Source organism: Lipophrys pholis (genome assembly GCF_963383615.2).
Source record: "Lipophrys pholis genome assembly, chromosome: 8".
NCBI lineage: Eukaryota > Metazoa > Chordata > Actinopteri > Blenniiformes > Blenniidae > Lipophrys > Lipophrys pholis.
The window spans coordinates 13,991,854-14,280,211 of NC_137630.1; the positions used below are offsets into that span (position 1 = coordinate 13,991,854).

Below are 288,358 nucleotides of genomic sequence, written 5' to 3' on the forward strand. Positions count from 1 at the left end.
GAGTACCCAGAGAATACCCAGAATAATCAAGCCCAGGCTTGAATTTGGGATATTCACACTGTGAGACAAATGTTGGGATGCTAAAATGAAGATATTGTATTTAAAGAATTGGATATGTTGCTTTAAAAACGTTACTAGTGGATTTCATTTGAGTAGGCTAGTTCTTTAAAGCCTTTGACACAGAATCTGTTTCCAACTTGGTGTTGTCTGAACGTAAGGGTGCCCTGCTGGTTCCAATCCCATCGATACAACAAAACAGTTCATCACTATCAAAGGCTCCAACACCTCCCAGGTCCCAGTAAACCAAGGTGCACTACAAGGATCCACATCTGGTTCCCTCCTCCTGAACATTGCCACATGTTCCTCGTCAGTCAGTTTCCACCCCTACCCCTTAATCACACACAGTTTTATCCTAGCACACGAACATCTGCCAAGCTTCTCCCCAAGACCCTACTCAACTGCCCGCGGGCCATGAGAACCTTGAAGATATTCAACTTCTTTAATGAAAAGCAATATTACATCGCCTATGGACGTGGCCTCCAAGGTGCTGTTTCTTTAGGTTAGACATCACTGCATAATCATGGACCCCACCCTCTCCTTCCTGGCTTGATTTGACTCCATTACTAAATCCAGCCACACCTTCATCATCTCACGTCTGAATTACTGTAATAAAGTCCTGTCGAGGCGACCCAGCAAAGCCCTGGACAAACAGCAGTGATTAAGATCTGAGCTGTCACAATACTTACCCACATCAAGACCTGGCTGCACATCACCCTTCATCCAACCTCCGTGGCTCACGAGCAACAGTTTCTTCCTCCTACTCACAGGCACATAGCTGGCATCCATTACTTTCATTCCCTGCCTCAGAAGATAGTTTTCAAGCACCAGCCTGCTCTCTATCGCCCACGCATTACTGTGGAAGCTGGAAAAGATGAAGCTCTCGGGAGTCCCAGCTCCACCCTGAGGAGCTCCCTTTCCTCGTACTGTACAGACATGAAGCTGTCCTTCTGGTCATTTTCAGAAAACTGTTCATCAAAGACCATTCAGCAAACTTTTAACTTGCAATCCCCTTGGAAACTAGTTCTCCTACTTCTTCGTTATTCTTCTTTTCTTCCTTTTGTGAAAAGCCGCCTGATACAGCTGAGTCTGTGGTGACCAGTGCTGCGTGTTTTCTGTAGCAGAAGACTGAGAGGTCCAGATATCAACAGACTTTGCAAACTGATCGGGATTTCCAGTCATATTGTTGCGTTGGAGTTGAAGTCTCCTGCAGCAGTTTCAGACAGAACCGTCTTCGTTCACTTCAGAACTTAATTACATCATCTGGGCCTTGCAGCAAACTTCAACTTATGAAATCAAATGAGTAGTTTTCATTAAATATTGCGAATAAACAAACATTCCAACAAGCATTCTAGTAAAATTATCAGAGGCATCTGCCGAGTCGGCATAAAATGTGTGAAATCAGCATGTGTTACCGCCACATAAGAGCGAGCTGGACTTAAACACAGTACTCTGGTCGGGATATTAGTGGGACTGTGTGTGTGCGCGTCTCATCCCATTCCTTCCTCACCAAAGTGGCAGAGTTTGAGCCGTGATCTGGCTCCGAGGAGATGTGAAGCTGATTTGTGGCTTTTTCGCTTTTCAGGGAAAATAAAAGACATACTTGTGTGCTGTTGGCTTTTTTCTCTCCCTCCATTTAACCACTCTCCGCCTCCGGAGAGCAATCTGTCAGGCAGCATGAATAAGTGTGAGAGACTCGAGATCGTACTCTGGTTGCTTGGTGGCAAGAAGCTGGACTTACGGGTCACCAGAGGTGGGTGTATGTTTGAAAACTGTGTGCGTGTGTCTGACTCATACTGAAAATGGCTTTCCAGTGGCGGGGTGGAGAAGCACAAAGAGCTATTCTTCCAGTCAGGATGTGTTGATTGTTTGCCTGCTTAGTGCACTCGCAGAGAAAATGATGGGGTTGGAAGGCTGGATTACACAAAAGGGTAATCAAGGAAGAGATAAAGCACAAAGGAAGACATTGAAGGATTCCTCTGCAGCGTTTTCTTTCCCATTGTGCATCTATTTTTTGTTAGTCGGAAAGCTAATTGTCCTCTCCTTGCATAGTGGGTTTGTGAATCTCCTCGACTGAGCATCCATGGCATTAACAAGCAATAAGAATATCCCTGCTGCCCACAAACCTCAGCCATGCTATGATTTATGGAAAGCTGTGGTCTCACCAGAGATTTAGGCAAATACCAAAGTCTAGTTTCACATAGATTTATGCCCTGATGGGAAACTCTGGAGCCTCTTTAGTTGTCTAAACTGAAGCATTGACAGTAGCAGTATTCGAGTACCTTTCATCATTCAGTGCAACTCGTCGAAATGTGTAGATTTTCACGTTTTATTTTTTGTTTTACGTTTTTCATTTCATAATTTATCAGCCAAGTTTTTGCTAAACAGGTACCGTACTGTCATAAAGTCCACACCAGAAGGTTTGAAAAGTTTGAATGTCAACACATGGAAATCATGTAAAGGTGACGTCAGTAAAATTGAACAAAGAGCACACTTAAATTTTTACAACCCAGCCACTCTCTAATGTGCCACACCAAAGAAACCAAAGGGCACGAAAGGTTAAAGATCTTATTTCTAAATATGTGCATATGACTCTGTCTGGACAGAGGTGCACTGATCCTACTTGACATCCAGATTACATGTCGGCCAATCAGGAAGCCGCCCCCACCCGGTCAGAAGCCTGCAGTCAATGTAGAGACGCCTGAAGGTGCTGTTCACCTCTAATGGTTCACAGATGCTGACTCGTGAAGTTATCCCTTCACTGAAACGTGCACTGTAAAAAGAACAAAAGAGAAAGAAAAGCTGACCGCAAATTTATGGTAATTAAACTATTTTACAGTTTGTCAATAGCTGCTGTAACTCACTGTGAAGTATTTTCACAGTCACTCACTAATCCTGGTCTTTTAACCTTTCCTATATGTTAGAAGAATCAGTTAAACTGCACTTAGCTTGAAGTTTATATTTTGTGTTGGGTTTTTTTTGTCAGTTTTCTTCACTAACATTTACCACGAGAATTGTTTTACTGTAACAAAGTGATTTACTAAGATGTTTTGAATTAGTGTAGCCATCCCTGTAAAATTTCCATTGAACTTTTGGAAACCAGTTTAGACCAAATCACAGACCAAACAAACCAGTAATTATCTGCGCAGGAACCCAGTAAATTACCTTACATTTTGCAGGAATGTTGCCCTGTACACATCCTTAATTGTACTTATTTTCTTCTGAGGGAATAATGGAAGTAAACTTTTTCCTCTTCGAGTGGTCTCAAATAAAGCAAAAGCTTCGTACAAAACAAAAACTATAACATCACAAGTAGTTTGTCGGAGATTGTCTCGATAACCGAGTTTCGACAAAGATATCATCTGTCATTCTTTATTGCTGCAGTCACTGTCGGTGGATGACTATCCAAAAGCAGTGTTCTACAGCGACAGCAAATATCTCAAAGATATCCCAAAAATTCAGCAGATAAAAACCAAAGTCGTCTCCATGGTTACCATCTATGATGGCATGGGGTGTTATGGCTCAGCGCGGACACAATGGCCCAAAAAAATAAATCTACTGAACAAAAACCATTTTAAAAAAGAAAACAGCCCAGATGGAACAGCTTTCAGGAAACTCGAAAAAAGAGAGCAGCTGTCTCCGGTTCCTTGATGGCCTCCTCCTCCTCCTCCTCCTCCTCCTCATCCCATCAACCAGGAACCAGGAACCAGGAAGACAATACAACGATGAAAGCAATAACACAACACAGCATAAAAACAACATATAAAAAAAACTGGTTTTGAACACTTACGATTTTCTGGGAAAAAGACCTGCTGACTTAAAAAAGTATATTCTGCATGAGGGAAGCATTCATGTTTTCTGCCTCAGTGGATCATTTTTCAGCAAACATAAAAAAGGGTTCATCAACACTTTAAAGCAAATACAACCAATCCCCAACAGATTATTGACTCAAAATGATTTGACCTGAAACAAATGATGCTTGAAAAACAAAGTTAAAATAAAGTGTAAAAGTCTAAATTAAAGTATGCGACAGTTAAGCATAAAAAGACAATTAACAGAAACTTTTTTTTCTTACTTTTTGAGATAAAATCTATTTGTAAATACGCCAGTCATGACTTTTGGAAGCTTCTCTTCAGAAATGTGGTTGCTATCAAGTGGATATCTGTGATCTATGATCAGAGTGTGACGTTGAGTATATTGTCTGGTCACATGAGGTGTGGTTCGTCTTTTACAGCTTGATTGTGTTTGAGTTTCTTACTCACACTTTTATAGATTCATTGGGTCTACTGATATTGAGGTCGGAGTGAGAGGAATATCTTTAGCTGGATAACCTGGTACTAAAGCCTAGTACCTGCAATGTAGTTCATTGGTTAGTTGGAAATTAGTTCTTCCACTTTAAGTGATTGTATTTTGCGTTCGGACTCTTTAAAATAGTGTTCAATCCATCATGAGAAACTTCAACATTTCTTCCTTAAACTAAAACAAATGATCAATGTCAGTAAAAGAATATATCATTTAACTTTTGTGCTATGAAATGGGAGAGGTGTTGATTTTGTATTATGTTTGGAATTTGTAAAATTGCTGTTATTTTCATAATAACATATAGTTCATAATTATGCCTCCAAGTTAGTGCTCCACTGCACCTGGAGAAAAAAAAAAGAAATAAGACAGAAATGAAAGACACAAACACAAACACAGTACACAGTACACATTAAAAATAATGCAATTCCCTTTTGGAAAAAAACTAAGAAATTGCTGAATGGATCTATTCTGTCATATTTGAGGTAAATTACTTGTATTCCTGTCATGTTTTGCAACCATGAACAGAAATATAGAGAAAGATCTGTAAAATAGTGAAATATGGGATTTTGATCAATTTGATTAAATAGGTATTTAAGTGTCAAAGAAACATGCTTAAACCATAATTTCATTAAGCGCCCGATCTAGGGTTAAATGTGTACATTTGTTGAAAAAGTCCTTTATTTACATTTCCTACAGTTTTTAGTTTCTTCTGGCCTTTCTGGCCTTTGTTGTTAGCTGTTGGAGAGGTGGTAGAACTCTTCTGAACATGTTTGAAGTGGAAGATTTTTAAGAGCTCCCAGGGCAAGGTCTGATGTTTAAGAAGTGGACTCGCTCTGCACACAAATAGGCTCATTTATCCGGGTATTCAGAGGTATGAATTTAAACAAGGTCAGAAATGTTTCCAGGAGAAAACAAAGGGCCTGCTGTAGAGCCATGGGCTTAAATGCAATGTAAACTCATAAACACATAAACAAATAAACTCTACTGGAGGGTCATGCCATTACTCTCTTGGTTGATGTCTGTGATGACGAGCTTGTTTGTCTCTTTTCTGAACTGTGACTGCAGCTGGAATGTGGCACTACATGGGGCGGCCATTTTATCTGTTTGTTTCTGTCACATGAACACTGTAACCTGGGAAGTTGGACCTTTTCTGTTCCTGGCTGCATGAATGCAAAATAGGTTGACATTTTCCGGGTAAATGATGCTTCATTATAAATCTAATGTATGTTGTATTTCTTGCTTATTTTAGCACGCTACCAGGCTATATGCTGTATCTGCCCCCACAGAGCTGCTGACATGGTTGTGCAATCTATTTCTATTTACAGACCAAATATGGAGTCTCTTCAATCAGGTACGGTGGATGCCCTCAAATCAGGTTATTCAAGTGAGCGGAAATGTCTCTCCCACTTGGTGAGTTGGGGCTAATGTTAAAGCGTTTTGTAATACCGAGCAGGTCCTCTGAAGAACATGTGTGGGCCTGTGTTACAGAGAACAAGAACGCTCACCTCAAAAAAATCCACCGTCATTATAAAGCTCATTTTCTCTTTTATTTCTGTCTCACACCCACGTGCTGGCTGCAAAACCTACGCGGTTTCACAGGTGCGGAGAAAAACTTGCTCTGGTATTTGTGTTTCAAAGAGATCAACAAGCGGGAACAGGCTCTCCACGAAGCCGTCCTGACAGACATGCATTGAAATGGGCCGTCATTCCACAAACAGCTGTCATTCCCATCGCCCCGCTGAATCACCTTCACCACAATCGCCAGCTCCCTGGGCACTTATGCCCGCCAACTCCTTAAAATGGCTAAAAAGGCAAGATGGTACACGAACGCGCCCGTCTGTATTATGGGTGCTTGCACAATCATGGACACATCCGAGTGCACTGCGCTGTACCTTCACACATGTGGCAGCTGCAGGCAGGCTGTCTAAACACTGTAATGCAACAGCCACTTCTGACAGCAGGGCAAGTGAAAGTGAGCATGTGTGTTGTTCGTAGTAATTTGCCATCTGGAGGGTCATTTCAGTTCTGATTATGACGGCAAAAGGTTAAAACACTGGATGTTTCATACTTTCCTGACAAAGACAGCAGTTGCATGGCACCACCACAGTTTCACTGAGGAACCACGCTGATACCATCGTGGAGATCGGCATTTTAGATCTGCCCACACACACGCATGCCGAAGCAATAATTTTGTTTGGACAATTTTATCATTATTGCTGACACTCCTCATTGCAGCAGGCACTTATGGTAATTTCTTATAGTTTTCATAATATAACTTTACACAATCACCCGGCTTTATCGTTTACCACAGGAATGCGCAAAGTAGAACCTGAAACAGTGCATATACTCTCTCTCAAACAAAAAATACTCTTGCAGTCACTACAAACTTCTATTACTAATGCGTCAGTCTTAAATAATTCCATATCTTTACGTGGGGCACGCTCCAGCCCCCAAAGACTCTTGGACTAAGAATGTATATAGAAAATGGTTAGTTGGATGGATGGATGGATGGATGGATGGATAGTTTGACCTTTAACACACCCTTCGCCAGTATGTGACAATATATATGGTAGCCAGTTAAAATGTGAGTTTCACCTGAACGGGTAATGTAACAAGCACCATCACTGTGTTGGCAGTTACACTGAATAACATGTTTCCTTCACCACTGTCACCGTTCCAATAGCTTGTTGTCACATTGTATTGACAGCCGCTATTTACATTGTTACAAGCTGTTCTGAAGCAGAGATGCAACAAATCATTGACAAAACCATGCAAAACTGCATTTATGAATCTACATTTTCCATTTAAAAAAAAGTACTTTTCCTTTTGTTCTGGACTAGTGATGGATGTGTTGCAGCTTGTCTCCATGAACTTGATAAGAGGCCTTTCTGTAACAAGTTTTCATGTTCTCTTTGAGTTGGGTCGTTCTCTTCATATTCAAGATTGCACTTTGCTTAATGTTTCACCGTAACCTTACGTTGGATGAAGGGCTATAGGAGATGGAAGAATGAATGAATGTTTTATGTTAGAAAATAAATGCAGATAGATATAATAAATGACTGGATTTGCAGTGAGTTTGAACAATTACGTAAAAGACTACAGTACAGTGTGAAACACGGGAATGGAACTGTGCAAACTTGTTTTATAGTGTCACTATGAGTCACTCTTTTCTTGAACTAAATTTGTAACATGCATTCTTAAAAACCATCAAGTGTCAGCATGTGTCAGTGTGCCGGCCCAGAGAAAGTGCACCAGCTGCAGTACATAACTACTAATCTCATAAACTGTCCTATACATCTTTTTTCTATTTGCAGCTTAATATTTCACTGCAGTGCAGTAACTTTAACTTCAGTTTCAACACATATGTGTCACCGGCTTCAGTTTCATTACAAACTCTTTTGGTAAAGTTGAAGACATGAGGAGATTAGGCCACTTAAATTTACATCTAGTCCACTTTGAGATCTGGGTGTGTGAAAGAAACACACACACACACACACATACACACACACACACACACACACACACACACACACACACACACACACACACACACACACACACACACACACACACACACACACACACACACACACACACACACACACACACACACACACAGCTGTCCCAACACTTTCCTTGGCATAACAGCCATTCATTACTTGGAGTCAGAGTTAGACATGCCTGACATGCCTACCTCAGCAAACCACTACGGGCTGGTGGGCTCTGACCACCAGGACAGGTGTTGCTGCACTGACATCACCGCCTATTGTGGGAGGACCGAGCTGTGGCGACAGGGACCACTGTGAGATAATGAAGAAAGAACTATTAGCGGTATGCGTTCCGGTACTGCTGTTGTCTCTTTGTTTTTGAAATCAGACTCGGCGCTCGTAGCACAGACAGGCGTGAACAGAGATTCATGAGATAAAAGAAATGGAAACTAAGATGCACTGAAGCCTTCATGGGTTTTGCTTTCGATATTATCCATCAACAACCAATGTTTAGATTACCAGAAAGCAAACTGAGGCTTTGAGCTGAAGGATTAATATCCACTTGGGTTAAGTTTCAATCGTTGATATTTTATACGAGCTCAGCAAAGGTAATTGCCATGTTGTGTGAACGTAAATAAATCATTTAATGTCTCAGAATCTTGGCAGGGTCACAAGTCCTCTGTTTGCTAACAGAGTAAGCTGTATAGCTTGGGCATATGACCAACTGGGAACGACAGTGAAGCGTGAAAGCTGTTCTCTGTGTTGTCAATCACCTGTTGCTAATTATTACTGGCAGGGCGGGTGGAGGGAGGAGGGGAACGGAAACTACAAGCGTTTATCTTACGGTTGATCTTTAAACTTACCTACCACAGCTTCAACGTCTGAAGAGCCTGTTTAGGAAAGCCTCTCAAGACCACTGCAGTCTACACTTAGAAAGCAATTTTAGCTTTAGAGAGATCCAGCTGAGAGTGTTCTTGAACAAACTGTCAACACAGAGATGCTTGCTGGGCTTGCATCGGAAATCTATGTAAGATGATTTGCTTCCAAGCCATTGAATTATGTTATTTTGTCAACAAAGGGTTGGAGGTTGCAAAAGAAAACAATGTACCAGTTAGTTAACTGAAAGTCGGAGATTACAAATGAATTTTCTTCGCAGGGAGTGTGGATGACAGAAGATCTGAGAATCAGGGAGTTTGGAGCTGCGCTGAGAGGAAACCAGACCCGATGAAACCCGATCCGAAATCATGCTGAGATCTTTCAGGAAGAGCAAAGACATGGCTCGGGAGGAAGATGCATGACCTGGAAAGGGGGAAATTGAAGAGGATGGATGTGTGACCAAGTCGCAACATGTTGGACGGACATTAAAAGGGGCCTAAAATAGAGCCATGTGGAGTACCTTATGGGTAGCCCCCAACCTTTTCCTTTAGAGTCATCCAGATTGCTTCTTAAAAATGGCTGTGAACCCGCCTACAATCTTAAATTTGCCATATTATTACAACGAAGCCTGAATACACTGACTCTCACCAACATATAAAAGCATTTATCTTCAGCATAAAAGTAATGGACAGTTTCCTCAGGTCTGCTGGACTATTGAAATGGCCTTATTATGGTTTCCTCTGACATCTGCAAATCTAGTTTTGAGTTTTTACAATCTCAGAGCAGGCAACGTTTTAGCCCCGCCCCAATCTTCATGTATTGTGTCAAGCCACAGTTACCAAACCAAAGCACATGCAATGAAATTGAATTAAGTCACTGTTGTGCATTTAGTGAATGTTTTGGGTAAACTAGGCTATTTCTCTACTCGTGCTAGTTTATACAAGAGATAGAGAGTCACAATACCCTCCAATTTGTTCCTTTGTTTTATTTAATCAAAAAAAACCTTCAAGAAAGAACTCAAACATCCAAACATACAAGAACAAACCCTTGCAGATAAAGGCTCATTCTTTCATAGTTCTCGTCTAAACCTTCCTCTCCATTTCCTCCTTCTGTCCATCCTCTTGAATATCATTGAGCTAAGTAGGGTCATCTGGAACCAAATCAACAGGTGGCTTTCAATGGAGGCTCTCAGCAGCCCAGGGGCCCTTGTTAGAGCCCAGAGGACGTCCCCTCCTCCTTAGGCCCGTTCAGGAATCTGTCTTGACTTTATTCTAAGCGCTGCCTTCTCCTGCTCTTCCCTCTGCGCTCCCTTAAACGTCCACAATGGCCACTGTCACTTGATATGGAAGGAGGAGAGGAAAGAGGCGTCTTGAGGAGCAGGTCATTCTACTCGGGTGAGCAAATGGTCACATCTGCCACTGCAGTCTGACCCATGTCTCCAATATAAAACACTGAGGAGGCGTCGTCTGAGAATATGAGCACGTTCCAGCTCAGGGCATCGGAATGCTGAGATAATGTTGTGATAAGAAGCTGAATGAATGGTGCAGTGTAACGATTCAGCCTTTTCCTCCCCGCGGGCTAGATCAGTACTTTCCAAGGACAGCTACTTCCAATGGACAGAAGAGGAGGAAGGGGAGGTTGTGGAGATTGGGTCATAGTTTAATTCAACGATTAGGTCAGCTTCTAAACCAAGGAGATGGAACTGTAATTAAGGTTTTATTCAAACCAAAATGCTCATAAGGCAGGCTCATGTGGCTCATACTCTGATAAAACCATTAAACTCAATGGCACAGTTTCCTTCAGCGATAATGGCAAGCGGAAACATCTGTGGGCACCGACATCGAGAGTGGTAAAGCAATTCAGGATCAAGTTTTACTTACTTTCTGATCTCTGCTGTTGGATCAGTCATTAACTTTATTATTTTATAGGCAATTATCTCTCTGAATAGAGCTCAATCTCCTGGATCCATGACACAAACACAGCTGGTGACTTGAGACCTTTGGATCCTTGACATTTAAGGCTTTATGCCGGACGTGCATCATGTGGTTGTAAAGGTGAAGCTGTTCCTGGAAGATCAAGGTGAGCTTTTTCATCCCTAATGAGAGAAGGATCTCTTGGTTTGACACGTGGTGTTGCTGTTGATACCTGCGGACGGTCTTGGGGGGAAGTGGCTCCATAGGTTGATCCATGCCATTGACTGATGTCATTATTTTACAGGAAGGAATGCGGGACCGATACTATTAACTTTATTCTTCAGCTTAAAGATGCAAGTCCTGCACCGACCTGATGGATCACTTAATCTCTCTGCAAGCCAAGTCAAGTTTATGATGGCCCACAATGATGCACCAGGTAGAGCAGTGAAAATACACTATGAAGAAATACACTAGACATGTACCTGGTGAAATGATCTAGAATTGATTTCCAATGATAGCATTAGAAATGTCTAAACTACTTCAGTGTGACTATTAAATGTCAATCTCCCATAAGACTCAACCAAACATGCAACTGGATACAAACTGTTTTGGATCTTGAAGACCATGGCTGTTTATTTGAAGCGTCTAGCATGTTTACCACAAAAGCAACAAAAAAAAAGGGCCATGGAGTGGATCAGGTGTTGGAGCAGGCAGGGCTTCAGTTCTGATCCTTGGCTCCACCTGTGGATGTATTGAAGGCGCAAGACACTGAACCCTAACTCACCCCCAATGGTCTGCATGAACTCTATATGGCAGCTGTCACCATTGGTGTGTTATGAGGTTTGGCCATGTGAATGGGTGAAAACGATCAGCAGTTTAAAGTGCTTTAGGAGTGTTGAAAGTAGTGAACACATGGGAAATATGCGTAGTCCATGTACAGTTTTTGCATTTGGCTCTGAAAGCCTCCATAAAAAAGCTAATTTGTTCGATATTTTAAATTAATTTCCTTAAAATTTAAAGCAGGATGGTGGGTTTGGAGGCCTTTGCAGAATCTACAATGAACTATCCTTCCTTTAACCTGAGTTTGGAAAACTTGGTCATTTAGTGAAATGCGACTGCTAATAAACTAACTGTTGAACAAATCACTTACAGAATTACACAGCAATAACATTAAATATGTCCAAAGGGGTTAAATATATATAAACTACTCTAAAAAGAAAAGCAGAAATGTGATGGATTAACCGCTAAGTAAGTCAGAGGCCAAACTTTGAGAGAACGGGACATTATTCTCAACATCAGCTGTCTCTGAGTGTTTCCATTTAGCGACGGCCTCATTGGCCGTGTGAAATACAAATGACCACACTGAAGACAGTCACACATGGTTGGTTTACATTACAACTCAACACGTAGGTCACACATGCCTCCAAGCTCCCCAGCCTTTCGCCTCAATGCAGACACACATACACACACCGGGGCTAGATTACTGCTAACATTTGCTCATTACCACATACACACTTTTGTAACCTATACAAGTTACAGATGTCTTTCTTGAAAGTTGATTGGTGAGAGTCTGTCTGCTGTGTGCTTGGCGTGAACAGTGACTTGAAGTATTGGCGTATTTGTGGGGTTTCAGGCTGTTGATGATTATGGCTGTTCAATGTTGCATTAAATGATAATTCATACCGCTTCTTATCTTCAATAAACTGTGAAATGTCCTAGTTTAATGTGGTTTGTAAGTAATTTGCAAAGTGTGTGCACAAACCTCCCCAGTGTACCCTTGAACCTGCTTCTGAATTCCAGCCCCGATCACCATCTCCCTTATCAGGTCGCAGTAAATCTGACGAAGCGCATTCAGCTACTTTTCTTGTGGCAGATCTTGAAAATAGTGAGATCAAACAGATCCGGTGGTTAAGGTGGGGGTTGTTCATTGGAGATGGAAGCGCAGAGGCCTCATAGCTGATCAGCCTAACAGATGAGCTAGTGTCCTGTTCTCGCACATGCTGGCCGGGGCCACACTTGTTGCCTTCTGTTTGTGTGACTGAAAACAATGGCCCTGCTGTTTGCCTATTCGTCAATACTGAGTTGCTTTACACCTGTGCTTGGCACCCTTCACGCTCCACCTACCCCCTCAAAGACACACATTACCTCAGCTAACCGCCCCCTCTGGTTTTCACCAACACACCCTCTTCCACTTCAGTTCTCAGTTTACATCCTGCACTAGCTTTCAGAGCAGCACAACAAAGACCATTGCATATTCAACAGCCGTAGCAGGTCAGATAGTGTGCGTGAGGCCCTTCAAGCTCAACTTTTCATACCAATGTGGAAGGGAGACCATGTTCAAGGTTTCTTCTTTCCTCTGCTTTATCACCACATCCCACTGCTATCACAAACCTGAACACATGGCTGAGCAGACCACCCCTCAGCCGCTTGCCTACGACTTAAGGGCGACGTATGAGAACCGAGAGGTGGCGTGACCGCAGCTGTGGAGGAAAGAGCGGGCGGGTGAGCGGTTGGATTTTAGGGGTTCAAAAGCTTCCAGAGGGCCACAGCGTTCTTCTGTGGTTTGAGGAGGGGCCTTTGTGAAACTGGAGCCCCTGGAGGACATGGCTGAGGAGAGGGGAGGGGTGGTTGTTGGATGAGAGCAGGGTACAAGGGTTCTGGGACACAACCCTTAGGAAAAGACCCCCCCCTCCATTTTTTTTCTCGCACTGTCAGCCTCACAGGTGTGTGAGCAACAGTATGTGAGTGTCGAGAGAAAAAAAAAAAAAAACCATGTCCAATCAATGACACACTGTATTGTAATCATCTATTGTGGTGACACGGCCTGCGCTCAAAGGTAAACACAATTGGGAGTAAAGCACCAGAGGCAGGCCTCTGGCCAAACTGTTGCATTCACTGATGTACAGGATGTATCAGGGGAAAAGGATTGAGGAGCAAGATGTTAAGCATGGTACCGTCTTATCGTTTCTATAGCCATTGCTCAACAGTTTACCATAGTAACACAGGGCAACAAACAATGAAGGCAACTCAGATACAGCTTGACAGTGAATTCCACTCCACAGCAGTTGCTAGGTAAAGGACTTTTCTTAATTCCCCATATTCATACTGGACTCCCTCACTCCCACTCCCACACACCCTCCTGGGAGGGAAAAAGACGGTTTATATCTTTTTTGTTCATAACTTGACCACCGTCTATCTGTGGGGTTGGCAGGGTGCTACATTTTTGGGATATTTCCCCATAAATTATGACGGGCTATCAGTAGGCCAGCTGTACTCTTGAATTCTGGTATTCAGAGTTGCTATTATGTTTATATGAATACGTCTCCCCGCTTGTCACAACGATTCCACCTCTGTATGCAGGGATGCTCAGAACAAAGGGGCGTCAAGTAAAGCGGCTCCCGCTCTTTTTGCCACCTCGAGGTCCATTCAGTGCTGCAAATAATTCAAAACCGATGTTTATATGCAAATGATTCTGGTGCCCTGCAGGCAGCTTGATACTCAGGTAGGCAAAAAAAAATGTAGGCAGCCTTTCGTTGCCTTCAAATGCTGTAATGATAGATTTGTTGTACATTAGCTGGTTGGCTCTCAAATCGATGGTTGAAATTAAGAGTAAAAACCAGATCAGGACTCTAATCATTGCCACTGTTGGTTGATCTGTTGGTGTTTTATAATTAAAGAATCAGAATGAGTTATTTACAATTTTTACAAATTTGAAAATGTTTTTTATTGAGGGCAAACATTGTTTATTAAAAAGGCATCTTTTTACACTACAAGAAGATTTTTAAACTTCTAGTTGCTCCAGTTAGTATACTTTAAAAAAAAAATTGCAACTAACCATAATATTTCCAGATTCACATTTGAGTTTTTCTAATTCATTTGGAGTATTTCATCAGACACCCCCACACTCGGGAGAATTTACACCAAAGGCAGCAAACTTTTTCTTTTCTTTTTTCTTTTTAGTTTGAATGCTATGTTCAAAGTAATATTAAAATATTGAAAAGAAAATTGATATTTAAAAATAATCATTACATTTTTGTATTCTCCATGCACAAATAAAAGACGCGCACAAACAGCATTACAAAAAGCAATGAAAAAATTGTATTTCCCCACAACTGGCAGTTCCTCCACCACCATAGTGTAAACAAATATTTAAAAACTACTGCATTACTGTGTTCATATATCATATATGTGTAGTTGAGAGGTGGAGATTCTGAGAAGGCCACAGTCCGAAGTGTTTTGGAGAAGAAGCTGCAACAGAGTAAACCATGCAGCCACAGGCATATCAGACATTTCATTACTCTAAATAATCCGCTGTCTTTCACATAAAATGTACATCAGTCCAGCTTTCAGCTCATGTTCCTCATGAACACGTTTCTCATGTTAATGATAGGATCTCCAAATACTGCAGTTTATATAGAAGTACCACCAATATATTTTTTTTGTTCTTGTCGTATTATACATATTAGAACCATGCACTCCCAAATATTCCTGGTTTCATTCTGGGGTTTATGACCTTTCTGTGTGTGAGTTTGCATGTTCCCTATGTGCAAGTTAGTTTTTTTCTCCAGTACTCATTTGAGGTTTATTAGAGACTCAAAACAACCCACTGGTATGAATTTCTCTCTGTGTTTGTCCTGCCATGAACTGGGCTCAAGGCCACAAGTTCCCTACCAAAGAAGATGCGCGCGTGCTTAAACTACATCTTTGAAAGTTCCTCATTGATGTTTTGGACAGTTTGTATGATTGTGCCATTATGACAGTTTTAAGAGAGTCTTTCATACATTTTGTGGACTAATGCTGGTTAATAGTATGTGCATTGTTTGCGGGCACTCGTCCATCCTGCGTTTTTAAAGTTTATTGAGTTTATACGCAGAGTTGTACCTGTCATGTGACGCTTGTAAATGTAACTTTTCTTTGTGAGTAAAAAGGGAAAAAGTGCGCGCGCGCACACGCACGCACGCGCGCACGCACACACACACACGCACACACACACACACACACACACACACACACACACACACACACACACACACACACACACACACACACACACACACACACACACACATTCCAGCGGGCGGAGCCGTGACGCGCTGGGCCGTTTGTGAATGAGCTGCTGGAGCTGCGCTCTCACCTCAGAGTCCCGGACGAGCCCAGGAGCAGGACGCACAGGCACGAAAAGTTTCCCAAATGGAGTTCTTTGGTGGAATCAGACCTTTATTGTTTTCCTACGTACTGATCAACGGCATATTTATCACTCTGCAAACCAAAGAAGGTGAGTTTGAAGGCGGTTTCCTCCACGAGCTGCTCACTTGAACAACTTTGTGAATCTCCTTGAGAGGAAGCACGCGTGCCATGCGGGGAATCTTCTTGAAGGAACTTTTAAAACCAGGAAACCTTTTTTCCTCCCGCATGTGACAGCGGCTAAAAACTCCAACTGTAACTGAAACACTGACAATGTAACTTTCCCTTTCTGTTAGTTATTTCTTTTAATATTTAAAGTGACCATTGAAGTTGAATATTTGTCTATTCTTCTCAACTTTGAACAACAGCAGGTGAATTCTGCTGGGAGTGAATTTTGTTCATCAAACTTTATTTATTTTATTTTATTTTTTTAATTACTTATTGAAGTTTTTTCCTCTTTGAATGTGTCCAAAAACATATAGGGAGTTTCCTTTATACCCACTGTTTAACATTCCTGCAAGTCAAGAGTATTGCAGCTTGCTGACCTGTGACAAATGAATAACCCATGAGTCTGCTCTAACACAAATGTTGAACTTTTGCCTAACAGATATGTGTTTTTCTTGTTAAGTTGAATTAAGAACACTGAAATTATTTTATTTTTTTTAATTGCTGACAAACAGAAGTCACGTTATTTCTTCAATTTCCATGTTAAAATAAATATTTCCATTTGAGTTTAAGGTCTATTCCATCCTTGTTTACTAATTTTCTTCTTGTGTCTCTACAGAGGTGCTTTTGGACATGAGGGCAACAGGAGGTGAACTGGGCTGGTTGACATTGCCTTTAGACCAGGGAGACAAGCCCGGGGTGAGTATCCCTCTGGCTTCTTTTCCAGCTCCCACGTTTCCGATCGGAATTTGCCTTTAGGATAAATCAGCAGAGAGAAATAGTGCAGGAAGGGCCCTCCTGAGCCAGGAGCCTCCGGTGCAAAAATATTTGACCATTTGACTTGTGTGGTTGGATGATGTGTGAGTGTGTCTGTGTGTACTTGTCGGGTTTCTATCAAATCTGGCACTTGGATATGAGAGGCAGTCGTGGGATTCTATCGGGAGTTGCTTCCAGAGCATGTCTGGGCTTCACCAAAGCTCCTGCAGACAGAATAGCTGCGAGCTCTGAACTGGGAATACTTGTGGCTTTTTGTGGTTTCAGGGCTTCAACTCCAGAATTGTATGTTGGAGAGCAATTAACTTTTAAAGTTTGCAGCTAGTGGTATGGCTTTTTTTTTTTTTTTCACAGAGAGAAGGGGTTTCAGGATGCAAACGTTCAGTCAGAGCTACCTTCGGGGGGGGGGGGGGGGGGGGGGGAATGTTGACATTTAGCAATGGGCTTAGAATGCAGTATTGCAGCCAAATGTTGTGGTTATCTCTTTGCCAGTATGCTGGAGACATGTGTGCCCCCCTCCCAAATGTGGTTTTAAAGTAATTGACCGGTCAGGCTCATGCAGATGCACTGTAAATGGCCTCATTTCATGTGCTGATGACTCAAAGGCATGTGCAGGCGTGCTGTTAAAGGTGGCTCACCCTGCTATCTCAAAGAGATTTCACTGCTTTAAACTATCCAGCTGACACTTTGGTTTCACTTTTTTCCAGTAATAGGTCTCAGGTGTTGCTCTTTTTCAAAGTTTGTTGGAAACATTGTAAATTGCACATTTTCTCATGTAACTACCCCTTTTTATGATGATTAATATTTTAACTTTTAAATACTCCATTATTAAAGGGAAAAAAAAAAGAAGCTCACCAGCTGTTTAATGGGAGTGTTGGTTCTGGTGTTGCATATCACGTTTAGCCATACACTAAGCCAACAAAGCACATTCCTTTAATTAATAGCATGGCGGCTACATGCAGAGAGCAAACCACAGCCCCTGCCCCCGTGGGGGCCAGTAGTTTCTTGGGAGCCAAGGTTAAGTTAAAACATGCTGTCACTTTCAGACATGTTTGTGGCAGCATTTAGTATGCATGCAGCAACAGCAGTGTTACTCGGAGAGGATGCCAGCGGCAACAACAGGCTTTGAGGGACTGAATTGGAAATAATTTGGTATCTCTGCAATGTCAGAAATGCATTCTTAGGCAAAGATTCTTGTGGTTTGTATTGTTGTGTGGCGAAGTCTCATAAACTGGTGTTCTCCATGTACTAGAAATATGTTATTGCTCTGAAGGGCAGTGAAAATGTTCAACAGGACTAATTAGCAATGTGTTGAGCCATGGGATCCCCTGCCACACACACTCTTTATGTCCGGGTTCTGATCTCAGTGGCCAAGCCTTCATGTGAAGTGCAAGGTGCCGCCTTTTACTGTGCAGTCCTGACGGGCGTTGGGACTCTGTGTGTAAGTGTTTCCATCTCTAAAGTTTTGAATTGTGTGTTTCTGTTCCAGTGGGAGGTTGTACAGAGGACTCTGAACGGCTCCCAGTTCTATGCCTACTCCGTCTGCAACGTTGGGGAACTTGAGCAAGACAACTGGCTCCGCACCACTTTCATCCAGCGGCTTCCGTCAGCGTCGCGGGTTTTTGTGGAGCTCCAGTTTATTGTTCGTGACTGCGACTCATTTGATGGAGCCTCGAGGCCGTGCAAGGAGTCCTTCAACCTTTTCACATCCGAGTCAGACGCAGACGTGGGCACGACCTTCCGCAAGGGCCAGTTCAAGAAAGTAGCCACAATAGCCCCAGATGAGATCACCAACAAAAATGATATGCGCATCAACACCAAGACAAAAGTGGTGGAGAACCTGTCCCGGAAAGGTTTCTACTTGGCCTTTCAAGATATCGGAGCCTGTGTTGCTCTGCTGTCCGTTAGAGTGTACTACAAAACATGCCCAGCCACAGTGAAGAGCCTTGCACTGTTTCCTGAGACCGTGGCTGGAGGTGAGAACCAGGCGCTCCGAGAAGTGAAGGGGGTGTGTGTGGAAAATGCCCTCAGTGAAGAGGTGCCTCGTATCTACTGCACTGTGGATGGAGAGTGGGTGGTACCCGTAGGACAGTGCCAGTGCAAACCCGGCTATGAAGAAGTTGACGACACATGCCAAGGTAAGGCTTATTCCACTGAATGCTGATTGCACTGCTGAGTAGTACTCAAAAGTATTTTTTACCCTTAAGCACACTATCCTGGGATGAAAACTAGAATTCAGTTCCAGTGAGCATGTTGAAGGAAGCATTTAGAATTATGTACAATTTACCTTTTTTTTTTTTTTTTTTAATTGCTGTATGTCGTTAAACAGAACTGTGTGGTAGACTGCATTTATTCATCTGGGGTGTTATTATCATTGTTCAGAAGAATTCTCCCCCTGGCTGACACTGCTCTCCTGCAATGGAAGGAATGCTTAGACCTTTTTGTACATGTCTTGGCATCATCCCAGACCTTGAACCAATACCTACACTAATAGGAAATGTGCTTTCTTGTTTAAGTTATGATTCTAGGATTCCTAGTTCTATCTCTGTCTGCGAAAAAAAAATTGCTCTACGGTTTGTGTAATCAAGTCTGAAAGTTAGACATGGAGAAAAACCTTCAGTTTGAAAGTTATCAGAGCTTTCTGATTGTAGTTGTACCTGCTGGCTTCAAAACCTGAATAATCGTGTTCACTCGTGACATTTGATGTCATTTGCTTTAATGCATACCTTGCTCAAGCACTGCATATTTCACAACGTTACAGTGCGTTGCGTCAGGTGATTTCCTGCTCTTTTATTATAATCTCTTCTCTTATCTTGGTGCCAGTGCGCTATATAGTCTGACCATAACCCTGGCCTTTGACTTTTAAGTTGTGGTGCGTTCGCGTTTCAAGTCCTGCGAACAAGGCCTTTATTGTTGTGAGAAGGCCTGTGAAAGAGACTGAAAGTGATCAAAGAAAGCGAGAGGCTACTGTAATGTGATGGATTAGCATCTTTAAGGCTGATGTGGAGGAAAGGGGAGGAGGCTCGAGGGAGCTCCTGAGCCTCGCTGACTTTGTACATCGCAGGCATCACAGGGACCGGAGGCCCTCCTCCTGGGAACGGGCATGTCGACCGCATGTTCCCTTGTCTCTCCCCGCATCCATATCCTGCTCCTTCCCCTCCTCGGTTTGAACAGATTTCCACCTGAGCCTTGGCTTTGGGTTGTGTGCGAATGCAGCAGCAGTGTGTGTGAACGTGCGTGGGCCTGTCGGGATTTGCTCCATGACAAAACACCTGAAGACGCTCGTCGGCCCCGAGTGCTGTTCCTCATTTATACTCCTTTTTTTGGGGTTTTACCTACAAAACATGTATGTCCTGAAACACAAACGTCTGAATGTGTCCAGTCACTCATGCCTTTGCAGAGGGTTTTAAATACACATGAAGACTGATCACAGTAGATTTGCTTTCCCACTTAGTTTCCGTCCCATTGGCAACACAGCGATAAAAGTGATGAAGTTTTCTGTCAGTATGTCGTTTCTCGCTGCAGGAAAGTGCCAGGTAAGGAGATTAGGGAGGAGGAGAATCAGGAAGGAATGAGAGAAGATTCATAGAGAGGAGAGAGAGAGGTTGTGTTTAGAGGAGGGGTGTGATTTGTAAAACAGAAAGAGGTGAGGAGTGGAATGTAAAGGTAGCAGAACAATGAATCGCTGTGTTTTCACGGCAAGGCCAGTGGAGCCCACCTCCTCCACCTTCCACCTCCTCTCTCCTCTCCCAGTTGGTGCATTCCTGATCAGTTTGCTGAGGAGGAGCCTCCCAACATTACTCCAGACCTGTGGAATTCCCAGGAGGGGAAAAGCACAGCTCCGGGTCGAGCCCTCACATAAAAATGGCTAAACAAAGAACCCCCCCCAAAATACTAAGTCAAATGAGAGGTCTGAGATGAACGAGAGCAGTTTTAGATGAAGGTGGAAATGAATCACAGGGTTGCCGTGTGCGGCCAAGATGAATGGTTCCAACGGATTTAAGCGGAATATAGTACAGACACGCAGTTAATCATTCTCCGTACTTCTTTCCTGCATGGAGTGCTGCTCGAGGAGAAACCACAAAACTTCAATTGTGGTGCTCTGTTTTTTTTTTTGTTTTTTTTTAAACTTAGGTTGAGCGTTTCCAAGTTTTGTGATGTGTTCACTCAGTTTTATGACTCCTCGACCCCACAGGACCTGTTAAAGCAGTAGTATTTGTGACTTCATCTGGGTTTCGTCTCTTGTCTCTTCATCAGCACTCACCGTGGCAGTATTTTCAGCTTAGGGATCACTCGTCTGTCAAACTGTTTCTTCTCCCCCTGTTTCTTCAACCTCTGTTGAGGTTTCTGTATGTGCCGTGCACTTCTCTTCTCCCGGTGGCCGTTGGCGCTGGCGGTGACTCACTGAATTGGTCAAACAAACTCCTAAAAGATAAAACGAAGCCCACCGGGCTGTTTAGAAAAGCAAATGCAAAAGCATTTATGAAGTGGCTGTAAATCATATCAGCCGGCAGTAGCGAGGCCCAAAATGGGCTTTTGTTTTTAGTGAAAGCATTTCAGATTCCTGTGAAGGACAATTATGTTGGCTCTCAAAATATAACATTAATCATATGGTGGATTTAACAGAATAAAAGCTGCTTTCAGGATTTATACACAATCGGTTTCATCAGAAGATTGACGAGGGGCAGTTCTATTTTCCTAATTCCTACATGTTTTATGGACTTTGAATTAAATGCTACTCTGAACCATAAATACTACATAATGGAAGCCTCCTTTGAGTATGTGTTTCTACTTGGCATCCGCTTTATGTCGGGGTGTTACGCAAAATAAAGCCCTATTTAAAATTTTGGCAAAACTATTTTCACAATTAACCAAGTGGCTTTTAACCCCAACAATTTCCATTAGTGACTCATGGCTGCACACTTTTCTTCTGCTGCCGATCACACCTTTTCTTACCCATAATCCTTCCTGGCACAACATACTGGCCTTCCCACACGTCACCCCCTCAAAGGGGCTGCCAACTGTCGCGGGCAGTCGTCGGGTTTGTGCCGAGCCGTCCCCCTTGCACACCTCTTCAGCCTCTCTAAAGCCTCGACAAACAGAGCCTAATCCTGCATCATGATTTGCACAAAGCTCCGAGAGAGGGGGAAAAAAAAAAGGGACGCGTGATGCAGAGCGTTTGGACTGCTGAGGGCAGTTTCTGGTCGCTGTCTTGGAGAAAATGGCGTCTTAACGGAACAACTGTCCACTGTGTTCCAGTAAAGTTATTACGCGTCTCGCCAAAGAGGTTCCAGTAAACTATTTTCACTCTCCCCCTCTTTCCTTCTCTGTCCCCGTCTCCAAACTCATCCTCAGCTGATGCAACAAACAGTTGGTGACTAAGATGTAGTGTGACTGCACACTGTGGTGAGTGATTGGTAAGGGTAGTAATTGACTTGGGTGTGTTTGGTCTTCTTTAAGTGAAGTAACTACTGGTTCTGCTGCCTATTCTGCCTTTGTAAAGTCTTTTTTTTGCCGTCTTCCACCTCTTCTCCCACATCCTCTTGGTCTCTGAGGAGTCTCTATTTTAGCCTCAATTTTCCGCCTCTCATGCAGTATTTATTTGATACTGTCTTATCTGAACACATTGTTCTCATTGTCGTTTTACAGTGCTCCATGCAATTTGCCTCAGAGGCGTATTCTGTCGCACAAAGCTGGCCCAACTATAACAAACACACAGACAAACAAAAAGTTTTCCCTTCGTGTGTCGTGTCCACGTTGTCCATGAAATCAGAGGCCGACTGTTATTATTGGCTTGTGTGCAGGTCATGAATATGACACAGATGGAGTTTAAACATCCCCTTTCACACGGCCCTGATGGGACCATGTAGACTGTGTACAGATCTTGTCTCCTAACTGGTAAATACATTTCTCCACAAGTGACTCGTAAAGATAAATAGAGGTCGAAAATCTGCAATTTGCTGGAGTGGTACACAAAAATCATGGCTTCTTTTCATATGGTGGTGAAAGCATAAACACTTGGTGAACGTCAAATGTAAACATTAAGAATCAGTATTTGTTGTTTTTAAAATTCATTTGTTTATGGGAGGTAGGAATAAACCGTCCGATCAAATAATTAATTGCAAATGAATTGTCTTTTAAATCTGGTTGTAACTGGAGCGTACTGGTTATTTCTTAAACGCTCTATATCTCTTATAAGCAAGGTCTTGTGCAATCTGAGCTTATCTGATTGCAAATGCACAAAGACGTGTACATGGCGCCGCTCTTCCAGATCTGAGGGATTTCTTTTGGTTGAATTTAAGGTGGAACTCACATAATGGAATCATCTCACCCCGTCAGGATAATCCCCACATTGAAATTTTCCGCTCTATCGAATGCTCTTCACTACGGGTCCTTGTAGCTGGGTTGAAAAGAAAACAAAAAGCTGTTGGGTCACAATTTGATTGGACAATGCTGCTCGTTTGGATGCAAAAGCTAGGATGTAAGTTCCTGTTTTTTTGGGGGTTTTTTTCTTTTCTTTCTTGGCTCTTGAAGGCTGCTGTGATTACTTTCAATTTGTGGAGTTGTCTGATCTCGTGCCAAAATAACGTCTGCCTAACGGGCTGAAGATGAGGGAGTTGGTTGGGGAGGATAATGGGTGGTGGTGGTGGGGGGACTCGGGAAGGTGCTTTAAAGTGGCGTTGTGCACCATCTTGTCGGGCAGTATCTGGAGCGAACAGTACGCTGGCAGTGATTGCAAATGAGATGACAGGAAATGTGACAGAGAGGAGATTTGATGGGACTTACGACTTTTCAGTATGCATTGCAGTACAATGTGCTCTCGTGGCTTTTCACGGGTGAGCTGTGTGATGGCTGATAATTGCACTTTGTCAGAATAGAAAAACCCAAAACAAACTGTAATGACTGATGGTGAACCTTTCTGATATTTCTGATCTCTACACAAAGTTGCTGTTGATTTTAGACTCAGCAACTAACCGACATTAATGCTTTTGGATTGTGGGTGAAAATCGAAGGGCCCTGAGAAAATCGCAGAGGTACGGCGAGAACATGTAAACAGAACACTGAGAAGCAATGACATGCAATCAACACAATTTTAATTTTTGTTTCTTCGAAAGCATCAGAAACCTGATCTTGCCAGGTGTTCATGTTTTGGCAGTGATCAGCTTGTGGTGTAATTGAGGGGAAATATTGGCTTGAATATTAAAAAGCAAAAAAAAAAAAATCACTGAAGAAAACATTCTGTAGACTTGAAGTAATGTGTCAGTGTTTGTGTGTTCATCTCTTCAAATGGCACCTTTCTACTATTATTACACAGGCTCGTTTTCAGATCTTTTTTAATTAGTGCGCTGATTGCCTTGTTTATGCTGAATTGAACCAATTCATTGTGGCTGAAGTCCCCTAATTTATTTTTTAATATTTGCATTCGGTTACCTAAAAAAAACCCTGGCCCTCAGCTGTACTTATTCTCTTTGTGTCATGGTGGTATGGAAGCTGGGATAGATTTCCTTTTGGTGACATTCCTGAAGCCTGCAGGCTGTGGGCATGCCTGTGTGTGTGTTGTGGCCGGCAGTGTGAAGCACATTGTATTGTCCTGCTGGTGTGTGAGGTCAGCACTTTCCTCTCTCCCTGTGTCAGTCCAATCCCCACCACCCCACCCCACACTCGCAGCGAAACACAACTTGCTTCCCACCCACCCACCAGCCCGTCGCTGCTAACAGGACGAGCGGAAGCCGGAGGTCACCTAATCCCTCTGTGACTCCCCGTCCCATTGGCTCAGGGCTTTCCATTGTCGTTGAGTACGTAGCGGCCTTGCTCAGCCGCTTTCCATTTTGTTGTCCTGCCTGATAAGTCATTTTATTTATTGGTGCATTTGGTCCCCGTTTAGCCATTTCCTCCGACGAGGAAGCAGACAGCCTGTTGGCTTGGAGTCATGGTGTAAGATGGTGTTGGGTTTGTCACCTGGGTGTCGGGATGTGACGGGGAAACTTCAAAACATGGAACATGTTGCTGAATCCTGCTGAAGCTGCGTCTGATCATGTCAGACAGGAATGGTGTCTTTAAAACTTTTAGAACTGGTCAGACATGTTTTTATACCTCTCTGGCTCCAGTTGTCACTGCCTGTGTTCCTCCCCCTATCAGTGAGTGTGAGCGAGCAGAGGGAGCGAGAGGGGACAGGGGGATCAGGGAATTTATTGTGTTTGTTAACAACCCCAGATGAAAGCCCGAGTGCAATTGTAAAACAGATGTAATACCCTTACAGCTGCTCTATTGGTCAGCTAATCCTTTTGACTAATGCTACCCCACCTCCACTCACATGCACACACTTCCATCAGCTCCTACACCTTTAGTGCCCTCTGCCCTGCCCTCCCCTTCAATACCTCAGTGACCCCTGAGCTCATGTTACCCGCTCACCTCCCCCATCACAGACCCCCATTGTTCCACCACAAGCCAGGTTTCACAAAATGCTAATGACACGTTGTCAGCCTCCATACAAACAAAATGACATGACATATTGCAATTACAGGTCTGACCCACTCTGGCGTGGAGAGAGGGAGGGAAACGGGGCCTGTAATCAATGAGGGTGCAGAAAAAGTAAGGACTCGCTTACCTCCAGATGTATCGGAGGAGCTGTCCTGATAAAGATCTAAGGGTGTATTTATTTCTCCAGTGGATTTCCAACATGTTTTTGTGTGTGCTGCCCATACTTCTGAATTTAACCTTTCTCCCTCTTCCTCCTCCTCATTGCTTGAGCATGTGTTTGTTTTACTTGGCCGCTGACTCCCTGTAAGCCATGCACAGTTTAACTCACAACTGCCCTTAGGCAGACATGACCTTTCTGCCTTTTAAAAGCCCCAGTGCCGGACTCAATTGTGAGGCCCCCTCCCCATTACCCCTCCAGTCTTGTGGGGCAATTTCTGCTGTCAAGCCACCATGTTACCCATTCATCCATCTATCCGACCGTGCATTCATCACTGTCGCCATCTCATCCATCTTAACTTCAGCTGACAAACCATGGGGGCCCCTCGGAGGCTTCCACTCCCGACCCACTCGGGCTCCCAGAATGTAACAGGCCCCCGCACTCGCTCTCAATAAACAAACACAGAGCCACTCAAGGCGCTCGGGGCCTCTCAAATGACAAACAATCCTTTGCTTTGTAGCATGGAGAAGGAGGGAAAATGGCCGGTCTGCGTTTGTCGAATGTTTCAACTCCGAAAAGGCTGAGAGTCATTTGTTTGAGATCATTCATCTCGGGAGCCCCCCCATGGGTAAAGTGCCCCATGTTCATGTTGGGTCAACACATTTTGGCTTCCTATTTGGTTATTATTCTGTCTCAAGACCCCGTTAGCTTCTAACTGGTTCTTCTCTTGGTCACGCTCCTCTGTACTTTCATGCTTTGATTGGCTGCCTTCGGAAGGAAGGCTGCGTCAGCCTCATGCTTCCGGCTTCCTGTTGTGTCCAGAAACAATCCTCAGTCCCCCTGACTCCGACTTCTCCATGGAACCAGGAAGCTTCCTTTTACCGGACCTTTCTCTCATATCGAGGAATCTTCCAGTTGAAGGCTCAGCGGAGAGTCATCTAGTTCCAACCGTCATGAACTGTTTTCATTCCCTGAATTTTGTTCTTACTTAGGAAATGACTTCCGGATACACCAAATCTGCTTTATTGGATGAAGAAAAATCCAAAATTTGAAGGCGCACTGTTTTGAGTGTAATACCCCTCAAACACTTTTTAGAATGAAGAGTTGTGGTGTTGTGTGAAAAAACCTGGGAGATGACACCAGTGAGAATCTGTAAGACCAACACTTTAAATAGTTAGGAAAGAAATACCTTATTTCGTAGTTGGTTTTAGGATTACTGAGAAACCAAAAATCTTTACATTTACAAAACATTAGCGGTGCTATAGATGCCAAGTTAGCAGAAGAGCAATCGGTAACCGTAATGGTAAATTAAACTTGTGTAATCTCAAACAACACACCCTGATGGCTGAACCATCAAAGAACAAGCCGCTGAACTACTTCATCCAAGAGTAGATATAATTTTTAACATGTTCAGTGGACTTAGAAATAAAATTTAAATTAATTTATTTTTATCACATTACCAAAATAATCCTATCATTTTAATCACCAAAAACACAAAAATAACTTTTTATGTTATTTCTTTTAAAGCTCCCAGAACTTGAAATGAATGTTTTCGGTTGTTTCCCATGTAATTTGTTGACTTTTCTGTCTTAGTAGAAGTGGCCAAGAAAAGGGAAAAAAAAAAAATCAGACTTACATAAGAGAAGAAAATGAAAATGAAATTAGAAGAAACATCAATGAAAATTGAAGAAAGAATGTGTTGTTTCCTGCATGAAGCCTATAACATGTGTTAAACATACACAAACTCATACCCTCTCATAAGCGGGGCTCCAACTGGAGCTGCGCTGAAGGCGTTGTGCTTCAGGCCTCCTGTTGGGTGGTGTGCACTGGAATGCATCTTGATTATAGAGGCAACTCGCAGTGTAAGACCATCATCTCCACAAGCCTGACCACGATGCAGTGCAGCCGGCACTGTAGCGCCAAAAAGAGGCTAGTCCGCCTCTATTCAGTTGCCATGTGGCATTTCGGCTATTCCCATCTGCAGTGCCTCTGTGTGTGTGTGTGTGTATGTTTTTTCTTTTAACACTTGAATGGCATGGCATTCTCCTTGCCTGCTGGTCAGTGGTGAATAGCAATGTTAATGGGTTAGCTGGGAGCCTTTTTAGTGACGACTGGGAGGAGAGAAAGAAGGGGAGCAAGGAATTTGGGGATTACGAGGAGGAGAGGTAGGGGTATGAATCAGGGTTTTGGGCAGCAGCTGTTACCCCTTCTCAATGCAAGGGTTTGCCCCCCCCCCCCATCTTCAGTCCTCAGCAGGATACAGTATTCCCCCATTTCTTTCTCAGACCTTCTGTTCTTTTGCCACCTCTCCTCTGCCCTGCCGCTCGCCGCCGCCTCATTTACGTTAATGAGTAGCAGTAGTTAGTGAAACAGCTGGCCAGGACAGAGGAGATGCTCTCCTGAGGGGAGGATTAAGCAACGTGGAAACCTATTGGACATAGTTATGAATTCCTGTCCTGCTGTGTGTTTTTGTTTCCCTCAATGTTGTCCTGCTGCTCAGTTAACACACACCTCATCGCAGCAGCTCAGTGTCCAGACTTGGTCAACCGCATCGGTTGAATAAAGCCAAGCGGAGCTGAAGTGAGACTCGTGGTCAAGCGACTAAATCCCCCTTGATATGACTTAAATGGAGCTGTAGCCGTGAGCTCTCCATCCTGTGTGTGGCCACTTTCATCTTCCAGATGAACTTCACTCATGTTCATTTTGGGGGGGACTTTTCTGAGTTTTCGTGTTATCAATGTGCATTTCTGGGTTTGGGGTTTTTTCCCACAGTCCAAAAACATTCATTTGAGGTTAATTTCCCATAAGTGTGAATCTGTGTTTGTCTCTCTGGCTTGGCGACTTTTCCAGGGTGTAGCCTACTCTTGGATTGCCTTAAACCCTAAAATGGAAAAAGAAAAAAAAAAAAAAAAAAAAAGATGGAGGGATTACTCTTTATCTTCAGTTGTCATTGGGCCTGAATTTTCTCTCTTATTTTAGCTGTCAATGGTTAATGACATCTGTCAGTAGCTATTTAAACACTGTGGGCAAACAACTTGCAGGAAAGGATGTGTGTGTGTGTGTGCGCGTGAATATGTGTGTGCTTGTGTGTCTGAATTGACTCAGCAGAGGGACATGAACAGGTGACAGGCAGTGTACATAATCCCTCCTCTGATGTCAGACTTACCCATGTGTCCACGGGTGTGCTTTGAATACATGTATGTGTGTTTTGTGCATGCACATGGGTGTCGGTGTGTGTGTGTGTGTGTGTGTGTGTGTGTGTGTGTGTGTGTGTGTGTGTGTGTGTGTGTGTGTGTGTGTGTGTGTGTGTGTGTGTGTGTGTGTGTGTGTGTGTGTGTGTGTGTGTGTGTGTGTGTGTGTGTGTGTGTGTGTGTGTGTGTGTGTGTGTGTGTGTGTGTGTGTGTGTGTGTGTGTGTGTGTGTGTGTGTGTGTGTGTGTGTGTGTGAGAACAAACGAGCGTGCGATGGTGTGAGGACATGAGCAGCAGCCGTTGGAATGCTCTTGGAGGGTTGAAGGGGGAGCCGTCTCATTTTCACTCTCCTTTATGGGGCGCCCTCTCCAAAATTTCACACCGTATTAAGTTCGTATTTCACCACCGCTACGCACAGCTGGACTCTCTACCTGCGTTCCTTTATTCTGAGTTGTATGTGTGAAATCAGGCGTCATCTTATCTTGACGATACAGTTTCAAAGGTCTGCATGTAGGTCTCCAAAAGGAAAAATATATTCAACTGTTTGTGCAAAAGGATGCGGGTTTGAGAAGTTTCTTGGCTCTTTGCAGAATTTTATTGTCTTTATTTCTTTCATATCCAAGTGCTGAAAACTGACTTGCCCTAGTGGAATGTGGGATAACTGGTTGTGTTTGTTGAGAGAAAGACGGTAAGAAAGCAGCAGCGGCAGCAGAGGGGGGTTGGTGGTTAAAAAGTAAAGAGCAGGAGTGCCGGCAAGGCAGGGACTCTGCGTTTTTGTAGCAGGGCTGGGTTGGTTCATGTGAGCAGCCTCTTAGTTGGAGCCAGCAGAGTTTTAATGAGCAGAGTCAACACTTTGCAGAGTCTATGCTTTCCCTCTTGTATCTCTATCACTCAACCAAATGTGACCTTTAACCTTAACGCAGTAGCATGTCCACTTAATGCTGCTACGTTTCCAGAAAGGTCGAACGTTCGCAGCCTTGCTGGTTTTTTCAGAGAGGCTTGAATGATCTGGAGAAACTGCCTTTGCTGTGTGTCATTTAGGATGCTGCCTTAGGTTAGACTGCTCATGCAAATATCTTTTTGTGTTTGCAGAATGTCAACCGGGTTTCTTCAAAGCCGCAGCATCTCCTGGCAAGTGTGAGTCGTGTCCCACAAACACCCAGGGCCTGGAAGCTGGGGCTTCGTTCTGTCCCTGCATGGACGGCTTCTACCGGGCCCCAACGGACCCCATGACAGGTCCCTGCTCAGGTGAGATTTGTGCCTTCATAATATTTGACTATGTCAGGTGTGGAATTACTTTCCTAATATTTATTCTGTGAAAGCTGTGAAAGGGAGCTGCAGGATAACCTTCCTCAGTTTGAGCCCGGGGTTCTTGGCAGGTCTGTGTGGAGTTTGCATGAGTTCCTTGCGGGTGCTTGGGTTTTCTCTCACAGTCCAAAAACATGCATTTGAGGTTGATCAGCAACCCTAAATTGCTCATTGATGTTAATGCGAGTGTGATTGGTTGGAGAAAGTGGTGTAAAACATGGTTGGATGGAAGAGACAGATGCGCATGAGTGTTTCCTTGCAGACAACATTATTGCGTGGACTTGTGTGTTTATTTCTCATGCAGGAAATGCTATGAATCTGTTGCAGATTTGGCGACCGACTTCTCTGAGATTTTCTGTCACACCAAAATCAGGCGTCTTGTGATTTTTAATCATTCCCTTTTCAAATCTCACTTCATCAGGCCTCCCCACAGCCCCTCAAGATCTTGCGGCCACCACCACCCAGCTCTCTGCCGGAAAGCTCCTCCTGTCCTGGAGACCGCCGGACGATACCGGGGGTCGAAGTGACATCACCTACAGTGTCAAATGCCACCGGTGCGAGGGCATTGTGTGCCAGACCTGCGGTGAGAAAATCCGCTACGAGCCAGCCAGCATGGGCCTGACTCTTACAAGGGTGATGGTGAGTGAGCTCGACGCTCACCTCAACTACACCTTCGTCGTGGAGGCGCACAGCGGCGTGTCGGAGTTTGCTGTTCAGGCATCGCCACGAGCTCACAAGCCACCATCCACCAGTGCTCTGACTACATCTCTGCACCACACAGGTGAGTGGCGCTGATACGGAGGCGGTGTTATGATAGTATCTGTTCTCTAGTAATGACAGATGTTATCTGTGAGCTAGTGACAGCTCTGCAAGTTGAATCGTGCTGCAGGCGAGAGATGAACTGCGACATTTTTGCCCGAGTGTGGAAACATTTCTCACTTTTTTTTTCTTTTTTCTAATAGCTTGTCGCATCACGGAAATACTGAAGTATTCTCTGCATTGCATCCTCAGATCCCCCCAAAATCACCTCGATGAGACTGGTTGAAAAGAGCCCCACCAGCTTGTCCCTGTCCTGGGACGTATCTCCTCGGCCACGTCTCCAAGCCCGCCCAACCCGCTATGAGCTGACCTACCGGAAGAAGGTGGGTCAATCGTCTTTGTGAAATCAAGAAAATTCTAAGTGAATTTATAATCTTAGATTGACTTTATTTTAACAGCTGCTTGATGAATTATTTACTCATCCATGGGTTTGTTGACATCTTAGCGGTCGCGAAAACTCCCAAAGTTTCCCGACACATTGTGTCACAAGGTCCCGTTTGGACACTCGATCTTGCGAGATCTCACTTCGCACGGGAAAAAAAGTCGACGATCATTTTCACAACATTTAAGACCATTCTCGTGGCTTGAATACTCTTTCTTAGAGAAACTCTGGCTTTTTTTCCGGGCTGAATCGGTCAAATATTGACATATTTGCTTGAGCTGCCGCAATGCCATCCTTGATTTCCCAGAAACCCATGCAGCAGGTTTCCAAAGATGATATCAGTTAGCAAAACACAAACAGTTTGACTGGTAAAACTTCCGTTTTTTTTGTAAATGTATTGACTTTGGTGTGATCGATTTAGGCAACTGCGGGTTGGAAATCGTTGGAAATGAGTGGTAATGGTCTTGTAACTTTAAAGCACATTAGAACCTTGCTTTTGAAATGTGCTATAAGTAAAAGTTCTTCTTATTATTATTATTTGCCAGTATGGAATTTGTTATTATGAAAATTAATTTGCGACACATGCAATTTAAATAAATTGCCCAGATATACTTCACTCAGATCATCATTCCTCATCTTTAAACAGAAACATGAGTCAGGATATTGGGCCTCATGTGTGTTTAACTGGTGTGTTTTACTCGTTTTTCGTGTTTGTTTCCGACTTTCAAGTCGTTATTTATTTTTTCAGTATTTCTCTCAAACTGAGCTGTGCACTGTCGCAGTATGAATGAACACTTTTAGCTGTATTTGACTAATCTTCCTTCTCTGCCCCGTCAGGATGATAACCTGGATGTGACCACCTACACTGTGCTCATACTTGAGAAGAGTTCTGTGCAGATTACTGAACTGGCCCCTGGTACAGCCTATCTGTTCAGGGTGCAGGCCCTCGGCTCTGATGGCGGCCCTGGGGGCTCCAGTATAGAGGAACAGTACGAGACCTTGTCTGAAGGTACGTGAGCTCACTCATTTTTGTGAAAATTTCTCTTTCTTTGTTGGGGGATCTCGATTTCTCTCATGGGTTTGTTTTTCTTCTCCCAGGACACCTTTCTCATAACAACACAGCAGTGATCTTCGGTGCAGCAGTTGGAGGAGCAGTCATGTTGTTTATCGTGGTTGTCGTCCTGTTCCTGCACAGACGGTCAGTAAGCGGCCCTGCTCTGCTGCCCTCCCCGTGTTTCTGTGCTGTTAATCGGTCAGAATACACCCCGCTTCGCTGGCTTCCTCTGTCATTCTTCTGCCTTTCCTTTATGGGGCCTCCAGATGGCCTTTGCATTCACTCTGTCCTCACCTCTCCCTGTCTCTCTTCCTTTCGCCAACTTTCTCTTTATCTGGATCTGTGTCCCAGCACCCACGAGGGAGGAATTTGTGTTGAATGTGCCTTGTCATTGCTCAATGGTTATATTCTAGTGAGTGTTGGGGCCTTTGAAAGAAAATTAGCCCAGAGTGGCACATTGTCGGCGATAAGAGGCGCTTGGTTCTTTCTCTACCAGGCTGCAGGCACTTTGTAAAGATGACCTGTGCCTGTACTGTAGCAGATTGAGCCCCCTCCTTTCCACCGCCCTCCGGCTTGCTTGTCTGTCTTTCAGTCTTTAAATCAGCACTGCAAACACAGTCTATCGTCAGCCTTTATCAAAGCACCGCTTCTTTCTGAATGGACATGTTGCACCAGTGTTGAGATCCTTTGAAAAGCCTGAGAACATCCAGGAAAATGGCTACAACGGTTCCTATGTGCTATTGAGCTTAAAGCAGGCGAATGATATAGCGACACAAGTCCATTCACTCTTTCAAAGTGGGATATTAATTTGCAGTTTCGTGTTGTTATTCAGGAAGAGAAACTCTCACACCAGACAAGGAGCAGAGGACACCTACTTCTCTAGCCCAGGTAGGGAAAAAAAAAAATCACTAATCTGTCTGTCTCGCTTTGTTCGGGGTGTTTTCATCACTTGTTGACACTCGTTTTTTTTCCCTTTGTTGACTCACAGAGCAATTGAAGCCCCTGAAGACATACGTGGACCCACACACGTATGAGGACCCCAACGTAGCCGTCTTGAAGTTTGCCACTGAAATCCAGCCCAGCCACATAACCAAACAAAAAGTCATCGGAGCTGGTGAGTGACGGAACCCGCTGAGACAATCCACTGTGAGGATTAACATCGAGATGTTGAAAGATTTTTCCAATCCTCAAATTTGCTGTTTATACTGTCCTGTTTCCACAGCTTAGCAGGCTGCCTGACAGTGGTTACTTTAGTGAGATTAACATCTATCTGGCTGAGTTCTCACACAACAAGTTGAGACACTTTTTGTTGTGTGGCAACTCTTGGCTGCGGGACCTTTGTGTTTTGGCTCGTGCTGACATGATCTATTACGCAAAGAAAAAGCGTTGCAGTTTATCATAAAAGGTACCTGAACACCTTCCCAGGCACCGTCTCGATTTTTTTCATCGGTGTTACGTTGATTCAAGTGCGATCACCTTTACCCTTTGAACCGAGGGTCTTTATCAACCCCTGAGTTCCCACGACCATGCGTACCCCCCTTATTGCCCCATGTGACAGCTGATTCCCATGCTCCTGCACCACAGGCCATCTCACCAATTACACAACGCAGCTTCTCGCACATCACAGAGCCAGGACACACCTCTATGAGGGCGCCGCAGGCAAAACAGCCGCAGAGACTTCCTTATTATCAGTGTGTTCTTCAGCCAACCCCTGCGGCTACAAACTAAAAACAACTTTATCAAAAGCCTGTTCGTTTGATACGTTTTGCAAACTCAGCCATTTCCGTGATGTTGCTTCCCTGCAGGAGAGTTTGGCGAGGTGTACCGCGGTATTATGAAGGCCCCTGGGAGGAAGGAGGTGGCCGTGGCTATCAAGACGCTGAAGCCCGGCTACTTGGAGAAACAGAGGCAGGACTTTTTGAGCGAGGCCTCCATCATGGGGCAGTTCACCCACCAGAACATCATCCGTCTCGAGGGGGTTGTCACCAAATGTAAGGATTTCTGTGAGTTTGACTCGCCCATTTTAAAGAAATTCTCAGTATCTTTATGTTTCGAGGTCATTTTGGGTGACTAATTTGTTGTTTGTGTTGTTTTCAGTTAAACATCCAATGATCGTAACCGAGTACATGGAAAATGGAGCACTGGATCGATATCTAAAAGTAAGTCAAACTCGGCTCAAGTCTTCTGTTTGCCGACAAACAACAAATCATTTGGAGAAAAGCCTGATACACATTTAATCCCACAAGCAATCTCATGATCTCAGGTTCTGCCCCTGTTAAATATATAATCAAAACTAAATGTGACAGTTTGGTTTTTTTTGTTCTCAAAAACTGTTTTGTTCATTGGCGGGGCATTGATACCACGAGGTGCCACAAAGCGATGATGCTATTGCTCAACTAAAACTAGATTTTAAGTCATCGGCAGTTAACTTGTTAAGGTTGGGCACAGGGAGGTGGCTTACTTTGATTTTGTCAAAACTTTAGGTGAAGCTGAAGTTCTTTGCTGTTTGCAGCTTTCCCAGTCGCTCCTCTGAGTTTAGTAAACACCTGAGGCAAGATTCATGTGACTTTCCAAAGCATGTCAAGACAAATTCATGCACGTGGCAGCAGTCGCTTCGCTTCTTTGGCTTAAGTATGATTCCAACATGTGGACAGAATTAGAAGAGGAGATCATATTGTGTATTTTCTTCACTTCAGACTAAACTTCAACATTGTCACAGTTTTGCTGCAGCCTGTTTTCTCTACAGAAAAGCCTTCATTTTCCTTTTCTACTTGGCAAATCTGCCCTCATATTAGCAATGCCCCAAAGTACAAGTGCTCTAACAGAGAATGCAAGATGGCACTCTGGTTGCTTTTCTCCTATTACACAAATCCCAAAACATGCCTATGATTATGAGATTTAGCGCAACCCCAATGAACCCTGTGCTCTTTCTTGCAGATTATCTACTCTTAAATGCTGAACTTTGGATCCTCCCAAATGCTATTAGTTTTAGATATTTCATCTTTAGGTAGATTAGAACCCTGTTTTGTTTAAATAGTGTATTTTTATACTTGTGTGTGAGTGTGAAGAACAAGCCCTTGATGGCTCTTGATCACAAAACTGGAACATGTCTTTCTCCTTCCAGGACCACGATGGCGAGTTTTCTTCTTTCCAGCTGGTGGGCATGCTGCGTGGCATCGCTGCAGGCATGAAATACCTCTCCGACATGAACTATGTGCACCGCGACCTAGCAGCTCGCAACATCCTGGTCAACAACACCCTGGAGTGTAAAGTGTCCGACTTTGGCCTGTCCCGGGTGCTGGAGGACGATCCTGAGGGGACATACACCACAAGTGTGAGTAGTTCTTTTTTGGTTCCTGAAGGCTTTAAATGGTGAGATTCACCTCTTGAGGAGCAGGAGGGGTTACATATCTGTCTCCGTTGTCACTGAACAGGGAGGTAAGATTCCCATCCGATGGACGGCTCCTGAGGCAATAGCGTACAGAAAATTCACCTCAGCCAGTGATGTGTGGAGTTTTGGCATCGTCATGTGGGAGGTCATGGCTTTTGGTGAAAGACCTTACTGGGACATGAGCAACCATGAGGTAAGACCTTGTTTTTTTTCTTTAGAGGCATTTGAACGTTAACCTAAATCCAGACATCCCCACTAATTTGATGGGAACCATTCAGATTAGTCACTTGATAATCCACTTGCAGGTGATGAAAGCCATCAATGAGGCGTTCAGGCTGCCCGCCCCTATGGACTGTCCTTCAGCAGTCTACCAGCTGATGCTGCAGTGCTGGCTTCAGGACCGCTCCAAAAGGCCGCGATTCGGAGACATCGTCAGCCTGCTGGACAAGCTGCTGCGAAGCCCAGACTCCCTGAAGACCATAGCAGACTTTGACCCACGGTAAGGTTTATTTACATACCACTCGAAGAGCTCATAATGCATGTTTTTCCAGTGCTGACCCTACAGTAGCTGTCACCAGCAGCAGCAGCCATTCCCCGAAACAACCTCATAAACCAGCAAAGTTAATGTACATGCTGTTTTTATTTAGACTGACTGCTGTTCTCTCTGTTCGGGCTCCTTTCCTTTCCTTTCCCTTCTGGTTGATTTTATCTGCTTATGTGGCATAAAACCCAGATAGTAGGCACTCAAAGTCACATGGTCACTTCTCAGAAGGGGAACTTCCAAAAACGACAAAGAGAAACAAGGAGCAGTAATTTTTTAATGGCAAACATATTCTGCCTTGCAATCGGAGAAGTAGACTTCAACCCAAGCAAGGCGCACAAAAGCGAAGGATTGTGGCTTCACCACTTTAATATGCGACTGTAACATGTCTAAAGACTTGTCATGAGAAAACTCCCAAATAAAGAAAGAAAATAGTGCAGTGTTGGCAGTCAAAATAAACTTATTAGACCTCTGGAATGAAAACCTAACCATGTAAAATCAATATTTACGGCCACCATGTAAACAAAAGTAGTTTTCTTCAGGAAATTTGCGACTTGCCCTCAATAAATTCAACTTTTTAAGAATGATTGGTTGTATTTATTTGCTTCTTTGCCTTCCTATGAGAGTTAATAGTTGAGACAGAAAGGACAAACAACGGAAGAACGTCTGTGGTAACTTGGGCTTCTCTCCCTCTACTCAAAAAAGTTGCCTCTAATGTTTTGAGATTTCACTCTGATTCTCATGGTGGACTTGGCTGGCTGACTACAGTTTGGCTTCAAAACAGTTCTGCAATCAGCTTCCCCCTTTAAATCTAATTTATAAAAAATGCACAACGATGAGGGTCAAATGAGAGCAAACATTCAAAGCTTTAGGAAGACCTACAGTGTGAGAACTCAGCCACTAAAGCTCTGTGTATGTGTGTGTGTGATTCCTTGCATGAATGCATAAACTCCCTTTTGTGAGCGAGCATTAAAAGCCGAAAGGACAAAAGGCTGTCTTGCTCGGATCTTAATCGGCTCTCGCCCCGACTCCTCCAACTGGTTTTTATCACCAACTAGTTTCCTGCGCAGTAATTACAGTCCTCGGTCCTCTGCCTTTGTTGTGGGAAAGCCTGCTGATCATTATCACTTGGATCTGCTTTCCTCCGCCAGCGTATCCATCCGCTTGCCCAGCACCAGTGGCTCGGATGGTTCCCCCTTCAGGTCGGTGTCCGAGTGGCTGGAGTCCATCAAGATGAGCCAGTACAGCGAGAACTTCACCTGCGCTGGGATCGTCAGCATGGACCAGGTCCTGCAGATGAAGAACGAGTGAGTGGGGCGTGGCTTCAGCTCAATAAAACATTATTTACTTCATCCGGCTTGATGTTCTTGGCAAAGAATATGCACATTTTGTAGTCAAATTGTACCATAAATTTTACTGCATGAGGATGTTTTCCCTGCCAAAATGTAGCCTGCGATGGTCGTTCCTCTGGTAGTTTATGTATTTGTGTTTCTATAAATGTTACTATTTAACAGCCTTCAGAAGAGTTTGCACACATAATCTCTGACCTCAGGAACAAGTTGAGAAATGTTTGAGACGGAAAATGTAATGGGAGGAAGGGGAGCAGGAGTGGGCTCATTTGTGGCAGGCTGGCGGTGGCTTTTTGGTTGCTGCAGCTCTTATTCTTCTCTGCCGCCTCTTTATTCTTCCTCTCATCCCTCCCTGCACCCACTCACTCGCGCTGCCCCAGGCAGCACTTTGGCCTGCGCCCCGAAAACCACCACTCCTGCCAGTTTGGGGCAAAGGCCCTTTGTGGCTTCTCGTACATTAAAGGAGCGCCGGAGGAGGAGGAGGAGGAGGAGGAGGAGGAGGAGAGAATAGTCTGTGGAGCAGGAGCAACTCGAGGGGATTAAGGAGCTGAAATAGATGGATGCGATTCAAAGCTTTATTTGGATTTCAAGAAAGATTGAAGAGGTGAGGTCAGAATGTACCCCCTGACCTTATCGCGAGGTAGTTTAAAGCTATTAGGTCCTCCCAGATGTGCGTGTGAGCACTAAAGGGACAATTTAATGAAATGAACCTCGGCCTTTTGGGGGGGAAAAGCTTCAGTGAAGCACATAATATATGATTGCTTAGGGGCAATAATGAGGGCCAGAGTACTCTCTAACCACATGACCAGCTAAAGCAGAGCCACGTCTGCCAGGGTACACGTATGTCAGTCAGCGTTCATCTTCAGAAGATGGGCAGACTGAAATGCCTAGACGAGCCCTTTTGAAGTGTTTGTCATCCAGCATGGTGTGATTTCATGGCCCCATGTTTCCATCTCGGGGCATCTGGTAGCACTCTGGGCAAACCAGCAGTTATTTACGACGCAGCTTCTGCTCGCCAGATGAGTGATTCATGGTCAATGGGGAGAATCCTCGTTAAGCAATTAAGGCTGTAATTAAGGCTTTGACGTTGGACTGGTGTGCAGTGGGGCTTTCTGCAGGTTTGCGCCATGTGCTTGTGAGGGAGCGAAGCCCCGCTCTTTTTAAAGTCCCGAGATTAATTGAAACGCTGGCAGATTTCAAGCTTGGAAGGCTCCCCACCTGAACTGCAGCCCGACTGGTTCCAGCCAGAAAGGCTTGGGCTCAAGGCTCCGTCACCCCGGATGAGTCAGAGATTACTGCAAGGAGAGGCAGGAGGGATGTGTGTGAAAAGAGTTGGAATGGGGCCAAAGTGCCGCTCGTCTTTTACACGCCGTCATGTTTCTCGTTCACAGGGACATTAAGAACATCGGGGTGAGGCTGCCCGGCCATTTGAAAAGAATTGCCTACAGCATCTTGGGTTTGAAGGACCAGACCAGCACCCTGAGCGTGTTTGCGGTGTGATCTTCGCAATGAAGAGGAGTGTAACTTGGACACCGAAGCATGCAGCCCTTTTTGGATTTGAAGCTGAGCTGGAGCGATGCCGCAGGGACAGCTCTGGAACAAACGGAACCGAGAGAACTGTGCCAACTCTTCTGTCCGACCGAATCGGACTGCCTCACTGTACATTTTTGATTTCCTCATCTTATCCGCAGGGAATGGAGCAAATACACAACAATAGATGTATCAAGTAGACTCTGTATAGTAAAATATCTGTTTTGTGTTACTCGTGTCATCTGTACGGATACACTTTATTGCTCGTGCATTTAGATTTTTATTTTCCATTCCTATATTTGAAAAAAAAAAAAAAGAAGAAGAAGAAAAAAAACACTTCATTAATCAGTCCAGTGCTGGGAAAAGCTTCAGCTTCACGAAGTTGCACCCTAACAAACAATAGGAAGCACAGTGAGCGGGATAACATGGGAGAAGTGGAATTCAGCTTGTGGTTGCCGCTGATGTCACTGAATCTCTCTCTAATTGGCACTTTGCTCCATTTCCCGGTAGAAATGAGAACGGAGCGCCAAGAGGGCGGCCGGAGTGAGCTTGAGCTGGCCCGAAGGGACGGGTGTCGCTCGGGTGCGTCAACACAGATGGAGCAGGTGTTGTTACGGCCTCCTGCCGGCCCTGTGTAGAAATTAAGCTATAATCCTTCTAAGTGGTGTTCATAATGAAATAGAGAGGACATGTATAAGGTACTCGGCGTGTACAGAGTCACATTTCTTTCCTTGATTGTATTTGGGTGGTTACCAAAAACATTTGGGGATGAGAACTTATGATGTAGCACTTGAATCAAGAATCACATGGTCTTGATTTTCTTTTTCGCGATTGCAAAACAAAAGGGGGCATTTACACTCAAAATCTTGAACTGTTTTTCTCTTTCTAATGACTTTCATTCAGACTGCAATACTTCTGTTTGTAGGGTTCCGGCAATGAAGAGGGAAGTTTAAAAAAACAAAACAAAACAAAAAAAGCTACATCCCAGTGGAGAAGAAAATGAATTTATAAAAAGAATTTATTGATGAGCTGTTGTGATCGAGATGATTTCATGCTAAATAATAATTTGATTAGTGCTTTCAATCAGCTTTGTGAAATCTTTACAAACATCCACTCACAACTGTGCTGGTTTGAGTAACACGTTGACAGGATGAAGCTAAACACTTTGACTCTTTGCAGACGTTTAAATACATTAAAAAAAAGGGCCTCTTTGTGGATTATTAGTGAGAATTCACCTCCGTGTGTGTAGATGAGGCGGCTCTCCTCTGTACTGAGTAGCGTGTAGTGGACAGTCCCCCCCCCCCCGATGCTCTTAATTGATGACTGCAAATCATTGTGTTACTGATGAGTACTTGTGTACACCTTCTTTTACTTGAATTTTTACTGTATTCTCAAATGTGTCTGATTATTTTGTAGCAGATAGATCCATCTTTGGAAAAAGGGATTTTTCTTTCGTTTATTTTTGTTATTACTCTGGTTTATTGGTTAAAGTTAGTTTTTGTACATTTCGTAATTTTTCATCATTATACTATAATGCCAAAACTGTTTATTTTTCTAATTTCTCTCATCACTGTCCAACGCTACGGCTCCTACTTTAGCTCTTTTTAAAAAAACAAAAAAGGAAAAAAAAGATCCTTCATCTGAGAAAACTTCCCTCCTCTGCCAAATCCTTCCTTTTTTTGACTGTTGTTTTATACTGTATTTAATGGTCTATTTATTTTTTAACTTTTATTTATTTATCCTGAAAAACAAAAACAAAACACTGAGCTGGGTTTATAATTGGAGTTTACTCTCTCGTCCTTGTGTCTTTTCTAATGTCCCTCTTTATTCCTGAACTACTCTTATCTGAGATTGCCTTCATTGCATATGTGGAGCAATAAAGTCTTAAAATGAGTTCTGCACAGCTTGTTCTATGACCGACTCTCAACACACCGGAGGAATACCATGAGGTAAAAGTTTCGCTTCTGGCATCTTTCAAATGCAGACTGTCGTGCGATTCAACTTGGATTTACTCTCGCCTGAGAAAACCGATTTCCTGGATGACTCCCTGAAGCTTGCCGTTGTGTTTGAGGTCAAAGAAATCATCACAGCCCTCACACTGGAGTACAAGGACGACGTTTTTTTGAAAAAAGATAATTTTATTTATACTCTGCCATGTCGCATTAATGTTCAATCATGAGTTTCTCCAGAAAGGGGCTTGTACCTTCAGCACAAACAAAAACAACATTTTATTATACAAACATGATTTGAAGTCTAAATAAGTCATTTAATTAGCCTAAACCAACTGAAAGAATCCTTTGAATTCGTCGTGGGTTGGAGTCATGGTTTGGCCTTTCTGCATGGAGTTTGCATGTTCTCCATGTTCAAAAACTTGATGTGAATCAGTTGATTTGTGTTCATTTTGTCATTCTAAATACATATGGTATGGACTCTTTTTTTTTTTTTTTTTTTTTTTTTTTTTTAACAACAGGTAGATTCAGAAAATGTTTTTGTTTTTTTTAACCTTGCTGACACGTTTCGGCTGCGACTGCAGCCTTCCTCAGAGCGTCATCTGACACGTGATGACGTGTCGGTCTTTACCAGGTGACCAGCCTGACAGATCTGTCAGACTCTGTCTGGCCGGCTACGCCTCCCGCCGTCCGGTGGTCTCTGGAGGATGCAGCCGAAACATGTCAGCGAGGTAAAAAAATAACTTTTCCTGCATCTACCTGTTGTTAATAAAAGAGTCGATAACATATGGATGTGAAACAAACTGGAGAAAGTCATATGGATGGTTACGAACCTCAAAACAGTCGTACTAATTATTCTCAGAGTGAGTACATGGTTGCTAAGCGATTAGACCTTTATACACAACAGTTCAACAGCTCAATTGGAAGAATCTGATTGAATCTGAGTCTTTCATGAGGGACATGTTAAATGTATTTCTCCACCTCACTACTGTTGTTAATCTCACTGGTATCAATGACGGCTTCTTCTGACGAACATTAATGACAAACAGTAGTGTAGAAATTGATATGTTGTGGTTTCGTGGTCACGCTGAGGGGAAACAAATTGCACTAAAACAAAAGGTTGCCGTAAAAGTAATATGATTCTTGAGGCCTTGCTGAGTATGAGCACTTTATATTCAGTACATCTCTCCCTCTGCTCAATTATTCAATTATTCAAGGCCCCTCGTGGTTGCATTGTAAACATTTACAAAGCTTACAGCAGTTCAAACTTTACCTGGCCCTCGTTTTTATGAGGGGAAAAAGTTTTTTAACTGAAGAGAAGCAGGTAGAAATCAGACATGGGACGACCTGTATACCACTGAGAACTTTAAGTTTTTCAACACGATAGCCAAGACCTCAGTGTCTGCGGGTAAAGTTTTTGACGTGTGCAAAAGGCCTGTGTGACATTATTGTGTGCTTTAATATAATTTTACAGCTTTCAGACTCTCCATCTGTTTCTTATTACCTGAGTAACTTCTCTTAGGTACTACATTCTTACCACTGTGCTTCGATGGCATTACTTGGGGAAATGAAAACTGATGTAAGAAAAACCTCCAGCCTTCAAGTGGAGTGTGGGTCAGCTTCTATTACAAGAGAGCAGAGGGGAATAAATTACATTACATATTAGATTTTACTCGATACTCTACTATGGATTGGGCTAATAAGAGCCCATAAACTGTGGAAAAAGGTGAAATCATAAAAAAGTATATTTCAGTTGATGGCTTTTGTAATGAGAACTGTAAAGCAGGGGTCTGTACCTTCATAACTAAAAGAGATGTTAGTTCCATTTTCCACCAAATAAAATTCATTTGAACCTGCAGAACATATTCAACCCATAAAGTGAGGGTAACAAAGTTCATGGCTTTTCAGTTTTGGTACACAGGCATACAGTATCTTAGGTTGCATTTAGGATTTATGATGTTTTATCACTATAATTTAGAATGGGAGATATTCTATTCCATTCAGTCATTGTAGGTGGATTCTGCATTTAGCTGCTTTCACTTTTGTTTTTGCCTGAATTTTTGTTTGACTTTTTACCTCTTCGAGTAGTTTCAGCCATCGTTACCTATTTGACCTTTTTAGCCAGGCGATAAGAGTGTTACTGAAAGACAGCCTGAGAAGTTCCGAGGGGTTCAGAGGGCCACATGTGTCTCCAGAGCCGGGGGTTGAAGACCTCCCGCACTAAAATATCCTCGATGAGATGTGAAGGACCCCATATCACCAGCACACAAAACTCCCTGGAGCCACGAGATCCATTATAAAGCGATGTAGATAATGTGGCTCAGATAATAAAACAGTCTTGTTTGCACGACTGTCTCGTCACAATGTGACGTGGGTCCCAGGACTTAGTGGAATACTTATAAAAGCAAACAGAAAAAAAATAAGTCAGTTCAAAACAGTACGTCCTCACAATGTCAGCAAAACATGAACTATGAATCAGTTCTCATGCAAGTTAATTCAAAGGGATTATTTCCTACTTTTGTATCATCACAGTTAAATATGGGATTGAAACTATGGTTAAATGGACAACCTGCAAACAATTACAGGCTTGTCTCACAATTTCTGATCATCAACTCACTACTCCAAGAGGGGATCTTACAAATGAGTGTAAATCAGCTGCGATGATCATTTGAGCTTTCGTTGTAACAGTTACAGAGCAGGCAGCAGAGATCAGGGGCTCATTTTCAAAGTATTTCACCAGTAACGAGTGCATGTGATTGACTGAAGCGCCCGGCAAAGTTAAGCTGACACTCCTTCTGCGCTGCTGGACCGGCCCCATTCAAGCAAATGAGAGGGTTTTGTGCTTTTTCTTTAATACGGGGCCAAAGCCAATCCGAGCTGTGCGCAGTCTGACAGTGAGTGATGATTGCTCAACCGCAGCTGACTGGTAACTCAAAGCAATGCAGTTGCACTTCTCCCTTTACCGACTTTGGCACTTTTTCTCCTGAATCACAGAGAGAGAGCAGAGGTCACTGCAGTTAGGACCGACTAACACAGGGGTGTCAAACATTTGGCCTTCGGGTCAAAAACACGCATGTCAGACGGTTCATTCTGGCCTGTTTGGTAACTTCACAAATAAAATATGCACTTAGATTTTATAGTGAAGTAACTTCTGCTTAAAATGTGTTCTTTGGTAAGCATTAGCACCAGAGTTTATGTCTTTTAAATCAAGGTCTGGCGAGAATGGTACCATTAAAACAAATGATTATAGACAGACACACATTTATATTTATAAACATTTGAGCTTCTTTTTAATTCACACCCCAGACTCTTTCTTGAAAATCTTTTTTTCAAAAAATAGCAAAAATAGCAAAAAAATATGTAAAGGATAAACATCTAAAATTGCTAAAATTGTCTGTAAAGTAAAAGGATTGCTTTAAAAATGAACACTAACATTTTTAAATGGTTAAAAAATAAATAAAAAGGTCAACGAACTAAAATGGGTAAACCAAGGTTTAAATTAAAAAATTTTAACAGCTTAAACCACTAAGAAAAATACTGAAAAAAGCATTCAGAAAAGCAGAATTTTGTTTTAGTTAAAACTACGAGAACCCCTAAAGAAAACAGCTTTTAAAAAGGCTGAATCCACGAAACACATCTACAAAAAAAAAAAAAAAAAAGTACTGAAATGATTTACCTTTCTAAATTGCACGAATGGAACTTAAATAAGACATGGCAGTTATGGCAAAACTTTATAACTTATGTGCTGCGCTAACATAATTCTAAAGGTTGAAAAATATTTTGCGGCTCCAGATGAATTTTATTTGGTGGGAAGTGACATAAACGGCTCTCTTGGGCATAAAGGTTGCAGACCTCTGAATGCCCCCTTGCCAAACTCAATCCATGTTCTGGAGACGGAGGCAGATAGGAAGTCCAAAAGAGCACAAACTGTGTGTGGTTTAAAGTGAGGTATGTGCAGAGGTATGGAGGGAGCCGCGTCAAAGTTACATTATAAATGTACGTTTTTGGAGTGTGGGAGGAAACCCAATCACACAAAAGGGAGAACATGCAGATTCCACTCAGTAATGTCGCTGACAGAGTGCGACCGACCGCACCACCCTCTTTAAATTAAATGCTTGAATGCAGTTTTTTTCCTGGACTTTATACCTTTAAAACAAGGTGAGACATTTGGAGTCATGTCTCTCTCTCTCTCTCTCGCCCCCGCCCTAATGTCTGACCTTCACATGTATGCGGCGTGGCGGCGGGCGGAGGGTCTGAGGTGGGAGTGTGTCAAATGTTGTGTCTGTGGAATGCTGCCTCAGTTTCTTTCCATATTCCAGGACTCACACCTGCCGAGGGGCCGAAACGCCAGTAAAAATGTAACCGAATGAGTCAAAGAATCCGGCAGGTCCAGACCTGCCCGCCGCCCGCCGCTCACCGCACCTTGACTGATACACTTCGCCTTATCTTGCACGCTCTGACCTTGGAGCGACAGGGAAGTCCCCGCCGGCCCGCCTTTTTTTTTCTTCAAAAAACACTATCAGCTCTTGTTGATTGATCACGGTGACCAACCCTTAAATGCACTAAGATAAGAGCAGCGCACCAGAAAGAGGAATGTCAATATTTAGCTTTTGAATTAATCTGTGGCTCAACACAGACGTCGTAAGAAAAAGCCCAACGCAGAGGGAGCATGGGAACTTGGATCCTGCCATTTAGTCCCTCATGAGTCTTTGTCCTTGACTTCCAGCTGGCTGCGTGGTCTTGCCTCTGTTAAACCAATAGGAGGCCTCGAAATAGTCCTGGCTTTATGTGGCGACTGTAAACTGCGAAAGTCTTCCACTATTTTCCGTCTCCATCCACCCGTTCTCTCGGCGTTTCACGGCGCGGTGGCTTGTTTTCTTTCTTCTCTCCCTCCGTCCATGTGTGATGGAAAAAAAAAAGAGGAGCAGAGCCACACCGTTTAACTGCTGATTGTACCGTTTGGATTTATGCAAATCCTCGTCTGAGTGCATCCAAGTTGAGTTTCTTTGGTTTATGTCGCTGTCGTCGCCTGTAATGCGATTATCCCCGCTCGGCGCGGGCGAATGTGTGGAAGTTTGTGTCTTGTCATTAGGACTGTAAATGACAGGGATGCATGGAGGGACGCAGCGAGGGGAGGGGGGGAGGGGGAGGGTGAGAGGGGGGTGAGCTGGAGTTTTGAGCCGCACCAGAGCTTTAACTGCAGGCCACAATAGCATGTGTGGTGATTGTGTTGAAGGCTTGGCGTCCAGGACCTGACCCCCCCCCCCCCCCCCCCCACACACACACACACCACCCCCCCACCTCCACCCCACCCCACCCCCCCCACCTCCACCCCGGCAAACTGTTGTGTGCGGGGACCGCGGCTTTTGCTTTCAGAGCTTTTCCCCTCCTTCTTGTGGCTTGTTAGACGTCTTTGTTCTCGGGGCGAAGGTCAATTTAAAAAGAAATATGGTCGAAGGAAAACATTAGCACGGCACTGTTCATGTGTGACCTCTCCCTACACCACCGCCGTTCCACTTCTCTCTTTTTTTGTGTGTGTTTTGTTCTATGTTCTTCTGGCGACTCTCAGTGTCATGCGCGGATTTGAAAAACCGGCATCGCTCAGGAATTTACATCCTTGCTAATTTTAGCAACGGGTTCCTGACCAGAAAACACATCCTCCAATTTCTGTCTATATTGGTCTTCCTGCGTCTTTCCGTTGTCGTTTCTCTCACCAGCACTCCAAGGCTTTTTCACTTTACACTGAGTCTCCTCCAGGCCCCTCAATTTTCCTATTTTCCTCAAAGATGTGGCATGTCCTGATCCAAGATTACATTTCCCAATGCTGCCGGAGCTCGTCTGCAGGTTTAATCCGTGTAAAAACAAACGAGGCTGCTGGAACTAAGGACTTTAATTAACTTATTATTAGAAAAGCGGGGAGCAAAAAAAAAAAAAAAAAAAAAGTCATTATGGAGCCGTTCTCAGACTGTGCTGCAGAGATCTTTTTGATGTCAGTATAGGAGATGTAAGACAGAAACTCAAGCTGCTGTTAATAAAAGCATCACGTCGCTCTGCAGACTCTCTGTATATTTTGAAATATACAGAGAGTCTAATTCACTCCATATTTTTGTTACTCACACTGCTGATGTCACTCATGTCAAAACAATTCTCACTAATCCATTTTAACAAGAGTACGGAAGAGGAATAGGCCCCAAGAAAAAAACTAAAGACTTTCTGACGTTTTTGACATAATTTTGACATTTAACTGAGCAGCCCACTGAAGTTGGTTCCTTGCAGGTTCCTTCTTCAGAGAAAAAAGTCTGAACTCAATTTTAGTTATATTTTTTCGCAGTGGCCCTAATTCTCTCTCTCGCTCTCTCTCTCTCTCTCTCACTCCTTCTTCTTCTTCTATCTATATATTTATTTTTAAATATATCAGTCTACTAACGTTTTTAAACCACAAGTCCTTTAACTTTAAGTTAACTTTAACAGCCTACCGAAGTACTTCTGAGTTTAAAGTCTTTTATGAAATGTCACAAGGCAGATGTTCCATAATGGAGGTGTGTTTTTGTTGTGTTTAACATGTCTATAATTGAATATCGAATTCTGTGAATTGTCTTTGTTATGTTCTACTCTTCAATTGTTCTTTAATATTAATATATTAATAAAAAAAAACACCAACAACTTCAGAGTTTAAAGTCAGAACTCAGAACAGGTTTTTTTTTCTTTTTCACAATGCCCCAATCCTCTTCCTTACTAGAGCCTGCGCACATCAGCGTGAACAAAATTGCTTTTGTTGCTGCTGCAGAAATTTTCTCCATTAATCTAAAATCTACACATTTGTTGTTTGTTTGCATGAAACTCTCCTGTAAACACTTAGCTGAATTAGTACTTGTATTCTTTGAAGATCAATTTAGCTACAGAGTTTTTGACTGAGTACAAGGTGCAGAATAACTACAGTCCTTCCTAAAGCTGGTGACCTGCACCCAGTAGTGTGTTTAAAACTTATGTAGACACATAAGGTTTCAACTACACGGCCTCATGTAGCCGCTGCTGAATAAACAGTGTTGTGTAATGCCAATACTTGAAAAGTAACTTTCTGCTATTATGAGATTAGTGAGGGAGTTACTGGTACTTAGGTTTCTATTGGCTGGTTACTCATGATTGTTGTGATCCATGAAAACAACTCAGTGCTGTCGGGTTGCCAGGTCTGACACGAAGCCCTCCAAAAGATATCACGTCACCAGATGTCCTGCTTGTCTCTGGGGTTTATAGATGGCGACACGATGCTGGGATGTGGTGGGCGGGTGGGCACTGTGCATTGGCTCACTGTGTGTGATTGTTAATCTGGCCTGTTGTCAGTTTCATAGCATTAGCATTAGCCAAAGTAGAGCAGTTCTCTTTAATCCTGAAGATGTTCAGACATGAGTATCAGCAACATGGGCCTGTATCTGCACATTCACAAAAGAGGTCTACCAGTGGCAGAGGATTCAAAGTTATACTCCAAACTCACTCTCCTGAGTAGATTTTCTTATCATAAAAGTATCTCAATCAGTTATTTAAAGAACCTTGTCATTTTAATTCATTTATCATTTTTCACAACACACTGAGGAAACACCAAATCCCTTCCTTAAAAAGATTTAGAATGCCATTTTCACTCTATTTGCTTACACGTTTTGGGAAAAAATTTATATAATTGCTGAACCCCCCCCCCCCCCCCCTCCCCGCATATTACTGAAAGGTGTCTGAATACAAGTTCAGCCTCACGGTCACTGACGAGAACTACTGGAGTCAAAAAGTTTGGTCAAGGAGAAAGAACTCTGTTCATGAGAGAGAAGGCCGGACCACCTGCCATTATGAATCAAACATGAATGTACATGAGGTATGCAATACTACAGCTTTACTTGTATTTTCAAGGTGGCCGCATTTTTATTTTTTTTTTTTTTAAACGGTGACCATACCTTCCCCTATCTTCCATGTGTTGAACGATTCCAATTTGACCCACCATTATTCAGGCAACACATGCAGCGAAAGACAAGAAGCTTCTGTCTGAGACGTGTGTTTGTCGACACGTCCGAGGAATTTGTCTCAGGTTGCTGGAAGCTTTCAACATCCAGAAGAAGTGAAAACAAATGTACAGGAAGTTCTAAATACGGCGCTGATAACAAAAGGGCAGCGTAAACATGATTCTGTGGAGGAGCAAAGGTATGGAAATAATGCTTTAGAGTAAACTCTGACTTTGTGCAGTTTAAACAGGTCAAGTTGTTGCAGCATGCTATCTAAACAGACTCGTATTGACAAATGGAAGATTGAACCTTAAAATAAGTTTTTAGAGAGCGCTGAGAATGTGTTGTTTTAGGTTTTACTGCACTCATTCTGGTGAAAAACATCCGATACACAAAAATGTCCAGTTTTGAGAAAGACACGACTATATGACAGCCAGTTGTCACATAAAATCACTCACTCATTCAGATAGATGGAAAGATAATTATCAGATTTCAGCCGGAGCCTCATTCTGTATGAATATTTTCTATTTTAGGTTACTCAAGAAAAAGACCTTAAAATAATAATCACATTCAACACTTTTCTGAACATCAAAGTTCAAAATGAGTCAGTGTTGACCAAAAGAGTATTCTCTTGCTAAAAACTACTTTTATAATCACACGATTGTCATTTTGCAGCTGAAATGGCCAAAACATTCCTGATGTCAAACTTCAGCTTTGAATTTTGAACTGATTACTGGCCAAATGTGGAATTATAATCACATTTCTTGTTTAAGTAGAAGGGCAACTGCCAAGTACCAAAACTGTTTTCAAATGTAATTGAGTAAAAAAAGTCAAACGTTTTTATTGTATTGTGTTGGGATGTATTTAACCACCGATGTAACTTGATCATATGTAAATTTGTCTTCTTCTGCAGCTTCACTATCGATAACCGTGACTGAGTGTAAACCGTTACTCAAACTTGTGGGAAAAGCAAATTTCAAGTTACAACTGGAAAAATGTCTGTACCACAACTGTCAAAATCATTTTAGTCCAGAAACCACAGACGGTTCAATTTGATCTGGAGTGGACCGGACCGGTTGTATGATGGCAGATCTCCTCATATTTAACCTGTATTTTAGTGCAAAGAGCAAAATTGTGTTTACATTATTAGGATTTAATTCAAGTATCTTTTTTAATCTGAAAACATTTAAATTAAAAAAGAAAATTCCATTTTCTATTTTCATTCCGTCATTCCATTTACAATGATGTGTCCAGTGCAAATACAGTGAAATATTTAAAGAATCTAAAATGTTTCTGTTTGCGGGCCAGTATTTTCTACCCATAGTTTATTCCTGTTTATATGACAACATTTTCACATGAAAACAGAAAATTTCTGTTTCGTTTTGGGTGTCTGTTTACAAGACAACGGTGCTCTGAGCCACTGAAATATCAAGAAAATTTACTCTGGCAATAATAAAGTAATTCTATTCTATTCTATTCTATTCACAATTTTTGAAAGCACTCCAATCCGTCTCCATGTAAAGAGCGTGAAACACAACTTTTTGGAAAACGCTGCTACTGTGCATGCACACCACGGCCGTAGTGAATAGTTCTTCAGAAAACGCACGAGTAGACGGACAATAACAACAATGTAAGATTCCAGAGTGTCATGACTTCCAGTCAGTCTTCTCCTGTGTGTGTGTAGTTTCACTGCCAAAACAAACAACAGCGTTACTAATGGCCCTGCATCAAAACTACATCGTTCTCCACGTTTCTGCCGTTTCTGCTTAAACAAACATCGTTTTTCGAAACGTTGCCATGTAAATGCAAAACTTTTCAGAAGTAAAAGTGTAAAAACAACACGATTTCACTTCAAACGTGGTCAGGTAAACGGGGTCTTAAAATGAAAAACAATTATTCAGTTAGGTCCTTATTGTTATTAGTTGACACAGACAAAAGTATTTAAATTCTTGAAACTGGATTTTTTGCAGCCTTCAGCATGTCGGCGAATGCTATTTGACAAACAACTGCAAAGCTCGCGTTTATGTCCAGTAATCTTCCTGACAAAGTGCATCTCACTGTGATTAAACTAGAAACAACACTGGCTGGTAGTGAAAAATTTAAGTCGATGTTTTCTTTTCAAAACCCTGTGGTGAGCGGACTTTGGCACACTGTCTGCATGTTTGACACCAATCTGTCAGGGCTAGCACCTACAGGTCACGAGTGGTACTGCGAGTTAAAGCACTTGCATGTTCGGCTCGCAGTCGCTGAGTCGGCAAAACATTTTAACTAGTGGCATTCAAGTTGTGAAGTTCACTTTTACCTTTAAACTGTGTGGGTGGTGGCGGGTCTCATAAGGGTCCATATGGGTCACAGATTAAGTCTCATTAAGGGTTTTTTGTTTTTTTTCTGTGTAAAGACAAAACAACTCCCAGAAGTTGCTGCATTTAAGCCCCCAAATCATCTCATAAAGAAAAAGAAAAAAGCCTTGAAAGAGTTGTGTCATTGTTCCCTTTTTCTTACACAGCAGGATGCGTCTCTCTCTCTCTCTCTCTCTGCAGCTTTATGGCTCTTTCCTTCTGCACAGCTATTCTTTGTCTCACTGCCCCCCTCCCTCTCTTAATTTCCGCCTGTCTGCATATGTTTTGGAGGCCATTAATCGTCCCCCACACAACATGCACCCCAGCAGATAATTACAGTCATTAAACCAATTAGGGCGCACATGCAGGGGAGATTTTAGTCGGGCCCCGAGGCCTCCCACTTCTGTTCTCCACTAGCAGGACAGCCAAGGTGGTCCGCTGAAGCCTTAACTAAAGAAGGGACTGAATTTCTGCAGCCCAGCTCCGGATTAATGCAATTTCCTGTTGGTGTAGCCTTGAGAGACCTCGCCAACTTCGCTGCAGGCCAAGTAGCCAGAGACATTAGCACGGAGGAGGAATTCCCACTTTCACGTCTCTTTGGCTGGGCGTAGCAGGTTTTTTTTTTTTTTTTTACTTTGGTGTCATCAAAATATGTTGTCCTCAAAGCTGGCTATTTTGGTTCTCCTGCGGCAGAACGGAGAGAAAAAGATCAGAAGTGGCAGGAAAGGGAGGGAAGAGTGGCCAACATGCAGACAGTGGTTTTCAACATGCTCAGTCTATCATGTGTTTCGAGAGCTAATATTATGGTTTCATTGTGCCTCACACAGTTGGAGCTCTGGCAGGCCATCACACAAAACAGGCGCAGTCGCAGTTATTGAGACAAATGGAAGTGAGACTTCCAGTCATCATCGACATGTGCACGAAAGCCGCAGAAAGTCCCCCGCGCTTCCTTCGAAAGTCGCGACAAACTGTCCCGTGTTGCCTCGGCGAGGTATTTCCCAGCATTCCTCATGTTGTGTTTGGCATGTGGCTTTTCTATTTTCTTTTCCTCTAAACGCCGCATAAGAAGCAAAAGCGAAAGCCAGCGAGGAACAGGGAGCGCTACACAAGTTATTTCAGGGCAGACTTATGAATGACATGTAGAGGGTGAAATGTAGATCTTGTAACTCCTCCAGAACACACACGGAAAAACATTTCAAATCCTGCAGGTTGAAGATAAGATCCTGACAGGCTCATATGGTTCAAATGAGGCTCAGCCAGAGCTTTTAACCATACGTTAATAGTGGAAGCTTTCATTCAAGGCGCTCCGGTTCCTCGGTAGTTAGGAAATGTGAATCATAGTGAACGAGTTCTGAGGAAAGCAGGACGTGGGAAACCTTCCTGTCTGTCTCATTTGTGGATTCAGGATAGCAGCTCAACTGGAAGCAGGGGGAAACTACTTTATGCACCAAAACCAATCACCAGAAACGCAAAAAAAAGGGGGTTGATTTATGGTTTCATCTTCCATAGCAGGAGACACCGCACAGATAAAGGAGGCCCATTCATGTATTGAAGAGTTTGGATCAGGACATTGTAGGAATAAAGTCTCTCTGGCTTGGTGTTGTTCTCGCTCCTCCCCTGACTCACACCTCGTTCTTTAGGCGTTGCAACAAGGTGACTGGGAGGAAAACGTGTCAGAGGAATTTGGCAGCGACTTCATCGCATGTACCAGCGTTCCCGATAGATAGCTGGCACTGGGAAGTAACTCATACGAATGGAATGTAATTATAGTGAGATTATCAGCACATCTGCTTTTTAAAATAGTTCCTACTCTAGTTTCAATGAAGTTGGGTGATTCTTATTCAGGCGGACTCATCCGCCTTCTCCTACATGTAGCATGATTTTAACACCAAAGTATGGAAATGATCAAATAAAATAAATGCTAAGTCTTTAAAGTTTCTTTAAAGACAATCAGGCCTGATTTTGTAGTCGATGAGACACAGAAACAGTTTAATTCAGTCAAATTATCTTGGGTTTTCATGGAAAACCTTTGAAACCTCTGCTCTCCTTGAGTGGGTGAATATTTTTCTCAGGCGCCGCTGACCAAGCCCGGAGGATTGTACAGAGCAGCTCCAAGTGTGAAATGTGGATCTGAGAAGCTGGGTGGGTCTATGAAAAGCATGGTGGTCTGTCAGCTTGACCTTGTTAAAGACTTAAAATATACCACCATGAAGACTTACTTCACCCATCAACCTTTTTTTTGGGTGGGGGGGGGGGGGGGTTCCCACATTGACACAGACTGAAACAAAGAGAGATTCAGTTTCCCCAGAAGCTGAATTATTACTGGTTTGCAATAAGAGACTGAAAGTAATCACACTCGTATTCCATCACGACTTGACAGCATAAAGTAAAAACGCTGTCATGTATACTGCACAAACGAATGGCAATATTTCACAATCATCCGAAACCGAAAGGCATCCGGCGCTCTATTTGCCTCGAGGGGCTGCAGAAATGACTGTAGCTGTATGTTTGTGGCTTCTCACTGAAGGAGCATCACGCGCACATGTGTGGACATTAAAAACATTCCTCCTGCTGCCTTTGCTTTCCTCAGCTACTGGGCAGAAACACCACTTTCCTCATCTCTTTAAATTGTGTGTGATGGATGATCTAAAATGCCTCAGAGATTGGGTTACAGAGAGAGAGACTGTAACCCCCCCCCCCCTCCCCCACAAAACTTCACAGAAAGGTTAACAGGCCCTACTGAGAAACACTGTCTGTTAAGTCAAGATGTCAATATCTACGGGCAGATGAATCCACTTTTCTGAAACACAGAAGGTGAGAAAAAGGAAGCGGCCCCTCAGGGAGGATTACCAGAGATTTTCTACAGCTGAATTATTGATGCAGCACTTCAAAATGCATTTACCGTTTGATCTCAGTACCACAGACACTTCACCATGCGCCTCTTTCGGTTCAGCTTTACAATAAGAAACTCACATCTGGAGGGTTGAACCATCAGCTCAGTATCAGACACTGTACTTTTACCTTTTTACCACAAGAGGTCAGACTGCTCCTGAGCCTCCCCTCTTCCCTCACATCAAGTGCTTGAAACGTGTGATCAGTGTCCAAAAGGAGGGTTGCAGAGACTATTCCTTCAGGCAACAACAATCTTCCTTCTCAGTTTGGACCCTTGAGATCTGCAGAGAAATTTCAGGGCCCCCGAACTGTTACAAGGATCACTAGGCTGCTTTCAACGGACCTTTAAATTGTTCAAGGGTCACTTGAGGGTTTTCAACAGTTCATATGCGCCCGGGTTCAAATGTGGGTTCTCTCTTTGGTTCCCTTTCAAAGGTTTCTATAGAGAAACTCAATAGATCTCTGAGGGGTCCCTCTATTGGAAGCTGTTTCAGTTTTACTTCAGTGTGTTGGAGGGTCCACAGCCAAAGCCAAGGTTTTGAATTTCTCCAGTGTTTTTCGATTTGGTCCTTGGGGTAATTGCATAATTTCTTGATGAGGTTTTATGGTTGGTGGAGTTTTCCTGGAACACCAAATTCTTTAACATTAGCAGAGTGTGCCAGAAGAGAAAATCTGAAAGCCCCAAGATCCTATGGGACCGCTTAGAAACCCCAAAAATGTTTTTCTGTCGTGGAAACTGCAGTTCCGGGCTAATAAAAATCAACAAAGTCAACAATAATCTCTTTGAGGAGTTTTCTTTTTTTGTTCTAATTCAAAAAAAAATAAAAAATAAGCATACAGAACTCATCAATATCACAAAAGCTGAAAGTCCTCAACCTAATCTGCCATAACGTTCTCATTTTCCCCTCTCTTTCAACTCCCCAGCCTTTTCTTTTGTCAGGAGTTAATATGAAAGTCTTATTCGTCTATTTTTCATATTGTGTCATTCTACTTTTTGAAAAGTGTGCTGCGCCAAATTATCTGTCCCTGGAGCGAAGCCAGACAGAGTAGTGGTATTTGGAAAGATGAAGAATTCAGTCCTCTTGGTCGAGCTGTGAGTTTCTTTGGGTATGAAAGTCAGCATCTGGTGTTTTCCTAACTTTTATCAGCACTATTCTCCCGTGACCATCAACATCAAGTAATGTTTCCGTGCTTGCTCTCTGTGGCCAATTACAGCGTGTTAAAAAAAACAACCAAAGAGTGACATGGTTGCCATGGCAACAGAACCCCCCCCTCCCCATCCGCCACAATGGATGCGAGGTGACTTGTTGTTGCGGATGATGTCAGCAAAGCCCCGCTTACACTCACGGCAGCAGAGAGGAATCTAGCAGGGACGAGAAAAGTTTAGAAAGACGGAGGTCATGTTGAAAATAAAAACAGACGTGAAGATGAAACATGCAAATGACTGGCCTTAAAATACACAAATATATCTGTGTAACTTACTCATGCATGAATAGTTGCTTTTGTATTACAAATTTTTTTTTAAAAATCCATTCTTTCCAATAGTTATTCAAGGCTATAATTGTTACAGTAATAAAAACCACAAACAACCTTGAATCGACAACACGAGATGATAATTTATTTATTGAAAGCACATGTTTTGAAACTACTTTTTCAGTGGTTATCTGGACTGTTAAATCACACGTTTCTTTCATTTCTCGGGAAGAGCATGTGGACACCAAAGAACATTAACCCCCAAAACCTCTTCATTCTCAAGTCTGTTTGTCCAGTGCTGTCTACATTTTTGTTTATGCCTGTAAATATGGGAAAGATTGTAATAAAAACCTACATCATTTCAAACATGAGATGAAACATAAAATGCTTTTGATCGCAGAAATACAAATTGTTGTGTTCAGCATATATTGAAATGTAGAATGTTTCCTGAATGCGAGAGTCTGAACAAGTTTGTTTGATCAGACAGTGATGTTACAGGACTTTTCGTGTTGGTTGACCTGAGGCATTAAAATGTGTCTCCTTTTGGTTTGAGAATCAAACGGACATTGTATATATGCTGACGCACTGGAAATTGTCCCCAAAATAGAAAGCTCTCAGTGTCTCTCATGCGTATTGAATAAGGTGCTGCAAAAGTCCCCAACATCCACAACAATGCTCATTGTAAAAAGCTCAGTTAGAGAGCCACAATTCATACAGTCTCATTTATACAGCAGACGTAAAAGGGTGGGAGGAGAAGAGACGACATGGAGGGGAGGGGATTCAAAATCGTCAGCAAACAGGCATTCATGATTTCTCCCCATTTCTCTCTCTCTCTCTACCTCTCTCTCTCTCTCTCTCTGAGCCCCCCTCCTTCTCACACTTTGTGTCGCTCTCTCACCTCTCCTCTCTTCTACACAGACAAGTCAGCCAGTGCATCAGCCTGCAGCTCATCTGGCATTCGCTCTCACTTCCCCCTATTCTCCCTCAGTTTCTCCCTCCTCTCTCCTCCTCAGCTCACTGATACCTCCGCTACTCCTGCTGCCTCTGTTTTTCTCACCCTCTCATCCTCCTCACCTTCAGTGTCCACCATGGTGAACAGATAACCGCCCGGCCATCCTGATACCATGGGAGCCTGCCTCAGCAAAGGTCACAAAGGTCAGTGCCTGAGTCCACCTGTTCCTCTGCTTGTGTGTGTGTGTGTGTGTGTGTGTGTGTGTGTGTGTGTGTGTGTGTGTGTGTGTGTGTGTGTGTGTGTGTGTGTGTGTGTGTGTGTGTATGTTTTTAATGTGCTGAAGGGGGTCGGCTCAACCTGTACCATGAGGTGACAGCAGCTGACAAGCGTCCAAGGGGCGGAACAGTTTCGAAAAGTTACATCATGCTTTAGAGGGATAGCTCTGTTTGTATGACAACTGAAAATAGCAATAAATGTTCAAAAATTCTAACCGTGTGTGTGTGTGTGCGCGCGCGCGTGCGTGTGTGTGTGTGTGTGTATTGAACAATGCAGTAATTCTTCAAACATGTTGGAAAGTTGATTTAATACCTTGCAGCCCTGCTTGAGTGAATCTCTGACAATTGCATTAGAAACGAGGCTCGATGGAGCTGCAGGTTTATGGTGAGGACTGTGTGGCTCAGGGGAGGACAACAGTGACAACTTCATCTGATGCTCATCTTCAACTTGTCATGACTTGAAAATGTGACTTGGGTTCCAATTTTCTCTTTCATGATTTCGCTCTCTCTCTGTATTTCGAGTCAGTTTCATTTCCACACGAGAATAGAGAGAGCCTCAGCTGTATGCTGGTTCTTTTATTTTTAAAGATACTGTGGAACACGTGAAGCCGTTTCAAGAAAGGAAAAGTGAGATGAAAAGGTCGATTTGAGCTGCGCCTGCTTTCTGCGGTAACCTCAAATGATGAGCAGCTCCTTGTTTTGTCAGTTTGTGGAATTTAACATTGGAGTACAGTTTGGGTGTTTTCAGCTGGTGTGTGTGGTGCAGCCTGAAGATGCTTAGTGAGACAATCGGCTTTTGTTCAGAAATGGGTCCCTTTTAACAAGGTGAAGGTTATTGAGTGCAGTGCTTTCAGGCTGGGAAGAACGAGAGAAGGCAGCTGTGAGGCTCCAGACAAACAGATAGAAGAGAAGCAGGACTGTGTGTGTGTGCGTGTGTGCGTGCACGTGGTTGAGAGTGTGTGAGTCAGGGTGGGATGTAACCCCCACAAGGACACTGGATTGGTTTGGGAGCCATGACTGTGCTTCTTGACCTGCTAATAACACCTGATGAGGCCAGGGATCAAATCCAGTCCCTGTCCAGCCGAGCATTTATCTACTATGGAGGGGTATCGCTCACCTCCTGTTGCTGTGGGGTTACCATAGCGACGGCCAATTGTCTTGACAACACCTCCCTGGGGGAAACCCTGTGTGTGTGTGTTTGCAGAAGTGCGCGTGTGTCTACTGACCTTTTTCTCGTGATGTTAATTCTCCATCAGCACTGACCTGCACTTCATTTCCTCTTGTCATTCATACTCGGCTTATCAGCGTCAATTAAAAAGCCAACAGGCAGCCTGTGGGCAAAGATAAATATGCAGGGAGGCTGTGGTTAAATGGCCTAAAAGGATTCAACGCTCTGTCTCTCATTCCTTATCTTGCCTCGCTTGACCCCTGGTTGTAACAGACAGCTCGCTGGAGAGTCCTGCACACACACACACACACACACACACACACACACACACACACACACACACACACACACACACACACACACACACACACACACACACACACACACACACACACACACACACACACACACACACACACACAAACATATTGACAAGCATAAACAATAAACCTGACACCAGTGTTTGTGTGCGATTCCCCACAGATCTCCACCTTTCTGTACCGGCTCTGCAGCAGACCGAAGAGGGTCAGTCCTCCTCTGTCAAGGTAAGAGCTCACCTGGATCGTTCTGGCTTGATGTCGGCCTTTTTAGAAATGAGCCTCCCTCATCTAGGCTGAGAACAACATCTTTCATCTTTACGGTAGCAGACCCTCCAGGTTTTACTGGAACACAGGCACTTAAAAAAGTCTAATAGAAGCTGGTGTGATTTAGGGAAGTAAAAACCAAAAAACCAATAACCCCACACAATATATTCAATATATTTCTATATATATTACACACTTTACATGGTTACTGCTCTGCTAAAAGGAGGATTTTAAACTGAATATTTAATAGAAGATTTAATAGCTCTCTGTATAATTATCTAAATGCAAAAAACATTGATAACATTATTTTCTATTTCCGTTAATTATCCCATTTGGATGTGTTTATTAACCCTGGGCAGTCTTCTTCTTTTTGTGGTTTATATCCCTTCAGTGCACCAACAAGCTCCTCAATCACTCCCAGTGCCTCTGTCACATGGGTGAGTGAGGTGAGATGTGTTTGAGTGATCTATAAATAAACTGGCAGTATTCTTCTGTTTTAATGAGTTTGGAATATTACAGCTTTGAACAATCACAGATTCCCCCCCCCGAAATACAGTATACACATTTATAGCAAACTCTACTGTCAGTACAGCCCTTGTTTTAACAGTATGTCCCACTTACTACTACTTCCTTGACATGCAAGATAGAGGCAGCTCTTTAACCACACAGCAGCACCAATAACATGTTATCTCAAACTTTGTGCTTGTTTCGTGTGTTACATGAGAGTGCTGCTGTAAAATCATACTAAAATTGATAAGCTCTACAAAGACAGACCGCCACTTACAAAAATAACAATCACAGTTTCTTCTAGAAGAACTGGAACATCACTGAAGAGGTAATCGGGCCTCATTGTGGTGCAGTGGTTAGCACTGGCACCCCGATTTGAGTTTCTCTTTATGTTGGGTGCCTGTCAGCGTGGAGAGCTTATAAACAAGCATTTAAAGCTAGTTGGTTAGTAGATATTTGTGTCTTGGTTGAGCCGCCAAGTGCTGACAGCTTAGCTCATGTATCACAACAACACCACAACTAAATGTGATACGTGCACATTTCCGGCACATTGTGAAAAATAGGGACAATTAAAGTACTGCAGTTACTTTTACAAGTAACTGTTTTAATAATTACAATTTACAATTTTTGCTGATGACACTAATTGATTTTGTTGAGGAGGAGACCTTAAGGAATTGTTGAGAACAATAGAAATAGAATTGAATAAGTTAAATACATGGTTTGCTTTAAATAAGTATTCATTCATCATAAAACAAAATGTATGTTGTTTGGTGGAAAAAGGGCAGATGCTGAAGTAAAATTGTTTACAGTACTTTTTACAGTAAAAGGGTTTATGAAACTTCATTTTTAGGAATAATAATAGTTGACAAACTTTGTTGGAAGTCTCACATAGAACACGTAAAACTAAAGTCTATATCTGTTCTTTACAAAACAAGAGACTTAATGAATAATAAATGTCTGTATTTATTGTACTGTTCACTTGTGCTGCCTTATATGACATATTATGTGGAAATATGGGGGAATTCATATAAAACTAACTTGGATCCAATAATCGAATTGCAGAAAAGAACAATTAGGATCATAAATAGAGCTGGTTACCGGGATTCCAACTATAGAAATTATGTTCCGTGTGATGAATAATAGCATTTCAGATGGTATTCAAAAAATGATCTTTTCAAAGAAAGACAATTTATAAATTAAGTGTTCATGTTTGAAACCTGTAAAGTAAGAAGAAATGTTAAATATAGATGTGTGTCAGTTTTGGGAGCGCGGTTATGAAATGGACTTAATGATGAACTGAAAAGGTATATTTCTCTGTGTATTTTCAAAAAGAGTTTAAGATGTCAAATACTTAAAGGTTATGCTGTGAATTGTTAATTTGATATTTACTTATTTTTCGAAAAGTGATTTCTAACTTAAACTGTCATTTAGTTTTGTATTTCATTATTGATCTTTCTTTGTAATCCTTTGATGGTACAGAATCGGCTAACTAACTAACTAACTAACTAACTAACTAACTAACTAACTAACTAACTAACTAACTAACTAACTAACTAACTAACTAACTAACTAACTAACTAACTAACTAGTAATTTTCAGTCACTACAGTAATTCTACTACTTTTTAAAGAAATAATTAGTGACTGTATTAATTTTCAATAACTTGGACAACACCACTGCTGACACATCTTCACACATTTAAAAAAATATATATATAATTTTGAGACAAAATATTATCCCGTGTTGTAGTGTTCACTGTCTTATCTTTATTTTGTAAAGGCCGTAGCATTCGATAGAATGTGAATCAGAAGAATCTTCAAAATTTCAAAGTCTTACATGTCAGGACACAATAATACATTTTTCTACACGATGACCTTGTCTTTTATTATTGATAATCTCAAGACAAGTAATCTTCATATGAACTTTTGAATGAGTAGAATTTGAACCTTATACCATGAAACATGGAAAGCTTCTGTTATCTCCTGAAGAATACTAAACCCAAAGAAAATCTATACAGAAGTACCTTCCCCTTCCACATTGACTGCAGCTATTTAGGCGTAAAGACCAGACGATCTTAAAATACCTTCTTTTGTCTGCAGCTCCTTCAGCTTGAGTGTGAACTCTGAAAGACGTCTGTGCTGTTATTGTCATTATCAACATTTTCCTTTGAAAGGTGGGAAATGTGGGTGTTGAGTCTTCACGCATAGGAGGAGATTGCCAGAAGATTATCTGTGCGTCTTTGTGTTTTTCGCTACAGCGTGTGAGGTTGTTTTCTCCAGTATCCTTGTGACTCTGGCAATTTAGTTCAGATGAAACCCATTGGATGCCCGAAGGAAACGCCACAAATACATGACGATTAGAGCTAAAAGGCTTCTGTCTACTTAGTCCTGGCTGGAAATGCCACATTTTGTGTGACGTGAGCGATAAGGATCTGTCTCATTGTGCATCATGCTGTGCAGGACGGCCAGAATCCCTCCAATGGCAGCGTGGCAGAAAAATCCAGCCGCTATGACATCGGCGAGCTGGCCACTTCGTCTTTGATCGGTGAGACACACACACATTCACACAGTTCGTGTTGTCCTTAGTTCATGGTGTGTTTCATTATTATTCAGCCATTTGAAAGAGGGGTGGGGTGGGGGGGACAACCTTGGAAATTGTGTTAGTATGGGAGGTTAGTGATGCCTTTTTCCCCTTTCTCTCTCACAAACACACATGTCAACACACACCCAGTAACACTGACACACAGAGGTTCATTCTTTAGTTGGATTTTCTCTTCCACCTTCAAGTCCACCCTCCTCACGCCATCTTATTTCCCCCCAATTCTTTATCTTTCTGCCTCATCTACACCGCTTGCCCCTTCACTGCGTTAGGTTCATTATCTCGCTTAATGTGTTATGCCTTGCTGAACTTTTCCAAGTGAAAGCTCCCCTTATTAATCTGACAGCATAATTATGTCGGCCTTGAAAACTGTCTGGACTCGTTCGATAAAAACAAGTCAGGCAGCGGAGGGCCTGACACCTGCTGAAGTGACACATTCAAACCAATGAAAGAGCCTGTTAACATTCGCTCCGATCTAATCAGACGCCACCTAAGTTAGCGGTCCAACTCCTGTTGACTGGAAGCTGACACCTGAGTGCTTGAACCACACCGTGCGGTGCTAACTCAAATATTATGGAGTGACTATAATCACAGTTAGAACTGTGTCAGAGATCGCTGTCTGAATGACGAGTGATTGATTTGTCAGGTGGAAAGGATTTCACTACTAGTGTATTTAGTTCTATCTCCTAATAACACAAAGCTGTGCACAGACCTTCACCTAATATCAGCTGGACTGGACTCCAGGATGTAACTCCATGATGAAGCAGTAGACACCAGGGATGAACAATCTGTTGTTTTAATTGTCTCAACATGCAGTTTCCTCCGGCGGATTCAGAAGTGAGAGTGGCGCTCATTAAAATCAAATGGGTTTTCTTCAGATTAGAGTAACAGAGTTTGCAAGTTTGGTGGAGAGTCATGTTTATCTTAAATTATCTTCATTAAAACTTTTTATAGTCTCGAGCATTATGGATGAATTTTGTTCTATTTAACCTGCAAACAAACCTGCATTGACTGATTGATGAGGAAGACGACCTCAATTAAAATGACAGACATGCAAAGTTAAAATCTGATTATTATCGGAGTTCTAAAGTTATCAAATTAAACTATTGTAAACAGCAAGAAGCAATATGCTTTAGCAGTTAGCGGCACTTATCTGGTGATGACATAGTGATTAAATACACCTAATTTTATCTCCAGTACTCAGGCGTTATCCTGCATGTAGAAGAGTTAATCTGGTTCATTTTGTCCTTTTACAGCCGCACATCTAATGCGCATGCTCATAAAAAGACAGAAAATAACAAACAAAAAGTGTAAACAAACAGCGTAAAGTCTCTTGAAGGGCCACTTCTGTAGTGAAGTCGAGACAAATCTCATGTTTGTGAAATGAAAATCCTCATTAAAATTGTCGGCATTTTCAAGCTCAAAAAGCAAAACCAGGTAATTGGCATGGAAACATTTCTCCTAGAAATCTTCCTCACGGTCATTTTAAAACGTTTCATGTTTGAGCTCACATCTCAACAGATTCTATAACCATATGAAATTACTATAAGAGAAATTGTAGTTCAATTGAGGTGGTATCGTTTGAAGTTCCTTCCATACTTGATTCATGATACATGTGGTGACTGGAGACAGTCACGGCGGGTTAATTCACAGACACCAATTCATCTAAGACATATGTCTTCAGGCTGTGGGAGGAAACATTACTGTTGAGAAAACCCTGAAATCCACAGGGAGAACGTGCAAACTTCACACAGAAGGGCCTCAACCCTGGAATCGAATCTTATTTAAGCTGACTTGACCAGATTTTTCATTATTTTCAACTTCAGACATCATGGCCTCTGTGTCTTCCAGACTTCTCTTCACTTTATATGGTGATCTTAATAAAGCACCATGTCACTCAGTGAACAAGCAGCTTTCAGTATGTTTATTTTCAGGGTTAAGCTTCTCCACAAACACCTGTGTGTGAAAAAAATGTTTTTATCATCATGTAAATGATGTAAAACACGATTTAACAAAGTCACTTGGAGCAGCTTTGTCTTCTTTATGCAGATTCCAGTGTGAAGTCGCAGCTGCAGCTCTGACTTTCTCATGTCAAATCGGGCAAATGCAAATGAGAATTCCTGCCTGTACACAGCTGGATGTTTGTTTTTTTTGTTTTTTCATTTATTTTCGTAACTTTTCCCAAATGCGAAGAATTAGCTGCTTTAACAAAATGTATGTCTCTTCTTTGGGAATTCAAATTTCCCTCCTCCCCATTAGGCAATGCCGCATCTTTTCCCATCCTCTCTGTCTCATGTATCTTGTTTTCTCACACCAGTCACATACATGTCCTTGCTCACTGACCTTCCTCCTCTCCTCATGAATCCTCAGTATCCCTTCATGAGCTCTGCCACCTCCAGCTCAGCCTCTCTCCCACTGTCTCTAAAACACACAACATAAAAGAAACTGGGTGACTGGGTGTTTAAGGGACCTTGGTCCAACATCCAGCACTAAAATATCTGACTTCACTGCATCAGCATTCATGCTTTAAAGACCCCAAATATCAAGGTTAGATGTATCAAGCCGAACTGACTGCAGAGCTCAGGCTTTGACAGTGTCCCTCGAGTAGTGGTCACAGGAGATTAAAGAACAGCTGATGTGTGTATTGTTGAGAGATTTCTGGTTTGTGATGGGAGAAATACAACCATTGCGTAAGAAATTAGTGCACTGGAGGTTTCTGTAGTATAACATGCCACTAAAAAGAGAGGCGTGTGTGTGTGTGTGTGTGTGTGTGTGTGTGTGTGTGTGTGTGTGTGTGTGTGTGTGTGTGTGTGTGTGTGTGTGTGTGTGTGTGTGTGTGTGTGTGTGTGTGTGTGTGTGTGTAAGAACTACTCACACTCATACTCCTGAGCGCTTGGCCTTCCTAAATGCTTTTATTAAAAATATTGCAACTAAATTAAGTCTAGTTTGACTCCAACAGTCCAGATCGGTCGTTGGACGAGCCAGTTTAGTTGTTGGTTTGTGGATTACTCAGTCTATCGCTGTGCCAGAGGCAGCAGTGTCAGACGACTGGAGGATAGTAGTTAGGACTAGTTGGGCCTCTTCAACAGTTTGACCACTCTCTTTAGTTATCCTGTGGTTTCTACTGTCCAGGCTAAGTGGATTAGACCCTTTTGAATTGAGAGCTGCTCCAGTATTTCCTGGACAGAGGTTACGAGGGATGTTTTCTCTTTTTTCCAATCCACCTCCAGCTTTGTTATGGCGTTGCAGAAAACGCAGTGCAGAGTGAGATGTTGTTTGATGAAGCAGTCATTACAACCTTTTGCATGAGCGGTTCTCAAGACCACTTGAATCCACTTGCTGAAATACTGTTTGGAACCACACAGGTGGAGAATAAATGTCAGGTCTCTCTTCAGATCCTCAGGCAGATAGACGACATTGAAATGCAAAATACAAGACTCAGACATGGCAAAGATTTTCACATTCCAGCATCAGAGATGTACTTGTAAATCAGAGCACTGCTGTGCTGGAGAAGAGACTCGCAGGGCTGCAACAAGGCTTCATTTTAGTGGTTTAATGATGGTTATAAACACTAAAACAAACTCACTGAGCCTTCTGTATTCACCAACCTTTAAAATCCCACACTGCTCCAGTCATCATTTACTCTTTCCACCACAGTCACCACGGAAGCTTTGATTTGCTTTGGCTCTAGTTTTTATTAGTTTGGTCTACCGCTGATTGAAATGAACGCATGAAGGCTGCCAAATGTCAGATTATAGCACTTACCAATTTCACCCCCTCGAGTACGAGTAAATGTTTTACTTTTCCAAAATGACTCCCATGTTGACTGGCGAACAACAAAGCTCCAGGTTTCATAACCTTCCTTCTGTTTGCCGGTGTGTAGAACAACCCCCAACATACAGCAGAGGCTCATGCTTCACATAATGCAATATATGTCTATTTATATAGTGTGAGTTACTCATGACTGACTGTGGCTGCTTTAATGAGCTTGCGAGTCATATTTACCATAGCAACACAATAAACACACCTTTTATATTCAAAAACATGACCAAGAGCTGAAGTTCTTTTTTTACCAAAAACTTTTTCCCTAGGCGCCCGAGGAACAAAAAAAAAAAGGTCCACTGCTTCACACAGTGGAAAACCAGGCAGAAGGTAGTTTAGCTCTGGACATGTCGCAAATTCAATGCACAGACAGACAGACAACCACCCACAGGTGTAACATCACCATAGAGCCAAATGTCCATCTGTCTGGATTGTTGGAGGAATTCAATGGGCCCAAAGATAACTTACGCAGGCTCAGGGACGCTATGTACAACCCACGTGGAAAAGCCCCTTTGGCCAGCAGATGCTGACAGGAACATTGTTGATGTGGGGCAACAGCGCTAACCAATGTAGCACTGTGTCACTCTTGTTCAGTTAGTGATGCTTTTTTTTTTTTTTTAACCATAGAAGTGATCATTATTATTGGCAAAACAAAGCATTTAATACAATTTCTTCTAAGTTTGCAGAGCTCAAAAGAAAAAAATAGCAATAATATGAACATTTATACACAAAAGTATGTCATAATTAGAGTATGCAGGTCTTTGTTTTGGTTTTATGCATGATTATTTTTGAAACGTTATTGTTTTTGGCCCCTAAACACTTTTCAACAAGTTTAAATTGCATCAATCTTCCAAATGCACATTTAAGACAGGGAAAATAAGGTAAGCAAATTAAAGTTTGAATAACATCAGGTATATAAATCTGATCTCAATTCTGTGTTCACTGCTGCCTGCCATGCTCTCTGCACTCAGCGCACAATAATAACTGAAGGTGACTCAGATGTGCATATCAGCATTTTTTTGTCAACTCATCTCTTATCAGCAATATGATGACAGCACAGTACGGGAACAAATGTTGAAAAAGACTCTCCCGAAAAGAAAAATAGTCGGAACAAGAAAAGAGATGGAGAGAGACAAAAATAGAACGGAGACAAAGTGTTTGCAGCTCATTCAGGATTAAGCTTTTTGCTGCTGTTTTAGTGTGCACACGGATTTGTACGTATTAATGAGCGAAATCTTGAATTCAAGGCAATAACAGTGACTATAACAAGAAGTCTGAGTATAAACTCACATTTGGTGCAGTGGCAGTATCGTAAAGCTTCAGTGTGGGATTTTTACATATAAACTGGCTTTATTATGCCACAAAGTCAAACAGTAATGATGAAGCCAATAAGGTAAGCTCCGTATTTCAGAGCCTTCATCTGGTGAGACATATAAGTGAGAGGTCATATTTTCACGGGTTATTTTCGAATCTTCTCAAATACATAAAGGTGTAACAAAGCCAGCATTTAGTTGCCAGTCCACTTCTGATCTCATGTAACATTTCCTGTATGGGATTATCAGAAAGTTCAGATTCTTAACTTGTGAAGTGATTTTTCAATTTCTAGTGTGCATTTTCTTTATGTTGGAGCATACAAACCTAGAAAATACAAGATTATGTCAACAAATATAAAAATTCGACACACTAGAATCACTACTTTCTCCTCTGGAAGAAACTTTTTGTGTTGTTGTCATGGGATTTTAAATATATGAGTTTCTCATGCTGGAATGGCCTGTTAAACCGACCACTGTAGTTCCCTTTTGTGCTGAATGAGACAGAAAATACCCAGCAGGGGGTCGAGACTAATGCAGCATTCCAGTTGCCTCGGGGGTGCTTGAGCTCTCTAACTTAGTATGATGTCACTTCCTGTTAAATAAGCATTCATTAAGTCACAGTATAACAGCATGGATGTTTTCAGTGTAGCTATGCACTGTGTCTATGTGTATGTATATATAGATGTATATATTTATGGTTATTTTAATGCTGATTCACCTCTTCCTGCTGTGCTACTACAACTGTTATGCCGACACATTGCAGAGGCTGGCTTATTGCTGCACTCTGCGTCCTCCAAACTAATTACTATTCTGCATGTAGTCATGTCACCCTTTAGTGATTTCATGATTTTCCCAGTGCAGTGTGGACAATCAGCACATAAAAAACCCCACTTCATGAACAAAAGGGATTTTCCTGCTTTGTGCACACAAGCCAAATGGAAGCACGCATTGCTTCCTCACACAGAGCCTCTTGGCAGAGTCGTCACCGTGCGAACGCAACGTGAGACAATCAGGTATCAACAAAGCACTTTTGTTGCAAAGCTCAAATATAAATGAGATAATCAAGAGGTTTTCTTTGGCTTAATCACACATCCAACACTTTTTGATCTCTTTCAATCAGAATTAATTCATCGCTAGGCTTTTTAAACCCCCCCCCCCGGTGGTCTTGACATTTTCGCACCCCTCTCCATAAATTCTTATGTCAACCTTTTCTCCTCTGTCTTTTGTTTGACCTTTACCTTTTCAGTCTGTCTTTTTTGTCTCCTTACATTCATTTGAGCTTTTCTCTTCTGCACCGCCACCAAGGTTTGCTTTTCATTTCTCCTCCTCAAGACGTATGTAATGACATCAAAATGATGGCCTTTCTGTAGTTTTACCCGGAGATTTGATGTGATGAATAACGCATTGACTCAGAGATAGAGAAGCGCAGCAATTCGTGGACTGACCCTTCCCCTCAGACACAATCAGTGGCATGATAATGTCGTTGTGGTGAAATCGTTTTGAGCTTCTTCCATCACGCCATCTCTCTTGTCACATCTGATCATGAAATCATTGCAACACAGGAATAAATGCCAGATAAAAAAAAACCATTCACTTTTGAAAAGATAGATATAGATTTTTATATTTGGATGTAGATAAGCAAGAGAAATTTGAACAAGTAACCTGCAGTGCAAAGCGGTAAATGTAACTGGTACAACTGTGAGTTATAAATTCAGACTTACAGTAAAGAATCAGTAAGGAATTAGACATTTATTAGGTTTTATTTGAGATATAGTGGCTCGCACCTCAAGGCGAGAACATTGCCTATTCCAGTCTGGTGCTACATGCTTTTTCTACCCATGTATTAATTTTTCTTCTTTCAGGAAATACTTGAGAGGTGTCAAAACCTTTTTCCTATGTGGAGTTTCCAGGATAATATCCAAAGAATAGAAATGACATCAGACTGGACTGGGTTCCAGTGTGGAGTTTGCATGTTCTCCTTGTTGCATGTGCAGCTTTTCTTTTCTTCTGGTATTTTTGTTTCTCTCAGTCTACAAACAGACTTAGCTGGTGAACGTGAAATTGTCTCTGAGGTGTGAGTGTTTCGCTCTATGTTTGTCTTGTGATGGACCTGTGACCTGTCCATTGTGTACCCTGACTCGGCAGGGATTGACTTTAGCATCTCATGACCCGAAGTTAGATAAAGTAACATAATTATTCAGTTAACTTTCAATCATATAATAACATGGATGACATTTAAAAGGCTACGCTCACACTGCAGGTCTTGATGCTCAATTCCGACTTCTTTCTGAGATCCAATTTCTTTGCATGATCGTTCACACTACGTTTTTAATGTGACCTTCATCAGACTGCAGTGTGAACGTTATCCGACCCCAAAGTGACCTGCATGCGGAGAGGAAGTCATGACAAAATTGAGAAAGCTGTTACTCCCACAAAAAATTACAGTCGGTATTTTCTTTGTAATTCTTATCATTCATTTCATTATTATATTATTTATTTATTATTGCCAGAGCCTCAAACGGGCAAAATCAGAGCCTCTGTTGGGCGAGTTTATGCCCACAGGCTGTAGATATTACACCTGTGGTTTAATTCTTACAGTGTTGGGAATGAGTTCTGTAACATTCATTTAATGTAATATAAATTCTTTCCTTTCATCTCCTCAGCAAAAAGTAAAAATGTCTCTTATTATGCTTCGGTTTATTCAAGTTCAGAGGAAAATATTTATCTTCAGGTTTGAATTGTGCACATAAATCTATCTGTTGCAATATTTCATAGTGGTCTCTACCCATCCTTTCCATCCACCCGACTGCTGACAATTCTATTTCTTCACTTTACTTTCTCCTCATATTGTCTCCCTTGTCCCACTGTTACCGGGCTCAGTGGAAATCCTATCCTTTAAGCCCGGACGCTCCTCATCTAATCCACTTTATCAAGATTTATCCCTTCTCCTCCTCTTCCTCCTATTACTTAGGTCTGGTGGCGACGATAAAGGAGCATATCACCAAGCCGACAGCGATGGCCCAAGGGCGAGTTGCTCACCTGATCGAGTGGAAAGGCTGGGGTGGATGCAGTGAGGCCGGAGGAGGTGCAGGCGGTCGGAGCGGAACCTGGGGCAAAGGAGGCAGAGGCTGGGGGGGAATGGGGGCCGAGCTGCAGGAGGATGAACAGTTCTACTCCCAAATGACAGACGAGATCAAGGAAGCTCGCTTCGCTGCAGGTGAGACACACTGATGAGCTTAATTTAAGAAAAACAAGATGAGGTCAGCGGAGATGAAGTGGCAATCTGATCGTCTGACTCTGCTTTTGTTTGATTGGCTGACACAGAGAGAGCTCCCCTGAAAATCAATAAGCCCCCAGGTCATCTTGTGACAGCGACTCAAACGAAGTGCACTTATTCGATTTTCTATTACTTGTATTATGGAAGGACTTGGTGCAAAGCATCAGGGGATCATTTTCGGAGAGAAGCAACATGGCATTTCTTTGTTTGTTTTTTGCTTTTGTTTTTTGTTTTTCTTCAGGTGTTGCAGAGCAGTTCGCTCTTGCAGAGGCCGCCATGAATGTGTGGTCAATGCATGACGCCTATGAGCAGCCATCCACCAGCTTCCAAGGTTCGTCTGTTTCTTTTAATCTGTATTTGTTCCTCATATCTCTTGAAAGAAAAGAAAAAGCGTTTAACACTTTTCTTCAAACTGGGTTCTGTCTGTTAGAATACAAATGAATCTGGAACAATTACAGTGCGTTTCAGATGTAATGGTAGCGCTATTGAGCATGAATTAAAGGTGCTGTTTTGCATTCTGTGTGGACCAAAATGTAAATTTGATACATTAGTTAGTTCGGTTGGCATTGGCGTTGACATTTCCCACCCTGATCCAAATGCTGCAACAACTGGTGGAGCATCGTGTTCCCATGAATAATGAGCATTAATGACATAGGGAGCACCATGTTTACATGCCTACCACTGTTTCCCAAAGTAGTTTTTTCAGTTCACCAAACCAGGGAAAGGTTTTCTTTTCAATTTTATTAAGGTAAAAACGTGCAAATGAACCAATCAATTAATGTGTCCTCTGCTAACTTTATCCTGCACTCTATGGGCATCCATTTTCATATAGAATATGTGCATATGCATACAAACAACTTGCAGACATTTGCAGAAATCAGATAGAGTAGATATTGTACTGCCAAAAATGCAATGAATAAAGATAACCAAAATGGCAGATTGGGTTAATTTGTTAATTATGTGGGAGTACAATATCAATTGTCCACCATGACAGCACACTAATACATCAAATCAATAGCATATCATTCATAAAGAGCTTCAATGGAAAAATGGAACAGTTTGTCTCTTGTGTCAAACTGTATATTTTTACTCTTGTATGTACTCAGTATTTTTCATTTATTTTTTGCAAAGGAAAAGAAATATTCCGGCTATTTCCGGAGAAAAGTAATGGGCCAGTTGGTGGTCTTTTGTCCCATGCTGAGCTCTGCATGCACTTAACCTGCCCCGGATCATTTCCAGACAGTTGTGACCACAGGCAGTGTGCAGCTCAGACTGTTTCTATCACAGTAATCATTTATAATGTAAATATCATTCAAAATAAAAAATAAATTTAAATAACATTTTCTGCAGTTTTGATGTTTTAAACATAGGTTTAATGCTAAAGTGTCCAATAAGGCTAACTAACTAATTATTCATTAAAAACAGGCAATGTAGTCATTTCACTCTTATCTACTACGTGAAACACAAAGCCACAACCATCACAGCTTGTTTACAGTAATGCTATTTTAATTTTCCTTCCATTTGGGTGCTACACCACATGGCGTTGTTAGATTACATTTTGTATCAGCAAAAAATTGTACATGAAATATTCAAAGCGTTAAATATGTCTTGTGCTTTACAGATTGAGGAAAGCTCAGTGTATGGCAAAAACAGCCTCCTGATTGCATGCCCTCATACATTCAGAGGCCGTGTTTAGATTGAAATTGCTTTGACATTGAATATATAGTTGTGTTTTATCCGAGATAACAGATACATGTTGTGCTGCAGCTGGTTTGCAGCTGTGACATGTTTCTTTTTTTTCAATCCAATCCAAGCTCCCTCTGTGCATCATCAGTATTTCTATGATAGCTCGGAGTCCAGACCTTGTAAAAAATCAATCCAATCCAGGCACAACTGCAGCTGTCACTGTTTGTGATTGTGAAGTTCAAATCAATTTTCATTTTTTTAAACCAGCAAACGTTTAGCCTGATGTCGTTTCCACTCCACAGCGCCGCAGACTCACTTCCTGTCCCAGTACCTGATTGATGGCGGAAGTGTGGGCGTCCCCCAGCACCTGTACAGCATCCACGCTCAAGCGTACGGCAACGACGGCAGTGCTGTGAACCTGCTCCCTCCACTTCAGGTCAACGCCATTCCCCAAACATCCACAGCACAGCAGGACAGGGAACACCCCTTTGAGGACAGGAGCACTGTGACTGCAGAGGCCGCCGTCCGGCACGTGGACAGCAGCTCGCTCTCTGAGGATGATGTTTTTTACAACTAGGCCCAGGAGAGGAAAAAAGACCAGCAATCTTGAGGGCAATTTTCTAAAATGAGCCTTAGCGTGAGGACTTGAGTCTCAACCACCAGCAATGAGCGATGGAAAAAGTGAAGGCAGACGTCTGTGCGGTATATCTCAAGAGGCTGTGCCTGAAATCGCTTTTTCTGAAGGGTTTCAAAGCTTTGTATCCGGATACAGAGACGCCAAACAGTATGTTTTTCTCATGGTTGAGACATATATTCTTCTGGATGTACATATAGTTCAGATGTTACATTTTCTTTTTTTTTTTTAAATCGCTGTACATTGAACCCTTTCATATTTATTGTAGAGATGAACTGTGATGGGTCACATTACACCAATGTAAATATCTTGTTATAAAACATCAGTTTCAATGTGCTGTGTAAGGCTGCCTCATCGCGTTTTGGATTTATATTCCCTCACAGTTGACAGATTGAAGAGATGAACTGTAAGAGAACATGGAGTCCAACCTTCAAAAAAATTGAAAACATATTCTAAATCCAGAGGCACGACAAAGAAAGCATACATCCAATTATCCGTCTGCGTCTCAGCTGTGATTAGCTATAATTCACACTCTTCTGTGTGCGAGTCCCAGGTGTAGGGGAATGGTGAGGGGAGAGGCGGGGAGGGGAGAACTGCTTCCAGTCTGTATATATGTTCGTATAACCGTGTGTTTGTGAGTGAAGGTGTTGGTAAAGCCCTTCTATTGCTGCTTATAGTTTTATTTCAGGCTCACACTGGATGGCAGACGAGGGTCACTGGTGGTCCTCAGGCAGCATGAGGCCTCGACTCACAAGTCATTTCCCTAAATGACTGAATTGCTTTACTTTTGGGTTCATTTCAAGGGGACAACATCAAATGTTTTTTTTCAATGTATTGACTTTCAGAAGTTTCATAAAACCGTTTGGCAGATTTGCATGATCACCATTTGGCTCACATATAGTGAAAATCTGGATATATCAGGAAAAAAAAAAGTTTCTTATTGGACAGACCCCATAGTGGTTTTAGGAATTATGACAGGAACGATGGAGGTTGGTTGGGTACAAACAGTCATGAAAGCCAAGTAAGTCTGACTTTAGAACAAACCATGTTCATGTTTTGTTTAGTTTTTTTTACTTTACTTAGAAGAAAGTAGTGCTAGTGTTTGAACCAACCAGATATTTGTGGTATCATAAGATAAATTAAAATTTTAGTTTTTGATCCCCAGAGAAACAAATGTATGTTTTTGAGCGCTTTTTTAATACAATGAGAATGGTTTGTGACATTTTCTGATCATTGTGGTGGTGAAAACTCACCAACCCTTTAAATCATTCAAATGTATAAATCATTCAATACAGGTGGAGGGATTCTTCCATTAAAACATTTTGCTTTTCAGACACGACAGATGTGCTAAATTGGTGTGCACCAGGGTTTGTATGACGGCGTTCGCACGTCCACAAACAGATTAGTGCAGCGAACACAACCTTGTTCATTTTAACTGGACCAAACTTGCCGAGTGTGAAGACACTGTCGGAGAGCTCAACACTAACATAGCAAGGAAAGGAGCGACAGCTGGGTTTCCCAAAACATCAGAGAGGGCTTCCCCCTGCTGAGGCACCAGCAGTTCCTCCAGCTTCTTCATTGCGGTGAGTACAAGTGTTTCAGTTCACAATCATATGAGTTGACAGAAAGACGTCTGACTTGTATTGACATGATGAGCAGAGTCTTTTGCCACGGTGAGTATTATTAATACAAAATAAATTTTTACAATATTTCAAAGAAGGGCTTTTGAGGCTTGTTATTTTCTTGCATAACCATAAGCTACCAAACAGGGGCGCTTGGGCTTAAATACTTACAATGCAACATGTTCTTAATTTTATGTATTTTTTGGGTTCTGTAGGTATGGAAGTGTTTGTTTGAGAAAGTTTTTAACATCATGTACTGATGAAACCACTGATTGCACAAACAGGAAGCGAAAACTATTTGCAGAGAATGTGGTTTCATCAATAATAATAATAATAATAATCATAATAATCATAATCATAATCATAACAGTAATGGAGGGCTGGATCATGGTTAGTGTCTCAGTTTCCTAGATCTTTGTATCTGGAGTTTGCGTTTTCAAAAATGTGGCTTTGAGGTTCATTGCTCACTGTCCTGTGATGGACTGACGATCTTTCCAGGATGCACTCCATACTGAGCTGTTATCAGTTTCAGCTTCCTGCAACTCTAAGTTGGAGAAAGCAGCATTAAAGATGGATGGACGTTGCCACAGATATGTAAATGACTCAATTAAAGCACATTCTGCTTTCAAAACCCCTATAATAGTAAAATGTCTAAGCTGCAACAAATGCTACCACACTGAATATTTCTGAACATTATCTAACAGAAGTTGTTGTCTCACATTTCCTCTGTGTCTTCCTGATTTAGAACAACAGAGATGTTGTGGTTAAGCACCAAACAAACAGACCAGCAGTGACTCACTGTGCCGACTGGAAGCACAAACTGTTTTACAAGCTACTTTATTACGGCTATTCCCAGAAAACACACATATCATTTCACTGTGCTTCCAGCAGAGATCAGGTTTTCAGTAAATACAGTCATTATAATTACATGGAAAAGCAGAATAATAAGCTTTCCATAAATATTTATTATCAGAGCCTACAGTTAATGACAGTTTAGTATTTTGCCAATAAAGCAACGTTAACAGCAATAGAATAGGATAGAACTGTACACACACTATAGCAATACACACTGTTATACAAGCGATTCCACAATTATTCCTCACAAAATAATCACATGTTGTTTTTCTTCATGTTGCTCAGATCTCTCTGGCCAAGTCCTCTAATATCCTTTTCATCTAGAAGAGATAATGGAGGGAGAGAGTGTGGGGAGGGAAGGAGAGAAAGGGACTGCTTTGAATCCGTAAGTAGCCATTTAGCGTCCTGGAGCCTGTATAATTTTAACAAATCCACACTGGAAGGTTTCTTGCTTGCAAAAAAAATCCCAAAAAAAAATAAAGAACTTCAGTTAGGACCAACACCCACAGAGAAATACAATAGCAAAGAAAATCCCAATTAAAATGTTTGCGTGTGTTGCCAATGCATTAATTCAAACATTACCTCTGGCCATGTGATGAGCCCAACCAGCCTTCCTCCGTCGACCACAAACAGCATCTGAGCTTCGGTCAGACTCAGGATAGTGTGGGCCTGGAAAAACACCCAGTGAAAGATATAGAGTCATCAGGAATAAAACACTTGATGAAATGCAAGACATTAATATTTTTGAGAGGATGGTTGCCAATCTAATATCAATAAATCTATTTTCATTACATTTTCCTGTTTTGTGGTCAAAAACAAGCTGTAAACACAGCATGTAATTTTATTCATGCTTATGATATAAAAATGACCAACATCTAATCCATCAATACAGATTTTCAAGTCGTAATGTACAAACCTACTTGTATAATTTGTAAATACCTTATTATTTAAACCACCCATGCCTACAAAGATCTAGCAAGAGACAACAAAATAATTAATTCATGGGTCGGACAGCTAAACAGTCAAACTCAGTATAACGTTTTAAAAAGTTGAGTGGTGCAACAGATGTTGGTAATGATCAGCTGTAACCCAGGAAACAAAATGACCTATAACCTTTCCAACAACAACAAAAACAATGGGTGTTTCTCTGGTTTTGTTGCCCCATTCTACCTTGGACAAAAGCTGCTCTCGAGTTACCCAGACATCTGTGCTGGTTTAGTAGTTGTGGCGCAAAAGTACTGAAAGTGATGCTTCCCTTTAGGTCGATATCCAGAGAAGGAACTGGATTTTGTTTCAGTGTCGCTGTGTGCAGTGGGAAATGTAGGAATAAACATTGTTTTAATGTTGTTTTTACAGTGCAGAGCTTCAACGCGTCAATGACTCTACTGCAGTGTTGCTACACTGTTTGTGTGCGCAGTATAAAATTGCAGTTCTCGTGAATGAAATGCAGCATAACATTAATGTCTTTCCTCAGAAAGAGGAAAGTGGTAATAATAGCTTGTTATCTGACATGCAATGTTGTGATCAATAGAAGGATACAACTAGTTTTTTTTTCTGAGGAGGTGATACTGTTCTGAATTAGGAACCAAATCTTCATAACATTGTTGTTACGAGGTTCAAGCACTGTTGAGGTCGCATGATTTTTGACCCGATCACATTTTTACATTATGTACAGTATATAATGTATGTTAGTGAGATTTATTCTTGTTGTTAGTAACATTTTATGGGAGCAGCCAGTTTAGCTGTACAAATCTTTGTGCCATGTGTCTCGTGTGTGAGGCTGAAAGAGAAAATGAATGCCGGTGTTTACCAGAGATTAACCACTGTCTTTAAGACCCTACCTGCTGAACAGTGTTGTGAGGTGATAAAAGGACAGAGGCCGGATGAATGCAGCAGACTTGGTCCAGATGCTTCTCTTCACTCTGCACAAAACAAGGTTTTTTCATCATTTAATTTCTTCAAGTCTTTTTTGATAAGCACCTTTGTTCCCATCAAGTTTTTCTCTGATTTGATACTTTTTTTTTTTAAGCATGACATAATGCCTTTTGTGTCAGCCAGCAGACTCGTCTGGACATCCTTCTCCTATTTCCTATTTTTCTATTTTCAGCTGTTTTACATTCAGTGAGGGTTGTGGGAAATGCACCCTGCTTTCTCATCTACTGTCGTTTCAGCTCTAAAGGTACCTGTCTCTTTCCCTTCAGCCTGTTACCTCAGCCCTCCAGTGACGCAGGAGCCTCAGCAGGTCTGTCCGCAGAACGAATCCCAGTAAAACCTGTGATTCTTCAACAGGAGAAAAAGAAGAGAAGAAATCGGTCTCATCTTGTGGAGATGGTGCTATAGTTACAAGAGCCTGTGGCTTTCTGATGGCCGCGTCCTCTGCGACAATCAAAACATCTCATCTGTTTCTCACCTGTAGTCAGGTACTTTCACCTCATCGAACTGACACAGACTTTAAGGGTGTTTTTCTTTTCTTTTCTTTTTTTTTTATTATCAGTGTGTGCCTTCATTTTCCCGCAATCTTTTTTTCATGATAAAATATGACCTAATTACTGATGACATCCAGGCAGAAGTTCATGATCGACTTTGCTTGCATACCGTGTGAGTGCACAACAGGGATTTGTATTTCACTGCTGCTGTTGACAGCCTGCTGAACCTCTGCTGGCCCATCTGCTTTCTGAAGCTGCACTGATTTCACTCCCAGAACATGTCCAACTGGTGTGGAGGGCAGCCTGCGAAACAGGGAATTATTGTGTCACATCCACAGACCGTGCTGACATTATAAACTATGAAATGATGTGGTGGCGTGAAGCCAAAGGGGGAATTTCTAATTTCACGACAATTCATCGCTGAAAGGCTGCGTTTAACGGTGATTAATTTACAAACGTGTTCTCAGGTTGAGGCGATTCGCAAAACGACAGGTCTGATTGGATTTGATGGCGCTACCACCTGCTGTGTTTGCCCATTGAGAAACAGAAAACGAACAGTGTAACAGTGCTCGCCTGAGGCTGTGTGAGCTCAGACAGAGGAGTTTAAAAATGAAAACAAATACGTCCTTGTCAAGGTGTCTACACTTATATACTTTAATTTGGAAATTAGATTTCTAACTAAACCTCTCATGAATGTGTAATCTCTCGTCTTTGAAACGTTGAAAAATGTCATTTTTTTGTCACGGTTATGTCCGACTCAATGCAAACGAGGCTTTTAAGAATAACATAGAATGATTAATACCAATTGAATTACACTGTATCTTGTCAACCCTGATTTGATTAAGTCTTTTCAGGTTGAGAAAAAGATTTGAATCAATCTTGTATTCGCAGTCACGCGTTTGCTCACCGAGGACTCGCCTTCCCGAGTGAGGGCAGGTGTGGAAGCCTCTTGCTGATGGAGAGGGCGTCATAGAAAGACGGGCGGTTTCCAGAGCGTGCCAGCGCGTTGGCCAGCAGGGTGGTGATGAGGATAGGCACAGCGTGGGTGAACTGTCCTGTTAGCTCCACAGCCAAGAGAGCCGGCGATAGTGTGTGTGTCACAGCACCTGAGAAGGCTGCAGCACCTACAGAGTGAGATTTCGAGTTACGAGGTGAAGTGGTTTGGCTTTCTTGACTCACAGCAAGAATATATCCGGTCTGAATCTGGCTTGGGGATGTTGTCCCTGTGCATGTGTGGAATTAACCTGTCTTCACCTGGAGTTGGGTAGGATCGACCCCAGCGCCCCTGCAACCCTTAAGTTGATTAAAGCAGTACAGAAGATAAATAGTTGGATTCATGTGATGCGACGTCAGTGCATTTGGTGGTGATAACAGCTCACGGTATCTTCTGGTCTAGCACAAGAGGAGTTTTTCCTTCTGGCATATTTCCTCTTCCATCTGAATATGTAACCGAGTCCACAATGATAATCTATTAGTCCAACTCATTATCACTGTGTCTCTTAAATGGTATAAAAACACTGGTCTTTTAATAGTACTGATTACGTGTTGAATGGTTGAGATTTGCTGTTTTCTATTTCAAGTAAACAGATAAAAGCATCAAGTGAAACAGACTGATTGACAAACCTCGACAATGCAGATGTTCCCTCCTTCAAATGACTAAAGACAAATACAAGAGGATGTTCAGAGGATAAAATATGGACTGATGTAAAATTATTTCTCTAATGATACGTCATGATTGGTAATATTTTCAATTGTTTCAACGATTTTAAGTAATTTTTAAATGTTTTTAGACAAAGAAAACAACAAATTCTTCCTTTAAATTTGTGAAATTGTAATTTACAGTACCACATTTTTAAAGTTTTCTTAAGATATCACTTTGACATAGTGTGGTTTAATCCACCCTGCTCGCTGAATGTTGCATATCAGTAGCACAAAAACAGCAAATTTTTCCCAATTAAGACAATCATCAGCTATTCCACATAGAGCATCCCTCTTGAAGATTGCATGTGAAATCTGGAGTTCTGATCTAATCTAAACCCGAAGCCAAGTTTTTTGTACTTGAGTATAAAAAAAATGCAACACCAATCTGGAAAATACATAAAAGTGAAAAGAATATAGAAGAAATATTTAGCAAAACTGCAACTACGAGTTCAATGCTACGGTTTTTCTACCTGCAAGAGCGTAGCCTCCAGGATTTATAGAAGCCCATTGCTGGCCTGAAGTCCCTCCAGCAAACTTTAACACATAAGCAGCTCCTTCTCCAAGCAATCGGCCCAGCGCTGCGCCTTCAAAATAAAAGCCAAAGCTGCACTAACACAGGCTCAGATTTGAACTTGGGCCATTTTGGTGTCGTGCAGAAGAAGCTTGTTTGAGTCATCTCCCCTCACTCACCCCAGACAAACACTGGCATGAAGTATCCGGCTGGCAGAGGCAGCGTGCAGGCGAGAACCAACATCCACATCTCAGGATCAACAACAGAGACACAGACGGTCAATTCACCACGGCTCTGCTGGCACCTGAAGCTCAGCAGCAGAGTCTGTCAGTCTTAGTGTTTACAGCGCTTCCAATTATGCACAAATAAATATTGAACCATGCCCATTTACATTTTGCATTTACATGCGATAATGACAAACAAGCTCAGCAAAAACCAGATGTCACCCTGCTGAGTGCAGCCTGTGTGGTGTGTGTGTGTGTGTGTGTGTGTGTGTGTGTGTGTGTGTGTGTGTGTGTGTGTGTGTGTGTGTGTGTGTGTGTGTGTGTGTGTGTGTGTGTGTGTGTGTGTGTGTGTGTGTGTGTGTGTGTAAGAAAAACAGCCTCCAGTCACTGCTTGGACTTCAACCAGCTCATGACTGACATCAGAAGACATTTCAGCCTGAAAGGGAGGACTGCCTTTAGTTTGTTTACTCTATTGTTAAAATGTCAATTGCTGTGTGTCAATTATGTGTCGTTGTGACCTGACCCATGAGCCTCCTTGTGATTCTCGTCGCAGGCTGGCAAAAACAAAACATCTGCTGATCGACCTTTCCATTGTTTGTACCTTCATGAGCAGGAAGAAAGCCAGAGAAAGCCAGACAGAAATCCCTGATGGGCGCCACTCTGACAAAGGGTCGATCAGCACAGAGGCATTGTGGGATTGAGTGCACCACAGTCTGCTGTCCAGTAGAGAAGTGAGGAGTTGCTTCATGGTGTACTGAAAATGACATTAAGATTCTCTTACCAAAACAATTAAACACTGAAGCATCGGACGCTAATATGAATATCGCCGAGCCGAGCCGACATTCCACCTGAACATGTCGACAAACAGCCCCAGACGTGAGGCTTTAGGAGGTTTAGTCTACAAACCAGGGAATGATTCAGGATTATGTCTTAAACCTTTGGCTGGCCTGTTCTTTGCAGAAGGGAAATCCCATCTTGTACTGATTTATTTCTGTTCCTGGGGGGGTGGAAAGTTGATATCATCGTCATAGTGATCAAAAGTTACTTCAGAAGGAACAAAACGCATCAAGTATATGTAATTAAAAAGCTGAGGAAAGCTCACGTGAAATTTAATCTCACTCCACACCTTCAGCCTCAAGACAAGTTGTAAATTTTACTTGAATGCTTCACTTCCAGTATTTTGAGAGAAATAGATCTGTAGGCACTGGGTGGTTTTAGCCAGTATCTTGATTTTCATCTTAGTTATCGTTACGATAGTCACTGGAGGTCATGACGGACGATCACGGCAGCTCATATACACAGCGTGTCGCAGTGTTGATCGCATTCTCATGTATTGTATGTTGCTTTAGGCTCCAGTGGTAATCAACTGGGTTTTTTTTCATGTTGGTATTAAAGTGGGTGGAAAAAAAACTATAAATCCCCCAAGAATAAATCAAAAGCTCAGACTTAAAATGTGTTCATTCTCACCCTAGAAGCCATGTATTGACCAGCAGAGGGTGGAAACGTCAGTGATGCCAAGAAGAAGACCACCATTCCTGAGTACAGACCTTTCCTGCGGGGAGGGGGGGGATTCATAAACAGAGATGTTGAGCTTGTCGCAAGTAAAATTTCTTCCTCCTGAAGTTTTTGTCTCAATTTATAAACTATTTTACAGGAATGTGGCTTCCTTAATATACTGTCAGCACATAGAACAAACATTCATGGTTTGATGTGAAACTCAAAAATGTGAATCAAATGCATCAGTCCAGTTTGACTTCGGAAAAGTCATTAGAACCGTAATCCAGAATAATTTGTCAGTTTTTGCAAGAGCCTTAATTCGTTACTTACTCTTTTTTTTTGTTTAAGGTATAATTGGGCTTGTGTCATTGATCAAATTTGAAATATTTCTTTATATGATAAGCCTAGATCAGATCAGTTTTCACCAGCAACATACAAAATTCGCATTGTCCCTATAGAGAACAACCAAATGTTAGATCATTTAAGTAGAAACTGTTTAACTTCTGGATCTGACTGCAGTTTGATGTCAGGGGATTCCAGTGTGCTTCAGCCCTCTATCAGAGAAAACATAGCTGTGAACAGAAGAATAGACATTCCACTATAGAAATATATTCAGAATCATCTTTTTAGATGTCGAATGAAAAAGCCCCTGCCGATGACTCATCCCTGCCTCTCATTGTAGGGCGCTCTCACTGTGTCGTCAGCATTTCGATGAACACCGGCCATGTTCTGGTGAATCTGAGGACCCAGCGGTGACAGAGGAGGTAGCAGCAGCTCGCAGCCCCACACAGCAGCCTGGTTCCAGACAGTGACACAGTCCACAGGAAGAGACAGAAGGCTCATTTGAGTCGAGGCTGCAGCAGACTATCGGAAGTCATTAGACTGGGGGAAGTGATTGGAAGGAGCAAGGAGGAGGCCAGGAAATGATTGGTATGAAAAAAAAAAAACAACCCTCGATGCTAATTAGTTCAGGAGGAAAACACTGCAAGGCTTGCTTTGATAAAGGCCGATGCAAGATAGCAAATGCCAAATGTCATTTATATTTGTAATGCGTAGATAAATAGAGGACTATGCGGATCTTGTAAGTAAACTCACCCCAGGAAAGCAAACAGCAGAATTTCCAGCGGGGAGAAAGGGAGAGCAGCAGGGAAATTAGTTTTGAACAACGCCTGAAGAGTCTCTGTGGATGGAAAACAAATTGCAGTCACTGCTCCGGCTTCTCCCCCAGCCTTTCAAGATTTAATATTCTCATTATTGCATTCAGACATGATTGAAATGTACAGTCTGTCAGCTTAAATGCCTCCAATAATTCTGTCAAACTTGATCTTGGTGCTTTGTGTCGTAGCAGGTAATTAGATTGCTGAGTCAACATGAATAACAAGATAAGTTTTTTGGTGAATTTAAATATTTGCTCCACAATGTGAGAGAACTTTTTCAGATGATCATGACTAATTCTGGAACAAATGAGATTAAACATGATAACCCTTCAACGTGAAAATGAAAATATGATGGATAGTATAATTTACGTTGGTTTTCAAAGTTTGACATTTTAAAAACTTAATTGAATGGATTTGAAGCGTAGTATAACGAAAGCTTTGCTGCAACACCTGCAGACTATATATAAAGGCTTGTCTTTTATTATTTCATATAATTATGACATCGAGTGAAGTTTAAATAAGAAAATTATGATAATTCTAAGAGATATTTATATATTTCAAATAAACGTGTCACTCCTAAAAATATGCGACTTTTAATCTGTTCAACTTGAAACAGATCTGAAGAAACAGTTAAATGAGTATAACAACATTAGAAAGGAGCAGACATATGGAAAATGATATAGCTTTTTATTTTGCTATTTGATTCAATTCTGTTGTGCAAATTTAAAGGTATGTTAAAAGTTATCAATCAAAGTGTAGTGACATGAATGGAACTTGTCCATTCATGTGCTTGGGATCAGTGGCCGCCAGCAGAGGCTGTAAAACCTCTCTGAGATCTTTGATGTGCTAAAAGCATTTGGCAGTTTTCCACTTTCGCTTGAGATTCCAGAAAAAACATCTTATTCTCAAATCCTAAAATTCTTAGGTAGGTCTCCGTTGTTTATCTAAGTGTATTGATGAGCTGCTTTTCTTTGTTGTTTTTTGTTGTTGTTGTTGTTGTTGTCTTTCAGGTTTTTCTTGACCTGAAAAAAAACGTTCTGTGTTATCTGTGAGGAGGCGAGTGCTGAGCTCACCTTCATCTCCACTCCAGGTTGAAAAGAGGCGGAAAGTCACCGCGCCACAGGCCGCCGAGAAGAAACATGGGCAGTAATGCTTCAAGGCGAAGTGAGAACACATGACCTCCACACTGAACAGAACACCTATGAAGGAAGACGGATACATGAATAAGAGGAAGGAAGTTAGAAACTATAGGAAATATTAACACAATTTGAAATATGTATTTTGTGCATATCCCATTTTTCCAACAGCGTTAGCAACAAATGAGTCTGATGTCGGCGGTGCTGAATCCCTCACAAGGATGCAGAGAGGAAGAATTAGCTCAGGTGAGAAAATCCCATTATTAGTTGGCGAGGCCGATCAAAGCAGGAAGGTGTGTGTAAACACGACGACAGATGAAAGGGAAGAGCAACTTAGCTAAGCTTACAAAGAAGGAAATGAAAGATAGGAACCCATTTACTGGTGCACAAAACAAGCTCAGATGCATTAAGATAATCAGCCATGCTGGATGGAGAGCCTCGAGTGGCTCTCTCACCGCTAACAGGGGCTCCGAAGCAGCTGGCGACCCCGACAGCAGCCGCCACAACCAACATCTCTCCAGCTGCTTTATCCTGAAAGGAACATATTCCATTTTCAGACCTGAGATCGCACAAAAGGTAACACTGACTTACATTGCGTTTCTCACTCATTTCATCCTTGAAACCCATTTTGATTTGTTCAGTTCACTTTAAGCAAGGCTTTGAAGCTGGGACTTTGCTTATTCTCAGTGTGCTCGCACGGCTTTTATCCACATTCCTGCCTTTCCTCTAACAATGCAAAAACACATTAAATGATTAACTAAATTGGTGTGAAAGTTGGAGTGTTTGATCGTCTCTGTGTGTTTGCCCCCGTGATGAACAGGTGGCCTCTCTAGGGGTTATCTTACCCATTCAGCCTTGTGCAACGCTACAGTTGGATAAAGCTGTAGGGAAGAGGGATTTGTTTCCAACAAGATAATGCCTATTGCCATTTCCAGGTCTGCATTAGCTAATAATAATAATAATAATAATAATAATAATAATAATAATAATAATAATAATAATTAATAATAATAATAATTCACCATGATATACAGACATCTTTGAACCCAACAGAATGATTATGGATGTTTTGTTTTGTTTTATTTTTATTTCTAAGCCCCACTGATAGAGGGAGGGCAAAAGTGAGAGTACAACCAGGTTGCTTGTCCACAGAGAGACAGCAAATCTCACACACAAACATACACTTGCAGACAGTCGAGTCATTATTTAACCTCACATCCATGTGAGAATCTCTATTAAAATCATGCATATAAAGGAAAAACAGGCCACCTGCATACAGGAACTCTCAATTGAACATAAAACATTTATTGTGGGCGGCAACAGTGCTGACCATGACCCCACCATGCCATAGCTGACCTTTGTCATGATGCCAATAATAACATGTTCATGTGAACAGAGAGGTACCAACACTACATTTGTAATCACTTAACTTTTTTTTTCTTTTAAGTTCACTTTCAGTTCTACATCAGACTCAAACAGAGACCTGCTGAATAGAGGCATCAGTCTACTTCATTCCTCTTTACCTTTTGTCTTCTTCTTCACTTTCATGATAAATATTGCAACCACTGGAAAATATCATATATCCTACTTTCCCTACAGAGTTTGTGCAACGTGACAAAAACTCGCCATCACGCTGCAATTTTGAAAGCTGATGTGTTCACACTCTGTTTAGTGTTTACCAACTCCATCATGATACGGTCTAATATTTTTAAGATTCAAACTGATATATTAATAAGCAATTAAAAAGAATGGCAAAAGTACAAAATAGATATTGCATTGACCCATTACTGCCATCTAATGGACAATAGTGGTACTTTTACATAATAAACATTCCCTCCTTCAGTACTTAACAAAGTTTACCTGCGATGGAAAAATGTGTTTTCCCTGCTCTTTGGTCCTGGAATGGAAACCCCAAACACTGAGCACAAAGAGTATTTTCTTCACATTTGCACAGATTAACTAAACATTTTTAGAGCTGCAACTATGTACATACCTCTTTCGGAGGTTGTATAAGAGTGCAGAGTTGGCTCAGGTAGGCACCCGTCATTGTAGAGAGATGCACAAAGGGACCCTGATTTTAGAGAATACATTTACAAAAACAGAAAACATGCAAACAGTCATGTAAACAAAGTGGATAGCTGCGTATTTTGTATGAGAAATTGGTATGCTGGGTGGTTTCTTACCACTTTGCCTAAGAAAACAGTGCTGCCAGCTGCCAGAGTGCAGATAAGCCCCACAAACTTGGTAAACATATTGGTGAGAGATAAGTAATGAGGCATTTCAATGCCGGCCAGCATGGCTCTCACCTCTGGTATCCCTGAGCCTGGAAGGATATGAAACGACACTGTGAGATTCAGTTGAAAACTCAGGAGTGCCAAAGCAATCGAAACAAGTTTGAAAGCATTTCTAAGTTATTATGGATTGATGACTACAGAATAATGAAGCAGCGCGTGGAGGAAAAAGTCCGAACGTGTGCGGCATTTCAATGACTGTCAGCACAAAATAGACCCGCTGGAGGAGAAGCATGGCTCAGTTTGTGATTTATGACGGCTGTGGCATCGACACTCATCCCTTCTGGCTCGAGGGCGTTTCGCTCGCCAACTTATCCTTCATTTTTGTGCGGACCTGAGAAATTCTTTAGTTGTGAGAGAGCAGTGTCATCACGGGACGAGAAGGCAGTGACGTGCAGAGACAAATGGATGCTGTGAATGTCCTGTGACAGACTTGAAAGTGAAAACAGGAATGTGCTTTTTGGCACATATTACAACATCATCATACATCAACATCTGAGCAGCAGCAGAGATTCCTGCTTAATGGAAATATATTACGCTTTAAAGGATTTATGTGACACACGATAACATCATGGCTGACTTTTTCACCGTGCCCGTCAGCCAGCACCACTCACTGGATTTCACAGATAATATCGCACTTGACTTTTCCTCGCTGCCATATATTTTACATCAGAGGGATAGATTTATTTTTCAAAGAAAGAAAGAAAATATTTGCTGTGTATTACTTCTATCCGAATCGTGGCCTGACAAAGTCATGCCGGACATTCAACCGTCTCATCTGATCTTCTTTGTTCAGGTAGGAGCACACGGCCCTATAACGTCCTTAATAAGAAGTTTCACGGGATTGCATGAATGAGGAAAGCTTATAAATAAAAAAATAATAATTCAGAAAGCATGAAGCCGGATTGGGAAGATTTCCGTCAGGAAATTGAGTCAGACTAACAAACTTTATGAATGCGCTCACAATTTGTAATAAATTGTTTCTCAAACGTCTTTATAATCTCAATATTTGATTCATTTCAAGTGATACAGATGAAATCCCCAGACATTTGTATCTTATAATTGATTTCTAAATTAAATTGAATAAAGCTCAATGAAATAGGAATAGGCTCATTCAAAATATGGGATAAAAACAGACTCTAACTTTGCTACTTTGCTCATTAGACTGTTGTCACTATCACATAAGAAAAAGAGCTTTTTAGTCATGTCTTGGTGGGTCTTTGCTTTCAACAGAGGTTTCATAGTTTAGCCTCCCTCACAGCTCTCATCACACATTGTGTGGCCTTAACAAGATATTATTATTGAAATGTTGGGACCCCATAGTTAGATGTTAAACCACTGCAACTGCCTACATTGTGTATTTACACAACAAAATTATACTGTACATTCATTTTTGGGTTTAAACATGGTCTTTACAGAGATTACTACAGATTGGCATGAATCGTAGCTTCTGGCCACGATAGATACAACACTTTATCAATTCACAAAAACTGACTGCTTCATTTCAGCTGTGCAGACTAACTTTAACTTAGTACTGACTGTCTTGCTTCATTTTTATTTGGGGATATCATGTGCGAAATATACAAATGTTTCAGTATCAGTGTCATGATCCGAACCGACGTTTCCAGATTCATCTCAAACATTTTTGAAAAATCGGATAATTTCTTGTGTAGCTGTCTTTGAACCGACCTGTGGAGAAGGGGCAGATGCTGTGGGAGAAGGATGAGGCAAAAGCACACAGGCATGCTGGGTAAAGCGTCCAGCAGAGGAACTGCAGCAGAATGTTCCCCTCCAGCGTCATGTAAAGCCACAGGTGAGCTGCACGAGAGGGAGGTATTCATCATCATTTGTACCTGCAATCAGGCTGCATTGTGTGCGTGTGTCTGTCTACCTCTCTGCAGCTTTACAACGCCAAAGTCCATAAGGAAGCTGAGGACGGCAGTTACAATGCCCAGGGCAGCATAACCATACCACTCCATGCTGCACACCGCTCCCAAACAACACCTCAGTCTCAACAGACACGCTGAGAACAGAAATTCAATTTGGGTCTCAGACATCATGATACAAGAAATGAGAGTGTCGGCATCAGTAGCATTATTGCAGAGAGATTTCCTTCCCCCTGTGTCCACAGGGTTTTGTTTGAAGTTCTCTTAATTTATGAAGCTTACACTGTGACAATTGCCATGACGATTACTCAAGTCAGCCCATGTTTATTTGCAGAGCCTGGTATCAGATACAATCTCAAGGTCTCAATGGGATTTACAGTGACACGGCAGCTGCCTCGAGAAGGCCAGGCTCACTAATAAAACCCTTTTTTCCCTGCAGAAGCATAACACAGAGCTACTTTCTTCAGTTTAGTTTTTGCACCTAGTTCTATATTTGGTAGTCTCTGCTCCTGGGGAGACATTAACCTTTTACCATGCTGTTTAAAGTAAAAAACAAAAAACAAAAAAACAAGTAATTTGTTTAAAGAATTCAATTTATTAGAAAGTATACTTTGAGGAGTCTGGGTTCAGCGTGAGGAGTGTTTAAAGAATTCAAAAGTTATGCTTGCTTTAAATATTTGGGTCTGGATGAAGTAATTATTTTACTTCAAGAAAATGATAAAGAGTTAAAAGCAAGTGCAAATTGCATTTACGGGGTAGTTGTACTATGTGGTTTCTGGATTGTAAAATACAACACAACCAGATGAAATGTTGACTTGGGTGTTTTGCACCAACTTGTTGAATTCCTACAGTGACTAAAGACCCTAATGTTTAAAATGCTTAATTTACAGAATCCCGTACCCTTGAATAGTTACTAAAAATGTGACACTTGAATTACATCATAAAGAAAAAAAAAATGCACACAGGTTGTTCTCTCAGGGTGTAAATATTAGTGAAATATGGAATATGGGGTTAGTATTCAGTTCTAATAAATGTAGTTATATTTTGTCTTCTCGTAGAATCATATTTGGATTAAATGTTCAAAAGCACGAGCTACAGTCTTACAATACTTTTTTCTCAGTGTATTGATCGTTCTGCTGTTGAAACTGCCCACATTCAGGTCAAGCAACACTCAAGTTCTTGGATGGTGTCACACACATAATGAAGATTATCTCCCAAAAAGCTGCTCCCTGATGGATTGAGTGGGTCGGCATTGATCACTTCTAATGATTTTTTCATGTCACGCCGACCTTTTACGAATGCACGGGGCGGTCTGCATGGTTTCCATGGATCCGAGAGGAGCGGGCTCTTATTATGGGATGTCTCAGACGGACCCGCTGTCTCGACATACGTTTGACCCCCCGTCAACTCGTCTGATCGCCTCATTTTTCGTTCTGAAATGCTTAAGGTAAAGTGTTACAAACAGACTTCTCATTGATTAAAGATAATAGATTGACAAATACAACATGTGGCTGTAAGAAAGTTGGACTCACCTCCAGGTCCGTTGGCCCGGTATAGGCAGAAGAACTGGTCCCTGGATGGTAAGTGACCTCTGTTGACGTATGAGCATGGGGCAGTGAAGCAGTCATGGTTGAAGGGATCGCTCTCGTTAACTCTTTGAAGGAACTTTGAAAAGTTTATTGAAAAACTGTCAAGACTAAGAAACACAGAGATAAAGGTATGAGATGTGATATGTTATTAGCACAATATATAAACTATTTCTTTGCAATCCCCAGTCAGGTATGTAGGTCTTTATCTACAATTAATTTTCTATTTTTTCTGCATTTCATATCATTCTCTTTAAAACTGCCACACCCCGCTCACTTTGTTCACCATTTCTTCGACATGGTTAGTGGTAATACCTTTTCCCTCTTGGAAGATCAATGACTGGGATTGGTTCAAATGTTGCACATCTGTGTAAAAGAGGAAACCTGCAAATTTCCACCTGCATAACAATAATAGATCTTCATTGTATCTGTTTATACCAGAGGCAGTTTAATGACCTCACTGACATTTTACCAAATTATAAAAGATGCATTACACGTAATATCGCCTCTTAATTGTCCTGCTTGCCCTGTCTGTATTTATGAGCACTTTCCAATCGATTCTCTTTCATATTATAGCCATTATTTATCCATTAAAAGCTGTGTTGAACTTTATTGTGCTTGGTTGATATATTTTTGGCTGTATTTGGACCGTTGTTAAATCGAAAACTCGAAAAAAAAACATCCCTCGCTCACCCTACAGCACACAGCATGGCCAAAATGACAATCCTCCCACCCTATTTTACTGTGATGAAATCTTCACAAGAACTGGATGTCATGTGTCATACTGAACACTCATCATTGTTATCTATACTCAGGTGTCACATTTACAAACCTCTCATTGGTAAAGCCCACGTAAAACTTAATTCATTGGTCAATATTTCCAAGAACAAATACAACTTCAATCCTGAGATCATTTTCAAAACCTGCATTTCCTTTGGTCAAGTCTTATTTCAGTTTGCTGCTCCTAATGACTGAAATCACTGAAAACAATATTCTCTGATCAGAGCATCTGCTTCTGACGTTTATAAATCTTGTATGAGTTTGGTCTTTATCGTTTCCATTGTTATGTATAAGTATTTTTTTGTATTGTCGTTGCTGTTTTAAGGTATTTAGCTTCTTGCTGCCGTCTCTTGGTCAGGTCGTCTTCATGCGAACTGGTTCTCAACTATCCTCCATCCATCCATTTTCTGTCCTGTTTGGTCCACGGAGATGTCTGGGATTGTTCCCACCCTGACTTGGTCAGTTAAACAAAGGTTAAACAACTAAATACTCGTGCAGCATCAAGGGCTTGTAGTTTCACACCAGCCTCACAGTATTAAAATCTTCTGGAGAGAGTGTTGACTGAAGGAGATCGCCACATGTACATTAATATTCTGAGTTTCATCCTCAAAGGAGACAAAAGTAAAATGTGTGTTTACACAGTTGTTTGGCCACATGTTTAATGAACACTGAACGCTGTTATTGAAACACTGAGGAAACTATACTGAGTCCTCTTCAAACCTAGTCATGGAGCACAAATGCTCCCGACAAACAAAAAGTCATTCCATTGTTGCAGAATGATTACACAAGCTTCACAAACAAAACTTCTATCCTCATTCCAAACTCTATTATACTATGAGAGTGGTGCTGGCTGTGGTTAATATTTAGCAGCTTATATGGACTCGGAGCGATTGCTATGACCCTCACAATGTCAGCGATTTGCTTCAAAGACCCTTGTCTGGAATCCCCTGAGAGCCAGGACAAGCCATTTCACATGAAACAATCCTCACGAGTCCTGGAAATATCTAACACCTCGGAGGAAATTAACGTTTGGTTTCAGCAGCCGGCTGAAGGTCAAGGTAATCATTTCTCACACACACGCAGATTGAACAATCAAGGGCACACTCAGACAAACAAATGTTCAACTTCTCCCGGGGATATTACACTGTGTCGGATTCAGGTCTAGAGGACTTTACTCAGCTTTAACTCCAACCCTTAACCCTGAAACATGCCACTTGAAAGAGTTGTTGATTGACGACACACACATTTGTGATGCTGTCTTTGTAGACTCCACCTTTTAATATTTTACAGTAACCATCACCACTGAGCGCCTAACTCTAACCCGTAACACACCATTGCAGCCTCACACCTCGTTTTAACTCTTAATTCATAAAACATATACAGAAGAATCGATTCCCTAATGTCTACTGTGCTTCTAGATCTGTGGACCCACAAAGAGAGAAATACAGGACCACATGCACTCACACATCAATATGCACATAGAGACCGCTTTTCCCCCAGTATGAAACTTGTTTCCATGGGAACGGGACAATGAAGCAAATGCAAAGCCAGCCAGGAGATTATTTTACACAATTCTCATCAACAGCTTGAGAAGTTTCACCTCCTGGCAAGGAGTGAAATATTCACATCGAATTACATAAACAAAACTTTCAAAGACACAGCTCCTTATTCATACGATTGCAAATACATATTAAGAGGTTTATTTTGAATAGAAAAATCCTAAGATTTGCTTTATATTTATAGCATAAGTTAAGTAGAAGTGAGTAATCCATGTCATGTATAAATATTTCCACAAAACCAAAAGGAAGGGAACAGGAGCTTACATAATGAACGCACCATTTTTCTCATTACTGTGTTGTTTTGGTGTTTAACCAGACTGCTCCCTCAGCCAAACCCAACAGTTTTATTATGTGGCCTGAACACAACACAGCAGAGAGTGTAACCACATAAGTTAACATCAAATATCATGAGATAGTGTCATTAAGGTTCTGAAAAGAAGAAGTCAGACAGGCTGTCATCATTTTTTCAAACTTAAATATAGACACAAAGTACAGAATTAGTTAGTTGCAGTTCCTCTTGGCACCTTTTATCCATTTGTATGATTTTATTTTTAGGTTATATTACTACTACTACCCTACTGAAATCTGCAGCAATTATCAACCAAGAAAAACAGACCAAAGAGAAATGAGTAACGAAGTAACTCTTTAATCTTTGTGAGAGGACGGTGGATGTATAATATGAATCAATAATGGACTTAAAAGAAATGACATGCATTCGAGTGTGATTCTTTATAAATGCAATAGATCATCATACAAACAAAAGCCCAATAAATCGATTTCCACTGATAGACATTACCTTTTGAACACCTGTAATGAGACTAACATAGCCAGAGTTATACAAACCATAGAACAGGTCTCTTGACTGCTAAAAGCACAAAAAAAACAACAACAAATTGTTCAAACCATTTGGCTTAAAATTGCAGTTATATAATGGTGAAAGTTACATTTCTTCACCTTGTTCTGTTCCTGCTGCCGTTACTGCTCCAATCGCTGGAGGTCACTATGTGTAGATGAACGTCACCTGAACAGCCTTCACAGTTAACTGCTGTTGTAGTTTTCTGTGTGACGATGGACTGTATTACAGGATATGTAAGTAGGCAGCTGTGCTTTCTATCTTGTTTTTATCTGTGAATGGCAGCTGTTGTTTGTTTGTCAGCAACCATATGAATGAAAAAAAACAAAACGATGTAGATTCAAATTCACTAAATCTTATCAATTTTTTTCCGCCTAACTCATTACACCATTACTGTATACAGAAGCAGTTTGCAAATGCATTTTTATATTTTGTATTTGGTTCACTGTAACAACACAAGGTACTTGGCCACAATCAGAGAATTGCTGCTTCCAAGTATTTTCTTCCAAGCTGATTTAATCCTTCATGTAAGTTTAATTAAGTCAGAATATTGTAAGTAGCTATTTAGATCAAACAGAAATACTGTATATGTGCCACTTTTCATTGAGGCAACTGGATCAAGGTTAGTGGAGTCTGTGAGCTCTCAGTCTAGTTTTTCTACCTCTGTAGCTACTTTTGAATACAAAGTTAACAATCATCTGAAAATAAATCAGTATTTGTGAGACGACCTTCCAGCTCAGTCACAGTCTATCATGGTGGGATTTGTCCCTCTGCATTATTATGTAACACTCGGCAGCTGTAGGCCAAACAACAAGAGGAGTGTGTGCATATGCATACTTGTGTCTGTACACACACACACACACACACACACACACACACACACACACACACACACACACACACACACACACACACACACACACACACACACACACACACGGGGGTGACTCAATGTCACTGGTGGGACAACATGGACTCCTGATGGATCTGATTCGCTCCCTCCTTTGTTTTTTCTTCCCAGGTCATTTTGACGTTCATGCTTGTCACTCTGGGCAGCTCTCCGAAATAATTACAGAGTCTGACTCCATATTTAGTGTAAAACCTGATATGATTTCTGACCACATGAGCTGGAGATTTGATTTGTTTATTCCCTCTGACTCTGACCTATAAACCCTGTAATAGCACTCACAGAGGATTCCTCAGTAGGATTATTCATGTGATTGAAGTTTTCAAGGTGGTGTGATGTGTTGTGCTTTCCTTCACACCTAAATCCTATGATCATGAGCCTCCTTGAATTATATACTCCGTTATGGCACGAGCTGTGTCTCGCCTTTATTCTTTCATGTTATTATAGCTTTTTCCCCCAAAATTATTCACACCTACTTTCTTTTCAGTAGCATTCTGAGTGCATATATATATATATATATATATATATATAATCTTTTCTTTCCAGATCACATAATGTAATATATTTAACTCATGATATCTTCGAGTCAAAAATGATTATTCTTTTCTTACATCAAACTGAGTTCTTTCACTCAATGGGGAAGCAAAACATTTCAAACTTATGTTTGTTCAGTTGTTCAGTTCATTTTAACACATTTGTACAAAGACAGTGCTTATAAATCAGCAGTAAAAAAAAAATGGTCTTGTGAAAAAGTTGCCTCGACTGACGTTGACAACCTGACATTAAACTGAAACTGTATACAGATAATTAAAAAGCAGGCTTTATTTGGAATGGTGCCCTGGAAACTAAATACACACTTACCAAATACCACATGAAAAAAAACCTGACGAGAAAAATAGCAACACGAGGAAGATCATAAATTGTGAATTCATAACTGTCTTTGAGTTGGCCGCACTGTGGTTTAGTGGTTAGCCCTCACAATTCCCAGTGAGAATATCCCCGGTTTGAATCTGAGCCTTCGCGTGTGTGTGTGTGTGTGTGTGTGTGTGTGTGTGTGTGTGTGTGTGTGTGTGTGTGTGTGTGTGTGTGTGTGTGTGTGTGTGTGTGTGTGTGTGTGTGTGTGTGTGAGTGAGATTATTTATTCAAAATGTGTTCTATTAATATAATACCCCCAAAAAACATAAAGATGTAATCTGGAAAAATATACTAATGTTTAAAACACATTTAACTCCTTCCCCTCTTTGTCTCATATTGCAAATCTGAATTTCTTTATTTTCAATGATATAGACAGATCCATGTGGCTTCTCTCTTTCCATCTTTTTCTGGTTTTTTTACTCATCATTGCTTCGTGTCACACCTTCTCTTCTTTGTCCACTTCTCATCTTCTCACCACCAGAGTCCGTCCAACCTTCACCAGGGGAGTTTCCATGCACACTCACATTTTCTATTTGGTTCTTGTCATTTGTCTGACAGAGCTGCCTGGTTACCAATGTTATCATTTAATTACTGCAAGAAGCCGGCGGGTTTTTCAGGATTGATGGGCTGCTAATGTTCCTCTCTCGTATTGCAGCAAATGAACAGCTGACAAGCCAGAGAAGCCGAAGCATTTGATATTTTATACGAATAAAGCATGAGTCACAGAAATAAGAAGACAATGTCGATGCTGGCGGCAAAGCAGTCACTACAGCAGGGTGAAAAAGTGTGAACAACTTCATTTATTGACATTTAATCTGCCATCTATTTTTTGGTAGCTACCAGCTGCTTCGGTTTGGATGGGAGCTCCAGAAAAGCTGCAAAACACTGTGAGCACTCTGAAAAAAATGTTAGCGCTGTTACTGGGGAGGAGAGGAGGCTCTGCGCCTCCCTGGTAGGGAGGTGGTGAGTTGCCGGGCTGATTTTAGACCTTCCGCAGGAGGCTTTGAGCTTCATACTGATAAGACTGGGAGCAAATGACACAGTGTGGTGTGCAATAGTGGCTAACCTTTTCAACTTCAAAATCCAAGATGGCCTTCTTCTGGTGCTGTTCTGCAGACTTCTTCACATTTCAATTTTTAGAGTGGCGATATTAGATGTTCAGTACTGAGATAGTGATATGAACTATTGCTGTATTATTATGTGTTTTAGATTTGACACCTGTAAATCATAGGGAACCCTCTGTTTATTGGAATGACAAAGCAATATGCAACGTCAGAGATGCTATAAATGGATTTTGATGGATTAGCTTTCAGCAGCACTAACTACAGGAAAAAGGAGTCGCCGCTGTCTAATCATGACGGGCTGCAGTCTCCATGTAGATATTAATAGCCACAAAGCAATGTCACTACTAAGTCCCCTGCCCCCCGCTGATGGCTTTGTTTTCAAACACATTCTTTCCATCTTTGTTTTCTGCTCAACTTATCCTCTGAGATAAGGGCTAAGGGCTCCTTTTTCACTTTTTTCCTCACTTGACCCAGCACAGCGGGATCAAGAAAGCAGCATTCTCCAGCAGTTCGCTCATTGTTGTGTAACTTATTAGAGTTAAATTGAGAAACAGATGACATGAAGGGAGACTTTATTTGGAAACAAGGGCCTGTAAAAGGAAAGAAATTCCATCGTGCCGTGAAATCTCTCATTATTTAATAGCAGAACCATGTCAGATTCAATTTGATTTAGAAAATAAATAAAGTTTGGATTTCAAGAAAGCAGAGGAAAAACACTGAATGGATGAAGATGCAGAGGGGAAATTAAGGAGCGGGTTAGGATAGGAAAGCTATTTCAGGGATGGTGTGTCAGGAATGACAACTGTTGTCCCTCTCAACACTTGCTCTTTCCCTTGCTCTCTCTATCAAATCCCACTCTCTCTCTCCCTCCCTCTCTTAACCTCGGGCCCTCAGATGCCCAGAACTTGTCTAACCACAGACCCCCTCTCTCCATCACTCTGTGACTAATGATAAATATAGAACACTATTACCCTTTCCCAATGAGCTGGAACACACGTGCCACCTCGGACTGTGCACGGGGTCAAGCGGTATATAAAAGCTGAGGGTGAGCGACTGCTCGGAAAGAGGAAAATAAGTGAATGAGCCAGTCACAAACAAGAAACAAATACAGAAAGTGATCAAATAAAGAAGAGCGGAGAAGAGCCGTGCTTCATAGTTCTCATATCCAAACCACCAGACCAGAGGGACCACAAGAAGAATCTACTTTCTCCGCCTCCTTTTTTGCTTCCCTAGACTCTCCTCCTCTGCTTCACCCGACACTCACAGCCATCCATGAGTGTGACCAACTCCTCTGCCTATCGATCGGAGCGTAGTTTCCACCAGACTTCATCAACTTCGTCTACTTCCTCCTCTGTTAACCCATACATGGAGAAGAGCCGGGGACTGTTCGCTGAAGACTTTGGCTCCTTCATGAGGCCCGGGACAGACGCTTTGGGTTTTTCCAGTAAGTTACAGCAACATTTACACACTCTGAAATGTATTTTTTATCAACAAATCAGCACAGGGATACTAGAAAATGCAGGTTAACATGACAGTGATGACTGTGAAGTGCACCCATGCCTTTGTGATATGACAGGGATGACACAGGACTCAAAAGGAGTTTGTTGTGGGTGATGTGTACACCTGTGCTCATCTAACTTTATTTGTAAAAGAAGCAAAAGTTTACATTGGACCAGTTTTCTTATAGAAAACTTTCAATTCAAGGAATTTCAAAACCATTTGTGTGTTTTCATGGGACGGTACACTTGTGGGTTCATCCTCTGGCTCAGTTATGTGTGCACTCGGTGTGAACTCGTCCGGATCAATTCATTGCCGATGCTCACAGACGTGTGAATGAATGAGTGGCATTTGATCTTTAAATGGACTCACAGACCATGAGCTGTGTGAGTCATGGGCGATGCACAGTTGCGTTGGGGCCACGGACGGCGTCCAATAGGAGCTGCTACCAGGACAGCGAGACACACACTGCACATACAGTACGTGCACATAGGCCAGGGAATGCAGGATTGATTGCCAGCAGTGTGACTTCACACACGGAGTATCTGGGATGACGCCTGCGTGAGGAACGGACTGTTGGTTGCCTGGTGACGACTGTGCACACATACACACATAAACAGCCGGAGTGATGTCACATAATCAAGCTAAGCTGAAGACGTGAGGTCAGTGCTAATATCTCTCACACAGACACACAATTTCCAGCGTGATGGCGTGTGTGTGAGGTCAGTCAGAGGAAAGTCACCTCTTTACATATTTTACATGGCATTGTTTGTCTTTACTGATACACTCTTGTTTGTCTTCATTGAGGTTTAACAAATATTAAAAGAGTAGTATACAATTTTGATTATGTAAATAACTCCTAATGCACATGTTGACTATGTAATGTGACAAGTACAAGTGTCCTACTGAGCTCCTGTATTTGTTTCATGTTAAAAGCCATGTTTCACAATAAAGAAAATATTGTCCTTGACCTTGAATTGTTTCCTTAAACATCAGAGTTCTGATAAACCTGATATATGTTGCCTGTTATAATCAGTGGTAAGTAAGCGTAAAAGAGACAACACTTACATATATTATAATATTTCTGGTTAAATTGTGATTTTTCTCCCTTTGGTCACTATATAGTTTGGAAGAGGAAGCCACAAGATAAAGACTCTACGTGTCCAGTCTTGTATGAGGACATATGCATGTGTGTCCTCATACAAGCACACACACACACACACACACACACACACACACACACACACACACACACACACACACACACACACACACACACACACACACACACACACACACACACACACACACACACACACACATGCATGTGTGGCACCTTTCTGGTCCTGCCACCTGCTGGGACCCTGATTGTGTTAGACCAAGCAGGCACAGGACTGATCAGCCATCCCCTTAAATTGCTTCTCCAGCTGCTGCAAGCTATGACGCACCAACAGTGGTCCTCAAAACCTATAAGTAAAATGATTGAAAGTTTACTCCATAAAATGATAGTTTGCATTATAATACATCAAATGCTGATTTGATTTTAGATATAAATTGTCAAACTTTATCTTCCAGTGAATGTTTACGTTGTTATGGGCCATCAGCTTAGGTCCTGGCTAGAGATCTTATCCCACTACTAATAAACTCAATTTAACAACCCCCCCTCCATATATTTAAGTAATTTTAAGACCATAAGTACTTTTTATTTGAATAGCAGAATTCCTAATATTTATTTTCAACATTATAGGACATTATTATCAAGAGGCTGTTTACATTCAGAAGCATTAAAAACCATAACAGCTGTTGTACTACTTAGATTATAGTAATTATGAATATCTGCTAAAATACTATATATAGCCTGCGACAACTGCAGCTGATTAAACTCATGGTTTTGCACTAAAGTTTATTTTTTGTTAAATACAAAATATTACACTTGGTCCCATTTTAAATGCATTTAGTAATTTTTTGAGAAGGATTCATAGTTTTACCTTCCACTTATTATTTTGATTCTGAATTATTCTCAAAAATTACAAGAACAAAAGCATCTTTAGAAAAACATCTGGTGGTCGCCGGTTTTATTTCTGCTGCAGCTTCCCCTCTGCTCTAAACAAAAAGCTTGTTTTTTTTGGAAGACAGACCTCTTTGCACCGGCATTTCTTCAGCATCCAAGTCTGTACACTGATACATTCATTTCATTGAGTTAGATTTTTCTTTTTTATATATATATATATATATATATATAGGGAGTTTATTCTGGAACAACAAAATACTTTTGGTGCAAACATCTACAAATCTCTCAATAGTATGATGAAATATTCTAAATCAATGGAACATTGTGAGTGAGAGACACCACCAGTTGATGAAGGGTACATGCCCATTACTGAGTAGTGTAAAACAAAATTCATTAAGAACTAATTGGCAGAGAAATGTAGAGATAAGTATTTACCTGTGCTCCAGGTTTCCTCCTGAGATATTTTTTATATATCTTTGTTGTCTCGTAGCGGTTTCAGGTGGAGGTGGAAATATCAAGACTGTTGACGACTCCTACCAGTTCACAGTTGATGTACGAGACTTCTCCCCCGAGGATGTCATCGTCACCACATCCAACAACCAAATAGAAGTCCGGGCAGAAAAGGTGAGCAGGCTTCTTTTGGATTTGACTCAGTCACACTTAGTCTTTACGACATTGCTGGTCTTTCCACAACAGGATCCTTTGGCCAAAGTTGGACACCCTCTACAAATGAGATCCATCCATGTACAGAAATATATACAGATGAGTGACATTAGTGACAGATCAGATTTCTAAGTTGGTTTCATAATGACTGCAAACGCCTCTGTAGTGAGCCGGGTCTTCTTGTGGTTTACCACACTGTTGATCCAGCTCCTTCTGTGAGGCCAGACTAATGGTCAAACGTGAAAAAGAACAATTTAAACCAACTACCTCCTCCTTTTCACAAGTTATGCATGTTTCTAAATGAATACATGTAATGTTACTTCTTAAATACATGTCTCCAACAAATCAGTCATTTTCTCTCTGTTGCAGTTGGCCCAGGACGGATCAGTGATGAACACTTTCACCCACAAGTGCCAGCTGCCTGAGGATGTGGATCCCACCTCGGTGACATCATCACTGGGGCCTGACGGGACCCTAACGGTGCGGGCGCGGAGACACCCGGCCAAACACGAGCTCGTACAGACCTTCCGCACTGAGATAAAGATCTGAAGAAAGATGGGGTTTTTTTTTCATCAAAAACCTCCTCGCTTCTCAAGTATTTCCTTTCCATACTTTCATCGGTGTGCTTCAAACACTCAAGAGAGTCGGCGCCGTGCTCTATAAAACATATCACGTTCACTTCTCACAGCTGACAAAGTGCCTGTTGCTGCTCTTTTATATTCTGAGTTCTTTCACTCCACACAGAACACATATGCAGGTATAGTGCATGTAATGAGACACCGATTCATTTGGAGCATCATATGATAAATTCACCAGTTTTGTTCTCTGACAAACTTGTAGAACAGTTTCAACATGCTGGTTTCTCCTTGATCATAAGTTATTGTAAATTACTTGTGTGAATAAAATTATCCTGTTTTAACAGTAAACATGTTTCTCTGTCAGTCATTTCCTTATTAATGTACAGTTATTGTGTCTAATAAAAGGATGTCTTAGGCTGAAAAGGAAACTTTTTTTAATATATATATTGCTTAGTAAGAATATCTATCTATTCAGACATTAACAATCAACAACATTTCCCTTAATTAAGGATTAAGGATTATTTTCTGACTTTGGCTCTACCAATACGATTTCTCAGCATTGTAAGCTGTAAAAACTAAAAAAACGAGCTGGACTGGGACATGTGCAAACTAATCTTGATCGAATGTTTACTTGCAACTCATTTTAAAAATATATAAAACAGGTACAGAGAAAAGACACACAGTTTATAGTTTAATAGTTTTTAGCTTTTTGCAACAATTTTTTTGCTAATGGAGTTACTTTTGTAAACTTTCAGTCCAGTTTTTTTGTGGGGGATAATCTTTTAAAATGTGGTTTTCAACTTAGAAAGTTGATTCACAGGAGAAACACTTTTGTTGTGTACATTTATAGATATTGTTCTACATCCATATAATCTCTACACCGTCAAAAGGTGGCAAAACGTCTTAAAAAACAACAACTTGAATTTAAAATAAAATCTGTGTATAAATTATATTGTTGCTTCAATATTCAACCATTTTAAACAGTCATCTGCATTATCATCATTGTTGACATGCTAAAATAAATTTAGTTTCTTTTTCTGGTTTAAGAATGAATGCAATGGACCAGCTCACGCTCAGAATCAATAGAAATCAGAGTTTGTATTCAAACTGATTCTCTATCCAGTCTTTGAAGCATTGTTGTAGAGTTCTGTCCTCTTACCATGGAGAGACAAATTTCAACAGAGCCATTCAAGCAAAATTAATTCAGATTTAATGTGGCTATAATTTGCTTCACCGCACCTGAGACATCGGGTTGCCTGGAGGCTCGACAACTGGACTTGGGATCGGTAGTTTGCAGGTTTGAATCCCACAGTGTACAGATCACCACTGTCTGTGGCTCCCTGAGCAAGACCCGTGACCCCAATCAGCCCTGATAGGGCTGCCCACCGCATCCTTAAAATTGAACATTTTCCAAGGGGATTAATAAAGTGTGATTAGTTATTAATGCAATGCATTGTACCACAAATTTCCTTCGATTTAAGTCTGTCATTTTCCTCAGCAGGAGATTATAATCCATTTGCTTAGTGGGACATTCTTAAGATGCAAATATAACCACGTTACAGTGCTCTAAGTTATCGGAGGATAAATGAATCGCATGAAATGCATTGCTTGTGGTGAAGTTTCACCAACATGTATGTACGTAATATATTATGTTAATTTTACCAAGGTGGTTATTTCAGTAACGTCAGGTAATACAGAGTTACAGCGCCATCGTCTGTTTATCATCTGGTGGAGCAGCTGTTCGAGGCTCCACAGCAGAGGAGCGTGTCGTTAAGTCCCGCCTCTCCCTCCCTCTGAGTGGCTTGTTTCCACTCACAGCGTCTATCTGCCCTGTCATTGGTTGAGTACAGCATGAGAACGCCCAGGACTGTTGTGATTGGTTCCTGCTCCTTCCTGCTCTTCCTCCTGAGGTGTTTACATGAAGCTAAAGTATTTTTCCATTTTATACTTTTTCTAAACATGACGACGTGCTTGCACTGCCTGAAGTCGGTAAAAGGAGACCGAGGTGTCGCGACAGAAGGATGCCCACTTCTGGAGGTCTGTGTATGAATCAGTTTGACGGATAAATGTATATCAGACTCATTTCTGAAGCATGGCTAACTGGCTACTAGCTGGCTGCTAGCTAACTGGGGCTAAAATGTTATTAAAAAGTTTGTGATCAGCTTCTGGTTTCCTCATTAAATGTCATAGGTACATGAGGTTGATAAACAATTCTGTTTATAAACATTTCCCGATGAAAAAGCTGAAGCAGGGGTTTGCTCACTGAGAAACAAACATATGGCAGAAAGAGACAAAATACCTCTGATCTTTCTAAAATGGGAATGTATGTTTCTTGTTGTGCAACACTTTGGGATAATCATGTGAGCAGAAATAATTATCTAATTCTTATGCCAATTATCCCCAATGTAAACAATGAGCAGATGAATTCTGTTGCTTTCATTCATTAAAAAAAAAATCCTCAAAGGAAGAAAAAGAACAGTAACACATGTCAATCAATCTACACCAAATTATCCTTTTAAGTATGTCAATTTCTAAAGTATTGCTTTCTTTCAGAAACTCCTCCCTGAGGGATATGCTCATCTGGTGTGCCTCTATCAGGAGACTGCTCAGACTCAGTTCAGGGCTCATATGAAGCTGAGAATCACCTCAGAAGAAGAGGCTCGTAAATGGCTGGAGGATTTCCAAACCTCTTCAGGAGTCACATGGAGGAAGTCGAGAACATATCCAAACACTGGACGATACAACTCCTACAGGGTTAGTTTCACAATGCAGAAAGCACTCTTCAAAAAATATACTTCTCTGAAATTAAAGCAAATCTAACCTCATTTATAGTTGTTTTGGACAATAGACTTTGCAGGAATTTCTGAGAGACTACTTAGTTCAAAATATAATATAGATGACCTGACACAAATTTGAAAAAGAAATGGGTTTTAACTAAATGTAGTTTGTCTTTTTCTTTGTTATTGCAAAAGTGCTAAAATAGTCTCATTGATTGTAATTTCTTGTATCTTACTCTACTTCAGTTCTTGTGTCATTACAATTCATTCAAATGTGTCTGTGTATCAGGTAGACTTAAGATGCCAGCACAACACGTGTCCCAAAACTGTTGCTAAAAAGACCAAAAACACCTCGTGTGGCGCCACCATGTTCTTGGTCCTGAAAAGGCACATGGAAAGTGAGGAGAGGAAATCAAGGTGAGTAAATTGCTACTTTGTGGAATTAAACTTTATTGATGCCAGAAGGTTAATGGAGCGCTACACCTAGAAGAAAATCTGACATATCTGACATCTACAAAAACTAGAAATTGTTACTTTTAACGGTTCATTATGGGATGATATTACGTACTATTGCTCATATGCAAAATATATATGTATACTTAAAGTGTCAAGAAAAGTTAAGTATGCTGAACTTGTACATAAGATGTGACACATTTATTGAACAGTTCTCAGTTTAGGGGAATCTCAGTCATCAAACTAACAAGGTCCAGATTTACCCCGTTTCTGATGAAGTGAGTCGTATTCATTTGATTCAATACATACAGAACACTTAAGCCAGCCATTGGTTGAACACTTTTGTGTACTTCAGGTGCCTGTTGTAAGGCCTGATAATTAACGAGAGGTGTGTCAGAAGGGGCATCCAGTGTGAAAATAGAGCCAAAAGAAAATAGTGCCACTTCTAGGGCTGAGCAGACACTGTGCCTGTGTAAATAGTACTACTGTTGGGAGGGGACCGTTAATTGACTTGAGATGATCTGCTGTGACGGGAGCAGCTTAAAGACAAAGAAGAACATAATATAGATGCATACATATCAAGGAGTGAGAAGAAGTTTGAAAATGTATTTTATCCCATTCTCCTCACATTCTTGACATCCTCTTGGTGTTCTGTCCAGCACCTGCTGCTTTTTCTTTTTTTTTTAATTGTCTCGCCCCACCAGATTACCAGTGCAGTTATTCCTAAAACCTGTCACCTTTGACTGATGGAACATTTTAAATCCTAATGTGTGATCTGTTGTGAATTACTGCAATGTTTGTTTTAGGTCAAAGGATCCTCATATAAAGGATGGTTACTTACTGAACATTAACCTAAGACATGAGCATAACCACTGGCTGTCACGGGATGAAGCTGCGCGCTACCGGGACGTCTCGAGTGAAACCGTTGCCAAACTGAAGATGCTTTTTGAGAGTGGTCATTCCCCCTCCACTGCGCTGCATATGATCAAGTTTGATCTACAGGAGCAGGAAGGGGAAAATTACGTCTACGCTGCTGCAGACCGCTCTGTTTGTCCTGACATCCAGTTTTGTTACAGGTTAGATTACAATCTTGCAAAAAAATAAAATCTGAATTTTGACTATTGACTAAAGATGCTGTGTTTAATTTCCTCAGGCTTTACCAGAAGCTTTTTCAAAGACCTTACCGCCCACCGCCAGGAGAAGAGATGCTGGTGGATCTCAGGGATAGGTTGAACCAACACAACGTGCTACAAGGCGACACCAGTGCAAAAATGGAAAAGACTGAAGACGGACATGTGGCCATTGCCATATGTACTCCTTTCATGAGAAGGGTTCACACAAAGCTGAAAGAGAGTGGGGAATTGATCTTTGTGGGCTCATTTGGTAGCAGCGAGCGCCAGAACCAGTGCATGTTTCTCCTTCTCACCTACTCTCCTGCTGGACCGCTGCCCCTCGGGGTGTTTATCACGACTTCAAAGACCCAGTCGGCCGTAACGTTTGGCCTTCGGCTCCTGCTCACCCTGCTTCCGAGCAACAGCTTCTGTGGACGAGGGCAGCCACAGGTGGTGGTGACAGATGACTGCAGAGTCCTGCGGCAGTCGCTCCAGGCAGTTTTCCCCGGCGCCAAGCTGCTCCTGTCGATGGTTCACCAACTGCAGGGCATGTGGAGGTGGCTGTGGAGCTCCCATAACGGTGTGGCTAAGGAAGATCGGGGACATCTCCTGGATTCATTTAAGAGTCTCATCTATGTCACCTCGATGTCGTCACTGATGCCGCAGTTCAACGAGTGTCTTGCTGATCCTCTTGCTGTCAAGTATCCCAGATTCCTCAATCACCTCTCCAAGGTGTGTTTTCAGCCTGATCCTCTCAGATCAGTGTAAAATATGATAATCACATATCTGCTGTTGTTACCATGTCCACATGTGTTTAACCTTCTGTTGTCTGACTACAGGCATATGGGAGACATGGAGAATGGGCCATTTGTCTTCCCAGTGATCTTCCAGCAAGTGGATATGATCTCAATCATTTTGTTGAAAGTGCTGTTAGATTGGCTAAAGAACTGCTTCTGTACCGGTTGAGGACATACAATGCCACTCAGTTGGTGGATTTTGTTACCACCAGAATGGAGGCTTCCTATGTTGACCGTCTCACTGACGTAGCAGTCGGTGGAACAGCTCAGCTATTCAGGTCAAAGCTTTGCCTTCATGGGAATAATGTGGACTGTGAAAAGATTGAACAGGTATGGAGCACTTTCTTCCTTTCTTTCTTTTTTTTTTTTTTAAGATGTACATTGTAATATTTTCATTTCCGAATTAAATGTACCTGCATGTTTTTTAACAGGTGGACCAGAACCACTATGTGGTTAGAAGCACGACATCCGAGTTCGACGTCAACGTGACGGTCGGTTGCTGCACGTGTGCAGTTGGAGTCGCCGGTGCACTTTGCAAACATCAGAGCGCAGTTTTGAATAAGTTTGGTCATCCTGAGATCGCCCCCAACATCATCACACCTCAGATGAGAAAGCTCTACTATGAGATTGCAACTGGTGAGTTGTTTAGCCTCTGTAATTCATTCTCTTTGTTGCTACTGAATGTCAGTATTTTTTTGTAATCAATTAATAATAAATCCCATCCTATAAGATGTATAGTTAGAAGTTCATTATACTTTTACCAGCGTGGGCACCAAAGCTGTCAGGCTAAATTCAACCCTTTATTAGAAACTCACTGAAATACTTGGAAATTTAAAATGTCTTTCCTGGGAGGTTGTTTTAGGATAATTGAAGATCTAAAATAACAAATTTTTCACAAACGTTGAACATTTTTGAGTAATGCTGTCCAACAATATGATTTATGTTAAAGATGACCGACTAGATGGCTTAGCTGTCTGGTTGAAAGTGGACATTGTCAGTTTTCTTTCTGTTTATTGCCAAATACATGAGTATGTGTTTTAGCATTTTCAATTTAAACCATCAATTGTGTTACTTGATTTAAAGGAAGAAACATTTTTCCAAATCACGACAGTTTTCATGGTTTCCTTATCAAAAGTTTACAATTTTCAGTAATCCTACATGTGCAACACATACCTCTGTGTTAATTACAGCTATTTAGTCGTTTCATCTGTGACTAAGTTTATTATTATAGAGTGTAAGTAGCTTGTCGGCTGCCCCATAAAGGGCTAAAACCATTTCTAGGTACCACATTTTTTCTGTTAAAGATGCTGTATGAGAACTGAGAAAGGAAGAAAATGTTTACTCCACTGAGAAATGAATCATAAAGTTTATAAACTGCGGTTCTGTAATGTTTCAGTTGAATGATCCATGTGATAATAGTCATCTTTTTTTTTTCTTGTATCTACTAGGTTTGGACAGTTCTCAGGAGAACACAAACAAGAGTAATTCAGCCTCAAAGTCCATTACAACCAGTGAGTGCAGTCGCAGCAGAAAATGGATTTCATTAGAATAATATTAATGAAGTAAAGCAGCATCACTGTAATACTGTTTGATTCTGGAAGTCTTGTGATCTACATGTTTGATTTAGCATGAGATTTGATCCCAGATGCCCTTCCTGATGCAACCACCTGCTTAGGTTGCATAGGAAATCTTCATTTGTAAAAAATAAATAAACATTAAAACACAATCTAAATAACCTAAACAAGTTGGGTTCAAGTGATTTTCAGACGGCAACACACACTTGGGCTTGCCTGCGTTACATTGCTTTTTAAATATTGCCAGTGTCATCAAGGTTTGATACAGTTTTGTGTTTTTGTTGTTTTTTCCATGAAGGGACATCTGGAGAGCACCTTGAGCAGAAGATCCAGCAGTTCTGCCGAAGCCTCACAGATAAACTCAGAGGTGACCCACAGACATTCACTGCACCGATTTGCACCTTTTTGGAAACTTCCCAAAAACTGTCCGACAGCTCGCTCGCCTCAGCTCTGCGTTGCTTTGGTAAGGTGACACAGGAGAACCCCAGAAATCTGCAGCCTTTACAAATGATTTCCTTACAACCGGCCGCTGCTGTTAAAAGAAAGGCAGAACTCGAAGAATTCCAAAGCATTCTCATTGTGCAACCTCTGAAGTGTCCGAGGAGGGAGCAGCCATCCTGAGGACATCGGCAGAGTGGAGAAAAGTGCTTCTCATTCTGCTGCAGTTGGTCAGTAGGAACGTGTGTCCCAGCAGTAGCACCATAAGTGACTGTCATGCACCACAGCGTCACGTTTTTCACCATGACGGACTCGCAAATGCGAAATACCCCATCGCTGCCCTCCCATGGAGCTATTTTTGCACATATTTAATGTCTGAAATTATTTTTACAAACTTCAGAGTTGTGAGTTCTCTCTTAGCTTAAAAACATTGTGTTGTGAGATCATGTCACTGTTTTTGAAAGAGTACCATTTACTAAGTTTCACGTACTGTCATTAAACTCTGTATCCCATTAGCATGCTGTCTTACTGCAGTAATTGTTTCAGTCAAATTTATGTGCAATGCAAAATGTGGTTTTCAGTTTGTCACACCCCTGAAAATGTGTCATTCACCACTCAGCTAAATTTAAATCATTGTGAAACTTGTCAGTTTTGCAAAACACAAAATCAGAATCACATGCAAGTGGAGGTAAAAATACAGCTCCTTGTAAATGTTGTGTGACCATGAATGAATGGCATGTGTATTAAAGCAGCTTACAGTAATCAGAGGGTTTGTGCTACTGATAAATACGGCAGAAGTTCAGTGAAAATACTCCTTAAAAACTGAAGGCGTGTTGGGGTGTCCTGAGCCATTGTCACTGGAGCTTGGCTGAATTAATCCATTTCTTCATCTCACCACTTTGAATTTTAAAGAAGGCTGAGCCAGGCCAAGCCAGCGAATATTAATTGGTCTATATCATTACGAGTGACGTTTCCTCTGCTGCTAGAATAAGTTTGGTTTTAAATAGATTAATCACTTTCAGATGTTATGCCTGGGTTAAGTGACACACTTTGGTCATTTTAATGAAATGAACCCATTAAAATTGTCATTCCTGTTAAACTATTTTAAAGGGGAGCGATGTATCGTCCAGTCAGTGAGCAGTATCGTCTGCCAGCCAATAAGAGGCAGGCGGAGGCGGGACTTGTGAGAATATACGCATAGTAAAACAGCTCGGACGGTCCTATCAATCGATCAGAGAGATGAAGATGGCGACGGGTGGATGGAGCTAGCGGGGTATGATCGATCACCGAAACACTCGATTGGGTTTGTTTTTCTTAACTCAACAACGCCGCTCGGTCCAGGGCCTTGAAACCGGAGCGAAGGAGCGACAAACAGGAGGTAAATCTTTGGATTAGTTCGTACACACATGGTGCGTGGAAGCAACGAGCTGACGGTGAAAACAACAGCAGAAGAAGACGAGCCGCCATCTTGTGTCTACAGTGCTGCGTGTAGGCACGCTAAATTAATCCCTGATAACAAAGCTGCGAGGATGGAGGAATTGTAATCGATGCACGGTCAAGCCGAGCTGTCGAAAGTTAAAGATAATCTTTATTTACTAATGCTCTTACTAGAAATGGCGTTATTCGGGCATGTTTTGGTTCCGTTAGCCACTCCTACGCTCGTAGCGTATTTTGGCCTACATTTAAAGAAACAAGCATGGAATCAAACTAAAGATAGACCTGCTGAGGACTCCTCCATTCACATGAAATACAAACCTTCACTTCCTCTGTATACACAAATACACACGTTGAGACAAACCTCAATACATATAACTCAGTGAAAGCACTGTTGAATCCAATGAACAATGATTGTAGAAGAATTCAAGGACACTTGATTTCATATTTATTCAAACGCTGGCTGTCATTGCAGTCTAATGGTAATGACTATTAAGTTATTTATAATTGAGGTGTATTAAGATCTTAATTGAGATTGTCTGCTCACAACCATACCTATTTAGGGGAAGGCAAATGTATTGATATTCAGACACAAGGCAATTCACAATGCTTTACAGGAATGTACATTGCAGCAAGGAGATATGGAAAGGCATACAAGGTAGAATAAAGTAAAACAGACTCCGAAACAGTTTCATTTGCCAGAGCCATAACCACCTTGAATTGAATCACCCAGTCGTACATCACAAACAATGCAAGCCATCTACAGTGAAACAACTGTGTACCTATTGTTATATTGCACTGTTCTTTCTTGTTTTGTACAATCTTTTATTATATTGCACTATGTTTGCTTGTTACATGTTGTTAATTTACACTGTGATACCAGCAGTTCTCCAATTCTGTTGGACATTGCATCATGATAATACAGGCCATTCTACATTAAAAGCTTTATCAAGATAAATGTTATAAAAGTAGTTAAACCAAAATCTATCATTTAATGGAAAGTCTCAGCAAATAATACTGTTTTATGGTGTGACTTAAAAGAAGTGAGTGTGTCAGCAGTCCTCTGATGTTCAGTACGTTTGTTCCACAGGTGAGGAACGTAGGAACTTAAAGCTGCTTCACCTTGTTTGCTTCTGTCTCTGGGAACGCTGAATGAACCTCTTTCTGAGGACCTCGGGGGATCTACCCATCCATCTTCTATACCGGTTAATCCTGTGCAGGTTGCTGGAGCCAATCCCAGTTTACTATGGCTGAGGGCAGGATACACCCCGGACAAGTTGCCAGTGCATCACAGGACAAATGCAGCGAGACAGACAACCAATTAGAGTCACAAGTTAACTTTGAATGCATGTTTTTGGACTGTGTTAGGAAACCGGAGTACCCAGAGGAAGCTCTATTCTACACACACATGGGGAGAACATGCAAAATTCATATAGGAAGGCTCGGCCGGTATTTAAACCTGAACCTTCTCACAGTGAGGCGAGAGCGCTAACCACTGCTCCACTGTGTGGCCCTCAGGGGTCTGGAGGTTTCATATTCCACAAGTAAATCTGAGATGTATTTAGGCCCAAGACCATTCAGAGCGCTGCCTCAAAGTGTTGGGCTTTAGGTGGGTAAAGTCCACATGCTGTTTTCTGCAACACACTTGCACACGGCTCTGAAATTGTCCATAGGTGTGAATATATGTTGGTCTGTCTACCGCTCTGTTTGCCCTGTGAAGAGTAAAGGTATTTACTAGTTAAAGTAAAGATATTTTATTAATACCCTTGGGCAAAATCCCTTTTCAGCATTTAAAATGTGGGCAGCCACATTAAGGCGTTCCGGGAGCTATTGGGGGGTCAAGGGTCTTGCTGAAGAGTCTGCTGTTGGAATCAAACCTGCAGGGATTCTCTAACCTCTATCAAGGTTTTATCCAACCTTCGCCCATAGTCAGCTGGGATCACCCACCACCACCCCGGGACCCTGAGCTGGATTAAGGGCTTTATAAGTTGGATGGATGGTTAAGGCCATTTGATTTGTTTTCTATAAAGTATTTATTCATAGTGAATTTGTTAACTGCAGTGCCTGGATGTTGAACAGTCCCACCTGTTCTGTAGTATTAGCTGAAAGTGAAATTGTTGGATTCCTACATGTATCTGATATTTTGTCCACAGAGCGTGAGCCAACCGACCTTCTTGCACCATCAGGACTATGGAGTTCCCGTGGCACAGCGGGAAAGTTCTGGAGCAGCTTGACAAGCAGCGCAAGCAGGGCCTGCTGTGTGACTGCACCTTTGTCGTAGATGGGGTGGACTTCAAGGCTCATAAAGCTGTGCTGGCAGCCTGCAGTGTTTACTTCCGCACCCTCTTTTTAGATCAGAAGGATGTGGTGCACCTCGACATCAGCAATGCTGCAGGTGAGCCACAGCCAGACTGTGGGTTCTAAACACAGGTGCATGTTTGCATGATGTTAATCTTACCTGCTCCCACTTTCACACAGGTTTGGGTCAAGTCCTGGAGTTTATGTACACCGCCAAGCTGACCTTAGGCCCGCAGAATGTCGAGGACGTGCTGTCTGTTGCTCACTTTCTACAGATGCAAGAAATTGTAAATGCATGTTCTGCATACCAGTCCATGTCAAATACAGCTCCTTCCCTCATAACATTGGATTTTTCTACCGGTAAGTTTGATTCCTCTCAGCTTTGGGGGCTATTTCAGAGCTGTGATTGAACACACAGATTGATTAGGATGGATGTTACAAAGTGATGTATACTTTAATACTTTAATGGTCAGATCTAGCTAATGATGAAGTCTATTGTTGTTATTACTATTATACTATTGCAGTTGTTATTATTGTTATTATTGTTATTGGTATCATTATTTTTTATCATTATGGTTGTTATTATTGTAAGAGGATATAACATGTAATTCAGTAACAAGAAATAACTAAGTGATTATATTGTATTACTAATATCTTACATTATCTAATAGACTATATGTCTTGGCTGTTTTTGTTGTTGTTTTGTTTTCTGTTTTATTTTAACAGTGTTATTGTAGCAGCCACATTATCATTATTATTTAAGTTTATGAACAGGGGTGGGAGTTAATAAGCTTGTCTTCTTCCCACTCCTTTTCGAGCTAGAGTGTTGATATTATTTTTTCTTTTATTGTATTTCTTTCTGGCTTTTATGCCTGTGTTGTGTAGCTCTAAATAAATTTGGAAATGAAATGAAATGAAATGAATTAGTTGTTGAAATTATGCATCAATTTGCTTCATATTTTTGGATAGCTCTTTAAAGTTGTTAGGTATTGTCCCCAGGTTAAAGTCTGCTTATATATCAAGTCATTCACAACACAATTATAAACAGTCATTTTTTGTCGACAACGGTGTTTTCAATGTTAAACCTCAGTTCAGACTGATTTCTTTAAACAGTCTGTAAATATTTGCAGCCTCCTAATAACTTTTCTCTTTACCAAACCACACAGAGGAAAAAACAGGTGATGGTGAACTCAAAGAGGATCTTGAGAGTCAGCTTTCTGAAGTGGCGTCGCATGTAGAGAAGGATGGAGACGCCCCAGAAAGTCAAGATGAATTAAATGAGGAGGTTCCTGCTGAACCGCAAGAGACCGTTTCCCAGCCTGCCCCCACCAGCCTTCCCCCAGCCCGCAAACGACCCCCAAAAACCCTCTCTGTTTCTGCTCAAAAGAAGATCCATGTTAAGAAGGAAGAGCAGACGCCGGGTTTTCAGGACGACCCCTCGGACGCTGACTACACACCAAGTAACTACATATTTCTAACTTGTTATTTGTTTATCTTGTGTGTGTGAACCTTTGAAAGGCAACGTGCTGCCACACTGAATGAAAGACACGTTTACTGAATGATTGGATTTATAGATTATTTCACTATATCTACAGAGTCACAGCGGAAATCTGCTGACGGCTCCTCCTACATGAGCTCTCGGGGGAGAAGAATCAGAAAACGTCCTCGACGAAACTTCCCTCCTGGTGAGCAGGTTCCTCTAATACTCTATATTAACAGAGTAGCAACTATTCTCTTGTGCTTGTTGCCTCTTTGCTTGCAAGTTGCTGACTTGTGGAAACAGAAAGTTGAGCTTTTTTCCTCATAGGAATCATCTAATCACATGATCATCACATGATCATTTCCTTTTGCCTGATATGTACATCAAACACTGATAGTATTCTTAATAAGTACCTAAACAATAGGATTCTATTTATTCCAGTTGAAGCTTTTCTTAAGTTAAACATGTTTTAAATGTATTCAGACTCAAAAATAAACTGAGCCTGATTTGAGTTTTTTTTTTAGTTTTTTTTTTTATCCATGTTAAATATCACTAAAGTAGTAACCGTTCCATTAACCTCTTTTTGAATCCTGTGGTATCCTTGTATTTGTTCATGATTTCAGTCTGAGGTGGTTATCAATTTCAACAACTTTCTCCTCTCGCAGACATTGACTCGGAGGAAGAAGGCCCATCAAAGAAGGATGCTGAGAAGATGTTGTCGGAGCCGACAGAGGTGACTGAAGAGCACGAGGATGACTCTGTGGAGACGGGCGATGGAGAAGTAGATGACGACGAAGAAGACGTTGGAGTGGACAATGACTATTTCAGCCAACAGGAGGAAGGAGCCGATTCCAGCAGCGAGAGAGACGAGGGACAATCTCAATCAGCGTCCATGAGCAGCCGGTCTGAATCAAAACCGTACAGCTCCGTGACGCACAAATGTGAGGTGAGAACTGTCAGGGTGGAAAAGATAAACCACATTTAAGGATTTTTATTGTTATACCGCTACGTTTTTTACATGTCCTGGCACATAATTCTATTCCTGGGGCCCGGTCTATGCCGAAAACAAACATGGTAAAGAATGAAATAGAATAGAAAAGTAATATGAAATGGACTCAATAAAAACAATATTTACATTGTTAACATAGTAAACAGATGGCAAATAACTAAATAGTCGTGGGACAGGTTAGGGAGGGCTGCAGAGCGACAGGGCACCACCAGAGTTCAACAGTCTCACTGCTTCTGAAAAGCTTGACTCTTTCATGAATATTTGTAAGATACAAAGTTCAATGCACTTTTTCTTTACATTTACATATGAATCTTTGCATTACATATTTCGTCTGGTCACATGGTGACTTTTTTTACCTTCTAGGATTGTGGGAAGAAATTCACTCACACGGGTAACTTCAAGAGGCACATGCGCATTCACACAGGAGAGAAACCATTCTGTTGCCGCGACTGCAACAAGGCTTTCTCTGACCCCGCGGCTTGTAAAGCACACGAGAAAACACACAGGTAAGTAGCTCGGTTTTATTCCGACTTTGAGATTAAGCCCACCCCAACCAACAGCCGAGCTCTCGTTGTTTCCCAGTCCTCTGAAGCCGTACTGCTGCTCCACGTGTGGGAAGAGCTACCGGCAGATCAGCCTGCTCAACCTGCACCGGAAGCGCCACACGGGCGAGGCGCGCTACAGCTGCGAAGCGTGCGGCAAGCTGTTCACCACCTCAGGCAACCTGAAGCGCCACCAGCTGGTGCACAGCGGGGAGAAGCCGTACCACTGCGACTTCTGCGAGAAGGCCTTCTCCGACCCCACCGCCAAGATGCGACACCTGGAGACACACGACACGGAGAAGGGCAACAAGTGTCCGCACTGCGATAAGCGCTTCAACCAGGTAACCACACATGCGGAGGAATTTCACCTGTGTAGGCTCAAATCGAAGAAAAATATTGAACTGGAGAACTGTGTTGTGTTTTTCCTCACAAGATTGGGAATCTAAAGGCTCACTTAAAAATCCATATTACTGACGGGCCCCTTAAGTGCAAAGAGTGTGGCAAACAGTTTACCACTTCAGGTAAAAAGAAAACTCTTCTTCTCTCTTACATTCATCGGTTTTCTGGAGGACATGTGCGTGTTTTTATGGTATTCCTTTATAAAGAGACACATTCTCAGTCAGTGAATTCAGTTCAACTTTAATAAATAAATAGAACGGGTTCATTTGGAGGAAAGGTCAATTCAGTAACAACCAAAATTGTTATAGAAGTAAAATTAAGGAATTCTTATTTGCACCCTTAAAAACACACAAAGTGGTTTGGAGGTTAAAAAAATATAAACCATAACATTAACAGATTATTAGGAGTGCAATAGTAAAAAATTATGGAAAGAATTGAATAACACAAGAAATGAGATACAACATTGTAAATGTGCAGTTTAAGTCAAATCTGGATATCTGCCAATGGAATGAACAGCCATGGGTTTGGGTCAAAACCCAGGTCACACCTTGAAATACCCCAAAAGCAGATAAGATAAAAGTACAATCTGACTTCATGTCAGACTGTTTTAGTTTCCCAATGGAAGTCGACATGGTTACTTTGTTGGCTTTTAATCTCATCTTTGTGTATTGTTGCCTTCACTTCAGGAAATCTAAAGAGACACCTGCGGGTACACAGCGGGGAGAAACCGTACGTCTGCGTACACTGCCAGAGAGCGTTCAGTGACCCTGGAGCTCTGCAGCGGCATGAACGCATCCACACAGGTACTATCATCATATTCTGGGACTTGATAAAAGGATGTTAATGTGAACCTTCACACGAATGTTGTCCACCTCCCACCTCAGTGAGGCTGTTAATACATATGTTACAGGAGAGAAGCCCTGCGTTTGTCTTATATGCGGCAAGGCTTTCACCCAGGCGAGCTCCCTCATTGCTCATGTCCGTCAGCACACAGGAGAGAAGCCCTACGTCTGCGACCGCTGTGGCAAAAGGTCAGTCTGTCCTCACATCAAGTTCAGTGACAAAATCTGAAATCAGCCTGAAGCTCGCCGATGGCTAACTTTAAGCATTCAGATCCTCAGGATCACCACCTACAACTGCCAGCATGTGGAAGTTTGATAAAAAATGTTACACAAAATACAAAAATTATAGATTTTTTTTTTCTTATGAGATTCAGTGTTCAGGTTTAATTGGTTTAACAATGAAAATTCTTTTCTCACATCTTTCTTGAACTTGCTGTCTCATATTTTCCTTTTTCCAGGTTTGTGCAGTCCAGCCAGTTGGCCAATCACATTCGCCATCACGACAATGTCCGCCCACACAAATGTCAGATGTGCAACAAAGCATTTGTCAACGTAGGAGACTTGTCGAAGCACATCATCATTCACACAGGTGAAGACAGAAATTGCCTCAAAGAAGAAATCTGGAGCAGTAAAGTCTCTGTTATCGGGACATTTAAATCCAGCTGAACTCCATTTTCAGGTGTTCTGCTACTTGCCTGTGTCTTTTCCTCTCAGGAGAAAAACCTTTCCTCTGTGACAAATGTGGCCGAGGTTTCAACCGTGTGGACAACCTGCGCTCTCACGTCAAGACCGTCCACCATGGCAAGGCGGGTATGAAGCGGCTTGTTGTAGCCGAGGGGAACTCGGACGAGGGGGCTGACCCATGCGCAGTGCCGTGTACTTCTGAGAGTGAGATCAACATCGTCACCGTCACCACAGAGGACATCGTCACTTTGGCAACGGAGGCTCTGGCAGCCACTGCTGTAGCTCAGCTGACAGGTCAGACAGCCTTCCGTACCAATTTCCGTCTTTTTCCGGCAGGGAACAGTCAACATCTGGGGATAAGAGCACCGACAATACTTCTGCATACTTTGAAGACTAAGAAACTAATAAATATGAAGAGGATGGTGGTATAATTGCTTTCTAATGTCTGTTGTCAGTGGTTCCAGTGACGACTGCAGTGTCTGCAGATGATACCGAGGCTTTGAAAGCTGAAATCACCAAGGCGGTCGAGAAAGTGCAAGAAGCAGGTGAAAACGCGGCTTCGTATTTAATACAGACTCACACAGACAGTCAGCTTTTAAAACATTTTTTTATAGGAAACATTTTTCAGAACTGGATGTGATGTAATGGCTAGGACCGACTTGCCAGACTTTCAAAGTGAGAGTCCTTTGTCTGGTCTGCTGCTACAGTAACTTTAATCACTGTGAGGAAGATGGATGTTATTCTCCACTGTTGAAAAGAAGTAAAATGGATGGAAACTCACACTTGTGTATACTAAAACTACTAATGGACAAACGTGTTTAAAAGTCCTGTCATTTTGCTTCTGACATTAGTTTGCTAATTTAATGTATTTCACACACAGTATACACTCAGTCAGCAGCTTAATGTTGTAAACAGAACTACTCCAAATATTTGAACTGAATCTTCACAGAACTGATGATTGTCAGATGATGTCAGTGGGTTTCTGTGTCTGTTTTTTTCAGTTTTTAATATGAATGAATGAATGAATGCTTTATTTCGGTTAAAAATAAAAACAAAATCATGTTTTTACAAAATAAACAGACAACAAACGAAAAAGGAATAGGCTGAAGCCTCAAGGCTTATTTGTGCCTATCCTGTACCATCATAGGATTAACTGAATAATTCACAATAAAACATCACTAATACTCCATTACTACTGAAAAATCAAATTTCATTGTAACCTTTGATAATTTTAGACTTTAAAGTCTTCTTGAAAACATACATAGAATTACACCTTCTTTATATCACAACAGAGCAATGTCCACCCATCCAGCTTTAACACCTGCTTTAAATGTTGATTGACCGGGCCGAGCAAATTTTTAAACCCTTTGGTAAAATAAAAAGGGAAATATTTAAGTTTGAAAGACTTATTCTGTTTTTTTATTTTTTTCGTTTTTTCCTAGACCCCAACACCCAGATCTTGTACGCTTGTGACTCGTGTGGAGACAAATTTTTAGACGCCAGCTCCCTGGCCCAGCACGTGCGCATTCACACGGCTCAGGCCCTGGTCATGTTTCAGGCAGACTCCGACTTCTACCAGTACACCGCAACCACTGCGGCAGAAGGAGATACTACCACAACGTGGCAGCCGACACCGGAGCAGGTCATCCAGGAAGGAGAGCTAATCTTCCGCACCCAGGAGGGAGCGGAGGAAACAGGCGGAGGGATCATGGAAGAGAGCCAAGTACAAGAGGAATCAGGAGTCATTGAAAAGGAGGAGGCGACAGTGGAGAATGGACAGGTGGAGCAAGAGCTCCAGACAGAAAAAGTTCTGGAGAAGAAAAAAGAAGTGGAGATGGAGTGTGAGGCATAGTCGGGCAAATCTGCGAGGAATGAATGAAAGATTGCTTGAAATTAACACACTACCAGTGAAAGGTTTGGACACAACGTCTCAGCAATGTTTTTTCTTTATTTTCTTGACTGTTAACATTGTAGATTCTCACTAAGGGCATCAAAACTATGTATGGACACGTATTGAATTATGTAGTAAACAAAGCTTTAAATAACATGTTTTAGATTCTTCTAAATAGCCACCCTTTGCTTTGATTCCTGCTTTGCACGCTCTTGGCATTTTTGATGCCTTCAGTGAGAATCTACTCTAATTAGTCAAGAAAATAAAGAGGAAACATTGATTGAGAAGGCGTGTCCTGACTTTTCACTGGAAGTGTACATAATATTTCATGTGTGATTTTGTCTCTGTTTATAAATATGGATTTGCGCAGAATTCCAGCAAAAATGTCCAGTTATTTTCAGTAAATCGCTGAGCGTTCTTTCACAAAAAAAAGTATTTTACAACTTTGTATAGATTGTGTTTATTTTTAGACTGCAAGGTAGGATTGCACCTTATCTGTTGTATATAAAACATTTCACTCACAGTTCTGTCTTATCTAATGTAACTAAAGAAAGCCCTCTGTTATTTTTCAATTGCTCTGATGAAATATGTACATTTTGCTTAGTCAAAATATTAACAATATTTTATTGTACTTGGTTGAAATATTTTAATGCAAAGCACATACAGAAATTATTTACGTGGCGTCATAGAGGTACTCAAGATTTAGGTAAAACACTGTACATTTTCTCCCTGTACAATATTTGTGTGTGTCTTCTAAACAAGTCTTAATACCTCAGATAAAAGAATAAGACCAACAGATGATGTAGTGACGATAAGCTGGTTTCCATTAATACTAAAGCTGGTATATTTTTCTTTTCTGGTGTGACAGTTTTCTGCCGTCAGTTGTTTTATGCCCATTTTTATTAACTTCTACAGATGCTTTATTACATATCTGCAACCTTAGATTAACTGGGTGTCCACTGAATAAAGAGTCATCACAATCTGACATCCTTTGTTCTGTATTATTTGAATTGAAGCACCTTGGAATTCACCAATTTGTTGATGTTGCATTTGTTGAATAGAGACGATTTACAGTGGATACTTCTCGGTCGTGTTGTAGTACTTGAGAGTGGTCTGTCTCGAGACCAGATTTTCAAAGTCTTGGTCTTGGCCATGTCACGGGTTAGGTGGTTTTTATTAAAACTCTACTTCTCATAACTATGGAACCAGCACTTGATTGACAAATTATGTTTGAGATGTATGTATAGACACGGGAGGGAGAAAAAACAGTTTGAATTAAATGCTATATATATCTCTGAACATACCTATTTTCTTTCCAATCTGCACAAACTATCTTACTTTTTCCGGTCTTATAATAAAGCTCTCATCCTATTGGTGGAGTGGCAGCTGAGGGTGACGCGTTCCTCTCTCTGATTGGCTTCTTTCCGGGGTCAAAGTTCAGACTGCTGCTGCTAACGCTGACGTCGCTCTTCTGCAGGATAATGGCGGCGCTGACAGTAGACGTACAGACAAACCGGTCCGGTTCTGTATCACCGTCCAAGAAACGGACCGGGAAGATGTCTCCGGGAAAGTTGGGGCTTTTGGACAGCAGTGTCCTGGCGCTGCTCACATTATCCTCTCTGCTGCATTGCGCTGTGGCCGACGGGAAGACGCTCGTGCTGCTGGACAACCTGAACATCAGAGACACCCATTCAATCTTCTTCCGCAGTCTGGCAGGTTGGTGCAAATATCAGGCTTTTTATACTTTTTACGCACTAAATGTCTTTTCAAAAGCCATTTGCAACCACTATCAGTAGTTAAAATAGTCTACTGATGGACTTAGAGGCCTTTAGATGGAGTGTTCAAGCTTAGCAGGTAGCATTAGCTTAGCTATAGCGTTCTCTCTGTCATGACAGTATATATGTGTTTGGAGTTTTAGCATTAATTACTGACTTCAACTTTGAGTATGGTCACACCATTTAGGACTTTGTTGAACCCTATAAGGGCTGTATATGTGTTCAATTCAGAACCCCCCCAAGATATTTATGGCCAAACACCACAATGCTGCACTAATCTAAATCTGTCGCACATTAAATGTTTGCATGATGATGTTTGTGAAAAATTAGAAATCAATTTTAATTGTATAATGATTATATCTTTTAACAAAATGCAATACAAATACATCATTCTTAAACAGGCATTTTTAGTCAAGTCTCTTGACTTAATGTCAAATCAGAGGTGATGCATTTTAGATTAAGACATCAATGCTTATAAACATTCAGCACAGCTCGATCGTAGAGATAGTCCAGCCCTTTATAGATGCATTGTAAACATGCTTATATAGAGTATAAGTCCTTGTGTGATGATGACTACTCTTATTCCATTAACAGATCGTGGCTTCGACCTCGCATTCAAGACTGCTGATGATTCCTCTCTTTCACTTATCAAATATGGGCAGTTCCTGTATGACCATTTGATCCTCTTTTCGCCATCAGTTGAAGGTAAACAAGACACTCTTTGTTCTAATTGTATAGTGTGTGTTTGTGAGTGTGCGTGTTGAGAGAGACACCAGTTTCAACATTTGTATTTTTTCCCATCATCTGCAGACTTTGGAGGAAACATAAATGTGGAGACCATTACGTCCTTCATTGATGGTGGAGGCAACGTCCTGGTTGCCGCCAGCTCAGACATTGGTCAGTTGATTTCTTACAGCGTTTTGTATGGTTAATGTATTCTCGTTTTCCCGTAACTTCATTTATTTTCTCATCTTGACACACAGGTGACCCACTGAGGGAGCTGGGCAGTGAGTGTGGCATTGAGTTTGATGAGGAGAAGACTGCCGTCATCGACCATCACAACTATGATGTGTCCGATCCCGGAGAGGTAAACAGTGGTACTCAGCTAAAAGGCATACTTGTTTTATTCAGTCTTACAAAATGCCATCCCATGCTGTCACTTACTACTGATCTCTTTTTGTCTGTAGCACACCATGATTGTCGCTGATCCAGAGAACCTGCTGAAAGCTCCAACTATTGTCGGCAAACCCACGAATAAACCTGTTTTATTTAAGGGTGTTGGGTAAGCCACATTCTGCTAACCTTTATATATCACTAAATGACTTGTGATGAGATGATGCTGGTATAAATGCAGAGAGCAAAGAGACTGTTTGTTTGTGATAAATAGGATGTAGAGTATATGAGTGCATCAAAACCTTGGAATTCTCTTGTTTTCTGCTTTAATTGGCCATAAACGCACACAGTTCAACCTCATACTAGATGAAAAAATATGATTTTTAATGCAAATATTGAACATATCCATCAAAACAAGTGCACTGCTTGTGGAAAAACTATGAATTCTTACATTCAGTTACTGGTTGACAGGGTTCACATAGTTTTTTTTAGTGTTCAGCTCCACTATGCATCTGTGGTAGAAGATTTGTTGAGCGATGTGTGAGGTCTTCAGTCATGTTCGAGAATTGATGCGTTACTCATCCAAGTAAATCTAAATTGCCTTCCTCTTCTCTTCTAGGATGGTTGCAGACCCAGACAACCCACTTGTACTTGACATCCTAACCGGCTCCTCGACTTCCTACTCCTTCTTTCCTGACCGACCTATTTCTCAGGTAACATCACTGACATCAAATCCGTAAATTGTGCTTGAAAGTACTTGATACTTGTATTTCCGTATTTTAACAAAAAGATGATGGTAGAACTAATTGCCAACTGCAGACCTCAATGGATTTTCTGGTTCACTTTTCCAGTACATTTCTATATTAGATATTCACGGTGATGCACTATCTGTACATTTGTATTTTTCCAGTACCCGCATGCTGTGGGCAAGAACACCCTGCTGATTGCTGGCCTGCAGGCCAGAAACAACGCCAGAGTGGTTTTCAGCGGCTCTCTTGACTTCTTCAGCGATGCCTTCTTCAACTCTGCCGTGCAGAAGGCCACTCCGGGCTCACAGAGGTAAACCTAACCAGTCAGCTCATCCAGAGACACATTTTAATGCTTGGTGTACATTTTACAGTAGTGAAATGGTTTGCTTGCTCAACTCTGAGTGAGGTTATCCACAGTGGGAGTCCAGGTTTGGCAGCATTGTCTCCTCCCACTGTCCAAAAACATGCATTTTGTGTTAATTGGTGACTCTAAATTGCCTGTAGGTCTTAATGGGTTTTTCTGGGTTTTCCCTGTAATGGACTGACCCGAAGGCCCATACGTGTTCTTCCACCTGTCAGGATGTCCCTTCACCTTTTCCCCTAGTGACTTGTCTCCATTGACCTAAGTTAGGGAAGGTGGATGTAAAGACACTTTCATGCAAGTGGAGACTTCATATAGTTTTAGGTCAATCAAAGACTGGAGGACGTTTGCAGCCTTTCTAGGGGCCAAACTTGGTGGTTTTATGAAGGACAAAATAGTTGGGAATCAAAAATACTAACTTGTATAGTGCCTTTCGTGCAGTTTCAAAGAAGCGATAAATAACTTTGAAATTTAGTAACTTAAGTTCAATGGTACAAGCAGAGGACATTTTAAAAGTAGAATAAAACAAATGAGATTATAAAACAGACAATCATTTGAAGGAAATAACCACAATTTAAAAAATCAAGGTCAAAATGCAGAAAATCAAAGCAGAACTAAAAAAAAATTTAAAAAATGACGCACCAAAAACTTTTGCTCTTATGTTTTGATAGCTAATAGTCTTTCATGTGTCCTGAAAAGTTTGATATTCAGCTGCGATGGTGGTGCACATGTAACAACGTCGTCCTTTTTTTTTTTTTTTTGACGTTTCAAAGTAACACCAAATGACAATAAAGTCCAAACACCTCGATTTTTCTCAATGTGGATGATTACTGTAAATTCTCACTGTTGGTCGTATTCACCCTCCACTGTGGTGTGTTTGAGAAATACTTCTATTGATGGAGAAAGATCTTCCATTCAAACACATTTCCAATAACTTAGCACATTTTTCCAAAGGGATGGATTCTTCTCTTAAAGTCTTTCTCTCCTCGTCGTGTTCTTCTCAGGCACGAGCAGACGGGGAACATGGAGCTGGCCGAGGCTCTGTCTCGCTGGGTTTTTAAAGAGGCTGGAGTCCTCAGAGTGGGAGCTGTTACCCACCATCCCGTGGGAGAGTCCACGCCCCCTGCAGCATATACCATCACCGACCTTGTGGTGAGTTGAACCCTCATCTCGCTGTCGAGGTTTTTTTTTCCATTCAGCAGGAAGCCGACGTGTACCTGATGGGGTTTATCTTCACCTTGCAGGAGTACAGCGTTGTGATCGAGATGCTGTCTGAAGGTCGCTGGGTCCCCTTCGATGGAGATGACATTCAGCTGGAGTTTGTGAGGATTGATCCCTTCGTCAGGACTTACCTCAAGAAAAATGGTACGTGGCCATCTTGATGATTATATATTTGTGGTGATATTGGGAGCTGAATATAGAAAAGTAACTTGTATTTAAATAGTTTTCAGTCTAAATGAAGAACTCTTTCTTCTAGGAGGTAAATACAGTGTCCAGTTCAAGCTTCCTGATGTTTACGGAGTCTTCCAGTTCAAGGTGGACTACAATAGACTGGGATACACTCATCTCTACTCCTCAACTCAGGCAAGTGTTGAAAGCTTACCCCATGCAATAAACACCCTGGTGTAGTTACTGCTCAATATTTCATTTACTGGGCCATTTAACAGTGTCGTTATTGTATAATGTGAGTGTGATGTGTGGCTGGTGAACTTACTATAACTCCCTCTCTCCATCACAGGTATCCGTTCGCCCCCTGCAGCACACTCAGTACGAGCGCTTTATCCCTTCAGCCTTCCCGTACTACGCAAGTGTCTTCTCCATGATGGGGGGCCTCTTTGTCTTCAGTGTCGTGTTTCTGCACATGAAAGAGAAGGAGAAGTCCGACTAGGAACACCAGCGAAGGACAAACTACATGAAATTGAACTTGTGTTGAAATTGAATGTCTTTGTATGCTCCGAGTTTTCACGCAGGGACTTTGAACCGTTTCTGTTCTCGTACTTGGGCGTTAAATCAATTGGGGGAGGGTCTGGGAGTCAAAGTGTCTGCTGACTGCAAAACAATGCAGTTTTTGTTTTGTACATTGAAATCACTCGAAGGCCCAAACGTGTTCTTGCATCAGCATTTGTATAAAGCCGCGTTACATTTGATACAGTTTTCCCTCAAGAAAACTATTTGCCTTGCCCACTGGATGAAATTTTCAGTTAAATTACGACCCAAATCTTGAGAATCAGACAAGGAAAAAGGTTCTAGTGGTAAGTACTTGCACTGAATATGCCAACTGCTCCTTTTTTTTTTTTTTTTAATGACAAAAATCTTTGTGTTTCCAAAAAGTTGGATTCATTCTAACAATAAAATACTGACATTCCACTCAGTAGAAGCTTGCATCCTTGTTTGACTTGACAAAACTCCACAAACTAAGAATGCTTATAAGAAATATGTAATAATTAACATGTTATTATCAAATTTTAAGCTCATTTAACCTTTTATACAACAACTGGAATAGTTTCAACAGGAAGTGTCCTCTAAAGCAGCCAGCATGTTTATCATTGCCAAGGAAACATCCGACATTATATCAAGGACTGCTCAGTAGATCAGTGGTTCTTTTAAATTGAGGCACAAAACAATACAAAATGCTCTATTGGGGTGAAAATTCAAAACTAAACTATTATGTTTACTTGATGACTCTCACGTGGAAAACATTTTTTTCAAATGGGTCAAGTCAAGCACCAGAAGCGTTGCCAATCTTGCCTTTTTTTAGATTGAGTGCGCCCCCTAGTGGTGAAAATGATTGTACTTTTAAACAGCTAGTGATTAGAGCACTTATTAAGATGACACTTATGAGCACACTTGTAGTGGGCAGATGGGTCATTAGTCCCTTCTAGAAAACTGATGTGTTTTGGGCTGGTTTACCTGAAAAGTTAGCCTGAGTTTAGTGAAAACTAAAGCCAACTTTAGGTTGATTTTTTTTTTTTTACCAACACATCATTCCATCTTTGAAAGCTTTTTAGATGTGTGCCTCAAAACAGACTTGCAAAATAAACGGTGTGCTTTTTTACGCTCTTGTATTTTCAGTCATTAATAAATGAGCATATCTAAACATTTATCAACTATTAAAAAAAACAACCCTGCACACGTTTGCAAAAGTTTGAAAACGTGCATGTTTGTGTGCATTTAAAAATGACTATAATGGAGAAAGTTGAACCTGCAGCCTTTCAGCCAAACTTGTCCGTTCTAATGGGTAAATTAGAACAAATGTAACTGAGTTATTAATCACAGATTCATTGTTCATTATCTCGTAGAAACCGAGAACATGCCAGAACTGACTTTAGCTAATGAGCTTTTATGGCGGCTGTATATTTCCTAATGGTTAAAGCAGTTTTAGCTGTATTAGAAATTTTCAAAATCTTTTTTTTTTTAACATTTCTTTTTTTTGTTTTATCTTTTTTCCCTTTCTTTTTCTCAATTTTCACTTTTCGTAAAATATATGGCTGACAGCCGTTTTCCCCTTCTTTAGCTGTTTTTAGCATGGAGATTAGACCGTTTTTGAAAATCATTGTGGAATGCAAATAAAAACAAATGTTGATCCACAATACATTGGCTGAAAGCTTCAGGGAACTGCTACAGAGGAGCTCAAGAACTGCATGTGGCTCCAGAGGGGAAGGTTTACAGACCCCTGTACTGAACCAATTGTTCTTGATTAGATCACCAACTTTTGGCAAATCTCAGGATAAACAGTGTGTTTAACAAGATAATCGATTCTAACCCCTTGACTTCATTATTGAAGGTTGTCCCTGAGGAAACACCAATGAAAAGGTACCAGGCTGAGGCTATAGCGCACACACACACACACACACACACACACACACACACACACACACACACACACACACACACACACACACACACACACACACACACACACACACACACACACACACACACACACACACACGTGAATGAGTCCTGATGTTCCGTTTCACCAAGTTTTTAGAAATATAGGTCACAACTGTCACACAAGCTTCTTGGACACGTGCAGTTTGAAAACCAGGATGGCCGAATCATCATCTGCATGTATTTATCCAAAAACGCTGCGCTTACCTCCAAGTTGGTCCAGGCTTTGTGTCAGCACATCAGGAGTCCTGGACACTGGAAGACAAACAGAATAATGATGCAGTATTTTTATTATCATGCAGTATTTGTTTTTAGTATTGTCTGTCCAATTTAAAGGTCCACCTCGTATCACAGAAACTCACCTGAGTTAAAACACTTTTTTTTTTTTCACTTTCTATATTTGAACCTTTTATATGACTCTGAGAAATGATAAAATCCCCCAGTTTATGAAGTGCTCAGTGCTCTTCTTTTTGCGGTTGGTTCTCCTCAGTCTCTATATGACCTCTTTGATGACCTCCTGCTGCTCAGAAATCCACAGTTTCAGAGACAAGATCTTCTCCTGCATGCACTGCTCCTGCACACACAAGCACAAAAACACATGTTTGCAAAGGAGTACAGTTAGGGAACCTCTGTTCTAACCTTCTTGAGGTTTTGAACAGAGGGATCAGTGCTGGGTAGAGCTGCTCTCCAGAACATCTTCAGCAGAAACATGGCCTCCTTCAGGATCTCTCTCAGAGTCGTGGTGTTGGACAGAAGACTCTTCACACCTGCAAAGTCCAGAATCTGCAAACAGAACCGACTCAAATTAATGTTATTGAGTTTACATGTTTTGTCAGACACAGAGAGCTTGGTGGAGTGATACAGAATCGTGTCGGCCATATTGGAAGGGCAACATGAGAGTTTTTTGGGGGGGAAAAAAAACACAACAGAAGTTTTACTAAACATGTGAAAGCTTGATGTTTTCACTTGGAAACGTGGAAACGGAGACTAAATGTGGAGTGTGTGTTACAGTGTGTGTTTCTATGTGTGCCTCCATGTAGGTTGGCGTGTGTTTCTGTGCTTGTCTGTGTGTGTGTGTGTGTGTGTGTGTGTGTGTGTGTGTGTGTGTGTGTGTGTGTGTGTGTGTGTGTGTGTGTGTGTGTGTGTGTGTGTGTGTGTGTGTGTGTGTGTGTGTGTGTGTCTGACAAAACTATAAAAGAAATCATATCCAAAGAGGTTGCACTGGATACTGGTTTCCTCATTTTGGGATTATACCCTTTTGTTGCAAGCAAAGAGATAAATTGCACTAAAATGGAAACAGACAAGAGAGTGAGTATTAGACATTGGATGAAGCAAATGATGATGGCTTTACTACTGGAGTGAATTACATATACACTCGAAGGGGAAATGACAATTTTTAGAAGGTCTGGAGACCATTTGTGAACTTGGTAGATAAATGTACATTATCTGGGGATGATTGTGGACAATGATGATTTGGGGGAAATGACCAATTTAAGCATTTAACTGAATTATGTTTCTAATGCCACCAAAATAAACAAATAAATATAATAAAATAAAATAGGGGCTGGCTACATTATTGACAGGTTTCTAGTCGATCATCACACAAAGATTACATTCACTAGGATGAAACTGGAGTAGCTGAAGAAACAGGGACAACATGCAAACTCTACATCGATGAGTCCGACATGGACTCGATTTCAATCCAATGTTGATGACAGAATGCCAAATTCAGGTTATATGCTTTGAACCAAAGTCACCAAAACTTTTGGGAAAAAGAATATTGATTCCACATGATTAGAATAATATCAAAAACTGCTGCTGTCCTTCTACATATGTTCTGTAGAGAGCATCCTTACCTACATCCTGGTGTGGTACAGAAGCAGCTCATAGACTGACAATAAGGCTCTTGAAAGCGTCAGGAAATCAACTCAGAGCATCATGGGAGCATAGTTGCCCTCTCTGTCAGACACCTACAACACCAGATGTCTGCACAGGGCCAGAAGCATCACCTCTCACAGTTCACACCTGAGACACAACTTATTCTCACTGTTGCCCTCTGGAAAGAGGTACAGGTCCATCCAGGCCTGTACCACCAGATTCACAAACATTTTTTACCCGAGTGCAATAGGTGTACTGAGCACTCAACAACTTTCTAAATCATGTGTAAGGGAATATGTTTATTATTTGTGTATCCTCAGTGTTTCAGTTTTTATTCACTGATATATAATTATAGTTTTTAACTTTGTATATATATATATATATATTTTTTTTTGTTTTGTTTTTGTTTTACTGTGCACCACAAGAGTTGTCTTTTAATTTAGTTGTACCAGTACAATGACAATAAAACTATTCTATTCTATTGGTATTCCATTCAGTGTCTGATCTGAATATTGGGTAAAGGTGAACAAAAAGAAAACTGATTTATTTAAGCGTAATGAGAAACTCAGTCTTGCACACACGCCGAACTCGAGGGTTAATTATGGCAGATCAAATCCAGTCAAATGATCTCGATGTGTTGCGTTTTTGTCCAGCAGTGAGCACGAAAACCGAGAATCGTGTGAGTTTTGAACGAAGCTCCGTCCAGCTTCCTCCGGAGCCAGTCGATGACGTCACGCACTGACCAACGGGGTTCGGCCCCCAAAACAGTAAACCTGACCAACCGTTACATTCATCCTCAATTAGGCTGTTACCCCAAACGGTAAATAAAAGTGTTTTATCAACAAGCAGAGTACAGAAAGGGGAAGTGTCACACATGACACATCTGGTGAGTCATTTAAGTCGAAGTGTAAAACTTGTGCGCTCTCATTAGCGTTAAAAAGTCAAGTGGCTAACGCGCTCCTTTGCTAACCGGGGGGGACGGAAGCTGAAGTGTCGAGCTCGGCTTGAACCATGACGGCTCTTCAAGAGAAATAGCAGCGCTGCCCTGTTAACAGTGAGTACCGCAGAATCGTTAGTTTTGCGCTCCGCTCTTTATTTCTCTGAACACTGAGCCGCAGGAGAACGTTAGCTAGCTGATGCGGGCGGAGCTAGCTTTAGCAAAACAAGCAGTGAGCGCCTGGAGTCAGCTGACAGCCCGCCGACAGCCGCAGACACTCCGGGCATGGAGCAACTGAAAGTCAAGGATCGCATATTGGAAAACATCTCCATGTCTGTGAAGAAGGTAAGACCTGCCGGGGCGGGAGGTTTTTCACGTGACCGAGTCACTGTGGCTAAAGCAGGGTGTCTTTTGTCTTCTAAAGAGGGCAACTTTCAACGCCGGAGGACATTACATTACCATCTGACACTCCTGGAAGGGCTGTGTCCTTCCCAATTACTTACAAAGGATCTATTAACATTCCCCTGTCGAGACACTTTTGTTGTGCTGCTACTTTCATTGGGCAATTTCTTTGTTTTGATCACGGTAAACAAGTGTGTCACCAACCCTCTCTTTTCTCACTGCGTATGTGTTGTAAACAGACTTAATCATTACTGAGATACCCATTATCAGCATCGGAGTTTGATTCTTACTCTTGGACCCAGTTTTATGGAATATATCGGAATTGGCTACCAATTCTATTGTGAAAATAGTTTTCACAAAACCTGATGGACAGCAATTATTGCTTCCAGATTCCCATTCAAAGCCATCAGGGTTCTTACTTTGCATGGAAAGTATTCATGTTTTCAATTTTGCATTTTATCTAAGTAACTCCATACTGCAACCTAATATTTATCCAGAACCATTGCAGCTTAACTTACCAAATCCGTGTTTCTCTAAATTCGTTTCTATTCCTTTAAATTAATTGTTGAAGTTCTCAGTGGTGTGATCGCTTAAGTGTGAAAATGCTTCTTAAGTTATTGATGCTTCAAGGTTTTAAGCAAACATACAGTATTTACCCCCAAAAAAACATTACTTGGTCATGTGGTGATGTAGTCACAAGACTCAAAAGAGCTTTCTCAAAGCTTAACCAACTTCCACTTGGCAGATCACGTTTTAGGGTTTCAGACCTCTATTGTGTTGAAAGGGGGGGGGGTCATCAGAGCTTTTCTCTGGGACCATTCAGAGCTTTTCTCTGGGACCATTCAGAATGTTTCTGCAATCATCATTGTTAATGTTTGTGTAAAAAAAGACACACAGAGCCTTGTATTTATATACTTAGACATTTGGTTTGATATTGCAGCACTTTAGGCTTGAAATTAACCAATAACTTCAAAAATAGACCTGGCCCAACACATGAACAATGTAGAACTGCTGTCCCTTTAGGACATTTAGTTCCCGTTTGAGGGAGATTGTTAAATAACCTGTTATTGTTGCATGCTCCAGGCCTCTAGTTAGGTCTTAAAGCTTAAAGCACATGCTTCAGTAGATTGAGGACAGATCATTGACTTGTTGATCTGCAGAATTCCACCACTTGGCTCTGTATTCCTTTGTTCCTATGACTGGAGGTCGTGTGGGAGGATCTTTGCCATGATGCACTGTGAAAAACTTCCTTTAATTATTTTTTTATGTTAACATCTGTCATGCATTAGTAATTTTATCCTAATTTTCTCACTTCTGTTTAAAATCCACTGCGTGATTATAGAGAGCTGAAACCATGGAGTGGCCATAAGTGACACCTTACAATTCAGTGATTTTCCAAGGCTTTACAGCCAAAAAATTTAGTGCTTGGCATGTTTACAAGCAACTAAATAGCAACACAAAAAGACTGAAAACTGTGTCTCTGTACAGTTGCAGAGTTACTTTGCAGCTTGTGAAGATGAAACTCCAGCTATCCGCAATCATGACCGGGTCCTGCAACGGCTCTGCGAGCACCTTGACCATGCTCTGCTATATGGGTAAGTCATACTCTAAAAAGAAAATGGAAAAGTGGACAATTGTGTTACCTGATTTGCATCATAGAAACATCTGTACATCCAACCTGATCATACAAACTTGTCACATGATGCCCCGGCCTGAACTCAAACCCATAACCTGTGACACAAGAGTTCACAGAAAGATGTTCGGACTAATAATAACATTTTTATTCTGTGTCAGACTCGATCAGGACACACTTCTCATGGCTGTGACTGTGTTGTTCTGCATTGCAGGCTGCAGGACATCTCCTCAGGTTACTGGGTCCTGGTCCTTCACTTCACCAGGAGAGAGGCCGTCCGTCAGATAGACGAACTCCAGCACATAGCAACCAACCTCGGCCGAAGTGAGACATTTCTCTCTCACACGGTCACACAGATGTAGAGCACTTAGAGTATACTTGTTGGTCACATACACACACACAGAGCGAGTTATATGCTTCTTTATTCTGTGCAGGCCGTGCTTGGTTATATCTCGCACTGAGTGAGAGCTCCTTAGAGAGCTATCTGCGCCTCTTCCAGGAGAATCAAGGATTGTTACAGAAGTATTATTTCAAGTAAGTCATCAAGAGATCTTATGACTCTGGTGATATAAATGGGTTTTTCTTCTGACTTAATATATTATCATATCTTTTGCACTGCTTGCATTGTTTCGCTTGAAAGTGTCCGTGTCAACGTTTTTCCTTCACTGGTAGGAACGCACTGGTCTGCAGTCATGACCACCTCACCCTGTTCCTCACGCTGGTGTCTGGTCTGGAGTTCATTCGATTTGACCTGGAGCTGGTTAGCATATATTTTATTACATTACTGACATCAAATGCAGCGTGTTCCTAACGTTTCTGTGACATCTGGCCGTTTCAGGATGTGCCCTACCTAGACGTGGCCCCCTACATGCCAGAATACTACAAACCTCACAACCTGCTGGACTTTGAGGAAAGGCTGCCGAGCTCGGACAGCCTGTCGCTGCACTCCTTCACCTCCCTCACCTCCACCAACCTGGAGTGGGACGACAGTGCTATAGCTCCGTCCAGTGAAGGTAAGCTTTCTCTACAACCCTCTTTGTCTCTTTCCTTGCTTCACTTCATCAGTGGGAATTTTTATAGAGACACACTCCATTGGACAGTTTGTGTTTTTCCCCTTTTAAAATCATAAAATATTTTGTGTTAGTCTTATATGTCTTGACTTTTCAAAGTTAATGATTTATGTTCATTGACTACAAATGTATGACAGAGATTCGCATTATTTTGAATCCTTCAGTTTCCAGACATACTTTGGCTGAAACAATTCTGTCGGGCTCATGGCACACTGAAAAAGTAGAATTTATCCATGACTGTTGTGATGCATAGATACCAAAGTGAATTTTCTCCAGTGGATCATTGGAGAATCCAGCCTGATGTTTCCAGAATGCTGACTTCAGTTCGACTGCATCAGTCCTCGTCATGCTTACCCCATCACTTCCCACAAAGTGCTGAGTCATTTCGCGCCATTTTTAAAGTTCCCTCTCATCTATTATTTCCCTTATTGGTTGAATTATTTCACATTCATGTTGTTTGACTGTTTCTCTGCCATTGACTCACTCTCCTCTCTCCATCCACCTCTGTCTAATGTTGAATGTTATCCCTCCTTTTTTTAGATTATGATTTTGGTGACATCTTCCCCGTGTTGCAGTCATTGCCAAATGCAGACTGGGAAGGTGGGACATTGGTCAAGCCTCCCCTCCCTGCCCTACATTTCTTGTTGTTGCCTTTTCCTCGCTCCTGTCTGGCATGGCTATCCCGCGGTTTGTGCTAAATGCATGCTGGGTACTTTATCCAGTACAAACAGCTTGCTGTTTCAAAATGCTGAATGACGACACAAGGCCTGATCAGAGTGCTTTGGATCATTTTCAGGGAATATTTTCTGTTTTAAGATCTGCGTTTGGATCTGAAGTTTGATGATTTGCAATGGTACATTTCAGTAAATCAATCTGATGTTCTTTGCGTCTGTAGCTAAAAAATAATAAATAAGAGTCGATGTCCATCTGTAAATGATGAAAGCAGTAGCCTAGTGTTTTTATTTGCACTAAAATTCAACAATAGATTTCAGTACAGGCTTTTTCAGGGCAAAAAAAAGATTCCAAACATTTTTTCATCAGTAACATTAAGTTGACTGGTAAGTGTGTGTTTCCTGGGTGGTTGGCATTGGGTGTGTCCCGTTATCGGTCATGTTCTGCATGTGTGTGTAACCCATCTGGTCCTCATCCTCACTCCGCCTTAGTGTTTGCAAAAGCAAAATGAATGCCTGAAACATTTGGTACTCACCTCACCCAGCCTGTCTCCAGCCAAGTTTGTGCGAGTCTGTCCGGTGTATCGTTTTCCATAATGTCTTCTCTTCTTCCTGTGTGATGTGTGGCACTGGCCTTGGTTCAGCTGAGCTGTCGTATATGCTGATAGCACAGCAATTGCGTTATTTCACAACATAATACTGAGCAGATTACAAAACATCTGTTTTGTCATAGTCAAAAACTCTTAAGATGTTTATCCTGGATCCAAGCATTGTTTGATAGAGCTCATATACATTGTTTGCACTGTGCTCTGAGGCAGGGATACTTCCCAGCATGCCCAGATGCCAGACGTACATCAGGCTGTAGAAATAGCTGAACACTCTTATCATTAAACACAACTGTGATTGTGCCATTTTTTTTAAAATTTCACTTGAGTTCATGACAATGCATGTAAAGATAGTTTGGATTATTATATAATAGGCTTGTTTGAGATACTTTTGGTTGTTCTGTGTATTGGCCGCAGTAGATAAGGGTGGACATGTCCTTTGTGTGGAGGTTTGCAGCTTGACTTTGCCTCAGAGAAAGAAATAAAAAAGCACACTTACCAATGTCAGTTTAAATGATGAAATTGTAACTATTTGCTCTGTTCAAAGCCACAAGATTTAATAGAAACAGCGATTTTTTTATCAGGCAAATCTAAATGGTTAAAAATATTCGAGAAAGCCTCTGTTGGTTCCACTTTGTGATTGTATTATAAAGTAATCTAACTTATCTCACTTAGTTGAATTCCCACCATCCACCAACAGTCCTCCAATTGTTGTAACATTAACATTTAGCTGAAAGTCAATTCTCTCACAGTAAATCTGTAAATAGAAAAGTACAGATTCCTGAAGGCATTTAATCCATGGATTCATTGTGTAGGAACCGTATCGTAAAGCTCCAGTAGAAATGCTTGATCTAGGCCCGTGCCTCTGCAAACAAAGCTGCTGCCTGTGGACTTACTTGATGTCTCACTCAATGAGTTTTGTGCTTCATTGACCCTTTTACAGAAGAACAAAGAACGCTGCAGTCCCTAACATTAACTGTGCTACACTAATGAAGGAATACACAACATTTTTGTGCTGGTCTTTTGTTGATTTACTGTTAAAAATTACCAAAAATGTATGGATTGAAAAATCTGTTGTCTGAGTACTTCTTCAAAATTATATGTGACTGTTAGTAACTACTTACCAACCAGCAAAAGAGTGCAAAAATGTTCTGTATTTTTGTTTTTCTTCAATGGTTCTTAAATGAAAACCTGCAGATTTTTCACTATGTTCTTTTCATGTGGCTTCTTGTGGTAGAGGGTGATCTTACTGACCAGGCCAGCTGCCCACGTTCCAGTGGCTCGGATCCCCAGACGGTCATCAGCGACACCGTCGTCCTTTCTGGACCTGTGAAGTCAAAGGGAGCGACTCACCTCTCCCCACCCAGCCCCACGCTCAGACACAACCCCTTCAACGAGGACTCGGACACCAACACCTCGGCTGACGTCACGCCAGTTCACGTCGCCAGCCGGCAGAATACCGTCACCCCCACCTTGACCGCTACTGGAGATGAGGCTGAGGTCAACGGCAATGAGCTGGAGGTCATTCGGTACAAGAGCAACTTCAGTTCGGAGCATGATATGTGTGATGTGCGAAGTGTTACTGAATTGTATTTACAACTGGAACTAATCGCCTGTTTCTTCAGGGTGGCCAGACGAAGGAAACCAGCCAAGAAGCGACGTGGGAAGGGCTCCACCGACTCCAGCAGCAGCATTCATAACTCGATTTCCTCCGAGCACATGGAATTGGACTTTACAATCCTCACCACAGAGGATGTTGATTCAGTTAACGGCGCTGATGCGCCGTCTGATAATCAAAGCCAGTCAAGAAGTCGGGTTGGCTCACAGGTTTTGGAGGAAGATGGTGCCGATGGGGTTGAGGAGCTTCTACGGCTCCCAGAGATGGCAGACACCTCCATGGACAGAGTGGGTCAACCCCTCCGCGACGTCATGGATCGGCTCAATGGTTCTCTTGATAGGGACGAGACCTGGGAACGCACAGGGGAGGAGGAGGAGAAAAATATAAATGGCTGCGATCAGAACTCTAAGCCTCCAATTCGGCAGCCCTTTCGGGAGGATTTGGCCGGCGAGCCCCCCGACTCTGCTCCAGGAAAGACAGCTGGCTCCTCTCTGGCCGAGGGCTCCCCTCTTCCGGCAGACGTATGCAGCTTTACCCCCAACAGTTCAGGCTCTGCTCCCACAGGTAGTGGCCACTATGACTCTGCAGAGCATAGCCAGCCAGAGACTGTTTCAGGTGGCTCTGAGGATAAAGAAGAAACAAAAACACCCACAGGACAAGAGCCTGAGATAACGGGGGACGATGGAGACGAAACACACAAAAGTACATTTACAGTTGATGAAGAGCAACAAAAACAACAGGAGACACTTAGTCCTTCTGAAATCTCTCATCCTGCAGAGTTCAAGTACGTTTAAAGAAAAATATGTTGTTGTGATGGTATTTAATGAATGTATAATGTTCTTCACCATTCATTTTCCAGGGTGGACAACAATCATTTGCTTCTCCTAATGATTCATGTGTTCAGAGAGAATGAGGAGCAGCTCTACAAGGTCAGAAACTGTCAATACATTTTAATACATCTTTTTATTTGAGAAAAAAAACAGGAAGGCAGCCTTCAAATAACTGGATAGTGTTGGGAGATGTTATATGGGAGCGGTTCCATTATTTGGAAAAATAGCTTCAGTTTAAAAAAATAATTCTCTATATTTTTTTTTGTTTAATGGCAATACTATAACATTTTTGCAATTAAAAGATTATGTGTATATATATATATATTTTTATATATGTCGAACATGTACAATGGTGTAATTAACATATTTTAGGCTTATTTTCCAAACAAAAGGATGAAGCAAGTGTCATGGAAATACTTCATTTACACATGCTACAGAAAGGGGGATTACAGTTTTGTTGTTAAATTTGAACAGACAGTTTTGACGTTGCACAAGTGGTTTAGAAAGAGTTTCTTGCCAAAGCTGCCGAACAGGACAAGGGCAAAAAACAAAACAAAAAAAAAACATTTACCTTCAACGCCGTTTTCTCAAGCTCTAGAAATGTGCAGAAAATGACACTTAACATCCGATAAAATATGACATTAATGGCAATTCAATTAAGTTGTTTAAATATTATGTGGCAAAATCTTACAGCTTTGTTGGTTAATGGTATATTTGTACCAACACCACACTAAGGTCTGCAGCTTAGAACACATTATGTTGTGAAACTAATAAAGATGGTGCAATCCTAAAGGTGATTTAAATAATCTTTGTTTTCAGATGGTGAGAATGAGTACAGGCCATATGGAGGGGGACCTGCAACCACTTTATCTGCTGCTGACTGACTGTTACATCTACCTGCTTAGGAAGGGTAAGTGGCTGGAAATCATTCTCACTGACTCACAAAGTTTTATCGATGTGAAAATCTATTGCGTCTCAATTTTCTTAAATTTAGAGATTAAGTCTTACCCTTGTAAGCACAGGACAAGATCTTATCTGCCAATCTGAGGCATTTTCACTGTTGCCTCATCAGCCATAAAAACAAGGTGCATTTCCTCCTCTCTAGAGGTTGCTCAACATATGCTCATTGTGTCTTTTTGTTGCTTTTGACCTCTTTGAAAGGTGCAGCTGAAAAGCCGTACACAGTCGAAGATGCTGTTTCTTATAATGAGCTGGACTATCTTTCAGTAAGTTCCATGCACTGCTGGTTTACTCTTGGTCGGTCTGCTGTCATTGTGAATAGATGTATCTTCTCATACTTGGGAATAGAAATGGTGAGCTTTGCAGATGTGAAGACAGGTGATGTATTGGGACGTGCATGTATTTAATCATGCAGTGCTGTAACCTACTTTACATCCTCTGCAATATCAGTGGAGTCTTTCAAATGGTATTCAGACTGTGGACATGAGTTTGATGTTACAGTTGGGACAATGTTATAATAATAATAATAGTAATGTTGCTTTCTGTTAGGTGGGCCTTGACCAGCAGACGGTGACAATGGTCTGCACCAACAGACGACGAAAATTCTTGCTGGACACAGCGGATGCCTCACTGACTTTGTGAGTTTTCTCCTATACTTTTGTCTCCTGTTTCTGCATGTTAAACACTCCATACAGGGTCTGACACATTGAAGTTAAATCATCCACCTGTTATTTGATCCCTGCGTCCTCTGAGTCAGAACTCAGTCCTGAGCTGAGTGATTAAATTGATTTCTCTCTTCAGTTTTAGTCGGTGAGAAAAGGCAGAGTGTGAACTCAATAGATGTGTAAAGGTCACAGCACAATATGGATGCTTGTTGGTTTCTTCTCTGACATGTGATTTTTATTATTCCTCTTTTGTTTGAAGGTGGTTCCTCTCTGTTCTCAAGGCAGCCATGGTGAAAGGTTGTCGTGAACCTCCCTACCCTTCTGTTCTGACTGATGCCACCATGGAAAAATTGGCTCTCACCAAGTTTGTTTCTCTGGAGTCTCACTGTGAGGTAAAGCAGTGTTAAATATTCTAGCTTCTCTTGCAAGTCTTTTTCAAAGAAACAGGTTGCTAATTAATCCTCATGTACTTGGAACATTCCATGATCTTCACAAGGGGTTGAAGGTTATTTTCATCAGCTGTTCTTACCGTTTAATCCTTATATTCTAAACTCCACAACAGGATGAATGGAACATGTGAAATGATCCAAGATAATATAATTTACCATGTTGGTGTGAATATCAGATTACCCTACTTATGTTGTTGTCATGCCAAACTCGCGGGGAACTGAATATTGGATCCAGAATATGAGAACACGCCACCTTTTCAGACTTACTTCCGGGAATGTGGCCCATCTTAAAAGCTCGGATCAACTTGATTTTACATTTGAACGTTGTCTTTTGGCACTATGTCACTCGTGCAATCGTGGCATCATTTCACTCACAGTTCATTGAGAAGCTTGCCTCAAGCTTGTTATACATGAAAGGCAAATTCACTTTGAAAGACACTCCTGCAGGACACTGGGAAATGATCAGTAGCACTCTAAAATATTCATGATTTTTAGCCTCTGCAGAAGGTTGATGTGTTGCTTTTTAATAGTGTCTTTGTGAATATATAATTCCAAGCCTTACTTTGCAGGAGCTTAGCGTGCTTGATATTTTTGTTTTGTTTTGGAAAAGTCTGTCACTTTTCGCTCTCTGTGTTTCTCCAGGTGTCTGAAGTGTCGATTCAACTCTATTCCTTGGTTCACTGGGAGGATCCTATGGACATCCCTTCTTCTCCACAAGGTTTCCCAAACTCTGGAATACTTTCCAGCACAAAAGAAGGGACTCTGCAGTACCGGGCAGGAACAACGTACCTGGGCAAAGAGCTGTGGAAGAGCTGCTACCTCGTTCTCAGGTAAAGGAGAAGCAGATCTTTCAGACGTCTTTCTGGTATTTTGCACGATTTTGTTTTGAAAAGCCGGATTCTTGTAACTTACAATGACTTTGTCAGTCGTTTAGTTGTAAATATGTTATTAATCTTGGATATAAAGCAAAGACTTGACTGCCTTTTATGTAATGTTTTCTGATGAGTTACCAAACCATGCGTGTTTGTTTTGTTTCCATGCAGTAATGGGATTCTGTACGTGTATGCAGAAAGAACAGACGTGACCCCTCTGCAGTCGGTCACCATGGGGTACGACTCGGCTTTCACTGTGCACAACGTGGCGGCCACAAGTAAAGAAGGAAAGAATTGACGTAGGCTTACTTATATTTTTGTGCTATCTCAACAGAGGAGAGCACTGCGGAGGGTGCCGCCGCTCCAACAGCACAGAGCGTCCACATGCATTCCAAGTCATCTTGACGGAGCGCCCCCCGCTGGTGCTCAGTGCAAACAATGAGCAGGACATGGCTGAATGGATGCAGCTGCTCTGCCAGTCTGTTTCCAAAGGGGTAATGAGGAAAACCTAACTTAGTGCATAATGCTTAGTTTGTGAATTTTCATTGTGTCAGGCAATTTACCTTCAAATGATTGATTTCTACTGATGTGGTTAGTGGCGAATAACGTTTCCTTTTTCTTTTCTTTTTGCAATATTGCATCTAATCCTAGCATAAATGGTGAATTTACTGTAATAGATCGACTTTGATAATAATCTATTGTGCTCAGAATCTGTTTATCATTATGATTGTCCCTCAACAGGTCCATTGTTTACTTGGACACAGCCTATAGTTATTCCATGACTTCTTATCTTCTAGGCAATTCCTCAAGGAGTGGCCCCGACACCTTGTATCCCGTGTTGCCTGGTGGTGACGGACAAAAAGCTGCTAACGTGCCACCAGGACTGTCAGACGAGCTTCTTCCGTTCGCTGGGCAGCGCTGAAATCTGTGACATCACCGCCATCTGTCTGGAGGCTGACAAGGAGTACTGTGTTATTGTGAGTGATCCTCTCCGCAGTTCCCTTTGTGATCGGTTCTGCTAATGGGTTTATCTTAGATCAAATACATTTGAGGTTACTTGTCCCCTCATTTATGTGACCTAATGTGAGACGGAAGTATTAATAGTAGTGATGGTGGGTGGAGAAGTTTTTGTCTATGCTGGAGACTCTATTCAAATGATCTCAAGGGCAGAGTACCTCATTAGGGGGAAAAAAGGGAACAGACAGCCTCAAAGTACAGAAAATCATGTGTGGGCCTTAAAACAAGACCTTTGAGGCTCATTTCTTTCCAATTTAGCACAATAATTCTGCATTTGGTGTGAGAATCATTGATTTATCAAAATATTCCTGTATTGCACAACGAGTTGAAACATTTTAAGACATCAACCGAGGGGATCAATTAGAGCAAGAATGACGTTCACTTTAAAGCCTGCCATAAGAAGTATGATTGTTCATGATTTCAGTCTAATTATTTTCTAATTTAGGGGTTGCAACATAAGCTCTTTCACATTTATGGCAAATGCAGTCTTTTGTGTTGGATGGGCGGGACGGTATAGTTACAGTGTCACTCTACAGAAGATCCTTCCTTCCTGTGTTCTTCAAACTGTACAACTCGAAATTTACTGTCAAGTCCTTTTCTGTGTATATATTGTATTAATGTACAGTAAACCTTTAGAATGTATCTACTGTAGTCCATGTTTAATTCTTTATCATCTAAATTACTACTCTGTATAAGGACTATTAAGAAGTCAATGTCAAAGAAACTGAACCTTCTTCATCAGTACCGTTCAGCTTCAGTGTCATCTCACGCTCATGCTCTTGTTGTATGTCTTTTGTTTTGGTAATTTTTATATTTAATCATAAGACTTTGTCTTTCTGTTTTGTCCGAAGGAGTTTGTAACAGATCGGGCTCAGTTCCTCCCTCCGTGGGTCCTGTACTTCAGCGGGTGTGAAGAGAGAGATCGACTGCTGCAGGAGTTAGACAGAGTGTGGAAAGACATTTTCCAGGTTTGAGATTTTAAATGCTGTGATTGTTTAAGAGGAAAATATTCTTAACATTGCTTCTCCTGCTTAGTTTAGTTCAAGTTCAAAGTTCAAAAAGTTTATTTGTCAGATATGCTGCATGTTGCCATGCAGCACAAATGAAATTGCAGTCCTCCCCATCAGTGCAAAAGTGCTACTGATTAGACTATCAATGTTTAAGATCTTTACTCCCACTAATACTTATGCCGCTATTGTTGTTGAGCCTTCATGTATGCATTTTCTCACTGTACACAGGTTAGCCTCCCCCATAAAGACGTTTGTGATCCACTGGTGCAGAAGCGCTGTGGTGAAGCCCTCTCCCTGATGAAGAGCGCCTGGCAGAGAGCAGACAGTTTGGCTCGAGGCAGATCCCAGCGTGAACCCTGGTGCTGACAGACACAGAGAGCATGTAACCACTTAAGTATCGTAGTCACTGAGACACGAGTCCGATATCGTTCCAGCACAAAGTGCCAGAAAGCGTTGTGGACACTCGCAGACTGTGCGACTCCAAACTGTTGTGAGTCCAAAGGTTGAAACGCTGAGAAAAACCAATCGGATTCAGTGTGGCTGGTAAAACACTTCTGATTCTGAAATCTTTCTGAGACTTCCTTTCCACAGAGCAATGCTTGTCGCACATTACTTTGTATTGATACAAGTCATTTTCCTGCAGTCGGGTTTGTCACAGTTCTTCTAGTAATGATTCTTCATAAATAGCAGCAGTGTTTGATTAATATTTACAGAGTGCACAAGCACACAAATATCGGCACTGCTCTCGGCTTGCACAAGTTAAATCACTCATAGTTCACTAACAGTTATAGTCGGTTACACTGAAGCCTACCTGTGGTAAAGTTATTGTATAGCATCATTTCATAATCACTCACGAAGGTGTATGTGTGTGCTTTTCAATTTTGGTCGGTCGAAATGCTCACACCTCTACACCGGCATTGTTAAATAACATGACCATGCCTGTGTTGTCTGCCTTAGATCTCGCTTTGTCACTTAAAATCATTATCATTAAGATCAACTTCTATCAGGAAATACATCAGACTTGCCTTTTTCCCCACCTTGTTGAGACAGGTGGAGGTTTCCATGCCGACTTGCACATTGTTTTTTTTTTTATGTTCGCCTTTTCTAATGGTACCAACTGTGGCTTTCTGTTAATGTGTACTGTTTGAGTCAGAACGTGGGAACGGCTGTTATTGAGTGGTGGCATTGTGTCGATCGGTGTGTTCACATTAGTGTGGATAAGTTATTAAGAGTTCAGGAGTGTGTTGAGAATCTATTACTGATGGCGAGTTGCAAGTTGTCGTGCCTGCACCCTTTTTATTTTTAGATTGTTTTTTTTTTTTTTTTTTTTTACACTGTAGGTTTTTTTAATTGTGGTCACACTTCCGGATTAGAAAAGGAAAAAAAAAAAGAGATTTTTTTTTGTGGCGAGCTTTAAACTAATGGCTTGTAACATCATCCAGTATTCAAATCGCTGTGAAAGGTATATTCAGTAAATGGTGATGCATGTACAAACTGTCCCTATAAATACCCCTGATTGAAGGAATTGGTGTTTTGAGCTTAACTCGACAAATTACCAGGTCAATGTCAAACAAATAGAATAAATACTTTATAGAGTAATATTTACTAGACTGCATTAGACCCCCAAACAATGATACGCACTTTTTATTTGGGTCCAGTTTCCTTTTGAAAAGGCTTACAAAAGATCTGTAAAACCCCCTCGCTTTGTCTTTTCCATACATCTGTCTCCATCTCATCTACACTGAAGAAAAAAAATGTTTTTAGGAGGCCTCTCTTGTAAAAATGCAACTGGCATGCAACATTGAGCGTTTTATGTTAATGTTATAGTTAGACTAATACTTTTGTAGCCATTAGTTGTTCAAATTAATGTCATTTCTTTTTTTTTCCTTTTACTTATAGCAATAACTTCATACCAAATGAGGTCAGGCGAAGTGACTGACCATATTGTTATTATTCTTGGGTTATATAGGTAAAGTCAAAGCAAAAATTAAAGCTTACGTCTTCTCTAAAAAAAAAAAGAAAAAAAAAAGGTCTTAATTTGTGTAAACAAGTGCTGCTCACAAAGGACAAAAACTCAGAGTTCGACATGCTCATGCCACACAGTTTTAAGTTCAGCGATTGATTCACACCAACTTTAAACTTTACTTTTAAAACAGCCACCACAGAACTTCACATTCACAGTTACGGTTTTCCGAAAGTTGTCACTGTAGTGTTTTCCAGTGTGAAGATGTCGTACCTCCGCGGCTTTTTTATCTCCCACAGGCTGATTAGCGATCGATGGCGCTGTGATATTTACAGCCGTGTTTCTTTTAAACCTGTTCGATGCTTCTATAAACTACAGAAGCAACAAACTACTACACAGTAGTAGATACTGTTACGTAAAGCCATGCTCAGTGGGAATTGAAGGCCTATTTACAAGAGCAAGTTCTGCCCCGAACGTTCACAAAAAGCATTTTACAGTTATTTCTGTGGGATAACATGAACAACATGTCCAGTTGTACATTATGGTGCAAAGGAACGACATTTCAAACCACGAGACGGTTGTATTGAATATGTTGCATGCAGGAATATTGCAAGCCCTGAAAAATATTGTGCAGTTTGCTGTATTTGCATTCACGAGATGACAAAGGAACTCGAAGGAAGTACTCCAATGTGTGGAATTTGACTCCAGACTCATTACATGTCCAGCTTGGGTTTCTTTTGAACATGCAGTTTACATCATCATTCAGTGTCCTCGCCTTACTTATTTCAAGCCATAAGAGAATACAAGAAAGCATTCGAGGTCCCTTCAAAGCAAACTGAACCGTAGGAAACTGGCTTTTTCAGAAGACGTGTTTAATATACAGCAGAGTCGACATAAATCTACACGTGTATGTCTGTGACAAAGTTGGGCTTTTATGGTCGTACTGTTGCTCTATAGTAGGAATCCTCAGTCAGTCAAGCCTTTTTAAGTGCCGCCATGTTCAGCGTCTTCTGCTTCTTGTTTGACAGAACAATCTAATCTCAGGTGAAAAAGGTACTCTACAGCCAAACCGTACAGCTCACCGTGTGTGTGTGTGTGTGTGTGTTTTTATAGCAGTTATTTTTGTTTAATACAGTGGAGTTTGTTGTTGTTGTTGTTGTTTTTTTGTTTGTTTTTTTAAACCGTGTTTCCTTTTTTTAATTCCTCCCATGTCCAGTGCAGCATATTAAAGTTATTTTTGCACACATCAAGGAGGGTACAGAGTGATACCAACTGTTGGAGGTGGTGTCACAAAGACAAAGAAGTTTTTAGTAATTCAGTGGATTCCAAAATAGGATTGTCGGTCTGTGTGTTGGAAGTGCGTCCTCCCACTGAATGACTTGAAGGTGTACCGACCTGGGTGAGTACCAATGCAATAGTTGGATTTACTTGAAATGTTGGTTGGATGTGCTGCGTTGACGTTATGGCCTCTGAAGTGTATATACAGAGAAAGTCAAAGTTAGTCTTTTGGGGCAGAGCAGGAACATTGCTGGCCAATGATGGATGGCGTCTTTTTACCAGATGCTCTGTGGTGGTGATTTGGTTTATAAATATGTACTGCATGTAATATATGTATTATGCTTAGCGGTTTTATTGAAATGTAAATAAAAGCACTAATCAAAAAAAAAAAATAACCGTCTCAAAACTCCCACTTGAAGACTTGCATGTCCTGAGGGTTTTATACTGTTCATACCTGCAATGAATGTACAAATAAATCTTTGTGAGTTGGACAGCATAATTGAATAAAGTGGAGGAAACAAAACAACTTTTCCTGTGGTGAGGCACTATGTGATTTATCTGTGTTCGTAACGGCTGTATTTCTGTTGTAGGTCAAACCAGGGAAACTGAGGAGAGTCATGTTAGAGCAGGGGCAGGAGAGTCACAATTAAGAGACGCTGTGTAGTAGGTAGGTGTGGAACACAAAAATTATCTCTATACATCATGGTAAATAATGATTTGTCTGTTGGTGACTTGAGCTCACTTATATCCTTAAAATTGTCAGTACTTGCTCAGAGTATAAATGGTTTTTTTTTTAATCATATTTTCTTAAACCTTTTGTAGAACTATTGTGACAGAATTCTCTTGCATTAGACAGAAGCTGCTTTAACTGCAGTTCATCTTCAGATACTCCCTGTCTCTCCTTCGCTGTATCTGAACCTCACTGGCCTTTATCTCCTCTTGCCAAGCAGCTCCATCCTCCTTCCGGGACTATTTATAAAGCGCTTTTCTAAAACATCGTTGCATAGTTCTTCACAACACGAAAAAAGTACTAAACGACAGGAATAATACCGTAAATTCTGTGACAGGTGACGGGACATAATATGATAAACTTTTGATTTGCTGACGATATTTGTTTAACCGCTGGTTCCAGAGAGAAACTCATTAAGTAAACAAGCCACTTCAACAACATTGCAAAGACTTATGGCATGGATATCTGTAGCAAGAAGAGCAAAGTGATAGTCACTTCTAAAAGGGATGAGAAAGGAGCAGAACATGTGGCAATGACATAACTCCTCACACCAAAACATTACAAAATGATTAACTCTTGCGCACACAGTCATGCGTGGTGAAGTGAGAGGAACACAAACTGGAGGAAGACCAAAGACCTCTTGCTTCACCAACATCAAGGAATTGAGCGGAAAAGAGCTTCGTAACTTGTCAGAAGAGCTGACGATCCGAAGAAGCAGTGGAAAACAATACAGTTGTCAAATGGTCAAAGGACTATGGACATGATGATGAAACAATGCAATGATATAATTAAGATAATCAAATTTAGGAAATCATGCATTCGTATAAGCTTTATGAAAAAGAAAGGGTTTCAGCGAGGCTGTTGGTCTTTAAACGTCTTCCAACTGAAAATACCTCAGTTTGGATTATTGAATGTTAAAAAGATTACCGACATCACCGACTTCCAGCCATGTGGTGAGAGTTATTGTTCCACTATACAGGACAAGTCACATGGTCTCTCTCACTCTCCGACCAATATGAGCTGTTCTTTTAATAAACTAGTTTCTAATCCTCTCTATTTTGATGACTCTCTTTGAAAACCTCAACTTCCTCAGTTCTGCCACCGTCTCTAAACCTGCCACATAGTCGCTCCATTCTTTGTCTGAATAATTGCTGGTCAGAAATGTTATGAATGTATTGATCAGGGCATAAACGTTTTGTAATTTTACATGCTTTTTCTAAACATTTTCGTAGTGTGTACAGTATCCGGTTTCACTTCTCACCCTGAAAAAGTACAATTCATGAACATAAAACCTAGTAATTCTTGTAGTTTGAAGATCTTTGGTTGTAGTTCCATATTGAGCGTATCGCAAGGAAAATAAAGGAACAGACCAAAATGCTCACAGCCTCCAGGGATAGTGCCAAAGTTTTGTAGTTGCTAAGGCAACAACTCGCCACTGATTGTGTCCAGATTTATATTTGTTTTAAGCGTTAATAATGTCACCACAGGGATATTTCTGCTGTTGCCATAGTTTCAACAAACCTAAAAACTCCTCTGCTTAGTTTTATCTGTATGGAACAATGACAAGCACATTAAGTCAAAGAAGATTTTTGTGATTTTTAGGAATTTATTTTTTAAAATAATAATATAAAAACAAATATTTAATTTTGTTGTTGGGAGAAGACAAGCTTCCAAATGATGAATTATTCTCCAGCATCTATCTAATGTTGCTTTCACTCAAAAGAGGAGTGAAACTGGTTGGATGTGTCTTTAATTTGGCAACATGGGGCAACGTAGTGCCGTCTTATCTTTACAAATCCCTTCCTACTTGCTTTGCATCATTCTGGGTACTGGCTGCAGTGCTGCGGTCCGCTGGAAAAAAGAAGTGTTGCAGAAGAATAAATGTGACGTCTCCGTTGCTGATGCATGAGGAGCTTGTCAGATTAGAGGGTGCTTTAAGATGCCAACATCATTTTAAAGAGTTCATAGTTTTAGTGTTGTGCCTGTGAGAAAAATGTAGCTGCTGTGAAAGATCTATGGTAACTGTACTTCAAATACAATTAAATGGAGTATTTGGAGCTATGACAGTAGCAAAAGGACGTGTACGTCTCCATACTGAAATCTGTGTATGGGGAATATTTGAGGGTCTGTGGTGAGATTTTGTACCGTGAACTAAAATGGCTTAAATACGTCAATTTATTTACAGTATGTGTGGAATTTGTTAGAGCTACAGAAAAAATTAATTGGAAGTAAAAAAAAAAAAAAATATGATGAGGGATAGACCGAAGGAGAGAGAAGTTTCCAGTTTGTATTTAAAATATCTAAAAATACATTGTATTTAAACCACTGTAAATAAGTGTTTGCACAGGTTGTTTTTTTTTAACATGAACAGATGTCAATCAAAGACAAAATATCAATTTACACACAAATGAACACACGTGCACGCGCACACCAGGTTGCTCTAATGGTCCTGTAGAAGCAGCAAAACAACTTGTATAGATGAGGAGATACAGTGACATCAAAGAAGTAGACACCCCTCCCTTACACACACACACACACACACACACACACACACACACTTTTATTGCCAGCATAATTATAGCCAGCGAGGTCTTGGCTTCACTCTCTCATCCTGTGCCTTGTAGCTATTACATTATTTATGAAGTAAAAATGTGCGATGTGCCTTCTCTCTGCTGAGATGCAGCAGAGCTCTGCCGTACAAGATGCTGCCCACATGCTACATCCATTACGGTATGCTGCCGCTATTGCAGTGGAGGAGAGCAGCGTGACGGATGCAGAGATAAAGAAGAGGAGGAGGACAAGAGCAACGCAGATTGCTGCAAATTCAGACTTCAGCAGCTTCAGCCTCATTCTCACTCCAACCAAAGGTATAGTGTCAACCTTCTTTTTTTTTTAACTCCATATTTGCCTTTTTCCCCCCCCCTAAAAGCAAGTGTTACTTGTTATCTGTGCATCGCTTCAGTGCTGAGCACAGATTTCCTCCATGGTGCAGTTTTATGAATGCTCAGTTTACTACACCACAGGACCGTCTGAGCCGTCATGCTGAGGAAGGGCTCGGAGCTACAGAGGGGGGACAGAGAGGTCCTCCTGGATCTGGGTGATGGCGAACAAGCACAAACAACAGACAGCTATGGGAGTCTGCAGAATGGGGTCTTCATCCCACCACGATATGTAAGCATTGTCTTACCTTCTCAACAGCTGCAATGTGTTCTCCTTTCAGGAGACGGCTTTAGCGGCACATTCACACATCGGTACCTCCGCCTTCATGCCCCAGTAACTTGTCACAGAGAATTTTGTCGAATTCTCTGTGACCATTGTCTGGTCCTGGACTGCAAAGACTGAAGGCTTTTATTATGCTTGTGTGCTGGTATAATGTACAATGTACAAATAATGATAGGAGGCATCTGCAGAAAATATCAGTGCTTTTTGTACTGACTTCACTATGTCATTGATTTCAGCTTTCATCAGCAACTGCTAATGAAGATGTGGATGGAGGGGATGGCGTTTATTTTCATTTGAATACCAGATGTAACCAGCCAGTTCCACAGCGGGGGAATTACTTCAGAGATGGGAAAACTAAAATTGGTAGGCAGCATCACTAGCACAACGATAGGGAAGAGATTCAGCGTCTTATTTTTCTTTTCACGGCTTCATTCTGGGTTCAGATTTTGTGCTGGTGTGGGAGATTCGCTCGAGGAGGAAGCGGCGAGGAAAGGGGAAGAGCGAGGTGACCGGTGACGACGGGGAAAATGTTCCCACTGAGGAGAACAGCCGGTCTGAACGAAAGAAGGCAAAACTGGCTCACTGGAGGGAAAAGTTTATTGAGAATCTTGAAAGTGTGGGACTACTCATGGAAAAGGTACTGCTGTTAAGATTCAAGAACATTCAACAAACAATCCTAATTATAAAAGAAAGTCTAATAAGTACTCTACCTGTTACCCATGAATTAGTCTCTCCTCTGTGATTGTTGCCCTGCAGGAGCAAACGGCAAATGAGAAGAAAACCATTCATTTTCTTAAAATTCATGCTCCCTGGGATGTTTTGGTGTATTATGCAGAGGAACTTTGCCTTAGAGCTCCATTACAGGTCAGCACATCCATCTACTGTTCATATTAGAGTCTGAAACAGATTTAACACCGAGTGGATTACATCAGTATGTTGGCTTCTACCATTTGGTTTGTCCATTTTCAATCCAGACTGAATTATGAAAATGTGGTACACAGGTTATGTGTAGCCTGTTGAGACATAGATTTAGAGGGTGTTTACCCTTTATAGAGGTCCTGGAAATTCTTGGTATTTGAAAATGTTATAGTGAGAGTGGTAATAGAGAATATGAATAGTGTTCCATTTATATGTAATAAAACATTTTGAATGGTCATGAATTCGTCATCAAGCAAGCCAACATTGCATTAATTTGACCATTTCTGGCTTTAAAAAAACCCCGATGTTAATGTTTAACAAAGAATGGTCATAGAGTGATTTGCACCATTTTTATATGCACTATTAATCATTTTTTGCGTCTTAACGTCACATCAAAAGCAACTATCAGGCTATACATGCGTACAACATGGCTATACAAATATATATTCTGTGATTAACATCAATTAAAAATTGTGAGGAAACTGCAATAAATGAGAATGTTACCAAATTAAGGGTAAAGCTGTATGACATTGCTGTTAACAAAATGTGGCTCTTGTAGGGGGGGGTCAAATCTGTAGCCAGAAAATAGCTCATATGAAGCACATATAACACACACATGTTGGACCTGACGCAAAAGATAAAAGCTGACGGAAAGCACCAATCTTTATAGCCACTGCAGCCACTCTCAGTGATGTCAACAAAGAATTGTTGAGGGATGATAAGATGCTGACTCGGCATGCGTGTGGCCTTCAGGCACAGCCACATCTGGACTTGAACACCTCTGCGCGTGTACTGAGCAGACTATGCATACCTAACGTGATGAAGGAGTCGGTGCCCAACAGGCCACTGGATTATTACACATGTGCCTTTCGCAAGTCAAAGATGAACAGGTGAGTTAAGATGGGTCCACTACGAGATCAAATCATGTTCAGTCCCACCAGGGCACATACGTCAATTATGGTCCCTCTTTTTTTTTTTTTTCCTTTTTCTTTTTTCAAAGATTTCTCGGCTGTGAAAACCATGAAACTTACTTCAATAACACGCAAAGACAACGTGTTGTGAGTAACGCAAACACACACTCTTATAACATTGTGCTGGACGTTGGGCAGCATTGTTTTTCTCTGATTGACGTGAGAGTGTGTCTCCTGGTCCAGGTGTATGAGATTCTCGCTGGGGCAGTGTACGGGAAAAGGAAGAGGGCTGAGGTTGGTGTGGAGAGACTGGTGAATGAGGGAGCATACTCGGCCGCTTTCCCCCTTCATGAGGTGTGCTACTATCAGTGAGATATTATTATTTGTTTTGGAACCCAGATAACCTTGATTCCCCTTCTCTAACCGGCTGCATGTTTTTCTCGCCACAGGGCCCTTTTGAACTTCCCAAGTATGAGATCGGTCCCGATGAGCTGAACCAGAGGCAGGTTCTCTACTACTACTGGGCCCGCTGGTGGAAATGGTGCAAGTATCAACCACTGGACCATATCAGGGAATACTTTGGAGAGAAGATTGCGTTCTACTTTGCCTGGCTGGGTAAATATGCGTTTTCATTCAGTCTCTTTACGTAGATGGTGCTGAAGCTTTTAATCATGGTTTTGTATGTCCAATCTGTTGTTCAAAATAAATATATTTTTTAAACATTTAGCTGGAATTATTGAATGAATTTGAATCATATAATTTAAAATAGTAATATATTTTCTTTTTTGGTAAACCTTAATCAACATCTCACTGTAAATGTAGGTTATACATACCCCCAAAAACACATATTCAGTATGTTCCCATGTGTTTTAACTCCCCATCACTTCAAAACCTTGGCGCTGGTGTTAAATAGAATAATAATCAAGACTGAAACAGAAAAAAGAATCCTCCACAACTTATTCATGCAGCACAGCAGTTCCACTGTTTAATTGCTCATCCTTTCCCCGGCATCAGCTGAGAGCTGCAGTACTGATGGAGCTGTATATCCCTGCAGGTTTCTACACAGCCTGGCTGCTGCCGGCAGCAGTGGTGGGAACCCTCGTCTTTGTTTCTGGAGTCATGTCCATGGGTTCCAACACACCAGCGTGAGTTTGCACAATTCACACCAGGTTAAAAACTCTACACAAAGCAACACACATTTAAACACAATTGTTCAGTGATATCTTGAACATTTACATGGCTGAAGGCAGGTGAGAGAGGAGGTGTTATATTGTTTGTATGTATTGCTGTGTCACTCCAGATTTATGAGGTCACATGTAATGATCAGCAGGTAAATCCTCACAGCCGAAAAGAAGACATATTATTATTATTATTATTATCATTATTACTATTATTATTATTATTATTATTATTATTATTATTATTATTATCATTATTATTATTATTATTATTACTATTATTATTATTATTATTATTATTAATTCGAGCAGCCTTTCAGGTTCTTTTAGTTACTCAGTATATCTGTATTGTCGAGAATATATCTATAGTATTTCTATGAGTTTTCTTTTTATTATTTTCTATAAGCCAGATTTAGTAGACTTGTCCCTGAAGGAAACATGAAAACCTGCGCTTCTGCCATATCCGGTATTTGAAACTATTGCTTGGTTCAGCTTTGTACATTAATGCACTAATACATTATATTAGTATTGATCGTACTCCCTCATTTTCCCTTCAGAAAGAAAGTAAATACGCACATTATAACATTTTCCTTCGAGCCATTGCCTGGAAATTAAACTCCACTTAGACACTTTCTCGCAAATGATGCTGCACAAGTATATTTTTAGATGCTGCACATATAAAGGCACATAAGAACAAGCTTCGTAAATGGAAGCCTCATTATGATGAAATGTTCATGTGCTATGCTATTACCAGGTTAAATATACATTATTTGTCACCACCACAGTATCCACTACAAGAGTCTAGATTTAATTATCTTTCAGTGTACACTAATGGAGTTTTTTTGGTTGTGTTTTTTTTTTTACTGAAGCTTTCTATCAGCTCCATTGGTAGGAATACCGTCCCTGTACACTGTAGCAAAGGAACGCGTTTAGAGAGACTGGAAGACAAGTCAGTATTTCAGGATGAAGGAAACCAAATGTCTCAGATTCAAGTTCATTAGTTCACACTGCAGATTAGAGGCATTGATTAGCTGAGGATGGATGGAGAGCAGTCTGTGGCCATTAAAAAAACAACAAAAAAAAAACCTGCAGCCCTCTCATGATAATGGACCGCTAGTGCTTCATAACGTTCCCATTACTGAAATTAAGAAGATAGACATCTCTCACTGAGTCCAGGCTGTATTTTCCTGATGGACGCTACATTTAGTCACAGTTTCAGGACCTCAGTGAATCAACCTATTAAAGGAAAGCGCAGGAGCCATTACCTGACTACAAGCTGGCCTAGGAACCGGTTTCAACACTTATTGATTATCTGTATTTGAATTACTTCAAGTAATCAATTCATTAAGGTCTTTTAAGATTAATTGCTTCATAACCTTTAATGAATGCTGTGTGATTGTGACTCATCTGTGTCTCTGTGTCTGTTCATAGTAAAGAAATCTGTGACAGTGGTGGTAGTTACCTGATGTGTCCTCTCTGTAAAACATGTAAGGCCTGGAACATGTCTGATATCTGCACCATGGCGAAGGTAAAGGCCTCTCACTGGTAAATAACTCTTTTTATGGATTTGCACAATGTAAGAAGACCGGGAGGTGATTTATGTTGTGTGTCGTTTTTGCTTTGCAGCTGGGCTACTTATTTGACCACCCAGGCACTGTCTTCTTCAGTGTGTTCATGTCCTTCTGGGCGGTAACATTTCTGGAGTACTGGAAGAGAAAGATGGCCACCCTGGCCCACCACTGGGACTGCATGGACTTCCATGAAGAAGAGGTTGCATAACCCTCCTTTGCTCGCTGACTCTCAATTAGAGTTTGACCCAATGATCCTAAATATTAAATCTCCCACAGCTTTATAACTCCTTCTCGTCATTCTCTCAGAGGCTGCGGTACTATGTAGTTCTATTTGCATATATCAGAATAAACGGTACCATAAAGAAGGACCTTCCAAATTTCACAATGGGAAATCTTTTGTTTGGGTTTGAAATCGTAAACTTCAGACACCTAAATGTCCCACAGTGCTGCTGATCGCCATGTCATGTATTTCAGGAACGTCCTCGGCCAGAGTTTGCGGCCATGGCCCCGACTATGGAGCAAAATCCAGTGACAGGTGTCAAAGAGCCCTACTTTCCGGAAAAGACCAGGTTGTCTCGCATGTTCACCGGCTCTATGGTCATCATCATGATGGTAAGTCACTTGTTTTAGCACTGCAGGTTTATTGTATGAAGAGATTGGTGAATTACTTTGTTAATGACAACAGTTATTTAAGTTAAACAATATCACTGGTCCCTCTGATGTCAGTGATGTAATGGGATTTGTTGAGGTTATGTACCATCATCTGATTCATACAACATCACTATCATCTCCCTAAGTAAACAAGCTTATTTTCCTTCACGTTTCAAGGCTCAGTTTCTTTTGAGCTTTGTTTATGTGATATTGATGAGAATGAAAGGTTGAGCTGACACCTGTGTGCTGCTGTGTTCTCTCCTGCAGGGGTAACTGAGCCCTCTTCTAAAAATAAATCCAGGTCATTTGTCCTCCGGGATACACACGATCTCCATCACACCGTATGCTCCATCCAAGATTAAATTGTTAATAGATATCATTTTTCTCACTCCATTCTCCTGATGACGCAGCCTTGGCACCAATCACACACAGTGCAGTCTATTCAATACAATGCGTTTAATGAAGTACGCTGTTGTTTATAAATTGTACCAACACCAACAGTGTGTATTATAGTTCAAAGGTCTCAGGTCTGTTATATTTATCATTTTACTGCTCTGGTCCATTCAACTTCAAATGGGGTTGCTTATAAATTCTGGATTAAAATGAGTTTCACATCCCCGCCCAAAGCCGTATTAATGAAATACTTGTAGGGGTGTGTGTTGTTCATATTCCAAAGTGTCCTTTGGCAAGACAACGATCCCCTTATTTCTCCCAATGGAGGTCAGACCCCATGCATTGCAGCCAGCATCATTGGTGCACAAGTGTTTTGATGGATGAATGTGACAAACTAGTTGTGTTTTGGAAATGTGCTCAATAAGGGAAGTCCAGTTACACAAAGGTGGTACTTTTTTCTGTAATGGAAAAAAAGATCTACTAACGTAGTCTTTTCTCACATCTTTCCTCACAGATGTGTGTGGTGATGATCTTCCTGGTGACCGTGGTCATGTGTCGCGGTATCATCAGCGTGATGATGTTCCGCACTGGGAGCCCTGTGCTGCGTACCGAGGTGAGTCAGATTTACACTCAAATGTGTCATTCTTTTCTTCTGGTTTAAAATATTTGCATTTGATATTTATATACTTACTTTGTTTGTGCACGGCTAACATTGATACATGCGTGATGTTTCCTCCAGGCAGGGACCATAGCCAACATCTCCAGCAGTATTGTCAACCTGGGCCTCATCCTGCTGATGGGACGGGTCTACACTGCATTAGCTGAGCAGCTAACAAAGTGGGGTAAGGATCGATTTTGCTCTTAAATTCCTTATACTGGATATCAATTTCACTTTGTCAATTAATCACAGGTAAATAAACATGAGACTTCTTAAAGAGTAGCTGACGCTCTTCAATCTGATCCCATCATCCTCTCCCTCCTCTACCACTTTGTCAGTGGGGGATTAAGGTGATGGTTGACGTGGGCATATTCCAAAGATATGTTCACAAGAACTGCATCTTACATTGTATGCAGTATATTGGTAACAGGTATTTCAATTACTTTGCAATGTACTTGAATTTTAATGAATTTGGTTTTGTCAGAGTATAATAAGCCCTGTAAGAAAGGTGCAATTTGCATTTTTTTTTTTTCTATTACCAGATTGCATCAAGCTGTGGTTATATAGAAGTAACTTCCTCTGCTTTTTTTTTTACACACTAAGTTGAACATTTCTTAGCTGTTTCTCATTATTTGTAACTGTTAAAAGAGGAATTATTAGGCTCAAAGCTGAAACAAATCAAAAGGGGGCATTGGCATACGATTTTCTACTTTGCAGAGATGCACAGGACTCAGACCCAGTATGAAAACTCCTTCATCTTCAAGGTGTTCATCTTCCAGTTTGTAAACTTCTACTCATCTCCTTTCTATGTGGCTTTTTTAAAAGGAAGGTGAGTTGTGGCTCAAACACAAAAACTAATAAATGAATCACAGAGGCAGTGCCGTTTTAATGTGTCATTCCTCTGTGTGTTGTCAGGTTCGTGGGTTATCCCACAAACTATGGAACCTTGTTTGGGATGAGAAATGAAGATGTGAGTCCCTCCCACTTTTTGATGACCTGTAATCTATTGCACGGTCTGAAAGTACCGCAGATCCTTTCTACTGGGTTTTTATTCCAGCATGCAAAATTGATGCCCCTCTGAGTCACACCTCTTGTCTGCTGTTACAGTGTGGCCCCGGGGGCTGCCTCATTGAACTGGCTCAACAACTCTTCATCATAATGGTGGGGAAGCAGCTTATCAACAACATTCAGGAGTTCATTTTACCGTACGTTGTCACACATACGAATCATAAGCCAGCGTGTCATTTTGAGAGGTCAAGCTGATGTTTGCTTGTTTGATTTTTAATGGTTGGATGGATTTCTCATCCTATCACGAGGGTTATGAGAATTTTCACACCCACCTTACTTCAACTAAATAACCCAACATTATGTGGCATTAACTCTTCAAGTCTATATTTCAGTTTGTGTGGGTGGCATAAAATACTCCAAGTTAATTGACAAAATTACGCTACTTGGATTTTGGTGTTTCCTATTTCATTTCGTTGTTGTTTGAGTTGTGTTTCTTATAGCCAAGGCTCCTCTGTTTAATACGTTGTATTACATCATTATATTGTCATAAATTGAGTCCATTGCTTCATGCTATTTGTTGCAGTTTTCTATCTGCCCCAGAATTGTGAGACCCTTGTTTTTTTAAGGATTAAATAGATTACAATCATCCATAAACATGCATTAAAGAAACAATTTCTAAACTATCAAATAGAAGATTAAAAAAAAACCCTGACTCATTCACTGTCACATCTACTGTGGAGTTGAATTGATTCTACTCTTTAGTTTATTATAGTTTAACAAACTCTACTCTCACACTAACCTATAAATACCCACACGTTCATTTTGGCATCACAGCCTACGTGTTGAAAATATGATTAGGTTGATTATATTAAAGCAATGTTGGTGATCATAAATCTCGTCACTGTCAGGCTGATTGGTTATGTGTTACAGCAGAGCCAGGATGAGCGATGATGCCAAATGCAAAGAGGCTCAGTAAGCATCTGCAGTGTCTTCTGAGCCTGAGGGATGTGTCAGTGACAACAACCTAACAGTTTTTCTCTGCCTGTAAAACAAATGACCACAATTTGTCAATGTCTTATGATGCCTGGGAAATATGATTTGTCTGCAAACTGACAGCAGAAAGTAAAATGTTATGTGGAAACAAAAGCTGATGTTCTGTATTTAAGACTGATTGTTAATTATTTCACATTCATCGTGCCTCTCTGTCCTGACAGGAAGGTGAAGGCCTGGCAGCAGAAAAGGACCATGGCCAAGGTGTTGGGGAATAAGAGGTCCCAGGAGCCCCAGCGCTGGGAGGAGGACTACCAGCTGGTGGAGTGTGAAGGCCTTTTTGAAGAGTACCTGGAGATGGGTCTGTATCCACCTGAAGCACACCGTGTAATGCAGTGAGACATACTGCCGCGCTCGATGACTCAACAAGAGCTGTGTGCTGTGCTGCAGTGCTCCAGTTTGGCTTCATCACGATCTTTGTGGCGGCGTTTCCCCTGGCTCCGCTCTTTGCCCTTCTTAACAACTGGGTGGAGATCCGCCTGGACGCCCATAAGTTTGTGTGTGAGTACCGGCGGCCGGTGGCCGAGCGCGCCCAGAACATCGGCGTCTGGTTCAACATACTGGAGGCCTTGTCGCACCTGTCGGTCATCGCCAACGTGAGTCTTTCAACAAACACTGAACTATCAGGCTGCAAGGATGTGTGTGTGTGTGGTTTTAATTTTTTTAAAACATTGTCTTATGTTTGTCGTCAGGCTTTCCTTATCGCCTTCACATCAGAGTTTTTACCTCGCCTGCTCTACCAGTACAAGTTTGACAACGATCTCAATGGATACGTCAACTTCACCTTGGCTCACGCCCCTCTGAACTACACGGAGTATTCACTGTGCAGGTATGCTTTGTGCTAAAGTCTGAGTCAATAGAACAGTAATGGAATGATCCACAAATGTTTAACTTGGTTTGTACATTTGTTGAAAGTTTCGAAGTTTTAAGTTGTTTTTACATCCCAGACTTGACCAACAGAGGGTGGTATTACTGATGGTAAAACATTAATATTTCATTTTGATGCTTTTTATGTGCTGCTGCGTGGTACATCCACCCACTTGTTCAAAGCAAAACTGCAGTTACTGTTTAGATTTTTCCTTTTTTAGGTACAAGGCATTCAGAGACAACGAAGGGAACCACACACTGTTCTACTGGGAGCTCCTTGCTGTCAGGCTCGGTTTTATCATTGCATTTGAGGTATGAAGGGATCTGCTTTGTCTCTCAAACCTTTTCAGTAAAGGTAATGCCCACACATGCTTTTTATTATTTCTATCTTTCACCCACATGTATAGCCTCTGCTGCACCACGGTTACATATTTAAGCTAGTGGCTCTGTAGTCTTGTGATTTATTGCAGAAAGCTGCATTCTGGAGTAGTGGTTTGCACTCCCATCTCACAGCTAGAATAGCTTTGGTTTGAATCCAGGTTTGGAAGCCTTTCTGGGTGGATTATGCATGGTCTTCTGTGAGGTTTCTTTTATACCCTGTTCAAACACATGCCTCGGAGGTTTATTATAAACCCTTTTAGTGTGAATATAATTATGGTGTTTTTTTTTTGTTCTGTTTCTGTGTTTGTCTTGTGATGGACTACTGACCTGTTGAGGGTTTTCCCTGCCTTCACACATCCTTCAGCTGGAAATCTGTAGTTTTAAATAGTTTTACACACTATGAATTTTCTTGTTGGTCTCCATGCCTGCCCCTCCCACAGCACGTGGTGTTCTTCGTCCTGCGAGCCATCGACTGGATTGTACCTGATGTCCCCGAGTCTTTGGAGCTGAAGATCAAGAGGGAGCGCTATCTGGCCAAGCAAGCTCTAGCGGAAAACCAGGAGGCCTTGTTGGTGAGTCGAGGCCGAGGGCCCGCCCATACCACTCCAGGCGCCTCCAGCCCAGGTCAGTAAGAACATGGGACACACACACTTGGAAAAAACACACACAAACACACACTTATGGCAGACCTGGATGCAAAATGCACCTATCCTTCATATTTCATATATCTTTCTGCTCCCTGCTGGATGATGAAAGATGGAAACATCCAGTTGTTTGGATGTTTTGAGGAATGAGGGTTTTTCTCTTCTCCTGTTTCATGTGTGAAGAATCGGGCTTGAAAACCTAACATGAGATTTGTTGTGTTGTGTCAACATTTATTGTATTGTTATAAACATTTCAACGTCCCCTGTGCACAGTACTGTATGTGTTCACAACTTGACCACTAGATGCCACTAAATCTGTTCTTGGAAGGGGAAAAAAAAGCAACGTTGCTTTGTTTTTTTTTTAAATGGATTTATGTCAGAAGATTATAAACAGAAACAATTTGATAAGAACTACACGAGAGCAATATATTAGTGACAACCTGTATTGAGCACTAAATTCAATTGTTACTTGTGCTGCTAAAGGCATAAACAAGATTACATTTTAAGAAGCTGGCAGGAGAGCGTATCTTTATTTATAGCTTTAAATTAAATATTTATGTGCTTCCACCATAACATCCTGATATCAGAGTCATATTGCAAATATCCTGCAGTGATGTTGTCAGTTATTGTTCCACTCAGTTGATGCATTTAAGTAGAACAATGTTCTCAGGTCATGTTGTATTAAACCTGTCACTGTCTCTGCTGATTCCCATAAACAAATTCCACAATTTAAAGGCCTTTTAAAGCTCTCCCGCCCATCTCCACCCCTCCACAGGGAATTTGCTCAGCACCTGCGGTCCGACGAGCTGTCATAAACTCGCTGCGATGCACACAACATGATCATTAGGCGTAATCTGTGTAGGATCAGTGCCCAGGGTGTTGGTGTTAGATGATTGCGATTACATCCTCAGACGCTGTGAGCTGATGTCTGTTTGTCGAGTTTGCTGTTTTCCTTTTGTCCAACACGTCTGTTGATGCTCAGCTTGGTGGAGGTGATGTCACTGGACAGAAATCATTACAGTGAGAAACAGAAAGATATTCACATTGCAGACTGTACAAGTCCCACAGTGTGTGCATTCATCCTCCTCTGTGTGTGTGTGTGTGTGTGTGTGTGTGTGTGTGTGTGTGTGTGTGTGTGTGTGTGTGTGTGTGTGTGTGTGTGTGTGTGTGTGTGTGTGTGTGTGTGTGTGTGTGTGTGTGTGTGTGTCCCTGTGCTCTGACCTATGCTGTTGTCATGTGTCTCATGTAGTGAGTGTTTCTGGATGAGGGCAGGTGAGTACAGCACAAGTAAGTAACTTCTCAAGACAAATGTCATGATTCCAGCAATCTAAAAGATCCAAAATATGCTTATTAATGTGTAGTTATACGTTGTACAGAAGGCTACATTAACACCTTTTGCCATTTGAATTCAGTTTTTTATGAATTGATATGTAATAAATTAATTCATTTCAGTCCAGCATCCACATACAACTCAAACTGGTCTAAAATGGGCCCGGCCAGTAAATTGTTCTACTATTCCCTGTGTTGGTTGTTTTTTGTTTTTCAGTTTAGTGGATATTTATGGATGTATTAAGAAAAATATTACATTAGATTTTACAAAACTTTACAGAGCCATGACCATTTTAAAGAAAAGCAGGCGCACTTTCAACACTATGCTATTTTTAACAATAACTCTTGTAAGAAACAGTCAAATGTCCTAAACCAATCTATTTTGCAGCACTCGGCATGCACGTTTTTGTAAATTCAGACTATACCTGTGATGCTATTGCTACTACAGTAAAGAGGCAAGCTTTCATAGAAACGATTCCAGTCAATGTCTTTGTGACTCCGACACTTAAATGTCATGCAGCGGAGCAGAGTGGACCCTCTGCCAGGCCAGTGTTTATGCGCAGACCTTATGTTTGACACCGCAGAATTATTTCCTTTTTTATTATTTCCAAAGATCCACGCAGAAGAATTATTTATAATCTGAGCTGTGATGAGTGACACTTCCTATCTCTGTTATATGACTGGTTCTTGAATTTACTTATTAAGGTAGATATGAAGTAAAGTGCAGGGAAACAGAAATGTTTAGCAGATGTTGGTGGTTTATAAAAAGTACTATTATGGGCATCTTGTTGTTGTTTTTTAAAGCTGCCTACCTCTAAAGAAATATATTATAAATCATATCATATGAGACATTAGCAACTGGCAGCCTGATGGCCACATATAGCAGCCATCCCCAATTACTGTGGCCCAATTGCCAAACTACAAAAATCAATCAGTTCATCTGAAGCAGGAATCATGTACTCTTTAATCACAGTATTGATAATGTTATTGCAACATGTACATGTCAAAATCCAGATGTAATCTGCTGTAATATTGTGTTGTTGCTTATCTTAGTTTTAATGATCAAAAGTTAAAAAATATTTAGCTTTTCACTCTGAAAGTGTTGTTGTTTTTTTTTTTACAAAAAGTTTTGTTTTATTTCCTGATCCTCTTAACAAATATAGCAACAAACTGTTATTCAGCGGCATATTGCAGCTCAGATTTGATCCTTTTTTTTCTCCCTTCATACGTCTTCCAATGGCCTCTCTGACAGGACTAACTCTCTCTTTCTCTCCTGTCTCTCGGTTTCTGCTCCATTCCTTCCCTGTCCAAACTCAACCTCTCTGCCTCCCCTGAAGCAAGTGACGCGTCCTTTGGAAACATGAGTTAGGACTCCTCCGAGGAAAAAGAAGCAGCAGGAGGGAATTTTGGAGGAATAAGAGACACTCATTTACATCTGGGATAGCAGGAGTGGACTTTCTTTTCTCTGGGTGGAGAAATGTCTTTGCACTCAAGTTGCTCTTTTTGCTTAATTCATGCATATGTGCCAGCAAAGCTTATAGGAGCAGGTGTGATAACTCACCTCATTTTCCCCACATTTTTTTTAGAGAAGTTATATCCCAGCAATTTCATGTTTTATTGCCTGGCTACTTACAAGTCACCAGTATTTCTTCTCTGTTGGAGAAAGGACGGGTTGTTATAACTCATGAGTATAAACTATGCACAGAAAGTAAGGTATATTATATTGACTAATATGTTTTCTGGGTATAAGTTTTCTCCCTTTAGATACTCCCTTTTCTTTTCTGCCAATGTCAGTTGGATTAGTTTTTTGCTTTTGGCTCTTGTTTGCTGCTATATGATGGTTTTGTATTGACTGAAGTCTGACCAACAGCCAGTTACAAAACAACAATCAGTTACAACAGCAAAGAAAAACGTTTTGAAATGGACAGAAAAGATTCAGTAAAACTCTAATGTGTGCAACCCAACACCAGATGTTCTTTTGCCACAACCAGAATATTGGGGCTTCGTTCAGAAAATGCGACTCACGATTGGCTCAAAGATTGCAGCATGTTATTGTTCATGTTATCGGGCTACTTCCAGTCGGGTCCAGGCAGAATTTGGCATACGTCCATCTGAGACCTGCAGTGGCTCCCGTCACACCAAGCCTCAGAGTGTGAGGTGAAGACTGAAATCCACCAATTAAACTGAAGTTATATGTTTTTCATCTGCAAACTGGATTCGAGATTACCAATTGTTTTTTCATAACACAACAGGGAGGTAGTGTGCAGAATAAAAATCTGATTTAAAGTCATTTTTTTCCTTTGAATCTTTTTTATTTTTTATTTTTTATTTTTTTCTCTTCTCTTCAAAGCCTCGTGTATTTCACTTTGGTTTTCTTCGATCTGGCCAAGCTCTGCCATGGAGAACATTAAGCCACAGATTCTAGAGGCTGCTGTTGTACTCATGACAAGAAAAGAGACCTTTGTCCAAACTTATTGGAGTGTTTCTTTAAAGTATGTTAACATTGTGTCACATGCTTTATGGTGAGCAATGACTTGAGTTCAAGGTGCAACTTCCTTTCACCACAAGTACTGTAAAGTGTCAAACAACCTTCTTTTGCTTTAACTTGTTAATTTTTAAAAAAGTCGTGATTGTGAGCTGACAGTGTTGTTGCTATCTCGCAGATTATCTGTTGTTTACACTCCTCAGATCAAAGCATGCCGTTCTCTTCTACTTGAATGCTCTGCTCAGTATTCATACGGAATATTCCAGAGAGTAGCTAATGTACAATATGTAAACAGGAGTAAAATAGTACCTAGGTATAGGACATATTTTATGTGTGAGATGTTTTGCATTTTAGAAATTTTAGAGCAAAAATAAATCTAGTTTGATGAATGCAAATGCCTCCCGAGCGTGGGATTGTGCAGCTCTCCGGCCTCAGCTGAGAGATACTGTACATAGTGAGCTTTAACATTTAATCATTCATCTCCATCTACCTTCTCCACTTTCTTCCCCTCCTCTGTCAGGGAGTGTAATCGTCTCCAGACGGCAGACAGATGAAGACGGTGCTGATTTATTAGGAGTCAGAAGCAGACAGGTGTTCCTTAATGATTTCTCTCTTCCTCTCCCTCCTCCTCCTCTCACAAACTGCACCAATGGCTGTGGCCTTGGGCAACTCCTGACTTTTATTTTATCTCATCTCCTCTACTCCTCCTCTTCCAACTCCCCGTCTCTTCACCCTTTCCACAGCTCACTCCTCCCACTGTCTATCTCTTATTTCATCCCTGTCATCCCTTTTTTTTTTTTCTTCCTAAATACACGTTCTTTGCCTCCCTCCCTTCGTCTCTCTTGGCCACATTCATCTTGGGATTGTTATGATTGCTGTGCGTTCCTCTGCCATGGCCTGCAGGAAGAGTGAGTTAGTACATGTCAGTGAGCACAGGTATGCGCTGTGGACACCGGCTGGCTCATCCACCGGCTGCCGGGGCGAGGAGGGAGAGGCTGACAGGCACGAGCTGCAGCTTCAAATCTACCACAGAGTAATAAGGGAGCAAACAAGACACTGCAACACGGCATATATGGGAGTTCACTTCAAAGAGCACAAATACCCCCAAAACAAACACCAGCCTCATGTTTCATGCATTTGTGTGGGTGTGTCACTGCGGCGATCCGTCAAACATCACAGATAGATGCTGTGAATAAAGGCAGGTAATGTATCGGTTTTGACATTTTGGATGCAAAAATGTTCAGTCGTCCTTGAAATCTGAACACAACCACAGCAAAACTGAGTTTTCTTTTTTTTTTTTTACTTTATTTTTATTAAATTTTTTCACAGGAAATAACAAGGTACAGAACCACTCTGTAAAGTCACACAGTTATGCATTTATACATCACAGTTATATTTCAATTATATATCACAGATAAAAACTACTGAACAACCTGAACAACAGTAACGTTGGGGGGAGGGGGGGATCATGTGCATCACGAGTTACATCTGTATATTTCACAACATTCACAGGGAATAAAGTGTTCCAAGTTTAGGTTTAGTTGTCACCCCTATGTGTGAGGAACGTTTCCCATGGTGCCCAGAGAGCCGCACATATGTCCCTCTTCAGCCTTAAACTGTAGGTCATCTGTTCCATATGCTGTATATTTTTAACTATTTCTATCCACTGATTAAGGGTGAGCAAAACTGAGTTTTCAATCAAAAATGCTGCAAGAAAATACAAAAATCAATGCAAGGAATGACATGAAGAGGAACAGACTGAAGCACCTTATTGGAAATGAATGAATAGTTTTTGTGTACACAAAAATACAATTAAAAAGACATATGCACGACCACACAGGAACTACGTCCACATCATAAATACACACCCTCATCATTTCATTGAACGAATGATCTTTGTACTTAGTATTTTTGGCACTGATGAAGGTGACCACCTTGACCACATCCATGCAATATATTCAGAATACATTTGTACATCTATATGTTCTGAAAAGTTACAAGCAATTTATATCAATAGTCTAGATTATTTTTAACCCAAAATTCTAACATTCAAGAGATTTGTCACCTACATGATTGTACTGCAGTAACTTTAGATACTGTGGAAGTCAATTAAAACAGTAGTGATCTAACTTCTACATATAAAGTGAAAATGTTATAATATTAGTAAATCTGAAACCTATTAAAATAAATGCTAGATTTGTTCAATATTGCCACTGTGCATCATCTTCTATGCAGACTCGGTGTGACAGGGTCCTGGAGGCCATCCCAGTTTGGGTCAACGTAAAGTACACCTTGAACGGTTCACCAGTCCATCACAAGTCAAACACAGAGACAACCAAAAACACTTTCACACCTACGGGCAATTTTAGAGTCACGGATGAGCCCTAACCGGATGTTTTTGGACTGTGGGTGAAAAGCAGACGACCTAGAGAACATGCAAAGAAAGGACCTCCAATTCCAGCCTGGACTCGAACAGGAACTCTTACTAGCAGGCAGGAGTCCAAACCACTGCACCCCTGTGTGGCCCCATCCATTCTGATAAGTATATAATGTTTAGTGGCCTGGGTGGAGCTGAAGCTCTTTTTCAGCATTTTATTCTTGGGCCTGATGGAGCAGAGACGTTCGGGCAGCCAGTCACCCTCTGGTTGGGGTGGTGAGCGTTTGATGGTCCGACTGGTCTCGGACCTGCTCCACTTGGTGTCGATGTGCTGGAAGGCGGTGCAGTGTCATCGGGGCGATGCATTCAGCACATCAGATCATTCTCTGCAGGACGTTCCTGTTTTGAGTTGTGCTGCTGCCGTACCGTGCGGTGATGCTCTCAGGAAGCACAGATGCTCCTGTAGCGAAGTAGAAGGATACCAGCAGCACAGTAGAGATGTTACGTTCTCTCAGCTGTGTGAGGTGATACAAGCACAGCCTCAACTTCATTAACAGGTTGGACATGAATGTGAACCTATCAGATCTTCAGAGATGTGAAACTTAAGCTATCTGTAGTTTAGATGATGACGCCAGGGTTTCAAGTCATCATTCTAACAATCCATCACACAGCGTTGCAGTGGGTCCCGCCATTCACAGAGAAAACAAACGGTACAATTTCAAACCTTTACATGTTAAGTGTGTATGTTCTCACCGTGCCTGTATAGGAATACTGCAAGTTATTCAGAAGTCTTCTTAGCTCAATTAATAACTTTCAAATTGGCTCTTCACATGTGTGTCACTGAATTTCTTATCATTTGCATGTAATGCTGTAAACTTAATGCACATTTGTTAAATCTTACACTAGAGTATGATAACTACTGCTCTTTGTTATTTCAAATTTGAAATCAAACGGATGTGTTTATAATTTGTTGGATCATGTCACCTTTATCTGTATGTACTGTTTGAAATAGGATCTGTTGTTTGCTTTGCTATATACGTGCACAATTACTTCAGTATTTTTCCCCCCACTTGTGTGTATGTCAATATTGATCACGAAAACTGCACTTAATTAGATGAAATGCCATTTTCCACATCAGAATTCGATCCTTGTCTCGCTGTGTGACGCCAACATATTTGTGTTCCGTGAGAATCGCGACACAGAAGGAAAATCACAGTCAACTTTGAAGCTTTTACTGACCTATTTTCCCTCAAACTAAATTGGGGACAATTAAACGTCCGCCACCGCGGAATTAACCGCAGTGTGGGGTTAACCCAGATCTCCCCCAGTGCAACCACCCAGCATCATTCTTTTCATGTGTGATTAGTGAATATGGTGGCTTCAGCAGCAAACGGGGAGGCGACGAGAGAGTTCAAGCATGCCTTCGCAGCTTCTTTCTGTCACCATCTTGCAGGCTGACATTTGGTGAAAGCGGCATGCAGACGTGCGCACGCTCACAGCTGGAGGCATTTCTGGAGAAGCTGCACACAGTAATGCAAATTCTCATTTCTAGAATTCTAGAAGTTGCACACACAGTATGGGGAATTGTCAGATTTACAAAGACAAGGCAAACTGTGCATTGTTTCAGGCAAGACTTTGTGGTAAATTGGTGTTAGCGCACAAGTTGTACATGCCTACAACATACGACATATACAACGGATACACACTACTGCCATCATACTAGGCATTCTCCACATTTCTTCTGGTGCACACTCACACGGAAGAGCAACATTTGTCTTTCCAATTCTGCTTCTTTCCCTTTCTGTTTCAAAGCAGGTGCTGACTGAAGTTGAACACTAAATAACTATTAGAGTTTGAGGAAGGGCAAAAGAGAGGGAGGAGAATAGAAGAAAACAAGAGAGTACTTCCCCAACAGTAGCAGAGAGAGAGAGGGAGGGAGAGAGAGAGAGAGAGGGAGGGGAAAAGAAGCAAGAGGGAAGGGAGAGCAGAGGAGCTTAGAGAGGGGATCTGCATTGTAAGTAGCTCTGAGAGCAGCAAGTGGTGGCTCTTTTTTTTTTTCAACCTGTTTTTGGGGGTTTTTTCTGAGGAGAACAAGAAGAAAGAGAAGAAGGAGAAGAAACCAGAAGAGGAGCTCTGTTTTTTTTTTTTAAAAAAAGACAAAACCTCTGTGCTGTGATTTAATGCGAAGAAGAGAAAGAGAATCAGAGTGAGGAGAAAAGGGGAGAGAAGCCGGGAGGAACACAAGGCAGCAATGGATAGCGGAGTGGCTGGGTCTGACCCTGGGATGGCCTGGATTCACACACTGCTGCTGGCCACCGTCCAGCACACACACTAGGCTGCCAACGCCACAGAGGTACAGTAATAAACACACAGCGACAATAAAATGCACACGGAGCACTGAGGTCTCCATGCACACATTCCAGTTTCCTCACAACACCTGTTTATTGCTGGAGTTTTCCTGGAAATGAAAGACGAGCTGGGTTTTCCTGAAACTGCAGGTTGTGCTTTGTGAGGCGCACTTGGCGAAAGTAGTGTTGTGCAGCTCATCAGGTGCATTGCACTTATGTGACAGCACATATGCTCTGAAGACAAAGGTCGATATTGTGTCTGTCTGGGATTCGGGATGAGGAGACGGATTGTCAGGAATGTGTTGGTCATGATGGTGTGTTGTCGTATCCTCACAAGGCCCACCATTTAAACCGAGCCTTCAGACTTACACATGTGTGTTAAGGCGTAAAAATGCTGAATATGAGAGTTTCACCATTGTTTTCACTTTGCTGCAAGACGAAAGCTGCACAAAGCCGCTCACTCAACTCGATCAGATGCGTGGCCTTCTGCCCGTAAGATTATCAGCTCCTCTGTTCATTTATTCTCTTACAAGGAGTAGATTTGTGCATCAGTAACGGTTGGAGCAGCTCCTTAGCCGGTGTAGAGAGAGGTGAGCCTCGAACGTGATGGTTACAGTGCAGCAATGAGTTGTTTCACGGCAGGGCAGGTAAGTGCATGTCTGGAATATGCTGGATGAGGGGTTGTTAAGAACTGTACTCGACTGAAACTTGGCGCCTCAGCTCACACACATCCAACCTTCCTCTATTGGATATTTCAAGATTCAGACTCGTTCGTGTGGCTCCGGGCAACGAGAAAGCCACAGGGTTGTTAGGAACATACGTGGCCTGGGTGTGCTCCTACACGTGTGATTACACTTATTGGTTAATACCTTCACGTTTTGATTTATTAACTCGTTCAGAGCTGCTACTGGGTCTATTTCTGACATCTCTCCTTCACAGCGATATTCAGCTGCCAAATCGTGGTTCATATTTTCATAAAAGCTGCGTTCATCTGCGTTCATCAGATTACTCTGGTCCTAATTCGTTCTCAGACATCTCTTGAAGGCCACCCTTGAGAGGGTGAGCTGAGGTGATGGCTGGCTCCTGGTCTGCTGTCCTGATGACTAAGTGTACGGTCATGTGAGCTGACTGCTGCAGCCTTGTGAGCGTAAAGTGTCTGCAGGTAGATGTTTTGGCTAGAGCACAGACTGCTGTGGGAGTTTTCTGTTTTTTCCTATTTACTACGATATCCTGACTTGAGCACACCATCTGCACGTTGAGTAAACATGAACCAGCACAAAAGTATAAATCAGCACCTTGAACTGTTTTACTGCTCTTTATAACAGCCTGGAGATCCCCTTGTGCGATGGCAGACCTGATAACATTTTATTTTCTTTCTGAAAAATCCGGACTTACGGAGGGAAAAAGTCAGATGCCTGACTTGTTTCAGTTGGGAATAGATTCCTGCACCGTAATCGTAGATTCAATTTCACACTTTACATTTAGAAATTAGCTCAATACTGGAGCCTTTCCTCTTTCCACTTCCTCCTTCCACCCCCCCCTTAAACGTATGTCTCAAGAGCACCTGCCCATCACCTGCAACTCAGACTGTGTGTGCGTGCGTGTGTGTGTGTGTGTATGTGTGTATGCGCGCTCTCACACGATCAGCTTCTGCCCTGAACATAACTACTTTTGCTCTTTACCTTAAAACTAGTCTAAGGAAATTAGGCGTAATTGGCTGAAGGCAACCCGTCATCATTTCAATGTGAATGACACCCACATCCTGAAGAGACTCAGCCACTTTTTTTTTTTTCTTCACTTTTGGCTTGTGGCCTGAATAGCAGGAGCTTTAATAGCCCATAATATCAGCCTTGGCTCCTGCACGTGTATAGTTGAGTTTCTTTGTTTGGCTTAGTGGTCAATTTCAGAGGAATGAGCGAGCCGAGTCATCCAGGGAATGTGGAAATGTGTGTCGGAGGGTCTCATCTAGAAGTAAGGCGCCTCCAAAGTTGCACGTGAACATGTCTTCAAGCCTGGACTGTAAAAAGAGACCACCTACCTAGTCTAAAGCTTTTGAGTGCAGTTAATAATAATATTGTAATACGATGGATTTGATTTGTTAGCCTAAAAGTTTATTTTCTGAGACAGTTTGGCAGGTTCGGCCCCTTGGAAGCATACGTTTTTCTCTTTTTAGGCAATGGTGCACAACCTCTGTCAGAGAATATTTGGTCCTGAAGGTTAAAGCAGACAGAATTGAGAAATTTGAGCCCCGGGACAATATTTGCTGAGCCCTGACTGCACACCTGTCAGGTACTGTAGCCCTCAGGTTAATTCACATTGTGACTTGGACAATATTTGTCTGTGTGTGTGTGTGTGTGTGTGTGTGTGAGCATGTGTGTGTTTGTACCTTGACTTGGGAGGTCAGACTTCATTGAACGGTTTGTTTTCTGTGCCGCTTTAGAAAAAAAAACCCAACGAAACCAGGTGTTGCTCATGATCAACAGCTGCAAGCCGCTCTGTTCTTACTTGCTTCATTCATGCCAACACTCTTTCAGTATCTAGAGTCGTGTTTTGAAATAGCTCAAAGTTTCAGCTCTCGTTTTGAAGAAAAACAATCCCGGCTTCGCCACTGGTTGGTCATCTGACGATCTGGTGTGCTCCACTTTTACCAGATCACGTTTCAAAACAAAGTATGGCTTGTTCATACTTGTCCAGATAATGAAAGCAAGAAGTGGGGTGGAGTAGGGATGGTGGGGAGCTGCTGGGGGAGAGAAAAAAAAAATGGAGCAGAGAAAACAGTCAGGAAGGGAGCACAAGCAAACACCAGAGCAGATGAATGCAAGAGATGCATCAGCAATTTGATGTAAAGTAGGTCAGCCTCATGGGAGCTCAGTGGCAAAGGATCAGACTGGAATCAAAGTGCTCTGATTGACAGTTTGAGTACAACAAACCCTGTCTCATCCTTTTCAACAGATTTCTGCAACTGGGAAGCCTCTTGTACTGAAGGGTACTGAAACATTTAAAGGATGTGTTGGTGGTATTGTGGATTTTGAGAGTGTCAACAAAGCCATTAGACCAAAGTCTACAATGCTGACGATGGGCGAAGATAAGGCAAACAGACTGCCACACACAATTTGGAGTCACTAATGAACCTCATATTTGCCTTTTTTGTGGGAGAACACCCTCAAGTACATAGAGAAAACCCACACATGGACAGGGAGAACAGGCAAACTCCACCTAGAAACCAGAATCCATCCACCTGTTCGTTCTCACTGTGAGGCCGGAGTGTTAACCGCTACACCGAACTGGAATCATAAAAACTGGAAATCTCATCATAAAGCAGTTAAACCCTTCCGCAGCTGAACTTTGTAGTTTTATAAAGGCATGGGTATAAACTCGAGTTTTTAAAGTAGCAAGACACACATATGAAAAGTGAAGTTCATAGTGAAGAAAAATTAGTGATGCGCTTCAATTGTTCCTACAACAAACTTTAGTGCCACAGTGCTGATACAGGCTGTCCTGAAGCAGGGATGGGATGAACTGACCAGAAGGATAAATCTTTTAACAATGATACAGAACATATGGATTTTTCTAAAATGTCAGGACTTTTATCGAGGAATTTTAATATAGTCAATCTATGTTAAATGCATTTTGGGTCAAAATCATAAAGAAATGTTCAAATTATTCAGTTCAAACCAAAATCTTATTTTCGTTCATTAGGGAGATTTGGATTAAGGCCTTAAATTTATTGTGGCCAAGTTTTTGCAACGATTCATTCCAAAAAAGAGGAAGAAGAATAAAAAAAAATTAAACGTTTCAAATGCATAAAGTCGATATATGCCCACCATATTTAACAAAGATGAATTCCTGATCTTGAGGTTTTATCTCTTTATATGTTCAAGTAACCTGCCAAAACATTTTAAATCTGCCCTCTTTTCTTAATCTCATTCTGCACACTGATCACCGTTGTCTGTCAGAACGTACCGATTATGAGATTTTGGGGATTTTCTACTCGTTAGATCCTTGGCCCTCCAACGGTCTTGATCGCTTTTGCGACTTACGATGAAGCACCATAATTAGATCCAGTTATTTCCATAAGTTCTCTCAAAAGCTCCTTTGTGTCTTTTACTATCCGAGCTGTGTGTCTTCAGTCCAGCAGCCCTTCTGATTGTACACTGACGTTTGAGGCGTTTGGGGGAAGGGGGGGGGGGTCAAAGGTCCACAAGTTTTGATGTGTACGCGTGAGATGGCCGCCATTTTTTCAGGCTTTTAAATGAGACATTGCTGTTTGTCCGTTTCTGTCAGCAGGGAATCGCGCCGGGTGACACCAGGTCAGGGGAAGCCTCGCTACGTCTTGTCGCTTTCAATCGGAAAGTTTCTCTCGCTCACAAACTCACGCTAAGGCGAACCATCAGCGGGTCATAGCTCTGTGTGATTGTAAGCCGTGTTGTCAGCACGCACCTCCGTAGAGTCCTGGAAGGTCCTGGGTAAGTTGCCTGAGGCTTCAGAGGAGGATTAGAAAGACCCACACTGTGTGTAAACATTTGGGTAACCCCCACCCCAAACCGGCCCCCTTCTCTCTGTAGCCTCTGGGGTGCTCACCTGTCTCACAGGGTGGAGGCTGGTGGAGCGAATACCAAGAAACTCCCTGACCTGAATTCACTCAGTCATTCTCACACTACTGAGGCGTCGAATCATGTGAAGAGAGAGAGAGAAAAAAAAAAAGCACATTAGTACATCATCTCCACACCTGGTTTGTTTTGATTGGGAGATTCAAATGAAACTCGTTAAAATACTGGGAAGACACTGCCTGGTGTTGCATGCAGGTGTTTGCAGTGGTGCATAAAGTAAGAATTCAAGTTATGTGTGTGTGTGTGTAGTGTGTGGTGTGTGGTGGGGATTCCACATGAAATATTCAAAAGACATCTGGACATATTTGAAGCCAAGTTCACCAAGTCTGATCAGCATCTTGACGCCGATACAAACTGTTACAGAGACGAGTTTCACGGGACACAGAGACTCTGCCAGAGCGTTTTTCCCAGAAGTGACACTGAGTGATGTCATGTCTTGTCTCAGCAGACAATGCCGGGCTCTTTCTTCCACTGCTGGGCAATTAGTGGTCTGATGTGACCGAGTTAAACTGCGAGCTCACACACACACATGAGCTGGTCGCACCACACTGTGAGGACACTCCAGTCTGTCTGACCAAACACACAGACTGGAGCTGCACCCATGGAGAGACCGAGCGGGTTTCAAAAAGACGGCTCCTTTTCCCAAGAAGGCGCTTCAAGTGTGGTTTGATGATGTAGCATCTTTAGATTCCCTTAACATGTAGAACATGTTCAATAACATGTTGTTGACCTTAATCTACAAGCAGTAACAACTGCAAAGCAAAGTGTACAATGACTAGTTGCTGGATAGAACTGTAATTAAGGTTATGATTGCGTGCCAACTTTTCTGTCACTATTTTTCATCTCCAGTCTGGTCTCCTTTATTGTGACCGTCCTGGGTAACGTCTTCATTTTCTCACATACCTCTCGAACTAACAGTAAGTCAGTGACAATCAATGAATATCGGACTTGTGCGTTACCTTAGGTAATGCTTTCAGAATGTATTACATTATTAGCTTTAACTGTGACAGGTTTCGTTTTCAGTCAGTATCTCCAACTTTCTCTAAAATATAACATGCAATACTGTGATATAAAAATTCATACATCTAGTAAGTTTTGTGTAACGTTCTTACAGTATTGTATTTTACTGATATATTTAGATAGATTCATTCTAGTAACTGGATAAATTGTTCTCAGCTATAGAAGCAGTGTCAACTAGTTGATTTGATTAATTTTTTTTGTAATAACTTATTGGTTCCTTTTATAGCACAGAGTTCTTTAGTCATTCAGAGGGCTACAGAAATCCTTCATCTGTACCAAGGAGCAAATTGTGATTGAACACTTATAACTACTAAGTTACAGAATACTCTATAATCATATTTCACGATAAATACTCTCATTACAGTGTATTTCATATTAAATGGTGTTCAAGTGTGGTTAGAAAACTTTATTCCTCATAACTAGTCGAACCAATAATATATTTAATTTCGGAAATTGGCTCAGAGGCCACAAACAATAAGTAGAGGGACTGCATGTTGCCCGTGGAAAGTCATAATAAATCTGCAATTCAGCAAGAGAACTATCCTGAGAAGAAAATAGGAAAAGAAAATGAATTATTTGAGGAAAAACAAACAAATAAGTGACGGTGGTTGTAAAGTGGCCAATCTGCATCCATGAAGAAACAGTTGAAAGAAAGTGAATTGAACTGATTAAATCGCTGTGAGACGCTTCCGACCTGGACAATCGAGAACATGTGTGAACAAATACATGACCAGTTCTTTGTGTTGTTTCTGTTGAAAATTGTCTGTGGTTAATTTAATTTAAAAGATCGAAAATTGTTCATCGGAAAGATTTTTCTGTTCCTTTCTGTACTTTGTGTTTGAGCTTTTGGCCACATGTCTGCTGTTGTCATCATTTGTCTTAGTACTGACTCCATTACAAACTCTCATGCACATTTATCGTCATGTTTATTTATTCCTTTTTTTCATGTGTCTTTCAAGTTTAAGACAATGTGATAAAATTGCCCTTTCTTCATGTGGGCTCAAAAGATTTTAGTTCTCAGACACTCCAGAATGAGAGGAGGTTTTTTTTATCTGTAAAGTTCAACTGTGTAAAATCAAAATAGTTTATGCTGAAGAAGAAGAGGAGCTGGGTTTTTTTTTTTTAAATGAAATGACTGACCTATTCACGGGAACTATTTGTTCAGATCTCATTAATGAGGACAAATTACAATTTTGGTGTAAAATAGATTAAATGAGACACCTGAAAAGTGATGTAAGTCTTTCTTTTAAAAGCTTGGCATATTATCACCCATCCTGTCATTTTTTTAAATATAGGTAAAACGTAAGTTAAAATAAGTACCACAAAGTGCAATAAATCTACTTAGTTACTTTTCATTCCTGAATTCAAATGCCCTCAGATTTCCATTCTTTATGTAGAAGTATGGGTACATGTCTTAGAATAGAAACTTTGATTAAAGTACAATTTAGAAATCTAATTCCTTAACTTAATTCAATGTTTAAAATGTTCTGAAATGTAGAAATTAAATAAAGCTATCTTTGGGTTATTGTATTTTTATGACAATACTGTATTTCACATTTTGTCAGAAACCAAATTCTTCTTTTGTGTATATTAGAATCTTATTTTCTATAAATTAAAAGAAAAGTTAATAAGTCGACCACACTTTTGCATGAACCACTATGAATTATATTTCTTTTTTCTTTCTTTTTTTTTAATGGACAGACTTCTGCATTTGGAACAGAAAGTCTTTGCATTCCACTTATTCAAATGTAGAGAAATTACAGATCATTTTCTTCAGAAAAAACAAAACCAATCTGAAACATATACTTGAATACAGTAATGAAAAACAAATACTACCGGATACACCAGAAGTTTTAACCTGCAAACGTCTATGAAGAATCACTGATCTGATCAACATACTCGGGAAAATTGAATAAAAGTCCCAAACCAATCCCAGAACAGAACATTTGGTTTTGCTAATGGGATTTTACCTCTGCCTGTACTCAAGCTTTGTTCTTTTTTAACTCCAGACACAACTCACTGACAAAGAACAGATTCTTCAAATGAATCATTGAATATCTTCTGTTTGTCCAAAATTAGTTGACAAAGTGCAAATATCAGTCTTTCGCCCATGAATCCATCAAAAACAGACTGATTTGTTTCCCATCCATCCATCAATCTACCGGTTCATCATTGACTCTGCACAGAGGCAGAACTCACCCTGGACATGTCGTAGACACACTCAGGTTTTTACCCTCGGGCAGTTTAAAAACATTAGTTAACTTCAAGTGTGTGTTTTTGGACTGTGGGAGGAGTGTCTCAAGAACACAATGAGAAAATACACACTTCCCATTAGAAAATCCCGAACCTGGAGGGGAACTGTAGATGTTTTTGCTATTAGGTGAGCGAGCTAACCACTACAACTCATTGTAATGCCTGAGGGATCAATATGTTCAGTTCCAGCATCACTACTACGTCAACTGTTGTAGATGAGCAGGTTAAAGATGTTGACAGGAGTCAAACCGTCAAGTTTTTATTAGAGCATGAGCAGCTTTTTAGTTCTGGTGAGAATAGGGATTTTCTTGAGGAGCTTCAGTGTGTTTGAAGTTAAAAATCAAAGAACCTTGTGAACTTCGCACACAAATATATTTCTCTCAATGCATCCGTGGGGACTGGTGCTCATTCACAGTCGTGTTGCTGTCGCACTCTCAAACGCGATAAAGGGAAACGCATTTGAAACGTATGTCTTCACCTTTGTAAACCATGAGCAGCCTCAGCAATGAATCTGTCTGTTCTAACAACCTCGTGTCCCCGCTGGCAAACAATCAAACAAACTTTAATTATGAGATTACACAACATTTGGCTCTGTCAAGTAACTAAATCAGCAATGGATTTATGCACATATTTATGTGATACAAGCCATTAAAGGATTATTCTGAGGCCGTCAAAATAGAAAATATCACCATTAAAAATGCTCCTCATATGGCTGCCTGCATTAAAGGCATGCCACGGTGCCATTCATTACCTTCTGTACGCAGACATGCCGTCTTAGAGAAGCCTAGTGAAATTACAGGGGGGGAGACTGGCAACAAAGTCCATAACAGTCACAAATAACACCCTGCTATGACAAGGGAAATTACACGTCTCTGGAATTGAAATCTTAATAGCGTGATATAATCGTATCTGTATGAGGAATGCGCAGCACGGGTAATCGGACGCTTTCATGTTGTGATAAATGTGGTAGTTGAGGCTTATCGTGAGTTTTCGGGATCTTTGAGATGTCTCTGTCAAATGAGAAGATAACAGAGCAAACAGGGTGTTGATGTATGATGACTTAACTGTCAAGCGAGGATTATGTGAATATTCATTCATCGGGACAGTAACATGATCATGGAACCAAGACGGAGCAGGAATGCAAAGCACATTCTGTCTGTGGATTTGAGGCGCGTCCGAATCCACTTTCGATAATTTAGGATAATCTGGGTACAAAGTGGGGCCCAAGGTTCAGAGGGGTTATACTGAGTCTCTTAATTAATCATAGCTGTGTTTTGGGTGTAACACGAAATAAATCAGAGGTTCATCTCTAATTTGATAACAAAGTGCACTTGGACGGATTGGAGCTATAATAGTGGGTCTGTATGGTAAGCAGCGTGTGTGTATACTGTACACCCTGTGCAACCCTGGAACCACGACAAAACACAGTCTCACTTTACATACTGTAATGTGTTGGCTAGTGGGAGTTTCCCAGCATGCTCTCATCAGAACGACTAATTACCACAGTTTAAATATGTTATGGGCATTGCAGACATTGCTGTTAATGTCTGTTTGTGTACTGTTCAGGATTCTGCAAGTTATAACCCCATAAGTGTGACTGTTACTGTCGATAGTGACGTTCTCAGTAAGTGTTCATTGTCTGGGTGTGTGATAATAAAGGGCATGGCTTCTGGGGTTGTGTGGTGTATGAGACACGGGTTTGTCTATTAAACTGAGTTCAACTCTTCGACTGCGTCACTGCCTTAACCGTAACCCAGCCCACTATCCTGCTACTTATATAATAAGTGTAAATATCATACGTCTATGTGTATGTGGCTGATATTAATCCTACTACTTCGAACACTGTGACATTTGACCTCATTTAAAAGTATTTGCTGGCTGCTGATGTTCAGCTGCACATCCTTCCACCTCCTCTACAGTGTCCAGGTTGTGTTGATTTAGTACGACTATACCGATCCACTTTTTCACCATTCCTGGCCATCAGATCATAGTGCACAATTGTGTGTAAATGCACACATATGCTCAAAATAAAAAAAAGTGTAGGGCACAGACAGTCAAGTAGGGCATAGCACAAGTTTTTCTTAGTTAATTGCACAGTTGTTGTCTCATCTCCAGATAGCCACCAATTGTGCTGACCGCCTGTGTTTTTAACAGCACCCATACCTATGAGTGCTTTGAAGGTTTGGCAAGGGAAATTGGCAAATTTGTTGTTTTTAAAGTAGCAAAGGCACCCATGTTGCATTTAAACACAGTATTGGGACAGAGGTAAGTCAAGTTTAGATAACGCCGTACATACAGCAGGATTACTGTGTAACCAGCCAGTAATCACATGCAGACACCATTAAGCTTGTGTCATTATTCAGCATGGGTCTGGATGTGTTTATATGGCTCAGTGGCTGCACTATATGAGTGGATCAGTATAAGCAGTTCCCACACCCTCTCAGGTGTCCTGTGCTCAGGGCAGCCAGCCCCAGGAACACACATAAAGGCTTCCTTTGTCTACTTCGGGGAACAGGTAACCATTTGTGAATGCACTGCCGTGTATGTGTGTGCGCGCGTGCACATGCGTGTGCATTCAAACGTGTGTGTAAGTGAGCAACAGAGAGAGATACGATTGACCGGCCAGCCTACCTGTGCAGCACGAACAGGTGTGTCTTTTCAGCAGTCTCATATTCACAGCACACTGCACATGTGTGCTCCATAGAGGAGGTAAACTATGATTCTCCACGCAAACAAACAGCATTCTGGACAAAGGGGTACATTCAGGAGAAGCATTCATTTAGACTTTTGTCCTCCGAAGGGCTGCAATCTGGGTGTAAATTACAGCTGTGTAGTCTTATGTGTGGCCCTTAACTGTAATGTAAAGTATCTGTATGTAATAAAGATTTACAGCATATCAATATGATAATTTAACACTAAATTGGAAAAAAAAAAAAGGATGAATTTTTGGAGGGTATAATTAGTGGCTGCAAGGAGCTTGCAGTGTTTGTGTTGAGATAAAAGTTAACAATTAACATCCAACCGAAATTACACACTGTACAGTAATTATGTATTGAGAGAGAGTAGGGGTTTGCAGTGAAAAAATAGCAAACCGCAGCATACCAAAAACACACTAGATCACCAACAAATATCACTTTTAAGTACAGTGCTGGTAGATAATGAGTATTATTCTACAGTGCAGACTTGCTTTGCTATTCCCCAGATTTCTCTCTTGATTAATCTTAATCTAATGTGATAAACAAATGAGAAAAAATAAAACAATTTGGTTGTTAATCATACTCTAAAAGAAACAACGGTATGTATGTCACACTGTAAGTCCGCCCTGCTCCTTTTACCGGGTGTTTAAGCCAGAAGTGGAGGATTACCTGTTCAGGAAGCAGGAGAGTAAGCAGAGATCGGCTCTGCTCTCCTGTTGTTTTAACACCCTGTCACAAGAGCACACTTTATGGTTTCACTGCTCAATCTTTCCAGACACACACACACACACACACCCACACACCCACACACACACACACACACACACTGTAAATGTTCAATCACAAGATGTGCCTGCTGGCGGATCCCAGAGTGACAGATGAGTGTAGATCTCAGGTGAAAGGTAAGAGTGTTGTGGACGGGCTTCCTTCCTCTTCCCTCTGTCTGTTCCTCTGTTGTGGTATTCCGTCTGAACCTGGTGTGTGTGTGTGTGTGTGTGTGTGTGTGTGTGTGTGTGTGTGTGTGTGTGTGTGTGTGTGTGTGTGTGTGTGTTAACTACAGGGCATGAGTACTGTGTGTCGGGAGGGCTTTAATTACAGCAGGAAGACACAGCTCAGGAGCCACACTTACCGAGACCAGTTTGTATGTATGTATATATATACTGTATATATGTGCATGTGTGTGAAGCACATCAGCGACTGTTGAACATCCTGTACGCATCGATAGTTTAAAGGGCCGTGTTTCTCCGCCCAGGAGCATCTCTCTGATGCGTGTTTGTGGTTCTAGTCTTCATAAGCCTCCAAAACGAGAAGAAAACCACTTAAGAAGGTCATTCCGTCAGCAAATTATCATACACAGACTGTTTGAGCGGTCTATTAAACTTACATAACACTAACTGCTGTTCATTAAAAGTGATTAACTGGAACACTTGATCGGGTCTGAGGAATCTCTCGTGACTCGAAGCCAAACTCAGGAGTGCCCAGACAACCGTATTAAATAGCAAAATAAGCTTCTTTTTTTTTTTTTTTCAATTATTCATTCTAACAACAGATATTGCTAGTTGTATTCAATGTACGCAATAATAAGTTGCACCTCCACTCAACAGTTTGCTCTGTAAGCCAGAATCGACCAGATGAATGCTGAACACTGAGCTTGTTATGAGGATGACAATAGACGTACTGTGATGCTTTGCTCTTTGGTCAGAATTTAGAAGCCATAGTTGAGTCAACCGGGTCCTCTGACTTGGACTCGTGCCTAACTACACTGTGAGTCTCATAAATATGTCTACTGGAGGTTGTGTAAATATATGTTCTTGCTTCAGTGACTGCTGTCACTGAAGCAATATTACATAAATGGGAGTGACAAAAAAAAAACTGGTACTACTATACTAACATGTTTTCATTAGTGTGTAATTACCTGATATCTCAGAGCTGTCAACTTGAAAACGCACCTCCACTATCATGTAGCCAAGAACAGCATCCGATTTAATGCAATTTAGTTTATAGCATAACCCTACTATTAGAACATGTCTACATGAGCAAGAACTGCAACACAATAAGAGAAAACGCGTTCTACTCTTTATACTGGCAAAAGTTTCCTGAAAGTTTTTTTTCCTCTCTCTCCTCTTGCAGCTCCCATGTGCCCACTCAGCCATGCTCCCTGGGTATGGATTCTCACCTTTTCCTGATTTCCAGCCCCACCTTCACGCATTTCGCTGCCGAGGAGACAGTCCCAGCATGTGGATCCAGGGCTCAGGAGAGTCCCCGGGTCTGAGCGAGGTCCAGGAGGACCGGGCTCTCCTCCACCCGTGCCACCACAAGCACGTTGCAGTGTGCCAGCAGGAAACTTTAGCGTTCATTGAGCTACAACCACCAGTGACTCCCAAACTAAACGGTTTTGGCTCTCCGAGGCCGACTGGTGTCCCGGACGCACAATGCACAACACACTCTCTGCCTCTGAACGGCATCAGGTGCAGGCTAAATGAACTGAACGACTTGCAGAACAGCTGCAACAGGACGGACGGTGAACATGAAACACATTTGGACTCCCCCGCACATAGTGCTGGTGACTGTGAGCTTGAATTCCAAAATGGGATCAGGACTTCTTTACAGGAGCAGGTGCAAAAACCGCGCACGGTCACAACTGTATGCCGTCCTCTCCATGCAGCGCTCAGCCTCCCTCTGTCTCTGCCTCTGTCCTCTCTGTACACAAACAGAGACTCCTGGGGGTCTCAGTTACCTTCCTCGCCTGAATGTCCCGGGTTTCAGGGCCCAGACTCCTGCCAGCCTCAGAGGAGAGCGTCACAAGGTTCACTGAAAGAAAAGTCCATCCGTAAGTATACAGCTTTTCTTTCTATCGATTAAGTTGGGCTTGAGGAAAGTTGGAGACCTTTAAAAGGCATCTTCTTGATCTGTTATTCCCAGGAAGAAAGATGCAGGTTTATTCCCCAGACAGCCCGAGTGATGAATCGCTCAGCAGCCCCATCCTGGACGCAGACTACATCTTCCCTGGACCTTTCGCATCCTTCTTGGAGGAAGACCTCAGTGGATTATCATCCTTAGAGGCTATTTCAAGTAGTTCATCCATAGACGATGCTTCCCATCTCCCAAATCTCAGCCAGGACGACCTCTTTGACTTACCTACAGAACCTCTGCATATCATAGAGGACTCAATACCAGGAGTAGAGGAGGAAGGTGGGAGCATGGACTCGTCAATTGCCTCTGGAGGGGTCTTCTTGCCTCGCACTCGTCAGGGGGACCAAGAACGACGGCGTTTCTCAGCCTCGGAGCTGATATCCAGACTGCAGCTGTCTCAGAGGAAGAGCTCATTCACACTGAAGCTGGGGAAGTCGTTGTCTGCTCGTGTCGCCTCCAGAGACAGACAGAGCTCCAGCAGCATCAGCCCCAACCCGGACTGTGAGTAGACAGGAGAAGATAAACAACTTGTGGGTAGTCGTCCACATCAGTGGGACACATTTACAGAAAATCAACCAACAAGAAATGCCCCCCAGAATGTTTATTCCTCATGCTTGCTTTCGTAATGATCCTCTATCAGAACTGATTTGGGAACAACTGAATAGATGATGAACTTAAGTTCTGTACTCTCCTAACCATTCAGAAAAACTTTATGTCCTGCATTGAAACACAAGCATTTGTTAAATTTCTTTAACAGTTTTAAGTTTAATTTGTCTCCCATCGGTGGGACTAAATCAGTTGAAATATATTCCCTTAAATATTTTTTCATTAATATCTAATTAGACAGTATTTGTTTAGTGAGACCAGTTTCTTAAAATTCAGTCCTTGCTGCTGTTGCTTCAAGGTAAAGATAGAAGTCAACTAAATGGTTCGTTTACTAAGCTCATTACGATGTTTGTGCGTCACAGTCGAATGCGAGGAGACTGCAGAGATTCTCAGATTTCTTTATAAGATCTTCTTTTCCTGTTCAGTCAGAAAGACCGCCAGCCTTGTGAAATGACTGTCCCTGGAAGCGAATACAAAAGTGAAATTTCTTACAGTGGACTCCCCCATTTTGAAAAACAAAACAAAACAACCTTTACAGTTATCAAGGAGGCTTTTGCAGAAGTGTCACAAAGCAATCAGGAGATGTTCAGACTGAGAGCGTCAGATCACCAACCTGTAGTACGCACACTCGCTCAACTCTGACCTGGCTCGTCATCTGCTTTCTCCTCTTCAGGTAAGTCCAACTCCAGGCACCGCAGCTCCGGAGGCTCTGGAGACAGCGGCCCTCACAGTCCTGTAGCACCAGCTCCTCCGCCGCCCAGCAGTGACAATGGGATGCCCTTGCATCGGTGGAGTACTAAACTTGGGTGAATAGTCGCTGATAGTAGAAAAATCTCAAAGAACTGTGAGGATTTAAGTCATCTTTTGATGTCATTCCTTCTTTTTTCTTTCTCTTAGGATGCGAAAGAAATCCCTGGAGGAAGACTCGCCCACACCTCCGTCTGTTCCTACATCAAATCGACTGTCCCGATTTTTGCCCAGTTGTGAGTTTGAATTAGATATTTGTTCATGAATCTTTCTGACTTCTACCGAGAACCATCTTCCTTTTTCTTTGTTTGATTGTCAGTATTTCTGTGTTGCAGCGATTTTGTACCAGGAATACAGCGACGTGGCCATCAACAGAGAGATCCAGAGGCAGCAAGGGAAGGAGCCAGGCACTGAGGAGGAGGGGCTCAGGGACGAGGGCTCTGACGGGACTCCGTCTCCATCCAATCTCTCCCCGTCCAGCTCCTTTCGCTCCTCACGGGGCTCTGCTTTCGCACTGTGGCAGGATATACCTGACGTCCGAACCAGCGGCCAGCTGGACAACTTTAGCAACGAGGAGAGAAAACTACAGGAAGTGAGTAAGAGCCTGACCTGCCTTTTGATTTGAGTTTTTAGAGCTGGTTAGGAAAGAGGAAGGAGAAGAGGGAGTACTAACTGTACACTATATACCTTCTTCACATCATTATCATACCAGTATTTTTTAGGCTTGGTTCTCCAATCTTTCTATCTATTCCTAATGATAAAACTTTTACACATTTTTTACACATTCTGTATATTGTTTAGTTTTTTTCTGTATTTAATTTCAGGTATGTACCTAATCCTTTTGGCTATACTTATCTATCAGTTGGCAGGTTTTTTTTGTGTGTATTTAACTTTAGAAATGTCTTTAATGTTATTTGTCAGTTTGGAAATAGGCCTATTATTATTCACTATTTTGTACGAGCATCTTATAATTTGAATTTCCTTTCCAGATGAATATAGTATCTATCAATCTGTCTGTGACCCTTTGTTTTGTTCACAAAGTCAAAGTACTTCTGTCTTTCGGAGCTCAGGCGAAGTTTGAGCTGGTGACCTCCGAGGCGTCGTACATCCGCAGCCTGACGATCGTGGTGGACCACTTCATGCTGTCTCAGGAGCTGGCGGAGTGTCTCGGTGCTCAGCACAAACAGTGGCTCTTCTCCAAGCTGCCTGAAGTCAAAGACGTCAGTGAAAGGTGCTGCTCCTCATTAACCTCCCCGGGCTCTGTGTTTTCACACCTCAGCTGTCATCTCCCTCTACAAATGCGTTTTGTCTTCACTCCGCAGGTTTCTTCAGGATTTGGAGCGCCGGCTGGAGGAAGACATCCTCCGATTTGATGTGTGCGACATCGTCCTGGATCACTGCCCAGCGCTGAGAAGAGTTTATTTACCTTATGTGACCAACCAGGCGTACCAGGAGCAGACATACCAGCGTCTGCTGTGAGTAATTATTTTCACTGCACTGACAACATCCCACCTGAAGCACATCAGCAAATATATGTGTTTAAAGTATCTTTCTCTGCACATTCATGGCCATATTACATGAAATTTCTTGTGCTCAGTGTCCATAATTGTCTGTGAGCCTCCTCAGGTGTTATTTTACACCTGCATGACTTAACATGCAGATGGTTCACCTCAAGTTAGCTCGACATTTTTTTGTGGGGGTAAAAAGAAAAAAAAGCCTGCTGGAATTTTCATTTGCTTTCACTGAAAGTCATTAAAATGTTTCTCTAAATACCCTGGCCTCGTCCTCTCAGGCACGAAAACCCTCGCTTCCCCGGGATACTGGCCCGCTTGGAGGAGGACCCCATCTGCCAAAGACTTCCTCTGACCTCCTTTCTAATCCTCCCGTTCCAGAGGATCACACGGCTTAAAATGCTGGTGGAGGTACACGATCAAACATTCCCTGAAGAAGACATGTTCACACTCGAAACTCGATTATACTCCTTCATACTCCATGATACTGAAATTTAAACAGAGTAAAATCAGGACTTCCTGGACAGCGCCTGTCCTTTTATATTTTATTTTATTTTTTTAACGAACGCGATTTGACAAAAGTGTTGTTTACTCTTCAGAGTGTTTTCAAAACTGCCTTTGTTTTACAGAACATCCTAAAAAGAACAGCACCAGGCTCCCGAGATGAGGACACTGCCACAAAAGCTTTCAACGAACTAAAAAAGGTGGTCATTATCGCGCCTAATAGCCAGTTGGATGAGAACCAGTATTGCCACCGGTGAGACACAACAGCAATAATCATGCTGGTTTGTGTCCTCAGATGATCAAAGAATGTAACTCCAGTGTGCAGTCGATGAAGAGGATGGAGGAACTCATCCACCTCAACAAGAAAATTCACTTTGAGGGCAAGGTGAAAATAATGTTTGCAGGTTTTTTTTTTGTTTTTTTTTTGTCATTTTCAGTCCAGGTTTCACTGTTTTTGTGTATTATTCTGACACACTCTGCCTCCTTTCTTTGTAGATCTTTCCTCTGATCTCTCAGTCCCGCTGGCTGGTGAAACATGGTGAGCTCCTTGAGGTGGACACTCAGATGATGAGTATTTCAGGATCGAAGCTCAAGCTGCCCACCAAGCCTGTGTACCTCCACTTATTCAATGACTGCCTGCTGCTGTCCAGGAGGAAAGAGTGAGTGTTATTGATCTGCTGATGAGAAAAGTTGATCCAACAAATGCTATTACAGAACAACCTATATCATAATTGTCTTTGTTTGTGTTGGAAAGGGATTTCTAAACAGCCAAAACATGGATATGTCATGTCAGAGATGTAATTAATATTTACTCGACCAATAGGAAAGAAGGAGTCAAGTCGGCGCATCAAATGCTAAGATTGTTAGCTGGCATCTACATACATTTTGTTGACCAAGTTGATCCTAACTTCACTGTAAATGAAAGTTATGCTTTTGCTGTTGGCTGTGTTGATCTGGTGCCGTTGATACTTGCCTCACTACAGAGATGTTTCCTACACGTCAAAAATTCACAATCTTGACAAGTGCGTTTGTCTAGTTATCAGTTATATTTTATCAGTTATACTTGTGTGGTTCCGTTTTTTGATATCTTGCCAGCTCAATATCAATTTGTTCAAAATAGGTAAAAAAAAAAGCTTGCCAATGGAGACAGTGAGAATTATCTATATTAATTAAAATTGGCAAAGCTTATTTAACAAGGATACATATGAAAACTACATGTGGCTTTAAAGTGGATTAAAGGACATTGCGTTGAAATCATGACATTCCTCTGATGTGCAATAGGTGGCAGTGTTGAGTCATTTAGTTTCAGTGCTCTAAACTGGGTAAATGGCCTAAACCTGCACTACACCACTGTATAGTGCCCAAGAGCTTCAGCCATTGTGTTCGCTACAATAAACACCCACCTGCTGCTTCTTTAAGTGACTCATTACACCACCTAGTGGTGCAAACTTGTATTGCAGGAGTAAACAGGCTGAAGTTAAGCTGGATCACTTTGAGACATCAGAACTCATGTATTATCTCATTCTTCTTATCAATTGAGGTGATATTGATTTAAATTAAACCAAAATATAACATATTGTACATTTCAGGCTGTACTCGGGGAAAAGGGAAATATTTAAATATGTATTTGCTTTCCTGCTTGATTTTCATTTCGACAGTAACGTGATGTGTTTTTTTTTCTTTACAGTACATGGAAGTTCGTGGTGTTTGTACATGCCAAAATAGGAGAGTTGAAAGTGAAGGATCTCAGTCAGAAGCTTCAGGGTATCTCGGGCTTCATCTTCCACCTGCAGCTGTGTGAAGGTCAACAGCTCAAACATCAGATCCTGCTCAAATCCAACACCGAGTGAGTACCATCAGGTCGTCAGCACGTGTTTTCACTTTATGTCGGAGCCGCGTGCTTCGGGTGTAACGTGCCAATCCTCGTTGTTTCTGCGAAGGAGTGGGAAGCAGAGATGGATCACCGCCATGTTTCCATCCAATCCACTGGAAGACATCGAGCAGGCCAGTGAAAATGACGGTCAGTGGAGATTCACAGGTGCACTTTCAATGAGTGTGAGCCTCCTCGCCCTCTCATCCGTCTTTCCTCTCCCCGTCTTTTGCTCTTAGATATATCCCAGGTCCAGTGCATCAAAAGCTATCAGGCCCAGGAGCACGACGAGTTAACTCTGGAGAAGGCCGACATTCTTCATGCTAAGACCATCACGAGCGACGGTAAGAATCTGTGGAAGCTCCACTTTCAGATAAAGTGCATTCCAGCTTCAGCTGAAAGTAGCTGGCGTCCATAAAACGTGGAACTTGCTGGATGTGAAAGGGATGTTGGGGTTTTTCTTTTCTCCAGGCTGGGTGGAAGGCATCAGGCTGTCAGACGGGGAGCGGGGCTGGTTCCCCAAAACCTACGTGGAGGAAATCACAAGTCGCAGCGCGCGCCTCCGCAACCTCCGAGAAAACATCCGCATCAAATGTGTCACACAGAAACTGAAAGGATAGGAACTGATCAATTATCCTCCAACAAAAGCTGCATTTGTGTTTTCTAAGCTTCTGGATCATTATTGAGCTTTTAAATGGATGTGGGGACTTTGTATAGCGTGCAGGTGCTTAAACAGGCCAGCATTTGTTTTCTTTTGTGTTGTTGTTTTTTTTTGCATGGTTACTACACTGTGTGAAAGCTTGTCTCCTTCTCAATGTCTTTTATACAATAAGAGTCTCTTCACAAAATTTCTCTTGAGGATATTTTAACAGTTTGGCTGCACTGGACTTTCTCAAATTACTTCATGCATGAATCCAACTGTGGAGTTTAGACATGCACCTTCATCACCACAGGTTGTAAATGTGAACATTTGACCATCAACTTTAATATTTAGGAGAACAGTAGAGTCAGATTAGTCCGTTTTCTTTTAACATTTCTCATGAATTAACAAACCTTGTGCTGGGATCTGGGAGAGGGGAAAAAAACAGAATCCATGGATGAATTATGCGCAGTGCAATTCTGCTGCTGAGATTATGTTGCTCAGTATCACGTATTCCACTTCTTATGCAGAGGTGTGAGTTTGATAAATCATTGTTTCATCTTCTTGAAACAAGATCTCACCCTCACAGTAACACATTCTCCAGACAAATAGAACAGCGGTTTCAAAGTGAAGCGCGAGTGAAATAAAAGAAAGAAAGCAGTGAGTTTCTTCTTGCTCTCATGCTGCTGCTTATTCAAAGGAGACGCACAGTAGAGTCGTCTCGGTGGGATTAGGTAGGAAGTAAGAGCTCGTAGCACAATGGTGAAGTGGTGTGACCTCCCAGTGGACAAACTACAAACAGCAGTTATGTGTATTGAAACATTTCAAATGAATTCCTACTTGGTAAGTTTCAGGTATGTTGTATTATCCAGCAGGCTGGATTGAACCGGGCCGCATGTTTGGCAAGATGTCCTCTAGCAACCAGTAATTCAATAATAGCCCAGTAACGTTGGCCTTTCTGAATGTAAGAAAGCCAACACCATAATAACTTGCCAACAATGTAATGAAATGATAAGAACTATGACTATGTCATCCACTAACCCTATTTTTAATTTACAATCTGCACAAAATCTGCCAAAATGGCACAAATATCCTGTTACACAATGGGCAAGTTATTACATTATTGGCTTTATTACATTTAAGAGGGATATAATTATTACATTACTGTTCAGTATTGGTCCATTGGTTGTTACATATGGTGACGTATTAAAATAATAATGATAATAATAACATACACCTGCATTAACCGGCATTACTTTACGGCAACGTTTGTTCTCTTAGTGCCAGCCCGTTGTTTTGATTCACCAAATTACAGCTCAAAGAACAATCAGCTCCAGGACTCAGCAGCTGAGGTGAATCTATCGAATACAGACTTCATTTTTATTATATTTTTCATAAATCGGGTATTTTTGAAACTGCTTGTTTTGGTATAGTTTGGGTATTACATGTTGAGCTGCCATTTAACCAAATCAGCATGTGCTGCCGGAATAATAGCAGGCGGTCATAGTTCAGACCTTTGGCACTCGTTTTAGTTCAACATGTATTATTAAAATCTATAAACTTCCAATGACTCGCAGCGGTTGCTGGTGAGAATGATTTTCAACATGTCATTTAGAGTCAGTCCTGCTGATTCTCCACCTGTAAATACTGACTGGAGCTTTAAATGTATATTTTTCAGCTCAAAATACTTCCCAATAATGTCTCTGTTTACTCCCGAGAAGAAAAAAACTGCTGTGCACAGCTGGTTGGGAAACATGTGAGTCTTTTAAAAAAGAAATTAAAATTACGTGCCTGTCTGGTTTTTGAGGATTTACGCCCTCAGTGTGAAGACGCGGTGCTCGAGGGGGAAACGCACAGACTGGGCAGGGGGACTTGAAGAGTAAGTGAAGATGAAGGTAAAAAAAACATGCTGTGGGCTTAATCCCTGCATGAGATTTATTGACAGGAACTTAAAAAATATCTCAAATGACTCAAACCATTTACGACCTGAGATATATATATATATCAAATTTCCCCGGGAGGTGTTTACATTAAAAACCTGTGGGATCAGTGTGCACCTGTATTTTTTTTTTAACCATTTTTTTTTCTTTTTGAATCCAGTTTAATAAGATAGATGTTTTGTACTCTCCTAATACTAGTCTGAGCTCTAACTTGTTTAGTTCGGCCTCATCCACCTTGTTCCTCTTGTTAAGTGTAAAAAGTTCCCAGACGCCCAGTGTAACTGGGCTCATCAAACCACTCTAATCAATGTCCCAACGGAAACTCCTCCAGTGGCACATGAGATGTTTATAACCTGTTTCCTATAGCTACGTTTGTTAGATGTAAATTAAATGGTTGCTGCCGCAGCAACGTGTATTTATACTCCTCTAGCTGGTTGTTCTCTAAGGAGATTCTGATGTAAATGTTCTTCACTGTAGATGGTTTCATGTATAAAGAGTAGAGTGTGGGTCATTCACTGTTTTGACTGTAATTTATATGCACAAACATCAGACGAATACTTGTGATCATCCTTCAAATTCCTAATGACTGTAACACACTGGATGTTGACTGCACATGACTGTACAAGTTTAACCACTGAAATAAACACAAATACTTACCTTGTGTTGAAAGAAATAAGTGAGTCTTTAGAGTTTTGTTGCTTTATTGTAAAAAAGAAAAAAAAAGTGACGTCTACATAGAAATATGTACAGTTTCTTTATCTACCATCTTCAGCCAACACTTGTTTTTAAGAGCTCGATGTGTCCACACTTATTTGTGCACATTATCTACACGTCTCTCTCCTTTTTGTTGCCGAGTCAGCTGCGTCCGTTGATGTGACATTTCTCGGCTGTTATTACGGGTTCCTGGGACTCTTTCCTGCCCCTGTGCAGCTTTGGCATGATGGGAGGAGGAGCGTGACTCACAGGAACGTGGCTGCTTCGGTCCAGCTGAGGATCAGAGAGAAGATCCCGTCTCATTAAAGCTGCTTCACAGTTAAAGCAACGCCGGCAAGTATTTAAAAGGGACAGTTGTTGATGCTGGAGCTGCAGGAGGTGACACGTGTAGGAGATGTAGTCACGTCAAGACTTTTAAACATTTACAATCCAGTCAAAACTAACATTTTAAATTGAATTTGTAGCGTCGGGATCAGAATTCCGCACCATTAAACTGTGCCGTGGTCTCTCTGCTTTTCAGCTTTTTTCAATTTGGCGAGAGGAAACAAACAGACTTGCCTCCTTTATTTCAGTATTAAACAGTCTCCTGGGTCTATAAGTTCTTGTGGATGAAATGGGGCGTTATTTTACTTTAGAATCAAACAGTACATATCCATACTGACTTACAAAAGAGATATGCTGCTACAAATGTCATTTATATACAAGCAGACCACATTTACTCTCCTCTTGTTTGCATTTTCTGATCAGTTTGCCACATTTCCTCTGTTTTAGTATTTGAACACATGAAGTGTTGCCTGTTACAGGCCTCCATCAACCTGAAGTGACACCTGGATTACGGCACGACAACGAGAAGAAGTATCAAGAAGACAGCAGAGATGAGCGACCCTGCAGACGGGAATAAGGTAAACCAACGACTGGTCAATGCATCAAATACATTACAGCTTTGTGGATTTAGAGTTTATGGTAAATTTACTGCTGGTGGTGGAGTTACAGCAGTGGCTCCCAATGCGTGGGGCCAAACTAATGTTTAGGTTTAGCTAGTTCTTTTTCACTGAGGAGCAATTTTAGGACAGAGCTTGAAAATTCTGAATGTTGAAAATGTAAACATTTCAGCGCAGACATTGTAAGTCATGATGCACTTTTAATAATTTCACAGGTGTGAAATTTTTTTTCCTTCTTTACGCTTGATCTGATCGCATTGATAAAACATTTGCGAGTTGTATAAAAAAAAATTCAGTAAAAGCATGATCTTTCTACGGGTTGCATAAAATGTCATGAAGATTAAAGAGTCTAACCCGTTGTAACTGGAAAATCCAGTTCTGATAATCCTCCGGAGAGGTGCAGGAGATCTGCAGCGGCTCCATCAGCTCGCCTGAAAAATAGCATTGAAATTACAGCATGAATCACTTTTTCACTGGAAAGTCGCTGTCCTTTGTGTGTGTGTGCAGTACAGGCAACATGCACAATACCTGTAAGTTCAAACTCCAGCCGTCCGGGTAGAGCCGAGCGCTCCACGGCCTTGATGCTGTGTCGGGCCAACCTGCCCTGTTCCAACACACATTTAGAAAATCTTTCATATCTGATTCAAACGGCAGATTTGAGTGAGAGAAGCTGTACCTTCAGTCATGTGTCTAAAGAACCAACACTGTGTGAAACACTGAGTGAGGACATTGTGGCTGTGCAGGTATTTTTCTAGATTTAGAGTCATTTCACTCTACCTCGTATCTTATGTTCAGCCGCCTGTTGTCGACGGACAGCAGCAGCACATCTTGTGGGAAGAGAACCATCAGTCGTTCTTGGAGTCCCTGCAAGACCAAAGCCGGCCATGTTGCTGTGGTTTTACACCAAACATAAAACACTGACACGCTGCTCTCTATCAAACCGTAGTGACACTTTATGACGATCAAACACAATAAACAAGACTTTGTAAAGGATTTTCAAAGACTGCTATTGATGTTTCATGCAGTGATGTTTTATTATTGGTCTCAGATTTTGTTGGAGCAACAATGTGCTGTGACGGGGCTCCAATCCAAATCAGCAAGAAGACATAGTTTGTCCTCTTTTGCCTGCAATCAGAATGGTCATTGTAAATGTGTGCATTAAAACTCTTTCATTTCTCCATTGAGCTAAAAAACCACTATTACCTGTGAGTATGTCTGAGTGCGATCAGTCTTAATTTACAGATTGCAAGACAATCTTTACCTGAACTTATTTTTCTGAGCATAAAACTGAGAGAAAGAGTTCCAACATTAGACTGAACCGGAGAACTTAATCATCCACGGCAACTTTTTTCTTTTCAGTTTGTAGAACCATATTGGTTATATGGGTGGAGTATAAATATTCACAACACTTTAATAAAGCAGTATCACTGGTCATTTATTAAATCATTCATTGTTTGTCTGTAACTATCAATATTTTGCAAACTCAATTAAATGTCTTCCATTTAAAATGCATTTTTAAGGTTACTGATACTTTGAGAAATTTACTTTTACTTGCAATTGAGAACAATATGAGCAATTTAACAGTAGTTGTACTTGAGTTCTAAAATAAATCCAGTTGTTCAGACACCTGTGTGTGTGTGTGTGTGTGTGTGTGTGTGTGTGTGTGTGTGTGTGTGTGTGTGTGTGTGTGTGTGTGTGCGTGTGCGTGTGCGTGTGCGTGTGCGTGTGCGTGTGCGTGTGCGCGTGCGCGTGCGCGTGTGCGTGTGCGTGTGCGTGTGTGTGTGTGCTACCTGTCTCTGTGTGTTGATGATGTGAACAATGGAGATGTATCCCGGCTGGCCCATGTGGTGTATTGGCGTTCCCTCCCACTGCCATATTGGTGCTTGCAACAAGTATTTCTTCAGCTCTTCTCTCTTCCAGTGCTCATCACATGGTAACTGCAGGCCAAAGATGTGATCGGCATGTTAGCACACTGCAGTTTCACAACATCACCCTTCAATGTACAGATGTTAAACCGTTCGAGATTACCAGGTAGGAGAGAGCGCAGTGGGAGGGACTCATGGGTTGTGCCATAGACTTGTATCTCCTGTCTTCTATGTGTTTCGTCCACCTCTGTAGCTCTGCAGAAGTGGGGCAGATGAAGAGCTTGGAGTCCACCACTGGAGCTGAGAGAACGAGGGGACAAGCAGAGATCAGCACTTTACTCTGTGACCCAGCTGAGCTCGGTAATTTCCACTGACTCACTGCTGATCTCAAACATGTGCCGTGGCTGCGAGGCGCCAGGATCCGTGGAGACGGCCTGGAAAGCAAGTCCAGAGAGGGGAAGGATGCCCTGCGAGGTAAGACCAGACAGGCTTAAAGAAAGAAAAGATGTCTGCTGCTTTTCAACTCAGATTATGAGCAGAAACAACTCAAACAGACTAAAAGGCTGCGTGTCACATTTACATTATGTTACATGTGTTCCTTTGACAGTAGATAGTAATGCCCCTCGTGTCCTCGTATATTTAGGGACCTGCAGATTGCAACCTGAGCCATGGAGTTTAAAAAGGGTGTTAAAGTGTCAGACACAGCACATCCAAAACATGCATAATGAGAGTTTGGCCTCCAGCATTGTTGAAGATTTTCTCCTGCCATTACACCACTACAAAAACCCTGTTGCAACCATTTGACTTGTTCAGTTCAGTTATTGGTCACTGACTTGTGTTTCTGTCACTTACAGTCTTGATCGTGAGATACAGTCAAACACTTGTGACCTGACTGTCAAGTCAGTGATTAGTCAACTAACCCATACTGTCCTGTGACGTGCTTAAACATTCAAGAGGTGAAACAAGGTTTTTCTTAAAGATATTAAAGATGTGTCGGTCATGTCCACAAAGAGAACGGAACAATGTGGTTTTCTTTTTGTGTTTGACACATAATTTATATATCATTATTGGATTCTGTTGAGAGCAAACATATGGATTCAAATCTGCACATGAAGAGGGATAACTAAGTCTATATTCACCTTCTAACGTTGTGAATTTCTCGTGGATATTTTTGGGAAAACATAACCCCGGGTAGGTTTGTGCCCTTTATTTACTATAAACTCCTGGAGGTGGAGGTACGGACTTGTCTTGGTTTAGTTGTGATATCAAACATTATGTGAAGTGGGGAATTCTGAATTCCGAATGGAAAAAATACATCTTACAATCAGTTACATCAGTTAATAGCAACAGTAACTACAGTTGTGAAATATATATTAAATGGATATTTTGTGTTTTAGTCAGTAGAAGTGGGGCACAAATGTTTCTTTTGACTTGAAAAGGTAGTGGAACTCAATGCCAGACCATCAGTTATTGCAAAAGTGAAGTGCATAAAAGGTATTGAGCTTACATGCATTGTTTTGATCCATCCATTGGCCAAAATGTTTAACATCAGTGGAACGTGTTGGCATGCAGTTTTGTCATTATATCTTTGAAATGTCTCGATTTGTTTTTAATATATTTCTATTAATAGGTCATACCTCGTAAACAAAGTCTTTTCGTGAGTGATCCAGAGACAGAATCAACAGGTGGAAAGAAAACAACACAAGGAAATGTTCGGTGGTCTCCTGCGTAAACAAACAAAACAAAACATTGAAACATGACAGCAGAGAAAAGAGCCAATCAGGTAGTGCACAAAGAATTATTGATACCGCTTTGAAAGTAAAACTACTGGTTCTGAAATATATTAAAGGTTTTCTTCTTTAATTCTTTTTAATGTGATATCCTCAAGCGTTCCTTTTCAATGGAGCAGAAATATGTTATTAGTGTTATCTAGTTCAGCTTCGTGTCAATCAGTCTAATTTACTGTTACATTCTCATGATCAGGTTTGTGTCTTAAAATGTTTATTTTCATGTATGTTTAGATAAAAACATACAGTTTCTTAATTTTTTCAGTATTTACGTCACTGTATATATATATATATATATATTCGTCTGTTAATTGGGGGATTTTTTTCAGGGCTGTGGTTTTCCTTACAAACTTCCTGCTGCCTCCTTAATGAGGCTGGTGTCAAGTTACCTGCGTGTGTTTGTCGTGCAGACACACAGGTGAGGAGTGGAAGATCTCCCCATACATGTGGGCAGGTTGGCCCTCCCAGCCTCTGATTGGCTGCTGGGAGTAAATCCTGTGGTGCAGCTCATCTCTGCTCCTTCCCCACAGCACCACCTAGAGGCCAAAAGGAAGAAGAACTAGTACGTATGTGCTGCTTACAACTTTTTTATCCATTTCTGGATGGATGGATGGATGGATGGATGGATGGATGGATGGATGGATGGATGGATGGATGGATTGACTTCATTGATCCTGCATGCAGAATTGTTGTATTCGTGAAATTAGCATAAAAACATATACAACACAACATTATCTTTAGCAGTAATAACAGTGACTGTAAAATACCTATAAGGAAAATCAAGGAGGAAAAAAAGGGATGGAATAAAAATATGGTAAAACATAATATATTGTAATATTATAGATAATAGTAATAATAATGTATGAAATATCAACGTCATATGATGTAGTATCTTAATATCATTTTACATATAAAGGTCACTTTTAGTGTTTTCTTGTCTCTTTAAAGCAGTTATAAACTAAGAGCAATTAACATCTTTTTTTGCAAATATTATCTAGTACTACGTAATGCAGTGATTAGAATGAGACAACAGGATTCTGAAACTTTGTTAAACCAGAATATCCAGAGAAAACCCGTCTAATCTATGACCTTTATAAACAAATCTCTGCATGCAAATCTTCAGTATTTTTTCTAGTTGATTTTATTTGATGGATTCACTGAAGTGGAAACCATGTTGAGAGAAAAGCCCAGGGTGGTGTGCTGGTATTTCTTCCTTGTTTTATTTCCTGTAAAGTCTGAATCACAGTCAACCTGGAGAGCTGAATATCCCACATTTATCACGGAAATTCCTATGTTGTGTATGTCTGGCTTCAACAACACAAATAACAGTGGGAACTGTGTCTGGTCATGTGACGTGCAGCTCAACTCATCTGAGCCCTGAAATGTGTTCAAATGTTTGACTGGACTGAACCACAGGGTTTCAATTGTTTATGACACTTTCTCTTACAGAAACACACGTACACACACACACACACACACACACACACACACACACACACACACACACACTCATACACACACACCTCTTGTTCCAGGTGTCGTGTTGAAGGCCTGCGTGGTGGCGGTGGTGGCGGCGGTGGCAGCTGCTGTTCATCTTGGCTGTTCCTCACTGACAGCTGAAGTCTAGTTTCTCCCAGGTTCCACACCCTGAAAACACACACACACACACACACACACACACACACACACACACACACACACACACACACACACACACACACACACACACACACACACACACACACACACACACACACACACACACACACACAACCAAACTCTCAAAAACCATGTGAGACTTTCTATGATTTGATTAAACTGGCAGAATCTTTTGTCGAAAAAATATCAAATTTTCAAAAACGGGTCATATCATAAATATTATTGACACTTCCTGCCCCCCTACCATTCAGCAGCAGCCACAGCCAGACATAATCAGATTACAATACTCCCACCTGCTCACTATTTACCACCATGTTTGCTTGATAAAGATAAAAAAGTGTGTTTGCTGCAGCAGGCAGGTCCTCAACGGACTCATGCTCTGCACGTGTGCTACCGAATGCTAGGAATGCTAATATCTGTTAAACACGCTGAAAATGAACTGATTGGTCTGACTGGGGTATATTTCAAACCCAACGAGAAGAAAATGTCATAATGTGAAGTGTTTTTATAAAATGTTCTAACTTTGCCAGTTGGATCCATTTATCCATCTCATCCAGCTCACTTGATCCTGAGCAGAGTCACAGTCGGGGTTAAATCTATTACACATGACTGTGTTTTTAGGTTTCTGACTCAGTTCCTGTTTGTGCCTTATTTGTCAGTTGTGCAATTTTTAAATCTGTGTCAAGTTTGTTATTTTCATTATGACAGATCTGCTGAGTTTGATGGAGGTTAATCGTGATTCATTTCAGTCGTTTTTGTCTTTTAGAAGACTTGCCTGTTCTGACTTTTTATCAAGTATCAAGGCTTTGGGGGAAAAAAAAAGCTTTGATACTTTGATACAAGTTGCATAAATTCCTCCGAACGCAAATTGACTTTGCCGTTATGCACGACAACCAGTCGATAGTCCATCCGTCCGTGCGTCATTCATATAAACTGGAAACCAGTGAAAACCCACACATGCAAAGAAACGATTGAAGCAAAGAAAGGCTTCCAACCACGCTCAAAGATATTGACTCTATTAGGTGAGTGCTCTATCATCTACAGCTCCATGCAGTCGGTAAGATAGTCGCAGAGTCGTGAATCTGGTGCCTTTTGAACACAACTGCACTTGTCCTGACACGTCATACATGGGACTATACATCTCATGTGTTCTGAACGACAAACAGGAGCGGCCTGCGACTGTAATTAATAACGATTAAAAGGCCACACATAAGGAGCAGGAGCGCTTGTTGTAATTAGCCCCTCCTAATCCCTCAGCCTGGGGATTTGTCCCGCCCTAACTCTGAATTAAACCCTTCCATGTTTCAGCCGTTTTACTATTTTAATCTGCTAATCACATCAGTGCAGCATCGCCGAGTAAACAGGAGGCAATTTGTTCTCCTCTGTCCTTGTGATGGTGGACAGAGAGCTAACAGTCGCACACTGCTATTCTGGAGATATTTCAGTTTTTAAATTAGTTAGTGTTGTAGATTAAACTTTTTCTTCAGTAAAGACTCAGATTCAGCTTCTTCTTTTTTCTTTTTTTTTTAATCTGTCAGAAAACACGTCCCGTTGCCATAAACAACCATCTTGTGTGCACATTTTGCACGTATGCTGTTCCTGTGTGAGACATTTTCAGGCGCACAACGTGACACATGAAAAGCCACACAAAAAACCCTGCAGATTGAAACTACAAAAGGCCTGTCAGTGTTTCCCCCTCCACAAGTGGGTAGAGCACATTTAAAACTGACCTAAAACATTCATCGTGTACTAAACTGTGACTGAGACTTACTCATCCGGCTTTTAATACTCAGCAATATGGTGACACTTTATCTTATTTCATTTTGAATCGATTTTATTTTTACTCTTGTTGATATAGTGTATGTTTTTACTCTTTTCATTCTTTTATTTCTCATTTTACTGTTTTTACTGTGAAGCACTTTGGTCAGCTTGAGTGTTGTAAAGGGGTTTATAAACACATGTTGATTGATTGATTGATCTTGTGGGGTATAGCCCATATCTTTGCAGAACTTCTCTTTTATATTGAATTATTTTGCTCAAGGATCAAAGTCGACTGAATCCCAGCAGAAGCGTTCCAGTGTGGAGTGGTCTCGGCTTTAAGCAACAAAGTTGAATTTGGTGTCTTACCCTAAATTGTCTCCAGAGAGTTCCAGCAGCTCGATCTCATCAGGTCCCACCTCGTCCACTCCAGTATGCCTTTGGGTCACACTGCAGCATCCCATGACGGACCAGACGTCTGTCCTCCTCCGCTCTGTCTCAGCTTCTTGTCCACACACTGAGCACCATCTGCCGAGGCAATCGGCCAAACAGTTCGTGTGTGCCACATTAGAACCACAGAGGCAACGTAAAGATTGGGGGGTGGGGGTGGGGGGGGGGGACAAGAGGCGGGGTGCTGCTAAGCTCTACTTCCCCCTTTTAGCCAGCATGTAGACTGCATTTCCACAAAGTCCTCAGAATGAAAGGTGCAACGAGCTTTTGAAGAGGAATTGAAGACAAAAGAGGCAAGTTGGTTTTTTTTTGTCAAAGTTGCGTCCTAGAAGCGGTTCCTTCCTTCCTGTCTGCTGGCAGTCTGCGGGAGACCGAGCAGCTTCCTCACTTCGGTTTGTTCTTCACTCTGAAGTCACACGGGGAGCCTGCTGACGCGTCAGCATGACAAATACAAACTGCTTGTGTTGTCACTGACCAGATGAGGGGTAATATTACGCCTCTTCGTGTTGATAAAACAAGCCTCCCGATGCCCCCGGCCTCCTCCCTGGGAAGCATGTGAATGAAGCAAGCATCCTGTTGGGAAAGATGGAGCCGTGCCCGCCTTTGTTTAGGTGCAGCCCGAGTGTGAATAGTCAAGTGAGATAATTATGAGTTATGACACAGAGAGGCGAAGCAGTGAGGAGAGTGTGCAGTCAAAACAAGCTGCAACAACTGTGTTGGTGTGTCAGTGGTGATCTCCCTGGTTAGGATTATAGGAGTAATGGGAGGGAGTCCACAGTGTCCCAATGTCTTTCCCACTGTGAAGTGACATGTTGTTGTTTCACATGACAGAAGGGGGAGTTTGCACGAGACAGAGTGATGTGAAAACTTTGATCGAGTCATTTCATTGTACAAAAAAATTAAATAAAACAAAATGCCTCTTTCAAAGTTCAAAACCATAAATAAAAATGAATTAGCAGGATGTGATGGATCATCAGTATTTGTTAGATGTGAGACGTCGTCTGATGCTAGTACACTAACCAGTCCTTCTTCTAATACTTATTTTCAACACAAGGTGGTGCATTGAGTCAGTTTTGCATTAGACTGTACTCAGGTTTTTTTTTTCCTTTTGTGTGTGTGTTCATAGTCCTCTCCTCTTAATTACAGAAAGCAAAACCTGTTTATGCAATTGAAATGAATGTTTTCTGACAATTCTCCAAATGGATGCAAAATGAAATGAAACCAGGTAAAACTGTTGCACAGAAAGACAATATTTATTGTCACTTTATGTTTTTTTTCTCACACGTCACTGAATATCTCTGAACTATGGGAAAGTATTAGGGCCACTGAAGAAAAAAAAATATTCTGAGGTAAAAAATAATAATTAAAAAAACCCTCATGCACGACAAAAAAGTCGAAACTCAATGTCAAGATTGTCTCTTCAAAGTCATAATACTGATAACTGCACTGTGTTTCTGAGCTGAAGACTGTTCTGAAGCATCATTTCACCACTTCATTAAACTGCCTACAATGCATTTTGTAGTGCAATGAGGTTTTCTTTGTTGGTTTTTTTTTTTACCTCCAAAAACTTTTATCTCTGATGGCCCTGATACTCTTCCGTACTGAACAGCACCAGGTGTTTAGAGATTTTTTTTTTTTTAGATGGCAGCTGTTTGCGTGTGTTATGTCACGCTTCCTCTTCTGTCTTGTTCACTGCGCCTTTTGTGTCCTCTTAAAGCTCGTCTTCCGGGAACAACGTCCCCAGGAGAGGAGCTCTGCTCTGCTCGCTCAGGGCCGGTGTGGCAGAGACATGAGGATCTTCGTCTCCGGCTGCGTCCTGGGCAGCTTTGAATTGTCCGCAGCCTTTAAAGAAGGGTGCAGCGTACATTTGTTCAGCTTGAGTTCCACCCGGGGCCTGCTGGTCTTACTTCTGACCGTCTCTTTGCTGCAGACGCATGGATTTTCTCCCACTGCTTTCTGATGAGACGGTGAGGTGATGGTGGAAGGCTGACTTCTACATCCTTCATCACTTTCTAACACAGCCATAGAATTTCCTTCTGTTGCAGACCTACATCTTCTGGGTTCAGTCTTCCGTGACCTTTGGGTAGGTTTCTGGTGGAGTTCAGCGTTTTCATTGCCCTTTCTGCAGGCCAGCACAGAAGGAGGGGTTAAAACTCCATTATAGAGCAGCTCAAACTCTCTCTGACTGGCCAAAGGAAGGATTTTCTGACTGAGGCGACACTTGTTGAAGATTTCCAAAGTTAAATCTACAAAAGGGAACAAAACAGAAGATAAAAATAGTTTTTGGGTGGTTTCACACATCAACCTGTTAGCAAGAAACACCTTTACACAACACTTTACACTTTTACATATGAGAACTGGTACTGTATCATTAAACCAGTCAAGAGTGAATGAAAATAACTTACACCTGAGCTGAACTTGCTTCCGGAATTGAAATAACTTGATATTCCAAGAGGTCATATTATGCAGCTTTTCAACCCTTTCACATGCGTCTTGTTGGTCCAAAAACATTGTATTTAATTTTATTGTAGTTTCAGCATTTTGAATATTGGATCTTATGAGCTGCATTCAGAATCTGCTGCCTCTGTGTGAGCTGGACTGGCTCCGCCCACACATGAATATCTTGGGAAGAGGAGAAGTACTTCCTCTCGTGGGGGCCATGTTCCAGAGCAGAGCTGCCTAATTGTGGGAGGGTCAAACAGAGGGCTTACCTTGATTGGGATTGGCTAAACCCCCGATGACACTAGGGTTTGATTTCTGATTCGCTCGTTGCAGCACACTTTTTTTTTTTTTTTTAAATGGAACAAGCCAGGGAGAGAGATGACAGATGTTCTTCACTTCTGGGGCGTCGCTCCCAGGTATGGGGACAATTATTACTGGTGGAAAACCATTAGAAAGTGAATTTTACATAATATGAGCCGTGACATGTGGTACATGTAAGAGTGTTTAACTGTGTCCTCTCAACTCCTGCTGCTTGACCTGAGAGAGTGATAGTGGCTGTGAAACTAACATCAGGCCGAAACACTATGTAGGCTCAGACAAATACAGAAGAATGCACTTTTCGCTCAGACTACTACCCATGCATGGAAATACCTACTTTCTGTTGGTCCCTCAAATTGGTGAAACTCCTCCTGAAATTGTTCATTTGTAGCAAATAATGTGTCCCAGCTTGTGTCCCTTTTATAAAGTTACCATTTGTCCTTTGAACACTTCCCGGAGCAAATGGGTGGATATGAGACATACTGTACTTACTGACAAGAGAAACACTGTGATTCAGTTTTGTAGCAAACATTTTAAAATAAAATAACATTTGGACTTGTTCTGAATAAGTTTGCGATTAAGATCACAGATCTGGATTATTCCTCAAGCTTGGTTTTTTTTTTTTTGCCATCTCTTCAAAAATGTGTTTATGTTCTCATATCTGTGGGGTCTCTGCAGTAATTTATTGTATCGTGTGTATGTTTGGGATCAAGAGTGGCAGAAATGTGGGCTGACAAAATGTTACTACATTTCATTTTGGTGTTTAGCGTGTAGAAAAAGATTTATTCTTATCGCTTTGAGTCGGCCCTAAAACTTTAGGGCTCTTGTTTTGTCAGTTTAAAAACTACATCACGATATTTTCAGACGACATTCAGATCCTCTCTGGACGTGGTGGTGGTTCCTATGTTCTTTCTCGGCCAGCCAATGCCTGACCCAACTTGCTTCTGCCTCTGACTGCCTCAATCTACTCAAACAATAAGAGGCAAACCCAAATACTCATCACAGAAAGAGGCAAACCAGGATAAATACAGAGAGACAAGTGCCTCACACGGCCTTGCAGAACGGCCTTCCTCTGCACTACTGACTGCAGTAACGTGATATTGATGGTGTGAGCTGTGAACTCACCCAGTGTCTCTACAACAGTGCAGGGCACCACCTCCTTCAGCACCTCGCAGTTGGTATGAAGTGCCGGGTTACAGTTCATCTCCAGAAGCCACACCTGTAAGGATTCAGTGAACAGCGTCACCTTCAGCACTCGCCTCCCTTCACACAGTCGAGTCAGTGTCCAACCCACCTTGAAATCCTCATCCACCATGAAGTCGCAGCCAATCAGGTCAAAGAATCCCAGGCGGCAGATTAACTTAGACTTGACTGCAAAGAAACACTGGATCATGATCTGCTGCATGCGCCTCTAAAACAGGGGAATAGAACTGTTTAAAAAAAATTATTTACATTCTCATCATAGAAGTCATGGTATCCTCCTTCAATTCAGCCACACACAAACATGGAAACTCCAAACATTTGAACTCGCAACCTTCTGACCACCAACCACTGCCCCAGAGTCTTTTTAAGATCTTGTATTTGTTTAATTCCATAAAGTATAATGGTTTGATAAAATATTCAGGGTCACATTTAAATCACAGCCTGATAAATCTGGAAGAAATAAGTGTTCAATGTTATATATATATATATATATATATATATATATATAAAGAAAAAGACAAATTTATTTTTACATTTTTTTAATTGTATTTTTGACAGCAGGGTTTCAGATTTCATTGTGACTTCTGATTTTACTGCGTTTGTAGTAGTGGAGAAAAACAACATGTGTAATTTTCAGGTATATTTGTGATGAGATGATGCATCCTCAGACAGGAATGAGCTCATCCGACCATGACCACAATCTCAATCAGCCCACAGCCGTCATTATTAGTGGTAATTGGTCCCTGAGAGCCGGGACGCTCTGCAGCACTCACTGTGAACGCGCCCAGCACCCAGTCCCTGGGCAGACCCCTGGCAACCTGAAACTTGTCGTTGACGTAGGCGTTGAAGCTCTCCATGGACCACACAGTGTCCTCCTTCAGCAGGCTGTAGAGAGGGTTCTTCTTCTGCATGTACTGTGGACGGACAGCAGGGGGATCAGAGATACACGTGGAGGAAGGAAATGGGTCACAACTCGAGCTGCAGAGGATGAGGAGGAGATCTATTATCTATTATTTGGAAACATTATTATTTGCAACAAGCTGGAATGGAAACATTAAGTATTTTTTATTATTTGTTATTACTGTTCTTTTTTTCATGTATTTCTACTCGGACTGCCTTGTCACTTGTAGTCGCCTCCACAGTCACTGTAAGAGGATCCGTGCAAATTACATGATTTTGTTTGGTTGGGAAAATAAATATGACTCGAGAACTATGACACAAGTTAATCCGGGATGTGTATAACTGCTTAAGATCAAACTGGTGTATAATTAATATTATTAAAAACAATACTAAACAAAAACCAATAATAATGTGTGTTTAGTTTAATATGCTGCAATGACCTGCAGCTACACTACTGCTGTACTGCATTAGGTCAATAGAAAGTCATAATGATCCTTCCTAAAAATGTCTTTATAATTTGCAATCTCGGAAATACTTCACTTAAAAAAATGGTCAAATTTACTTCTTGAAAATTAAAGCTGATTATTTTGGCCTCATGACAAGTCTTTACACATGTTGGATCTTTATAATTACAAAATGAGAACAAAAAAACAAATTCACCCAGTTCTTCTTTTTCTTCAGTGCGGAGAGTCGACACACAGTATGAATCATCAACGTTTTTTTTCTAAATTATGTAACAAAACAAAACCAGACATGTAATATTTCCACTTCTGCTGACATAACTGAACTATGGTCAGTAATGCTGATGTTAAAAAAATTGTTTCATCCACAAACAGAGAGTACTTGATTACAGTTACTAGTTACTTCTTTTAAAAGGCACTGACTAGTAGATAAATTATAACTAATTGATTTCTCTCTAGGTAAGAATCTTTCTCGTGTGTGTGTGTGTGTGTGTGTGTGTGTGTGTGTGTGTGTGTGTGTGTGTGTGTGTGTGTGTGTGTGTGTGTGTGTGTGTGTGTGTGTGTTTATTAAAACCAAATATAACATAAATGAGGGTGTTTTAATTGTTTTATCAGACCTGATTAGTCACTCAGATACTAAACGCCTCAAGTAACACCAGAAAAAGTGGTAGAATTAGTTAATTGTGTTGAAAAATGGCGTTAAATGTTCCTGAAAACTTCTCAAATATAACAACAAAATTGCTAAGTTGACGACATGTTGAGGTTTGTTTAGAAGAGCCGCAGAAACAAGTCAAATTCAAAGTTGGTTTCATCAAATGTGTCGTCCTGAAGTTCCTCATCTGGTCTGCAACAGGAAGAAGAACTCAAACGTAGCTGACCCTCTGACATGTTGGCCAATCAAAGCGTTACCTGATTGGTCAGGTGGGAAGACAGGTTGTTGGAGCTGGGGTCGTAGGGGTCGCAGGTCAGACGCACGTATCCGTGACGAAAGAAGACCATGTAAGGCGTCGTGCAGGCGATCAGAAGGTACGAGCGCACGTCAAACTTCTTCCCTTTGAGCAGCAGCGGCCTCTGGATGTAACTGAAACACACCATGTTTACCCGGGCGTTTTAATGTCGGTCGTGTATAAAGCAGCTTTAAACGTTTCAAAAAATCATCAGGAAGAAGTGGACTGGCTCATTCGTCCTCCAACAGACTGAAATGAAAGGATGAAAACACTTTGTGTGTTCACTCACTGTTGGACGACGTGAGCCTGCGGCCGGCGGTGGTGCGCTCTCCGGCCGCCCCGCTGCTCCTCCATGTCCTGCAGCTTCAGTCTGAAGGCGGCGACGTCCTCCTGGCTCTTCAGGAGGAAGATCCCTCGGCCCTGGTTCAGACCCGTGGGCTTACAGATCCACATACGGCTCTCGTTGGGGCTCAAAACTGGCAAAAGAAACACGGTTTGGTCAGATAATATCAGCTATTGTGTCGATGTGACGACTTTCATAAAGTCACATTAGGGCGGTGTCCCTTTCTGCTTTGGGAAGAGTCATGTTTAACCTTTTGTGAATTTGTTCCTAAATTCTCTAAATCTATTTTCTGTGCATTTTCTGACTGTTCACATCTGTAGTGAACGTGTAGAAGTTTATTATTCTGCAGCTTAACATGATCAAATTAACCATTTTAAACACTGAAACCAACTTTTGGAAAACTATGTGATATAACATAGTGGAGGTTATTATGTTAGACAAACAAAGGTAGATTTCTGATAATGCAGTCTCCGTTTATTTTAAATTCAAAATGCAACTATGTACAGCCAGAATATTTTTTCCTTGACTGCCTCATTCAACAAATTCAGATTACTTTCCCAATGTTTCGTTTAGCAACCTTGTTAGCATGTTTAAATTAAAACGCTTACAGTATGAGCAAAGCATATGACTGGGAAAAGAGAATCCAAAACGTGTCATATTTCACTTGTGAAAGCATTTCATACGTTCTTATAACACAGTTTAAAGACCTTAATGTCAATTTTCCTTTATTCATTTGCAAATAGGAATCGGACAGCAAAGGCGACCAGAGATTTTTCAGGTTTCTGTTTGTTTAGAGTCAATATGTGGATCTATGAATATCTTAACTGTGCTATTATTAAAACTAAATGATTGTTCTTCAATTATACATGTTTTTTCAATTAAAATAAGATATTCTTGCTCATCTGAAAATGCTCCAAAACAGCTTTATTTGCTTTCATAAAACAAAAATCACTGAAATTTTTTTTTACCAAACCCAAACTCGCTTCAGTTTGTTGCCCTGAAATAAAAAACGCCCTTAAAGAATTAGATGCACCGTCCAGCTCACACCAGGTTTTGATTGATTTTTCTGTTCCACTCTGTAAGTTTTTCCCCTATCTATTTTTTTTCTCTTGTCTGGTCTTCCACAACTTTGTCCATCAGCCAGAGATGTGAAGCAGCTGTCTGTGTCTTACTTCTGTTTACCTAGTGATAACCATGTTTGCTTGGAAAAGAAAAAACTGCACCTCAAATCATAACGTGTGTGTTTCTGCATGATCACAGAGGCCTGTTAGCAGCTGCAGTTGCAGCATTGTTTTTCACTTCTCTGTTGCCCTGTCTTGTGTTTGGCCCTGCAGACTGTCTCTCCCTGTGTTTGTGTCTCAGTCCTGCCCTGCTGACTCGTCGCCACGGCAACAGCATGTCCCCCCGGTGATTTTATCAGGGCCTTATGGGAGGTGAAGTGCATTATTTTTCCGTCATCCTCGACCTCTTGATTAAACACTCACCAAGGCAACTGTTGTCTCAACGCCACCGAGCCCAAACTATTCAGTTTCTTTTCTTTCCTCAACACGTGACCGCTTGAGTTTGACTCATGAAGCCTGCAAACTGAAATCCAGCCCGACCTGCATTGTCTTATTGTTGCAAGGAGATATTAGTGTGTCAAAGGGTCGAAGCCGGTGAAATGTGCGTTTGGGAATTTTACCTTCCTGCTGAGAAAAGAAAGTCTCCCTCTCTTCCCTCACGTCCATGCGTAACGTTGTCGGGATGAACTCGTCCATTTTTATCCTCCTGTAAAGTGCCATTGTGTGTGAAATCACATTTGAGGCAGAGTTAAGAGTGTTCAACCACAGAAATACCACACGTTTCGTTAATATGACTTTTTTAGAGCCACTTATTTGGCTGAAGTTAGTTTTGTGTCATTTAATGTGACTTTTACAAGAAATAAAAATGCTTGAGGTGAAAAAAGGTAAACAAAGGTAACAAATAATACACAGAGACTCTTTAGGATATGTTTTAATTATTAGAATAGAATAGAATAGAAATACTGTTTTAATCCCAGAGAGATATTATCGCAACAAGAATTAATAAAGTAGTTAATTATCATTCATCATGAAAGAGACAAAGTTATTTGTATGACTTCTGACATGTTTCGTTGATTTCATGGAATCCTCACAACTCGTGAGCACAGAAATCTTTATTCTATCTTTAGCTTTAATTTCTTACCTATAAATGATTATTTTGAGGTCTGTTTAATGGGTCTGCATTCGAGTGGACCATCGTGAATTTCTGCTTCACAATTAATCTTTTTTCACATGTTTCATCAATAAATGTGTTTCTACTGTAGAATAAAGCAGTGAAACATTTCTGGGAAATAGTTAAAATCCTATTAGGTTTCAATGGTAAAATACAGAGCTTTAAAGTGTGTCCTCAGAAACATAATTGATGTCAAACTATAGAAAATGCACTTCTAAAGGGTTTCTATGTGATGTTGAAGTCATTCCTCTGTTTGTACATTGGGGGCGATGTTGAGTCACATTCCAGTCAGTCTGTTCTTCACCTGGCTTTCAGAGTTCAGCTCTTCTTTTTGATTTGGAGTTGTAGAGGTGCAGATTGTGGACATTGTATTGTAGCTGAGAGCTGCAGACAGTGTTGGCTTAGTTGTTCCTCCTGCACTCTGATTTAGTGACTCAATACACCTTCTAGTGGCGGAAAACTGGTATTGCACTAAATGTGCTGGAGCAAGTTGGAACATTTCCTGACACCATTAGTGTTCTTAGTAGTAGTGGCAGTAGTATCAATAATAATGAATGAGAAGTAGAACCTTATTAAATCCCACCGCTTCACCCTGTAAAGAACTTTGTCATATTACCGTTTATATATGAAATGTAATTATAGGTGAAGATTTGAACTTTTCAGTAGTTTTTTTTAGTAAAAATGCCAGGAAAATGAATTGAATACGGGGTGTGATGAAGTAGTTTGTCCATGGCCTTTGACTCGATCCGTTCGTAGGATTTCAACACTCAGAAAGCTTCTGAGCCAGTATCAGGCAGCGTCGGGAGATTTACACATTTACATCTGTTTGTCATATAACCAAAATTCAAACCCATGTGTTTAAAAGGTGACTCTCGGACAAATAAAGAAAAAAATGAGCCGTTCACCTGAGTCCCTGACCACAGCTGACCTTGGCGGTGACTCGCTCGTTCTCTCGCAGGCTGCTGAGGAGGCCGATCTTAGTGGTGAGAACACCGTTGTTGGGAATCTGGTACAACAACTGTTCACCTGGAAACAAAATGTCAACATTTTACATTTTGCCTCGGGAACAATTAACCAGGACACTTAGAATTCACATTTGATGGTATTAAGTAGCATTTAGTCATATTTAAATTGCATTGTTACCTCAAAGGATAAATCGGCGCAGGACAAGCAATAAACTAAGATCATTGCACACCCTAATTTCCAACTGTGATTGTAAATATACTCAAACGCAGCATTCAGGTGGTGTCCTGTGAACGCTCACTACCTTCTCTGAAGTGCCTGTAGTTGGCCGGCGATTTAGTCTCACACCACTTGAGTTTGAAATCCTCCCTCTGCTTGTTGTAAATCCTCTTCCAGCCTCTGCTCTCACAGTATTGACTCACACTGAATGAAAAAAGTCCCAGAAGAAAACAGCTGCACTTACATCTTCATCACAGAACCAATCAGGAGTCGGGGATTGCATATAAAAGCAGGAAACGTAAACTGTTTAATCTAATTTAGCTTTTCACTGTATTATATATTTCAAATAACTAACATCACATAGAGTGTCATCATTTATGTATTTAAAATTTTTTTATAATCACAATTCAGCATTCTCATTACATATCTAGACTCACATTTCAGCTCCATTAGTTCCTTCGAAGAAGTAGAAAGTGCCCGGCCCCCGAGGCTCTGCTTCTTGCCTCTCCCTGACTTGGTGGAGGCGGGTGACTTTGCCCCTGGGTTTTGACCTCTGATGGTGCCGCTTCACTCCGCATGCAGCTGATTTTTTTTATTTTTTTTTTTACATTCACAAAGAAAGAACTGACTGTCAACACATTGCATCAGGTGTGATGTGTGTTTGTGCAACTGTGGTTAGTCCAGTTTTTAATCACACACGCGAACTTTAAATAGATTGTGCAGATTTCTATGTTTAGTCGAAGTAATGGACCATTGAATGCACACAATCTCCCATTACTGTTCACTGAGACACTCCTCCTCCTCCTCCTCCTCCTCCTCCTCCTCCTCCTCCTCCTCCTCACACACACCTGACTTTTCAAGCTGGCTCTCCTGGTTGCCAGTCTTCTTTCTTCCCCCTGTGCTCAGTGTCTCCTCCCCCTGGACCTCCTCCAGTCCACCTCCTGACGGGACCTCCTCATTGCCACTGCAGTCCGGCGATGGAGGACACTCTGTTCCAGGCCCCTCCTGCTTCAAGCCCCCTGCAGGCTCATAAACCTCCTCTCTCTCCTTCCTTTCTTTCTCTTGATGCGTCTCCTCCAAACTCATAGATGACATGACCTTGTAGCAGAATCAGAAGAAGAGAAGAGGAGTTAACTTTCAGGGTGCAGTCATATTTCTTCTAATGACTCAGGTTAGCATTAAAGCAAAATCTTGATCCTTTCAGGAGTGTGTTCACGACAAGAAGAGGTCTGTTTTTATTTGTGTTTCTTTTTAGTGTGTTTATTGGTACACTGAAATCCTTTTAGACACATACTAATGACAAATGTGTCGTTATGTGAGGTTCCTCTAGACAACTCAATTCGACAATTTCTGCATTGTCAGAGGATTTTTAAAGGAAAAAAACGATAAAGCACAGTAAGGAGAATGAGGTGCTTGTTTGAATGTTTTGTTTCTGTAGTTTTGTTAAAGGTTAACCTTAGCCTGCATTACCCTGCATAATACTTTGGACTTAGAGCATTCAATAATAACTAAAACAAAGAGTGAAGAAATAATAGTCCATGTATTATTTCACTGTTTCCTCCAGACGCTCGCTCTGGCTGACCACGGCTCGTAATACCATTTTCTACCACAAGGTGGTGTCGTGAGTTACTCTAACATTGTGTTGCTCCTGTTAAAAAGGGGCGGGGTTAGATTTAGTTACAAATTACAACAGTGACTGAAGCTCTTGGCAGCAAACTGACTAGACATCACAGTGACTCAGTAATTCCCCAGAGCAACCTAAAGTGTCATTATTGTTATTTATAGAACAATACGTAGCTGCAACATCGCTTTACATGGTTTGGTTACTTGTGCCTTTACACATCAAAACTACAAATGACTTTAAACTTAAATATTTTGGGGGAAATTTAGCACAGTGACGGCCGGTGAAAACACTTTACCTGCAAATCCAGCATTATGCACACAGACCAGCAGACTGCAGGAAAAACCTCCTCGGCCTATTCTTCTTCCTCCATGTGCTCTCAGCCTTGTAGTCCATCTGCGGGGCCAAGACAAACAGTGAACCCACAGGCCACTTGACAGGGGGGGACGTCATATGCTCTGGCTGCCGTACAGACCAGTAAAATTAGCCACGGCCTCTCGCGACTAAAGTCACAAAAACCCACCGCGCAAATGTAAACAATCACCAGTTGCTCAGGTAACGAGACCCGTAGCAACAGTTGCCACATGTAGATTGAATCCTCTGACAACGGCGGCTCAAGACAGACTAACAACTCAAGATTATGTATCCTGCACCCCCCCCCCCCTTCCCCGCTGCAAGTTCAGCTTCATTCAATATTGATTGCCTTTAAGCCTCTCTGGTGTGAACCGCACGGTAACATGAGAGCCGAGTGTCAATCAAAATGGATTTGCCAGTTTTTCAAGGTATTATCTTCTGCCCATAAAGGTAAAGTAATATCTCCACGTATGTAGGGGGCACATACATTATGCAACAGGTCATTTAAAACATTTTGTTTTCAGTCATCGTTGGAGATTAAAAGATAAAAGACAATTTAATGAAGAAGTAAGTACATTTCAGTGATTTCACCTGTTTAGGCAAATCAATCAAATACTTAGCGTTGTTGCAGTATTTTTTGAAATGTTCTTGTTTTTCAATTATATTCAGTCTAGTGTAAAGCAGATTGTGCAGTTAATTCTAAAACCTCACAGTGAGAATACACCCAGTTCATTTCTGGCTCTTTTTATTTAATTTTTTTGCAGTTTTTTTTGCAGATTCGTTACCAAAACTCGGAGCAATCCATTCCCCAATGTTCCACACGTTTTGAGATGGTTTTTTTGTGTTTCCGTGCTCTGAGGATGTGCCTCTCCTATCCACTTTGTATGTGAAATTTCTTGCAATTTCTTGTGATTTATTCTGGAATGACTCGCTGAATCATCAACAAACGTCATAGCAACCTACGTCCTGAACATTGTGAACATTTTGATGTGCTTTTTGTGTCCGTGCTCTCAACCTTGCAGGACTAGTTACACTTCAAAGAAACTGCAGACAAATAATAAAATTAAACGGCCACCTGGGATAGTAATCTTTGCACTTTGCCTCTCAAAGAGGCAGGTGCAAGAATGAGACTATCATCAACTCATTGCTGTGCCTTTAGAAATGAAACAGTTACTGAATGCAGACTGATATATGTGAAGCCTAATGCATCCAGACACTTTTTGTTTGTCAGCATCTGTGTATTATTTACACATCCAGCTGAATCATTCCCAATTTTCTCAGACATACTCATTAATCATATTGTCTCGTGCCAAATCCAGAGGCAGGTATGCAGTTGAGCAACATAGCATTTGTCTGCTGGCATGGCAAATCCACTAATCACCTTCTGTCTCAGTGATTTGACTCAGGAGGAAACACCCAGGCCCAGCTACAGTTGGCAATTACGTGTAATCTCCTCTCTTCCTCCAAACAGCCTGATAATTGACAGGAGAGGGTGCCTCTCAGACCCAGCACCTCCGTAACCATGTAATTAAATGTGCAGCAGGGCAACCGTGTGCAACGGCAACCTGGTTTAAGCACAGATTCAATGCCAGGACTCAAACAAAGACTGGGGTGTAATCAAAAGGCCGCAGTGGTTTCGATCAGGTCAATTTCCAACAGCCTGATAGGAAGACGTGCATGCTGTCACATTGTTTTTTTTTAAAAAGATTGTAGCTTTAGGTTTGAGTCTCGTCTTAGTTTGCTTTCACGTTTAATGAGTAATTAAATTTACAGGAAGGAAGAAAATGTCAGCGGGCTGCCTGGTCGGTTCAGTCACTTTTACACACACGGCTGTAAAGGCGGGAGCAGTGATAAGAAAGAGCTGCTGGGAAACCGATGCGAGTTCAGCCCGAGCACCCCGCTTATTAGAGGCAGGCCTCCTGTATTCCTGTTCAACAGGGCTTTGTGTGGAGCCGGTGTCAGCCACACCTTGATAGAGAGCCGCCATCTGATAGACACACTGTGCAAAGTGCTGCGTAGGTGGACAAAGAGAACAGGCTTGTTTTACAGCCCCGTCGACCTCACGGCTCACCATCTGCCGAGAAACTGTGTGTATTTGTCTCTATTCTACATACAAGTATATGCTTGTCGCTGAGCATTCCTTTTTCTGTCCACGATAACCATCACCTGCTATTTTGATTTGACCTCTATCTCCTTGAGACTTTTAACTTTTCCTTCCTTTCTTTATCGCCAATCTTGAAGATGGAGCCAAACCTTCTGGAGGTGGTGCCCTTCTCATGAGCACGCATGCTCACAGTCACACTAACAGCCCAGTTCTTCCTCTATTTACACTAAACAAAGGAAACTCTCTCGATGCCATCGCATTGCTTCACAGGGGGAAAGAAGCTCTTCCCTCGATATGGAGACTGAACACATGAAAATGAATATATGATTGTACTGAAAGTCGGTGTGTGTGTGTGTGTGTGTGTATGTGTGTGTGTGTGTGTGTGTGTGTGTTCGTACGCAGGTGTGTTCGCGTGTGTGTATGTGTGTCAGGGCGGTGACACTGTTCCCCGTTGTGTGTCTCTTTGGAGACGCGCCCATTCCCATGTCATCTCAACTGCCTCCTACCAGGAAGCGCGCAGCAATTACAGGGATGCAGCCTGCAGCAATGGTGTCCCTACACAACCCATTATTTGGAGGGATTCGCCTTGTCAAGGTGTTATAGTGGGAGAAATGGAGTTAAGTTACGATGTAAAGAAAGGCTGGTCTCAATAGGGTCCCTCTCTCTCCGGCTATTCATGATTTCCTTACAGAGTTACAGCGATATGCGCCGCACCGTGTTTCCCAGGGTTCACTTCCACTCAATTCCACTGATGGCAAATACGAGATGGGACGACATGAAACTTCCCCCAGATTGATGGAAGCATCTCCAAAGTAAATAAAGTGTAAAGACATGCGGTGCCAACACTATCTTTGCGGCAGTTCATAATAGTTTGGTGTTTGATTATTACCTCTCCTATCAAAACAGGCACAAAGCTTGTTTTTATGGACACGATGCATCAAGTGGCTAACTCCCAGATCCACGTCATTTATTATGATGGTTACACCCTCCAGAGCTATGAACAGACGTGACAGCATGAAAAGTCGATCACGAAGAGGAGACTGACTCATTGAGGACATCAAAGCTGGTGGAGACTTCAGATTTACCAAAGTGGATTAACTTTAGCTTTACTAAAGTACATTATTTAATGAAGTTATTCTATTCTCTATCACCGAGTTATTGGCGTACAATCATAAAAATGTATCTGATAACAAAATGCAGTAAAAAAAATTTAAGTAATTTTTTTTTTTTGTATGAGTTAGCTCAGTTAGTTCCAATACCATGGTAAGATACAAGCAGTTATAGAGAGACAGACAATAATCCTACAGACACTTTTGACATACGTTTTCTTGTGTGTTTGATTGTGTACATTGGCAAAGCTTGTCAGTCATTGTATATAACAACACAAAACTAAACACAGAGTTTCCCATCAGCCAAAGTCAATATTACATTTCACTGTACGGGTGTAATCAGTGAGTTGTTTTGTACCTCAGTGCTACAAACTATAGCAAACTGGCCTTTCCCTGAACGTCTCATAGCTTTAAATCCCTTCTTTGTATTGTGTCAAATGAGGAGAACTCGCACAACCCAGAAACACATTTTCATGCTTATTCGAAAAAAATGTTTTTAATCTATACACGGGTATAAAAGTTTTCATCCCTATGTCGTATAAAAGGAAATCTGTTAAGTTATATTATGAAAAGGTCTTTTTTGGACACATTTCAGTTGGAACTATGTCCGTTAAGAGGTTTGTTTAAGTCAGTAAATTCAAAATCCCCATAAAATGAAGTGTTCATCCAAACAGGCGACTTAATAGGCCACCTAATACGTGTAATGTATGTTTTGCTGCTGAAATTGTCAGATTTGGATCACACCCCCCAGCTGGAGCAGGAAATGTTTTAACCAAAAATACAAAATCATGCATGAAGCGAGGAGCTTATTTAGTTTTTTTGTTTGTTTGTTTTAACAATTATGAGACGGTAAGTTACTTTAAGTGCCACTTGTTACTCACTGGCATTTTTGCTTTATTAGCTTTAAGAAATATTATAGAACTTAACATACACGTTACAAATATGAAATGCAGTTTGGATTATGTTGAGATGGAAAAAAAAAACCTTTTTTTAACTTTCATTATAAGTGGAGAAAACTGAAAGAAGATGTGGATTTACTGATATTATTTACATGTTGCAAACATTGAGACACTGAATGGAAAATGTGACTTTTTTGTTACCTTGTCTGAAGTCTAGTAAGATTTCCACTCTTTCTAGAGAAACCTTGGCCCGAAACAGCAGTCGGTTAATAAATAACTAGGACAATTAGCCAATTTTATAACAAGGATCTATAAAATCAAACAGAACTTCCTTTGCCAAAACATATAATCGTCTCCACTCCTTGCACGAGACAGTTGCAGCTCCTCACTGCGGCTCGACGTCAGCACGCTTGCAGGTGTGTTCCAGCCGTTGGGCCTCCGTTGTGCTCCTGTTCCACCCCGGTGGCAAACCCAGTGCGCCTCCTCAGTAGTAATGCAGGAATCTGGTCTGACTGCACCAAGCATGCACGGACCAGCGCAGGAATCCTCCACAGGCTCTCTGCCAGTCAGGAATGTGATTCAAGGCTTGACGTCACCCACAGAGAAAGTCACCGATCACACACGCCGTTTCTGGAATTTGTGTCAAAATCGCTGACTTTTTACCATCAGTGCAGTTGAAACTACAAAGTAAGTGAGACCGACTGGTGGCTGAAGGAGTCACTTTTGGGAAGGACAAAGTTGATCTGCACAGCACCTCATAAAAGCAATTATTATGTTCGTCTTAGTCACATTACATCAACTGCACCATTCTTAAAAAGTATATTTAGAAAATAAAGAAAAAAATCTCATTGATTATTTTATTTGGGACCAATTCACGGTCTATATTTCCTCCGAACGTTTAAAAGTCACAGGAAGGGCTGACTGTAAGCACGTCAAAATAGATCCCCAAAAAATAGGGCAGAAAAAAGACAAAATGTTGTATTACTGTGAATTCATGGCATTACTGAGTCATGGTCATCCAGCCCAAAGATTTTTTTTGCACAGTAGATATTTTAAAAAGTTAAAGGAAAAAACTAAAGAACAAGTATTAATAATATTAACATTGACTCAGTTTTATTTGTGAAATTCACTTCCAGACCACATGAGACTACCGCAAACCACTGAGTCTTTCAAAAAGAGACTCAAAAATATTTCTGTTCAGTAGCTTTGATAGTGATGATGGACTTTCCTTGTTTTATTGTTGTTGTTTTCAATTTCGACTCATTGACACACTGTAACACTTTGAGAGTTTAAATGTAAAAAGCACGATGAGTCCATATTTAAATAATAATAATAATCTTTATTATTATAGGAGTAGTAATTGGGTATCCAAGCATATCAAAACCCTGAACTGTGCCTTCAGACAGACAAAGTTAATTTGTGCACCTCCGTCAGCTTTTAGAAAATATAATGAATGAACGGTTAACTTCATTTAAAACCAAAGTTTAGTCATTGTTACAATAAAAAAAGGAAGCTGAAGTTGTTACGCGTGAAACTTATCTGTCATTGCCTCTTTTTGACTTTTTTTTCTCTAATGTTTAATATACATGATAAAAAAGCAAAAGCCAAATTTCTTTCCATCCACCTCCACAGGGTGACATGGCAAAACAGTGTGTCCCTCCTGCTTTGTTGTTAGAAAGGTGCCACGGTGTGTCTTTTGATCGCCGTTGTGTGAACGGCTGTGAGCGCTGGCCAGAGATTAATGATTAAGTGGGCTCGGTCGTCAGGATGTGATTCTCTATTTGTATAAGCTGTGGCAGGAAATCAGTTTTAATCACCTGCGAGCACCACGGTACAGTTTATGTTTGGAAAAGACTAATGTCAGACTAAAGACTAACACTGCTGTTGGGATACATTTCACCTGAAACGATCAGGCGGTTCGTTCTGACTTAAAAGAATTTCCCATGAGGTTCTGTTCATAAAGAATGTAACGCTTCTTGAGGTGGTGAACTCTCTGCCCCGGTATCAGATCAATGAGGCCGGGGGTCTGTTCCGTTAAATGTTTTTTTGTTTTTTTTTCTGTTTGTGTTCCTACTGATTAAAATCAGAGAGGCGTTTAACCAGTCGAGTGAAGCCCCAGGCCAACAGGCCTGATTAAACACCAGGTCCATACTGCTAGAGAGCGAAGTGCTGAGAAGAAACCCCCTATAAGTCTGTAAACGCTACCTCTGGCTGCACAGACCCAGCGTGTGGATTTCTGTAGGTAGTCTACTGTAAGTCTGCCCGACCTGGCAGTGAAAAACACGCCTTGTGCTGCCTGGGTTATCAAGCGGGCCTACTGTGTACCGCCATAGAGTGAGACACAATGAGGGCTTAGCTGATGGGTGGGTGGGTGGAGGGGGACCTCATGGGTAAATTGAGGCATTTAAAAAGGAGCTCTGTTCAGCAGTAACCTGATCCACACCTGACGGGGGCTCGACATTCCGGTGTGGCCGAGGGAAGAGTTCACCATTACCCGAAAAACGGCCACAAAGGGGTTGGGGGGGGGGGGATCTGAACACATATATAATTTCAAAAGTTCCAAATGAATGAAACAAACAAGAGGAATGTTCCCAGTTTGAGCATATTTTATTTAACATCTTCTTTCATATCACACAGCAGTATATCACAGTAAATACAGCCAATGTCATGTACACAGTTTGTCACAGAGAAAGTTGGAAAAACTGCCCAAATTGTTCTTGTGTACCTCGAGAAAAGCCAAGTTCCCAGAAGAAAATGTGGTTGTTGCAGAAAGAGGAAGAAGACAGATCTTTCTTCAGATATATACATATATTTTTAATATAATACTTTTTCACATAAACAGTCCTGCCAGAAAATAATTCAGATCAGAAAAGCCACCAATCTGGACCCGGACTGCAGCTCAATGGGGAAACTCTGACTCAAGTCACGTGGAAGGAAACACAAGAAATCCATCCAACTTCCAGTGAAAGGATCATAGTTCCATAGTCATCATCATTCAGCCCCATCTGCCGCTATCGTAAATATGCTGATGTGCTTCCCTGCACTGCTCCTCTGTCAATACACCGCATGTCAGACACACGAGAGCAAGAGAAGGGGAAGGTAAGAGAGCAGAAGGTAATGCCATTTAATGGACGGCATTACCAGACAGTATTAGACAACAGTAATTACATCTAACCATGTCTGGTAAGACGCCTATCAACAGGCTGGAAGGATGACCCTCTGAGTATTCACCTGTACAGAGAGAGGAAGAGAGCTGAAGGAAAACAGAGCAGAGACAGGTTGGAAGCAGACACTTCCTCTTTTTTGTTGTGATCACAGATACTGTACAGATTTTATGAGGTGCAGAAAAAGAGAAGAAGCCACATGTAAAACAAAAAAAAACAAACACCAAAGAGAAAAACAAAAAAAGCACAGTGAGCTATTCCTATTCTGGTCTGTCTGCCTCCGAACATTAAAACAAGATATGTGACGACAACACAAAGAACGGGGCACGTTGAATGGAAGAAAAGAGCTATTTCATGGTTTTGTGGCCTGGATAATGGAGCTGGGTGGGCAAATAAAGGTGTGGGTCAATATTGGTGGGGTAATTCTACCTCCTTCAACAAACACAAAGTTTCAGCTCCATTATTTGCTTTTATTTGTGACGTCTGTTTGAAGTCTTCAGCCATTAAATTCATATATATATATATCAGCCAGACTGATTACTGTGAGTAATGACCTATTTAACCATTGGGGTTTAAAGTTAACAGCAGGAGGTGTCAGAACAAGTCCCGCTCACTACATGAAGTCACTTTTACACCATGAACTGTATTCTACGTCAATGTGGGAAAAAAAAAAGGTGGTAAGCTGGGAGAGGGCCAGTGCGTCTGCAGTTCATCTTTCAGCCGTAAAGCACTCTCAAGTGAGCTCATGTGTCACTTACAGGATGTGCCACGCAGGTAAGACGAGGTGGACCAATCACTGCCATACAACACAAAGGCCAACGCTGTTTAGGGGAGGGAACAAGGAAATGAGGCCCTGCAGGACCGGTGGAACCATCAACCGACTGCCATTCTTTAACTTGGGCGGGGTTGAGTTGCCATAAACATTTTCAAAAAATGACAAGGAGGTTGAGTAAAGAAGCAGAGGAACAATAAAGGCTGACCTTTGGGGTTGCAACCGCATAATCCATCTCACATGATGGATTACCGCGAAAGGCTGGGACGTAAATGTTCTGGCACTTTCACACACAAACACTGTTTGTCTTCCCTTTTTCTCAGGTAAACTAAAGATTCAGCAAAGTGGAGCCTGGATCATCTTTAAAGTCAACAACAAAAAAAACAAAAAACTGCAAAATGTTCCTGGAATCAACTTCAGATTAAAATGTCAGATATTACAGAGCCACGTTTGAGTTGTTTCTGTTCCATAGGGCCAACCGTCGCACTGAAGACCACAGAGCCGCCCAGGAAACATCGTTACCAGACAGTGTTAGAACAACAGTTGTAGAATCCAGCACTGTCAGGTAAGATGGATCCTGAGAGCCACTTCTTTCGCTGCTCAAGCATGTGAGCTGATCCAAGGAGGCCGCGGGAGGCCGCGGGAGGCCGCCGGCGCTTTGCTGCTCTCGTCACTGCTAACTACACAGTCAGGTCACAGTCCGCGGATGATTATCATCATCATTACCAGGCAGTATTAGAGAAAGTGATGAAATCCAATGCTGCCTCGTAAGATGGAGATCACCACCCAAACAGGAAAACTACACTGCTGAGATAAAAATAAAAAATAAAACAAAACAACTGGCTGAAAGACTGCGCTATAAAAACAGTCATTACCAGGCAAACCTTTGTCTAAATAAGAAAAGTGATGATCAGAGAAGGTATTTGCATGGAATGGATATTATATGCTATATGCAAAAATAATTTATCTTACCGGCATGTGGGATGAGTTTTAGTTTTGTAATAGTTAAGTTAAAGCTCGCCTAAAATAGCACTGTAAATATGAGTAGGGGAGTCCTGGAGACTGCCTCTCCATTGTGTAACGGCTGAGCTCTTGTTGTGGTTGGGTTTTTTTTTCAGCTTAAACTCGCTGTCACAGAAGAGTGGGCCACAGTGGTTGTTAATGATTGCCAAAACCTGTTCTGACTAGTCGAAATCTACGGCACGGCAAGGTTGAGAGGGCTGCTTTTTTTTTTTCTTTCTTTTCTTTTCTTTTTGTTTTACACAATTCACGGCGGTAACTAATTTCACAAACTCCATTGCACAGCCGTCAAAAGCAACGCGGCCGATCCACCGCCAACCCCGCCTCTGTCTCTGCCGCACGCGAGATGTGCTAACTCTGTTTTTAAGTTGCATCAGACGCCGCTCCGGCTCTAATAACACAGCGTTGTCAAATTTGTTTCAACAGACGTTTTATGGAAGAGGAGAAGAGAAAAGCCCTGTTTTGTTTTGTTTTTTTTCCTCTTTTCCGTTGGCGGACCTGGCGGGCCGTTGTCTTTGTGTTTGCTGAGTGATGAAAGGCTGATGGAATGCTGCTCAGCCCGACCTGAGCCGCCGCTCTGTATGCAGAAGGTCACTGAAGCGGCCCTCGTTTACTGAATAACGTGGATCATTCACAGGTACATCGCGTGAAAATCCACACACCACGCACCGTCCATTCAGCGCCGCTAATTTAGACTGGTCTATTCTTTCCTCTCACTTTTCTTTTGGTAAAACAAGTTAACGGAGCGATTTTTTTTGTTTAAGCTGTTAAACAAAGTGGCAAAAACTTGAGGAATGGCTGTGGCCAGAAAGAAAGAACAGGTTGCCAGTCATCCTGTAAGCGCTGCAGAAGGGGAGCACACGGGGAGAGAGAGGGGGGGGGGGGGGGAGAGAAAAGAGAGTGCAAGGGAGGGAAAAGTTTGGGGAAAGAAGGTGGAGAAGGAAAGTAGAGAATGCACCTGTAACCTTACCGTCATGAAAGGTACCCCAAGGAAAGAATGTAACAAAACCAAAGTAAAGTGAGTACGTTTGGAGGGAGGGGGCCGAAAAAAGAAAAAAGAAAAAAAAAAAAAGGAGGAAAAAGATCTTGAATTTCCAGCCCGGTGGCTGAGAACGCGCCGTCTTCCTCCCGGTCAGTCAGGCCCCATGAAATGAGAAAGCCAAGCAGACCTGCTCTCCCAGACTCTATTTAGTTAATCATCAGCATTATAAACCAGTGCTGCAGGCCCTCTGAGGAAGAAAAGAGGAAGATAGAGGGAGAAAGAAAGAAGAGAAAAAAAAAAAGATTAGCCCAGAAAATTCCAGCAGGCAGAAACAAGCAGTGAAAACAACAGTACCTGATCAAAGTGTCCCAAAGTCACTGTCCTAACCGAGTCCTACGTCTTTTCAGTGTGTCCTAAACTTGTCCGAACGCCTCCGCGTGGCTACACGCCGCCGAGTTCGTCCCATTGTTGCAAGCAGTGCTGGGTGTAGTGGGAGGCTCAGCCGCTTAAGGCTACCCACGCTTTCTGCCTGTTGGAAGCGAGGCGTGATCAGGTAACTCTGCCCTCTCTGCTGGAATGTGACTCTGCTGTGAAGTGAACAACCTGATAGGTAAACTGGCCTGGCCCTTAATCAATAGTTGCTGTCTTTGTGTGGCAACAATGGCGGGGGAAACCCAAAACCTTATTTAACTCCCGACCTTATCTCAACGCCACCTAATTGGGCCTTCAGACTACCGAGGAGCAGCGGGGTAACTGTGATATTTAGGCCACGGTACTGCTTATCGTCCCATGTGTCACTCAAGCTCCTGGGGTCAGTTGCTTTTTTCTTTTTTTCTTCTTCTAAATATATATGAATACCTACTGATAAGAGTAGATTTGCATGTGTAAGCTCCTCCCACTTCTGAGTACAGCTCCACCTCACCTCGTTCATTTGAATATTTCAAATGAGGGACTAATACATTAAAAAAATTTATCAAAAGGGATTTTAACTGTCTTAACTGTGTATGTATCCTATAGACGCCTCCCTTCAGTTGACTGTCTAGTAGGTTGAACCTACATTCTGAATAATACAAATAAAGTAACAAAGTAAATTCTCGAGCTAAAGCTACACATAGCCCCCCCCCCCCCCCACCCCCTTTGAATCATCTCCCAGGAGATGTACAACTGATATATAAAGTTGAATAAATGCCGAATAATGTGAAAAATAAGAATAATCTAGTTCAAATCACTACTTTTGAACCTTTAAGATGTAAAGTGATAAGAGTTGCTCCGGCCTACAACCTGGAGTCATTCAGTCCATTTACTCAGACCACAGCTTTACACCAGCCTCTCACCCCACAAGGTGATAAGAGCTGAAAATCTGTTTAAAATGAAATAAGTCCACTTCTTTTCGCCTTCCTGCGATCAAATCCTGTTCTGCACTTCCCGCCCGGTCGCTGCACACTGGCTGAGCGACCAGCACATGTGACTCGCAGCTATTCAGGTGTATGAAAGAAATGAACAAATGTTTCTCTTTCCACCAATCACAACCTTCCACCTCGCTCTGCAGTCGTCGCTGTACAGTACGTGGTCGACATTTTCCCTCCATTTCCCCCCCTCTCTTTTCCAGGCGTTCACAGTGCTCGGCTGCTCAAAAATCCACCCCATAGTCGTCCAGAAAGCACAGTAAAGTGTTTCTTCTACCAGGTGGAAACCCGTCCGCTCGGTTAAGTCCGTCTCCGCTCTCCGTATCAACCTCCAACCAAAAGCGAGGAGGCAGGAAAAATGGATGAGCAGACATTTTACGTCCTGCTCACATCCACTTAAAAATGACGGTATCAGAAACATACATAGAGTTCAGTGAAATCTATAATTTGCTAGGAGAGAAAAGTGGAATTCCGCATGTAAAAGGTGTAGCAATGAAAAGCTTTTTTTTTTTTAAAAGTTAAAGAAACTTTTAAGAACTATCAGATTAGATAACTGTGGTAGACTAATGAGGAACTGCTGTCTGGTTACTGGTTAGTAAAGCTGTAGCGTACCGTAACGTTGGCGATCTGTCTTCGTAAAGCACATTTTACCGCTTTAAAGGAGAGACTCAGCCTCTGTCTTCATATCCCCTGACAACTCTGGCAGTTTGCCTTTACCTGCCCCGACTGGTCTATCCAGTTTAGGAATGAGCGTTGGTCTCTATTGTTTCTTCTTCTTTCTTTCAGGTTAAATGGGGATGGAATTTGATACACGTTATTTTTTTGCTTCTCATCGAAACTGCCTGGGACCCTCCTATATCAGCACACAATCGCCGAAGGGCTTCGTATCATGACCTAATTTGTTTGCACGTTTCCTGTTCCTAGCCGATTATACCGAACATCCTCAAAGTTTTAACTGCGCAGCAACAGGTCATGACAGCAGCTGAAGCCTTAAAGACGGAGAATGAAGACAAAGAAAGGATCACATTTGTGATTTTACCCGGTCTTTTTTTTCCAGGTGCGGTCGCCGAGCCAGAAACCCCAAGACAAGAGGCGGCATTGTATGAGGGCTCTTGACGCCCCGTTGGCTGATCTTCCTCTTTCCTGCTGCTGCTGAAGGACAGTCGACCTCTGGAGTGGCGATTAGGAAGTAAAAAAATAAAAGAATGCCGTCCTGTGCAGGTAGATGCAGGCGAAGAGTCGGAAGAAGAGCCAAACCCCGGAACAAAACCAACCAGTTCAAAGCGCGTCACTTATCTTCCTGCTGCCGGAGCAGAACTTGTTTTTTTCCACGAGCTCTTGTTGGCGGTGTTAGGTAGTTAAGCTCCCGAAGAAGACAGAGGCTGAATTTGTAAAGGGCTTGGTTTACATGTAGCCTGACCTCCCCTCCTCCTCTTTTCCCCACAGGTGTAATTTTCAGGTCGCAGCCAATCTTCTTAGCCTCTGGCGCTTGCAGGTGTGTCCCTCGCTCTGACTGGAGCCAATAGCAGTTGAGACGAACCCACCCCCCCAAACCACCCTTGTGTCCCACCTCACCGGTTCGCTAACCTCCACCCTCCCCACTTTGGCCCCCAGGTACCTTGTTGTGTTTTTTTTTATGATGTCAGCTCAAGCTTCTGTGGGAACGACCTCCTATGTTCCCATTACACCACAGACAACAGCTAAACCACCACCATCGTTCTCAACGGCCAGACACACCCATCCAGTCTGACCACAGACAATATACCAGAAAGTCCTATGAAGGCCAAACATTCAGACTCATGTATATGTAACGTATTGCATAAACTGTCCCCTCAGCTGCACGAGCTACAACCTGAAATACCTGCCCTTTGCTCTCATGACTTCCCCCTGCTTCTCTTTGTGTACGCACACCTTTTTTTGCCCTAACAATAACCCGGCTGAGTTACAGCAGGAGCGACAGGTGAACAAAGTGCAGGTGAGTAAAACCAGCAAAAGGCACACCAGCAGTTTGGGGTCAAATTGAGCTGGAGCAGTGATGAGGGTTAGGGTTAGGGTGACCCCCCCCCCCCTCCAGAAAGCCAAACTGGGAACCTAATCCAAAATCTGACCAGGGCTTGGCTGAATGTTGGGCAAGGCCGCCACTTTCGGTCTTGAGGTGTAATTGTCAGGATTAGTCTCTCAACAATGAGCACAATGCCAGAGCAGTATCCTGTTTCAGCAGAGGCGTGGTACGGGCTGCAGCAGAACTTACGCTGGCAAAAATGGAGGAAGGCAATTGTTTGAGTCTGTAAGCCATAAAACAAACAGTCATCTGTGAAGTACCCACTTAATACCAAATAAAATTGTTCATTATCCACCGGTCAGTTTGTTTTACCTTTGAGTTTGAAGATAGTTCAGATAATAAAGCTCTATGTTACGCCTTTATTCAAACTGTATTGTGGATCATTTCCTACTATGGGCTGGATTTTACAGAGCGAAGTGCTGTGTAGTACAAGGTCAGAAAATTCAAAAATAGAAGCAGGGGTCTATAGTGATTTTTAAGACTTTTAAAGTGTGCCTAGAAAACAACTTTAACAGAGTGAAACACTCAAAATAAAAGATACAGCTAAACACATTGAAAAACAAAACTGAAGAAACAGCTCTTACAGAATGATAATACTTTAGGTAATAATTCTTCCGGGATCAGACCAGTTGACAGTAGAAAAGCGTAGCCTCAAGCACTGAAAGTAATCTAATGATTTCTTTGTCTTTTCACACTCTCAACCTGGAGTGGAACTCAGTCTCTTCAAAGGAAGCAGTTAGTAAATGTCTCTACTATGAAAGGTTTGCTTTGTTTAGGCCTTTCATTTGAATACCAAATGAGGTTTGGACTGAAGCACGGGGGCCCAACCTGCACTTATTTGGGTACTGATGGCTATCTGGCCAGCCAGTCACGCAAGACAGGATGTTAAGGACACCCATCAGCAGTGCTGATCCAACAACTCCAGACACACCACAAACACACTGAGCCAAATAACCTCTGCTTGCACACATATTCTCAAACTCCCAAATTGCAAACAAACTACTGGCATGAGAAGAAAAGCCAAGAAAATTAAGACTGCTCTTTTCTATACTACAGTTATACCTTACATTATGGTGTTCATGTTCTAAATGTACTTCCTGGATTATTCACAAGCATTCTTCCATTAAGTTTGATGCAGTTGTTCAAACAGCATTGCTCCTACTTGATCTTACATCTTTTTTTTTTTTTTGATAAAAAGCATTATTCTGGTAACACCTGATAGAATAGAAAACTGACAACCAGAGTTAGTATTTGCATATGAACTAATTCTATTTCTTGTTTGGCATGTGATTGGCAGAACTCTGACAGCTGACCTGTGGACAAAGTCTGGATCCATGCCACAGCTTGTCAACCGAGAAAAGAAAAACAACCACTCGTGTTTGTTTTATTTTATGTGCTGCTGCAGGACATTTCCATCTAGTCCTTTGCTAATCTGCACTTCCTATCCAAGATGACCCAGCATCCGCAATTAGATTACTAACAGAGCCCATAAGCTTTTATGGTGCTCAACAAATAAATGAAAACACTCAAAAGGTGGCTTTTGAAGGCAAAATAAGACCAGGTAAATCTAACTATGCAAAGTCAAACCTCAGTCATTGTATCTAATTATCACTTATTACCAAATGTCAAAGGTTACACTACTGCTGTGCAAATATTGGGTATTGTGTGCCATTAGAGGTAATATCTGACAATATGGAACCGAAACGTCCCCTCCGGTTTTCATTGTGAACAAATTTTTAGTTTTCAGTTCAGTATCTTCCTAATAATATCAGTGACCTATCCCAGGTAGTGTCTTAGTGAACTCAACTAAACGGTAACCAGACTAACTATTATAGCGCACATTACCGCTTCAGTAGTCGCAGCGATCCCTCACATCCACCTATTCACTCACCGAATCATTTACAGACTCTCATACCATTGGAAGCAATTTGGGGTTTGGGCGAGATGCAACATTGAACAGGCAACCCCGGGATCAAAGGTGAGTGGATCTACCAACTGAACCACACCCACCCCACAAAAAAAACCAATGACAGCCTTCAAAATATGCTGACTCAACAAAATGTTAAGCTTCTGCAACTTTAATTATGACATTGATGCAATTTAAGTAAAAAAAAAAAAAAAAAAGAAGAATTTGTTGTTTATTGTAATTATATATTGTGCGTTTATTTCTATGACAACAAGTCATTTTCCTACTGATACGACTAAATACCTTGTTGATTAAACAAGCTCATCATTGTCGCCTTTTTTTTTTACACAACATTCTGAAAACGATCTCCGTCTACCCAGCCATGACAGAAACACTGAAATCAATGTTCGTTTTTGTTATAAAACCACACGCACACACACACACACACACACACACACACACACACACACACACACACACACACACACACACACACACACACACACACACACACACACACACACACACGCATGCTCCGAGAACAATACACTATAAACATTATCAATGGAGAATACACAGACAAAGTTCTTTTGCTATAACGGGTGACTCTCAATTATAAAACTACCAAGTCCCAGGAGAATATGGACGTCTACACGAGCCCGAGCGGTTCTGAAAAGTTCCACCATGGGAGTCATTTCCAAAAAAAGTTGTGTTTTCAGTGGCTCTGAGCACCGTTGTTGTGTAAACGGACACCCAAAGCACACCAAAAGTTTGGCATTTTCACTTGAAATCATTGCTGCGTAAATAGGCCCTTACACTCTAAACTAAAGTTTGTTAGAGACTTTCTCCAGCCTCACATTTACCAGAGCTATTAATTCTAACTATAATGAACTCAGAAACATGAAGATGTTGTTGTACATTCATTGAAATGTGATATAAAGATGAAATATCTCTATAATTTGCACATAAAAATCTTTTTGATTTTTACACAACTGAAAATTTCTAAATTCAACCTTCGATATCAATGGATAAACCAATGAGCTGATTAGCACACACACTTCAGGTTTACTCCCATATCAGTAGGAAATAAATCAGACTTCCTGTCTTAACTACTGTCCCATTGCAGTCACTCCCATTACCAAGCACATCCTCATAATCACTCTGGTTGCTCCACTAAAAATGCCTAAACCTCTGACCACCATCCAACCTAATCCTTCCTGATGTGTGACCTGAGCAAACCTTGTTCAATGAATTTATATTAATGTTTAACAGAATCTAACTCAAGACCTGACTGGTGATTCAAGTTGGCTACAAAGAGATGCCGGGTGCGGCCAACAGCCACCAAATGTGTATCCTGCCTGATCATCCTGCTGGCCACCCTGTCTTCAGGCTGCTCCTGCACGCCATCGTTCATGTCCAATCTCATGACGTTCTCAAGCTTTCCTGATGAAACTCCCACCGTGGTCTCACGAGCAACTGGGATAAATCACCAAAATCTACAAAATTAAAACAAAGCTCCAATCCCACCGAGATTCAACATCTTGTGATTATTTGAAAACAGAACAACTTCAGTAAATTCATTATTTACAGACAAATTTCACTGGAATCACATTGAAGCTGTACTTTGTGTAACTTGTCAGTTTGCCTGGAATTTGCCGTTTGCCGTTTAAAATCAATCAAAGTCTAAAGTTTGGAGCAGTTGGGACTGTTTGGTTTCTATTCAGTCAGCATCATACATCATAAAAGAAGTGCAAAAGATGCTGGATCATCATCAGACTGAAATACTGAAGTCAATAGCTCATTATTCATTCCTCATAGTCCCTACTTTTCAGAAACTGAGAAGGTTTTGTGACAGGTTTGAAACACCCAAGAAACTCGAGTCCCTCGTTTGTAAAGTTTTGCAAATTGTTTGTTACATTTGGAAAATGTCACAAATTCTGTCTGCATTCTGTGTCAGTCCAGTGACACCGGGGCTGAATCACTGACCTCTTCCAAAAACACCAGCAATTCCAATTTAACTGGCAGTACTATCAACCGCTGCTGACAGGACCATAGAAAATATTCAAAGCAGCACAGCTCAATGTCTTCATGGAGCCAAACCTCTTTACCTGTCGAACATTAAGCAAAAACAGCTCAAGTTTTGGAACAAAGAAATTTGTCAGGTGATTTTTACTGCAAATTTCCAAAACCTCTTGTCAGTCTGAAGTGACTTCCATCACACCTACTGGGTGTCCTGTGGTTTGAATATTTGTCTCGTTTTTCTTAGTTCCAAATAAAGCCATGTCTTTAGAAATCTTTATATACTGTAAATCTACACAATTGTCATTTTTTTCAGAAATAAAAAAACGCAGTTTTACATGTGTGAAGGCTAAATTGCCTGAATATCCCCCACAAAACAACACACCTTCCCTCCACTCTCACCTGAATTTCTTTGCGTCTTAACCTGCTGTAAAAAAATCTCCCAAAAGCCTACCGGGGCCAGCCTCGGCACCAATATGTCACCACAACACACACGTCACTCAACTACTGTTCAACTAGGACTGCTCCAATCACTGCTACAGACACAAGTGTGTTAGAATATATAATAATATATAATACAAACATCACAAATTGTTTTATTTGTTGTGCGCTGCAAGGCAAAGACTTCTAACTTTTACGTGGTTGTCTGTGTGACTACTCTGTTATGTTGTTTGTTTGTACATATAAAAGTGACGACTGAAGCAGATTTGAAGCCAGATTTGCACATGAATCTCTACTGGGTCACCATGCGATGCTATAAGGTGATGAAAAAAACAAAGTGTGCAGTAATAAAGCTTCATGAGATGCTTGTCTTGTAGTGAATTGACACCTTATTCTGTAAACCAGGCAGGCCGGGACACTGATCTTGAACACTACACTACACTGTGTCTTATAAGATATTCATCGGTAATAAATAATAAATGACAAATTTTCCATGCTACCTCAAAAGTCACAGACTCTGTGTGAAGTTGTCCTGAGCTGCTGTTCCCATCGCTTTCCCAAATTAGAGGCCTTATCGCTCAATATGCAGCATCTGTCTGCTCGGTTTTTTTTTCTGTTGTTTTATCCACCTGTCTCCCTGCGCAGCCCTTCTGCTCAAGTGACTCTGGGATAATTACAGAGATTTACATTGTCTTTGAGGAAATTGGAGGACTTAACCCAGGTGTGATGTTTAAAGGACCCTCATTACATTGATCAGCACTCAACCACTGATTTCTTCTGAGTCTCTTGCCAATTAGCTCCCTGTCAACCTGGGAGGCAGAGCCAGCAAAGACTTAATTAAACAAACAAACAAAAAAAAAAAGCACCATTTTATTTTTTTTAGGAATCTTGACTTTTACTACACTTTAAATTGCACAGTGACCCCCTCCCTCTCTCCCTCTCTCTCTCTCTCTCTCTATGCCTGGTTGTGCGAGGAGGAACAAGCCTGGTTTCTTCTCACAAAGCCAGAGAATCATCAAGGGAGCAGCGAGCACACAAGCGGTCTAGCAGCCACAGCCGTGCTCCGACTTGCCGCCTGCCACCAGCAGAGCATAATTGGCCCCGGAGGATTTAGGGCGGCATGGTTAGCACGGATGGCGCGGTCGTTTCCCATAATCTCCAATGGGGCTTGTTGCTATTGGAAAGAGGAGTGAGGCGTCTCAATTATTACCAGATCTTTATTCCACAACACACCTGTTAGGCTCATCTGCTGGTTTACGGCCAAACTGCTGTTGTGATTAATAGCAAAGACAAACAGACAACTTTAGTAGATGTAAAACCATTCCTACTATAGGAGGGTATGAATGTTGAAATAGTTGTTACTTCGGATGTATTCAAGTTTAGGAATTGGGTGTAATTTGGCAGAAAAATGCAAATATTATGCAATTCAAATTAGCAAATTTGACTAATATCACAAATACAATGTCTTTGCTCCTAGAGTAATAACCAAAAAAGAACAAACTGCTGATAAGTGAATTCTGTGCGTATAATTCTATATAGTGCATGTGTAATAACATAAACCACTTTTATTTAATCCCGAATGTGATTCATTGTTTTAGATTTTTGCACAGTAGAATAATCCATGTCGAGACCACAGGAGAAATAACTTCCCGTAGGAAAACGTTCTTTCAGAGTTAATGATTTTAAATGAAGCCATAAAGTTAAAGGTCAAGGTCATGTTCACTGTGCCAGCAGGGAGAACTGAGACCCAAAGCGTCTGAAAGCCATTGTCAGTTAAGTTCAACGTCTCCTCTCTTTTCTAAGCCTGTGTGTGGACACGCTCGCACAGACAATCAGTCACGCACAAACATGCACGCACTCCAGAGTCGGACCCTTGTTGCCTGTCAAACACACCTGCAGAGCTGCGGGACGGTTCAAGTTTCACTCATTCACAGACGAGACGTTGAGGTTTGTTTAGGAAATGAGTGTAAATGCTGACCTCAAGGTCGGCGGTCTTTGTGCTCTCCTTTAAATGGCGCGTCGGCCTCGCCTTCCTCGCGGCCAAACTCGGCATTGTCAAGCTTTTAAAGGGTTTGTGTGCGTTTGGTTTGAGGGCATTATGATGTGCTATGATAGCGTATAGCATCACCAAACACACCTGCCTGCTTTGGCCGGTGTAATTAGTTCAACTGTGCGACGTGTTTACAAAGGTATTAGCATGAAGGCAACAACAATGATTTTCATAGGAAGAGTTGTATGCATGCGCTTCCGTCTACGTAAAATTTCCATCAAGCAAAAACAATAAATGAGTGGCTGTTAGGCGAGACCTTGGAGACAATGAAGCACACTCAGAGGCGACACAGCGGATTAACAATTGTCTCAATAGCCCGCAGCTCTGACTTTACAGCTTTCAAACAGGCTCAAACACTGTATTCACTCAGTCAATAAAAGTTCCGTGGTAACAGGACAAATATTCTGTTAAGAGAAAAGATTTACATTCAAACGACTAACTGCTGATTTTAAACTCGTCAGTCCACATGTTCTAACAACCAGAAGCTTTCAGCAGGATGTCACCAGGAAGTAAATATTCTCTGGAGCTGAATCAGGAACTAAATGTCTTTCGAGTGAAATGTTATTTAAATTTGTGCCTCAACAAACAACAGATCTGAACACAAGTGAAAAGCCTGGTTGATTATGAATGAGACCCTGAATGATTGCTCATGATGGGAACTATTGTTGGCCTGCAGTCATACAACCGACAGAAGACATTCTAGAAAATAAACAAATATTCCAGAAAAAAGCGTCTTAATATTGACACAACTGTGCTTACAGTCTGGATACAGCCGGTGCTTCAAAGACGGTGTACCACCGTTTGAAGACGCATAGAGTTCATTAAAGTTCAACTTCTGAAGGATAACGCAGTTACCAATTATAAATTAGGATTTTAAACAAAGAACTTCCTCAAAACAAAAGAAAAAGTCCTGGGGAAAAAGGGGGGGGGGGGGTGGGGGGCCTGATGAGCAATATTAAAAGCCATGTTTGAAATTTGAGGTTGAAGAAGAGATTTAAAAAGAGGAAGCTGATTTGACCTGCATGAGAATCTCACAGAGAAAACTCAGTCACCATTAGTGAGGCTTGAGGCGTTTGGCACGACTGAAAGGAAACTACTTGAGGATCTTATTCAGCAAACAGGTTCAGAAGAGATTAAAAGTTCACATAAACCCTGATTATTTTATTATTTAAACTGTGAAATAACCTGAAAGCGCAAACAGTACAAATCTGAAATCTCTTAGCAAGAATATCTGAATATTGAAGTTTTCAGATTAAATACAAAACAAAGTATTTAGCAGGGCTGCACTGTGACGTAGTGGTCAGTACTCTGAGCGCACACTGAGAATATCCTGAGTGGAGTTTGCTTAGTCTCATTGTGCGTGTATGGGTTTTCTCAAGTTGCTTTGGTTTCCTCCCACGATAAAAAAAAAAAAAAAAAAAAAAAAAAAAATGCATTTGAGGTTAATTGTTGGCTCAAATTGCCCCTATGTGTGAATGAGTGTGTGTGACTGTCATGTGACAGACGGGAGACCTGTTAGGAGTGTATGCTGCTTTCACACACAGTCAGCGGGGATCTGCTGTATGCGACTATATACCTTTACTCCATTTCCATGGGTTTAGTGAACTTCATTCCTATCCTCTCATCTATTCATTATCATTTCCTGTTTCATCCTGTCCAAACCGAAAGCATTCCTACTGTGAGCAAACCACTGAAACGCCGTGCTGACTTTGAAAGTCATTGAAATTCAGATGATCAACCAGACACATGTGTTACAACTGCTTACATTAGACTGCATCAGTAAATATATATGAGATATATATACTATTGCTCAGGTTAAATATCAGATGCAGCTGTGAATGTTTCCAAGGATTGATTTAACTGTGTTTAGACGGGCGCTTACTTATAGTACATTAAGGTGATCTGAAATACAGGAAGTCATTCCAAATTACAAACATTCTTTATATGTGATATAAGGGATTAATTTGAATTGCACTAAAATTTGAATGTTAGTGTTTTTATCGTTCTTCTTTATACCCTTCAAGCCACAGGTTGCCCTTCCTGGCCGACTTGAAGCATCGACATGAACAGAGCAGCTCCTGATCGCTCCCACAGAGTCCGACTGCAGGGTAACAGCAGGTCGGGCTAATGATGCAAGACGTGTTTGTGATGTGGAGGCTCCCGGCGGACGCCGCGTTCAGATGAAGACACCATCAGGAACCGGCCCTCTGGGACCAGTTACCACGAAACGCAGCCTCCTCCACCCAGCACCTTCACCACTTCTTACATGTCCGATTCTCTTGTGTGGCAAAAACAAAATCACACAAAGAAATAGATGGGGCCAAAAGGAAATTACAGGTCGAGCACTGAGACAAAAGCTTGTTAAAGGCACGTGTATTCAACTCTATATATCTCAGTGTATCGAAACTGCATCATTTGTTTCAATAAAAACAGTCAGCATATCTCAGTGACCTTCCGTCATAACAATACCCTCATTTTTCTCTTTATCGTGGTCTTAATAAAATGCAGCTGAGGTATGTGCACATCCAAGAGGGCAAAAAAAAAAAAAAAAAGAGTAGAAAAATCAAGTGAAAGTTACCAAATGAATACCAATCACTGTTTAACAACTATTTTCCACCAACAGTGTTAGCAAGAATCATCCACAAAACCTGGAAATACTCCGTTTCCCTATTCCAATGGAGATGAGCTTTCTGGGGTGTGATTTTGATTAGAGGCGGAAAAAATGAAGATATAGAACTAAATATTCCATTTTGTGACTTTTGAAGGAAAAAATGGGACCGAAAATGAGACATCATGTCACGATGGTGAGTACAGACTAGGTGTAGTAGAGAAATACTAAACATTAGTACTGCAATACATGTACGAGTAACTATAATGGTTGATTAAACAAACAGTTACTTGAAAGAGTAACTTATTCATTACTCCAGCTTCTCTTATAGGGGATCCAAGTCCTAACACTGTGTTTAAATTTATGATAATAATTACTTGTCACATTACTGCCAGAAGTAGTACCAGAATATGTCATGTGTCTTCATTGTTGCGGAAAGAAAATAAGTTGAAAGGCACTAAATCAATTCACAGACTGGAACCAGGAGATGTAAATTACTGGCTTTAATTCAGCCTGCTGAGATGCTGCTGAGGCCTTTGAGCTGAACACATAACTCTTTGAATACATTGCAGGTCTCACCATCTATATATTGGGGGTTTCTTTGTGCATGTTTTCTTCTGTGGGTCCACATTTATTGTTCAACAACAGGCCACACTGCATTTCTCTTTACATTTCACAACCCTGATCTAGAAGGAGAGGTTAAAAAGATGTACAGGTGGCCTGTACATATACCTCCGACTGTTACAAGTGTTATGTATCTGCACACCTACACACATAAAAACCCTCTCACAAGCTTTGTTTCTTACCACTGTCTGGTATAAGTTACTGCTGAGAAATGTTGACTGAGGATGCAATTAAGTGAGATTTATGACTCATAGAAAAGGACTGATATTTGTAATCTTGGCAGCCTCGGCCAAAACATACATCTGACCTAAGCAGAAGGTGGTGTGTGGTGTGTGGTGTGTGGTGTGTGGTGTGTGGTGTGTGCGTGTGTGTAATAGAGATAGATACTTAACCATCCCACCCAAAATACATTTTTTAAAAATGTGGATTAGATCATAAGTTTTAGCAGCAGGTTGTTACTGCCAATGTCTAGAAATGATAGTTGCCACGGTCAGCTTCTAATGGATATAAAGTGTTTTGTGTTTTTTTTTACTGGTGTGAGTGTGTGAGCCTGATGTCCACATCTTGTCTAAGCTAAATGACTTTGGCTACATCTGCAGCCTTAGTTCCTCATATGTACGGCGCTCAGGTTCCTCAACTGTAAAGGTTGAAAAGACATACGTAGAGCACACTAACTTTTCTAGGCACTAATAAACCAGTGTTGTGCATTTGTATACTGAATTATCACATTTTACAAAGTGCAACAAAAATATGGAAAATGACGCAGGTTTCTTTAAACGTGCCGGCTGTAGTTAGGATCTACTAGTAAATTATTAGGGTTTATTCAAGGGAAAAGTGACCGTATTGACCTCAATGAACTCAAATGAAACCTTGCGCTTTGACCCAGTATCAATTCAAGCACCTCTGTTTGTGAGTAAATGATCTGCACATTTCATTCTTTCGTATGAATCAGGAAGAAATGAGGACCAAAGTCCACAGGCCTAAACATTATCTCAGCCTCTCCGTGTGGCACAAAACTGCCCCGCTACACATTAACACACATCCAGCACACTGGCTTTCTCCGCTAAGGTTTTACAACCCTCCTCACACGCCCTTTTTGATTTGGGCGCCGCTCTGTCAACATTGCAGTTTCCAGACGCTAAGCCTGGAAATTGACGTGGGCCAATAAAAGAGAAGCAGGTAGGCACAACGCTGTTGGACGTGAGCCTATGGGAGAGCCGGCGCCATGGAGACCAGCCGTTCGCCGCTGTGATAGCTGAGGAAGTGGTGAGCTGCAGGTAAATGTTGGATTTCGTCAAGCAAGGCGAATACACTGATTCAGCGTGATGCTGCTGTTTTATGGTCACCGCAATGCCTCTTGCAGAGGCTCTGAATCAGCATTCTGAAACTCTTGCCAAGCAGTAGATGTAAAGATGTGCAAAGACCAGCGTAAATTAAACACCCCCATGATTGACCTCGACCTCAGTGCAATCTTTTTAAAGGATTAGATATGATCGTTCTTTTCCAACAGAGGAATCGGTCTATGAATCTCCCATCAGCCAAACCTCCCTCGGTCTTTTTCCCATCATGTTGCAGGTTAATGACACGCAGAACATGTGGCAACACCTGCAGCTCTCACCCCAGCTGACCTACCTCTTGATGACTGTGACCTGACCTGTGGCCTGGAACATCACAGTCTCTCCATCTCTTCACGGACAAGCAGGCGGAAAGGGAATCAGCGAACACGCCGCCTCGGCTCCTATCTCCTGAGGAAATTCATTGTGCAGCTCATTCAGTGCTCTCGGGCGGACTGTATTTAGACGTGAACTCGGGGAAAAGCAGGGAAAAGATGCTGGGCAGCTGTGATGTGTGTTGAGAGGAATGCACCGGTGTTATCACTCACCGAGTTATGCAAGAACGACTCGGTGGAAACCTTTGCCTGGTACAGTATTGGGCCTCAGCCTCCTCGTGAGCGGGCTACACACACACACACACACACACACACACACACACACACACACACACACACACACACACACACACACACACACACACACACACACACACACACACACACACACACACACACACACACACACACACACACACACACACACACTCAGAAAGAGACACAGAAGGAGGGAGAAAGAGATTCTGCCCTGAGGATTCCTTCTAATTGCCCTCAGCGACTGGGAGGCAGTTGGACTCACAGTGGGCTGACTCCACTGCCTGGGTTATCTCACACCACACATCCACCCTGGATCCCACTTTCTTCTCCCAAATATATCCGGCTATTTTTAGCTTTCGGGAGCGCTTCACCCAAAGAGGGCACAGGGTGTTCAGGAGGCATGGAGCCTGTTTAGGAGCCATTTCTTATCCAAATCCAAAATATAAACTTCTCTTTGAAGTATTAATATGTTTTTAATCCACGACAGATGAACTCATCTGCTCAGTGAAGTCCTTAAAAGACACCTCAGATTTTCTTCATCAGTTGATTTAGCATTCATTTAAAGAAACTCATTCATTTCAACAACTTAAACGTACTTGTGACTGTGAATTACAAAAATAAATGATAATATTGCTCAAATTTGGATTTTTAAAACTATCTTTGTTTCGTTTTCTGTACAATTCACGGTTGCTTTGAGAAACCTGAACATTAAGTGAATAAATTGACAATTCTCAAAGAAATGAGTAATAAATTAACTAAATGTGTTCAATATGAATAACCTTCTCACTGAACTGGTGTGTGCTTCATCACACTCATTGCTTGTCCTCCTCTACACTTTGGTGAATTTCACGGCAGTCAACATTTTAAAGTTGATAGACGATCAATATCATTCAGATTATTCAATATTCAATTAAACAAAGAACATCTGATGTTTTGGGGCTTCAGAGAAATGCTCACTTTAACCAACGTCTCATTACTCCAGCTAACTTAGAATTTCAACAGTTACTGACTTTCAACGTTGGTGTTTATCAGCACTTCTGCCCTGATACTAAAACGATTTTGGGGAAAAAAAACACATGAAGAAACTTAAAAAAAAAATAAAAATCAACAGATTCTTGTAATATCATCGTTTCCATGTACGTTGTTCTTTCTTGGCTTTAATGTTTTACGTTCTGACAATGAAGAATAATGCAAAAATATGTATTTTTTTTCCCAATATGAGCATTTTTGTCGTGTTTGGAAGCCATGTTTTAATGTATCGTCCAACAGAAGCACATTATAAATGAACATGTAAAGTTTAATACGGACATTGAAAGAAATGAAAAACGGTGCGACGTCCGATTGAACTGCACTTATTCACTATTTCCTTTTTCTCTTTCTTTCCATCTGAAACATTCACATGGATCCACAGACTGCAGGCTGAATGGAGTGCGGTAACAGCCCACAGCCTCGGGCCTCAGAGATGAATGGAGTGACAGTGAGGTGAGGAAGAGTGGTATCAGATGAACACATGAAAGAGGGAGGTCGCTGGATTTAAGGCTTTTTGTCTTTGGACGTTCAAAGGAGACAGCTGTCGACTGCACAAGGCTCAGCTCTATTCATTTTGGTTGGGAGGTGGGGGCTGGGGGGTGGGGGGGTGGGGGTGGCAGACAGACCACGCCAACACACACACACACACACACACACACACACACACACACACACACACACACACACACACACACACACACACACACCCACACACACTTCAAAGGGAGGTGTGTACATGAGTGTGCATCTGGCTCTACCATCATATTTATATTATTATTATTATTAATATTATCATCAATGCACAAATATTCTCATATCATCGTGTGTTATTTAGGTTAAGGTTTTCACTCTCTAATCTATTGCAACTGAATTCTGGGACTCAACCAGCTCCTACACTTTGAAGGAAGCATCCAACCTGGGAATTACCCACGTTTGCTGTGTTGCCAATGGTAAAATGGGACTTTCATGTCTCAGCATTCCACACAGCGACAGTGGTAGTCTAGCTTAGCTTCACTAAAAGACAGGAAACGTGTAATATCTTGTTAAGCTGGTGAATAAAAATGGGAGATTATAGATTTAGAAAGTGTTCGTCAGACCTACAGTATTTTCTATTAATGGCTTTCATGTGCTGCTCGCACACTTTCAGAACAGAAGTGGTGTTCTGAGTCAGAACGTGGAAACAGCGTGCGAGCCATGCATGGTGTTTGTATTATCAGAGTGCATGAATTACAGTATAGCAGCTGTTTAGTGGTTCAGGTTACATTAATAAAATGAACTTTAGCAGGATCACTGCTGCATGCATATGAAAGCTAATGAGACTTCCTGAGTTATTGCCTCAACTTGAGTGACGGTTCTCAAGTAAATTTGTTTCTGTGAATATTTACTGGCTGAATTTACATGATTCAAGGTCTCAGAGAGTTCCAGAGCGAAGACAAAACAGATCTATTGCAGTTTGGTAAGAACTTGAAATTCTATAACTTCCATGTTGGTAAATGAGACATGAGCAAAGCAACAACAACAAAAAATCCCCCCAGAGACAGTTCTGGTTACTTTAGGAGTTACTTTTGATGCTGGTGTTTCTATCCGTGTTCATTTTTCTGATCAGTTATAATCAGTTATATGATGCCGAAGTGTGTATGTCTTATAGTGTTTGATTAAGATAGTAGTATGTAGTGAGGACTTTCAAAGAATTTGCTCAAGTGTAGTGTGGGTAAGCTTCCCTGAGAGACATGATGCACTAATGCAGCTGGGAACTTGTATAGTTGCCATTTGGGAAGGTTGAAAATTCCCAGTTCACAACACATGACAACAGCAGTTATGCAGTCTGGCCATTTCCAGCAGCACTGCTTTATACTCTACTCAAGAAAAGGGAAAATTAAAGTCTTCCATCAGAAACATAAATAAATCTGTAACTGATGGAGGTAAAAAAAAAAACAAGAAAACACTGTCACACTATATTTACGAATATTAGCTGCACTACAAGCGCTTACTTTATGTGTCTAACAATCATCACTGTTGCTATGAAACTATATTTATATATATATGGCAGGTTAGTTACGCAAAAGCAAAATGAAAACCACTTATTTGGCACTTATAAGCCCAGTTCATGCGCTTGTGAGACTTTCCCACTTTCCCAGGGGAATGCTCCCAATTTGTCCACGTTGAGATGCAGTTTTCCACCACTGGGAAATGGGAACCTTTCTCATGTCCCTGTTACTCATGACTGCATCTGGACACTGGTGGAGTCGAATCTAGCTTCAGCAGATAATGAAGCAAGAAGACAACATTTTAAGATCATTTCCCCAAGTCTTCTGGAGATATTGTGTTAACAAGAATATAACAAACTGGAAACTCATTGCTGTTGTGGAAAAATTTGAAAAATAAATAAGTGGAACTGACAGCTACTAGAAAAGATTAATATTCCTTTCTGAATCTGAAATCTACTGAAACTGTGGCTTCACATCATATCGCCACTACAGGATGGGCAGTACTTTACTCTATGATTCACTTTTAAACAGTGGAAAGGAATCAAAAGGAATCCATAGTCTATGCAATCCACGCTATGACATCACAAATTACTGTGCTGTGTGTTTTTTGTAGGATTTATTTTATTTTAAATATGGTATCACATTTATTTGTATGTGTTTTAATCCAAACTAGGACGTAATTGACTCCAGTCGTGGGGTGATGCTATTGGATTTTGCTTTCCAACCACCAAATATCATGTATTCAGTCCTAAATATGGTTAGAAACTAAACTATTGCTATTCAGTTTCATCTGATGCAGTTACAAGATGTCTGCCACCAAAAAGTGGAGTATTTTCTTTGCCGGAAGATTTTTTTTTTTCTGCAGTCTGAGTTGTGTCGGCACTGAATCTCTTCAGTTTGTATTTGCATGAGAGGCAAATTAGTCAGAAAGACTGTGTTTGAGTGCACTGCTGTAGCAACTGAGCAGAGCATGTGTTTAGTACTAAGAGCAGCAATATTGCAATGCTTTATAACTATTCTAACACTGTTACTGTCATGCACTTCCATTTATTGAACTACTAAAAATAAAAAATAGATGAGGTTAAAGTAGTATTAAATCTAACAAGAATCTAAGGATTATTTCTTCATAAAACGAGGCAATAGATTGATATTCTGTCTGCACTGCACACTGATGAGCACATACTCACTCCACGTCTGCTAAAAGACTATTTTCCTATGCAAATAATTTTGCATTCGCCTAATGGCAGCAGTACCGGCTGCACCAGGGGCGGCTCGAGTCTCTTCCTGACCTCTTTTGTTCAAAATCAAACTACGATGCAAAACGGACTCCAGAAGACCGAAGCAGCCACGGCCGTGCTTTCTACAGGATCTACAGAACGTACCGAAATCTACAGTGACACTGAACTGAAACAAAAAAAAAAATAACTCAAACTCAACTTTTCTTTGAAGATCCAAGAAAAAGTGCATGCATTAAGATTTGTAAAAATGTGCTGGACGTCTTTTCCTAAAAGATATATATTTATATTTAGGTGTGAAATGCAGGTGTCTCTTATGTGTGTCATTAGGGCATAATTGACCTGCTTCCCATAGAGTTTACCCATCTGCTTTGGTGGGTCCCTCTACATATGGGCTGTATTCTCCTATAGGAAATCTAATGACCACCTTCTTAACAAACCCGATATAAACAGCAGGTTGAGTACAATGAGGGAAGGACGGGAGGAGATGAGGGGTTCACAAGTTGTAGCATGGGCGGGCCATTGAAGTGTTAAGCAAGAACACAAAGGTGTGGCGGGTCTGCAGGGACTAGAAAGAAAGCTGCGCACAGAAATATGGCCGTTCAGGAGGCTTATTATCACAAAGGAGCAGTTGAAGTGGAAGGAGATGGTGAAACACACTTTGTGAGGACAGTGAAATGAAGTAAAAGCGGTTCGGTAAAGCTGCAGAACAGAGAAGTGAAGCCCTGTCGCCCGCTCATGTACGATGAAGGAAAGACACTGGTGAGCAGAGTTAGAGCGTTCCCATCTGCCCAGAGAGTTGAGCCAAGCTCGGCTGATGTTGCGTCAGTGGGAATCGCACCGTAGCAACCAGGCGCCTGCCGTCACCCGGGGAGGATGGAGGGGCGAGGAGAAACACAGAGTGCTCAAACCTGACCGCCTCATTACTGATACCACCTGTACTCAAGCTTCCCCTCTGTTTCTCAGGACTTTCTCAGATTTAAAAGAATGACTGCTTGTTTTGTTTTCTTTGGACCATCAGACTAAAAAACAAAAAAAAGATTGATTGGCGCTTCATTCTGAAATCGACAGCAACACGGCTTATCTTATTGTTACTCTATTTGTCAATTGTAATTACTGTATGTGTTTGACTCAACAGTTCCTCAATGTAAATAGAGGCTTTGGATTCAATTATTTTCGACTTTAGATCAAAAGTAAATATGGAATCTATATGGCTTATTTTGCTTAAATTTCATTATCAAAACTAGTTTTCCAAATTTATGAAGGTGAAACAAGAACTGAACACTATTCTCTACTAAAGTAAAGTGACAGAGATCCAGCAAAAAAAAAAAAAAAAAAGGTAGACGGAATTAGGACGTAGGAAATAAGAAATAATACCTCTGATTGAGGTTTACTGTATGTGCAGCTCTGTGGTTTATGGTGTGACTGTTTGACTAGTCGTCGTTACTCTTAGTTCCTATCTACAGTATGTGTATCTGTGTTTATCACGACCACTAGGAACATCCAGAAAACTTCACAAAGGTGGATGAAAAAAATACTTCAGAAATCAAAGGTTGATCGAAGTTGTACATGTCAAACATCAATTCTATTAAACAGGAGGATGGAGAGTCTGGGTACCACTTCCTCGGGTTGTTTTCCTGAGATGAATCCCGTTGCGTTGAAGAGTGTGAAAATAAATCAGAGCAGCTTTAAAAGGAGTTTTCAGAATAACTACTGAGTTTGCAGTTAAATCCTCCCTCCCTTCACTGTCTGGTTTCACTGAGACTGAAATTGCTTGATGGTTCAGGCCGGACTTGTTTCGAAATATTCTGCCTGAACACAGAAGGTGCCTCCATCTGCCGTAATCAGCAGCTGCTCTGTTCTCCCCAGATATTTGGGGTTTGTTTTTTTTTAACAAGAGATTATCTCACGGGGGAACGTGCAAAACAACAGCAACACGTCTGCTCAACCAAACACACCAGTTTCATTTCTCGAACCGCGCCGGCTTCGACTGTTTTGATAGGATGAGGGGGAACCGATGCGATGCGACCTGTTGATGGAGCAACAGGTGTTTAGTGACAGTGTCAACAAAGACATCTTGAATTCCTGGTTTCTTCCTCCAGCAATAAGCTTGATTCACCAAATCCAAAGCTGTGGTGACACAGCCGGCATTTCGGTGTAATTTTCCACTACAACAATCAAACATGGACACTAATGACGAACGGATTATTTCAGGAGTAGAGAATGAAAGGAGTAGAGCCCCCAATTTTCATTGTCAGACACATTCCTTCACCATTTGCTGACTCTGGTGCCACTCCTTCAAACTACTAAAGGACTCCCTGAGGTTGTGAATGAGGCTGCGGCCAGTCGCTGCGTTCGCCTGGATCAATGAGAGAAGTACAGTCACACAGATGAACTGGCATTTCAAGCAAACAGCCAGACAATACACTGTAGTCAACAATAGTTGTCTTTTCTCAAAATTGGGTGGAAAAACTCCCGCTTGTCTATTTTATTTGAGACTGTCATTAGTGCAAAAAGAGATGTTATCATTCCTCTCCAGAGCTCAGTGGGACATTATGAACTCAATAAAACAGAGATAATCATACTGGACCTCAGATGTCTCAGTGACAATACATTTGTCTGGAAACTGTTGTGTTTTAGTTTGGTTTGTTTAAATGAGTGACTTAAAATATGTACTGTATGTTACCTGCCTGTCATGGAAGTAAGAATCATATCATTAGGTTGTCACAGGCTTGGTGTTTGTTTTTAGGTTTACAGACATTCAATAGATTTGAATCTGACAACTTTCCTCATTAAAACCATGATGGTAATCAAGGAGGGATGGGAAAGCTTGGAATCGTATCAGAAGCTTAAAATCCTATTTTCAAAGGAAAGTTGTTGTACACCCATCAAAACTGAAACGACCAGCCTGCTGTTGCATGATAATCAAAAACAGTTCAGCTTGTTCAGTTAGTAAATGCTTGATTTTTATAACAATAGTGCAGAGAAATTCTTTGACAGACCGATTACAGCCACACAATCACAAAATGGTCAAACTGTTAAGAAGGTAAAGAAAAAGTTACAGTTATGATGATTATTGAAGGCCTGAGGTTTATATTGATGGACCACAGGATCACACCCTGGGCCACATAAAACTTTGGTGTCACACCTAAAGAATTGAAGCACTTTGGCGCCTCACCATTTAGTTCTTAGACCAGCCAGCCTCGGTGAGTTCACAGCACGAAGTGATGAAGCCACTCGGTTAAGGTGTGGATCCTCTTCTGAGAAATTGGACCAAAATCCAGTTGACCTGATTCGATTCCCTTGGAAAATACGTTTCAAGTATCCTTTAAACTTTGTCTCTGTCGTATTTACCACGGCCACCAGAGGGCGTCAGGGATCTTGTGAACTGGCTCCCTTGCGAGAATGACATGGCGACGTGGTGGAGCGTTATTTCATCTTGAGTTTGTTCATCTTGAGTTTGTTCATCTTGAGTTTGTTCATCAATGCAAAGCCGAATAATGGCTGGATCGTATTTCTATGTAGAACTCCAGAAACTTGTACCATAAATGTCTGGAATTGTGGAAACGATTATCTCGTGCCGGTTCCAGATTTAAAACATGTTGCTGTTCGAGTTGCTGAGTCAGGCCCAAATGACTAAAACTGAGTCAGCAACCCCAACACTATATTTTATTACATGTGGGAACAAAATAACGAACAAAATGACAAGCGGAACCTGTTCTGTGAGAACAAAGAGGCCACACTTAACAGAACACACAGTGACCCAACCTGTTAAACCGTGATCACAAACCATTCAGATGTCGCCTCAGTTCACATCAATGTTTGGGCCAATTCTTTCAAAAACCCGATAATTGTATTAATAAGACGTAATGGAGTACGGTGTACTCACCAGAGTGAGCAGCATCATCAGCAACTGTCGAGGATGAGGTACAGGTGGAGGTAAGTAGGTGAGGTTTGTACCAGATATTGAACCGAGCATTGACTACCTAGAAACAGATAACTTAATGAATTATTATAAAATCATCCATTCACTGTCTCTACATCAAAGTCAGCTGTTTGTTTGGTTTATTTGAGAAAGAAAAGAAAAGATACTACACAGTAAATTCCCCAGAGTTAAATATGCAGTGTCAAAGTGCCTGGACTCTATCAGAGTTATTACAACACCAGCTTGAGTGAAACGCCCCCCAGTGTTGGAGTCAGTTTCCAGAGTTAAACGAGGCAGTGTTAAAAGTATTGTGAAGAGAGTTAATTTGACACTGCAAAAGAGTAAATTAAGTGTAAAATTAGCATCACTGAGAGCAGCGACGTGCAGTCAGGGTGGGCAGTTTTGTGTGCCATGTCGCCCTGCCATGGTATTCTTGATCGGTGGGTGTCAAAAAGTAAAAACCTCTGCCCATTGTAATTGGCATAAAGGCAAAAGTTCACTTTCATGCGACAACGCTCCACATTTCTCGCCACAACAAGAAGTTGTCTTCTGAGTTGCCACTGATTGAGAGATACCTTCAGAAATATTGTCTCGGAATATTAACACTGTGCAGTGTTGGCAGCCTTTAGTATTTACTTTGAGTCTATTCTTTACTGCAAGAGAGTAAACAGTCAACACAGAGTGTCACATCAAACCTTATCAGAGTTATAAGACAATGAAGTGTTGATGAGCAATTAAATGTAACTCAATCAGGGTTGATTTGTTACCACAGAAGAGTAAATCATCGGCACTAGTCAGAGTAATATTTACACTCTCCAGAGTAAATAAGCCAGTGTAAATTGTTTACTCTATTTAGTGTTAAATGTTACTCTTTAGTGTTAAATTGAACTATTCTCATATGGAATCCAATAAATGATGACTAGATAAACGACAGACTGACGACATCGTTGATCCTGTGTCATGTCATGTAAATGTTATGTCTCATCGACAAAGAAATAGAGAAATCAACAAACAAAAATATAAATATAACTGTTAATATGTAGTATTAATTACTGTATGTCACTAATAAGGAAAGAAAAGGAAAGAAAAGAAAGAAATCTAACAAAAATACAATATAAAATTGTCATAAACCATAACAAAATGTTTATATTATGTGATGATATATGATGTTAACATTATTCTGTAATAATATTATGTCTGTATTGACATTGGTAATGAGTGCATAAAAAGCTACATTGCAAACAGAATGGGTACATGTGGATATTACAAAGCAGCACCAGCGTAGTAGAGGGTTTCTGGTTTGGCAGGTTGCTTCTTGACACTGGAAAATAATGTTCATGAGCCCAAACATGAGGAAAAATATTATCATTAGATCACAACTGTGTGAGATGGTTCAAATCCGCTACTCTGGTATATGTGGAATTAAACTTTGTCAAATAACCTTAAAAGTGTTTTAAAGAGTTATTCATCAGTCAAGTTCGTTTGATATCATAATCTGTGTAGGGTTTTGTTTCTGTGTGTGTGTTTTGGTTATGTGTACACGTGCGCCCCCTAGAGGACATATTTATTATAGAGGCCGGTTACTTTAAAGTCAAGTGCACATTTTATTTTGAGAAAATGAACAAACAAACCAGTAAAATGATAATACAGTAATAGCAATTATAAATGATAAACAAACCCTGATCACTCTGATCTCGATGCTTCGCTCACATTTTGGTTTAAGTGATTTATCTCCAAAACATTTGCTCTATCCTGTCATTTCATGATTTATCAATGTTTATTCAAATGTCTCAAATAGTTGTTGTGCATTATCCTGTTTTATGAACTGTTTTACGGCATAAGGCATAAGAATAGTTTCAGTTAATCATGTTCGTATGCAAAACACTGAGAAATGACAGTTCACTGAATATATTTACATTCTAACAGTTTGTTGGTTTGATTGTTTGTGAATTGACTCCATGGGAACAGTTATTGCCCTGAATGTCCACTAGGTGGTGGTCTTGTGTCGTCCTGGACACAAACACTCTTCTAGTCAGTCAGAATGAGGTGATGAGAATATTAGAAAAACATCTTGGCGTGACGCTTTACGTCAACTGATGCGTTGTCAAACAGAGCATGTTGACGGCCTCAGATAATCTACAGTCATCTGTTATAACAGCGAGGTACAGGATTATAATAGACAGGAACTTGACGGTAAAATAACATGAACAAATTTAGACATCTTTTTTTGTACATTTTCACTCGATCAGAGTGAAAAATACATGTGTAGTCTCCATTCAAAGCAAAGAATATAGATCTAAATTTAAAGATCAATTAATTTGTAACAATCAGTTATAAAGTGACACAATCTCAATGCAGAGCTGTACTAGCGAGTACTATCCTTTCAGAAAGTACAACACCAGTGCTTTTAATTGTGCAAATCAAACTTATTGTATTACCAATTTGCAAACACCTTATCTTGCCCCATCATTTGTATATGACTGCAACAACTTTTTTTTGTTTTTGTTCTGTTTTTAATATACACTCACTATTACACCCGAACGTGTTTTTAATCTTGGGATGTTTTCCCTTCATTGTTGGCCATGTTCCCCTTCAAAGCTCCGAGAGGACGTCACAGCTGAAGTGCTGACTCATATGCCAAAGCCATCTGAGCCCTAAGACAATTAGGAAGCGCGGCGGCTCACAGCAGAGTTTAACTGGAGACGCAGCTCACATACCCACCAGTCTAAGTGGGTTAGAGCAAATAAAGGCAGCTTACCTGCTGTTTACCAGAACTGATGACAATCTCAAGTCAGAGACGCGATGACAAAATGGGTCAAGCCAGTCAAACAACAATCTGAACTGTTACAACATCCTTCAGCTGAAGTCTCTTATCAGTATTAGAAAGAACTAAACGGCCAGCAATGTCACCTCACTGTGGGAAAATCAGATTTTCAGAGCTTTTCTGGGTGGAGTTTGCGTGTTCTCACTGTACGGTGTGAAAACATTCACTATAACAATGTCTTTTGCTGTGACGTTTTGTCCTGGTATAGACTAGCGACCTGTACAGAGACAGTGGGGATGAGGTGCAGCTACGCCGTGACCCCTGGACTGTATAAAGCTGCCTAAAAGGTAGACGGATGGAGGTTTTGTTTGTTTTGTGAGATGACCAGATCACAACAATCAGTTCAAAACTTGCAGAACTTTTAATAACTTTGGGCTTGAAGTAAAATCTGCTGTTGTGTTGGATCAAAATACTTTCTAAAAAAAGAGTCTTCTGTATATTGGTGTGCAGACAATGAAAATAGGTTCAGTGCCCAAATAAGGAGGCCGCCTCATTTTTATACCACAATGTTCATTTGTTCACTCTGACATGGTTTCAAACGTGCGCTGAAATCACAAGATTGAATTAATTCTGTTCTTCTATATTCCTGCAGAATAGATTTAGTGATTAAATACACATCTGGCTTCCCCAGTCGCCTTCACGGTTATACTAAACCCATGAAACTGTGAAAAATCCTTTTTTCTCTCAGGGATGAAAATAAGGATTTTAAATTAAGGAAAACTGTTTATCAGATGTGTCATATGGCTGAAATTATTTCAGCATATTGTGTATTCATTAAATTCTTGGAAACTGGGAATTTCTTCCTTGGACGGTTGCTGAATGTTGATTTTAAAAACTCAGCTATCATTTTATTTATTTGTATTTTCTGATCTGACTATCAAGCAGCACAATTATCACAACTAAATGACGTTTATGTGTAATAAAGCCCACTTTAAAATGTAAAATTGAGCAAAACCACATATTTTTCAGAATTTCATTTGCCTGAACACGAACACACACACACACACACATACACACACACACACACACACACACACACACACACACACACACACACACACACACACACACACACACACACACACAGGCCTTTTTATGTATTGCAAACGGGAACAAACCGTTTATTGGCTACAAAGATATAGAGCAAGGTGTGAAATATTCATTCAAACTGTGGCTGTATAAGACAGAAAAAACGATCATTTAAAAGTAAAAAAGTAAATTGCACAGTAGTAATTGTGCATAGATGTGAGTATAATTACACTCTTTACAAAAAGTCTCTTGAAAGTCTCTTAAAATAAAGCTTAACTACAGTAATATGAGAATGTTTGTAATTCCTTACATCCAACAATTGTGTCTTGTCACTGTTTATTCCAACTTTTAAATCAAATTTTCTGTGGTTTTGAAAGGAAATTAAGAATAAATGTAGAGTTTACCTTTCTTGATAAAGTTTAAATCCACTTTAAAAGAACAATATAAAAATTTTAGTCAGTCATGAGCCTTCTCTGTAGGATCCAGGAAATAATGCAGTCAGGGAGGGAGACTCTCGTCCAATCATTGACCAGCTCGGAGAAAGCGGCGCTTCTATTGGCTGTTTATGAAGCGCATGCACACCTGAAAGGGAGGGGCCTCGAGGGTACCGGAAGCAGAGTCGCAGCTTGTTTAACCACATGTCATGATTATGAAATAATTTTACAAGAACTTAAAGATTAGTGACGCTCTGGTTGCTGCTCTTGTCTTCGACCTGCTTGGTGGCTGTTTTAGTTCCATTTTTATCTTTCTGAATCAAACAACAAATACAAACAGCCTTGATTCTTTTAGCTGTTTTCAACAAGGTCATGTGCTGTGATCGTTTGTGTTGCTTTCACTTGAAGTCTTTATAAAGTTCTAATGTTTCTACATGTGGCTCTGAAAGTTGGACAGTTGTGGATGAAAGCAAACATTTTTAAAAATGTATAAGAAGAGCTCTCCCAAGTCCATACGGTTTTCTGACTTCCAGCGTTGAGCAGCGGTGGCCTCCAGGTTGGAGAAGGACTTGGAATTTGACGTTCACAAGTTCGGTTCCCACCACAGCCGACAGATTATCAATGTGTACCCTTGAGAAACGCCCCTCCCGCTCGCTGCAAACTGGAGTGGCAGCCCACCGCTCCGAGCGATAGGATGGGTAAATGTAGGAAAGGGAATTGATCAATTAGGATTAATTGTGTTCAATCTGTAATGAACCAGGATGCAATAACCTGGTTTTTCCAAGGAATACTGAAAACCAGCAGAGGTTTCATGGTGATTTTATGTAGCTGAGAACTCAGAAAGCTACCAGGTGGAAACATTCACATGAAAACAAGAGGCAGTCACCAAGGCAGCCCTGAAGTATCAGTAGATTTTTATTTTTTTTTGTCAAGAAGCTTTTGTAGCAAACAAGGCAATTCTACCAAACTGCCATATGGTTGGTTTATTACAGATATAACTTTCATGGATGCTGTTGAGAAAATTAATTTGAGCTTTTCTATCCTCTTTAAAAGTGTTTCCACAGCATTCAGACCTACGAAGAGCAACGTTTTCCAGTTATTCAGGAATAGCACCAATACATCCATCTGTCCTTTGACGTTCGTTTTTCTTCTCTTTTCAGTTCTCAGGTAGGTATTTTTTCTAATACAGATAACAGGGACAGTTTTTTCCCCAGTTTCTATTACTTATTTTTCTCGCCGCAGCTTGCATGTAGGTTCACATTTAACTGACAAATCATGAGTTTACTTACACCCATGAAGATATTTGGACTATATTAGAACACCAATAATTGAAAACCAGCTCTCCACTTTGTCCTTAGAAAACAGTTCCATATTTATTGCAAAATATTTTTGTACAGAATACAACTGAAAAAACATCAACAGAGGAGGAATGGACAGTAAGGCCAACATTAGAACTCCAAGAGCTGAACTGTACAAACACCAACAGTAACATTTGCTGTTTTATTAGTATTTTACACATAAATTGTTTCCCCCTTTCACAGCAACTTACTCGATGGGGAGAGAACCCCCCCCTCCCCCCAAATAAAAGAACGCAAACATCTTCCCCATTTAGTTTTCTAAAACATTATTGCCTTTGCCATGTAAATCCATCAACTTAGAAGACTGACGCTGAACGCTGTATTTTCTGTAAGAAACTTGTCCCTTGATGTCTCACAAAATATAAATATATATACTTGTAAAAAGCTCCTAAACCATATGGGACCGATAGTATTTTGGAAGTGAGCGTCGCTTCACCTTTCCATCGAGAACATGAGGAGGCTCAGAGCACGACTGCTGACGTTAGAAGGCTAACACCATTAGCGCAAATGCTAATACCAGTAACTGTGCTGAGATAATACTTCTGGATCAGTGACTACAGAAAAACATCAAGTCTGCTTTTAGTTTACTTCACTCTGCTGGAATAATTGCATCCTCCCATAAGTTGGGGGGAGGGGGGGGGTGGGGTAGCATAGTGCGTCTAGGTAACTTGGGGCGTGCATGCCCATGCACATCCTCATGCGATTTGGCACTGATGTAAAAGTTCTTCCCTAAAAGTAAACCCCATGGTACATCTTAGTTTTCTTCAGCTCGTTTTCTCTCTCTCGCTCTCTTTTTTTTTTTTTTTCTTTACACATAAAAAAGGCAGAGTGAGACAGGACACACCCCTCCAACATTCAAATGTACATCTTTAACATTGGCTCTCCCAAAACATGGGATATGATGAAGACAGTAACACACTTCCTGTCTCCTTGTTATATAAAATAAAAATTAAATTAGGATTAAAATAGATACAATTTTTTTCTCATATGCATAAGCCCTTCAAGAATACACACCGAAACATTGAAAAGAAATGAAGATGATGTACAATCCAGACCTCCAGAGGAGAACGACGGGGGAGAAGAGGAGGGGGGGGGGGCTGTTCTGATATGACTGATATGACTAGGAAGTTTGACGTGGAGCTACAGACACAACACGGCAACGTCATGTTTCTGCCCTTCTGATTCCACATCTTACAATACATCTGGTGGGTAGGTAACAAAACATGAAAATTCTCCCCATTCAGAGAGTGAACCCGGCGTGTCGGGAGTCTCTCTTTGCTTAGGGCCGGGCAATATATCCACCTTATCTCCACAGCATGAGGCCAGCAGGGAAAACGGACGCTGTTTTCATCATCGCTTGTGTTAATATTCTATGAAAGCACCAACAGCAATCCCAACAACAAGATCAGACTATCGAACATGTCTCATCCAAAACGTGATGTGATATTGTGTCATTGATTGAGTCTGTGTTGCCCAAACCCTGCTTTTCCTCCAACATTACACACAGAAGTGAGGGCGACTGGCGCTTCTGGGAGGCTCGAGGACTTTTCTGAGGGAACTTTTAGTAAAATGTCAGGTTTGTTCCAGAATCCCCTCCGCAAACGCACTTTCACAAATAAGTAGAACTTTTTCAAGGTTAATAGAGTGAAATGAGCCCCTTCACCTCATTTTTAGTCAATAAGCTCAACTTTATGTCTTAACAACCTTTTCCCTCGGGAGACCCTCAGCCAAAGTGATTTGATACAGTGTTCTCTATAACTCCGTGTGTGTGTGTGTGTGTGTGTGTGTGTGTGTGTGTGTGTGTGTGTGTGTGTGTGTGTGTGTGTGTGTGTGTGTGTGTGTGTGTGTGTGTGTGTGTGTGTGTGTGTGTGTGTGTGTGTGTGTGTGTGTGTGTGTGTGTGGCTCTTTTAGCCTGCTGTATGGATAACCCAAGTGCTTTCAATGATTTGATACCCTGAGTAGAGGACATAGGCTTGTGGGGTGAATTTCAGTAGAAACAAAAACTTTTTTTTGCCAAGCAAACACCAACTGAAAAGGACATTACTAAGTAATACCACCTTTCACGCATAAATAAAAATCTGTACTCTGAAGTACATTTAAAAACCACAAATGTAACCAGAGGAACATAAAACGACAACTACAAATCACCCATGACAACACAGTCATTTTCAGCTTTACAATATGCATATATTCATGCATATATAGTGAGTATTTCCCCTTGCATACAGACAAGTGGCTGGGGACTATATAGAGAGCCTTTAGTTATACCAACTCCCTCTGCAGAGACTAACACTGATTATTAAGAGATTGATACAAATGAGAGCAAACATAATTCACAGGACAGGCTGAGGAGCAAGAAGACGGGAACTGATTTCTGTGCAGCCTTTGTAAACAGAAGAGGCCAGAAAGCCAGAGAGGATGATGGGTAACAGACATCCACTTAAAGCAGCAAAGATAGGACAGATTACAAGAGGCGGCGGCTGGCTGGCTGAGACTCAGACATAGAAGAGGCCTCAGAGGAGAGAGGGGGGCTTTTTCCTCCCAGCCTATCAATCAGAGAATTTGAAATGTCAGAATGGCCTCGCGACTTTGCCTCGTCTGGTTCCAGGCGGGTAAACGTCAGTTCTGGTGCTTAAAATGAAATCAGAGTGACCGACATGTTTCTGCCTGTGCTGCTCACCATGGAAAATACTCAAAACGTAACAGTGAACTCTCAGCGACGGGACACAGCGTCTTAGAGCAAAGCAATCGAGGGGCTGAGTGAAAGTTCCATCACAGGGGCACAAGTGGGTGCGAGGGGCAGATACAGGTCACCGGTTTAACAGCCGCCCTCTCCCGCCCCATCCCGACAGCCCCCCCCCCCCCCCCCCCCATCCTCCCGTATCCTCTTTGGGTTGTGAAGAGCCGAGAGGAGCACAGGAGGGAGCAGCTCAGACGAACAGCTGGATGCGCTCCCGGATGGTCTGCCTGCAGATGGGGCAGGTCTTGAGTGCGGCGCTGCAGTCGATGCAGGAGGCGTGTCCGCACTGGAAGACCAGCTTGATGTGGTTGTCGATGCAGATGGGGCAGGTGATCCGCTCCTCCATCTGGCGGTAGCGGGACTGCAGCTGCTCCAGGAGGTTGTGCTGCTCCGAGTTCTCGGTGCCGGGGCTGCAGTCCACCTCCGTTTGGTCTGTGGGGGACAAGTGAGAGTCAGCGGGACAATTTTAGTCAAGTCAAGTCGTTTTTTTATGCAAGCTGAGCAGTCTGGTGTAAGACGAGACTGTCCTGCTGTTTCACTGTGCTACTGACTACAGAATTCTACACTATAGCGGATGAACATGAACACATGAGGACCAACTGAGACACGACGACTCCAATCTCACATTCTGATTAGGATGAACTGATTTGCAAGTATACATGTGAATTGTATTCTTAATGGCACGTCAAAGGAATGTCCAGGTAGTTTATCTTGAATTTGATGGCAACATCACATCTGGGATGACAACTGGTGGAAAAACGTGATGTAATAAAGACAAAGACCCATTTAAGGGAAAGGGAAATTACTGCCTGGGTTGGGTTTTTTTTTAACCGTTTTTGGCCTGGCGTTATAAAATGCCATCATTCTTCTTACCTTGCCTAATTTTCTTGGTGATTGTGACCTGGCATTTGATGCATTTCTTCATCCGATGTGCACATTCTGGTTGGACAAGAAGTAAGAAAAATTACAAAGAACAATTTTGTTAAAAACAAATAAATAAATAACAATAATAATTCAGTTTAACGAACAATGAGAATCTTGTTGTGTCCACCTACCTTCACATGCCACGCTGTGCTGGCAGGGGCAGAAGAGCACCAGCAGAGCCAGTTCGGAGCAGATGAGGCATTCACTGGGCCCAGGCGGCGTGGGAAGAACCAGGTTGGTCATGGTGTTGGGTGTCGTGTGGACCCGCCGCATGCTGGCACTGCTCAGGCCCTGTCCACTGGTGATGGCCTGCAGACGCTGCAACCTGAGGGACAACAAACCGATATAATTGAAATCTGAAAGAAGCCCTTTTTTTTAAAAAACAAAACAAGAGTCCAACACATGAACACTTATTTCCAAACTTATGAACTTTTGGTTGATTGTGCATGAAATATGGATGTTGTATAGAAATAGTCTCCGTAGTAGTGTTAACCTTTTTAGAGATTCAGCTGTGTACCTGTGTTTCTCAGAGAAGCTCTTGATGAGCTGCAGCATGGCGCTGTCTGCCACCAGGTCCAGGGGACTCTTGCCCTTGTGGTTAGCGTAGTTGATGTCGGCTCCTTCCTGCGCGAGAAAACAGGCGATACCTGTGCCGACGCTCAGCTCCGTACTTCCCAGAAGACCCGAAGAGTTCAGCTGTGTGTCCACATGAGGACGATTGGAAGAAAGGAAGCAGAAGGCAGAAGGAAGAAAAAAAAAAAGTCCTGAGTGAAAACACATCGACTTTCAGCTAAACAACATACACACAAACGCATTGATTACAACTTGAACACTTTGAAAAAGTGAAGAGAAAACCAGTGTAATCTCGCTAAGGCCAATTAATAAACCCACATTTAATAGTGAGCACGTAAGTCTCGCCAAATTCATGCTTGTGTGTGTGTGTGTGTGTGTGTGTGTGTGTGTGTGTGTGTGTGTGTGTGTGTGTGTGTGTGTGTGTGTGTGTGTGTGTGTGTGTGTGTGTGTGTGTGTGTGTGTGTGTGTGTGTGTGTGTGTGTGTGTGTGTGTGTGTGTGTGTGTGTGTGCGTGTGTTGGCAGTAGCTCAGGGTGTGAAGCGGAGCTGCAGTGTTTTCGGTCATGTAGACTGAAAAGGACATTCTTCCATGGTGCAGTGGTATTGACTGATCAATAGCAGTTACGGCGCTTGTACAAAAAGTGCAGAGCACAAAAGACTCAAGGTCTCCTGATGGACACAGCTAAACTAGAATTTGTGATATAATCCTACATAGTCTTAAAAAAACAAAAACTAGCAGAAAGATTAAATACATGCCCCGTCATTAGTATTCTGAACCACTCGGTGTGTACGTTAGCAGCTTCATCCTGCAGCGAGCCTTTAAAGGGCCGTTGATCGATCTGGTTTGATTACTATGATGCCAGACGACTACGTAAAGTGTTAAAGTAAACCTCACGGTCTTGATTGTATAGTTTGCAGCCTTAAATGTTTGATTGAGGCCGACCATCCCTCCTCTGCAAGGCAAAAACTCAGCTAAACAACTTTTTTATTTTGAGCGCAGCAGGTTTAAACATTTAAACTTGGATCAAAACATCAGTTTAAAAAAGTTGAATGAGAACTTTTTTTGAAAGAAGCAGATGACCAGAGATCACCTTCTCTGCAAGTTTTTCTTTCTCCTGCTTCTTCATCATTTCAGACACAAGTTTCCTTTGCTGGGCTACAATGGTTGTAAATCCAGTTTCAAAATTAGTTTAATGTTGATTTGTTGCATGTGATGAACGAGTGGGCTGTAGGGGAACAACAGCAATACGACCTTCTACTTCCTGGATACTCATGACTGCCAGTCTATCACATTTCCATACGACATGCTCATTCTAGTTCTACACAAAGAAAACGTGGGATCAGTCTGCAGGCAGCTGGAGGGTGAAGCAGACGCTCCCGTGGAGTGGAAAACAGTCTTGTCCTCAGCGGGGACCAGACCGAGGAGTTTAATCCCGGATTCCAGGAAGAAAGCTCCCCCTCTGCACCCCCGTGGATTAAACAGACTTGAGATGGAGCGCGTTGCTTGCGTGGCGTTTCCGGCGCCGGCACATCACCAACAACGTGAGTTGGACTGAGAACAAGTCAGCCACCTGTCGGGAAGGCACCGGGGGGAGCCTCCGTTTCCCCAGGTCAAAGAGAAAAGCCGGCCTGAGCCGTTTTCCTCGTGTCCACTGAGGCTCGGTGGAGAGCATCCTTACCGAGAGTCTCACTGTGACGGCGCTCCACAGAGCAGTTAGACCCACGGAGGGAAGTGGGAACACAGTTCACCTCCATGGATAATCCGCTCACACATTGTTCTCTCTGCATTTGCAAAAGCTCCAGACACAAACTCACACACTACTGAGCAGAAGCCAACGGAACAAGTGCATAATTAACAGCCCACATCTATTAGACGGCCCAGCCCCTGCCTCTGCCTCTCTGTAGTTTCCCAGTCTCCAAGACCGTCCATCTTTCCTACATGTGCTCAGCTGTGAGCTCGTTGGGGGAGCAGAATCCAGCATTGATTTATTAAGCGAACAAATGCAATGCTTGAAAATTATATCCGAACTGTTTGAACCCTCCACTGAACACACACATAGGAAACTTGTGTTCTAGCTGAAAACCGTAGTAACCATATAGTTGCCACTAACCGATAAAAAGAGGAGCAGGTAAGAGGTAGGACACTAATACAGTGAACAGTAGATTCACTGAAACACATGAAACTCATCTCAAAATAAATGTTGCTTTCATACTGAATGAATCATCTAATGACTTCACAAGGTGAAACCATGTGTCAGTGTTGTGCTGACGGCTCCTTCCAAGTGACAAACGAAATCTGAATAATACAGTTTAACGTGACTAAACAGCAGAGATTTTTCTAAATGAGCTTCTCTGACGACTCTATTTCTGCTGCGGCGATGGTGTTGTCACTCACACCCAGCAAGACTGGTGCGTCTGAAGATGAATAACCTTGCAGGGCTTCTTTTGGATTCTTAGATGAACAGAAGGTGGTCCTGTCCAAGTTTTTGACATCATGATTAAGACGTCCTCTCGGGGTAGAATTGACTTGGTGTGTTTACATCATTCGCCTGAATTTATCACAGACATCTTGACTGGAGCTCCATCTTTGCCAGATCGATGGTGCGATATTAGGTAGACTCTCTTCGACTCCTCTCCACCTCGCCGTCTCACTCTCTGCCTCTGAACAGGTCATTTTTAGACTATAGCATAAAATTAGAAGGCAAGGTAGCCTTCATTTCCGGGAGGATAAATCCTAAATGCTGAAGGTCAGCAGCTCTAATTAATGTAGCTCTTAATCCGTTTAATAGTTACGTCAAATACTTGTTTTTTTGCCCTCTAAAACCTAAACACCTGCTTTAATTTACACTGTTTAAAACCACTTTACGGCTCTGTTACTTAATTACTTTCTCCTCAGTTAACCTCGCTATCCCGCCAGTTTACGCTATAAACTAAAGTCCTTTTCTCCTCAGCTAACACTCGCCCAATAAAGCCGTGTCACCTTCTGCACGTTTCTCCCTCCTCTTACCTTTTATCCTCTTGTTTACCAGGTGAAGCCGACACACTCCTTCACCCTATATTAACCTCCATGACCATTAAGACCCCATGCCTACAGTTTTCTTCACTTTCTGAGAGTAACTCAGAAATGCTTTCATAAAGGCAGAACATCTTATTTAATTAACAATTACTGCACTGTATCAATATACAGTTTAAATATTTCATCTTCTACCATCATTCATGATCCGAAAGACTCAATGTCAGAGTTCACATGAGTGCAGGGTTATTTAAACAGATTTACAGATATTTGTTTTGGTAAAATTGCAGATTGTAGAAGTAGAAGTGTAGTACTATGTTTGTCAGTGTGAATTCACCAGCTTAATCATTCACAATGACACACATCATGATTCAAATTGTATCATAATATTCAGTCAGAAGTTAAACTACAAACTAAATCTAAAAAAAAAAAAAAAAAGTATCTGGACTTCATATAAAAAAAACTACAATTTCTATTTAAAATGTAACGTTTTGGTATTCAATCATTCTAAATAGTATTTTATCTGGTTTCTGAAGCTTCAGTTTGTATAAGTGTTACCATCAGACGCTTTTAATGATGTACATTAACTGATTTGTTTTAACCTCCATGGCGGACAAACCAATCAACGGGTCTCGTACAGGAACATCTGTACGGTGGCGAAACATCCACATGGCCCCTCCCTCTCTGCCCCGCGGTCAGTTCTTACCCTGCAGTAGAGCGATGTGGAAGAGCAGCCCTCGCTGCTCTCCTCCGTGCTGCTGGTTCCCACGGTGGGGCTGAGCACCACGTTGGCCAGCTGCGGACGGAGCAGGGCTACGTGCATGGCCGTGTCGCCGTCCTCGTCCTCCATGTTGACGTCGGCGCCCTCGGCCACCAGCAGCTGCACCAGGTCCGTGTGGCCCTGCGTGACGGCCAGCTGCAGCGGCGTCTGATTGCGGTTGTTGCGGATGTTGATGTCGCAGCGTCCCTGTGGAAGAAGGAGAGCAAAGATGGTTACTTACTAGACGCTCATTTGAATCAGTAGAAGTCGATGGCGTGCAGCCGAGTTTTAAGACCGCTTTGACCCCTGTTCTGCTCTCACCTCCTTGATGAGGATCTCGGCGACGTCCCTGTGGTTGTTGAGAGCAGCCAGATGCAGCGCCGAGAAGCCGTCCTCCTTCTTAACGTCCACCAGCTGCCGCGCCCGGGCCAGGATCTTTTCTGTGGCCCTGCAGCCAAAACAAACAACACAAGTGTCCCTTAGCCACCGAACACCTTATGGCACACGGCTTACAAGAGCAGCAGCTACATATCTTAAGAGTAGTTGGTACAAAGGTTGGTCAAATCCTGCATTTAACAGAAAAAAAGCTTCTCAGACCTTAAGTGTCAGACAAGCCATCATATTACATCGTTTGTGGGCTTCTTTATGCTTCTTTTTGAACCAACATGGTAAACCGAAGGAAATACGAGAATATAGAAATAGAATAGAACTGACATAAGTATTTTTGGTAGCATTTATTCTCGCATAAATTGTTGTGTTTTGCTTTAATCCTATTCTCAGTTAATCCACCTGATTTATGCACTTATTCTAAAAATCATGAAAACACTGAAAAAAAAAAACCCCATCCACATTGTACACAAAAAACCAGAGCAAGTGTCAGTAACTGCTGTAACACTCAAAATGTCTAATCAGTCCTTTCTTGTGAGAAGTCATAATCTATCATTTACAGGCAATCTTTAATGGAATGAAATCTTTTAAAGTGGAAATGCTGAGAGAGGCGTGATTCTGGTCAGCTTTATACCAATTTGCCAGAGATTTAATAAACTGGAATGCAATGGTGCATTAAAATCTTTAAGCATAAAACACCTTAACATTCTTATTTTACACATACTTTAGTTTTGAAATAACAATATCTAGTCATTAAATGTGACAGTTTTAATGCTCACTAATCAGCGAGTAGTAAATATTGTCAAGGCTAATTTCTTAAGCCTATAATTCTATTTACGAACGTGTACAAACAGTGACAGTGCGATGACACAAGCACTGACTACATGACATAAAGACAGCGGGAAGCTCTCAGAATAGGAGGCTAATATTATCCCGTGTCTCAGCGTTTGACTCGAGCTTGGACAGAGACGCAGCTTCCAGAGCGGCTGACAAGCTAATCGGACAAGAACAGCGCCTTCTCATTCGGTCTTCAAACCAGTGTGCAACAATGTATCACAAACACCGCAATCGGCACCTCACCGCTCGGAACTCGACGCGACTCGATTCCTCCAAGGTCACACATCTGAACCGGCCTCGTTTGTCAGTTTACTCTGTGCTGCCGTCAACGCGCAGTGGTGACATTTAGTGAAGAGACATTGTTGGAACTTTTTGTGTTTCCTGCAGCAGGCTGATGCTGCAGTGGAAAGCCGGGCTGCACTGTCGTGTTGTCCTCTGCTCTGTGGCTGAGTCTGCTTTATGACGTGTGAAATTGAAGCCGACAGCCTCGGCGAGCACCCAGGAAGCCGGCATGTCACCGCAGAGGTTTTCAGTGTGACGTGAACCAAACTTTCTCTGGATGTTAGGTCAGTTCTGATGTTAGATCTGATGATGATAATCATGATGATAGATGAAGCTGCCGCCCGTCCTTTCAGAAGCCAATTATCAAAATGAAGGAGACAGAAGGACCACACAGAAACGATTCCAAAATAGATAGAGACCAACGACCCTATTACAAATAGAACAGAATCAGAACGAAAAGGAATAAAAATACAGAAGTGAAAACCCCCTTTTTTTTCTGAATTATTTCTATTTTCTATTTTCTGTAAAAGCCAAGTTTTGGTCCTTATTTGAATAATTATTCCTCGAGCAATATACATTGAGTGAAAATGAATGCCACATATTGTTCTCATTACACCTCTGTACCACAGTTAAAGAAGCGATTGGGTGTCGCCAGATTAAGATTTATCATTTACGTCACAACTCATTACTTCTGAAGCTCATCACATGGAGAGTATGAAAGGACACTTCTAATGACAAATGTTCAAAATGAATCCAGTACAAATCACAAGTGTCACGCAGGAGCAATGTCTTCCTTGGCACTTTATTGATTAACCGCACAGCATTCAGTCAAGCACCGATGCCCTTCAGTCAACACGGTCCCATATTGGCAGATGTACCTACGTAGACTGCAAGAAAAATGACAGTGGCGTTCCACACCAGAAGTGGCGCTCCAAGTCCTTTTTTTCAACAATGTAAAGGAACCATTTTAATGCAGCTCTGATTATATCAACTACCACCATTGACCGGCTCATTAGCAGCAGACTGCTGATCCATTTTAATGACATTACTGAAGCCTGAACTGCTGAGAGCACAAGCTTCTGTGTTACATGTGCGGCCACACATTACCGGGAATCACCTCTGTCTTTTAACGGATGTCAGCTGTTGCGAGGAGACAATACATTAGAGGTCATCGGCACCCGCAATGCAGCTCTACGTGTGTGCGTGTCCGCATGCGTGTGACTGTCGGCTATACCTTGCCTCTGATTCGACTCCTGACCACTTTCATTTGCTTACAGAGCTCATTCTCACAGTTTTGAGGAAGCCTTTCAGGTTGCCGTGTCAGCGGTCTCACCTTTGTGCCCACTGTGCCTTCGATGCGCTGCATTATTTTTTCCATAATCGTTACTCCTGTGTGTTCATGAATATTCAGACATGAGCTGGCATTTTGAGGCAGTTTTTCACAAGCCTGCCCCCGTGCACAACAGCCACAGGGCATCTCAGACTCACTCGTAATGACTCTCCCGGGGAGTGAAGTCATCGTTTGGTTATTTTTGGGGACTTTGCATCAAGCTCGTTTCTAACATGCTTCTTAATCAAGCCCGATAAAAGAATGAAAATACCTAATAAGAGTACTATTCCCCAACTTAAGAGCACAGCTGAGAGTGAGAATGCCAAGAATTGGTCTTGTGTCAGACAGTTGACAATGTCCCATCAAAAGGGAAGAAAAGAAAATACAGGAGTCAATAAGGAATGCAAGGCATCTGAATGATGTGTGGAGGAAACGTTGAAGATGTGAACTTACAGAAAATAAAAGACAAAAATCCTCCTAACTGCTCTTTCTTTTAAAGAAAATCCAGTAAACACATTAACCCTCCTGTGCGTCCATCGCTCTCCTCTGTCAGACTGATGAAATCTGGCCCTGTGCCCTGTTCCTTCTCTTTCCCAGGACTGTTTGTGAACATGGCCTCCAGCCCTCTTTTTCCATTTCCTCACAATAAATAAATACTCTAAAAAAAAAAACATTCTTGTGTTTCTGTCACACAAACAAAGTCACAGCTGCTCTCAGGGGCTGCTTAAAGATTTTTTTCTCTTCAAGATGTGAACAGCAAAATAACAATCAAATAATCAAGTAAAGGAGGAATCTCGGTCAGAAATACTGAAGGTTGTGGTGAAAGGCCGAAACCCAAATAAAGCTAAATAAATACAAAGTTAAACCTCTCTGTTTGGTAAATCCACACAGCTATTCAATACATATTTAATGTCAACACCTTCAAACTGCATGTTAAAATCTGCAGAAACATAGAGAAATACCGTCTGGACTGCACAACGGTATCAGTGTGCCGTAGACCAGCGGATGATATACGAATGAAGAGGTGAACTGAGCTCATCCTGAGCACTGTAAATCCTGTGTTTCTGCTTCTGGTGCAGCGGCTGATGTCAGGTTAAATGAATACCATTGACTGCAGCCTAAACTCCCAGAACAGCACATATGACACTTGCCAGAACAGATTGGACATTTATTAAACGGGCGTCTAATGCGGCCTTCGCTCTTGTTCCATTTCCACGTTCACTCACAGCCCGCCAGTTGTCTCCTTTTTCTCCTGCCCAGTCCACATTTGTCCACATATTGCAGTCACGTACAGGGTTGGCCAGAGTTTACATTTTAAACCTTATTTCAAGGTCCATACAACATGCCCCAGGTGGTTGCTGCAGTGATAAGAAAATGTGGGTCACTGGTAAGTGATGTTTGGCAGTCACTCAAAAGCCTTTATGAGGAACAAATATATGATTGTTTTTGACTTGTTATATATCAAACAGACGAGCATAAACAGATGGTTCTTACATTCTGTGCAGGAATAAGCAGAAGGTCACTAATGACCAGACCAGAGACTTTTAAATTTCACATTTCCAGAATATTATCCATCAGAATGCATAAGACAAACCTTAAAATGAAGAATGGAACAGACAGAGACAACTTTCCATTGCACAGTTGTGTTATAATTTGGGAAGGAGAGGTCATATGGGTTCGTAAAAGCCCCAAAGCAAAAAAGCAGAACCGAACCAAAGTCAGGCAAACGTAGTACACAGAGGAAAACATCTACTTCTAAAGATGCAACACTGATACTTCAGGGAAATAACTTACTATTCTATCCACTCACATATTCTTGTAGCACAGTAAGAGGACGAGTTATGGCTGGCTGAAACCTTATCATTGTGGGAGCGCTCATTTATCTCTTTTGTGTCTGTGTGCTCTGTGATTACGAACATTCAGTGTCATGCAGCCATAAACAAAAACAGACGGAACACATAGAATTTTTGGTGAGAGATGTCGGTGGGCCAGCTTTGATATTTGTCACTAAAGAGGTTGGAGTTGAGTAAAATTACCGAGTGGTGATCTTTCACCTTTTTTCCTATTGGTGAATGGATTTGTCCAAGTAAAGATACAATATTTTGACCTGTCATAACAAGAATAATTCTTTTTTTTTTAACTCACAGTAGATAAACTATTACTGTTACATAACAGTGAGATAAGTCATGAAAGCTTTAACAGTTCAGCACTCAAGTTCAGCTGTGTTCAGCAAGTTTTTTTCCTGGGAAGAAAATATCTGGCAGTGTTCAGTGTTTGTTTGGATGTTTTGGGATTTTTGTCCACTCATGAATCTGAAACCTGCATTGCTGAACCCCCCCCCCCAAAAAAAACATTGGATGTGGTCTGGGAAAAATGTGGCGAAGACATGTACGGAAACAAAATACAAAATTAGACGTTGCATTTCTGCCCTGATATTGACTGCCTGCCGGCAGCAGCAGAAGCTGTGTGGGAGATGAGCTCTGATTCTGTAACGGTTGGTGTTGAGAGTCGACCTTTGAATCCTTATTTGAACCCACATGAGAGATTCACACTCTCACACAAACATCACTTCCAATGCTCACATCAGACACAAGCATTCAAACTACCAGGATGCTGTGAACAACTGAGCAGGCTGAGAGGAATGGAAGTGACACTCGTGACAGAGACCGAATTTGTTCCGTTTCCTTTTTTAACCTACATTTCTCAATATCATCACTTTAACCACAGCTAATTGTGTTCAGGCACACGCACAGTGTTTCATATTCTGCAGACTGAATGTGCCGAACTTTGCAACAAATAACCCAAATGTTTTATGTGCTAATAATCTCTCCCCAATAAATACACAGTCAGTACATTTTAAGCACTGGTCAGAGGTCACTTCCTACTTTCACTTCACTGTGACTAATTTCTCCATGACTCATATCTACTCACAGCTTGTTTCCTTTGAGAGCGGCATGGTGCAGCAGGTTGAAGCCTCTGTGGTTTTGCTGGGTGAAGTCGATGTTGGGCACCACAACCAGAATCTCGATAATATTGCGAAAATCTTTAGCAATGGCATCATGGAGTGGCGTGTCCCCGTATGAATCCTGAAAGAGAAAACAACTTCACTGACCCCTGAATGTGTATATATGATTATGTTCAATGGAAGTGACTGGGAGTTGAGTTCTGAGTTTTTTTGACTTTGAACTTGGTCATTTGTTAAAAAAAGAATGTTTCAAAAAACAAACTAACTGGCCACATTGATAACACGCAAACAGAGTCATGGCATGTTTTTAGTTCAGCCGCCACACTATTCAAGCAGAAGAAACGGGTTAGTGAATGTGTTCTGGGCCTGGTTGCAGGCATGTTAGGCCATCTGAAAAATCCCCTAAGAGAGATACTAAACTGCCTCAATGAGGCTGAAAGGACACAGAATCACAGTCAAAGAGCACACATATGTGGATTTGTGTGTGCATCATCAGAACTGCTTGAAAAGGCAAAGTGTACACTGTTACTAATGTGTGTGTGTAAGACCAACACCCACATAGTGGCAACATCCCCATTGTCCAGAGGAGTAGTCATAAACGAGGTATAGGCACTTGATTATATTTGAACACAACATATATTTAGGGATATATTTATGCAGTTATACAAGCACATTTTAGAACCAATTATTAAACTAGTATAATGATTTTTTTTTTTTAAATAACTAGGTTTAAAACTGGGATTTTTACAGGGGCACATGGTGCAGGATTAAGCATACTGCAGCCTCTCACCTGGAGATTGACGTCAGCCGAATGTTCGGTCAGCACCCGCACGACGTCAGTGAAGCCCTTGTTGACCGCGATGTGGAGCGCCGTGCACATGGAGTTGTTCAGAAGGTTGACATTTGCCCCCTTGCTCAACAGCAGCCGTGCGATCTCTGCCTGGTTACTAAGAAACAGGCAGGCAAACAAAAATGAACAATCACTGTGGTTCCATCATTGAAAATCAGAGACTGAAATCCTATGAGAAGCTACACTAAGCCTAAGATATAACTGATAATGTACTCAAATATATTGAAGTATATAGCACCCGAATAAACAAGTTCACAATTTTATTTGATTACATAAAATAAGCAACCAAAACCAGACCAGCAACATGCTATAGTAAATTGAATAAAATAAAATAAAATAAAATAAAATAAAATAAAATAAAATAAAATAAAATAAAATAAAATTAAATTAAATTAAATTAAATTAAATTAAATTAAAATAAAATAAAATTTAATTTAATTTAATTTAATTTAATTAATAAATGGACATCTTAACAAAGCCGGGTATGTTAAAAACAAACTATTAGAAATTACATTAAATAAAATAGCGACATCAACTGAGTTATATAAAAGCGAGACTAAAGAAGTTAGTTGGAAGAAGCCGTATTCCTATTTTTAAATCTTAGCTTAAAAACAGCAACAAGCAGCATCAGTGAAAGTTATGTCATAAGCTTTATCAAATCCTGAGCACCAGTTTATGTGGTGAGGGAACAAGACCTGGCTTGTTAAGCATTGCGCCAACGAAGCCACATGTGTGAACAGATCATGTACTGATATGAGAAACAGACCAGCTCTTCAGGGTATTTGTCAGTCACAAGGTGCATCAAAAGCTGCTCTTACTCTGGACCTGAGCTTCAACTGTGTTACTTTTTTCTATTACTTTATATGTGATCACGTGAGAAATGCATGCATCCTTACCCAAAGGCGGTGTAGTGCAACGCTGTATCTCCGTCTTCATCTTTGACCTCGATGGAGCCGTTGGCCTGAAGCAGAGCCTTAACCACCTCCATGTGGCCCTGGTGAGCAGCGACCTGCAGCGCAGTCTTTCCCTGGTTCTTGATATCCACCTGCCAGGACGAGAGACATCGGTGGAAATTCATGAAGGCTTGATGAGGGTGTGGGCGCTAACAGTCCTGAGAACAAACTGGCTGGAAATAATCTGTTCATTAACGGCAGCCAGGATCGTCATTTCACATAATCCCAGTGAGCAGTGTCATAATCCCAGAGTACACCTGTAGTCGTGTAAACAACAGACCGATATAGTTTAGAGTACACCACTGCACATGCACCACAACATGTCTATGGCGTGTTAGTACAGTCCGTCAGTTCAATGACATGAATGTTAAACTGCTAAATTGTCCATCGGTGTGAATATGAGATGTGTTTTTCTATCTTTTCCCCTGTGATGGACCAACAACCTGTCCAGGGTATTTTTAAAAAAATATCTTTTGTCAGCCAGGATCAGATCAGATCGAGCCGCGCAAGATCCTGAAGAAGATAGATGAATGATTTGTTGGATAATTACTTTAAAAAAGCCCATTGCAGTAAATTATGACAAAACATGAACCAATTTATTATGAAATAATATATAAAAGTCTCACTGCTGTAATTTGAGTACTCCAGTATAACTCATTTTGGTTATCCTGCCCCTCCCTGCAGAGTACTTTCTATATAGTAAAATAATTATTTCTTTAATTTTTGCATGACTGAAGCACACAAAAAGAAGAAAACTATCATTGCCAAAATTACAAGGTTTCAAATATAATTAGACATGCATCTGCTTTTTTCATAACTGTGTGTCATTGCAATGAAAAAAAAACACTTATACAGGCTTATACGGGATTTAGAGTTGCCATTTAGTGGAAGATTATATTGAGGTTGAAACAAAGCAAAGGCCTATCACATCGATAGTAATTGGTTTGACAAAGATTAAAGGTTGGGTACATCTATATAAAAAATAAATAAATAAAAAAAATTAAAATGCATACACTAAATCTCTTAAGGCTAAGAGAGTCTTGCAGATCACTGCAAAATCAATTGCACAATGAATGAAAACATCTTTTATGACTCCACAGTGAGCCAAAAATGCTCCATTACGCAGAGGTTAACAAGGTTGTTAACAGTCAACAGACATATTCAACAATGTCAGTCTATTTGTCTATTTCACACAGCTTGGGAGTTTCATTGTATCCTACATTTGACTTGTTGTTAATTGCTGATGCATCCAGGATTTTAAAGCTACATTCAATCACAATATTACATTTCCTAAATGGGTTTTGAGTGCAGTTTTTTTTTTACAAATGTGAAATAATTAATAATAATAATTTTGTGATTTACTCACGGTGAATTAGGAGGGGAAAAAACCTAAGAAGGGCTATTTCATGGAGGCGAGAGGTGAGATCAAGGGGGATTAGAATTTGTCAATAACCACAAAAAAATATTTTATGCAAGATAAATTCCCCTCTTCCTCCTGGCTAATCACACCCTGAATATTTAGATATCCTTCTGCATCTTCCTATTGTTTGACCACTGATATAAAGACACACTCACTAAAATACTTCAGTTGGCAAACTTTCAACCCTATGGAGCCTTTGAAGGATATTGCAGGTTTCAAGAGCCTTTGTTCATGTCCCAAAAGTAAGACAAGTTAACACCAATAATTGGCATTTATTTGATATACAATCAGAGAAAAGTTTAATGGTCCAAAATTACTACAATTTTATGATCAGGTACTTAAAAAATGCCTCTAAATGGGATGCTTATCACTGGATTTAGGAATTATAGCTCGTTATCACATCTCATATACTGTTCAGTGCTGGGTTTCCTACAATGTGATGTGCTATTTGCAAAAAAGTTAATATGAATGATTTCGTCACTTGTTTCATGGGTGTCGTGTAATGCTGTAATTTGTTTACTTCTCATCAGATTTTTAGACCTTGTGTGCAAACTGGGACTGACTGGTTATTTTCCCAAGACAAAACGAGCATAACACCTCAGTGTTTATGTCCTTATATTAGAAGTTTAATGCTGAAGTGTCACAATTTGTCATTTGTCACACATATTCCTAAATTTAACACAAGCAGCACCTATTTTAAAGTGTCAAACAATTATTATTTGTTTTCCATGTCTGACGTCATCATTGTCAATTTGGAGGAATCAGGTAGTTCTTAGATCATTTTTTTTCTCCAAAGACATTTGAATAACTTCAATGTTGTGAATCACTAGTACCACGATTAAGCAAGATTACGATACATTATTCACTCACAAACAATTCTCTGGTGTGGCTATGTGCCATAATAGCACAGAGTTAATTAGTTCAAGGGCCAGAGTGTAGTTTTGTCTTTTTTGGCTCTGTGAGTCAACCTGGCATTTAATATCTCACACACACACACACACACACACACACACACACACACACACACACACACACACACACACACACACACACACACACACACACACACACACACACACACACACACACACACACACACACACACACACACACACACACACACACACACACACACACACACACACACACACACACACACACACACACACACAGTCTTGGTGGAAGGAGCTTTTGGAACAGAGAGTGGACTGCAGCACAGAGAAAGAAAGAGTGCTGCACTAACCTTGTCAGGATACTTCTGCACCAGCTCTCGCACTTTGCTGGCACTGCCGTGCGCTGCCTCAATGACCAAGCGGCTGGGATTGTCCTGCTCTGTGGACTGAGACAGCAGCTTTTCCAGCACCGAGATGACAGTACCTGAACAGAGATGAATTCAGACGGACAGGGAGGAGGGGGAGAGAGTAAAAAGGGGACAAACGAGGGACAGATGAAGAAATAAAATTAGCTTTTTCTGTCTGATAGTCACACGAAATGAAACCTTGCACTGGGACACAAAAAAAAGCAACTCAAAGTGGTTAATGAATGTATCAAAGCTGTGCTGAAGGAAAACCACAAGAATGAGTCAAAATGTCCCTCCGTGCAGTGGAATCACACCACACACATCCACAAACACTCACACCCGCACACACACCAGTGTGTTGTCATACTCCCGTTCGCTGAAGCGAACACATGCACAGAGAGTAGATTTTGTCATGATTAGGAGTACTTCCAACAAGATGACAAATGTGCTGCCAAAGCCTCTCGCCGTCAACATGCAGGCTCATGGCATGCAGCAGAGAAGAGCACTTCGAGGAATGGACACCCTGTCAACAAACTGATAAATTAGAGGGAAAAAAAAGGAGGCCATAGGAGCCATGCATGGGCATAGCAGAGCTGGAAAGACATGTGGGCAGGGAGAGGATGAATGAAAGCAGGCAGGAGGTAAAGCCGGAGCTGCAGCGTTAGCGATGAGCCCCCTCGTCCCGGCAGAGGCCTTACTTCCAGATTCGCTGGGGTTCTCGGCAGTCATGAGGTTGGCATCCACCTCCATGGGCTGCGCCGAGAGGCACGCGGGGTTAAACGTCCATGTCTGGCCTCCAAATGCCACCCGGAGGTCACCATCAGCATATACTTTCAACACCTTTCCCACCTGACCAAGCACCTATGGGGGGGAAAATACATGAGTAATGTGGACGATGACTGGCTCAGTTATAGGAAGTCTCAACAAAGAAAATCAACAAGAAACTGCCTATGAATTTTCATGAAGAAATAAGTTTAAAAATCTGTTCTCAGATGATCAGTCTTTATTTGCTTAATACAGTATTTTTATTATTTGCCTTGGGAATGACAACCAGTGTGCAACAGCTCAGTTTCTGAGATACAGTTGCTTTAACTGTGACAGAGGCAACTGTTGGGGTTTGATTCATAAATTCTCAAGTACCCCTTCAAGGCCAGTCAGGGTCAGCCAAAGGGTCAGATGATTTAACACAGGTACACTTTAGTCCACAGTCTCGAAAGAATGAATACTGCTCAAACATGACAATGTTCCATAAGTCAACAATTCTATGAGAATATATGAAGTATATGTTCTAATGTTATAAGATGGAGTTACCTTCATAGAAATCGAATCCGATGTTTGACATTTTAGGAGAAATATGTTATGACACAGCTATATGTCTCCAACATAAACAATTTCAAATTCAAAAGGTTTGTAAAGAATGATGAACTAACTCTATACTGATTATGAGTGTATCAGGACAATATCTATCATAAACACTATAACACAACTCAGAGGAGCCCGGTCTAATGAGTAAGTGAACAAAATATAGTTTGTACCTTCAAATTATATTAATAAAGGCCTAAAACCCATATGGGTTTGACATGTTCCTTGTTTACATGTCGTTTAAATTGTTGAACTTAGTTCTGCAGACAAACAGAAACAATCTGGAAAAATGAAAGCATCTATGATGAACTATCTAACTTTGCTATTGAAACAAACGTGCTTTATTTTGTTGATTATGACTCATTGTAAATCCCTTCAATCTCAGAATTATTTCAACAAACCCTAGTTTTAAATTGTGCACACGATGTGCTGATTTTGGGGATTTATTTATAACGTAAACTGAATCCAACATCAGCTTATGAAACCGTGTGAAATCAGCTGATTTGACATGTTAGTGGAGTTTTAGCATACAGGCGTCATGCTGTCCGTCCACTCTCCATGGCCAGCTTGCAGTCTCTTCACGCTGTCCATGTCTTCCAATACTCTCACTAGTTCTCCAACTCCAAACGTGTTCACCTATAGAGAGAGAGAGAGAAAATAAAAAGAGACATATATACAGTTACGAAAATAGTTTTGTGTGATTTTTGAAATCACTTCCTCAAACTCAAAAATATTCATGGATGAACTAAATCTCTGAATGAAGTGAGGTCGTCTCACAGAAACTCATCAGTACCTTGGTAAGAGCGCCAGGGTGGAAAGTCCAGCGGATGTTGTTGCTGTACTGTACTCTGACATCTCCTCGGTCAGTGATTCTATGAACAGTCCCGATCCGGCAAATGTACTGCAAAAACACACGCACACACAAAAACACGGTTTTCACCATGGGTTGTGCTCTGCGTAGATGTGACCTCAATGTTTCCTTTAGCATCTGCAAGTTGAGATGTGGATGCTCCGTTTCCTTCCAACCCTGCCACAACGTCCATCTGAGCCACTTATATAAATATTCTGTAGGCCTGGTTCGAGAGGCACAGATGTATTCACTGTCATGCTTGACTAATACATAAAGAATACATACTGTACACTTTGTACCTCTCTTTTCTATGAAAACAATGGGGAGTTATGTAAAGCTGTCAACCGGCATTGTGTTATTCATGCTTCAGGCAGAAGAACTTAAAGATACCTCTGCCATTTTGGGGTTCCACCCTCCGTGGCCCTCCTGCATCTGTCGCAGGATATCCACCTCCAGGAGACATTTGACCTTGTCGCCTTGCTGGAAGGAGTGACCATCAGCACTCTCCTGGCGCTGCAGCTCCGCGTGCTCTCCTGGATGGACAGGTGTCAGCATCAACAAACAGGCTGGAGCTTATGCCTGTTTTTCTAAGGTTAATCCAGCTGCACAGCACGGCATGGATGATCAAGATGTGTGAGGTGTGTGAGGTAGGTTAGCATCACCCTGTGGTGCTGGCAAAACTCCAATGGGATTTTTCTATCAGGCTCATGATCGCTTACAAATTAAGTGATATTTCTGACACATCTTCAAACTTGAACATTTTTATGTCTAAATAAAATAAACAAAGGTAAAATTCTTCAGAAAAAATTCAACATGATAAAATGAAATCAGTCGCTGTCATTAAAGACCATACTTTGAGTTTTTGTACTATTTTTCATGTTCACCAAATCTTTCCTCACACGGTGACCTTGAAAATGCTTTAGACTGATGGAATTAAAACATCATAAAGCTGTAATTGTTTCATTAAATATGTACTATATAGGTAAAGGATGATGAGGCTGAGGAGTGAGATTAATCAATGCCTCTAGAGTCATTTAGACAATTCAGAAAATGTCTTGTTATTCCTTGTCGACGATTCTACAACAAAAACAGATCATTTACTGATGTACTTTTTTTAATGAATTCCGTACTCCAAAATTAATTCTTGTACCTAATGTCTTAAGAAATTTGCCACTTAACACACATTTGATTAACCACACAGAACTCCGTTATATGCATTGCTTCATGCCTACAATTTTGTGACTCAAAGTGACGAATGAGTGATTGGATCTGAGTAATTGAGAAAAGGAACATGTCTTACCGAGCTTTGGTAGATGATCTTTGTAATAGAAGCCTCCTTGGCCGTCTGACACATATTTGAGGTCTACCTTGCCCTTGTGGCCCATTCGGTAGACGTTGGTGGTGCCACTAGACCAGGTGACACTGGCCACGCTGCGACCTGACTCAGTGTCCCAGCCGCGAATGTCCACTACTTTCCCCACCTTACCCTCCCCACCTATACACACACACACACACATACACACACACATGAATACATAGAAACAGGCACACATAAGATAAGAAACCAACAACAACCCTTCGGTACAAAAGAGTGGGGGGAGAAAACATGCAGTGAATGGAAAATCAGCCCAATAAAAGAAAGAAGCGTGGTTATTAGACACAGAACAGTGGACGCGTGTTTCATGAGGAAAAAATGCGTAATGGTGAAGCAATCAGGTGACAGACACACGTGTGAGGGGAACATTTCACCTGAAGAGACAAAAGGTCATTCAATCTCACGACCCTGACTTAACACAGTGAGCCACCAAAACACACAATAATAAACACCATTAACACTTCCAAGTCATGTTATTATGATTCTATCAGAGGATGAATGCAGGTCCATACATCAGGTTATATGACTTTTGATTAAAAAAAACAAAACAAAAAAAAAACAACCTTGTTTAGCCATTGATGTCATCAAGCTGCTTCAGTGCCTAACAACACTGATGAGAACCAGTGACCCGTAGGACAACATGATGGGCAGGGGGATTGTGAGCATGCCCAGTGTGTCCTGCATGCACTTACCGCAGACACCATTTAAGCCCGATGACTGACTGAACCAAACCCCAGGGCACCAGTTTCAAAGACACCAAAAGGACACTTTGACTCATTCGTTCTTGACAAGAAAAGGGAGCGCTTCTATTCTCACAGCGGTGAGACCCCTGACCAACAAACATAAAAATATATCACCATTCCCTCTTCCTCTCCCTACAGAGAACATCCAGGGACCTTAATTTAGCCAGGGAATATGCAGTATTGCTTTGAATTAAGGCTCAAAGTATTGTATCTGAAAGAACCTTTCCTCAGTATTGGTCACATCGTGTAAGATTGCAGCAACCAAAACAATGTTCCCAGTCTTTAAATGAAGGAGCCTCTCGGTTTATGCCGGTACACAGTAATGGAAAAAGAAAAATACTTGTTACAAAACAAGGACTCAATAAAGACACAGACACTGAGAGGCATGCACATCTGTGGGACAGACCCGGATGAGTCACTGGCCATGTAAGTGCACACAGACACATAGTGGAACAACATTTTGCAGGTTAATGAGACGTGAGGTTAGAATGTTATAATGGGTTGTGGAGGCTCTGTGCTTGAGAAGGCAGGGGGCTTTCTGAGTTAGCAAGGCCAGGTTAGTGGTTTGAACCCCCCCCCACCCACCTTCTCCTTCGACACACACACACACACATCACTCACCGTCTTGGTTGCCCCAGTCCCAGTCGGGACCACGAACCACTTTAACCCCCTGGAAGATTCCTTTGAGGATGATCCGTGGGAGGTTCTGCCTCGGTGCCAGACTCACTCTGTCATGGAGCATGAAGACACAGCTGAGTAAACCACACCACCGACCACTGATATTACAATTCACTTTATCTTTTGTCTTTCTTTTTCCATTTTAGTTTCATTTTATAGTTTTATATCTCATGTTTGAATTTGTACTCCTCGTGCACAGCACTTTGTTTCCACCATGGTTGTGTGAAAGCGATTTATAAATAAATATGGTGTGATATGATGTAGACAAATAACAGATCAACAGACTCTTTAACACGTTCAGAAAATGAGAAGTTACTTTTAAAAGACAATCTTATGCAATTTTATATTATTACATGTGATCTAGCACAATATCCCCTAACATATAAGAAAAGAAATGTACAATCAAATTTTCCTCAGCCTTAATTCAATTGACACTAAAAACTTCTGTCCTATTTTAACTATAAAAAAAGACCAAACATAAAAGATTTAAATTCATGGGACACTAAAGCAGACCCATGGACAAAAGAAAACATGATCAATATTTTTTAGTTCATACATTTACTGCTATATAAATTCAGCAGGAAAGGGTCACATTTAACATACTACAAAATTCAAAATGTGTTTTTCTGTTCCTCCTTCATGTGCGTGGTCCAAGTCAGTCAGTACAACACCACATAACAATATAATGACCGACTGACGCCGATCGCGGCTTCTCACTGTATGCCTGTCTACCTTTTAAAAACCAAAGTCAACTCAAGATGACCAGCAATCCTGAACACAACTACTCTAAAATGTATTCTGAGATGAACATCGTTGAACGGTGTTACAATCATTCACGATGTACTTGAGATATTTCCCATGAATGTGAGGGATTTTAGGTTGCTGGGTGTCAGGGAGAAGACTGAGAGGCATTTATTTCAGTTTCTGATCAACTCTAATCACAACAATCAAATTCATTATCTCGACGCACATAGAAAAAAAACAGACATATCCTCCAAATCAGACATACCTTATGGTAAAGATTTGATCAGATCTCGGTGCAAAGGAGCTTCCTATTCCCATATTTCCTGAAGAGATCAAATCCCAGCTTCCATTTCAAGCAAACAACTTCATGAATTAATTCAAAAGTCATAAAAAAAAATCCCGTGACATCAATAGAAAAAGCGCCTTGTGAGATCTGTGATCCTTGGAGAGCCTCGTAGAAACTTGACAGCCCTCACAGGTTCTCCAGCAATGGTGTTTTGCTTGAAGTTAGTCTTGACTAACTTCATCCCCGTCACTGCCCAGACCTTCAGGTTCGGACATGCAGGTACTCCAGCAAGCAATGGTGGCACATTTGATGCTTGAAGCCAACTTACAGCAAAGCTCAAGGAGGGACTGAGCTCGGACAGGTCTGAGCTGGGAATTGTGTCTATCTGTGCGAAGGGCTTTTAGCCTAATCCGAGACAGCGGAGAGATCAGAAAGCAGGTCACCTCAGGGCGAATCATAGAGCATGCACACTGAAGTAATGCTCCAATGTAACTGTGCATATACAGCCTTAAACCATCAAACTGACAATTTGGCTTTTTAAGAGCTTTTTGAGAAACGTTTTACATCAACAGTGCTATAGTGATATAAAGAAAAAAGTATTTATTTTGGTGGGTTTTTAAAAAAATAAATATTATACTACCTGGTGAAGGTTACAAGGTGGCACCATTACCCAGGACCAGAGGTGGTTAAAGTACACAAATTCTTTATTTAAGATGGCTGAACAGTAAACAGCTTTGGTAAAAGTAATAGTACCGTTTCAACTTTTTGTCACACCAGTAGGAATAGAAAAGGTAAATGTGTGAATAGTAATCACTTCCTAAGGGCATGAGGTGCACAAACATGTATGTACACCTGCACACATACATTAAGACTACAGTTTGTCAGTAAGGATACAAAAGCCAACAACCTGATGATTAGTAATGAAAAAGACAATTATTAATAGAACTTGATCATTCTTAAATTTGTAATTCCCTGCACTTTAAGCATCAATTATTGTGACCGAGTCTTTCATACAACTATGAGTGTGAATGAATTGATGAGGGAGTTCTGTGACCGTCAGGAGGATAAAGTACAAATATTTGTATTTAACTGTAGGAAGAAAATCCAACATTTCTCCAAAAAGCAATTAACTGGAGAAAGTGCAAATGCGTTGGTACTTCCCACTTCTGGCCTGCATTAACCAGCATACTGTTTATAACAGTGAAGCAAGCACAGGAAAACAACTATTCATACAACCTGATGTAGTATGAAATATAAAAAGACAAACGTCCTCAAGTCAGGTGAAGACTTGACCTTTGTTTCTCAGAGCATCCACTCTTTTAAAGGATCAAGCTTTCTAATCCTGTGCAGCCAAATGTCACGGCCATTCACATACAAGATCACAACAAGAGACCTGCGACTGTTCATAGGGTCTGCGCCCACAGTCAACCGAGGGTGACCCTCATTGCTTGAAGAAGAAAGTGGAACACCAGAGAAAAATGAGCTCAGAAATGGAGAAAATCTCTGAATTTGTGGCATTCGTCACGTCGGCACCTGTGAAGCTACGACTTTCAAACGAAACAACAGATGGTGTGACAGCCTTCAGGTTTCACCTTAAACTGAGATCAAGAGTCAGCCAAGGACTTTTAACATGTCAGCCCTCTTTACGTTCACCATGCTTTAATGGGCCTCTGCCAAACTTTCAGGAGAGAAAACATCCCAAATCCCGACTACAGTCGAGTCTTATCGGACAAATCGGCACAGATGAAGCCATTGTCATCCAACTACACTTTAGTCCTCACTTGACCTTCCAAGACTCCCAAACCGCTTTAAGCAGCGTGGGTGAGGACATACAAAAGATTCTTTACTTTAATATAGTAAAAAAAACATACCTACATGCACTGACATATTTCAATACATTCACTATCAAAGAGATCCCAGAGAGGCTCAACAGAAGGTGCACAATTACATTACAACTCTGTGTGGAAAAGAGGAAGTGTTTGGAAATAGTGGCAGGTCATCCATTGAGGATTGTTTCGGATGCATCAGGTCAGGTGGAGGCAGCGCAGCTTGAAGTGCAAAGGCGGGATTAAGCATCGACTTGGCCTGATTGGTTCCCTGGAACTGCGCGTGTGTTGTTTATGTGTTGAAGAGCCGATTAACCAAATGCATACCAAACAACCGCCTACGTGTAAACATATGGGACACACATATGCTGGCCTGGGCACCGTCAGCACACACACACACACAGACATACACGCACGTCCCAATGGAACTTTGGAGTATAGGATGAAAGTTATGATAAGAAATATCCAATGAAACCAAACAGCCTGAGCAAGTATTGTTTTCTATCAACAGGCACCTTCCACTGCTTTGTGAAACAGTACGGGTCGTTGCATGTCGGTTTGCTCCATATCCGGCACCGATAATCTCATGCATGTTTTCGACCAAGATGAAAATGTTAACATGCTAATCCACACGGCTGAGTATGGTAGCATACTAATCCACTTAAATCTGCTGTAATTACAAAGGAACATGCATGCATGGTACATCCGGCTCAGGTCTCACACCATGTTTGTGATAGTACTACTTCACTGTCAGCGTGCTGCAGCGGTTTACAGAGCTGATTGCTTCCCATCGTCCCCTCGGGACACAAATAAAAGTTGTCCATAAACTACAAATAGATAAACCCTGCTTGGGTTCCTTTAAAAGTCCTGCACATGTTTGGCCCACATGAAAGGCGCCCCTCTTAGCTGAGCCCAAACTTCTGTTCCCACCTCGTGTAATTCACTGCCGGCCCAAACACATTATGAAACCAAGCTAAATTTGACTTTCCGGGCAAATATCAGTGTGTCCCATGACTGCCAGATTATAAATTAGCCTTTTGAAATGTTGTCAGTGAAATATGGGTCAATGTTGTGTGGAAATAAAGAGGCACTGTGTGCCGGGCACCACACTTTGTAGAGGGCTCCTCTATTTTATTCATCTGACGAGAAAAGAAGTGACTTTCATGTGATGTTCTCCCAGATACACATTCTGACCCAGAGCCGAGCCACAATCGCAACTCCAGCTTCTCTCAGACGACACAAAGACGTCTTTGAATGAAAAGTTGAGCTGGATGCTATAATTGGATACATTCACGGAAATGTGATGAGAAGAAAATTGGGAATTATATCATTTATAACCTCTCTTGATTTATTTATATTTGTTGTTTTGCACAATCTGCATTCACATGTTTTGCTCACTACCAGAGATCTTCTCTTTATACCTGCTTCCAATTAGAAGAATGAGCTGTTAATCTCTAAATGTTTTACCAGGTGTTTCTCAGGATTACACAATGTTTCCAGACATTTGTTGCTCCTGTTCCAGCTTTTTCCTGCAGCAAGAACAAGCTTTCACGTTTGATATGATTTGCACACCACTTGCTGGCTATTTTTTTTATTGACATTTCACACCACGCCCAAACTCGGGTTGTATTTGATCAGTATGATCGAGTATGATCGAGTATTTTCAACTCCTGAAGCAAATGTTTTCTAAAAACTCTTGAATTCAGAAAAACTAGCAAACAAAAACTCAAAGCATCTTTGCACACTATCCCAACCTGAAGGTGAAAACTTACAAACAGGTCATGTTGAGCTTGATGGACAGTCTGGGGGAAACTGACAGCAGACTCAGGACTGTGAATTACTCTTAGTCTGCCATTACAATACAGTCTTTGCTTTCCGTACTCGTGTATCTGTGTTGTTTTTCTGTTCCTATCGTGTCAAGCACTTTGTGTAGCTTTCTCTTTGGAATAAAAACGCAATGCAAGTAAAGTTTGACTGACACCGAGTCTATTGAACTATAAAAAGCAGTTGTCGATGATGAACACCAAACCATCAATCTTTGGATTTAAAAAAAAAATAAAAATTTTATGATCTGGAAATGCCTTCTATTAAAGCGTTGAACAGTGACGTTGGGAGATTTAATTCACTTCATGGCTGACTGACTGCATTGGGCTGAGTCACAGTCTTTTATGCGACTCAGTGTCATCAATATACCATTCATGTTTCAGACTGCATAACCGTCGTCTCTCAGGGAGTCACAATGAAGTCGGGCTGAATGGTTTTAGCGGCGGCGGCGGCGGCGGCGGCCCATTCAGAGCTGCTGCAGACAAACTTTCTGAATGAGATTTCATCGTCAGAGTATCATTCAGATTAGTGAAACCACTTAAAGGAAGTTCAGTATTCAAATATCAAGGTCAAACTCATATCAGAATGTTGAAAAATGACATACATGTTTTCTCTATTTTAGCATTAAGGGAGCATGAGTTAATTGTGTTCCTTACCGGATTAGTTTGTAGTATGTAGTGGTAAAGGAGGCATTAATGCACCTAGCATTGCCTACATTGTTATTGCTATATTGCAAATATCCTTATCGTACATTACAGTAGCAACTAAGTTGTCTTAAGCTAAAAGCGTCATTGGAAGAAGCTTTGCTCAGCCAATGCTATTGTAAAACTCAGTTATAGAATCAAAATTCTTCTCAGAATGATGTAAGAACTTATTTTAACTTTAGTCACGCACTACAAAAAAAATGTTGCATTGTCACGCACAAATGACATTTTATTACAACCGGCCATTGAACTGTTTGTGCAGAGTGGTGACATTCTGTTGTGTGAAACGGTGTCACCACAACTACTGGAAGAAGAAGAATGCGTTCTAACTTTTTCGGAAAGGTAGTATGGGTGCTTAATTCACATACACCAAGAATGTCCAACTTCCCTCAGGTGAAAAAAGGCTGCATCAAACCTAGACACTAATCATCTGTCTTCTAGTTTGGTCTGTAAAACATTCAAATGGCAGGTCAGACAGAAATAGGCCTCATCAGAAAAAGGAAAAAAAATCTCCTCCGACTTATTTTTAGCGATCCAACTTTAGTCGGGCCCCTCTCACATGTTATGCGCCACAGTTGTCTGAGATGATAAACAGCTTATAAATAGCTACAATTAAAGAAGAAGGGGGTCTGTCTGACGTGCTCATCTCTAAAGACAACTTGCTCAATTGTACCAAGTGCACAGAGTAATGTATAATATGAAATATATTAATATCCGTCTTAGTCTGAACATGATTTTCCCTCCAGCTCATTAAAAAGAAACCTGAGCATGAGCCACAATTTGTGTTGAATGATAGAAGGCATTGACCTATTTTGACCTCTTAGGAGGTCACAGAAAACGTGTTCTAATAATCTCATCTTATTGGAGGACACTGCCGGGAAAAAAAACTTGGGCGACAAATCAATGCTTTTTAAGAGAATCCGAGGTGGCAGATGAAATGAGATTCCAACTACTGTCGCAATGTTAAATGATCCCTGCAAAAGGCTGGATTTTGCTTGAAGCACAAATCAGCAGCCGGTGTGCAGCTCTATTACCACCTCAACCATCTGTAGTCCACCAACCAACAGGGACCAGACCCACCCCCCAAATGATGCCTCAACGGCAGCAATTCTACTATCTATTAAAATAGAATCCTACAAAGTCACAGCAAGATATGAGAATATAAAAAGCATAGATTCTAATGATACCGGCCCAGCAGGAACATTTCTGCACAGTCAACATAGGTTTCTTAATGAGGACATAATTATGCGCTTGCCTAAATGGAATATAACACTAAATGTGAAGATTTAATCAAACTAGAAGGACTAAATGAGTCACAATCAACCAACCTATTTGCTGCGCTCATCGGACCCCATGCTCAGGTAAAAAAAAAAGAACTGAGCCGGACCTGGACAAGCTTAAACTATAGAAAAAAATCTGGGTCATACATATCACCTCGTTAAAATGAGAACAGGCCATCCAGCTGACATTCAGACAGAGCCCGGAGCAGTTTGGAGCTTTACTGTGAACTGATGCAGAAGAGTGGATTCTGAAGGGAGAGAGCTCACTCCAGTAATTTTGGACACACAGGACACTTGGAATCAGCTCACTAAACATTTAACCACAGTTAGACCATGTACCAGCTGCCTAAAATACCTCACACAGATCAGCAGCGCTGCCAGATCATTAGCAACAGTGGTGTGAAAATGACAGTGTAATATAAAAGGGACCTTGCAACTGGTTAATAGGCCCTAAAATCCTCCACGTCAATTTTTAACAATGAACAGAATAGATGTACAATGTTTAACTTGTTTCGTAAGGTTAAGTGTGTTTAAATGCTGTATTGAAGGAAAAGTTTGAGTCAAAATAGTTTGTGGCTAATTTCTGAGAAGCACTTCTGTACTATTTTCTTGTGAAGACACATCAGTATTTGTTGGCTAAAATAAGCTGTGACCAAGACAAATGCAAGGTATCTTTATGCAACTATGGTGATCAGAAATTTATTATCCACTTGGAAAAAAATCTTCCGGAGATGCTGTTCCTGGTGCAACCGGTACTCAAACCCAGTTCCCCCCCAGACTCCATGTCAGGACTTAACCGGACGCTCCACCAAGGGAGACATGAAAGCTGAAATGACCAACTACATATACTACTTTTATTTAGCTGATTAGCAGTGACACGAAAAAAGAAATCGTCTGAATAAACTACAATTCCACAACTCACATCTAACAGCACAGTTTCAATGAGCTGTCCCGGGGAGGCGGTGACGTGGGTACTCACGGCTGGGAGTGCGCGGTCTCATAGCGTTCGAAGGCGTGGCTCAGGTCATGCTTGTTGTTCATATAACACTGTGTGCACAGATCGTAGTCGAAGCACACCTTGCACTTCCATCGCATTCCCATGATGCCGTGCTTCTTGCAGCTGTCACAGATGATATTGGAGTGACGCACCCCTGCAGGGGAAGGAGAAGCGGATGAACAAAAGTAAGTGGGGTCAAGAATTCAACATGCCCGAGGTTTCGGTTTTTATTTTATTTTCGGTAAAGCTGGAATAAGTTGTTTCTTTTCCCCCCCCAGAAGTCTTTGTGACCTGTATAACGAGTGCAATACTGCGGTTCGTCGATGAAACCCATGAGACAGATGTCATTTCTATACCGATGTGACTTATCACAGCGGCTAATATCACAAGATGTGGAAGGAGTGAGGCACAAACAGCACGACAAAAATACCCCCACCCCCTTGGCTTCTCATCTCTTCTCCTCCTCTTCTTCTTTCGCTCCATTAATTGAAGGGCAAGCTTCTGAGGCAGAAAAACGTCGCTTTAAATGGAGCAAAATGCTAACGAGTCCTGCATTAATGTGTGTGTCATTCAAGTCCAAAATAGAACAAGATAGCTGATGAGGACAGTCGATACTGTACAGTTCTCACTGAAAATGGGATTTGGACAATGCCAACTTTAATTTGGGCACTGACAATCTAGTTATGGATCATATATGGTGAACAACAACATGACAGATAGTTTTCACACAAATTAGGACACTTTTACACTTTTTGGAGAAGTACAAATCACACTAACAGCTTCATGTGTTTTTTTATTTTTTTGATGAATGTGACCACATGGACATACAACTCAGCAGGAACTAAGCATGAGATATAGTCAAGTTAAGTCAGAATTAAATGAGGAGTTTTGCTCATGATGCCATTCTTTTGTATTTTAAGTCCCAAATCAACACGATCTCTGTAAACAAGAGTACGGTAGGTATTGTAGCATATTATTGTACAGAAAAGATGAGCCGCGCTCATAGAGTTTGAACTCAATTGTGCTCCCCCAGCCACCCCAAGGCTTTATAGCTGCTGAACTCTATATGCAATAGAAGGCAAAAAAATAATAATTGCAATTAAGAAGTTTATCTTTTAATTTCAAAAAGTAGTGGTTTGGCACTAAACCTTGTTTTATCATTTTCTCTTGTCTCCATTGCTCTTAAATTCTGTTATAAAAAAAAATATGTTCTTTGATAACGTAATAGTTTAACTCTGTATATGAAATATACGTTGTTTTGTTTTGTTTTTTGTATGTTGAAATTGCTATGAAACAACTGTTGAATCACAACAGTTCAGAAATAGAATGTTATATATGTATAGTTATATATATAAAAAACATAGTTTATTTTTATTTTAAATGGATTATGAGGACAAAGCAGTTTTCTTTGACCCTGTCCCTGGAGGGGCAACATGTTTTAGATGTCTGCCTCGGTTATTATGACATTTCTACACAGTTTTTTGACCACAGCTCGGATGTATTTACACAGTACTTTTTCAGAAAGCATACACTTTGTCTTGACTATAAAAACCTCTGTGATGTTGAAGTTGTGGACATAATTCTATTCTACCAAAGTCTTTAACAAAATAGACCAAATGCATTTTTTGTTAAAACTGGAAGGAAGATAAACACTTGGAAACTAATTCTATAGTCAAATGTAGCTTGTGGCTAAAGGTGCATTAATGCTGTGCTGTGTTGACGCCGTTCCCTTTTTCAACCACGGTGTTAATCTGACAAATATCTTCTGCGCTTACCAATCTGTGCGTTATCGTAAAGCAGCAGGTCATAGGCACCCTGGTATCCTGTGCGGTAGTTGGTCCGTGTGCCACTGTCCCACTGCACCACTACCGTCTTGTCAGGGGTGGTAGTGCTGCCCTGCCGGCCGATCTCCACCACCGTGCCCACGTGGCCCTCGCCATCATCCTGGTTCCCCCACTTCCAGTCCAGGCCGCGCACCACACGCATGCCCACCTCCATGCTGCCTCTTTTATGGCCTGGCCTTCGGGCTGAGGGCAACGGCCGAGGCCTGGCGACACTGTCACCTCTGCTGCTGCCGCCGCCGCCGCTGCTGCGCCTCCGAGGCTTCTGAGGTGCAGAGCCGGCTCGCCCCGACAATATTGCTGGCAGGGACAGCCCCAGAGACGTTTCCGGGCACAGATCAGGGGTAACTGAAGTCAGGAGAAGAAGAAAGTTTTGACGTAAATACATCGGTCACAATCTGATATAAATAAAAGGCAAAGGAAAAGGTGTGACAAGTTAGAAAAAGAACTAGAAAAAGTGGCACGTTGGCTTGACTTTCGCCAAAGAAACAGCTGATTGTTCTGGCTCCATCCCACTGTGTTTAAACAGGTAAATCACACAACCTGTGTGTTTAGCTGCACGTCTGTCAGCGGCTGCTCAGGGACTCATACAGCAACACGCCATATGTCTCATTAATTTCGGAGCGGCGTGTCTCTCTCCGCTGGTGGATCGCTCACTGGAGGCCTTGCTGTGTGTCATGGCACACTTCTGGAGAGAGCAGCTGGACGTGGCTGCTCTGCCCCGCTGTGCTAATCAAGCCTTGACCTGATACCAACACACACACGTACACCCTCAACAGGAGAGGGTGCCGGCCACCATCTATCAGAACAGCTAACACGCGGTGCACATTGTAAACGTATAACGGAAGACTTGTCGAGCAAAGAGGACTGAGACTTTGACACCAGAAGGGAACCTCACTAATTATCTGTGCTGCGGCCTATACGGTCATCCATTTCGCTTTCTGCTTGAACCCGCCAGTGCTGTGGCAGTGAGTCTCTCACTCACTCGCCAAACCAGAAACATTTGTTCCCACATTCTTTATGAAGAGACCAACACCCAAAATTGTCAGCAACAACATGGTGACAGCAGCCATACAACAAAAGGTCAAGTACGTGGGAATGAATTTGCATGGATCTGCCGAAATTCCATGGCAATCCTTATAGAGACTATTTAAACCTTAAATGGGGGGTAACGTTAAAAATATGTCAGCGTATATTCATATGGGTCAGGTACTTTGGGAAGCAGACTTTTTGCAAATATCATTTTGAATGTGCTGAAATACAACATGACAAGTTTTTTTCCATATGGTCCATCTCCAGCATTAGACAACAGGAAGCCACAACTAACCCCTCAACTTTTAAACCCTCAGAAAAGACCAACAAAAGTTTCCTTAAATATACTTAAGATAAAAAAATTTAAAAAAAAGAGTTTCCAACAATATCCAAACATCCTGCTGCACAAAACTGGAGGACGCGTCCTATTTCTAATCCTGTCTATTGTAAAGTCCAGAGTTGGTGCATCGCAATAAATCTGAGTCATTTAAATGTTTTCCAAACTTCACACATATGAAAGTATTAAATACAATCTTGTGAAAATGTTTTCCTCCAGTTAAAAGAATTGTATTACATTTGATTGTTCTAGTACTTTAAGCCACGTGACTTCTGGAATTTCTGGCTGAAGTTCTAAAGAATAAACTAAAAAAGGCTTAATATACATTTGTTTTTGAGTGACAAATCTGAATCTCTCATTCTCATTAAGCTTGGGAGGCTTCTTGTGTCGTAGTAGGGGCTAATAAACTGAGAACAACAAGGTTTTGTTAGATTATTCACAAATGCTTCTCCCGGCACAAAATTTCCTCGACTGGTGATGAACCACAAAATGATGTTACACTGGGGCAATTATAAATAGCAATACTTGGAAGCAATTCCAAGTATATTGTGGATGGTTCCACTGCAGGTCAAAAATAAGACCGTTTGTAATCACATGATTGTTGTCACGCTGAAATCCAATTCGACGTCCGTCAAAGGAGTGTGTTCGTCTGAGCAGATGGTGCTGTAATCCATAATTTCCCCGTTTACAACAAATTTGTTTAAATCCTTAGAGCAGAGACTACACTTAAGCTTTTTGAGTGGAAAATTGTTAATGATTTGCAAACAGCCGCTGCAACTATCAGCATGGAAATATCCCCAAGCTTACCAAATATCCTCCTCTGTCTATGTGGTAATTCTTCACTCGACACTCTCAAGTATACGATGTAATGTTTTCAGCCACACTTTGTGATTCGAGGTCGGACAGATGTCTGCAAGCGGCAGAGATTAAACTCACATGCTTATGAAGATTACAATGTCATTTTGGTTTTAATGGCATCTGCTTAGGCAAGAAAAACATATGGGACGGCGGGGATCAAGAGGGAGAAAACCGGCTGGTTATACTCGCTTTTCTGTCCAAAATGACAGCTTAGCCTCTTTTATGCAATGAAACAATGTCGCGGCCGTCTAATGGTCGGAGAGCACAAACAGAAGAGCCGTCACCAGCGGTGGAAGCAGCTCACAAAGCTCACAGCCTTTTGTTTCAGCACCGGTGAAAGTTAACAATATCAAACAAAGTGAGGACAAAAAAAAAAAAAAGAAACTTTCCAACAATCTCACTGTGGTTTACATGTTCTCACATAAAAGGACTACTTCCTTGACATACTAAAGATTATGTATAGGTTTCTAAAGAGTGCCACTGCGTTTCACTCACATTGCACTTTCACGTGCTCGGTCTCAGGCCAGGTAGTGGTTTTTTCGGTTACATGGTAAACGACCCAATGTTTTTCACATTATGGTATAATCTCTTGGCTAAAAGCAGCATGACTGTGCAAAAGCTGGTTAGATGCTTTATATTTTTAGGATCTAGTAAGTCCTGCCCCTTACCTATAGTTAGCTGGGATTTACTAAAGCGTCTCGCGACCCTGAATAAAGCAGAATAGAAGATGGAAAGAAAAACATTAAAGCACATCTCCAAATTGTTTCAAGAAAACAGATTATCTCTGAACATTTAAAAAATCAAACATTATAATATTAAAGCAATAAATAATAATTGGAAGTAACCCGAGTTCCAAAGATAAGTATCTTGAGATTGAGATTCCTCAGAGTCCTGATTGATGAGTATGTATATTATTAGTTATTATTAGTACGAAAAACCATATTCATGATAAAATATCCACATCAATTGGCATCGTCAGTAAATCTAATGCTTGTTTTATCAGAAATGATTATTAACTCTATTAATATAGCCCTACCACATGTATTGCATTATTTGTGCTGCAATTTATCTCATAGATTAATTATATGATTTTGGTATTCCATTCTTATTCAATTTAATTATCATTATTAACTCTGATTTCATCTGGAAAATCTCAGTGACACAACACCACAAACTGATTGTCCCTCTGAACCCTAAAACCACCGGAATAAAGTAGAACGTATAGGGCAGAAGATGTCGTAAATGTTATACATTATTTTACTTTTGTCCATGAAGTACAGTCAGTGTAAATGTAGTCTGCTGTCTGGCTTTCTGGCTTGTGGAGCTCTGCAGATTTAGACAGTCTAACCTAACCTGCCACCTACATTCGAAACCCACACACACCCTCCCCCTCCGAGTCCACCCACTTTGCAGTCCTTACAGTGTGTGTTCAGGAGAGAACTCAGTGCGAACACTGATATCTTATCATCATTAAATAGACCGGTACTGACCAGCAGACATAACACGGGGGGGATTCAGTGGATGGCGCTCTCAACACAACAAGGTCCTTTCTCACACCACCATTTACTTTATTTTGCTTCAACAAAACACACAATTCCCAGCAGCACCATGATGAACATATTCAGTAAAATGTATTCAGTTCTTTAATCCTAATGCATTTATTATCACTGACAGATTGTCCATGGTCAGAAAAGGGTCATCTACACAGCAACCATACATCAAAATAGAGTGTGAATCTTAGAAACTTCGGGGTAAAAACCAGGAAGTAATCATTCTAACAAAACAGTTGAAATTATATGCAAAAACACATCTCGTGTTGCAAATCACAGGACTCATCAATCAAGAAGAGGCCTTTCATTTGACATGGAAATAAACTGAAAAGTCACAATGTGGGTGACCTGCAAACTTGTTCTGTGACGAAGAATGTGGAAACAAAAGCTCGCCGCAGATGGGAACAAAAATAAGGACAAAGTTGAGACTGACAAATGTTTGTCCAACCACTTCAAGGTCTGAAGTGTGTGTATTGCATTCCCGTCGGTTCACACACACACACACACACACACACACACACACACACACACACACACACACACACACACACACACACACACACACACACACACACACACACACACACACACACACACACACACACACACACACACACACACACACACACACACACACACACACACACACACACACACACACACACACACACACACACACACACACACCTGTGCTGTAATGTTATCTATGGGATTCAGCAGGACATGAACAGCAATGTACCAGTGGACAGAATTATGAAATCTGTTGCATATTTTACCATGTCAGCAACTCAAATCAGGCCAGAGAACTTATTCTTAATCTTCACAGTTTTTCCTCTTTATTTCTGACAAGACTCTGATTAAACTTCCTCAGAATAGCATTAATATCTGGCTTTGTGGAGAGACAGTTACTAATTCTTCACAGTCCCTTTATGCCACCAGATTTACACTCATAAAGATGGGACATATTGTGGACTCTTAATCCCAGGTCAGGAATTGTTGCTTCATTTCAACAATGAAAGGCATTATCTACAGTATTTAGACCCAACAGGTGTAGCTGCAGCCTGACCTCAGTTGTCCCAGAGGTTGGCTCGCCACTGGAAAGTCCTCCTACATTTGTCTGTGTATGAGGGGGGAGAGTGGTGGGGGGGGGAGTCAAAGGCACTCATGACCAGGCCACCTGTGTTGCTGAAATGTCGCTGCCAATCTGCTACACACGGCTAAGACAGGCGGGATTACAGCCTCTCTGCCTGCAATAACAGATGGGCTGGCATCCGTCATACACTGCTGAGGGCCAATCTGCAAGGGCAACGTCAACCTCCTGCACACAACAACAAGCAGACAGCCTTTTGGCCAGAGCAACAAATAGACAACACACCATAAACAAATGCATATGGCAAATAGATTTCCCAGGAATATTATGTAATTCCCACAAAGCCTTGGTACCTTGCCATTGCTGATTGAAGCTTGTTTTTCAAGCAGCTACTCATTGTGTCTAAAGTACTTAGACTCAACTAACTTTATTTAATTAATTTAATTTTTTTACAGGGCTGCTGACACAATATAATGACCTGTCTTTTTTTTTTTAAATGACAATAGAGGAGTTCTACTGCTTTGAGTTGTTGCTGTTTTTTTTTAATCTTTACTTAAAACAATACTTGAGAATTAACTTATTCTCTAATTGTGTTAGATGTTTTGTCAGCAGCCATACTGGGCAAATATGGCTCTACAAATGAGAGAGGGGTCTCCTTTTTCCTCACCTTGTTCAATACAAGGCAGATGAACTTTAAACTTTGAAAAGACCTGAACTGATGTATTTACCATTGCAGCTCTAACAATAAGTAATTACTGCACATCATTCAATGTACTCTTTAAACAAAATAGAGCTACATTATTATATCCAGCATGCAGTGAAGAATCAAGACACAATGGCAGATGGCATTTGTGTCCCATAGGTGTCCATCTTTATGCCTTGAAGTATATGAGCATTTTAGAATCCCTCCAAAAAAATACAATTTTGATAATGAGAGCCAAATATATCCACGGTCTCCTTAGTAGAAATGAAACGATGCCGCGCAGGAGCAACTTCTACAGCTGCTGAACTGAGCTTCAAGTTTGACTGAGTCAGTGTTACATAAGCTTCACATGCGTAGACCAACGACATGACAAACCATCTCCAAACACTGGAGGTCTATTCAAGCCAATACCCAACTGACGGGAAGACCCAGTCCCGTCCCACGACAATCACTGAGCAGCTTCAAAATGGAACATGACGGAGGGGTTTTATTATTATCACTGGCAGACCCTGTGACATCCAACACACACTGTGTGCGACGGCAGCGCAGTACTTGAGCTGTATGCCCTGTGGCACAGGGCTCCCAATGCTTACAGTATGTCATAACTCTTATTTTCTCACGTTTGCTCCTTTTATCACCTCAAAGCTGGCTGAGGAAAACATAATTAGCAAACGTCAGACTGAAAACCTGCTGGAACTGGTTCATGTCTGAAACATCTGGTAGGCGGAGGACTTTCAGGAAAATCAATAAGAACCCAGAGTGCATGATACACGTACAAAGACCTGAAAGAAAATCCATTCTCGATTTCAAGTTTCTGCTTGTCCTGCCTCTCTTCTTTTTTTTTTTTTCTTTTTAACAAAAGCTTCATTAAAATGAGAACTCTGAACTTCAGTTTATATTCACACATGTATTAATAGAGAAATACTGCCCGAAGTAAGCCGACGACCGTACAATCACCAAAAGCAAATTCACAGGGAGCTGCGCTGAAAAGGCATCTTTGTAGACTTCAACATAATTATCTCAGCACTCGCTGTATTTTGTACAAACAAAGAGCCAGTTAGAAAAACTAACAGATCCCTACAGGACAAACTGATGTGCAGCAAAATCCTATGCCTCTGTTCTGAGATGATCATATCACATTACTCACTCCCGATGATCTTCAGTCCACTTTTAAACATGCCGGCAGCTGTGCGATTCCAGGCTTCCCTGACACCACGAGCGTTGGCGTTGCTACCGTCTACCAGCGGGAACCACAAAGACCATCTGAAACCTCCAGTACGAAAGAGCAGTCACCCCACTAAACAGGGGAGGGAACCTTTCCTGGCACACTCTTAGTATTTGGCTTGTAGTGAACTTTGATCTCTGCTTTGGAACATTGAGGCTTTTTTTTTTTTTCCCCCCTCTCAGGTTGAGTTTTTTTGTCTGACAAATGTAACTCAAGGACCGGGCCCACATGATGTCTTATCTGGAAGAGGGAGAGAAACAAGCTGAGTGAGGTCAAAAAGTGACACAAACAATCAGCAGTGTTTCTATGAGAGGACTGTTTTCAGGTAACTGCATTATTTTTTATCATCAGTGTACTTACTGAAGCTTTGATCATTTCCAGAGGAAGACTTCATCAACTCCAGTTGTCTGTACCATCACCACCTGATACACATGAGTTGTTTTGTCTTATCTCGACCAGTCTCTCAATGACATGATTAAGTACTTCGTATATAATGATGTGACAACAACCTCAAGAGGAAACAAAAGTGCACACCCAATTGATTCAATCAGAAAATGGTCAAAGTAAAAACATGTCAATAAAGGCTAGAAAATGCAGGAATGTATGAAAGTGAAAGTAGATCTTTGAACAAGAGCTGTACCTGGTATTTCGGTTCTTGGAGGGTAAGAACAGGGAACGTGCTGTCGCTGGGAATCTGCTCCATCATCAGTGTTATCAGGTTCATATTGAGCTCAGTGGTTGCTAATTCACAATCAACAGGGACCTGTTCTGTGTGATCCAGTTCAAGACTCTGTCAGGTGACATATTTCACATAGTTTCCAGCTTTTTTTTCAGTGCTACATGCAAGAAATTCCCTTGCGGCTGAGAAAAGGAATTTTCCTATGTAGGACTGTCACATCATACTGTTGATGGTTGAGTGGTTGATGTACCATTAAATACTCAACCTGATTTGGAGGTGTAATAAGTCAATTGTGTTAAGATTTTCTCC

The 288,358-nt window shown here is 41.5% G+C and overlaps 13 protein-coding genes across 19 annotated transcripts; 9 read left to right on the forward strand and 4 right to left on the reverse strand.

Moving 5' to 3' along the window:
• Nucleotides 1-15,740: 15,740 nt before the first annotated feature.
• epha2b (eph receptor A2 b) lies at nt 15,741-40,847 on the forward strand. 2 transcript variants are annotated; one of them, XM_080470556.1, is made up of 17 exons: nt 15,741-15,911; nt 16,605-16,684; nt 18,249-18,897; nt 29,680-29,835; nt 30,317-30,676; nt 30,907-31,037; nt 31,934-32,105; nt 32,195-32,294; nt 32,983-33,038; nt 33,139-33,264; nt 33,956-34,153; nt 34,248-34,309; nt 35,275-35,484; nt 35,585-35,734; nt 35,847-36,040; nt 37,234-37,389; nt 38,823-40,847. In XM_080470556.1, exons 1-17 carry the CDS (start codon nt 15,827-15,829, stop codon nt 38,929-38,931), a joined length of 2,994 nt encoding a protein of 997 aa, XP_080326682.1. In that variant the 5' UTR covers nt 15,741-15,826; the 3' UTR covers nt 38,932-40,847. The 2 variants fall into 2 exon arrangements, with proteins under 2 accessions (XP_080326682.1, XP_080326683.1); XM_080470557.1 differs by having other exon boundaries at nt 33,956-34,141.
• Nucleotides 40,848-56,511: 15,664 nt separating this feature from the next.
• Nucleotides 56,512-73,749, forward strand: fam131c (family with sequence similarity 131 member C). The gene is made up of 6 exons (XM_080470558.1): nt 56,512-56,754; nt 58,478-58,539; nt 61,544-61,628; nt 69,789-70,034; nt 70,336-70,425; nt 72,083-73,749. The coding sequence occupies exons 1-6, from the start codon at nt 56,724-56,726 to the stop codon at nt 72,355-72,357; spliced, it is 789 nt and encodes a 262-aa protein (XP_080326684.1). The 5' UTR covers nt 56,512-56,723; the 3' UTR covers nt 72,358-73,749.
• Nucleotides 73,750-75,172: 1,423 nt separating this feature from the next.
• clcnk (chloride channel K) lies at nt 75,173-89,145 on the reverse strand (the record flags this gene model as incomplete). The annotated part of the gene is made up of 19 exons (XM_080470039.1): nt 75,173-75,211; nt 75,474-75,560; nt 76,733-76,813; nt 77,101-77,171; nt 77,487-77,620; nt 78,225-78,441; nt 79,489-79,602; nt 79,709-79,778; nt 80,355-80,507; nt 81,221-81,305; nt 81,944-82,045; nt 82,346-82,430; nt 83,481-83,606; nt 83,999-84,074; nt 85,537-85,614; nt 85,727-85,866; nt 87,524-87,652; nt 87,726-87,857; nt 89,010-89,145. The coding sequence occupies 19 exons, from the start codon at nt 89,143-89,145 to the stop codon at nt 75,173-75,175; spliced, it is 2,055 nt and encodes a 684-aa protein (XP_080326165.1).
• Nucleotides 89,146-96,088: 6,943 nt separating this feature from the next.
• hspb7 (heat shock protein family, member 7 (cardiovascular)) lies at nt 96,089-100,552 on the forward strand. The gene is made up of 3 exons (XM_080469158.1): nt 96,089-96,828; nt 99,383-99,516; nt 99,925-100,552. Exons 1-3 carry the CDS (start codon nt 96,657-96,659, stop codon nt 100,102-100,104), a joined length of 486 nt encoding a protein of 161 aa, XP_080325284.1. The 5' UTR covers nt 96,089-96,656; the 3' UTR covers nt 100,105-100,552.
• Nucleotides 100,553-101,981: 1,429 nt separating this feature from the next.
• LOC308113329 (uncharacterized protein) lies at nt 101,982-108,044 on the forward strand. Of its 2 annotated transcripts, XM_080469537.1 has the most exons (9): nt 101,982-102,170; nt 102,687-102,887; nt 103,200-103,327; nt 104,170-104,439; nt 104,517-105,207; nt 105,315-105,602; nt 105,704-105,908; nt 106,721-106,783; nt 107,145-108,044. In XM_080469537.1, exons 1-9 carry the CDS (start codon nt 101,985-101,987, stop codon nt 107,465-107,467), a joined length of 2,355 nt encoding a protein of 784 aa, XP_080325663.1. In that variant the 5' UTR covers nt 101,982-101,984; the 3' UTR covers nt 107,468-108,044. The 2 variants fall into 2 exon arrangements, with proteins under 2 accessions (XP_080325663.1, XP_080325664.1); XM_080469538.1 differs by lacking the exon at nt 106,721-106,783 and having other exon boundaries at nt 107,145-107,816.
• Nucleotides 108,045-108,462: 418 nt separating this feature from the next.
• Nucleotides 108,463-119,153, forward strand: zbtb17 (zinc finger and BTB domain containing 17). Of its 2 annotated transcripts, none has more exons than XM_080469539.1 (15): nt 108,463-108,662; nt 110,872-111,113; nt 111,197-111,376; nt 112,183-112,476; nt 112,612-112,701; nt 113,162-113,442; nt 113,869-114,011; nt 114,088-114,388; nt 114,481-114,568; nt 115,133-115,249; nt 115,357-115,477; nt 115,747-115,877; nt 116,003-116,266; nt 116,428-116,517; nt 117,415-119,153. In XM_080469539.1, exons 2-15 carry the CDS (start codon nt 110,909-110,911, stop codon nt 117,822-117,824), a joined length of 2,715 nt encoding a protein of 904 aa, XP_080325665.1. In that variant the 5' UTR covers nt 108,463-108,662; nt 110,872-110,908; the 3' UTR covers nt 117,825-119,153. The 2 variants fall into 2 exon arrangements, with proteins under 2 accessions (XP_080325665.1, XP_080325666.1); XM_080469540.1 differs by having other exon boundaries at nt 108,501-108,557.
• A 127-nt stretch (nt 119,154-119,280) lies between these two features.
• Nucleotides 119,281-125,449, forward strand: ddost (dolichyl-diphosphooligosaccharide--protein glycosyltransferase subunit (non-catalytic)). Its single transcript, XM_080469514.1, has 11 exons — nt 119,281-119,579; nt 120,233-120,343; nt 120,449-120,535; nt 120,622-120,725; nt 120,826-120,920; nt 121,371-121,464; nt 121,662-121,810; nt 122,866-123,013; nt 123,106-123,226; nt 123,339-123,445; nt 123,600-125,449. The coding sequence occupies exons 1-11, from the start codon at nt 119,345-119,347 to the stop codon at nt 123,747-123,749; spliced, it is 1,401 nt and encodes a 466-aa protein (XP_080325640.1). The 5' UTR covers nt 119,281-119,344; the 3' UTR covers nt 123,750-125,449.
• A 3,384-nt stretch (nt 125,450-128,833) lies between these two features.
• On the forward strand, nt 128,834-144,119 carry plekhm2 (pleckstrin homology domain containing, family M (with RUN domain) member 2). Of its 2 annotated transcripts, none has more exons than XM_080469541.1 (20): nt 128,834-128,912; nt 130,458-130,564; nt 130,817-130,926; nt 131,037-131,136; nt 131,275-131,362; nt 131,441-131,615; nt 132,213-132,272; nt 134,186-134,477; nt 134,574-135,350; nt 135,426-135,495; nt 136,216-136,306; nt 136,558-136,622; nt 136,906-136,994; nt 137,281-137,413; nt 138,113-138,300; nt 138,514-138,579; nt 138,677-138,836; nt 139,140-139,319; nt 140,211-140,327; nt 140,598-144,119. In XM_080469541.1, exons 1-20 carry the CDS (start codon nt 128,853-128,855, stop codon nt 140,733-140,735), a joined length of 3,066 nt encoding a protein of 1,021 aa, XP_080325667.1. In that variant the 5' UTR covers nt 128,834-128,852; the 3' UTR covers nt 140,736-144,119. The 2 variants fall into 2 exon arrangements, with proteins under 2 accessions (XP_080325667.1, XP_080325668.1); XM_080469542.1 differs by having other exon boundaries at nt 136,564-136,622.
• Nucleotides 144,120-147,086: 2,967 nt separating this feature from the next.
• ano11 (anoctamin 11) lies at nt 147,087-161,410 on the forward strand. The gene is made up of 24 exons (XM_080470413.1): nt 147,087-147,207; nt 147,364-147,511; nt 147,799-147,925; nt 148,006-148,199; nt 148,319-148,426; nt 149,234-149,370; nt 149,481-149,538; nt 149,635-149,745; nt 149,841-150,006; nt 150,446-150,536; nt 152,001-152,097; nt 152,196-152,339; nt 152,615-152,752; nt 153,699-153,797; nt 153,924-154,026; nt 154,560-154,671; nt 154,758-154,812; nt 154,950-155,047; nt 156,065-156,201; nt 156,291-156,496; nt 156,593-156,729; nt 156,989-157,079; nt 157,589-157,720; nt 160,459-161,410. Exons 2-24 carry the CDS (start codon nt 147,380-147,382, stop codon nt 160,483-160,485), a joined length of 2,700 nt encoding a protein of 899 aa, XP_080326539.1. The 5' UTR covers nt 147,087-147,207; nt 147,364-147,379; the 3' UTR covers nt 160,486-161,410.
• A 16,345-nt stretch (nt 161,411-177,755) lies between these two features.
• On the forward strand, nt 177,756-188,301 carry arhgef19 (Rho guanine nucleotide exchange factor (GEF) 19). Its single transcript, XM_080468455.1, has 16 exons — nt 177,756-177,812; nt 179,041-179,740; nt 179,833-180,324; nt 181,103-181,235; nt 181,327-181,412; nt 181,512-181,768; nt 182,247-182,407; nt 182,499-182,651; nt 182,969-183,098; nt 183,317-183,391; nt 183,487-183,576; nt 183,687-183,850; nt 184,879-185,037; nt 185,132-185,211; nt 185,301-185,405; nt 185,533-188,301. The coding sequence occupies exons 2-16, from the start codon at nt 179,062-179,064 to the stop codon at nt 185,679-185,681; spliced, it is 2,913 nt and encodes a 970-aa protein (XP_080324581.1). The 5' UTR covers nt 177,756-177,812; nt 179,041-179,061; the 3' UTR covers nt 185,682-188,301.
• A 26-nt stretch (nt 188,302-188,327) lies between these two features.
• Nucleotides 188,328-197,258, reverse strand: LOC308112725 (putative pleckstrin homology domain-containing family N member 1). Of its 2 annotated transcripts, none has more exons than XM_080468456.1 (11): nt 196,735-197,258; nt 194,472-194,595; nt 193,338-193,484; nt 192,799-192,885; nt 191,541-191,628; nt 191,325-191,461; nt 191,087-191,233; nt 190,074-190,160; nt 189,825-189,900; nt 189,651-189,727; nt 188,328-188,628 (listed from the first exon to the last, which is right to left on the reverse strand). In XM_080468456.1, exons 1-11 carry the CDS (start codon nt 196,827-196,829, stop codon nt 188,497-188,499), a joined length of 1,197 nt encoding a protein of 398 aa, XP_080324582.1. In that variant the 5' UTR covers nt 196,830-197,258; the 3' UTR covers nt 188,328-188,496. The 2 variants fall into 2 exon arrangements, 1 of the variants encoding a protein (XP_080324582.1); XR_013935508.1 differs by having other exon boundaries at nt 188,567-188,628; nt 189,825-189,895; nt 196,735-197,231.
• Nucleotides 197,259-198,044: 786 nt separating this feature from the next.
• Nucleotides 198,045-221,651, reverse strand: ttll10 (tubulin tyrosine ligase-like family, member 10). Of its 2 annotated transcripts, none has more exons than XM_080470273.1 (13): nt 221,314-221,651; nt 208,763-208,860; nt 207,692-207,941; nt 207,281-207,425; nt 206,929-207,047; nt 206,567-206,687; nt 205,111-205,196; nt 203,376-203,562; nt 203,049-203,220; nt 201,552-201,692; nt 200,870-200,986; nt 200,701-200,794; nt 198,045-199,061 (listed from the first exon to the last, which is right to left on the reverse strand). In XM_080470273.1, exons 2-13 carry the CDS (start codon nt 208,775-208,777, stop codon nt 198,583-198,585), a joined length of 1,926 nt encoding a protein of 641 aa, XP_080326399.1. In that variant the 5' UTR covers nt 208,778-208,860; nt 221,314-221,651; the 3' UTR covers nt 198,045-198,582. The 2 variants fall into 2 exon arrangements, with proteins under 2 accessions (XP_080326399.1, XP_080326398.1); XM_080470272.1 differs by lacking the exon at nt 221,314-221,651 and adding an exon at nt 213,132-213,350.
• Nucleotides 221,652-250,490: 28,839 nt separating this feature from the next.
• Nucleotides 250,491-280,917, reverse strand: mib2 (MIB E3 ubiquitin protein ligase 2). The gene is made up of 18 exons (XM_080469516.1): nt 280,510-280,917; nt 278,717-278,888; nt 271,017-271,123; nt 269,578-269,772; nt 268,668-268,810; nt 268,221-268,328; nt 267,959-268,063; nt 266,764-266,926; nt 266,009-266,142; nt 263,289-263,437; nt 262,333-262,489; nt 261,509-261,663; nt 256,063-256,189; nt 255,688-255,948; nt 251,915-252,093; nt 251,529-251,722; nt 251,347-251,412; nt 250,491-250,905 (listed from the first exon to the last, which is right to left on the reverse strand). The coding sequence occupies exons 1-18, from the start codon at nt 280,730-280,732 to the stop codon at nt 250,664-250,666; spliced, it is 2,880 nt and encodes a 959-aa protein (XP_080325642.1). The 5' UTR covers nt 280,733-280,917; the 3' UTR covers nt 250,491-250,663.
• Nucleotides 280,918-288,358: the final 7,441 nt, after the last annotated feature.

Coding starts and splice junctions, on each gene's coding strand:
- ttll10 (XM_080470273.1), bottom strand. Junction 207,426..207,691: donor GAGCCAGCTTGAAAAGTCAG/GTGTGTGTGAGG, acceptor AAAAAAAATCAG/CTGCATGCGGAGTGAAGCGG. Junction 205,197..206,566: donor AGCTGTGGTCAGGGACTCAG/GTGAACGGCTCA, acceptor GGCACTTTACAG/GAGGATAAAAATGGACGAGT.
- LOC308113329 (XM_080469537.1), top strand. CDS start 101,985: ATGAGAACGCCCAGGACTGTTGTGATTGGTTCCTGCTCCTTCCTGCTC. Junction 102,171..102,686: donor AAGGATGCCCACTTCTGGAG/GTCTGTGTATGA, acceptor GCTTTCTTTCAG/AAACTCCTCCCTGAGGGATA. Junction 102,888..103,199: donor GACGATACAACTCCTACAGG/GTTAGTTTCACA, acceptor TCTGTGTATCAG/GTAGACTTAAGATGCCAGCA.
- mib2 (XM_080469516.1), bottom strand. CDS start 280,732: ATGGAGGTGGGCATGCGTGTGGTGCGCGGCCTGGACTGGAAGTGGGGG. Junction 256,190..261,508: donor GCTCTCAAAGGAAACAAGCT/GTGAGTAGATAT, acceptor TTTTGGCTGCAG/GGCCACAGAAAAGATCCTGG. Junction 250,906..251,346: donor CACCAAGAAAATTAGGCAAG/GTAAGAAGAATG, acceptor TGTCCCCCACAG/ACCAAACGGAGGTGGACTGC.
- ddost (XM_080469514.1), top strand. CDS start 119,345: ATGGCGGCGCTGACAGTAGACGTACAGACAAACCGGTCCGGTTCTGTA. Junction 120,921..121,370: donor GTTTTATTTAAGGGTGTTGG/GTAAGCCACATT, acceptor CTTCTCTTCTAG/GATGGTTGCAGACCCAGACA. Junction 121,465..121,661: donor CTGACCGACCTATTTCTCAG/GTAACATCACTG, acceptor GTATTTTTCCAG/TACCCGCATGCTGTGGGCAA.
- fam131c (XM_080470558.1), top strand. CDS start 56,724: ATGGGAGCCTGCCTCAGCAAAGGTCACAAAG. Junction 61,629..69,788: donor GGCCACTTCGTCTTTGATCG/GTGAGACACACA, acceptor CCTATTACTTAG/GTCTGGTGGCGACGATAAAG. Junction 70,035..70,335: donor GGAAGCTCGCTTCGCTGCAG/GTGAGACACACT, acceptor GTTTTTCTTCAG/GTGTTGCAGAGCAGTTCGCT.
- hspb7 (XM_080469158.1), top strand. CDS start 96,657: ATGAGTGTGACCAACTCCTCTGCCTATCGATCGGAGCGTAGTTTCCAC. Junction 96,829..99,382: donor AGACGCTTTGGGTTTTTCCA/GTAAGTTACAGC, acceptor GTTGTCTCGTAG/CGGTTTCAGGTGGAGGTGGA. Junction 99,517..99,924: donor TAGAAGTCCGGGCAGAAAAG/GTGAGCAGGCTT, acceptor TCTCTGTTGCAG/TTGGCCCAGGACGGATCAGT.
- arhgef19 (XM_080468455.1), top strand. CDS start 179,062: ATGCTCCCTGGGTATGGATTCTCACCTTTTCCTGATTTCCAGCCCCAC. Junction 181,236..181,326: donor CGGTGGAGTACTAAACTTGG/GTGAATAGTCGC, acceptor TCTTTCTCTTAG/GATGCGAAAGAAATCCCTGG. Junction 183,577..183,686: donor AAATTCACTTTGAGGGCAAG/GTGAAAATAATG, acceptor CTTTCTTTGTAG/ATCTTTCCTCTGATCTCTCA.
- plekhm2 (XM_080469541.1), top strand. CDS start 128,853: ATGGAGCAACTGAAAGTCAAGGATCGCATATTGGAAAACATCTCCATG. Junction 128,913..130,457: donor TCTCCATGTCTGTGAAGAAG/GTAAGACCTGCC, acceptor GTCTCTGTACAG/TTGCAGAGTTACTTTGCAGC. Junction 138,837..139,139: donor GCCAGTCTGTTTCCAAAGGG/GTAATGAGGAAA, acceptor CTTATCTTCTAG/GCAATTCCTCAAGGAGTGGC.
- ano11 (XM_080470413.1), top strand. CDS start 147,380: ATGCTGAGGAAGGGCTCGGAGCTACAGAGGGGGGACAGAGAGGTCCTC. Junction 152,098..152,195: donor ATATCTGCACCATGGCGAAG/GTAAAGGCCTCT, acceptor TTTGCTTTGCAG/CTGGGCTACTTATTTGACCA. Junction 157,721..160,458: donor AAAACCAGGAGGCCTTGTTG/GTGAGTCGAGGC, acceptor CCTCCCCTGAAG/CAAGTGACGCGTCCTTTGGA.
- LOC308112725 (XM_080468456.1), bottom strand. CDS start 196,829: ATGGGATGCTGCAGTGTGACCCAAAGGCATACTGGAGTGGACGAGGTG. Junction 191,234..191,324: donor ACTGCGCTCTCTCCTACCTG/GTAATCTCGAAC, acceptor TTTGGCCTGCAG/TTACCATGTGATGAGCACTG. Junction 189,901..190,073: donor GGCTGAACATAAGATACGAG/GTAGAGTGAAAT, acceptor GTGTTGGAACAG/GGCAGGTTGGCCCGACACAG.
- zbtb17 (XM_080469539.1), top strand. CDS start 110,909: ATGGAGTTCCCGTGGCACAGCGGGAAAGTTCTGGAGCAGCTTGACAAG. Junction 112,477..112,611: donor GGACGCTGACTACACACCAA/GTAACTACATAT, acceptor CTATATCTACAG/AGTCACAGCGGAAATCTGCT. Junction 115,250..115,356: donor GCATGAACGCATCCACACAG/GTACTATCATCA, acceptor CATATGTTACAG/GAGAGAAGCCCTGCGTTTGT.
- epha2b (XM_080470556.1), top strand. CDS start 15,827: ATGGAGTTCTTTGGTGGAATCAGACCTTTATTGTTTTCCTACGTACTG. Junction 33,039..33,138: donor CACCTACTTCTCTAGCCCAG/GTAGGGAAAAAA, acceptor GTTGACTCACAG/AGCAATTGAAGCCCCTGAAG. Junction 37,390..38,822: donor GTCCTGCAGATGAAGAACGA/GTGAGTGGGGCG, acceptor TCTCGTTCACAG/GGACATTAAGAACATCGGGG.